This window comes from Castor canadensis, chromosome 1, assembly GCF_047511655.1.
Source record: "Castor canadensis chromosome 1, mCasCan1.hap1v2, whole genome shotgun sequence".
Lineage (NCBI taxonomy): Eukaryota > Metazoa > Chordata > Mammalia > Rodentia > Castoridae > Castor > Castor canadensis.
The window spans coordinates 68,558,347-68,846,704 of NC_133386.1; the positions used below are offsets into that span (position 1 = coordinate 68,558,347).

The 288,358-nt window shown below is 33.7% G+C and overlaps 1 protein-coding gene and 1 non-coding gene across 7 annotated transcripts; both read left to right on the forward strand.

Moving 5' to 3' along the window:
- The first annotated feature begins 47,689 nt into the window (after positions 1-47,689).
- Positions 47,690-209,614, forward strand: Epha7 (EPH receptor A7). Of its 6 annotated transcripts, none has more exons than XM_074077998.1 (17): positions 47,690-48,025; positions 52,279-52,343; positions 55,834-56,503; positions 102,529-102,684; positions 103,510-103,845; positions 178,024-178,148; positions 180,715-180,898; positions 185,986-186,094; positions 186,690-186,745; positions 191,119-191,232; positions 192,719-192,904; positions 193,568-193,629; positions 195,065-195,274; positions 195,943-196,092; positions 203,235-203,428; positions 204,417-204,572; positions 205,931-209,614. In XM_074077998.1, exons 1-17 carry the CDS (start codon positions 47,929-47,931, stop codon positions 206,043-206,045), a joined length of 2,985 nt encoding a protein of 994 aa, XP_073934099.1. In that variant the 5' UTR covers positions 47,690-47,928; the 3' UTR covers positions 206,046-209,614. The 6 variants fall into 6 exon arrangements, with proteins under 6 accessions (XP_073934099.1, XP_073934108.1, XP_073934095.1 ...); XM_074078007.1 differs by having other exon boundaries at positions 180,715-180,883; XM_074077994.1 differs by having other exon boundaries at positions 191,107-191,232; positions 205,931-209,613.
- Positions 209,615-226,486: 16,872 nt separating this feature from the next.
- On the forward strand, positions 226,487-226,675 carry LOC141415808 (U2 spliceosomal RNA). The gene has a single exon (XR_012440768.1). It is a non-coding gene; the product is annotated as a U2 spliceosomal RNA (small nuclear RNA).
- Positions 226,676-288,358: the final 61,683 nt, after the last annotated feature.

Here is a 288,358-nt window from a genome sequence, read left to right on the forward strand (position 1 = left end):
TAGGTCTGTCAGTAACATTTACCGCAAAAATCTGCTACAGACCCAAAGAAAACTTTGAAGTCTTCCACTTCATTGTGAAAACTAGGAAAATTTATATTCTACACTTTTGTTAGTTGTGAAATGGATGTTTTAAATCATTTGCAAATGGTAAAATGGATACTACAGGAAACAGCGAGGATTGGTTCAGGGCTTCTGTAACTCCCTTCCAAATCTAAGCATGTCCTTCCCAGAAACTTTGTAAAGAAGATTTAATAAGTTCCACATGGCAGTTGGGGACCAACAGTTTAATGTATAAATGAATACATGCAAATAAAGTTTCTGAGAAGGATGCTTATAGTATTAAAATAGTGGAATCTATGTTTGATTCTACCAATCCATGAGCACGTAGAATCAACATAGTAAAAATGGCTATACTATCAAAAGCAATCTATATGTTTAATGTAATTCCCATCAAAATCCCAATGACATTCATCACAGAGATTGAAAAATTTAGCCTAAAGTTCATTGGAAACACAAGAGACCGCGAATAGCCAAGGCAATACTCAGCAAAAAGAACAAGGCTGGAGGTATCACAATACCTGATTTCAAACTATATTACAAAGCAATAGCAATAAAAACAGCATGGTACTGGCACAAAAACAGACATGAAGACCAGTGGAACAGAATAGAGGACTCGAATATGAATCCACACAGCTATGCCCACCTTATTTTTGACAAAGGCGCCAAAAACATACTATGGAAAATAGACAGCCTCTTCAACAAATGTTGTTGGGAAAAGTGGTTATCTGCCTGCAGAAAACTGAAAGTAGATCCATGTTTATCACCCTATACTAGTATCAACTCAAAATGGATCAAGGACCTTAATATCAGACACAATACTCTGAAGTTAGTACAGAAAAGAGCAAGGAATACTCTGGAAGCAATAGGTATAGGCAAGGACTTCCTCAATAGAACTCCAGGAGCTCAGTAACTAAGAGAAAGGATGGACAAATGGGACTACATAAAATTAAAAAGTTTCTGTCCAACAAAAGACATGGTCTCTAAACTGAAGAGACCATCCACAGAGTGGGAGAAAATATTTGCTATTTATACATCAGACAAAGGACTGATAACCAGAATATACAGGGAACTCAAAAAACTAAACTCTCCCAAAATCAATGAACCAATAAAGAAATGGGCAACTGAACTGAACAGAACTTTTTAAAAGAAGAAATTCAAATGGCCAAAAAACACATGAAAAAAAGCTCATCGTCTCTGGCCATAAAGGAAATGCAAATCAAAACCACACTAAGATTCTACCTCACCCTGTTAGAATAGTTATCATCAAAAACACCACCAACAGCAGGTATTGGTGAGGATGTGGGGAAAACTGAACCCTTGTATACCTCTAGTGGTAATGCAAGCTAGTGCAACCACTCTGGAAAACAATATAGAGGCTTCTTAAAAAATCTAAACATAAACCTGCCATATGATCCAGCAATCCCACTCCTGGGGATATACCCAAAGGAATGCAACACAGGTTACTCCGGAGGCACCTGAACACCCATGTTTATTGAAACACTGTTCACAATAGCCAAGTTATGGAAACAGCCAAGATGCCCCACTAGAGATGAATGGATTAAGAAAATGTGGTATTTATATACAATGGAATTTTACTCAGCCATGAAGAAGAATGAAATCTTATCATTCACAAGTAAATGGATGGAACTGGAGAATATCATCCTGAGCAAGGTTAGCTAGGCTCAGAAGACCAAAAATCATATGTTCTCCATCATATGTGGACTTTAGATCAAGGGCAAATGCAGCAATGTTGTTGGACTTGGGTCACACGCCAAGGAGGAGCACATATAGGAGGAATGGGGATAAGCAGGAAAACAAAACATCAAAATGTTTGATGTCCCCACTGCAGAGGAGCTTATACCTTAAAAAGACACAGATCAATATGGGAAGGTGACCTGGAGCTAGTGAAGAGGTCTGGTACAGATGAATCAATTTGGGTTGTAATACACTTGTGCATGGAAGCAATGCTAGGAATCTCTCTGTATAGCTATCCTTAACTCAACTAGCAAAAACGCTTTGTCTTTCTTGTAATTGCTTATGTCTTCTCTTCAACAAAATTGGAGAAAAGGGCAGAACAGGTTCTGCCTGGAAGTGAGGAGGGTGTGGGGAATGGGGAGAGGGTGGAGGGCAGGGGGGGAAAATGACCCAAACAATGTATGCACACATGAATAAATGAATAAAAAATAGTGGAATCATAGTAGGAACAGTGATAACGGGAAAAGAACCCGATTTATGAAATGTATTATCTAGTCTGGAAACATGGGAAAGAAGCAAGATTTCTGTCTTTAGCAGTTGTTTTCAATAGCAATATTTTTAAAAACTAAGAGGAAGGAACTGGGGCTGGAAGCAATTGCTCAAATAGTAGAGCACTTGCCTTGCAAACATGAAGCCCTAAATTCAAACCCCAGTACCACAAAAAAGAAAAAAAAAGGAAGGTTTGGGAACAGTGATTGTAGTTTGAGGACTAATTGAATGCATTTCAAAAGAAAGTCATACAAAGGAATATAAAATCATATGTAAAGCTCTAAAACTAAAGGTTTAAATTACAGTAAAAAATTAGCCACTCTTAAGACAAATCTGGTCCATACAAGTAAGTGTCTTACTTGATCTGCAGGATATTATAATATTTTTCTAAACTATCATTTATACATTTGGAGACTGATTGCAACTCTTCCTAAGTTCAGAGAAGTGTATGCCGTATCACTACATGACAAACATCCCACTTTACCAACTGAGGGCTTCCATCTTCAAGCATCTTTCCTCTGCTGCTCATTAAAAAAGACACCACCACTTACCACGATTGGCCCCACTCATTTTTATTACCTGTTGACATTTAAACGTGATGCTTCTGGTCTAGGTGGAAGTTACTGCTTTTTAGAAATATTGAAATCTCTTATAGGAGAAGGAAGGAGAAAAGTAAAAATGGGAAAATAAATGAGAAGAGAGAGGAGACAGGAAAAAAGGGAAGTGGAGGGAATGAGTAGGATACTCTTCTCTAAGAAACATTTAAGAATTTGGAGTAGAAAGAAATGCCAGAGGGAAAGAGGTAATGCAGTCATGAAAAACAAGGGAGATAAGGATTCAAATGAAGAACTGAAAATCCCAAGCCATCAAATGTCCATTGAAATAAATTTGAAATTTTGGACCTCACTGTTGTTTCCCAGGAGAAGATTGCAATGCAGTCAGGAGATTGGAAAATGAGATAAAAGAATATAAGTGATCAAAAAAACCCTTTCAGTAAGTGATTTTTTTCAATATTTTTGAAAAGTTTAGTTCATGTGACAGAGTATCCTAACAATTTTTAAAATATTTACAACTAAAGACTTATATATATTTATATTTAGAGATGGAATCGAACTCTGCATCCAGTCTGGCCTTGAAGTCATGATACTACTGTCTCTGCCACCCAAGTGTTATGACTAAAGGTATGTGGCACAATGCCTGGCTCTCAACCTGACTTTAAATAAATTTTATTTTCAAGATGTGCATATGACAATGAGAAAATTGTTGCTAAAGAAAAAAATCAAGCAGACTTTTTGTTGGACTGCTATTTGAATGCAAGGATAGTTGAGGGCTTACAGTAATCTGACCTCAAATACAAGGCTATAGTGATCGTCTTAAAACCTGACCCTGATATTGATTCTTCTTTATTTTAGAAGAATGAAAGAAATATTAGTGAAAGCATATTTATCAAATCGTTTTCTCACCCATGTACTAACAAAAACACTTGTAGAACAGCATCAAGTCTACTCTCAGCCAATGGCCTGTCCTGTAGCCCATTTGTATCTTTCAGGTTATGGCAAGAAACCAAAAGAAATATGGAACTGAAAAGAGTTATAAAAGGAATAGTTTCTAAATGCTTCAACAAAGTTAAAGGAAAGCAATAAATAATGCAAAGTATCCAAAGACTCATGACAGTGAGAAGTACTAAGCCTGAATAAGTGAAGAGAATATTTATAGCATTTATAGAATCCAGGTAAACCTGTACCTGTAGGCAAAGGAACAGGACAGAAACTGTGGCCTTTAAGAAACCAATACCTATAGCCAACTTGAAGCTAGACACAAAGGGAGTTAAGGAAACAAGTATCTCAACTCATTGCTTTCCTAATCTCCAACTTGTGGCCTTTATCTCCCACTTTCTGAACCCAAATAGAAGATAAGGGATACAAACTGTTGTGACTATAGAAGTCAGCCCCCTAGTACCAAGCAAGATAGAGAAGGGGCAGAAAAATAACTTTAGCACATCCTCCAGAAAGAAAATAAATTTATTTTCCTTCAATCAGGTGTCTTGTCCCTACCTTTATAGCATTTTCTTCAAACCAAAAAAAGATGAATCAGCTATACAAACAGGAGTCATGTCTCATTTACTTTCACACTGTTTGGAAAACTTTCCCATAAGGCAAGTGCTATGCCATACTAGCTTTTTTTTATAGCATGCAACCACTTCTTATTTTGAGGGATTCACTGTTGCTCATTGCCTCTGTAGGTAGACAAAGAAAAGTACTCCTTCCTCTAACTATAAAAGTAAGAGGACAGACTCCCTTTATCTTGCACTCTGCTCTGTACAGCAATTCTCTGAAAGACCTGAGTGACATGTGTCACCATCCAAGTCTATAAATTTAGAGAATATAAGCAAAATTCACTGAGAATTTGAATTTATTCCAGATAGAGGGCGCTGTGCTCATTTCTTTAGGAATGATAGCAACCTGGCCACATTATAATTTGTATACTTCCTGCACTTTTACTAGTAGGAAGCACTTAGTTAAATCCATTTCTCTAAACCAGGCTTTCAGCTTTCCAGAAATTATATTAAAATGCTCTTGCTGGTCTCTGTGATTTTGTACTCAAGAGCATCTAATATGTGTGGTTTTTGCATCCAGCATAGGCTGGATGATATTCTGGGTTCTCCCAAAGAGTAGGAAGTCTTTCCTCTGGAATGTGACACAGACCCATTCCTATTTGTCTTGTCTGCCTTACTCAGCCACTCAGACACCTTCTAAGTGTTTTATCTAGGCCTTTGCTTGACTTTTATTCTCATACCCTCCCTGTTGATTCTTTCTTTTAAGCATTTTTTCATTGTTTTGTTTCTCATGATACTGGGGTTAGAACTCAGAGCAGGCAGTCTACCACTAGAGCAACACCTCCATCCCTATTTTAAGGACTTTTAAAATCATATTTTGGGATATTTTAATGATTGAATTTATATATTAGTAAATAATAGAAGCTTGAGATGAAAACTAATTGATCTTCAAGCATTGGAGATTCTTAGTTGAGATATTTGAGGAGAGGGAAAACCACCCTGGTCTAAAAATCTCAACACTTAGATGACTGACTACTCTGCTTACCAATCTCTCTGCAAAGGAAGTTGGGAAGATAACATTTTACACTTGCTGACTATAAGTCAACAGCTCTATGCTTGCCACTTTTTGAAAGCATTATCCTTTTTTGTTCTCACATTAAGAGAGTTGAGGCAATTTCCCAAAGTCAAGGCTATTCAGTGTCAAAGCTGGAAACTGAACCTGACAGTCCCACCCTCAGCTCCTGCCACACCACCACCATGCCTAAAAATGACAGCTACCTCTTTACAGACCCTGACACTTAAATATGAATGTGAGAAAATTAGTGGCAGCAGTCAGTTCAGTGACAAAGGTACAAGAAACTATATGGCACCTCAAATTTTAAGATGAATTTTTGACAGCACAAGAGATGCATTATTAAGAACTCATGAATTTGATTGGGTTATGCTTGAAAGATCTACAGTACTAGAAAACCATTTCTTAACAATCCCATTTTATTTTCTATGGTATTGGTGGAAAGGAAATTGCATAATTTGCTCATGTGTCAGAGGTAGTCTGCTTGTTTACTGTTAATGATAATCAAAATATCTGACATTTAATAATGTTCTGGTAAAACTTAAATCAAACTGATTGTACTGGAAACCTAATAAACAGTAACTACAGAGAGTGTTTAATATGCTTCTGGCTGTTGAAGTACTGCCAATCTGTAAAATATTTGAATTCCAAACCACAAATGGATGCATATTCGATTGTATAATCAAAATAGAGGAAATAAAAACACAGTTTTGAATGAATAGGCTTTTAACATTAAATAAGGAAAATAAGTGAAAAATCATAAAAATATGTTTCAATTTTGGATGTTAATTTTAGGGAGTTAATGTTATTCGTGAATAAGATGAGTTTCTCTAGTGTAATTGAATTCTTTTTTGGTAGTCAGGTTTCATAGGTGTGACTGGAAGCAGCTGCAAAAGCAAACGAAGTTTGCTCAGAAAGAATATTAATGGCATTCTGAAATTTTTTATTCCCAGGAGGGGAGCCAAACTTTAAGCTAAATACTTGAAAGAATACACATTTTCCATGTTCCTTTTATTAGTTATGAGAGTTGCTTATTAATCAATGTTTAACAATGTAATTACAGCTGTTTTAGTCTCACCAGATAACACAGATTAATAAATGACCTGCAACTAGTGAAGTGTGTAGAAAGGGTAATGAATTCCTTCCATCAGCACATTAATTTATTAGTAATAAACAAAGACCATGATGAATTAGGAGAATTGTAGGGTTTCTGAATATTGAAATCAAATTTCCAGATGAAAGCACTTAATCATTCAAGTTTCCTTCATATATTTCTATTCTTGTCTGATAATGGGTTGGGATTTGCCTTTCTGGGCTGCATCAAATAGTTCATCTAAAGCTTATCTCTTCTACTATTTGCAAGTTATTACTGATCCAACTTTCATTGTTATATACTATTTTTACCTCATACTAAAAGTAGTATGAACTGATTTCAACTAATTGAATCACTTATATTTAGAAGAGCTCCTTATTTCAGCTCAACAAAACACTAATGGAATAGTCCTTTTTGTTGTTGCTGTTTTCTTTGTTTGCTTGCTTGCTTTTCTTTCCAAAACTGTCTTTAACTATGTAAAATTCTATTTGAAAGTTTCAGCTAACTCAGAGAGAAAAGACAGAAATGCCTGTGTATTATGAAAATATCACTAAAATCTGCAAGTGGAGGGAAATTATCAATCGTAGGAATAGCCCCAAGTAACACTGTACAATGTTTAAGACATATTTTATAAACTTTGAAAAAAATCTACCTTTTAAAAAAATTTCTTCAGCATTCATTTGTTCAAATATGCATTTTAACTAATGGATTGTATAGGTATTGCAATACATGTTCCTGCAATTACTTCCAATTTGGAGTGGGAGGTGAATGTGAATAATGAAGGGTAGGACAATCTAAATCTGAATTACTGTATTAGAAAGGAAATGTTACTCTAAAAGAAAATACTTAGAAGCATACAATACCAGGCACTTTAAATATGCAATTTATTGAGTTTAAAATCTGCAGATATTCTGTTTAACTATATTTTTGGATTCTGAAAGAAAGGTACAAATTCATTTAAGTCACCAGATGGAGACTGAACTAGAAGTGAGAATAGTCAAAGATAAGAATTAGAAGAAAAATAATTTTTACACTAACTCAGTGTAAATAATTTTTACACTGAGTGTTCCATATTGAACACTCAGTTCAATATGGAAATGAACTGAGCAAGAAAAATCACTTTTTCCTGATGAGAAGAGGCAAATTATAGAAATTTTCAAAGACTCCATGGTGTGGGGTAACATCGCTTCTTATCTCTACCCACATATAGTTTGAAGTATCCCTGCTCCTAACTAAAGTCTAGTCTAGTGGAACTGAGTTTTTCTTTCATGTAAAAGAAGCAAATAGGCAGACGGAGAATTGCTCATGTTTGATCAGAAAATAACTTAGTGCTTTTTCTCTTTAACTTATAAAAAGAAGTTAAAAGTCTCTTTAAGATTGGAGTAAGTAGCCAAAATGGTTTTAGTGCCAAAATTGTTCCAGATTCTTGGAGATTAAAAAAATGACAAATACATCCATCTTAAAACAGTGCTAACTAAAATTTTTTAGCGTATTTCTACTTTCATGGAAATTTTTGCAAAAACACAAAACTCTTGATGTTTCCTGGCAGTCTGTGATCTATTGTATCAAACTGTGCCAGATCTTAGAACTTTACTCTGATATGTCTACAATATTTATGCTTATGACCCTTATGTTTTGCTTCTTTTAAGGGTTTTTTGGTAATATATTAAGGGGTTATTGAATATATTCTATTTTTACCCCTATAATGGCTGAAGTAGCAGTTACCAACCTAAAGATACAGAAGGGTGGTAAAAATGAGGCCTGTCTTTGGAGGCTCACAAAATTCACTGCAAATACAGTATTAAGCTGCAGACAGCATGCATAGTTCTCTTTAATTACCTACCCAGCTATGGTGTTTGAACCTACCACAAGCAGCAGGTTTAGCTCCTTGAGGAATCTGAAAAACTGAGAGGCCAGTTGAACCATTAGTAACAGAGCAAAACCATTAAAATTCAACTCTGTAGGCATTTCCTGATGTAAAACACTGCATTGTAACAGAATTCTATTGGGCAGATCAAAATATGAAAGAAAGAAAGGTATTTAGTAAATATTTGAATATTGAATGGAAAAGCAATAGAGGCAATCAGGGAAGTCAATGAGAGGAGGGCAAGTTCTCTGAAGGGTGGCCATGTTGAGTGAGGCATTTGGAATAAAGTGAAAAGTACATGTGAGAGACAAGGGAAGCCCACATGAAGCATAAGACACAATATTCATTTATTTGTTCTCTTTTATCTACTTCTTTTCTTCAATTCTTATCCAGAATTTCCAGTCACCTTTAGGTCTAAGAGGTTGACTTTTTTCCTTGAAAATTATTCATAACATATATCTGTGAGCTAACGTAGTAAATAATAGGTTTCATTGGAAAAATAATTCATTAAATTGTATATCTATATGATATATACATTTAATATATATCACCTATGTATTATATGATATATATTAAATGTTTCTAGATTCAATCCCTAACACCCCCCAAAAAATCAATAATATTAAATTTAGGGGATTTTTTTGCTTGTTTGTTTTGTTTGAAAATGGGTCTCACTGTGTATTCTGGGCTGTCCTCAAACATGTGATCATGCTGCTTCAGCCCCCTGAATGCTGGGATTTTAGGAGTGCATCAACACGTCTGGTCACAATGTTAAATTTTTCTAATCATATAATTTTAGCATTGTCACTACAACAACTATAACAGAACTAAAAAAATGATAGGGACACTCATGTATTTGGAACTCTCAATTGTGATTTAATGCTTAATTACAAAAATTAAGTCATGAAAAGTATATCCAGGAATTATCTCTCAATGCAAGGAACTCTGTGAGTGAAGGCTGACATTTTCCTTTAAATTGAAACATGAGCTAAGAAGCAAGCTCAGTTGGCTGGTTTTATGAACTACAAGGCAGAAAACAAGAGCAAAATCTCTCTCCATCTCCCTTCACACCTCTCTCTCTCTCTTTTTTCCAGCTTCCAAAGACAAAGAATAAATACAAGAATAGCATTATCAAATACTTTTATTGTACTATGTAGTATATGCTATTCTAAGCTCACTAAATTTTTTTAAATTCCAAGGGTTGGGTACAATAATTATCTCCATTTTGTAAAGAAATAAACCTGAGTCATAGAGCAGTTAAATGACTTTATGACAATTACATAGCTGGAAAACCAAATGAAGAATAGAAATCTGAAAATGTAGCTATAGAGTAAACACCAAAGCTTCTTCTCCTCTGATATGAAATCCATCCTTGCTGGGAACCAGGTGGAAGTTGACATAACAAATACAAATGTTGTATACTACAACATTCAGTTGAAGGATCAAGGGTGATGAAATAAGGTAGGTAAGAGAAGTAACTTTCAAAGTGACAAGCAAGTTATACTTGGTCTGAGGAATGTTAGAACTACCATATGAACACCTCTAGTCATTTCTCTAAACATAGTAGAGGACTGGTTAAAAGAATATAGTTATAGCTATCAGGGAATTATGGCTATCAGGAAAGAAGGAACTTAGGACACTGTAAAATGAAAACATCTGAAGAGTTTGTAATATAAGTTTTAGAGGTTCATAATAAATTTATAATGACATGGGAATACAATTGGCTCTCAGAAATTTGGGAGTTACTGATTCATTTTAAGACAGCAGAAGCTAGTAGAAATATAGGAAGAAAATGTGTCAAAAGCATCAAAAGTGATCACTTAGTAAACACAGAAACACATGGCAAGTGTAGTCCAGTTCTGGAGAAGCGGAGTTGAAGACAACCATGGAGAAAAAAATGATACAAAGTTTTTAAATTATTCAAAACAAACACACATTCTAATCTAACTTATGAGTGTGCCATAACCCAGAATGTACACTAAAGGCCAACTTTACTTGTAAGTGAAAATAAAAAATTATGGAAATATAATAAACTGACTAAAATGGCTTAATAAAGATAAAATAAAGAGGCACAAATGTACTGAGAATGATCAAATGGAAAAAAATCCATGCAAATAGTCATTATACTAATATTATAGTAAATCATAGTAGTTAAAATTATTAGATAAAACTAATTTTTATCTAAATTTTTTATTCAAAATATTATTACAAAAAATAGATATTATGTCAAAAATTATTACAAAGGCATAGAAAGATATTATTCACTAATAAAACAAGCAATTCATAAAGAAACTATAACATTTGTAAATCCAGATAAAACAAAGAGTAGAAAACTAAGAACATATGAAGAAAGCACTGGCAGAATTGAAGCAAGAAACAAAAATTCTACAATAATACTTGAATACTTCAATATTTCACTTTAGAGAAAGGTTAGGACATCTACACAGAGGATCAGATAGGAATATAGAGGATTTTAACAACATTGTAAAGAAAATAAACCTCAGAGAAACATATATAACTCTATACCCAACAACAGCAGAGTAGAGATTCCTTTCAAGTACACATGGAAGATTCTTTAGAATAGACCACATATCAGGCCACAATAAGTATCAGTATACCTTAAAAGTAGGTATCATCATGTGTTGTCTTCATCAACCACAAAAGGAATGAAGATAGTAATCAACAAAAACAAAAATATAAAATTCACAAGTAAGTGGATATTAAACAACACACACTGTGTTCTTAAACAACCAAGTGGGTCAAAAATAGAAAACACAAGGAAAATTAGAAGAAAGATATCAAATTGTCACATCTCGAGAAACTAGAAAAAGAACTGATTAAACTCAAAGTCAGCAGAAAGATGGAATTAGTAATGATTAGAGGAGAGAAGAATAAAATAAAAGTAGAAAAATAATACAATCAAGAAACCAAAGTTTAGGTCTTGATAAAGGTCAATGAAATTGAGAAATCTTCAGCTGAACTAAAGGGGAAAAAGCAGACACAAATAACTTCAAATGAAGTGGTGATGGTTATACTAACCTTACAAAATTAAGAAAGAAAGATTATAAGAGAATATATTGAAAACATTTGTACACCAACAAATTAGGCACCCTAGAAGAAATGGGACAAATTCCAATAAACCCATGATCTGCCAAAGAAGTTGAAAAATCTGAACAAATGTGTAATAAATAGAGATCAATTCCACAATCAAAAATGTCCAGACAAAGAGAAACCCAGGATAAGATGGTTTCACTGGTGAAACCTTACCCAATATTTAAAGAAGAATTAATGCAATTCCTTCTCAAGCTAATTCAAGAATTAAAATAAACACTTCTACCTCATTCTCTAAATGTAAAATTATGCTGTCAAAAAAAGACAAACAAAGACACTGCAAGATAATGAATGAAACTACTCATGAAAGACACTAATATTGATTTCAACAGAAATCTTCAGCAATATACCAGCAAACATAATTCAGCAGCATACTAAACAGATTACATGCCATGACCAAATGAGATTTAACATAGAAATGCAAGGGTGGATCAACAAATGAAAATCAATCTAATATGCCGCAATAATAGAACAATGAATAAAACACATTGTCATCTAAACTGATGTGGGAAAAACTCGTGACAAAATCTACTACCATTTCTTGACGCAAACACTCAGAAAACTGCAAATAAAAGGTACGTCCTCAACATGACAAAGGGCCATTTTTGAAAGTTCCACAGTTAAAATTATGTCAATAGTATAAGACTAATGGTTTTCCTCCTAAAATTACAATTAAGACTATGGGGGCCCACTTTCACAATTGTTATTCAAAAGTGCAATGAGAGTTTTAGCCAGAACAATTAGGCAATAAAGAGAAAAAAAGAGACATCCAAATTCGGAAAGAAGAAATAAAACTATCTCTATTTATTGGTGACAAAAGTATATATCTATATATGTAAAATTACAAAGAATGAAACACAAGCACACAAACCAAACTCAGCCAAAACAAAATCACAAGTGCTAGAGCTAATATGGAAATTCAGCAAATTTGCAGGATTTACTAAAATCAGTTCAGTTTCAATTTGATTTACAATAACATCCAAAGAAATAAAATACCTAAGAATAAGTTTAATTAAAGAGCCAAAATATATGTAGACTAAAGCCCACAAAATATTGCTAAAAGAAATTAAAGAAGACCTAAATAAATGAAATGATATCCTGTGTTCATAAGTCAGAAGAGTTAATTGCCTTCAGATGCCAATATTAATTAAAAGAGATACATAGAATCAATTAATGGAAATGGAAAACCTGAATTTTGAATTCATATGGAATTTCAGAGGCCCTAAATGAACAAAACAACCTTGGAAACAAAGCATTGTTTGGAGACACACTTCTTTATTTCAAAGCTACAATAATCAAAACAGTGTAATATTGATGTATGGATAGACACCTAGACAAATGGAATAGAATTTAGTGTTTAATAATGATCCCATAAATCTATAGCAAATTCATTTTCATGAAAGGTGCCAGGAACATTCCATGAAGAAGGAATCATCATTTTTCTCTTTTTTTTAATGTAACAATTTCTTCTATTGACAAATGGGTTTGGGGGTTTGTTTTTGCTTTTTTTGTTGTGGTGGGTGGGGATATATTGTGGCATTTACAAAAGTTCTTACAATGTATCAAATATATCATACTTGAATTCACTCCCTCCATTGCTCTCCTTTATCACCCCTCCCCTCATTCCTGGAACAGTTACAACAGGTATCATTTTTGCATTAACATATATGTGTACACAGTTTTTGCACCATAATAGTCTTTTCAACAACTAGTCTTTTTCAGTAATAGGGTAACTGGAAACTTATACATAAAAATATGTAGCTCACACTATACAAACACTTTATACAAAACAACTGAAAATACACTCAATCATCTAATTATAAGTGCTAAAACAATAACTTTTTGTTCATTTTTTGACACTAGTTCTTGTTGTACTGCCCAGCTTAGTCTCAAACTCCTGGGGTCAAACAATTCTTCCAAATAGCTAGTAGTATAGGCACAAGCCACTGTACTCAACTTTGACCATAAAATTCTTAAAAGAAAACAGGAGGGTATATAATTATGGCAAAGGATTTAGAAATGGATTCTTTATATGACACCAAAAGAATGTACACAAATAAATTTGACTTCCTAAAAAATAACAACTGCTGGGGATCACAGGGTATTATCAAGAAAATAAAAAGATAGTGTAAAGAATAGGAGAAAATATTTCCAAACCATCTGTGAGACAAGGGATTAATATCAAGTATATAAAAAGTACTCTTATAACTCAACAACAGAAAGGCAAATAACTCAATTAATTGAATAAGTGTTTTTTCCAAAGAAAATAATCAAACAGCCAGCAAGTGTATGAAAGGACGTTCAACATCATTAGCCATTGAGGAAATGAAATCAAAACCACAATGAGCTTTTCTGTCACACACTATGGGGGAGTAATTTTTTAATAAAAAGTGTTGGTGAGAATGTAGAGAAGTAGAAAAAAATAAAATGGCATATAGTGTTGATGGAAATGTAAAATGATTCAGACACTAGAAAACAGTCTGGAAATGCTTCAGAAATTAAATATAAATTACCACTCTAAATACCTCTGAATTATTCACACAAAATGATCAATCTTAAGTTATATGAATTTTACCTCAATGCAATTATAAGCAAGCAAAGAAATAGATAAAAATACTTAAAACTGTGGTCAAATTGGTTTCGTTCCAGATGGGTAATCAAAATCTGGTCATCTACCTAAGCATAAAATATAAATATTTACTTTGTTAGTGCATTTGTGCTGCTATAACAAAGATACCAAAACTAAGTGGCTTATTACCAACATTTTGTATTTATCACAGCTCTGTAGTCCCGAAAGTCCAAAATCAATGCACCAGCAGTTTCTGGTGACTGCTTACTGTATAGGTGAAACCTTCTTCCTTCATCTTCACATGGTAGAAGGTCCAAATAAGCTTCCTTTTATAATCGCATTTATGAGAACTCTAACCCCTCAAAGGGTTACAATGATATTGAGCATTAGACTTCTTCATATGAATTCTGAAGGAAAGCATTCAGACCATAGTAATTACTGAAGGTCCAAACAAAGTTCAACAGTCAATTCTCATTTTTAAAATCCAACATAAATTTACCATTATAGTGAATGGTAAAATATTAAAATCCTATTACAAAAGTCAAGAACAAGACAGGAATGCCTGTACCAACTACTGTAATTGAAACTGTTTTGGAGAGTTTAGTTAATAAAATGAGATCTACACTATAGAATTTTTTTTAATATTAGAAGAATTATTCTTAAAAATCTATTTATACTGTAAATAGCATAATACCTAGAAAATCCAAGACATACTAAAATACTAGAATTAAAAATAGAATTTAAGAAATTGGGTAGATACTTGATAAACATACAAAATTTTATCAATATTTTTCCCAATAATAAATTAGAACATAGGACTGAAAAATAAATGCCTCATTCACAATTTAAAAGTACAAACTACAAAAACTAGTTTTTTAAGTATGACACATAGAAGAGGGATATTACAGATACATTTGCCCTTCAGTACCAGTAGGGAATTGGTTCCAAGACCCCTGTTGATAATAAAGTTCTTGGTTTCTGGAGTCTAATGGCATAGTATTTGCTTATGTCATCCCAATCCACTCATACAGTTAAATTATCTCTATATTCTTGATATTACCTGAAAGAATAGATGCTATGTAAGTAATAGTTATATTCTGTTCTTTAGAGAATAATGCCTGGAAGTAAAAGCTCAACTTATTACAAAAACCACATTAAATTAAGGGACAGACCCATGATCTTTTTATTCAACTTTTCTAAGTGAGATTTTAGAACTTTGACCTAAGATATTGAAGCTGTAGTCATTGAAAAGCTTTAAGAAAAACAGGAGAAAGCAAATGATGAGATAGAAGGGAGAATTTATTATTAACTTCTTTATGGTAGCAACATAGGAAATGAAGTGACCAGTAAATTTAATGAAGCAGTAGTTTAAGTCATGTGCCAATATAGCTTATGCAGGAAGAAGAGCTGGTATATGGAAATAATGTTTGCCTTAGAATAATATCACATACATTATCAAGAATTTTACACCAAACAGCATAAATCTTGCTGGGGGGTAAACACCATAACAAAAGTTGTTTCGCCAGATTATCCAATAGTATTCATGACATATCATAAGTTGATTTAATAACTCCTTTTCTCATAGGTAAAAATCTCATTGTCTTTATCTTTAAAAGACAATGAGATTTTCACCTCATTTGCAACCATACTCAACCAGCCCAACTGAGTGCAGGCAAGAAAATTAAAAATGACTTACAAACTGTGGGATCTGCAATCTATAGAGAGAAATTATTTATGATGGCACAAGAATGTGGAATATATTTCTCTGGTCAATTGCAGTTGTATTTAAGTGTATATGCATGCATATACATGTATGCACATACTTACATATAGATAGATATATCTATCTAAGTATGCATGGAAATACATGATTCCAGCTGAAGCACACACCTTTATAATAGGCTAAAAAGATCTTGCTCCATCAAGTTCTGACAGGCAACTCAACCGGGAACACCAGTTTCACATCCTTTCTTTTAACATTTTTTTTTCTTTCAAGGAACTTCATTCTCATGAGGGCAGACACAAGGGGGTTGATCTGTGGCATTTGACCATCTTATATGTCAAGAAGGGCTTAATTAGGATATAGGAACTGGGCTTATTTAGTTAAAATAAGAATATGTTTTTACTTGTGTACCTACTTTATTTTAATGGGTTTTTTTTTTTTGCCGTTTTGTTTTTTAATCTTTTCTGCTGCATGTCAAAGATACTGATCAAGGAGTTTAATGTGAGGATAATTTAAGCACTAAAAAGTAAAGCTAGATTTGTATCCAAAAGTCATTTATTTTCCTTTAAGTATATGATCAGCTTTGAATATATTTTTATAATAGTTTCATATTAAAAAATAATTGCCTTTTCTTTTTCAGAGGTAGTGTAGCCACTCACAAGAACAACATTGATACCTGCTTTTCAGAAATGCTCTGTGATTTTATTAAAAGAAAACCTCAAAAATTGTTATCTATACACACACACATAAAAGCACACATACACTTGCACTTGCACACACATATATGGGGCACACACAGGAAGATATTCATGATGCTTCACATATATCAGAACATTTTAATGTACATAAAGAAGACAATAAACCCAAATCTCACTCTCTAGTAGTTTATTCTATGGGTAGAAGAGGAAAGTGTTGAAAATATATATTTTGTATAATTCATTAAAACATATGATTCCCTGATTTGTTTTCATCTGCTCCTGGAGAATTCCTACCTCCCTGCAATTATCTTTCCCTACCTACACACAAGAGCATCCAGACAATATGCTAATCTTAAAACCAAGATCCATCAGATCTTCCAGATGTATCCATAAGATCCATCAGATTTACCAAGCTAATAGCCCTGCAAAACAGGCAGTACTAACTATACTTATATCAAATAAAGAAGACATCAACCTAATTTAGTCAGAAGAGAGAAAGAAGGTCACTTCATACTAATAAAAGGAGCAAAACATCAAAAGGAAATAAAAATCATTAACTTATAGGCACCCAAGTTTGGTGCACCCAACTTCATCAAACAAACACTCATATAGATTGATCCCAATACAGTGATAGTGGGAGACTTCAATACTGCTCTATCACCAATAGAAAGATCATCCAGACAAAAAATTGACAAGGGAACTTTAGAATTGAATAACACCATAGATCAAATGCACTGACGGATGTCTACAGAGTATTACATCCCTCAAAAGTGCAATATTCACTCTTTTCAGCAGCCCATGGAGCTTTCTCCAAAGTAGATCATATTTTAGGTTACAAAGCAAGTCTTAACAAATACAAGAAAATTGAAATAACTCCCCATGTACTGTCTGACCACAACGGAATAAAACTAGAACTTGACAACAAAAGAAACAGTAGAAAATACTCAAACACCTAGAGACTGAACAACACATTGCTCTATAATTAGTGAGTCACTGAAATAAAGCAAGAAATCAAAAAGTTCCTTCATCTAATGAAAATGAAAATACATGTTATCAGAACCTGTGGGACACAGGAAGGCAGCACTAAGAGGAAAGTTGATAGCTATTAATGTATATATCAAAATACAAAAAGACCTCAAAAAACTGACCTAATGCTGCATTTCAAATGCATAGAAAAGAAAAAAGAATAAGCTTAACCCCAAACTAGCAGAAGGAGAGAAACAGTAAAAATAATGTTCAAAATCAACAAAATAGAGACAAAAAAAAAACTACCAAGAATCAAGGAAACAAAAACTGGTTCTTGAAAAGATAAATAAGATTGATAAATCCCTGGCAAATCTGACCAAGACAATCAGGGAAAAGACCCAAATTAATAAAATTAGAAATGAAAAAAGAAAATCCAGGGAATGATTAGGGCTACTTTCAAAACCTATATTCAAATAAACTGGAAAATCTAGAAGAAATGATGAATTTCTAGACACATATGACCATCCAAAATTGAACAAAGAGAATATAAATCACCTAAATAAGTCTACAACAAGCAATGGAATTGAAGCAGCAATAAAGAGTCTCCCAAAAAAGAAAAGTCCAGGACCTGACAGATTCACTGCTGACTTCTACCAGACCTTAAAGAAGAACAAATACCAACACTCCTCAAACTTTTCCATGAAACAGAAAAATCTTCAATAAAATACTGGCAAATGAATTCAACAACTTATCCAAAAGATCATACACCATGACCAAGTAAGTTTCATTCCAGGGATGCAGGATACATTCCAGGAATGTATTTTGAAACATTACACAAACCATTAAACATAATACAGCATATTAACAGAAGCAAAGACAAAACTACATGATCATCTCAATAGATTCAGAAAAAAACCTTTGACAAAATTCAGCATTCTTTCATGGTAAAAGCTCTAATGAAACTAGGAATAGAAGGAATGTACCTCAACACAATAAAGGATACATATGCTATATATATGACATCATCATACTAATTGGGGAAAAACTGAAGCCATTTCCCCTAAAGTTAGGAATAGGATAAAAGTGTCCACTCTCACCATTCTTATTCAACATAGTCTTGGAATACCTGGCTAGAGAAATGACAGGAAGAAGAAATACAAAGAATTCAAATAAAAAATGAAGAATTCAAACTATCCCTATTTGCAGATGACATGATTTTATACCTAAAAGACCCAAAAAAAACTCCATCAAAAAACTCCTAGACACCATAAACATCTTCAACAAAGTAGCAGAGTACAAAATCAAGTTAAAAAAATCAGTAACCTTTCTATATACCAACAATGAACAGACTGAGAAATAATATAGGAAAACAATTCCATTTATAATATCCTCAAAAAATATAAAATACCTTACAAAATAAACTTAATAAAGGAAGTAAAAGACCTCTACAGTGAACCCTATAAACCACTGAAGAAAGAAACCAAGGAAAACTTCAGAAGTTGGAAGATTTCCCATGCTCATGGATTGGTAGAATCAATATTGTGAAAATGGCTATACTGCCAAAAGCAATCTATGTGTTCAGTGCAATATCCATCAAAATTGCAAAGACATTTGTCACATAGATCAGAAAATCAACACTAAAATTAATTTGGAAGCACAAAAGACCACCAATATTCAAGGCAATACTGAGCAAAAAGATATTATGGACTTCATATACCATATGAAATAGAACAATTAAACCTCTTGCAGTTGCTTCAAGGGGGTGGGGAGGAGGTCAAGGAAAAGAGATGGTGGGAGTGATATAATCAATGTATATTATAAGCCTATTTGGAATTGTCACAATGAATCCCCAGTACAATGAATATATCCTAATAAAATAATTTTTTTTGAAAAAGAGCAATGCTGGAAGTATAACAATACCTGGCTTCAAACATACTACAGAGCCATAGCAGTAAATAGTGCATGGTACTAGCACAAAAACATGCATGAAAACCAGTGGAACAGAATAGAAGAGCCAGATATGAATCTGCCCACCTGATATTTGACAAAGGAGACCAAAATATATGATGGAGAAAAGAAGCCTCTTCAACAAATGTTGCTGGGAAAACTGGGTATCTGTATGCAGAAAACTGACACTAAGTCCATGTCTTTCTCCCTGTACAAGGATCAACTCAAAGTAGATTGATAAATGGCATTACATGAAACTAACAAGATTTTTCACAAGTAAATGAAATCTTATCATTCACAGTAAATGGATGGAACTGGAGAACATCACCCTGAGCAAAGTTAGCTGGACTCAGAATAGTCTTCTCCCTCATATGTGGACCTTAGATCTCCAGCAAATACAGCAATGTTGTTGGACTTAGGTCATACACTATGGGGAGAGCATATATGGGAGGAATGGGGATAAGTAGGAAAGCAAAACTTGAAAGTGCTTAACGTCCAATCCCCTTGTTGTGTTTGCCCTTGATCTAATGTCCACATATGAGTGAGAAGATGATTTTTGGTCTTTTGGGCCAGGCTAACCTAAATGGGAGCACACAAGGGAGGGGTGAGGATAGGTAAGACACCTAAAAAATTAGCTGATATTTGTTGCCCTTAATGCAAAGAAACTAAAGCAGATACCTTAAAAGCAACTGAGGCCAATAGGAAAAGGGGACCAGGAACTAGAGAAAAGGTTAGATCAAAAAGAATTAACCTAGAAGGTAACACACACGCACAGGAAATTAATGTGAGTCAACTCCCTGTATAGATACCCTTATCTCAACTAGCAAAAACACTTGTTCCTTCCTATTATTGCTTATACTCTCTCTTCAACAAAATGAGAGATAAGGGCAAAATAGTTTCTGCCAGGTATTGAGGAGGTGGGGAGGAGAGGGAGGGGGCAGAGTGGGTGGTAAGGGAGGGGGTGGGGGCAGGGGGGAGAAATGACCCAAGCATTGTATGCACATATGAATAATAAACCAATAAAAAAAAACTTGAAAGTGCTTGATGTTCCTGCTGCAGAGGAGCTAATAGAGTAACCTTAAAATGGCAGAGGTCAGTATGGGAAGGTGACCGGGAACTAGTGAAGAGGTCAGGTAGAGATGAATCAATTCAGGTTGTAATACACTTGTGCATGGAAGCAATGCTAGGAATCTCTCTGTATAGTTATCCTTATCTCAATTAGCAAAAATGCTGTCTTTCTTATTATTGCTTATGTCTACTCTTCAACAAAATTGGAGAAAAAAGCAGAACAGATTCTGCCTGGAAGCGAAGGGGTGGGGGAAGAGAGAAGGGGTGGGGAGCATGGGGAAGAAATGGCCCAAACAATGTATGCACATATGAATAAATAAATAAATAAGAAAAAAAAAAGAAGAAATGGGCACCAGATTGGAGAGGCAGCCCACAGACTAGGACAAAATCTTTGCCAGTTATACATCTGAGAAGGGATTGATAAGCAGAATCTACAGGGAGCTCAAAAAATTAAATTCACCCCCAAATAATTGACCCAATGAAGAAATGGGCAAATGAACTGAATAGCATTTTTTCAAAGGAAGTAGTTCAAATGGCCAAAAAAAAAAAAAAAAAACACTTGAAGAAACGCTCAACATCTCTGGCAATAAATGGAAATGCAAATCAAAATCACATTATGATTTCACCTCACTCCTATTAAATTGACAAGCATCACTAACAAAAACAACAACAACTGTTGATGAGATTGTGGAGAAAAAGGAACCCTCATGCACTGTTGGTGGGAATGTAAATTATTATAACCATTATGGAAAACAGTATGGAAGATCTTTGAAAATCTAAAAATAGAACTGCCATATGATCCAGCAATACCATTCTTAGGGATATACCTGAAGGAATGTAAGTCAGGATACAATGAAGACTCTTGTACACCAATGTTTTTTTTTTTAATTTTTAATTTATTCATAAGTGCATACAATATTTAGGTCATTTCTCCCCCCTTTCCCCCACCCCTACTCTTACCTTCCCTGCTCCCCCCCTTACCCCTCCTTACCTAGCAGAAAAAAAACTATTCTGCCCTTATCTCTAATTTTGTTGTAGAGAGAGTATAAGCAATAATAGGAAGGACCAAGGGTTTTTGCTAGTTGAGATAAGGATAGCTATACAGGGAGTTGACTATCATTGATTTCCTGTACATGTGTGTTATCTTCTAAGTTAATTCTTCTCGAATTAACCTTTTCTCTAGTTCCTGGTCCCCTTCTCCTATTGACCTCAGTTGCTTTAAAGTATCTGCTTTAGTTTCTCTGCATTGAGGGCAACAAATGCTACCTAGTTTTTTGGGTGTATTACCTATCCTCATACCTTCCTTGTGTGCTCTCGCTTTTTTTTTTTTTTCATTTTTCTTTTATTATTCATATGTGCACACAAGGCTTGGTTCATTTCTCCCCCCTGCCCCCACCCCCTCCCTTACCACCCACTCCACCCCTCCCTCTCCCCCCCCTCAATACCCAGCAGAAACTATTTTGCCCTTATTTCTAATTTTGTTGTAGAGAGAATATAAGCAATAATAGGAAGGAACAAGGGTTTTTGCTGGTTGAGATAAGTATAGCTATACAGGGCATTGACTCACATTGATTTCCTGTGCGTGGGTGTTACCTTCTAGGTTAATTCTTTTTGATCTAACCTTTTCTCTAGTTCCTGGTCCCCTTTTCCTATTGGCCTCAGTTGCTTTAAGGTATCTGCTTTAGTTTCTCTGCGTTAAGGGCAACAAATGCTAGCTAGTTTTTTAGGTGTCTTACCTATCCTCACCCCTCCCTTGTGTGCTCTTGCTTTTATCATGTGCTCATAGTCCAATCCCCTTGTTGTGTTTGCCCTTGATCTAATGTCCACATATGAGGGAGAACATACGATTTTTGGTTTTTTGAGCCAGGCTAACCTCACTCAGAATGATGTTCTCCAATTCCATCCATTTACCAGCGAATGATAACATTTCGTTCTTCTTCATGGCTACATAAAATTCCATTGTGTATTTATCATGTGATCAAAGTCCAAGGCCCTTGTTGTGTTTGCCCTTGATCTAATGTCTGCATATGAGGGAGAACATACAATTTTTGGTCTTTTGGGCCAGGCTAACCTCACTCAGAATGATGTTCTCCAATTCCATCCATTTACCAGTGAATGATAACATTTCGTTCTTCTTCATGGCTGCATAAAATTCCATTGTGTATAAATACCACATTTTCTTAATCCATTCGTCAGTGGTGGGGCATCCTGGCTGTTTCCATAACTTGGCTATTGTGAATAGTGCCGCAATAACTATGGGTGTGCAGGTGCCTCTGGAGTAACCTGTGTCACAGTCTTTTGGGTATATCCCCAAGAGTGGTATTGTTGGATCAAATGGTAAATCAATGTCTAGCTTTTTAAGTAGCCTCCAAATTTTTTTCCAGAGTGGTTGTACTAGTTTACATTCCCACCAACAGTATAAGAGGGTTCCTTTTTCCCCGCATCCTCACCAACACCTCTTGTTGGTGGTGTTGCTGATGATGGCTATTCTAACAGGTGTGAGGTGGAATCTTAGTGTGGTTTTAATTTGCATTTCCTTTATTGCTAGGGATGGTGAGCATTTTTTCATGTGTTTTTTGGCCATTTGAATTTTTTCTTTTGAGAAAGTTCTGTTTAGTTCACTTGCCCATTTCTTTATTGGTTAACTAGTTTGGGGAGAATTTAGTTTTTTAAGTTCCTTATATATTCTGGTTATCAGTCCTTTGTCTGATGTATAGTTGGCAAATATTTTTTCCCACTCTGTGGGTGTTCTCTTCAGTTTAGAGACCATTTCTTTTGATGCACAGAAGATTTTTAGTTTTATGAGGTCCCATTTATCTATGCTATCTCTTATTTGCTGTGCTGCTGGAATTTCATTGAGAAAGTTCTTACCTATACCTACTAACTCCAGAGTATTTCCTACTCTTTCCTGTATCAACTTTAGAGTTTGTGGTCTGATATTAAGATCCTTGATCCATTTTGAGTTAATATTGGTATAGGGCGATATACATGGATCTAGTTTCAGTTTTCTGCAGACTGCTAACCAGTTTTCCCAGAAGTTTTTGTTGAAGAGGCTGCTATTTCTCCATCGTATATTTAGAGCTCCTTTGTCAAAGACAAGTTGGTTATAGTTTTGTGGCTTCATATATGGGTCCTCTATTCTGTTCCAGTGGTCTTCATGTCTGTTTTTGTGCCAATACCATGCTGCTTTTATCGTTATCGCTTTGTAATATAGTTTGAAGTCAAGTATCATAATACCTCCAACATTGTTCTTTTGACTGAGTAGTGTCTTGGCTGTTTGTGGCCTGTTGTGTTTCCATATAAATTTCATGATAGATTTTTCAATCTCTTTAATGAATGTCATTGGAATTTTGATGGGAATTGCATTAAACATGTAGATTACTTTGGGGAGTATCGACATTTTTACTATGTTGATTCTACCAATACATGAGCATGGGAGATCTCTCCACTTTCTATAGTCTTCCTCAATCTCTTTCTTCAGAAGTTTATAGTTTTCCTTGTAGAGGTCGTTCACATCTTTTGTTAGGTTTACACCTAGATATTTGAATTTTTTTGAGGCTATTGTAAATGGAATTGTTTTCATACATTCATTTTCCGTTTGCTCATTATTAGTGTATAGAAATTCTAATGACTTTTCTATGTTGATTTTATATCCTGCTACCTTGCTATAGCTATTGATGATGTCTACAAGCTTCTGAGTAGAGTTTTTTGGGTCTTTAAGGTATAGGATCATGTCATCTGCAAATAGGGATATTTTGACAGTTTCATTACCTATTTGTATTCCTTTATTCCTTCTTCTTGCCTAATTGCTCTGACTAGGAATTCCATTACTATTTTGAATAGGAGTGGAGATAGTGGGCATCCTTGTCTAGTTCCTGATTTTAGAGGGAATGGTTTCAGTTTTTCTCCATTAAGTGTAATGCTGGATGTAGGTTTGTAATATATATCTTTTATAATGTTGAGGTACTTTCCTTCTATTCCTCATTTTCTTAGAGCTTTTATCATGAAATATTTTTGGATCTTATGAAAGGCTTTTTCTGCATCTATTGACATGATCAGGTTTTTTTTGTCTTTGCTTCTGTTAATGTGGTTTATTACATTTATTGATTTTCGTATGTTGAACCACCCCTGCATCCCTGGGATGAAGCCTACATGGTCGTGGTGAATAATCTTTTTGATGAGTTGTTCAGTTCGGTTTGCCATTATTTTGTTGAGGATTTTTGCATCAATGTTCATTAAGGATATTGGCCTATAGTTCTCCTTTTTGGAGGTGTCTTTGCCTGGTTTTGGGATAAGTGTAATACTGGCTTCATAAAATGTGTTTGGCAGTTTTCCTTCCCTTTCTATTTCATGGAACAGTTTAAGGAGGGTTGGTATCAGTTCTTCTTTAAAGGTCTGATAGAATTCAGCAGAGAATCCATCAGGTCCTAAACTTTTCTTTTTGGGAAGACTCTTGATTGCTGCTTCAATTTCATTTTGTGTTATAGGTCTATTCAGGTGATTAATTTCCTCTTGGTTCAGTTTTGAATGATCATATGTGTCTAGTAATCTGTCCATTTCTTTTAGATTTTCAAATTTATTTGAATATAGGTTCTCAAAGTAGTCTCTGATGATTTCCTGGACTTCCATGGTGTTTGTTGTTATCTCCCCTTTTGCATTCCTGATTCTACTAATTTGGGTTTTTTCTCTCCTCATTTTAGTCAGGTTAGCCAGGGGTCTATCGATCTTGTTTATTTTTTCAAAGAACCAACTTTTTGTTTCATTAATTCTTTGTATGGTTTTTTGGTTTCTATTTCATTGATTTCAGCTCTTATTTTTATTATTTCTCTCCTTCTATTTGTTTTGGGATTTGCTTGTTCTTGTTTTTCTAGGAGTTTGAGATGTATCATTAGGACATTGATTTGGGATCTTTCAGTCTTTTTAATACATGCACTCATCGCTATAAACTTTCCTCTCAGGACTGCATTAGCTGTGTCCCATGGGTGCTGGTAGGTTGTGTTTTCCTTTTCATTGACTTCCAGTAACTTTTTAATTTCCTCTTTTATTTCATCAATGATCCATTCTTCATTAAGTAATGAGTTATTTAGTTTCCAGCTGTTTGCATGTTCTTTGTCTTTACTTTTGTTGTTGAGTTCTACTTTTACTGCATTGTGATCAGATAGTATGCACGGTATAATTTCTATTTTCTTATATTTGCTGAGACTTGCTTTGTGCCCTAGGATATGATCTATTTTGGAGAAGGTTCCATAGGCTGCTGAGAAGAATGTATATTGTGTAGATGTTGGATGAAATGTTCTGTAGACATCTACTAAGTCCATTTGATCTATTGCATATTTTAGATCTTGGATTTCTTTATTGATTTTTTATTTGGATGGCCTATCTATTGATGATAATGGGGTGTTAAAGTCTCCCACAACCACTGTGTTGGCGTTTACATATGCTTTTTGGTCCTTCAGGGTATGTTTGATGAAATTGGGTGCATTGACATTGGGTGCATACAGATTGACGATTATTTCCTTTTGGTCTATTTCCCCTTTTATTAGTATGGAATGTCCTTCTTAATCTCATTTGATCAATGTAGGTTTGAAATCTACTTCATCAGAGATAAGTATTGCTACTCCTGCCTGTTTTCGGGGGCCATTGGCTTGGTAAATCTTCTTCCAGCCTTTCATCCTAAGCCTATGCTTATTTCTGTCAGTGAGATGGGTCTCCTGTAAGCAACAAATTGTTGGATCTTCCTTTTTAATCCATTTTGTCAAGCGGTGCCTTTTGATGGGTGAATTAAGTCCATTAACATTAAGCATTAGTACTGATAGGTATGTGGTGATTCCTGTCATTTAGTTGTCTTAGTTGTTTGAAGGTTTGAGGGTGTGTATCTAAGTTGAGGTCACTCTCTACTGTCTTGCTTTTTCTTATCCTGTGGTTTGGTGCTGCCTGTCTTTTCATGGTTAAGTTGGGTTTCACTTTCTGTGTGCAGAATCCCTTGCAGAATCTTTTGTAGTGGTGTCTTTGTGGTCACATATTGTTTGTTTCTGCTTATCATGGAAGACTTTTATTGCACCATCTATTTGAATGATAGTTTTGCTTGGTAGAGTATCCTGGGGTTGGAGTTATTTTCATTCAGTGCCTGGTAGATCTCACCCCACGCTCTTCTTGCTTTTAATGTTTCTATTGAGAAGTCTGCTGTGATTTTGATGGATTTACGTTTGTAAGTTACTTGTTTTTTCTCTCTTACAGCCTTCAATATTCTTTCCTTAGTTTCTGAACTTGTTGTTTTAATGATGATATGTCATGGACTAGTTCTATTTTGATCTGGTCTGTTTGGTGTCCTGGAGGCCTCTTGCATCTGTATGGGAATATCTTTCTGTAGATTTGGGAAATTTTCCATTATTATTTTGTTGAATAAATTACTCATTGCCTTCACTTGCACCTCTTTTCCTTCTTCGATGCCCATGATTTTCAAGTTTGGTCTTTTGATGGAGTCAGTGAGTTCTAGCATTTTCTTTTCACAGGTCTTGAGTTATTTAATTAATAGTTCTTCAGTTTTTCCTTTAATTACCATTTCATCTTCAAGTTCTGAGATTCTGTCTTCTGTTTGTTCTATTCTGCTGGATTGGCCTTCTGTTTTGTTTTGCAGTTCTGTTTCATTCTTTTTTCTGAGGTTTTTCCATATCCTGGTGATTTTCCTCTTTAATGTTGTCTATTTTTGTCCTCAGTTCATTTATCTGTTTATTCATCATGTTCTCTCTTTCACTTTGGTGTTTATACAGTACTTCTATGGTTTCCTTTATTTCTTCTTTTGCTTTTTCAAATTCTCTATTTTTGTTGTCTTGGAATTTCTTGAGTGTCTCCTGTACATTTTGGTTGACCCTATCCAGTATCATCTCTATAAAATTCTCATTGAGTACTCATAGGATGTCTTCTTTTAAATTATTCTTGTGGGCTTCATTGGGTCCTTTGGCATAGTTTATCTTCATTTTGTTGGAGTCTGGATCTGAGTACCTGTTTTCTTCATTCCCCTCTGGTTCCTGTACTAATTTTTTGCTGTGGGGAAACTGGTTTCCCTGTTTTTTCTGTCTTCCCGTCATTGTCCTTGGTGTTGTTACTGTCCCTGTACTGTGTGCAATTAAGTATTTTCTAGCTTGTAATAATAACAATGGTAATATTTAGAATGGAAGGGTGAGCTGAGATGGAAAGCAGGAAGTTAATGAAAAGGGGAAAACAAATACACAGACTGGAGGGAGAAAGCAGAACAAGGTTTTGGACAAGAAGGTTTCAAAGGTATAAACAGGGAGCCTTAGTGTACTAATTGACAGTAAGCTGACCAGACATTAGAGGGACAGAGATAGGATTGAAAATCAAAAATAAAAAAAAAAATTAAGATAGGAATAAAAATAAAAAAATAAGTAAATGAAAGAAATATCTATATATTAAAAATGAATTAAAATAAAATGGAAAATAGAAAATTGAAAAAAAAAAACTCTCCAAGTTCAATTGCAATGAAGTTTCTGTCTTAATAATTTGGGTGTCCGTCTAAGTCTCCAATCCTGGAGATGGTGCCTCAGATGTTGTTCTGTAGTTGTCTCAGCAAAGGGGATGCATAAAGTAGAACAAAACTACACACACACACACACAAAACCCACCTAGTGTCCCAAGTTCAAATGCAATACAGTTTCAGTAAGTTTTTCAGCTTGCAGGTGTAATTCGGTTGTTCTCTCATCAAAGGTAGGGAAAAAAAGAAAGAAAAGAGTCTGGAGACAGTTCTGAGAATGGTATCTACAGCTGTGGCTTGCCTGCCCGCTGCTGTCAGCCTGCTATTGCTGGAAGCATAGTTTATGCAGATCTCTGGGGTTAGCTTAGCACTCACGTGGTCCCGCAGGCTTTGTTTGTTCAGAGTTCTCCTGTGTGGGAGCCTCTGCTACAGGCTTTCCCCTTTCCAAGCACTGGGAAAGGTGACATTGCACCTGCGTTGTCAGGCCTGCATGTTTATTTACAGTTCATGTGGGGGGTCTTCCCCTCTATCCTGTGAAGTTTTCCTCCCATTGCCACTTTCACAAGCTTTCCTGCTCCTGTTTACTGGGCAGGGCTGCTGCTCCTGCCAGCTGCCATGCTTGTTTACAGTTCACTTGGGAAGTGGGTCTTCCCTCCTCTCCTGTGGAGTTTTCCTCCCTCCTCCACTCTTACAAGTTGCCCCGCATCTGGTTGCTGGGCGCAACCCCCGCTCCCTCCAGAGGCTCTCCGGCCCACCTGGCTTGTTTATTTACAGTCCCAGGAAGGGTTCCCTTCCCCCAATCTTCAGTGCTCAGGGTGCCCCCACCCTCTTTCCTGCGTGTCTTAATTGTTCTTATTGCTTATTACTCAGTTTCTCTTTTTTCCCCAGGTGGAGGTCAGTCTGTACAGGGAGCTATGCTGCTCTGGCCCAGGCTTGTCTGTGGGAGTACCGCGGTATGGCGAAGCTCACCTGGTCCATGTCTTCCCAAGTCGTCTTGGCGCCAGCGACTGGCGGCCCGGGGGCCCTCCTGGTTTCTCCATTTAACATGAAGTGGAGATTCTCTGCGCCAGCTGGAGGTGTGGAGGTGTTAAAGTTATGTCTTTTCTCATTGATTATGCCTGCAAAGTGTGTCTCCAGTGTCTCTCCAAGATTTCACTATAGGAGGCTCGCTTTCTGCTTCCTCCCTCTAGCCGCTATCTTGGAATCCCATATCCTAGGTATTTGATTCTATTTGAGGCTATTGTAAATGGAATTGTTTTCATATATTCTTTCTCAGTTTGTTCAATATTAGTGTATAGAAATGCTAATGATTTTTCTATGTTGATTTTGTATCCTGCTACCTTGCTATAGCTATTGATGGTGTCTAGGAGCTTTTGAGTAAAGTTTTTTGGGTCTTTAAGGTATAGGCTCATATCATCTGCAAGTAGTGATATTTTGACAGTTTGTTTACCTATTTGTATTCCTTTTATTCCTTCTTCTTGCCTAATTGCTCTGGCTAAGAATTCCAGTACTATGTTGAATAGGAGTGGAAATAGTGGGCATCCTTGTCTCATTCCTGATTTTAGAGGGAATGGTTTCAGATTTTCACCATTACATATAATGCTGGATGTAGGTTTGTCATATATAGCTTTTATAATGTTGAGGAACTTTCCTTCTATTCCTAGTTTTCTTAGCACTTTAATCATGAAATGGTGTTGCATCTTATCAAAGCTTTTTCTGCATCTTTTGAGATGATCAAGTGGTTTTTGTCTTTGCTTATGTTAATGTGGTTTATTACATTTATTGATTTTTGTATGTTGAACCACTCTTGCATTCCTGGGATGAAGCCTACTTGGTCATGGTGAATGATCTTTTTGATGTGTTGTTGAATTCGGTTTGCTATTATTTTATTGAGGATTTTTGCATCAATGTTCATTAAGAAGATTGGCCTCTAGTTCTTCTTTTTGGAGGTGTCTTTGTCTAGTTTTGGATAAGTGTAGTACTGGCCTCATAAAATTTGTTAGGCAGTTTTCCTTCTCTTTCTATTTCTTGGAACAGTTTAAGGAGGGTTGGTATCACTTCTTTAAAAGTCTGATAGAATTCAGCAGAGAATCCATCAGGTCCTAGACTTTTCTTTTTGGGGAGACTCTTGATTGCTGCTTCAATTTCATTTTGTGTTATAGATCTATTCAGGTTATTAATATTCTTTTGGTTCAATTTAGGATGATCATATGTATCTAGAAATCTGTCCATTTCTTTAAGATTTTCAAATTAATTTGAATATAGGTTCTTTAAGTAGTCTCTGATGATTTCTTGTACTTCCATGGTGTTTGTTGTTATCTCCCCTTATGCATTTCAGATTCTACTAATTTGGGTTTTTCTCTCATTTTAGTCAGGTTTGCCAGAGGTCTATCAATCTCTTGTTTATTTTTTTAAAGAACCAACTTTTTGTTTCATTAATTCTTTGTACGGTTTTGTTGGTTTCTATTTTGTTGATTTCAGCTCTTATTTTTATTATTTCTCTCCTTCTATTTGTTTTGGGATTTGCTTGTTCTTGTTTTTCTAGGAGTTTGAGATGTATCATTAGGTCATTGATTTAGGATCTTTCAGTCTTTTTAATACATGCACGCATGGCTATAAACTTTCCTCTCAGGTCTGCCTTTGCTTTGTCCCATAGGTTCCGGTAGGTTGTATTTTCATTTTCATTGACTTCCAGGAAGTTTTTAATTTCCTCTTTTATTTCATCAATGACCCATTGTTCATTAAGCAATGAGTTATTCAGTTCCCAGCTGTTTGCATGTTTTTTGTCTTTATTTTTGTTGTTGTGTTCTACTTTTATTGCATTGTGATCAGATAGAATGCATGGAGTACTTTCTATTTTCTTATATTTGCTGAGGCTTACTTTGTGCCCTAGGATATGATGTATTTTAGAGGAGGTTCCATGGGCTGCTGAGAAGAATGTATATTGTGTAAAAGTTGTATGAAAAGTTCTGTAGACATCAACTAGGTCCATTTGATCTATGGTATATTTTAGATCTAGGATTTCTTTATTGACTTTTTTTTGGATGACCTATCTATTGATGATATGGGGTGTTAAAGTCTTCCATGACCACTCTGTTGGAGTGGTCTTTTAGGTCCTTCAGGGTATGTTTGATGAAATTGGGTGCATTAACATTGGGTGCATATAGGTTGATAATTTTTATTTCCTTTTGGTCTATTTCCCCTTTTATTAGTATGGAATATCCTTCTTTATCTCATTTGATCAATGTAGGTTTGAAATCTACTTTGTCAGAGATAAGTATTGCTACTCCTGCCTGTTTTTGGGGGCCATTGGCTTGGTAAATCTTCTTCCAGCCTTTCATCCTAAGCCTATGCTTATTTCTGTCAGTGAGATGGGTCTCCTGTAAGCAAGAAATTGTTGCATCTTCCTTTTTAATCCATTTTGTCCAACACTGCCTTTTGATGGGGGAATTAAGTCCATTAACATTAAGTGTTAGTACTGATAGGTATATGGGGATTCCTGTCATTTAGTTGTCTTAGTTGTTTGAAGGTTTGATTGTGTATACTTAAATCAAGGTTACTCTCTACTTTCTTCCTTTTTCTTTCCCTGTAGTTTGGTGCTGCCTGCCCTTTCAAGGTTATGTTGGGTTTCACTTTCTGTGTTCAGAATCCCTTGAAGAATCTTTTGTAGTGGTGGCTTTGTGGTCACATATTGTTTTAGTTTCTGCTTATCATGGAAGACTTTTACTGCTCCATCTACTTTGAATGATATTTTTGCTGGGTAGAGTATCCTACGGTTGAAGTTATTTTCATTCAGTGACTGGAAGATCTCACCCTAAGCTCTTCTTGCTTTTAATGTTTCTGTTGAGAAGTCTGCTGTGATTTTGATGGGTTTACCTTTGTATGTCATTTTTTTTTTCCTCTCTTACAGTCTTCAATATTCTTTCTCGGGTCTCTGTACTTGTTGTTTTAATGACAATATGCCATGGGATAGTTCTATTTTTGTCTGGTCTGTTTGTTTTTCTGGAAGCCTTTTGCATCTGGATGGGAATAGATGTCTCTAGATTTGGGAAATTTTCTGTTATTATTTTGTTGAATATATTACACATTCCCTTTGCTTGCATCTCTTCTCCTTCTTTAATGCCCATGATTCTCAGGTTTGGTCTTTTGGTGGAGTTAGTGAGTTCTTGTGTTTTCTTTTCACAGATCTTGAGTTGTTTAACTAATAGTTCTTTTGTTTTTCCTTTAATTATCATTTCATGTTTGAGTTCTGAGATTCTTTCTTCTCTTTGTTCTATTCTGCTGGATTGGGCTTCCATTTTGTTTTGTGTTTGTGTTTTTGTGTTTCTTTTTTTTTTTTTTCTGATGTTTTCCATATCCTGAGTCCCTTCCTCTTTAATGTTGTCTAATTTCACCCTGAGTTCATTTATCTCTTTATTAATTGTGTTCTTTGCTTCACTTTGGTGTTTATACAGTGCTTCTATTGTTTCTTTTATGTCTTCTGTGTTGTCTCAAATTCTCAATTTTTGTTGTCTTGGAATTTCTTGAGTGTCTCCTGTACATTTTGGGTGACCATATCCAGTATCACCTCTATAAAATTCTCATTGATTACTTGTAGGATTTCTTTTTTCAGATTATTCCTGTGGGCTACATTGGGTTCTTTGGCACGGTTTATCTTCATTTTGTTGGAGTCTGGATCTGAGCATCTGTTTTCTTCATTTCCCTCTGGTTCCTGTACTAATTTTTTGCTGTGGGGAAACTGGTTTTCCTGTTTTTTCTGTCTTTCTGTCATTGCCCTTGGTATTGTTATTGTCCCTGTGCTGTGTGCAATAAAGTATTTTCTAGCTTGCAGTAATAACAGTGGTGATATTTAGAATGGAAGGGTGAGAGGACATGGAAAGCAAAGAAGGTAAAGAAAAAGAGAAAAACAAATAAACAAACAAGTAAAACAAACAAAACAAACAACCAAACAAAAGTTTCAAAGATATAAACAGGGAGAGAGAGTGTACTAATCAACAGTAAGCTAAACAGGCATTAGAGAGACAAAGAGAGGATTGAAAAATAAATAAAATAAAATAAAAAAGTCTCCAAGCTCAAATGCAATAATGTTTCAGTCTTAATAACTTTGGTGTTAGTCCCTCAGCCTCCAATCCTGGAGATGGTGTCTCAGAAGTAGTTCTGTCATTGTCTCATCAAAAGTGAAAAATACAAAAAAAAACTCCAAAACACCACAAAGTGTCCCAAGTTCAAATGCAATACAGTTTCAGTAAGTTTTTCGACATTCAGTTGTAGTTCCATTATTGTCTCATCAAAGGAAGACAGAAAAAAAAAAGAGTATGGAGACAGCTTTGTGAATGTCTATCTGAGTCTAGGGCTCACCTGCCTGCTACTGTCAGCCAGCTGGTGCTGCAGGCTTTATTGATTGCAGATCTCAGGAGTGAGCTTAACACTCACCTAGCCCCTCAGGCTTTGTTTATTTAGAGTTCTCCTGTGCATGACTGCCACTGTTGCAAGCTTTCCCCTTTCCAAGCATGCTGTGGGAGGTGGCGCTACACCTGCCTTCTCTGGCTGGCTTGTTTATTTACAGTTCACATGGGTAATGGCCCTTTCCCCCTCTCCTGTGGAGTTTTCCTCTCACCTCCACTTTTACAAGCTTTCCTGCTCCTGGTTGCCAGGCAGGTGCTGCCAGTCCTGCCTTCTCCAGCCAGCTTGTTTACTTACAGTTCTGTGAGGGATTTCTCCTTCCCCCCTTCAGCGCTCAGGGTGCACTGCCCTCTCTGTTACATGTCTTTTTTGTTGTTGTTGTTTATTCAGTTTTTTTTTCTCTTTTTTCCCTGGGTGGGGGTCAGTCCGTCCAGGGGCCTATGTTGATCTGGCCCAGAGTTGTCTGTGGGAGTACCATGTGCCACTTAACTCACCTTGTGGTCTGCATCCTCCCAAGCAGTCTGTGAGCTGGCTTCTGGTGGCACGGGAGCCTTCCTGGTTTCTCTGTTTAATGTGTAGTGGGGATGCTATGCATGGGCTGGGGGTGTGGAGGAGTCAAAATTTTGTGTCTTCTCGGAGGTTTTTCCTGTAAGGTGTATCTCCAGCATCTCTCCATGATTTTACTTTAGGAAGCACGCTTTCTGCTTCCTCCCTCTAGTCGCCATCTTGAAATCTCTCCCTACACCGATGTTTTTTGCAGTGCTGTTCACAATAGCCAAACAGTGGAAACAACCCACATGCCCTACAACTGATGAATGTATTAAGAAAAATATTAAAACTATTCAATATTTAATATTAAAATATAAAAATTGTGAGCATATATATGCTCAGAATGGCAAAGGTCACATGTTTTCTCTCATATGTGGGAGATAGACACTATATAAATACAAGTAATATTAAGAAAAACAGTTGTCACAGGTCACTAATGTGAGAGGGAGGTAAAGGAAGGAAGTTAAGAAGGTCAATACAGTTGAGATACTTTCCATACGAGAATGAGCATAGAATTTTTTAACCTGTTGAACTCACCATAAGAAGGTGACTAAAGTTGAAAGGAGAAAAACAGAAGGAAAGAACCAATTCAGGTTATAATATATATTTACATGGAAATGTCACAGTGAAACTCCCCATGTAGTTATCTTAAAGAAATAAAAATGGCTTTTCTCAAGAATGGAGAACAGGAAGGTAAAGCAGGTCTTATTGGGGGTTGGAAGGGGGGAAATATAAGGAAAGGGCATAGGAAGGTGACTGTGGTAGAAATATTATGTAGTTACATATGAAAATGAAAAAATGAGATATATTGAAATTATCCCAAGAATAGGAAGGGGGGGATAAAGGAGAATGATGGAGAGGGTGAAATCAACTATTATATATTATAAGAACTTTTGTAAATGTAAAACACCTCTAATATAAGCATAATATGGTAATAAAAAGTAAAATAAAGTTAGAACAATAAATAACTCTTTCTTTGCTTCTAAATATTCTTTAAAGTCAGGAAATAATGGATCTCAATTCATAAGTCTAAAATTTTTATTTGTATAATCTTAAGTAAATGACTTAAATTTCAGTGCCTTTGTTTTCTCTTTTGTAATGTAGAGTTAAACATAAATATTTGACTTTGCTAAGGTCATTACCATTTTCTATTGTATCAAACTCAAGACCATTTCTTTTTCTCTCTGATTCAAATTCTCATCGTGCCTGACCTCTTTGTCATAACAGAGCACTGAACACTTTTGCATGAAACACTTTCTAATATTTTATTCTGGGACACTACATTCTCTTGTTTGCTTCATTCTCATTGCCTCCCCTACTTATTCATAGTCTTTAAATGGTGGAATCCTTGTGTGCCTTTTTCCATATTCTTATTCTTTTTCTGTATGATTCAGCCCAGTTCTATGATTTTTAACTACTTATCATAAATATGTGCTTTTGTATGTGACTTCTCCCCTGATCTCCAGATTTGTATCTCCATTTGCCTTGTTGGTATGTCAACTTGGATGTATTTGAAGCATTTCAAAATTAGCAAATCTAAAATGGACTGTGGATAATCATTAACCCACCTACTCTATTTTGACTTTAGTTTTATCAATTCTAGTAAATTACAAAACTTCATCCAGTTTCTCAAATCAAGAAATTTAACTCTGATTTTCCTTTTATGTTCATACACTTCATTACATTTGCTAGTCCTGTTGGGTTTACTCTAAAATTTTTTTTGAAATCCAAGTGCTTCTGCTTATTACTACTGCTATCACCTTGGCCAAATCACCATTATTTGTCATTGAGAGTTTTCCAAAAATCCTTTAACTAGGCTCCTTGTTTTCTACAGGTCCTTTTCTATGCCATCCAAACTGACAATTTAAAAATGTTAATCCAATTACATTCTTTTTTATTATTATTATTTTGCAGGGTGAGGGTACGTTGTGGCATTTACAAAAGTTTTTACAATGTATCAGGTATATCATACTTAAATTCACCCCCTCCACCAACTCTCCTTTCTTATTTAGAACATACCAGTTTTCACGCTTAATGGAAGACATCTCACCTGGGGCTACAATAACCTACACGATAGCCAACCAACCTCAATTTCAAATCAAATATTCCTCTCTGCTTTCTCCTCACTAATCTTCTATATGTTCTTCAAAGACTTCAGTGATAATTTACAGAAAATGTGAATAGTTTTTAAACCTTGAATACTCTTTAGCTAAATCTTAGCCCTGTTGTACTCTTTCCTCTTATTATGCAGAATTATATTATTTCCTGAGAGAGGAATTTGCTTACACATTGATTTAAAATGATCTTCTGTGGCAGGTGTGGTAGCTCATGTCTGTAATCTTAGCTACTTGGGAGACAGCGATTAGGAAGACCTTGGTTTGAAATCAGACTGGGCAAACGGATTATGAGAACCCCACCTCTACCAAAGGCTTGGTATAGTTGTGTGTGTTTGTCATCCTGTCATCCCAGCATCGCAGGGAAGAAAAAATAAGGGGATCACAGTCCAAGCCATCCAGGGCATAAAGTGAGATAAGCCCTATTTTAAAATAACTAGTGCAAAAAGTGAAAGGGCTGGTGAAGTGACTCAAGTGGTAGAATGCTTGCGTAGAAACCACAAGACCCTGGCTTCAACACCCCAGAAACACCCTCCCCCCCAAAATGTGTCTTTTCTTCTAATCAAATCTATCTTATTACTAACATCTGTTATTATTATTCTCTAAATCTGCATTATTTTCATTTTTCACATAATTTGCTTAATTCAGAATTCAAGCTCTATGAAGACCAATATTATTTGCTCATTTCTATGCCTTCAGGATCTACAACTGAGTCTTTGAGAGGGAAGAAAATAAAAGAATGAAAGAACAGTAAAAAGAAGAGGAAAGAAAGAGAGGTAGAGAAGAAAATGAAGAAATACATTTGTATACATGAACTTTTAGTCAGAATACCCCATTTAGTCAAACCCCAGATATGTCAATAAATTTGGATCCCAAAGCATTTGAAATGTGCCTTAATGATTGTAGAATGCACCAGAAGGAAGAGGTAGAAGTTGGCTGTGGTTTCAAACTAAGTATTTCGGATTGGAGGTATTGCTCAAGTGGTAGAGCACCTGCTTTGTTAGGGTAAAACCCTGAGTTCAAACCCCAATCCTACCAAAAAACAAACAAACAAACAAACAATCAAACTAAGTATTTCACACAAATATTATTGGATTAACTGGTGTTGGTGGGGAGTGGAGGCTTAGTGGGGAAGAGAACCTGTACCTAACCCTCATATCTCTATGCAAAAATAAAACAAAACCAAAGAAATGTAAATGGATCACATAATTAAAGGGAAATTATGAAACTATCAGACTTTCAGTAAGCATAGGAGAAAATATTGTTTCTAGGGTATGTGGACATTTTAGATTTGAGAACAAAAAGGTGAAAAAATGATAAACTTAGCTTCATCAAAACCTTTTACCCTGTGAAAAGCACTGTGAAAAGGTAGAGGCTGAGAGACAATATTTATTACCAATATATCCATAGAAGGTCTTACACGTAGAATACTCCCAAAACTCAAGAGTAAGAAAAAAATCCAGGTGGAAATTGGACAAAAATATGAAATGATATTTTATCAAATAATATAATATAGATAGCAAGTAATCACACAGAAATATTTTCAGCATCATTACTCATAATGATGAATATATTTGTCAATATGAATTTCCTTATTCATAAGGAAAATGTAAATTAAAACCACAATAAAAATACTTAAAGTGAATGGCTGAAATTTAAAAATTGATAATACCAAATGTGACAAGCATACAGAGAAACTGCTGAACAGAATGTAACTGTCACAGCTAGTTTGAGAAAGATTATTGTAGTTCTACTTTCTTACAAAACTGAAATTGTGTCTACAATATAACCTAGAAATTGTACTTTTGGTCATTTATCCCAGAGAAATGGAAATGTTTCACCTGTAAGTAAACATTTACAGAATCTTTATTTGTAATAGAACACGTAGGACTAGAGATGTAACTCAGAAATACAGTGCTTGCCTGGCATGTGCAAGGCCCCTGTACTCAATCCCCATTACTCATCAATAAGAAGAATGAACTATTGATATATTCAACAATTTATATGAACCTAAATGATTTTAAGCTGAATGAAAACAGGGTATCTCTCACAGGTCATATACCATAAGATAATATTTTTATAACATTGTTAAGATAAAATGATAGGAATAGAAAAGATATTAATAGTTGCTAGGTGATAGGGATGTTGGGGAGAAGGGTGGCTGTAATATTAAAGGGATAACATGTGAGATCTTTGAGGTGATAAAAAAGTCTGTATCTTGATTATGGTAGTGGCTTATATTAACCCGCACATGGAATAAAATTGTATGGAACTATACACACATACACACGAGTGTGTGCAAAGCAAATGATATATAAATTTATCATTTATTTATGTATTATTAAATACTCTGAATGTATTATATCAATGTCAGGTTCATGGTTTCAATATTGTACAATAATTTTGCAAGATATTAACATTGAAATAAACTAGATGGTTGCTATACAGTTCCACTCTATAAATTTTTTTTTGCAATTTGTGTCTATATAATTCCTTCAAAATGAAAATTCAAAAATAATTTAGAATTTGGGAATTTTTTTTAAAATCCCACACCAGGCCTCATCTCAAGCAAAATAAGAGAGAATCAGCTTTGTAATCCAGTTAATAGTATGAGAAAAATTTGTCAAATAACACTGACAAACACCCAAGATGAAAATCAGTGTTCCACAGCAATTATTCTTGCAATGTGAGCGCAGATCAGAAGCTTCAGCCTTACCTGGACACAAGCTAGGTATGCAAATTTTTGGGGTGCCATTCTAGATGCATATTATGTTTTAACAAGACTTTACATCACCACGATATACACTGTCCATTAGAATAGCCATTAGCCACATATAGCTATTGGGCACTTGATATGTGCCTAGTGCTACATGTTGAAAATGTGGTTTGATAAATTAGGTTAAATTAATATGAACATTAACATACATTCACTATATTCTACTGTGGTTACTACAAAATTTTACATTACATATATAGATCACAGTATGTGCTTCTTGAACAGTGCCCCTTGACAGCAATAATATCCAGCTCTCATTATACAGTAGAATGACCAAGAAGCTTAAAAATACTAGTAGTCTATACCCTACACCAAATTAAATAAATCAAATTGGTGATAATGAAGCTCTGAATCTGGCAATTTTAAAGAGCCTTCAAGAGGATTTTAATGTGCTGAGAATCACTAATCTAAGGTTGAGTTCAACTTTTTGACTAGAATTTTTTTCTTTTTTTTTTTCTTGAGAATCAGAGTTGGGAAACTCCCCAATAACAATGCACAATCATGAAAGCTCCACATATATTTTCAAGGTATTTCTAAAGCACCCATTCTCTAGGGCTTATTTAATTTAAGAAAATTCAGTGTGAGAGAACATATTCTTAGGCGCTGAGATCTAGCATTTAATATCATACTTCATTTCTAAGTAGACAAGCTAGGGCTAGGATGAACTGCTTGTCTTGATCCTTCCAGTGATTTTTGTTAAATTAATGTACTAAGCATTTATAATGAGGACTTATCCTGCTTAATTCTGCCTATTTCCCTAATAATTATCTTCTATGTTTTAATATTTATAGATATCTTTAAAAATGAATATACATCTTCAGATATATTTCCCTCTTCTGAATTTTATATATTAGATACTTTAGTAATCTGCAAAGGTTTGAATTGTTGTTACTAATGGCACTGTCAAAAATAATGCCTACAGATAATCTAGATTGGAGAAAATGTGCTTGTAGCACTGTTCTCTAGAAAAAAACCTTATAAACCTAATTGTAAATCACATGGTCAAACTGAGAAGTATGCATTCATTTATTCAATATCCAAGTACTAATAGATATATATTTGAGTACTGATCTTAACAACAAGATAGCAGAATTTAATCCTGATAAATTTACATTTAAGTTTAAAGGGACAATAAACATGGGAAGGAAAGATGTAATATATTGATTGACTATAAAATCTGTGGAAAAGAACAAAAGGAATAGAGAAGTCCAAGGAAACTCTTTACAAGAAGAGACAATTGAGTAGATCTGAAAAGGTGAAGAAATGATGGTGACAAACATAATCCTCAATAGTCCCATAACCTCTCAATCTAAAATCCTTAAAATCACAGTCCAGAATGACCAAATCCCAAATGTCAAAAATCCAAAAGCTGAAATCCCCAATACAGAAATTCTGATCAAAATAAGAAAACAAACAAACAAAATAACATGTAAGAAAAGTACAGAATGAAATTCTGTAGAGGAAATTACTGAGTTTTCAGTTGTATACAGAATAATCACCACATGCTAGGCTGAATGAGTACCAAGAAATCTGGGAAGGTATTATTTTTGTGTGTCTGTGAGAGTGTTTCCAGAAGAGATAGTGTGTAAGTCTGAGTGGATTTGGTGGGGAAGATCCAAATAGACAGAAAGGAAATGTAAACATATTCTCTAAGGTGAGAATTTTGTGCAACTGTACAAAAATATGCATTACCATATTCACATTTTACCAATAACTTTAAAGATTTTTTACAGCATATGTCTAACAATGGAATTTATATGAAATTTACCCTCTAATTTTCTGATTCAAATAGATTTTTAAGGATTAAGCTTGATTAAAAATTAAAATGTCTTAAAACTTAATATTATGAGATTTTTGAAGAGGCAGAACTGTAACACATTGATTCTAAGTTACTGCTTTTCTTTACATTTCCTATCATTCTCTACCTTGTTTTATAACATGGAGAGCAAATGTGATTGACTGAGTCATGGTGGTTATGTAAAATGGACACAACTAACATTTGTCTAAAATGTTGTGACTAAGGGAACTTTTTTCAAAGAACACCTACCTAAAACATACCTGATGTTAGCACAGCACTGTTCAAACTTAGAAAATAATTCCTCCCACAATATTTTAATTCAAAGACACGGTCAAATATGCTATCAACTGTTAAAGATAGATGTGTTAGTATAGAAAAATTAATTCATGTTGAGATTTGGAAAAAACTCTTCTAAGGTCTTACCTTTTTTATTTGACAAAGATAGTATCTGCTTACTGGTTAGTCTTGTGAGTACAATAAATGGTTATCATCTGTCCTTAAATAAGTTGACTTTCTGCTATGTTTGTTGTCTTTTAAGTTTTAAGGATTTGTCCCTACAGCCTACACAGTAAAAAATTGCAGAAAAAGTGACTAGCTGATATTAAAATATTTAATTAAACTAAGATTGACCTTAATCATTTCATCAATTTAAAACCAGCTAGAGAATGATCCAGGTTAATTCTGTAGTTTTATCTACAAAGGGATGTCTATGAAACCCTACAATGCTAATAATAATCTCCTATAATCTGAGAAGGAATGAGGAGGAAATTGACTATGCAAACTGAGTGTACGGGTGGGAGAGGGGCAAAATACTTTTAAACAAGCCAGATTGAAGGCTACTTCTTGTGCATGAGATCATGTTATATCTTATGATCATATCTTCATATGACTATGAAGATATCCTCACTATTGATATGGCTAAAAGCAACACTGGGAAAAAATAGTTGGTTAGCTAATTCCTCCAAACATGTGATCTGCTTCCTGTTTCTAAAAGGAAATTTAAGTCACAAAAGCATCTAGATAGTAGTAGATTTTGCCTTGTTCATTTGCATATGCCACCAGTTCCTTTTTAAATACTTAACAAATACTTGAAAATCCTTTACAAATTACAGTTTTAATCAGTGTTCTCCTTATAGAATATTATGCCTTTAAGATAGTGAGTCTGTAATCAATTTGACTAGCATGATTAAGATAAAACACAGTGATTCATCTTTTTATATTTGACTTGTCCAAATTTAGTGAAATCTAGCATTTTCCTTTTGAGGCTCTTCTTAATTGTCTAAGAACTCCTGGGAGTATACTCAGTCTAAAGGGATCAGATTTCATCTATATAATTATAATGTTTAGTGCATTGCTTTCTTTATTTTCATCATGCCATATCAAATAACTTTGGAAAATCACCTTTACATAGTATTACTACAGTGATTCTTTATTTTGTTGATCTCCAAATCTGAATTTCAATGGCAGTGCTCTTTCAGTTTATATTTGCAAAATCAGCACAAAAACCATAGCTTGGGTGCTGGCTTCTGTGGACCTTTGAGTCTCAGGCACATGTACAACCAGATCAGAGATCTAAACATGTGTTTTTAAGAAATTGAATTAAACAGTGACTTTTAGAGCAAAATAACAAAAAAAAGTAGCTGGTTCTACTTGGGTATTTGTACTTCCTTAAATTCTCTTTTTAATATATGAAGATTTTAATAGTAAAACTTACATTACAGTAAAAATTGGAAATGACACAAATATCCAGAGGGGTTAAATGAATAATGTTATATCCACTTAAATAACCATGCAGAATTGTAATGATAATGGAAAATGCTCACAATGTAATTTACATTGATATATAGCTATGTAGTCAATAAACTTGGCAGTATGATTTAAACTCATTTAAAATATTTACAGGGAAGGAAGTATACCAAAAAGTGATGGCTCTTCAACAGCTTTTAAGCTTAACATTTTCTTTCCCTCAGGATGACCACTTCTTTGAAACGTTTGGGCTTATTTCCATCTCAGTCAAAGCATCTTAATCGTCTGGAGTTGCTAACATTGTTTAAATTCACATGGGATTGGGTTGGGGTCCTCTTCTCCCAGAAGGTTCTTGTCTATGACATGCATTTGTTCATTTTCTCCACAGAGGACAACTGTGTGCCAAGTTAGGGGCTATTTGGAGGTAGCATTTTTGGCAGTGTATAGAATTGTTCTGTGGAAATAATGTCAACAGGAAGACAATTTCACAACTAGGGGGCACAATTCATGCATAATTTTCTCAATAACAGAAATTCTACTAAATACAATGATATGTGGAAACCCTAGTGTTCAGACTTAGAACTCTTTTATTTTAGTCAGATAATTTTACAAGAATTTTATTTTTAGAGTTTATTATGGCAGAAGACTAGTATAAGAAGTAGTTTCTAAAATACTCCTCAGGCTAGAGAGTTCTAGGAAATTCAGAGTATCCTTAAAATCTCTGAATCCTGTCATGGATCTAGTCTTAGAGCACATTATATCCCAACCTGGCCCTGCTTCCAGGGTAAAAGATTTTAGTATAAGTAGTTGGAGAGGGAGGGAGGTCTATCTGGGGCCTCAAAATTCCTCAGATGTCTGTTTTTAAAAATGGAAATAGCTTTTTGTGAAACATATTTTAACTTTCTAAGGTGCCTTTGAGCTTATTTGGTTAACTTGGCCTTTGTAGACTGAGGTAAGTCATATCACATTTTGTGTGTGTTGTGTGTGAAGGCTGTTAGTAGGTGGGCATATACTCAGAAGAAAAAAGAAACGTAAAGCTATCAATGAGGTACATAATATATATATTTATTCTATATACATATATCTATATACACACACATATACATAGATGTGTGCACACACACACAGTTTCATAATTTACCCTTCCTTATGCAGTATGGACTTGATTGGATAGGACACCCAGAGGTCTTTGTGCCCCCTGGTGGTCAGTAAATTATTACAGCTCTTTTTGACATCTAACAATACTGAATGAAGGAATGTAGAATTAATTTGCATAATTTAAGGTCTTCCTATATGTGCTGGTGATTTATAACAAAATGAGTACAAATATTGGAAATGAAGAACCTCCCCAGGTTGTCACTTTGAAAAGAAATCTTATTCTTAAAGAGAATTAAGTGTGCTAAGTGATTTCAGGTGCATATGCCACATTTCCTCAGCCATATTTAGTTATTTTAATATTGCTCCAATAATAATTTATTTGACTGAACAGTTTTGAATATTTTAAGTGATCAGAGAATTTCAGTGACCCCTTAGCAACATTCAAGGGAACACTTACAATTAAGGACTAAATTGGATTTTTATTTGTTAAACTGTCTTAAATTAACTTAATAATTGCAGTTGAGAATTTATAATTGTAATCCCCTTAATTTTGCCCATTTATCAGATCTCACAAAAGTAGGTGAAATTTCATAAACATATAAAACATAATCTTTACTTTTGGTTTGATTTCTAACTCCTGACTTCCTATGCTGTCATCCATATCTGAAGTTGAGAAGAATAAATGAAATTATTACCTGGTTTTAATGAGTTTAGCTTATGTCAATTTCACATTAGATTACAAATGAATTTTTTATATGTTTTTTATATGTTGAAGAAAATATGTAAATTATCTTTCTGTACAGTGGACAGATTATTTAGATTTTGACCAAAATCACAAGTAAAGAACCCAATTTTCTATAATATTAACTGAGATACAACTCTGTTTTTCTGTTTATAATCAGTTTTTCTATACAGTACCTTTTCTAATTCAGCTTAAATGACCCCCTTTTCTGTCTGTCGGATTTTCACATTTACCAGCTGTGAATGCATTTAGATGGTAAGTGCCAAAGTAGTAGGTTCAAAGTAGCCCTTTGATTTCGTTGTTGTTGTTAACTATTTTGTTTGACAGCCTTGGATTTTTAACATGCTGAAGCCTCCAGTTGTTCAGTTACCCTCTAAAAGTCTGACACACACAAGCATGCACACAAAGCCTTTTATTTCAAAATTTATAGAGCTTATTCCCTGCAGTTATATCATTTATTTCCGAGTAACTATTTCTTAAAATCAGAGGATATTTCCCACAGATAAATAATGGGGCAAATATTATTACTGTAAAGTTAAACAACAACTATTAACTTCACTGGGGAAGTGTGTCTTGAATTTTGCATTTATTTTCCTATATGTACAGTTATAAGTGATTAGCAGTAATTTTACAGGTAAAATATTATAAAGTGTATAAAACTGTGTATGTCGTCCTTATATCTGAAGACAGGTATTTTTCATCTTTCTACTATATCTTTATGATTGATGTATCAACAGAGGATATATAAATAAAAATATGAAGGTTTTATTATCTTTTCCTACTTATTTTAAATTTGGTAACTGTAAGTACCAAATGTACAATGAATATATGAAAACTAAAAAGTAGTTTTCAGAATTTCTGCTTTGGATAAAAGGTGTGTTGGCTGTATACATCATTTGTTTTTGCTCAAAAAATGAGCTCTTTTCTAATTCATTTTACATGTACACTCACTTAACCTTCTCCAAATTTGTTCTAGAAATTTGCATAAGATACAGATATCAAAGTAAAACAAACATTTAAAAATGATGTAAGGAAATTCATTATTATATTTTATTTTAAAATATAAAAAATTTTGGTACCTGTTATTTTTATTTGAAAGCTTTACGTAAAAATTGATATATATATGCTTCACTCTTACAACAATAAAGTCTAATATAAATTAATATATTAAAACAATGTAATAAAGTACAGTATAATGAACATTCTCTTGAGTGCTATTATTTTCATTTAAATGCTGTGACTCCTTTAACAAAATATACCTGCAAAAGATAACTTTCCTGTGTACAAAGGAAAGGTTGGTAAACCTAAAAAATGAGATTAACTGGCATAACTGAAGTTAACATGAAGCTTCTCAACTCTAAAAATAAAAGTGGGGCTGTACATGTTCCTGTCTGACAGAAAGAGGACACAGTAAGCGGACTCTCCCTATACCACTTGAACTTATCAGAGAGAAGGATGTTACTTCTTTGGTTTCCTGGTTTTAATGGAAAGTATTTGTATTCACATCATTGAGTATTAGTCATTCAATAGATGAAAGGAATATTTTAAACTTTAAAGGTTACCTTGGTGTCATTCTAAAAAGTGTGGATGAGACCCTGGGGAAAAGTGTTAAAATCCTGGAGAACTTATTTTGACTATAGAGAGTGGTTTAATATTCGTGAGTTTGTGGTTTTGTAAGATTTGCAGCATATGTGTAGAGGTTTGTGCATTTTATTCTAATGTTTTAGCTTACAGCTTTTAAGTTTTAAGTATCTGTTTGGGTAAATACTGATTCACCTTCTCTGTAACTAATGTGTTCTGCCTAAATTGTTTTGTCTCCTTCCAAGATTAATCTATTAAGCACTTTACATTTTCTATGCATCCTCTAAAGGGCACTCAGGATACTTTTAGATATAATTTCTAAAACATTTCATAAGCATAATGGCTAGGAACATGTAACATTTAAGACATAAACTACATAAAGAGAATAAAAGGAAATAAATTTCATTTTTCTACTATTTAATCATATTAGTTAAGTACAGGATATAATTTGCCATCAAATAAAAGAACAATATCTGGGGACTGTCATCTCTGAGAAGTCTTTATTAAACATATCAGAAAAAGCACAGTTTACATTTCCATATAGGTCACATGAGAAACTGTGGAATGTTAGCTCAAACTTTGTGTCTATCAGACATAAAGGCAAACCATGAATGAGTTTTTTTTTTTTTTAGGAAGAAATACAGAAGAAGAAGAAAAAGATGCCCATCTTAAACGTGTTATCAAGTTACTCCGTGACCTTTGAAACTGATGATTTGGTAATCAAGTTTTTAAAGTTCTTCTTTTACTACATCACCCACCTTTTGAAAGCAGTGTCCAAAGCTGCCTAATGGAAAACAGATTTCTGTACGCAGTTTTCCTTGCTGTTCGGGTGGGATGAATTCAACTGGAAATGTTGGTTACATTTTTATTCTTAGTTTCTCTTTGAAAGATAATCGCAGAATAATTAACGAAGCATTACTGAAAATAGTAAATATTTGCTAAAGAGGAAGGTTTTGCCTTGTGAATTTAAGGAGGGGTGGCTTTCTTAAAAATTAAATATCATTTATGCAGAGGAATGAGAAATGATTCGAGTGGGGCAATCCAAGAAAAAAAATCTCAGAAAATATTAAACATGTAAGAAAAATGCCAGGGAACCTTGTGAAAGAAGGTTTTCTCCAATGTCCCCTATTGCTGGAGAAACTATTGTGAAACCTTGGGGCGGAGAGGAAGGGCAGTGGAAAACAAAAGACTTCCTTTCTCCACTCCCCCCTCTTTTTGTGTGTTTTCTTTTGGCAGAGGTTGTTGCAAACTCCTTAGAACATTGTTTTAAAAAATACATTTGGTTGATATTATTCTTCCAAGGATGGGGGGGGGGGTGTGGAGGGTGGTCAAAACTGTTTTTGAAGTAACAGAAAATGTAAAATAGAAAGTTTTCAAAAAAGGCAAAAGCCAAAGTTACCCGACCCGCGGAGGTTGCAACAAGAAAAAAAGTAAAAGACATTACTTAAAGCCACAGCCATTTCACTGTCCGGGCTCCGCGATTGGTAGCTGAGAGATGGCTTGCTTCGCTTTGGTTTTTCTAAAAGACAGCAAGGAGCGCAGCTTTAAATAGGAATGCAAGTTGGGAACGTTTTTCTTGCGTTTACGCTGCTTCAAGAAAGCTGCTGTTCCTAAAAGCAAGGCGCCCGCACCCGAGCCGCTCGGCTGTAGTCCTCGTCCTCCCTTTCCGAGCACCCAGTGCGAACCCGGAGCTCGGAACCTGGAGGGAATCCTGGACCCGCAACCTGACTCCGCTCTGCACCGATTGGCTCGCACTTCTGACCCCGCCCCCGTGGTTGAGGCGTCCGTTGCGCTGGGACCCGCCCCTCAGCCCTGGGAATCGCCGTCTGGCAGGCCGGCTGCGCCTGCCACTCAGCCAGAGTGGCGGAGGCTCTCGGCTCGGAGCCCCGCCCCCTCCCCCCTAATTGATATTATTGGAGTGTGGAGCAAGCGGCCGGTCTGCAGTCGGAGACTTGCAGGCAGCAAATACGGTGCGAACGAACAGGAGGGGGGAAGGTGAAAAAAATAAAAAAGCTAAACGTGGAGCAGCCGGCCTGGGACAGAGAAGGGGAATCGATGCAAGGAGCGCAATAATAATAATAACCCACTTCGGAGCAAACAGCATTTAAAAAGCTGCGACTCAACTGAAACCTAAAATAAAACCTGCTCATGCACCATGGTTTTTCAAACTCGGTACCCTTCATGGATTATTTTATGCTACATCTGGCTGCTCTGCTTTGCACACACGGGGGAGGCGCAGGCTGCGAAAGAAGGTAAGGCGATGGGAAGCAAAGTTTGTTCTGACTTATTTATTTAGCTGTCTACCTGCACAAGCCGGCTCGTCCACCGAGCTGCCGGCCGCGCCTCCGGCGCCGGTCGACCCTCCCCCGCCGGCTCCCCGCCCCCTCACCGCTCGGGCAGCGGGTTCCTGGTGGACTAGCGGGCGGTGAGCCAAGGCTTCTCCGAACCTTCTGCAGCCCGGAGCTCAGGGCCAGCCATCCGATGGGAGCGGGATTACGAACACGAGCAGTCCGGAGGGCATGAGCGGCATCTGGGTTGGAGGGTTGGGGTGGAGGGTACGGCCGGTGGGCTCATTCCCTAGGACCCCGCTGGTCACATCTCTCACTGGAGCCCTCTTCTCTTCCTTCTCCCCGTGTTCCCCACCGGTGGGAGCTGCGACCAGAGTTGGGTTGGAAACTGGGGAGTGCAGCGCCTGTTGTCCTCACCAGCTCTCCGGTGAGCAGCGGGAGCCCGGAGCCTTCCCAGAGGGGCTGAGACTTGCGTGAGCTCTGAACACTCGGGTTACTAATGAAGTGCTCACTGCATCGGAGGAGGCGGTGCGGGCCTGCGCTTGGCGCTCCGCCGCCGGCGCGGAACAATAACTCCTCGGAGGTGAAGCGAAGCGAGTGGCGCGCGCCCTGAGCCCTGCGCCCTGCCCGCGGGCGGGGACATCTCATTCAGCGCTCTGGGCGCACGGGGCCCAGAGGCCCCGGGGGCAGCGCAGCCCAGCGGAATCGCACCCACCGGGGACACAGGGGTGGGCTGCAGTTGTAAAATTTGTAACGAGTTGCCGCCTGGGCGAGGAGAAGTCTTCTGCAGTTGAGCCGGAGTGGCCAAACCTTGCGAAAGACCTGGACTCTGAGGGTTAGTTCTGGTTGGAGAGAGCAGGTTTCATGGCCAGCTGGGTACGCCTCTGCATATGGTTATTTTTCCTCCGTCTCCTTTGAACCATTGACAAAAGGTAAAATACCTTTCAGTGCCTGTAGTTGGAGCTGGGGAAAAAATAAATCCTCTGTCAATGGAAGTGCCTGGCTTCTTAGCAGTGTTACAATACTCGCACCTCTTTTCCAGACTGTATATCTAAGGTTGATTTTCTGATATTTTAAAACCAAAATACCAATAATTACTTGATCCTCATTAGAGGAGGAGGACTGTGTTAGATTTAGATAATGGTGGTGAGGAACAGGGGCTTATACATCGGACCTCGCTGCATCTATTCCTGAAAACTTAGTGATTTAGCGTTGCTTTTCTTTTCGTGTGCCCCTCTTTCTTCACTCAACATCCCCCAACCCATTGCTATAGTCTACTCTTTCAAACAGTCTGACCTTCTGACCCCAGTTTCCACATCTGCAATGTGTACTGACGCTGAATCCATTCAGAGAAAACCGCGTTTGCAGATAGACCAACCTCTGCAAGAAACGCAACCGGTACACAGCAAAACCACCATTTTGACTCCCCTGATTTTAGCAATTAGTAACAGTCCTGCCACCTTGTCCGGATTCCTCCACAATCGCGGGATCTGAGGAAAAGTTTGCACCGCCACGGTGAAGCCCGCAAGCGAGCACTTGCAGACTCCAGCAGGAGTTAGAGCTATAAATAACTACATCACTAGGGGGAGAGGTTCGTGCAGCCAGAATGTCTCGCTGTCTCTGCTCTTCAGGGTGCTACGTGGAAAGGATTCTGATTCTAGGAGCCTAAATTCTTTAAAGGCAGAAGTGAGATGTTTGAAAAGCAGGCGGAGATAATTGCTCTGTGGCAGCGGGCAGGAGGCAAAGGTGCCTGACTTTTTGGTGGCTATGCGCACAGTGCTCAGCTTCGATCAAGAGCTGGCGTTCTGGGAGTGGGTAAGCCCCGAGGTGGCCCGCGGCGTCGCGGCACCAGGGGCGGGCGCCTGGAGCAGGTGCTCTGCTTGTAAGGTGGTTGTGGGGGTAGGGGTGGCTAGAGAAAGCCAAGGAACCCCATTCCTGCACTTTCCTCCATGCACTTTCTGTCTGGGAGGTCAGTTCCCACTACTGGTAGCTCAGCTATAAGTCACTTTGATACTCAGAGGCTAATTGCAGCAGCTGCGTTTCTTCTCCCTAAATGGAGCCGCAGCCGTTCCCTCACTGGAGACGCTTCCCGAAAGCCTCTCTCCAGCTCCGGCTCATTCTGGAGCAAGGGCGCCACCGGCTCCCTGGAGTGCCCAGGTCTGGCGGTAGCGTAATGGATGCTCGGCACGACAGGCGCAGCTGTCTGGCAGCCCCCGCCCCGCCCCGCCAGCAGCCCCGCCCAGCCCCGCTGCCCGCGCTGCCCTCCACTGGATCGGTCAGGGCGCGCCCAGCCTCTCGCCCCTCTTCTTTCACGCCCCCCCAACCCTGCCTGCGCCGTGGGGCGCGGAGCCGCGGAGCCCCGGGCCCGGGACCCTCGCGCTCCACTCCGCTGCCGGGCTGCGCCTCCGCAGGCGCCAAGGAAAGGATAAGCACTCGGTGCTCAGAGCAGCGCGCTCGGAAGGGTTATCCAGAGAGCAGACCGTGGGAAGAGATGTCCTGATGCCTTTAGTGCGGCTTCCAGCTGGCGGGTTTCTGCTTTGTATTGATTTGTTAGTTTCTCTCTTAACTTGGTTGCCGTCACTGCCCTACTTTGGTCGCTGCCTTCCATCACCGCTATCAGATAGCTGAGGAACAACAGCAAAGGAAATGTTTATTGCATTCCCAAGCGGTCACTTGGATTTAAACTCCAGTTGTGTCTTGCCCATAAAAAAAGGGGAGGGGAGAGGAGAAGAAGAGTACTTGGAACCCACATTGTTTTCTGTGTGCTTCAATTCGTCTTGTTGAGAGTAAAAATAAAATAAACTTTAAACATTACTTTTCACTCCAATATTCAGTGATCTGATGTTTCAAATTGAAATATAAATTTGAATTTTATGAGCGGCATGTTTGTTTTTAATTTAAAGGGAGTCAAACGTTTGTGATTAAGGTTTTTTTCTGACATATTTTCCTTAAGTGTAAAACACTAAAATAAACAAAAGCTGATTAATATACATCTATTTATTTTTGGTACAGGGAATAACTGACCCTTGTGAAGAAGTTGAACATACAATCACCTGTTCCTTTGTTTTCTTAGCGTAACAGCTTTTCATTACCTTTCAAATAGTACACAGTTTTCCTCTAGTGAGTGAGGATTGTTTAGCAGTAAAAATTCAGCTTATATTTTTCAAGTCAAAAGTTTTACATTTTACTGGAGCCGATGTTAGGCATGTTTACATTTGTAAAATACATAATTTCTTGACAAAATGATGCATATGTCAAAAAAGCTTTAGAGTCTGGTAAATATTTTTAATGTGTAAAAACTTCTGTAACTCTGAAAACAGTTCCATTAAAAGTGTAAGTGCTTTGGGAGAATGATTGTATTATAAAAGCTATAAACTAGAGAAGAAAGATGTGTAAAAATGAATGGCATTCTAATGAATTCTTTTATTAATATCAGGAGTATTTATTACACTTTATATGAATATCAAATCAATTACATTATGCTTTTTGATAGCATAAAGGTGAAATAGAAATGTTTTTGGAAGTTGATTCATTTTAAATCATTTTGACAACTAATACGTTGAAATAACTTGAAATTATATATTACTGAAAGCTGATGACTGAGTAATTAAAAACGTATCTTGTAGATAATAGGCAATTTGTTTTTCTTATGATAATATTGCTTGGCATAGTTTTTTAGCATTTCTGTACTCACTTTTGCGTAAGAGAAAAAGCTGTCTGGAAATTTTCTTTTTTCAAAACTAAACTCTTAATTCTCAAAAGGTTGTAGGAAATACTGTTGGCAGAATATTAAAAATTAGTGACTGGCAGAAGAGTAATGGGGATTACACGTTATCATGCTCATGGTATTATATTTTAAAAAGTTTGGAGAGCTCAAAGGTGTACAAAACTGTAATATATCATTTCTACATAACCAATATATTACATTTAAATTTTTACTCCCACTTTCATATTACTATTGCAATGTGAATTTATTTTAATACTTTAAATTAAATAATGTCAAATATAGTATTGTTATTTTAATATTTTTTCCTTCAGAAAGTATAATATACATCTGTGATATTACCATTCAGTGCACCATTCACTTATATAAGTAACTATTCAAATGTTTTCAGTCATTAACTGATAATTATGTGAAAATTAGACTCATCTTAAAATGTTTACTGTTGTATTTAAATTTTTTATGTAACATTTGGAAATAAAACTTTCTTTTTCAGTACTACTGCTGGATTCTAAAGCACAACAAACAGAGTTGGAATGGATTTCTTCTCCACCCAGTGGGGTATGTACTCCTTGTAAAATATCACCATTTATTTTTTAAATAAACAAAACCTTTCTCTCCCTCTGGGGGAATTATTCACATTCTTGTATTTAAGCTGCTTTAGTTCCAAACATGTTGTTCAGTATTTTGTTGTTTTATGAGACATTGAGTTCTCCTAGAACTTTGAGTAGTGGGAAAAAAAAATCCCTATGACCATCAAATTTTAAGTTCTTATTGTGAGTGGAATCATACCTCTGGCCTCAGACTATAATGCTACCTAATTAAAGGGAACTTTACTTTCACAAATTCACTTATACCTCAAAGTTGCTGCATGCTTCTGTAGTATAATCACCAGGTACAGTGTGTATAATTCTTTAAAACAGTATGTAGTCTGTTTTTCTCATTTAAAAATAGTTTTAACATCATTAAAAATAAGCTCTAAAAAGTAACTAAAATGTAATATGCTCAGCATATTTTATAGCATAATACTTGCTATAAAATATTATTTAGATTCCCTAAATTTATGTCATGTGCTATCTGCTGTTATTAATTAAAACTGATGGCAGACTATGACCCTATGACAGTAAAAATCTGCTACAATAAATGTAAGTGAAAGTTTTTCAGTAAAAACCTACCAAAATATAAGCAAACCCTAAAATATTATTATTATTCATTTTTAATATAGTGCTTACATTTTGTTCCATGTCCATGTCTTCATGTCTTATTTTTGATTGTGAGATAGGGCACAATCTTCCTCTCTCTTATGAAGGGAGAAGGCCCTGAATGAGGTTAATATACCCCTTATATTGTTACTTAAGGTTATGTTTGGCACATGAGGAAATCAGATTCAAAGGAACATGAATTATAATTGAGAAAATAAAATGTGTTACAGATTTTATAATGAGGAGAATGAAGGTCTGAAAGGGATTTTTGAGAACACGAACAACATCATAGAATGAATATGTCATGAATGAAAAGTCAGCTTAAGAATACAAAATGTAAACAATTTAAATTTGCTTAAAATACTCAGACTTTTCATTAAATTATTTTTTGAGAAATTGCTTTAGGCCATATTGTAGTTACCTGTATTGTCACAAATTATGAAATAGTGGCAAATAATTTACAGATTAAATACAAAAGGGCACTGAGTTTGAGGTATGAATGTAAGATGAAAAGTGGTTTCCATAAGTAAAAATAATATATGCTATGGAAAGACATTCTTGATAAAAAATGAAACACCTTATGTGCCAATGACAGATGTAGCCCATTTTCAAACGTCCATCAATTAAAGCAAATAGAGATAGAGGATGGTTTTATCTCTGAGGAGAAGTAAACTTCTCAGAGATATATGATTGTAGTATTTCATCCATGTAACTCACAAAATGATAAATTATGACTGTCAATATTATCTTGGAATCATGTGGATATTGTATTAGTCCAGAGAATCTTTAGTTAACAGTTAACCCTACAGATATGTAGGAATCAACAGATATTATTACCCAATGGTGATCAACATTTTCATTATATGACCCACATTTGTTTACGTATGCTTAACTGGAAAGAAATTGTTGCTAAAGCACAAATATTGCGAAGGTTTTTTATAAGCATGACATAAAAATACAGAATCTGAATTAAGACAGCTTTCCAAATACTGTCATTTGTGGACAAATTTGCAGTTTTAAAAAGTGAGATAATAAAGCGTAATTTGTATTAAATGCACTTAAGTAGCCTCACTATTTGTTACTAATATTACAGTTTTCTGGAAAATGTCCACTTAGGCATGTAATTTTTAAATAAAAGTTAAAATTAACTTAGTTTCATAGGTAGTAAAATAGGATTTTCTTAGATTAAATAATTACTCTTGAATTTAGATAAAGAAATTCTCAAAATATATTTGTCCGTAATAATTAGCCTTGATTTCTTCAAACCAAAGAATTGTCAAAAATGATAGATTTATCTTTGGAGTTTTTGTATTTTGGTAGGTATCATTACTAATTTTATTCTTTCAAGAGACCAAAATCTACCCATCCAAATGGATGAATTTGTGTTTATTTGGCTGAGTGCCATTCAAATAGACTATAAACATCTAAATGAAACAAAGGGAAGATATGCATAGTGTTAACTAGCCAGAAACAAAATCTGTGCAAAAAGCAGAACATGAAAATTGGTTGTTTTGCTGTATGTGTGGACCATTGATGTTAAACTGCTATAATAGTGAAACTATAGCATATGCACCTGCATATTCACACAAAAAATGTCTGACTTGTAGCATACTGCTCACTTACCAGTTCTGCTAATTTTCTAAGAACCAGTGTTAAAAGTAGGCATTAATTTTTATACAGAGCATTTAAATGAATTCATACTTTGATCAAGTTTTAAAATAAAACTCATTGCCAAAAGCTTATCATTTTATTTTCCCATCAATTTTCTTTGAATCAATAGTTTAAATATTCCGTGCTATATGAGTTTGGACTTGAGTTGTACTATATTTTTGGCATTTCTTATTGGAGACGTAAATGCAAGTAGATGATAGTTTCACTATTAAGATATGAATGGAAGAGGGAAATGTAATAATAGCAAGAAAGAACATAAACTGGTATTATTTTAGTCTGTTAAGGCTATTAGGTAAAATGTATTTACTATGAGCAGGAGGTGATATTGCACATGATGCAATAATCTGTGAAATTGTCGCTGAAAAACCTACTTTTGCTTTTTTAATAAAAATATGTAACATGGATTTGCTTGTAGTATATGTTGTACCAGAACAAGAATGGACATTTTTAATCATCCGATTGTACATCTTACTGAAAATTCTGCCATGAAATTTTGGTTCTGTATTGAAAACAATTTGTTTATAATGATCAGTCACAATTTTAAACCTACTTATTTAGAGTTATATAATTTTATGTACAATATTAAATATGAGAAAATAGATAGCTCTAAGAAATGTTACTTCCTTACATCTCATTTTGAGAATATTGTAAGATATCCACATTATGAATATCAAAATGTTATGCTTTTACATTTTAGTATGCTTGGTGTTTTCGTCCCCATGTTTTTAGATTATCTCTAAGTTTAAGTATAATATAGACCCTTAAAATGTCATCTGAATTATCAGAAATTCTGCCATGTATCCATATGTGTATGCCTTAAATGGTAATTTAAATAATTGTGAGACTTAATCTATAAAATTATAATCTCACTGGAGAATATAAATATAAGGAACCATGTAAAAAGAGATGCTAATACACTAGCAAACAAATACTAGACAAAACAAAATATTTATTGTACATTTAAACAATGTAAGCAATGTAAGTCATGTTTCTCCACCAAGAATGAAGCTGAACTGGGAATCCTACATTCTCTGGCTGACAGCATTTTCTGGGAGAGAAGTCAACATAATCTTTTCCAAGCTCCACATTTGCAATGTAGTAAAGATTCTTGTTGCACTTTGAAAAGTATGATGTTATTTTGTTACCAAATGACTGATGAACTTTTTACAATTTTGCAGTGGGAAGAAATTAGTGGTTTGGATGAGAACTATACTCCAATAAGAACATACCAGGTGTGCCAGGTCATGGAGCCCAACCAGAACAACTGGCTGCGGACTAACTGGATTTCGAAAGGCAATGCACAAAGGATATTTGTAGAATTGAAATTCACCCTGAGGGATTGTAACAGTCTTCCTGGAGTATTGGGAACTTGCAAGGAAACCTTTAATTTGTACTATTATGAAACAGACTACGACACTGGCAGGAATATAAGAGAAAACCTCTATGTAAAAATAGACACTATTGCTGCAGATGAAAGTTTTACTCAAGGTGACCTTGGTGAAAGGAAGATGAAACTTAACACTGAGGTGAGAGAGATTGGACCTTTGTCCAAAAAGGGATTCTATCTTGCCTTTCAGGATGTAGGGGCTTGCATAGCTTTGGTTTCTGTCAAAGTATACTACAAGAAGTGCTGGTCCATTATTGAGAACTTAGCTATCTTTCCAGATACAGTGACTGGTTCAGAATTTTCCTCTTTAGTAGAGGTTCGAGGGACATGTGTCAGCAGCGCCGAGGAAGAAGCAGAAAATTCCCCCAGGATGCACTGCAGTGCAGAAGGAGAGTGGTTAGTGCCAATTGGAAAATGTATCTGCAAAGCAGGCTACCAGCAAAAAGGGGACACTTGTGAACGTAAGTAATACACACTATTAACATTCTACTTTGCATTTCTGCTATTTAAATATAAGACAGTTTAAGTGATAATAATTCAAACATCTGAATCTGCTCTATACCTGCTGCTTATTTCATTAAATATTAAATGATGTCACTTCTATAATTAATGTTTCCCTACAATGCTATCTTCATTTGATAATGCAATAAATATTGGTGATAATGTTATTTGTTACAACATTTTATTTGTTTTATTTGCTGATATGGAAGGTGATGACTGTCACCTATAGGCTATAGGATTTAAGAGAGGAGACCAGACAGATAGATTTTAACTTGGGAACACTGAGGTGACATTAATCAGAATTTAATGAGATATTATTCCTCCTGGTTTTAAACCCGTATATTCTGGTACTTTGGTTAATAAAATATAGGAAGTTCAGTGGGCTGCTAAGAAGCTCTCTACTGAAAGGCAGAACATAAATTTACAGATAATTTCAAATTTCCAGAATAATATTTATCAATATTGAAATTCTGATAAAAAATCATCCAGTTTCACCTAATAAATCTCCGCAGTTACTTCTGTCAATGATGTATTTCTTTTCTGGACTGAATAATAAGATGGGTGCTCTTCTTTTGTTAAGTCATGTTACAATGGACCACATTTTTGTGGAAAGAGGTCAAAGTAAAGTTTTTGTTATTGCAGTGCAACAGTGGTATCATTCTTACTTGTTTTGAAACAATAATAGAATATGAATTAGGAAATCTTTTTGTTTTGTAAAACTGAAATTTTTTCTTACATAACATTATGTGGTCAAATAATTTACCAGTGCTTTTCTTTTTAAAATAACACCATGTGGACCTTCAAAATTGATAGATATTTTCCCTTTGTAGGTTCTGAAAAATGCCTTGTTATAAAGTTAATTACTTTTGACACTCTTAACTTACAAGTTATATATAATAAAACATTCTCCCAAATGAGTTTTAGTTATTTTTATACTAGTAAAAGGGCAGCATAATCTCAATATTTGTAGTTTCTAGTGAAGTTGGAGGGGACTAGACCTAGTAATTACAATTACTACATTGTAATTATAATAATTACAATGACTAGATTTATTTGATAACTTACTATGTACACTCTTCCATCTGCTTTATTATATTAGCTTATTAAATGAAGTAGATATCATTATAGTATATGTTTTTTAGAGTAGAAAATAAAATCTATGAAGCAAATAGTTTGCTTGCTGTTACTTTAATTATATTTTTCTTAGCCCAGATTCAACCTTAAAGAATTCTGACTCTAGAATTCAAAGCAAGGAGAATCCTAGCAAATATTTTCTTTTAATTGATGAACTTAAATGTTTTACACATAGCAGTGTGGTACCCCCATATTTATAAATCACAGCATTTCCCTATAAAATCTCATTCTAGTTACATATTTAAAGAAGAAAAATAACTTAAAAAAATCAGATCTGTGTGATTTCTAATTCAGTCATGTGACTCTTCAGGATTTCAGAAGTGGTCACTCTAAATTGAGATGGATATATATTGGGTTAAATTTAGTATAATATTAAAATTAATTTTGAAAGTTTAGTTTTACCGCTATTAATGTAGCTATGAGAAATTTTAAAATTATATTTGGGGTTCAGGTGGTATTTCTATTGAATACGCCCTTTAGAGGGCATAGTTGAGCAAATCTGTTTTCTTATCCTGAGGGTTTAAATACCTGTGGTTGCTGTGCATGTAAACTACTTACAGTCCAGCCCTCAATTATCTACTCATAGCTAACACTGTAAACTGAGCTCTCCACCATACAAATGGACAGCTGTAGGTTTAGGTACCATAGGCTTATTTAGCAGGATCCTTTTATATGCCCCGAGGATTCAAATCTGTCTCACGATTAGCAGGCAGAGTGTTATTCCATTAGATAAGCATAGGAATATTCCTAGTGAATTCATCACTAGATGTAATGAAATGTTCTTATTGACTATAAATTACACTAGAAAGGTGGGTTCAACAGTAACTATTACTACTACTACTTCATTTTAGCTGTAAAATCAGCTGGTTTCAAAATCATGCAGCTCTCAATTGATGTGAAAGTAGAATTTAAGTTTTTGCATAATTAAATATAAGAAAAACAAAAAACAAAGCAGAAATAAGTAGAAAAGTGCACAACTGCATTTTTCTTAGGAAAGAGTAGGAATTAACATTCTAGGTACTGCTGTTTTAAAATTTAAAGATTTTAATGAAAGTAATAGTTTTATGTTTCATTTTGTGTAATTTAACTCAAATGATTGATACATTTATTTGTTAAGAAAAGCAAATTGGAAATGTATGAGTTCTGTTCCTTTGAGTAGATAAGTTAATGAAATAAATACCTTAAAAACAGTAAATAGATATATTTACCGTGAAGCAAAGGCCACAGTTTCTTCCAAATGAGCAAAATCATTTTGCCAAAGGTGGTATTATTAAAATATCTAGTTTGGTTTTAAGAATTAAAACCATATTTGAGTTCCAAAATTAATGTCACTTGAAGCCTATATTAATATATCTAGAAATAAAGTCATCTTATTTTTCTACATTAATTCTGATAGGAATGGGTGGAATTAGGTATTAATAGTAAGAGTTTAGTAAAAGAAAACACGATCAAAGAAAGCAAGATGTTTTCTATGATTCCTTACTTGTGCATTGTTATAAGTCAGGTAAATTGTTTATGGCATAACTTTCTTAATTTTTAGCTTTGGTGATGTCAACAAAGAAGTAAATACTTTGTATTTAATTATGAAACTATGTTCATTTGCAAAATCACTTCTCTCCCTGGCTTATTTCCAATGCATGGCTGCAGGAGTACTTGCGTCTGGATTCCATCCAGGCCTGCCTTTATAATATTCCTCCTGTTTCCTTTCAATGATCCTGTAAAGAGTTGGAAAACAAATCCAGTCCCATATTGAGGAAAACTAATGTTTTGAGAGAGGAGGCTGGCGAGTCTCTAGCCAAATGAGGGTGGTTAGCCATTTAAAGGCAAGTTTATCTGGGCACTTCATAGTGCTGTTTGTCACAAGATTATATGAAATATGAATAACCATGAAAACTGATCACAATATCAGTTGATGTAACAGCTTTTCTTCATGACCTTGAAAAAAATAATTCAAGTTTTAAAGCCAAATGTTTCTGAAATCTAAGATATGGAGAATTTCTGTCTAATAATTATAAACATTGTGCTTTTATGAAAATAGCTCTCTACAATTACTTAAAAACATATAATTCCAGTTAGACTTTTATCATCAAAACTTCCTTTTAACAATTTAAGTTGCTACTTCTCTGCAAACTAGTCAATATATTTTATTAAAAAGTGTAGTGATTTGAAAAATTGGGAGCAGACTATATTATGTTAACATAAAGAAATATTGTGGGAAGACTAAGAAATTTGATACTGAATTATATTTTGAAGTTTTTTGGAACTTTGATATAATTTTATTCCTTTTAGAAAGTAGAATAGTATTTATCAAAATGTAGAGTTGGCTTTTATAACTTGGATTCGTGCAGGGAGTCTAGTGTATGCTGAGTAATCATTTTCATTTTCTCATTTAATCTTTATCACATCACTAACAGATAAAAAATATTTTTCTGTCTTTTGATATATAATGAATCTGAAACAAATCAATATTAATGAGTAAAAAAATTAGATGCAAATATGAATCTTGATCATCAATTTATCTTTTTCCCATCACTGTACCACACTACTCCAAAATTTGTTCTGGAGTTCATCCTATAGATTTTAGTTATTGTAAGACTGGACCATTTTATTTTTTAACATTGCCTCTTTTTAATTTCAAAGATGTTCCTTCTGATTTGGAGGGTAAAATATATTATTAACCTAATTATAAAAACTTAAGGACATAATGTAGCTTATATCCATTTATAGAAATGTCATTTGCTTGGTTTATTTATGTTGCTTAATTTAAATTTTCTGAAAACAAAATTTTAACAAATTTCCATTCTGAGGATTTCAGAAGGCAATTCGAGCAATAGATTTATAATTTTTAGAATAAGGAGTTTGTTAAGAGCTGTTTATTATTTTCTATTAAGAGTTAACAAGTCTATTATTATTTTAAAAATGTATAATGTGTGTACATATAGCATACACCATTTTAATATCTGTTTTTTGAAAATTGTTATTTTCACAGGCAAGTAACGTGTAATTTATACCATGAATTATCATAACATGAATCTTTGATATATAACAATTATAATTAAATATGTATGCAGAAATGTAAGATACACTAAAAAGTAAGTAGCTCAGATTCTAGAGTCAGGGTTTTTAAATTCCGGTTCAACAACTTACTATGTGCATAAAGGAGGACATATTCTCCTAATTCTTATTTCTCTAAGTATAAACTAGGGCTAATAAAAATAGTACCTCACTCTTAGAGCTCTTGTCAGAGTTGAATGAAATAATACATATTAAGTCTCTAAGAATAGTATCTAGGACATAGCAAATAACCAATAAATGCTTGCTGTTATCTTGTTATTAATAATGCAATAAGGAGTTTGCTAAGTAAAGAAATCTCATGACAATGAATGAATGAGCATATATCTTATAAATCACAAATAGTTAAAATATCCTTTAAACCAGTAATCCACCTCAGATAACTTACCTATGAGGACATTTAAATAAAAGAAATGATTTTTGTGTAGGGAGCTCTGTTCAATAAATTATTGACATGAAAACCTGAAAAATAAAAAAGGAATGAAGTATTTACATAGCAATTTTTCTTTCCCGTAATGTATATATCTTGAAATACTAGAAATAAACTGAGTATCCAAAGTTAAGGGGCATCACCTTGATTGAACTTTGCTCTTAAAATATAGATGATGCTGTATATGAATTTCAAATTACCTTTTTAATAATTTTGAATGAAAAAGTAAATTTATATACATTGATATTTAGAATGATGCACAATATACCCAGGGATCATAAATATAACCATGAGACTGTGTACGATTTGAGGTGATCTTTTTCTTCTCTCTGCGTTACTAAACTATCTAGAAAATTAAGTTTTTTACACTATACTTATTAGCTGTAACGAACCTAATAGTTCATACAAAGACAACTTGAATGACTTTTTTAAAATTTGAGATTTTAAATTATGTTAGGGTCTGTAGAAAATGGGACTCAGGTAATACAGCAGAAGTAAATTGCAAGTGAGTTTAAATAATATAAAAGGGAAGAGATTCAAAGCATTCAGTAAAAGTGGTTCATAGATTTTTTTGTTACTTCAGTTATTAATAAATAAATGCTGCTTTTGGTACTTTGCATGTATTAATCATATAGAGAGGCCTTGCTAAGTCATTCAATCTAAAAGGTAGGCATTATAACTTAGTTTAAAAATAGAATAACACTATAATGAAGTATTAGTAATTTACTTCAGTAGCACATAATTAGTCATATAGCTTATAAGTATATATATCTATATCTATATCTATATCTATATGTATAGTTTTTTATGTAAGACAATTGAAGTACAGTGAGGATGGGTTAAGTGCCCACAATCACAAAGAGTGGTAGACGACTCTTTACCCAAAGTGTTCCAGATTCAAAACCCTCAGTCAATACCTTGGGTCAATATAGAGGAGCATTTTATCTATTGCAAAGTCATTAAAATAAACTTTCAGAATATCTTGGTAGGTTATACAAATCTGAACATATTCTTTCTTTTACAATTATCACAACACATTTTTCTCTGTCTTTCTAAACCTTCTAAATATTTCATACATTTTTCTATTCTCTTTCCTATTCCAGTTCTTCACCTCATAGTCAGAATGTGCTTTGTAAACATAATACATGGTGTCCATTTATTATTCAAAAAACTTCAGGCTCTTTATTACTTAGAAAAGTACCTTATGTTTTAAGCTGAAATTCAGATCCTTTCATTTTAACCCTAATAATCCTTTCTGTCACATACTTATCATAACTGAAGTCTGTATGCCTTTTGCCTGGTACATACCCATAGGTATTCCTATGATGCCTTGTGATTTAACATTTGGCTTCAAAAAATCAGCAAAAATGAAGAGACATTGTATTTCTCACAATTACCTATTGTATAGTAATCCTACACGTACTTGGAAAAGGTTCCCTATCTTCGCAGGGACGTCTCTTTTCCAAATTCTGATGGTAATGGCTGGCAGTACCATTCTCCTGATTCTTACTGTGCCTTGCTTTTTTATAGTACCATACCTTTTCTGAGAGTCTCCTGGCAATGCCAACTGTTTAGCTTATGCCAAGAAATTCTTCCTTTCCTTACAATTTTAAATGAAATGTTATTTATACCCTGTTCAGTAATCTCTCCTTTTGAATAGTTATACTTTGTCCTATCCCCATGGGAACCATGACATGCTGTCCTATTTTACTCATTTGTGTTTTCCCATTACAATGTTTAAGCTTCTTAACAATCAAACTTTACAGTTTCCCTACTATCCATCAGAATACCTAGCACGGTTCCTGGTATAATCTTAGTTAACAAATGCTTATCAAATTTCTTAAGTATTAATCTATAAGCCACCCACTGCCCAGGGAAATATTTTGCTTTCAGTTCATGTCAGTTTACAAATTTTTTTTTTGAATGTGACTTGTCTCAATGAGTGGTTTAAACTTTGTGACCACCAGTATACGTTATTATAATTTGTCTTCTTCACAGTGCACAGTCACATGATATGTTAATAATTATCCATTGTGGACAGATGCTGCTTCAGATTTGAGGGGCTTCTTTCTGTGAAAAGAATGTAATGTTTTGTATTTATTCATTGTCATATTCCCATTCTCCGTCAATCTTCTTGTGTTGTTCTTTTCAATTTCTTCATCTCTTTCCTCTTATGCAATAAGAAGTGTTTGAGCCTCCTTATCATTACCAATACCTTGAGAAACAGATCTCTAAGAGCTTTCTATAGGAGGAAGCATGTTTATATTTATTTTATATGACTTCTGTTTTAAAATTATGTTGGTTTGCTTACAAAGCACACATTATAAATATTAATTTGATTTGCAAAGCAAAAAAGAAAGTAGAAACCAATTCTGGAAACTGTTTCCTAAGCTAATATCACACTCCATACTGTAAATTGGAAAGGATTTTGGGAGGCAGAGATCAGGAGGATCGTTGTTCTAGGCCAGTCGAGGCCAAAAGTTAGTGAGACCCTGTCTTGATGAACAAGCAGAGCAAGGTGGTATGTGCCTGTAACCCAAGCTATTTTGGAGGCATAGCTTCCAGCAAGGTTGTCTTTGGCAAAAAATGAAACCCTATCTGAAAAATAACTAAAGCAAAAAAGGGCTGAGAATGTGGCTTTAGTAGTAAAGTACTTGCCAGCAAAGTATGAGGCACTGAATTCAAACCCCAGTACTGTTACAACCCCTGAAAAAATATGTATATGTATATATTCCATATTATGTCAAAATATACTTCTCATATTCAGATTCATACAGTATCTATCACCTTCATGATTTTTATACTCTTCTTTGAATTATTCACATACCTAATATGTATAGACCTGGAACAATGTAAACCCCGTGGTTGAGAACCACAGTTCCCTTTCCCAAAAGCAGTTGCTCTTGTCAGTTTCTTATGTACTCGCTCAAAAATTTTTTAGATGTGGAGAAATATCATTGTGATACTTAAAATTAGAATCATGTCACAATTCCAATTAGAACATCGTAGGTGTCATTTAAAATTATACTGCTTTTTACTCATCTTCAGTCATCTTTGCATGTACCCACAGTGCATCGAACATGGTAATTGTGCAATAAATAAAGAATAGGAGACAGAAGAGCTGATAAAATGGAGGAGGCAAAAGGAAACAAGGAAGGAAATAAGTATCTGTCTTAATTTTCTATGATTTATACATTTAGAATATGATTTCAGAACATTTCTAAATAACCTAGTTTTAGCAGCTATGTGGTCACTTTTATATTTCCAGTGGACATTTAAGTTGGCATGCATTTCTGGCAGGCAGTGTCATGACATAGATCAATACTTTTTCTTTTAATATGACTTTTCTACACAACTTCTAGTCATTTCCTGTAAGATAATTATCACTAATCTATATATTTTTTGGTTTGTGATGATTATGTGTATGATATAGCTATTTTGTAAAAGTATTATTTTGATGGGGGAATTTATCACAGCTGTTTAATTGGTATTTTTCTCTATGTGATGTATGAATCAGGAACATTTCAGAGAATTCTTTTGTTTCAATTTTCCTCATACTTAAATTAACTCATCACCTGCAAAATATCTCACACATTTAGTTTTATGGACTGGACCCAAATCTTCAGTAGGATATTCAGATAAAGTTAATATGTGAAAAGAAGGTCATGGGCACGTTTAACTTATGTTTTAATTTCTAATGTAGGAAAAACAATCATTTTTGAGTTAAATTTAATTAGTGACTTAGAGACTTTTAAAATTTTTCTACCTGTTATGCAAACTTTGTTTAAGTTATCAGGTCTGCAGAGATACATTATACTGTTAATCCAAAAATGACAGCATCTACCAGGAACCAAAATTTGGTTCATTGACTTAATTTTTTCGACTGTTTCTGAGAGAATTGTTGCTTCTGCATCTGTGGAGGAACACATAGTGTGGTTTGCATTTTGCACTCAGTTAATGCTTACCTTAGCACCTCCTGATGGTGGTGTGAGCCTCAGACCTGCACTGAAGCCATTCACACTGAATTATAGCCTTTTGAAGAAAACCTGTATCTGAAGGAGGAAACCATGATGCTTTTATCAATAAAGTGTAATATTGATCAGATCCAATTAACTCTCTATCTTGTATTTATCATTATGAAAGTTGAATGATCCAAAACTATTAATATAATCTACTCTGTCTTTTGAGATCATTCTTTCTGAAAGCCATTTTGGGTAGGAGAGAAGTTAGGGTGGGATTGGATGAGTGTGGAAGGCCATAATGTATGTAAAGAAAATGTTCATCTGAGAAATCTTTCAATAGAATAAAAGTTTACTTTGAGAAAAATAGATGGAAGATTTGTAAGTTCACAACAAGACTCGGTGTTTTCCAGTGATTTTTGTGTCCCATGTTTATTTTAATGGTAGTTTACTGTTATTATCTAAAGTACTTCCTATGTGGACAATTATACCTAATGACATTAATTAATGACATTAATTTAAACTAATGGGTTAAACAAATAAACCTAATGGATGTTTAAAATGCTTCTTAATGTCTTCTACTTTTAACAAAGTGAAATAACATGCTATATTGTGACATTAATTAGATAGCATTATCCTGTGAAGGAGTTTTATCCTTGAAAAGAAATGTGAGGTAGGCTACAGCCCTTACTCAAAGATAGTCCATCCTTTGTAGTACAGCTGTTTTATGGGCATTCTTGTAGTGCTTAAGGGTACAATCTCTTACAAGACAATTAGAATCATAAATTCTTAAGAATCTGAGTGTGTTTTAAAGATTAGGAAAGATAAATTTGAGGGTTTTTTTTGAGTCTTCTGTTTTAATACATGAAGTAAAGGCTTCATGTATAGTTGTAACAGTTTATTATTGAGAGTTCCAAAAGAAAAATCACAACTTAGTCTTTTCAGTTTTTTTCTACTTAAACATCTCTCAAAACACCCAGTATGTGAAAGCATGCACACACATACATGTATACACATAACAGCACATATAAATACACATATGCATGGGTATGCATACACACGCATACAGACCCCTCCTTACCCCACCAAGAGGAAAAAAATCACAAATCAATGGAACAAGAAACAAAGTTAATTTTTTTCCTTGACCCATTTTTAGATTTCTAAATTACTATGTACCAATACCTTAATTTATAAGTGCCAAGTAGTCAAGATTTTCTTCTCTGTGGAAATCACAATGAAAAATTACAAATAAGCTTCAAAACACCTTAAGGACAGTCTTGAATTATCACATATTTTAATAAGAAAAATAAAATTAAATTAAACTCTCTCAGTAATGCTTCAAGTCACAAAGATGAAAGTTTATAAATAACCTTTTTATTTTCATGTAGTTATATAGACTTTTCTCTACCAAGCTATTATCTTGGAAGAAAGAGAAAGTAAATTTGTTGCTTATACATACTATGATTTCTGTGGTATTTTAGATCTGAAGTAGGTGAATTTTAACAGCCCAATTTGAGTATTGTGACTATTACACATAAATGTTTTAAAATGAAACAATGGGCGTTTCTTTATCAGAAACATAGGATTTGGGCAGAAGCAGAAGTTCTGCCATTTACCCATATCTGACGAGATTTCCTCTGCAAAGCCTCAGCCTTGCTCTTGAGTCCTAGCATGGGCAGGGTGACAATCAGGCTTCTGCAGAATCTTGTTTCCCAAAACTATTAAAATTAGTACACACTAAGCTGAGATGTCCAGCTGTGAGCTGGGGATGGGAAAGCATGTAGCTCCAGGTTTATGTTGAGGCAGTATTCCATTGTGCAAAGGAAACCTGACAGGAACTTTTCAAGTTTGTTATAGGCCAGGCTTCATATTGGATCTGTATTTATTCTATATAAACATTATGTACAGGAAAACTGTGTTTTTCAGGGTTGACCATAATGGTTTGATCATTTTCCCTTTTTTTAAAAATGTTTTTATTAGTAAGTACTTAATAGTTGCATGGGGGTCGCATTGTGACATTTTTATACATGAATACACTGTACCAAGGTTTGCTTCACCCCCTTTATCAATATTTCCATAAAGCATCATTGCCATTTCAAATTGAAACAGCTTTCTTGTTGCTTATCAGATAATTACTGCATAAGCATTCATCCTTGTTTTTAATATACCTTAGATCTCTCTGGTCCCACTGGTTTCTTTCTGGTTTTCTTTTCTGCATCCTCTCTTATAATGTTTTAGAGTTTGGTCATTGCTTTTCATTAATGTACACTATTCCTTGGTTAAAGACATTTTAGAATATGCCTTCTCATCTGTTAAATGGATTGAAATGGAAAAGTATATTTTCACATCATCCTCATTCTATATCTTTATTTATTGAAATATAAGTACACAGCTGGCAACATTTTAACTTTGCTTTCCTTACATGAAAGTGCTTTGATGTGTTATAATTCAGTGCTTTGCATATTAATATAAAATAATTGAACTTTATTAATAGTTACCATTTATGATCATTGCAAAGTTTTGATCTACTAATAATGTATGTCAGGTTTTTTGTTTGTTTGCATTTTTAGATAGGATCTTGTTATGTATCCCTGGCTGGCTTCAAATTCAAGATCCTTCTGCCTCACACTTCTTGAGTGCTGGGATTACAGGTGTGCACCACCATACCTGGCAATGTGCCTCTCTCTTTTCAGCTGCAATCCATTGCTTTATGCTTGCAGTAGACTTCTTAATAAAGTGTAATAAGAAATGTAATTTTAACTTCTTTATATCATTGACAATGTTCATTTTTACAAAAACTTATAAAATCAAACTTAGAAAAGATAGTTAATAAAGAAAAGATAAAAGGGGCAAACTTCAAATTAAAAGTTATAAATCATAATATTGTATGCAACAACTTTCATCATTTAAATTCTGATCTCTTTTATAGATATACAAAAGTAAACCAAACTTTGTTCTATGCTGAGGTCTTAGTCCCTTTGTGACATTGGGACTGTGACTATAGAATTTCAGACTTACCATTCCTTAATGAATATCATTAATGCAATCAAGATGAGTCTATGAGTACTGAGTCACTCAGAGTCTTAGTCCTTATTTTTTCAAAAAGATGTAACAATTATACTTCAGTATGTTGAAATTTGAGAAGGGAGTAGATGAGAATGTAGTGACAATTTCACTAGGTTTTTTTTGTTGTTGCCGAGAGCGAATATGTATGAAGGAGCAAGGTTGAAGCAGTGACACAACTGCCTTCCATCTTTAGTTGTTAAGGATTTTCTGTCGTTGTATAATCTTGCATGTCACATCTGCGAGAGACCATAAATATTCAGGAGCCTCTAAATACAGTTCATTTAAACGTATGTGATAGAAGCTGAGACAAGGTTGGCTTGTTGAAAAACAAAATGCTGTTGAATACCAGAATTCCCATTAAGCACAAATTTCACATGGCAGCCACTTTATTTTTCTTCTCTTCCTTATCCTCCTTGTCCTCCTCCATGTCATTGTCCTTCTCCTCCTTTTTCTAATGTATAAGATTTTTAAAAAGTCAGCTTTTGCAAATGGGTAATCTACACGGAACACAGTGTACATTTTATTCACATACACCTATGGGGCAAGGTTATTTATTATTCATTAGCGTCAACAGACTGTCACTTGCCATTCAGAGGGAAATCTGATAGAATGCTGACATTGATTGATGGACATATGCATGATCCATGTGCATTGGCAGACTTCTCAGGTCAGTTGAACACACACGATCCTGGACCCAAATTTGAAGATGAGGATTTTTCATACTGTTTTTCTTTGTATAAAAAAACAGCATATTATCTGAGGTGGGATGTGGCTCAAGTGGTAGAGCACTTGCCAACAAGTATAAGGTCCTGAGTTCAGTCCACAATACCACCCACCCCTGCTGATACTGCACATTGTCAATAACTCATTACAGTCATATAGTTAATTTTAGATAATTACCACCATAATTATCAAATCAGGTAAAGACTGCTTTGATTTTTCAAATAATGCAAGTTCTTGGTGCCCATCACTTATATTTTAGAGAAAGAATTTTGATTTTACTTACTCTATTTTATGAAAGAGAATTCTAAATAAAAGTTGAGAGTTATTTTGCATATATGTATGTGGAATTACTGCTAATTTGTTGAAGAAATATTTTGACAGAGTGAAATGTAAAAGTGATCGAAATGCAGTCTGTATTGGTATTAAAAATAAAAAGGAATTATGCTCTTGAATTTCTCCCTGAATATCTTTTAACATATGGACTTTTGAACATTGGAAATTGATTGAAGTTACATAATTTCATTCAAATTATTCAAGTATTGGTAACAAATCTCCAATCTATTAAACTAGTTCACAGCCAGGATCTCAAGGCAGCATGTAATTTATTTACAACATCTCCATTAGGTATTAATTATCTTTATGTGCTTTTTAATCTGGGAAGGCTACCTATTACAAGGTCAGCAAATAGATGAAGGCAAAATAGAACTTTGAAAATTATGTAGAATATTTTTAAGGTCAATATATTTTAAAAAAACAAGTATAAAATGACTAAGGAAGCATTTTCAGTACCTACTGACTAGTTTTGAATAATAGTTGTTTGCAATTAGTCATCAAAATGGCAGGGGATTTTGATTTTCCACTTAGGAATTTGCTATGAGATTATCTCAGAGTTAATTTCAGCAGATAAATGATGTATCGCTTTCATTAAAATGTCACTGGGAAACTGAGATACATAGTTCAGCATTTTCCATGCTGGCATGATGGTTGCTTGTCTGGTTGCATCCTTTCCAATAGACACAGAGACATCTGTGCCAAGGTTTAGCTAGCCAAAAAGGGTAAGATCTTGTGTGTAAAAGGTAGAGAATCCAATCAATGAAAATGTCTGAAGCTGAAGGCCACTGGGAAGCTCAGAGAGGGTCTTTTGTTGTAGAGGTAGAAAGAGACCCAAACTGTGACACAGTGCGGGGAGGAGGGTCAGCAAGAAAGATCATCCATCTTCTCCAGTGGCAGCTTTCTGTCAGATTCTAGCTCTGCTGGATGGAAGAACTTAAGCCTCTACTGTTGACACCAAGGGATTCTCAGCCAAGTGTAAATGAAGCTAATATTCACTGACCTCATGCATAGCAAATGAAGCCCTGTGTGTCATATGAAAAATAATGTTGTCTGACACTTCAAAAAGTGAGTGATGGAGAAAGGGAGAAAAGGGAAGAGAGGAAAAGAGAGAGAGAGAGAGAGAGAGAGAGAGAGAGAGAGAAGGAGGGAGGGAAGGAAGGAGGGATAAAGAGGGACTGTGTGGGTGAAAATATATCCTATAGCCACTCCACATTTTTAGTTAACTTTCACTGTGGTCACAGATTTACCATTTTAACAAAAGCTTTGTACCGTTTTCATATACACTTAACATGCTGAGCTCGACCATGCTGCAGTTTGGCTTTCTTCAGTCTCTGCATGCAATGCCTAGTCACAGAGAAGATTCAGTTTCTTTCAATCAAGCTATAAATTTCAAAGACAATTTGAGTTGCTAGCTCACATTCAAAACATAACGAAGCAGAATATATTTCTTTACCAGTAAAAGAAATGGATTTGAATCATTAGAGATCAAGACAGGTATTTTGTTTATCATTTTCAAAGCACTGTGTAAAAGCTCCTTTTTTTTTCTAGTTAGTAATGTTTTTTACAATCTAAGAGTCTTTTTTAGTCTCTAAATCAAGATTTTTACATGTTTCTTACTGGGGATTATATTTTAACTGTATATTGTGAATGCTTGTTCTAAAGGAATTCCTGTTAGTATTTTAAAAGAATTCTCATGAAAATGAAGGTTAAATTGTACCAGCATCATAAATACCCATTACATCAACCATATAAAGTAGCTGTTGTATTCTCTTAAGTGAAACATTACCACTGACAAAAATGGAAAAACAGTTGTTATAAATATACAACGATTTCAAAGAATGTGTGGAATTTAAGGATTTGAGTAAAAGATAAGTTGAAGCATAGCATTAAATTTTCTGAGTTGCATGGAAGGTGGTTTTCTGCCATGGTGGATTTCATGAAAATCTCCAGGACAGATCTGCATCTAATTGACATCAATCAAGTTTGAACTGAAAATAAACAGTTGTAAAATTTTGGGGATCTGTGTATTGATTTTTGTTCACCTCATCAGTCTTGTTTATTTGTAGTTATTAAAGGAGAGAGCATGTTTTTTGTTCTACCAAACTTAAAAGACAGCATCTGATCAGCAAGGTATTTTACCTCTTAGTTCTTTTCTGACAAGTAACTAAAATCAGATGACTTCATGCACAGTTTTCTCCTGGCAGTATTCCTGAATCTAATCATACAAAGACACTAAGCATGTGTTTAGTGAGTTCTTCTTTTCCCCCACATTTGTCTCAGTTTAAGCACCCTTCTGTATGAAACGGTATCCAAAGACCAAAGAGAAATTATCTCTGTCAATATTAAGTTCACTGAGTTTTGATATCTCTCTCATCAGTTGCTTATCTTCTGCAGAATTTAACAATTATATATACATATAAATACATGCATGGAAAGTATTAGAGTTGCAGCTTTGTTTATGAATTGTATGCAATATCCACACATGAAGACATTAAGTTCAGCCAGTGAAAAAAATTAGGTTTGAAGCAGTACCCACACAAAGAATAACTTAATAAGTATTTTTGTTAGTAATGATCATGGTGGTGGTGGGCTAAATTGAGCTGATTTTCAAATCTTTTGAATTATAATAGTTTGTACAGAGAGTAGTGGGATCAATGCACTCAGCATAAATATAAACACATCCACTCCAGAAATGACAGGAGCCTTCTATTCTACAGATAAGTTTGGATAAGTGATCTAAGCAGTCTTGTCTAACTTTCCTCATTACAAAGATGAAATGAAACTGAACAACAGATTTGTTTCTGTGAGTTTTTAACATCACTCTGAATGGACTGCTTTCAATGAAAGAGTTTTATAATAGAAAAAGGAAGAATTATTTAAAAGGCTGTGGATTTGCTGCATGGAATTACTGATTAATAATAGATTTAACTAGATGTTTGAATCTAAACTGAAAGGCCAGTTTTACTTTATGATGTGAATAAGCCATATTTGATTCATAACGTGAGACTTAGAAGTCAAAATGTCATTTCATGTTTCTGTGAAGGGAGTTTCAGCTCCTGTGAGCTCAGAGTTGACAGTACTCAGTCTACATTAGCCCTGGTAGCCCTGATAGGGTTGTTTTTTTTTATATATATATATACAAATCAATATATTATGGCGCCATAAAGGCTTCTGGTAATTTTCTAAAATTATTCCTGTGGAATCATTTGAACTAGAGGTGTAATCTCTCAGGATGTCTCAGTTTATTCTTAGATGCATTGTTTAGATGAAAGTTTCCAAGATAAAATACCATTCATGTTCTAGTGGAACAATCTTTCAGCTACCTTATTGAGGCACTATATCCTCATGCAATTCTGATTTGTATTTCAGATTTTTAGGAGCCAACGATGCTTGAAACAATTTGATTTCTAGGTTCTAGTTAGGAAGCCACAACTGTGTGAGCATTATGATTTGAGGATGGATGTCAATAGAGTGTTATTAAAGATGTCTATAGAAATTGTGTGACTCCATTATGAATTGTGACTTGCTAGAAAGGGTCTTAAAATTAGTCTCAAAGATCTTAAAATTTGGTCAAACTATAGAAAGAAAACACTGTTGTTACTGCTGTCTGTTATTAAATGGAATGACATATTTTGTTCTAACTAGTATTAGTTTCATGATGCTGTTTGAAGTAGGAACTTGCTATAATTAGTAAATGAATGTAAACATTAGGCATTTATTCCCTTAAAATTTTCCACTTATTTTAATAAATAATACAATATTTTAAGTAAATTAATCCTTTATTTTACCTTTTATGTTTTATTTTTTAAGTTTACACCTGAGAAATAGCCTGATAATCAAAGTAGACATGTTTATTGTTTTCCAATAATAAATTATGTTATATTGTATAAAAGTTTGTCATGCTTATGTTTTTTAAATATAAAAGAAATTATTTTCCATTTAAGTTAATAAAAGAAAAACAAAGCTATCTGTTACTTGGCAGGGATTTTCCATACTTTGTTAATATATAGTAATTTTTATTTTGTATCTTCAGGGAAAATAAGATAAATGGATAGTGTTAAGTTTCAAATTTGTCTTATTTTTCCTGTTTAAGAAGTAAAGAAAAAAAAACATGAGACAGTATCATCAGTTGGAGAAGAATCATCAAGTCAATAGTGACATCTCTAACTGAGAGATATAGAAGTTGCTGGTTTTTCTTTTGTGTCAATACAGAGGGAAAAATAAACCAGTAGTTCCAATATCAGCTCTGACACTTCCCCTCTTTTCCTATTGAGGCAGCCAGGGAAAAGCACACATGAAGGCTGAAAAGGGTAACCATTTCTCTGAGGGCAGGGCTGATTTTACTTCTGATTCTTACTGTGTTACAGGGGTCAAGGATTTCTGGAGAAGCTTAACCTATGCTTGCTGTCAGGAAAAGTGGGTGATTTCCCCTTTCTCTACCTGCAGATCTCTGAGGTTGTGTGCAGATTGGAGTTTATTCTGCACTGCGTTGTCAGCAGAGCTGTGGCTTTCTGTGACAGTTGTAAAAGAATTCTGAGATGGAAGGAATTGAGCGTGAAAATTGTCCGCTGTAGAGCAGTAGACTATACTACAAAATTGTACCATAGATAAGTTTTTTCTTTCTTTTATCATTTTTAAATTTAGTTACAAGTTTATACATTGAGATTATGCTATTTTATATTTGAGGAAATAAAGTCTAACACTATCTGATATTCTCCAAAATATCAACGTTTTAATGAGTCAAAACCCAACTACATTTCAGATTTTCGATTTTCAGAGTTAGGCTTTCTACCTATTAAATGATGAAAGGTTTCACTTTTATTCTATTTTTAAGTAGCTAGAAGGTAAATTATGCAGGAATAAATTAGAAAAGCAAATTATTTTTTTATGGCCCTAACTTTTTGCTATTAATAACTAACCAGCATCCACTCTCTCTAGTCCTCTTCTTCATTCTTTCTCCTTTCTATTACTTATTTAAATTTATAAACATAAATATGTAGTTCATAAACATATAGATATATTCATAAACATGTAGAAAATTTTCTCGGGTTAGTAGACTCCACAGCAAATCCTTTTTGATCTGTATCTTCTTTCCTTTGTGGCAGAGGAAAATAATTTAACCCTGTTGAGGCTATTTCCCTTAGGCTTTCTCTGTTCTCTTCCATAGAGGACTAATGCTCACATTTGAGAAGAAGACAGTAGGGTACAAGTTTGTTTTTAGTAAAACCACATATATGTCTCACCCTATGAATATTGGGAAACATTTTCCAGGTGTCTTTTCCTCTATTGCCAGTTGCTTTTTTTTGCTTATTTCTTTCACAGTAGTATCATACTAGAGGATTTTTCTGTGAAGATGATACTGCAGTTTCCATTCATGCTTTATATTTATAATGACCTTTCTTGCTCTCAAGGTAGAGATGCATGTTTTGGAATCTGTATGAACCTCTGGAGAGCTAGAACTTGTAAAGAATTCTGGGGGGATTGCTTTCATTATAGTGCACTGACTGATAATTGAGCTACAAATATAATTTGTCTAGATTTAAATATTTATTGACAATTTAAATTGTTACCAAAATTTAATGCATTTCACAAAGGAAAATGACAGGTATACAATATCTAGTGGGATTGAGGATTCCTCAGTGTTGTGTGGAGAGTAGAAGATCAAGCACAATAAAAGCATTGCCATTGACAAGAATCTACACCAAAAAGTCTGTTGGGGAAAGTTTAGAATATAAAACCAATTAAATTTAGTTCAACAAACATTTCTTGAGTGCTTTTTGTTTATAGATAATGATAATAAATTTATTGGAGAGAGATAAAGTTGCATGAGTTTATAGGTTGCCAAAACACTTAATGTTAATGACATAGCAATGCATTTTAACTCCATTTGAGAAATTAAATTCTACCTTATAAATTTTTCCCCTCAAAATGTCAAACACATAAAATTAGGAAAACGCTATAATGAACACCTTAATGTCATCAAAGTCTCCAATTACTAACATTTTGTGACATTTTTATTCACCCCTCATGTGTGTGCATGTGTGTATGTGTGTTAAAACTATTTTTTATGGATGAATGAATTGGCACTGTATTACAGACACAATGGCAGTTAATTTCTAAAGAACAGCATATTTATTCAAAATAAAGATATTCTGTGATATAAGCATAATGCTATATTTCAAATCCAACAAATTTAACATTATTTAAATTTATCTTAACATATAGTTCTTATGCCAATTTCCCAGTTGTATCAAACTGCCCTGATTTTGTTTTTCAACCCATTGTCCAGTTAAGAATCTCATATTAGTTATGTTGGCATATTTCTTTTTCTACCGTTTTAGTCTACAGTTTTTCCTTTTTTTTAGAAAGAGAATTTAGATTAAGTTACCTCTTAGGATATGCCACATTCTAGATTTGCCTGGATGCTTGTCCTCAATTACCTCATTATCAGATTCAAATTAAATTTTTTGGCAAGGAAAAACATAGCTGAAAAGGTTTACTTGTGATTGTATCATATCCTGCCACTTTGTCTCTGTATTTATGATATTAAATTAGCCAGCTTACTTAAAGTTATGTATACCAGACTCTCACATTATAAACTTACCATTTTTCGTCGTATTTGGAGACACTATGATTTTGCAGTTTCTTTGAAATCTTTACTCAGTGCTTTATCATTCATTGATGATGTCAGCTGGAACCATCAATGACAGCAATAGTAACAAAATGTTGATTTTTTATTTTTGTATTCCTTCCCCATTTAGTAGATTGTTTCATTCTGTAAGAGCTTTTCCTAGTCCCAATTTGTTGTTGCTATTATTACATAGTGCTATGAAGTCATAAATTATAGTAAAAGAGTAACTTTCTTTATTTGTGCCACTTGGTTTAACTGAGAACCTCACATTTGCTAGACAGGACCTCTATCTCTTAAGCCATATTACTAGCCCACCTTCTTTCTTTCTCCTTTTCTTTCTTTTTACTTTTTTCTTTCTTTCTTTCTTTCTTTCTTTCTTTCTTTCTTTCTTTCTTTCTTTCTTTCTTCCCTCCTTCCCTCCTTCCCTCCCTCCCTCCCTCCCTCCTTCCCTCCCTCCCTCCTTCCTTTCCTTCCTTCCTCCCTTCTTTCCTTCCTTCCTTCCTCCCTTCTGTCTTTCCTTCTTCTTTCCTTCTGGTTATTTTTCATATAGGGTCTTACACTTTTTGTCTGGATTGACCTCAGACCATAATCTTCATGCCAATAGCTTCCTTTGTAGCTAGGATGACAGGTATATGCCACTATGCCCAGCTTGTTTTGTTGAAATGGGTCTTGCTAACTTTTTGCTTGAGCTGGCCTTGAACTGTGATCCTCCTCATATCTGCCTTTGGAGTAGCTGGGATCACAGACATGAACCACAACCTTATAAGAGTAACTTTAAAAAAAAAAAAAAAACCCCAAAAATCCTCCAAGTTAGTTCATTTTCCACTTGAAGAATGATGAATTTGAATATTAACTATGTTTTCCTTTATTTCAATTCATAACTTTAAGATCAAAATTCTAGTTACTAATTCCAATCTTGGTTTTATTTATTTATTTTCTCTATGAACAGGAAATTAATACAGATTTTTTACTCATCCTTTGTAATAGGTGAATAAGCATTTCATCTTCAGGAAACTTTTTGAAACATCTAAGATTGATAGCATTACCTTATTAAAGTAAGTAAATGATGGTTAGTAATATTTTTTCTAGTCTAGAGGTATAGGTACCAGATCAGAATTGACCACCTAGTTACTGCTTGAGTGGGTAAGCTACATAGTCTCTTCAGACCCTCATTTCTTACTTTCAAAATGGGAACTGTTAACAGTGTCCTTTCTAGAAGTAGTGTGTGGACCAAATGACCTAATATGCACTTGGGAAGTGAACAATAAATAAGAGTAAATCTGAGATGATGATTGTAAAGCATTTAACACAGTGTTAAACACATGGTGAACAATCAATAAACGTTAGAAGATTGTTATTATTCTAAGAATTGCTTTTTCTCTTTCTATTTTAGTAAATGTAGCTGGAGTGGATCCAGAAATCTTATTGATTTTCCCTCCATTAAATCTCTCCAATCTATCCCATCAATTTCTCTCCACCCTACCACCACTATTTTAGTTTAAGTCTTCATTTGTCTTATCTTCAAGAATATCAGTAGGCTCTTAATTTATTTTTCTGTATTTATTTTGCTCCTCACCAATATTTTCTTAAGTGCAAGGGTCACTCTAATATATATCATTTTCCCACATAATCCCAACATATTCCTTAACATCTAATTGAAAAATCTTAATTTAACTCTATTTATCTATTTGCTCAATATCTAATGACATGGAATAATTTCAGCAATCCTGAAAGCTTTATTTTCTGTTTTGATTTTGATATGTTGTAATTTTCTGCCTGGATTATCCTCTTTTTATTGGAAGATATTTCTTATCTCATTACCTTCCCCTCTTCATTCTCATTCCAACAAGTTCAAAATTGTGCTAGTCAGGCAAGTTTCCAGTATGCATCAGCTTTACTGTAACATGGCCCACTGGATTATAGGTTCACACAGAGTAATGGCATTTCTTTATATGTTTTAACATAGCACCCTTCCTGGTTTACCTATGAGAAGGGGAATGATTAAACATATAAAATAATTAATTATTTTCTGTAAGGCAGGGAGCAGATTGTTTTCTTATGTAAAGTACTTTTAATGCCAATAACTAATTTTGATGAGGATAATTCTGATAAGAATTTTCTTGTCTCTTCAAGATAAGAAAATTTCTTTTGATGCTTAAAAAATAATACCAATTTAAATGTCCAAGAATAAGAGAATAAGACCATTATGAATATCCATATGGTGACATATTTCAGGAGAAAATGCTCACAATATTAAGCTAACTAAAACACAATTTATAAATTGATGTTGTACCATATTTTTAGGAAAAGACTAGAAAAATATGTATGACTTGTTAATGTAGATCATCTGTAGGTATGTGTATTACTTTATGTTTTTTTTGTTCTCTGAATGAATCATTTATTTAAATATATAGTATATATTTATATATAATTAAATGTATGTACATGCACATCTGTCCATCCATTTAATCTATTATGTATAATTTTTAAGTATAAAGGAATCATGAGAATAGAGCATGACAAAATTAGCCCATCTTTTCCTTGTTTTTCATTCTCATTAATGTGAAGTACAAGTACTTTTTTTTGCTTTTGTTGAAAAGAGGGGATGCCTTTATAGATGATAAATACTCTGTTCCTTATTTTCAGGAACATTTTAGTATAATTGAAAAATGCAACATGGACCAGTTTAGTATCTCTACTACCATAAATAAGGAAGGAAAGAGTGGTTTTGGTGGGGTTAAAAAGCATGAAATATTTAATTTTTGATTCTTTTCTGATTTATGGATAAAGCAGAAAGAAGTAGATTATAAAATATAAATTTCTGTCCACTTGCATATGGATGTACATGTATCACCCTTCTCTATTATTGATTTTTGAGCTGGGGCTGTTAGTAGTAGACAATTATACCTTTCATCATATCAATTAGATTGTCTTGTGGCAATAAATATAACTTATGGAATAAGTCACAGTTGGGTAGCACAAATTTAAATAGCTTTAATACTTTAATTCCTGAAAGAGAAATGTGTTCTTTGTTTAAGGAATAAATTGGCTTATAACTGCATATTAATTCCAAAGAGAAAACCAAGTAAATTATATACTTAGCTGTGAATGTGTTGCTGTGAACTTCTTCAATGCATATAGAATATTACCATCTTGTATACCACATGTTAATATTTTTAATGCAATCAATTTTTGATTGCTTGATATTGCATATCCTAAATCTCTGGTTTCTTAGCATCATCAAAAATATCATTTTTAACTTTTATGCCATTTAGCGGTTGGTTCTAAGGAATTAACACTATTTCCACAGTAGAAAATTTTTAGACAGACAAATCATCTTTGAGTTATACACCAGAGTCTAAATTAGAACAGTTTATTTTTAAGACCTCTAGCCCTTCTTAGCTCTGTGTAATTTTTGGTAGATCAGTCTTCTCTATTTAAATATTCAGGAGATAGATATTCCCTTAGGATCTAGTCTTGGAAGGTTCAGCAACACCAAGAAACTTGTAATTAGTATACAAGATGGGAAAAGCTGCCCACAGCTTGTGTTTTTCCAGCACAACAGCTTTTGCATAACATAAAACTTCTATCAGGAAAACTTCTGTTCCCACTAATCTCTTTCCCAGATTTATCTCCCCATCATTATATGAAAAAAACGCAAACCTCTCTGATTTTCACGGTCCTAAAAGTCCCAGAATATTGTATTTGTGTATTTTATATGAAAAATAAATAATTACTTCAGATATTTTTATATTTAGGTGGTAAAACACAAGATCTTGGAAATCAGACTCTTACTCTACCACTTACCAGTCCTGACCTTGGACAGCTGTAGATGGTATACAGTAGCAGTGATACCTCTTGAAAATCAGTTGGGTGTGCTAGGGCATTTGCAGGGATTTTCTGAAAATAGCTGTGATAGAAAAGCTGGAAATACAAGTTAAATTCTTGTGGGAGAATTTTTCGTAGAACCATATAGGTCAAGTAGGTCTTATTCCATCACCTGAACAGTGATGAGGGCAGAAATGAAATTGAATAGGTGGATGATAAGGTAGGAAGATGGCTGGAATGAGAATAAATACTTGTCATAAAAGAGGAAAATGATATAGTAAAACTTGTCAGGGTAAAGTTTGATTGTTTGCATCGTTCATATAAGGATTCTATTCCTTTTAGTAAGGATTTATAATTTGAGACAAAAACTTTGAGAGGCCAGTACTAGAGAATTTTTCTATTTAAAGTTTCCCAAACTTGTCTCATTGATAGACTGTAGATAGGTAAATGCATTCTTTCATGTAATTCTTAGTAGTTTTGAATCAAAGATTGCAAGTACATTTGGGGAAAATTCTCACCTAGGGTCACCAAGGTGGTAGGAATAGAAAGCAAAACTAAAGTAGGAAAGAAACAAGATACAAAGCTGGGATAAAAAGGTGGGGGGCAGATTTCAGTTTGTGACTGGGAAATGAAAAATTCTGATTGCTGGTGATAGCTTAACTATGGTTGTGCTTATTGACAGATGGAGGTGCTATCAGTGCATCTCTTCAAAACCCTGAACACAGGAGTTGGGCTGTGAGGATTGCAGTTACAGGAAAAAGAAAATAAAGAGTACTTTGTCACAGAATCCCAGAATGTAATTCTCTAGTCCCCTAGCTTATTATTTCATTGGATTCAACAGCCAATATAAAGATATAAAGTTTCTAAGCTTTTTAATTTGTGATTAATTTAATTTGCAGTTAATTTGCTAATGTTTAATAATTACCTACTTATTAGAATTACTAAAAACGTGTGTTAATAATCACCATGCCACCTATATAGAATAATTCAAAGGTCTTAGCTTTTTAGAATATATTTGGAAATGAAAAGGATTTTCTAATGCTAGGTGTGATGGTGTAAACCTGTGTTCCCAGCTACTTGAATGGTGGAGGCAGGAGGATTGCAAGTTCAAGGCCACCTCAAACAAAGTTAATGAGATCCTATCTCAAAAACAAAATATAAAGTGAATGGATTAGAGTGTGGTTCACTGGTAAAGCACTTGTCTTGCAGGAATGAGACCATGGGCTCAGTCCCCAGTATTACCAAAAACAAAACAAAAGAGAGAAAACTTTAAAACTGTAGTTGTTTCAGATATGAAACATGTATTTAGAGCATATGTATTCCTCACCATTTCTCATCAGTTTCAGATTTAAATAAATGAGATATACACTACTCATATGTTTAATGCATCTATTTTTATTGTTTATTTTCCTTTTGAGTTAAAATTTATCACCTTATAAGTGTCTCCATTTGGAGTTGAAGGTCAGCAACAGATGCTCCTGGGACACTGAAAATAGATGAATTTTTAAAAAGCACATAAGATCCTTTGAAATGAATATGCCTGTCATAACACTAAATTTTTTTCAAAAATGTTACTAAATAGTTTCTTTTCTAAAGAGGATGTCTTTGCTCTTAAAAAAGATCCTTCCTGAAAATGCTTAGAAAGCATGGCTTAATGGCAACTGAAACATGAAAAGCAAATAAGAACAATGCAGTCACCTTCTGCAGAGCTTTTAATAGTTTCAGTGAAAAATGAAGGACCACTTGCCATGTTGAATCTTATGATTATGAGTGATGCAGAGGTACTTGCCAATACATGCATGAATAGGTGAAAAAAGAAACAGAGCAGTTTTATATAGTAACACAAACCTTCAAATGGAGTTGAAAGACAAGGCTCTTCTTTACTGGGTGAAAGTTATCTGCTATATAGAAAGGCCTACTGAATGAAACATTTGTCCTCAAATTCCTTTTAATCTGCTGCGAGGTTCTGCCTGTTACCTTACTTGGAATAATGTGCCAGTTTTGTAAGGATAAAGAGAATTTTATCCTTTTTTCATTCCTTTAGCTTCTCCATGCAACATTTCCTTGAATTTCACAGTACCCGCCTGTTTTTAGCAGCTCTAATTTCAGACTATCACTTTCCTGGACTAAACTGTAAGAACTGATATTCTCCTCCACTTGACGGAGAATATTCAAGAAATGCAATCCCAGTGAGAATGTCACTTACTAATGGATATTTCTTTCTCCAGGCATCTTAAAAAATTCTGTTACTGTTTCAAGTCTTCAATACCTCTCATTCTGTACAAACACAGAGTAAAATGTCTGGCATCCAGGGCCAACTGCTTGTGTGGTAGGATATTACTTTTGTATTGTTTGTGGTTATTGTTCACATTTCATACTTTTAGTAATTTGAGTTAAACTTTCCCCTCCACCTAACACAATATTTACTTTGTGTTGTGATAGTTTAGAACGGAAGAGGAAGAAGCATGAGGTGTTTAATTTGATTTGACTTGCTTTCCCTTCACTCTTTATTTCTCTAAGTTAAAGTTGAAATGGGTTAATTGGAATTAATAATACATTCATTCATATTACCAAAGTTGAAATTAATTTTTGCAACTGTGGCAAAAAACCATTACTTAGTACTAAACAAGTGCTTTGGTTAGTATGAAGAATGTTAAAATGAATCAAACAAAAAAATTCTCAGTTTTTAAACTCAATTCTAAACAAAATGTTACTGTGAAATATGCTTATTCTAATTCTAATTCCAAAAGCATTGCTGTAGAAACTGTTAAAATCTCACAAAATCTCCGAATTTCAAGACTTTGGTATGTGAGTAAAGTGAACTTTATTAAGAGACTTACTATTGTAATATCAGGTTCTGTTAGCAACGTCCACTCTCCTTCTTGCTATCTCACTGTAGTGATTAAGGTGACAGTGATTTGGTTGCTATTAATAGCTGCTCTTCACTCTTGAATGGTCCTGGTTTGGGTGATAAATTATATACTCACCTTCCACAAAAAACTTTCAACTTCTCTTTTCAGACATTTCATGGTTCCAAAATAGTTAGGTTTCTAACTATATTTTTTGCATATTTCACCTTTTAAATGTGTTACCTGTCTTATTAAAAATTAAATTGATATTCATGTAAGTGGTAACTATGTCCACTAATAAAAGATTAATAATAACCTAATGTTATTAGATTGGAAATCAGTGTTCATATTTCATGATAGCAAAATTAATAATCATAATGTTTCAGAATAAAGTTTAGAGCTGAAAATATAAATTAAGTTACTTGACAGATGACACTAAATGAAAAAAATGTTTTGGAGGAAGAGGCAATTCAATTTATTTTCTTCTCTTTCCACCTTCTGTGTTTAGAGTCACTTTGTATTAAGGAAAATTGAATTTTCATTTTTCATTATATTTTTATGTTCAGATGACTGCCACTTAACCCATGTGTAACATGATTTTAGCCTGACAATGCTAAGAAATTTCTTTTTTCTATATTATTTATATTAATTTAAATATGTTTATGATTTCACTTACTTCAGTTATATACAATTTACATTTATGTCCATTTCTATGTGGAATAGCTTATAAGCAAACCTATATATTTATGAAATTGTTAGGAAATTATACCTGACAATAATCAGGTTTACTATATACCAGACAATATAGGCATTTGACAGAGGTCTAGAAGCAGAAACCAGAATGTGGTATTCTACATCCCGAAGTAACATATTTCACTAGAAGCAGAACTGGATTCACAAATAGATGGCTGAATACTAAACTTATTTTTACTAACTTTGAAACTTCAAAATTGTGTAAATTACTTAATTCCTCAGAGTGTCCACTCTTATTATGTAAGACCCTATTTCTTATTGTAAATCAAATCACATTTTAAGTTCCAGTGTTTTAAAATTGAATCTACTCATGTGGAATGGGTAATTGGAATGTGTAGGAGTAGAAACTGGGGAATATGTAGGTAAAGTCTTTTGATTCTACCTCGTATGGAGCTCCTAAATGTCCACTTCTCTCTAAACTATGATACTATCTTCTAAAAGCCTTTGATGGCTTCCTGTTCCTCTTAAAATAAAGTTAAAAACTGCTTAAATCCTTCCCCTGCCTCCTTTTCCAGCTTCATCTCTTGCTTCTCTTTCACTTGTATTCAATACTTCAGTCACACTGATAAGGCCTCAAATGTGCAGTGCTTGATTCCTTAGGTCTACTATATTGTCTTTTTCCTCCTGCATATTTTTGCCTGTTAGTCTCTCTCTCAGTCTCTTTCTGCTTTCTTGAATAGCTTATTCTGTAGGGTTCAGTTATACCAAAGGATGTGCCACCTATTAAGTTCTTACAGTGATTCATTTTCTTAATGAATAATGCTTTATTAGGATTGTTTGTCTGCTTATTGACTTTCTGCAAGAGGAGAGTCTCTGTGAGAACAGAAACTGTGACTTTCTTCCTGCAGTGTGTCTGGTTCTTAGCATAGAAGAATTGTTATAATATTTGTTAAATGAATTAATGAATGTACTGAAACAAATCAGGGATATAGACCAATAGTTGAGGGGAGTTGTGATAAAAATTATACAGATAATGTAATGTGATTATCAAAGGAATAGAATTGTTTTACTTCATGTGGAATGTGGTTAAAAGTAGAAACTAGGAGAATGATGGAGGGAGTGAATTCAACAATGATACATTATAAAAGCTTCAGTAAATGTCATAATGTACCCTCAGTACAACAATAATAAAATAAAAAAGAAAGTAGAAACTGTAAGTTTTCTGCTAGTAAAGGTATGAGAGCTTCAAAGTTTTAGAGGTACATGGTGACATTTCCAAAACGCCTTACAATATATCAGAGTTGAACTCATGCCCTCCATCATTCTCCTTTATCCCTCTTACCCCCCATTTGTGGAATAGTTTCAACATGTCTCATTTTTTCTATTTTCATATATGTACATAATAACATATGTATGTTTGTGTTTATATATACGTATATATATGTGTGTATATATATCACGTTTTCTTAATCCATTCATCAATTGTAGGACATCTCAGTTGTTTCCATAGCTTCACTATAGTGATTAGTGCTAGTGCTGCAGCAAACATTGGTGTTCAAGTATCTTTATTGTATCTTGACTTACATTCCTTTGGGAATATCCCCAGGAGTGGTATTGCTGAATCATATGAAAGTTCTATTTTTAGTTTTTTGAGAATCCTCCATACTTTTCCAGAGTGGTTGTACTAATTTACACTCTCACCAGCAGTGTATGAGGGTTCCTTTTTCCCCACATCCTCTCCAACAGTTGTTGTTTGTGTTCTAGATGGTAGCCATGCTAATAGGAGTGCCATGTGGAATCTTAGTGTGGTTTTGAATTGCATTTCTTATATGGCCACTGACGTTGAGTGTTTCTTCATATGTTTTGTAGCCATTTGAACTTTTCCTCAGAAAAAGCTCTGTTCAGTTCATTGTCCATTTCTTCATTGGGTCATTGTTTTTTTGGGAGTTTATTGTTTTGAGCTCTGTGTATATTCTGGTTATTAATCCCTTGTCAGATATACAGCCAGCAAAGATTTTCTCCCATTCTTTGTGCTGACTCTTCAATATGCTGACCATTTCTTTTGTTGTGCAGAAGATTCGAAGTAAGGGACACTGATAGGAAAGTGATGGTGGTTGGTAGAATACGTTCTCAGCTTAAATCTATATAGCACTTTTATAGATTTTTAAAGTTTATTTTTACAGAATTATTTCAAACAAATTTAATTTCCAAGAAATAATTTAACTTTGGGGAACCTTGAAGAAAAACTAACTTTTTGGAGGACAAAATTAACTTTTCTACAAAATTGTACTTTATTTTTGTTTAACTATTTTAAAGAATTCAGTCATAGTCCTTATTTATTTTGATTAATTAGGACTTACTTCATTAACAAGGAGTTCCATGGGGTTTAGAAGTAACGCTGATGCCTGTTGGTAGCAAAGCAGGATTTCTCAACAGTAGTATGTGGATTTTTATATATGTTAATCCTTTGTTGTGCAAGTTATATGGGATATCTGCTAGACAGATGGCAGTAACAGCTCCCCTCCACCCCATTATGGTCATCAAAATATCTGCAGATTTTGCCAAATGTTTCTGGGGGAGAAGGACGAAATTATCCCCACTTAGAAATTATTTCAGTGAAGGAGGGAAAGTGAAATTCCTAGTTCTAAAGGTAGGACAAGTTTATACTATATTATCCCCATGTAAATTATTTGTTTTTTATTTCTTCATAATAATTATTAGCAAAATGTACAGCATCAAGATGATTACTATCCACTGCTGCCAGGAATATGGAAGTGGGAAGGATTCTAACTGCCTGTCTCATGAAGCAAAGACATGTAAGGAAAATAGTAGGCAATGAAGACTAAAAAGAAAGACAATTTGTATTGTGGGGTCAGCTACAAAAATTGAAGGAGAAAGTCCATGATTCTGCCTGAATCTTTGACTTAGGTCAGGGTTGAAGAGTTAAGGAGCCTATATTTCCTCAAATAAAGATCTTCAGCTACAGGGTGTGCATTTATACATATCATCTGATTTATTTTTGTACAAATTCATTGTTATGGAAAACCTTCAATGTTCATTTTATAATAGAAAGACAAGTTTTCCAGAAAATCTGTTGCATATATTCCCACAGGCTTGAAAAGCATCTTCTGCCTTCACAATTGATTATTGTATCCTCAAAGGATTCATGTTAGTTTTTTGCTGGCAAATTATCAGTGTTGAATTAATATAGGACTATTCACTCCTGATAATAGGTGGCGATAGCACAGCATGTTTTCTTTTCTATCTTTCTCCCTTGCTTATATCGAGGTGAGGTGATATACCCTACCTACTTATAACCACTTATAATGTCTGTGTGTATACTGGCTAAGAAAAATAACAATGGAAGAGGCCCTAAAATATGTTTTGGTTTTTTTTTTCTTTTTGGTGTGTATTTATAAAGGAAAAAAATGAGACCTTTCAGTTTTCAGTTTTCTTAGATGTCTAGAGGAAAAACATATCAGATTCTGCAAATGTGGAAGGAAAGTAGAGTGATACGAAATTATGTAAAAATCACTGGTAAGGGTAGCAAAAAAATCATCAACTATCTTGAAATATAATTGTTGTTATAAAAATTTGTCTTTTCTCATTGCTTGTTTTTTTTCATTGAATTTATCCATAATAGCTGCCTACAGAATACTGGAATTTTTCTTCAGCTTTTAAAAATCTCTGAGGAATTTTCAGTATTTGTTATGTTGTTTTATTTTGCAGTACATGAAAACTTACATGAATTTAAATATGTTTGGCATATTCTCTTCCACTGTAGACTAAAAGGTAGAGTTGTTCCTCTGCCAGAATAACATGCTAAACAAACTAAGTTTAACCTGACTGAAAAGTTAATTGAGGGGGAAAATGGGTTAATTTTCAAGAGATCCATGAGTAAATGAATTAATCATGTGTTTCTTCAGAAAGAATTACACCAGGAAAGAGGAAGGTGACAACTACATTGCCATTTCGCAAGTGGAGAATTTTTGGAGATACTGGTGAATCTTAAGACCTAAAAATACCACTGATTTTCACAGTGTCATCTAAATTATCTCACATGACACTGTGATAATCCTAAGTAGTAAATAGCTGGCAAATTAGTGAAATATTAAATTCCTGAGAATCAGTAATATAAGCTAATGGCAAGATTGGGAATCTATTCCATACTCTTTGCATAAGTACTATTTAATAAAAGTAGTATGAATTAAATGTTTTTTACTAAAGCAAGGCCTCCCGCTCTACCAAAGTATTGCTGAATAAATTTAGCTGTGGAACTTACTGTTTCTAAGAAATCAAGTGTTCCGTTTTATACTTGATACAAATTTTTCATTTGACCAACATTTTGAACTAGTTTACATGGGACATTTGGATGTCAAGAAAAGATTGAGAACTTTGGATTTTAAGAGTTTTTGAGGGCTTTTGATATCAAAGGAACAAAGTAGAAATTTCTATTGTATTAGTACAATTAATTATAATATAAAGTATAAAGAAATGTGATTTCAAAGATATGAAAGTATTTACTTTACTTATACTTCTACATATCTCTTATTGAATATTTAAACAGAAAATACTTATTGCCTAATCTAGGTGGTGATTTTGACAATTGTTTTAAGACAAACGTGCCCTAAATTATAAGTGTATATTGTAATTCAGAAGAAGATAGTGCACTTTGAGAATTCCCTATTGCCTTTATTTCAAAGGGTAGTGGAAGAAGTAATTTGACAAAAACAATGCATTTCTGATATAGATATTAGGGCAAGACCATTGTATGAACTTATCCAACTACTTCATTTTCCATGTGTAAATTAGGATGTCTAACTATACTAAAAAATACCTATACTAGTTCTTTGCAACTAGGTGTTCAAGGCATCATGAATAAACAGAAAATTATTTAAAAGTTTTGACAGACTACTTGATAGATGAGCATATGACTTAGGTGGAAAATTTATAGAGATACAAGATGTAATGCAAATAACAAGAACCATACCCTTTGTCTTAATAAAAATCATTTCTCTTAATTCCAATTTTGTGAAATATTTCATAACACCCAACATTATTTGTATGATAAGAGAAGGATTTCAGTCTGGGAAAATCAAAGAGCTTTACAACCTTTATTGACACTGTGTCTAGACATACTCCTTTAACATCTACAGCTTGAAAAGTCTCACTTTCCAGCTTCTGACTTAAAGGACTACTAATTTAAACTGCAAAATAATCATGCTGAAAATGGCAAAGGGAATACTCATATTCTTACAACGTGGGGACTCTCCTTTTTTGCTTGCAAACATTCAACCACGATTACCCCGTTGTCTTTTCTGGACGTGGATATTATGTTCATAAGGATTAAATAGAAGCACAATGGAACATTTCAAAATGTTTAGCTGCCTCATTTTCCCACTGATGCCCCCATACTCACTAAGTCTGTTTCACTAATGCTTATGCAATCTTGATTATCCTTAAATTGCACAAAACTGAATCAGTCATCCCTTGGCCTTTATTTTTTCTGTTAGATACATGTACTAGTTTTCTTATCAGTCTTATGCTGAACATTTACCAAAAATGGTAATCCAACTTAAATGTTTTAAAAGTCTGTACTAGAAATACTGTGTGGCCCATTTTACCTGGGATCCATCTCTAACAGTGTGTCTTCACAGTCTTTCACCTGCTTTTCTTCTATACATTCTTAATTTCTTTATTTGGGCACAGTATTTGAACTGTTTTTTCCCCCTTATTTTCTGTGTCACAAATACACATTTCCAAATCTTCAGTCAGCTTTTGGAATGATTTGATATTAGATAATATGGTTTCTTTAATGTACTATCAGCTGTTTATACATGATATTATTTAATAGCATCATTAATATACAAATAAAATCAATCATTGTATTCTAGTTTATGCGTTTCTTTGTAAGCAGTCTCAACACATTTTTCATTTGGAAATACATGCATGTCCATTATTAGCCTTTTCCATGAGAAACCAATACTTCACTTCTAAATTTCTCAATTATCTCAGATTGAAATGTATTCATATTTCATGTGTTGAGTCCAATTACTTGCAGTTCTTGCCAGTACTGTTTCTGGGCTCACTTTTTTTTCAACAAGGAAGGTATAGTATTTATTTAGAGAGATACAAAATTTCTTGAGACAGATAATTAAAATCTAGAGAGACATGCCATGCTCCCTGATACAGTCTTTTTTTTTCTCTTTTTGATTTTGGTTCTTTATGTACTTATCCTATTTTCGTTTTTCAAGTTTAATTAGAAAAAAAGTGAAATAATATGTTTACATGTAAACAGCCTTTACACCTTATTTTGTCATGCCCATTACACAGTTCGGAGATCAAATAAATTAATTTATCATAGAGACATATAAAATTGAATGGGAAAATGCAAAAACACAAAAGAATGTTGGTACATACATATGTTGGAGCTCAAATAAACTGCTGGAGTGGCTAAAGTGGTATGAGTACCTGCCCTGAGTTCAAACCCCAGTGCTGCCAGAAAGAAAGAAAGAAAGAAAGAAAGAAAGAAAGAAAGAAAGAAAGAAAGAAAGAAAGAAAAGAAAACAAAGGCCATAGTAGCCCATTGTATTTAAATTAGTTTTTTGGTTTATTCTATAGTAAATGTTTAAAAAACTTAAGGAGCATCATTAAGAAATAAATTATGATTTTTCATAAGAAAAGTCATTAGTGATAGTTCTGTGTTTTCCAGTAGAAATGTTAATTATAAGAATTTATTTTAATAGTGGTTGTCTAGTTCCAAATTATTAGTAGAAATGATAGTATTCTGTATTTGTTACATAAAAACTTTAGGTAATATAAAACTAGGATATTCCTTGTTTTTGTATTTGGTTAGGTCATATATTTAAGAAGAAATAGTCTTTTTTAAGAATTCAGAACCAGAAAATCTATTATTATAAAGCTCTTTAGCTGGAAAATAACCTTGTTCTGATGATTTTGTTATAATTTATAACTCACAATTTAGTTGTTTCCCTCCCTGGACCTTCTCCCTTCCATGTTCAAAGGAGGTATTCCTATTACACTCATAAAAGTTTTCCATGTCAGTCATACATTTATTTGTATTCTCTGCTAAGGATGTTTATGGAGCCATGTTGGAAATCATTTAATGCATCTAAGCATGGCTGTGCAGTTGCTGCATGTACAGTACTTCAGGAAGCTCCAACAAGAGTGAAAGCTCATGGAAATTTTCTCCTTACTGATGGAGCTAGGATTGCATTGCCCCCTAATAAGAATGTGCCACATCAGTCCCACTGATCTGATTTTTATGAAAAATTTACTAAAAGAGTGAGTTAATTAACCTTTGGTCAGTAGTGTAGCTTTGTAAGATGCATGATGCTGTGGAATGAGTAAAGATTCTTCATTCTTTGACTCCATAGCATAGGTTAACTTTTGCTTAATGCATTGTGCTATGCTTCATGAATCTGTGGATTTGTTCATATATAAATCATCCTCATCCTCTAAGGGTGCGTGATGAGCTAGAAAAGACACATATGAAGGAAAAAGTATGGCACTATGAATTCTGTAATTTTGCTATCTTAAATAGAGTAAAAATGTTGAGGTCACAGAAAATGGAGTAGATGGAACTTGTAGCTAATACATAATGGATGAGTTAGTCATCAAAAAAGGATTGAAACTATATAAGCTGTCTCTTTACATATATGGCATAGGAGTTTTTCTAAGAGAATTTATTTAAAGCACAATTAGGTGGTATTCTACTAATACCTCCATTTCTTTTTACAAAATGTTATGAAGGCAATGTTAACAGGATGTGGATAAGAACTTGTCAGATTATTTGCTTGGTGTGAAAATAAAAATTAACTATTAAGTAGTTTGCTATTATTATGGACTAAGAAGTATACAATTAGAATTCTTACTATTTTGTTTTTCTTTAACAATTTGCTTTACATTTCTTGCTCTCTGAATGCATGTGTGTCTGACCTTTATCTTTACTTTTTTTCTTATTTTTGTAGCTAAGATATCTCCTTTTTTTGAAAGATAGGTTGAGCTCAACACTGTCATTTTTTTTGTAAGGATTTATTCTGCCTTTTACTTTCAGTTATTTCTAAGAATTAATGATTGAGTGAATCTCCTCAATGTCCTGATGCATCTTTTTAAAATGTCATGCTTCAGGGTATACTGATTTCTTTATGATTTCCAGGAAATTTTCCACTGACATAACAGATATGATTATATATGTCCCCACATTTTCAAACTGCCTTAAAATGCTTTAGGGTTATTTGCTTCACAAGACTTAGTATTGATTCACATTTTATAACTGACTAAATAAGGCAAATACAGTCTTCACAAAATAGCTAGAAGGATTACTTTAACTTATAATTTTATTTTAATCATTTTTAAAATTACTGCAGAAAATTATTATGAAAAAACCCCATGTTGGACTGCTTTGCATAGGACTGCTCTTAATTTCAAGAAGTTAAGATAGTTTTTTTTTTATTTTTGGCTTTGGGTTCTATAAGTATTTTTCTACAAATATGTAAATCTAAGCATATCGTGGGAGAAAAAACAGTTTGATGAATCACTCATAAAGCAGTCTAATTTTAATTCTTCAGATTGAGCTAAAATATTTGTTGAATATAATGAAATCTCAAACTTTTGTGTATAGGTATTTATATATTGTTCAGTTGAAGTTTTTATGAACTTGAAGTAACCTACATTTATGGAATGACTGCTTTTGCCAGATCCACCGATAGCTTAATTGAAACACAAGCTGATGACTGCCACTGATAGCGTTCCAGTTTAAATATAATTGGTCAATAATACATCCCCTCATACTTTCCTCATGTCTACCTGTGCTGAATAGTTTTCTCACTTCACATTGATGAAATGCTACAGCTTGACAGGAAAGGTGACTTTGGATTCTGCACTTAACTCAGAAATAGGAGATAATTAGGTAGTTGTGAAAGATAAAATTTAAGACACAATATTTGTAATACATGGAAGAAATTTCCTGTGAATATCAGAAATTCAATTAGTTTAAACTCTAATTAATGGACTATACATACCATTTAAAGCTAGTGGGCAAAATGATTATGTAATATTTAGAGAACATCATTTTTTAAAAGATAGACCTTTTTGGTACATTGCTTATCCCAATGATAGATTCACAGGGCATAGGTAATAACTATTTGATCAGGGAATGAATAAATTTGATATATTTGGCTAGTAACTTGCATTTTTTTCTACATACACATCTGGTAGTGGGAATATGGCTTAAATGTTATCAAGGATCAAAACGGGGGTGGGAACAAAAACATACATGGAAATTGGCATTACAAAATAATCATGAGTATTCAACTCTTCATTGAATTTTTATACTATACTAGGTGCTGTGGTGTGTTCTTCACTTGAACTATATACTCTAGTTCACAAATACTTTAGGAGGTAGTCTTATTCTGCATTTTAGATATGAGAAAACTGGAAAGAACTTAAGCAAATTTGTAAAGTCACACAGTAAATTCTGGAAAGAGAAACCAGTTATGTTTTTATTGTGCTGGGGGTACATTATGGCATTTATGAAAATTCTTAAAATTTATCAAATATATTGTATTTTAATTCACTCCATCATTCTCTTTTATCCCCCCTCCTTCCATACCTGGAATAGTTTCAACAGGTCTCATTGTTCCATTTACATGCGGGTGAACACAAGATTTGCAACCAGACTCTTTAATGAAGGACTGGGGCCATGTTGCCCTTTATGGTAGTTGAAATGAGATCTTATGTGATGAAATTAATGATGTCAGTCATTCAAAACATAAGTATTATCTTTTGATAATTGTTTTTAAAGTGATTACGTAACAACATGAGCACTAATAAAAAGAAATTCTCTTAAAATGTCAGATCGTTTTTTGCATTTATAGCTTACATTATCTGACCTTTCTCAGTATGTTGTCATAGTAACAATAAAAAATAAAACTGAATCTACAAAACATATGTATTGTAATGCACATAAGAGAAATATTTGAAAATAAACTTGACAGTGGTACAAATGTTATAGCAAACAGTATCCCCACTCTGCAACATTCCTGACAATCGCAGGTAAAGAAATCCCTTTATCTCTTATTCATAATTGTGAATCCCCAAGAAAATATTTTATTAGAATAAAATAATACTGTGTGACACTTTTTAGTTACTACAAATACACAGTTTTATATCTGACTTTGTTTTGCTAGTTTCCCATAATAATAGCTTTGCTATATGCTTGAATTAAAGATAAGGTTACTCTTTTAACATTCTTTTCCAGTTACTTAATTCTGCTATTTCCTAAGTAGTTTATATATACATGTGCGTGTGTGCATAATTTATATTCAGGGTGAACTCCCAGAGTTGACTTACGAGAACAGTATTAAGTGGGATAGGCAGATCCATTTCATTCTTTACTTTTACAGAAGTGGATAAAAAAAATTCTGAATCCTTAGCTACATGAGCCAAAATAAATGTGCACATTTTGGGGTGCCCTGTCTGTACAGGGTTTTTCCACAGTGGCACATGAGAGGTAGTGTTGAATCATTATGCAGAAGAGCCCCTACAAGCAGCCACAGACACTGTCAGGGTTATGATGTACGTGTCAGTTAGTCCTTTTAGGGCCTCTTTTTTATTCTCTCGCTAAGGCATCCCTGAAAGACTGAATGCACTGTAGTTTTGTAGTTTGAGTATATGTGTGATCTGGTCATGGTGTAGCAGAATAGTTTATGGTTTTATATATAGCATTTCAATTAAAACAATTGTTTGATAGTTTAACAAATAAATGATTCCTGTTATTATTATTGTGTTATTATTAAAACAACTTTTTGCAGATGGAAATGTTAAAATAAAACTACTTTGTCATAGTACTTTAGAGTTAGTAATAAGGACACAGGAAATTGAAACCAATGTGAAGTTATTTTGCCCCACTTACATGCTTTTAAATGCTGGAGTAGCTTTGGGCAGACTGTTAAGTAAAAATCCACTTGACTTTCATAGCATCACCTTATTTTTGTAGCATAGCCTAATATTTAAGTTGAGTAAAAAGACAAAAATGAGCTAAAGAATTATAACTTGACTTTTTTCCTTCTTTTTCTCCCCATCATTTTGGTAATGACATCAGAATTATAATTCCGGTAAAATAATGTTTTAGCTACAAACTCAGCAAAATTCTTAGCTTATCCAAAACTAATAATTTAATTAAATATGTTTACATATGCTTTATTTTATTTTGCATTATAAATTTTTAAAATAATACTTTTAATTTTATGTTTCATTTTCATCACATAATATCAATAATACACTAAGTACTCAATTAAAAACCAAACTTAAATGCTAAACAAGCATAGACATATTTGTGATTCCCTTAAATGAATTTTTTTTATAGTTTTATAAATGCCCAAATTGTTTTCAGGCACTTGGATACCTGTTTTAAAGAACTATATGTACTGTTTGGTTTCTTTACTAAACTCTTGTAACTTAGCTGTATAGCAATGTAGTTTTAAACGGTGTTCTACAAACTCTAATATGCTCATTACATCATGTTGATTTTATCCTCCCTGTCTGCTGTTCATTCTCAATGGGAAAAATCATAGCATGTCAGTGGCAGGAGGTCTGGATTCCAGGCGGACTTTTGTAATTATTCCCACTGAGGCACTGTCAATAGGATTAAAATACAGATTCTGGATCTGTCCATCCTGGATGAGGTCAGCACTTCTAGCAATGGGAGTACTATTGCTGCAAGTTATGTTTTCCCCTTTGCCGTATAGAAGTGTAGATATTAAAGTGACACAAATATTTGAAAACTCCTATGGAAACAGACTTACTTTGCTAGCATTTAGGAAAATGTCCATCTGCAATAAATAAAATAACGGTATTCATTAGAATCCCCAACTATGTATGGATATAGATTCTACAATATTATTAAAGCCCAGAAAGTTTCAATTACAGAACAATCCACTTATAGTTCATAATTAATAAACTCTTTGCAGCTGTGTAACTGTGCCCGGAAACATCTGCAAAGCCTCATATTTTACACATAGACATGCATAATTCTTTGAGAAAAAGTTCAATTGTGCTTAAAATCACAGGTCTGGAAATGGAGTAAGACCTGAGGAAGACTAGTTTAGCTGTGTTCAGTTAGCTTATGGGGGAGAGGGATGAGGAAGGGAGCCGGGGAGGAAATCAGCACTTGTGTGGCAAAGTAACATGGGTAAAAAGTAAGAATGTTTAAGATCTATTCCGATATCCAATCAAACCCAATTCTTATTATGTAATTTATCAGAACTTCCTCCCAAATATAAACTTGGTACTGATAAGACTCTAACTTTTAAGAGTACTACTCCTCAGATAGAAGATGAACTATTATGAAACCCTAAAACTACACATCCAGTTAGCATATTGGTAAAAGACTGTATTGATATTTCAAGTTTTTAAATACTTCAGAAGTAATTTATTACACCTAAATACTTCATAAAAAAGTTGTATTTAGAATGTATGTGTCAGAAAGATGAATTAATATGGACAGTTAAAATTAACTGTTTTCTTAATTTTTGCCTATCTGAATGTTCAGATTTGAAATAGCATTGTTAATGGACTTTGTGAAAACATCTGTGATGAAATACAATTCGCATACCGTATAATCACCCACTGAAGTGTACAATTTAGTGGTTATTCGTACAGTCATAGAATCACCAATACAAACCAATTTTAGAATATTAATTATAAGCCCTGGTCCCATTAACAGTCACTTGCTATTTCTCTTTTCCACTTTATCCCCTGACAAACAGTAATCTTCTATCTATATAGATTTCCCTATATCTGGCTATTTCAAATAAATGGAATCTTAAAGCATGTAATCTTTCATGATCATATTTTTTTTTCAGTAATGAGGATTGAACCCAGGGTCTTGAATCAGCTTAGGCAAGCTCTCTACCACCCAAGCACTTTTGTTTTCATTTTTTCCTGAGACAGGGTCTTACAGACTTTGCTTGGGCTGACCTTCAACTCACTATCCTCCTTTCAACTCTAGTGGGATTGAGATTGTGCAGCTGACTGGATTCTTTTATGTAGCATTTTCTCAAGGTTTACTGTGTTGTCCTGTGTGTCAGCATACAACTCTTTTTATTTATATATATACTATTTCATTGCATTTATTCACTCATGAACTGATGAACATTTGGGTTATTTCTCCCTTTTGGCTATTAGGAATAATTCCACTATGACTATCCATATACAGGTATTTCTGTGAATACGTATTTTGATTTCTTTTGATGTTATGTTCCTGGGAGTGAAGTTTTGAGTCTGTGGTAATGTTATCCTTTTTAGGACCTGCTAGTATTTTACAAAAATACTACACTATTTTATATTCCCACCAGTAGTGTAGTGGGTTCTAATTCCTCTTTATTATCAACAAAATGTGTTGTTATAGTTTTTATTATAGCCATCCTACTGGTTGTGGATGGTCTCTGTTGTGGCTCTGAGTGACTAATGATTTTCTACTTTTTTTTTCTTTGGTAGTACTGGAGTTTGAATGTAGGGCTGCATTGGTTGTTAGGCAAACACTGTACTTTAGAGTCATGCCTCCAGTCCTTTTATCTCTGAATATTTTGGAGATAAGGTCTTGCTTTTTTCCCAGGCCAGTCTGGACCACATCTTCCTCTTTTATATTTCTTATCACTGCTGGGATGACTGGCATGTGCCACCACATCCATCGCTTTTCAATTGAGATGGAGTCTCACAACCTTTTTATTTTGCCTGGGCTGGCCTGGAACCACAAACCTCTCAGCCTTCCAAGTAGCTTGGATTGCTGGTGTGAGCCACAGGCATCTGGCTCTGTGCATCTTTTTATGTGCCTATTGTCCATTTGTACATCTTCTAGGAGGAAACATCTGTCCAGATACTTTATTTTTGATTGACTTATGCATTATTAATATATTCTACTTTTTATATTATTTTTCTTAAAATCAAATTTATTAAGTTTTTTGATAATAGTTTGTAATCTTATATTGAAGTTATTTTATCATCATGCATTCTTCATCGACTGATATTTTTAAGAAAAGACTAAAACCTCCAGGAAGTTGCTACTGAACAAATAGGAGACTTTAAAAAAGAAATGTCCTGTCCTTAATAATGATTGAATGATTGTGCCTGAGTGAAGACAAGAATGCCTCTTTAAAGCTTCCCTAATGTACAGCTGATTATCAGTGACTTACCATCCAGCTTGACATTAAGTGTGTCCCAGATAAAAGTTGGTACTTTACATTTCCAAAGAATGCTCCCATTAATAATCAGAAAGTCTTTTTTTCACTATGGAAGAACTCTGGAGTTCCATGGATTTCCAAGGAGAACAGCACTGAGGAAAGAGAATCTTTAGAAATATTAATAAGATGGGATTTCCGCCATGCTTACCCAGGAGATCATAAACCACAAAAGCCAGGCCAAGTCTGTGTATCTGAGTTCTCATTCTGAAGGGATGAAGGTGTTTTTATGGTCTTTGGCAGTGCTCATTTAGAACACAAGGTTATTGAAACAGTACCGTGATTGTTACCATTGTTCTACTTACCGCACCAGGCAAGCATCACCTCTCATTGCTTCCACCTCATTGCTGTAATACTTACTATCCATTGACGATACCTATGGAATATGCAATTGTTAGGAGACTTTAGTTGAGAATCAGAATGCAAGGCTTTAGTAGGTGCCCATCAGCAGATGAACAGATAAAGAAAACGTAACATACATTCACAGTGGAGTATTATTTACCCAAAAAGAAAACTGAAGTTATGTCCTCCAAAAAAAAAAAAAATTGATGGAACTAGAGATCATCATGTTCAGCAAAATAAGCCAGACTCAGAAAGACAAACATCATGTGTTTTCTCCATATTTGGAGTCTGGATTTTAAAGAAAGACATAAAAGTAGAAGGGGGATTATTTAGAAAGAGGAAAAGGACCAGCAGGAGAGGGGAAGATGGACAAAAGATGGAAATGAGGAGTGAAAATGATCAATGTACATTATATACATATATGAAAATGCTATAATGAAACCCACTAGTTTGTAAAATTATTAGACACTAATGAAAATTAAAATAATGTTACTCCCTTGCATATTTAAATATCATTGTATTCACAATTTTGGTGCATTATTAATCTTTTTGCTTTTTTGTTTTGGTGGTACTAGGGTTTGAACTCAGAGCTTCATGTTTACTAGACAGGTGCTCTACAGTTTGAGCCACACCTCCAGCCATTATTACTCTGTTATTCTTGAGATAGGGCCTTGCTTTGTGCCCAGGCTAGCCTAGACCATAATCCTCCCATTCTTGCTTCTGGCAGTAGCTGGGACCACAGATGTGTGCCACCATACCACCTTTTCTGTTGAGATTGTAGGTGTCTCATGAACTTTTTGTTCAGGCTGGTCTGGAACTGTGACCCTCCTGATCTCCACTTCCCAAGTAACTAGGATGACAGGTGTGAGATACTGGGGCCCTGCTGGTACACTATTATTCATAAGTAATGCATTTATAAATGTAGAACTCATTTATCTTTTGTTTGCATTGTTAAGAAATTTAAATTCAAAATATTATTTTAGTCAATTTTGTTATATAGGGACAATATATTGTTATTTTAAAAAGTTTAATATAAATATAATAAAATATGCTTATTTCATGGCGATAAATGTAGATTTTAGTATGCTGTAATATATTACAGTAAATAACATTGTTATTGATTAGTATGCAGAAGTTTCTTATGTTTCCTACATTCTATCTTTATTTTCCTTTATTTTTCATTAAAAGAACACAACTTGCTTAGTATATGAAATCTGACAAGATTGCAATTCATGGCTCTAGGATAAATGAACTTGATATTTTATTCAGTAAGTCTAAGGACTGAAAGAAAGATCAATCAAAAGAATCAGCTCAGGCCCCTGGTAATGCAGAAATATACCATTATTAACAGGTGAGAGAATATTTTACAAAAGTAATTAAATATTCAAAACAAATTATACCTGTCCCCAATCTATCAATATAGCACAATGTTACTTTTAGGATTACATTTAGTTCAAATCTCAAAACAGGAATTTAAAATGGCATGTTTATAAATATAAATAACTTTTCCAAACTATACATACTTTATGAATTGAAGTTTACTTTGAGTTTCACTGCTACTGAACAAATGAAGAAATAAACCAAAAGAGGAAAACTGTGGAGCATTTGTTGCACAATTCTTAAAAAGATTTTCTTGTATATTTAATGATTATGTGTAAAAAGCATTTGTCTCTGAGGTTTGAGAGTGCATTTACCTCTAAAGTCTTTTTCCTAAGACTTTGTGGAAAGCCAGCTGCATTTATATTGAGGAGAAATTGGCTGTATTTCTGTTGCCTTTTTTGGGAATAGTTGGAGACTTAATCTAATTCTCCCTTATGGATAGGGCTCTTAGATACCTGCTTCACCTTGTTTTATCTCAATGAGTATTAGACTCTAGCTGTATCATACAGACACCTTCTCACATTTTCTAATTTTAAGAGCATCTGCTATTTCCTTCTCAAGATTTTTTTTTTTTTTACCACCCAGTTGCTCTCTATTACGCTAAAAGATGCATCTTCTGTCTTCACAGGTTTTTGGTTTTACTCCTAATTCTCTTGCTGTGAAGATTTTGTACTTGTTGTTAATAACTCTAAATTGATAGCCTCCTCAGAGGTTAAATAAGAACTGGCCTGTTGTAACTTATAATTTTTAACATTAACTCAACTGCAACATCATATCACTTCAAAGAAAAAAATAATATTTTTCCGGTACTTCTTCTACTTAATGATAGCTGTACATGTACTCCATAATTTTGCAGATGTCAACAGTGCCAAAATTCATAGTGAAATTGAAAAGGCCTATTTAACATCTCTTCATAAGGTGTGCTAGAATATTATTTTGCAGTTTTCTGAATTAAAGTAACGGCTGTAAATCAGTAATAATATATATTGAAAGATCCATTGCAGAGAGGACTTTTAGGGTTAGTGAAGCCCATGAGATCTATTAACCAGGTGTCAAAATTTGACTCTTTCTACACTGAACAGCACACGGCTGTGTCAGTTGTCCTGTCCTAAGTCCAGTTTTAACCTAGGCAAGTGAAAGTATTTGAAGAATCCCGGTTAATTTTTCTTCAAATCTGTTTCTCCATCTGTTAAAAGGAAAACAGAATTTAATGTAGTTTGAAAGTTGAGTAATAACAATTTTAAATTTCTCAACATTAGGTGTCTAGAAATCATGTTTAGTTGAATGAGAAAGCATACTTTCTAACTTGAGGGGAAATGGAGTGCACTTTTATTTACTGACTTCAAATAGAAGAAGGAATTTTGAAGGATTTTGCCAGTAGACATTAGTTTGCTGCCTCTTAATTCTGGAAGTCTGACCTAATAAATGTGGCCATTGTAATACCTGGCATCACTGCCCGCTAACCTCCTCTCCCTGCAAAAAAAGAAAGTAAATAAACAGTACCATAAAAGAATGATTTCACACAGTGGTCTCACTTTCTGTGTCTGACTCTCTCTCTTTCCCTAGCTCACTCATTATTATTATTTTGCTAAGAATCACTGCTTCAGGATGCAGGTTGTGAGAAAAGCATTTCTTTCTCTGTTTTATAGAATGTTGCCTTTTACCTTTGATTATATAAATATTAGGCAAAGAATGATATAGAGGATATAGAAAGCTTTTTTCATTCTGAGATCTAAGCCAAATCCTTCATCCTGTCAGTTAACATTCCTTGGTATGGCAAGACTGTATCTGTAGGTGTTATATGTTTTATTACTTTGTTATTGAAGTCATTGGCTTGTGTGTTCCCTAGATATGTAATAATTGCTGCTAAGAACATGTGAAAATGCATCATGCTTCTTTGCTTAATGTGATTGTGACTGTTTTCCACCTATTTAAACTGAGAAGCCAGCAAAAGGCATTTTAGCTGACTGGCTTCTGAGGGCAGTAGCAGATTATACATTTACATTGAAATTGTTGTACTTCTATACATCTATCACAAATAATATTCCTTTAAATCAAATTTATTAAATTACATGAATTGTCTAACTTGCTTATGTAAACAGGCTTACTTTCTTCAAACCCAAGTGACGATTTGAGCCCTTAAATACATTAGAATTCTGTACTAAACATTCAGCATGCCAACAAAAGTAAAGAACAATTTAATTTTTTTTTCTGGAGATTATGCCACCTCAGTAATATAGGATTGTTCCACTTCCCATTAACCCCAAAGTAAAAATGTAATTAAATTTTCAGAATAATGCCCAAGTAGAGGAAATTCAATAGACCTGAAAATAACAAATTAAAATTTAAAACTGAATTTATGTTAAATGTCCACTAACCTTTCTTTCTTGGTTTGATTTATGAATTTATATAAAATTTGAAGGCCACAAATGCTTCGACATTCATTAAATAAATGTAAAGGATACATAAAATTTATTTAATATATTTAATGTGGATACCATCAACTAATAACAGAATTGTTGAAATAATGGAATTTTCAACCTGCTAATTTTGATTAAAGATAAGCATAAGTATACCAAATATCCAGGTGTATTAAATGGTACATGTTTACCTAATTTACTAACATATTCTCAGTGAATAAAATCAACTTCATCGGGAGACAGCAGAGGCATCTGTACCTCTCTGTTCACTGTGCCTGCCTTATAACTTACATGGGTTGAAATTATATTTAGGAGTGCCTGCAAAATTGGAGGAAGATGTATCACATTCAGGTCATTGTTATTACTAATCTGGTAATTTAACTTAGATTAATACTTTTCCACGTGAACCAAATTAACACCAAAAAAGTTAATTTCCAGCTGTGTTACATTAAAAAACATAACTCTGAATGTGCTAATGCAAACCCACAGACAAGTAATCTATTGTTGATTTCAAAGTTAAGTTTGAGTCAAATATCCAAAGTGAAAAATGCTAAAATTCTAAGTGAATGATGCTAGTATTCAGTTTGAGGCTGTCAACTTTGGGTTGATGCCAATTGTAGGTGCAAGTTTGCTATATCCCTTTGTTTATATCGTTTTATTTCAAAATGTATCATAACATTGAGCTATTGATGTATACTAAAAGAAATATTTTTTCATAAAATGCTTGATTTTCTTAAACATAATTTTATTGTTATTTAATATTTTAATATTATTTACTATTTTATTCTTTGCTGAATATCCCTACATTTTTAAATGCCCTATTTAGTCTCATGTTTCTGTTTTTACTTGCTTTTGCATACCCAGCCTGTGGCCGTGGGTTCTACAAATCGTCCTCACAAGATCTTCAGTGTTCTCGTTGTCCAACTCACAGTTTTTCTGATAGGGAAGGCTCCTCACGCTGTGAATGTGAAGATGGGTATTACCGGGCTCCGTCTGATCCACCGTATGTTGCATGCACACGTAAGTTCATAACATGAAAGTGACAAAGGACTTCCATTCCTTTGTACCAGTGTGGCATCACTGAGACAGCTATTGAACTTGTGAATACATTCTTAATTATTCTTAAATATCTGAAAAAAAATTCAAAGCAGATAAAGTTAAGCAATAAAATAAGATAGGTACATCTTATATCATCATTTTGAGGTTAATTTTCATGTCTTCTAAATAATAAAATTTTTCACTTTTATTTCATAAAAATCATAAAATTAAAAGTTATTAGAGTCTTGCAAGGATATGAAATGTGACTAAACAGTAATGTTTTCTGAATTACAATTCCGTCAGTAAGTAGAATGAATACACATCTCAGTGCTTCAATTAATGAATTTTTGAGAGTCCTAAATACAAAGCCAATCCTACACATTGCTATAAATCAAATGGCTTACATTAAGAATGAATAAACGTATTCAGTGTTATATGGTAAAAATAAAGCTTTTTTTAAACAATCACAAAACTGTTTTTATAGGTATCTTAACTCTTCTTTAACTGCTTGGAAGAAAAATAGCTAAAGATTGTCATAAAAGTACAAAGACAGTGTTATCCTGTTTTCATTTTGACATATTAATGGAAAATAAATAAAGTCTTCTGCCAAGTAAATTCAAAGAAGCTTTTATACCATTTCTCTAGAAAAGGTAATGAAATGTTACATGAAAAAAAAGCATTTCAGCTAGTTTTCTCTGTAATTGAGCTACTACCTTAATTTCTCACATAGATCCTATTGTTCATTTTGTTTGTATGCTTCTTTTTTCTATTTTTACTTACTCATTTATTTACTTTTGTTTTCCAAAGGACCTCCGTCTGCACCACAGAACCTCATTTTCAACATCAATCAAACCACAGTCAGCTTGGAATGGAGTCCTCCTGCAGACAATGGGGGAAGAAATGATGTTACCTACAGAATACTGTGTAAGCGGTGCAGCTGGGAGCAGGGAGAGTGTGTTCCCTGTGGGAGTAACATTGGCTACATGCCCCAGCAGACTGGATTAGAGGATAACTATGTCACTGTTATGGATCTGCTAGCCCATGCAAATTACACTTTTGAAGTTGAAGCTGTCAATGGGGTTTCTGACTTAAGCCGATCCCAGAGGCTCTTCGCAGCTGTCAGTATCACCACTGGCCAAGCAGGTAGGTTCTGGGTTTGCCTTTACTGAATGAATGGCATGTGAATGGACAAGTGAAGGGGTCTTACTTGAAAATTTAGTTAGCATGGCTACATGAACTTGGATTTTCCCAGCTTCTTGATTATTTATACCATTCAACTTTTCCTTTTTCCTCCTGAAATACTGTCCTGGTGACATCTCCTTAGGTCTGTCAGGAGAAATAAAAGGAATAAATTGTAAACTAGTTTTGATTGCTGTAAGCTGAACAATTCTGTTGAACGATCTAGAGGAGGAGAGTAAAATATTATCCTATATGAGCTAAAAGATATTTCTCACATTGTTACCTTTTAAGTGTGATGTATCTTCTGATTGTAATTACATGATAATAGAGATTAGAAAAGGGTTGGCTGTGCTGTTTCATATAATGTTAATCAACTTTTTTGCATAAAATGTAATTTTTGTAATAGGCAACAAGTCTGCATTTAAATTTGCATGAGGAAATTTTAAGTTCATCTGTGGATTTTGGACCATATGAATGCCCATATACCAGAATTAGTACTTGGCACATTTCATTAGTATTTCAGAAGAAATGATAGTGATTAATTGTGGATATACGGCTTAGCTTAACACTAATTTTTATTTATTGTCTTATGGGCCCTTGAGATGCCCTTCTCAGTCGTTAATTTGTTGTAGGATATTCTGGGTAATACATATTGGGAAGTTTAAGAAGCTGGAGATTTTCTCAGAGAACAGGAGGGCAGAACAGGTCCTGCAGGGGAGGGGTGCGGGGGGGGGGTGTACTGATGCAAAGGGGGAAGATGTGGGGAAAGGTTGTAAGAGAGTGCATATAGTTCAAATACTGAATATACATGTATGTAATTGGAAAAATGATACCTGTTGAAACTACTGTTCCAGGAATGGTGGAGGGGGAAGAGATAAATGAGAATGGACGAGAGGGGTGAATTCAAGTGTGATACATTTGACGTATTGTAAGAACTTTTGTAAATGTAACAGTGTATCCCCATCCAGCACAACAAAAAAATTAAAATTAAAATGCATAATAAACACTTTGAATTTAAAAAAGAAAGAAATTGGAAATTTTCTAAGCCTTCAGAAAAATCTTAATCCTGGAGGAAGTTTCTGAATTAGAGACTTTGTCAATCTTTCAGAGTTCTTGAGGTTTAACAAAGATGCTAAATAATAGATGTAGCTAAGTCTTATGTTATCACTATTAAGGAAATTGAACCTGAACTGGAGTATGGAGTTTTGTGAGCAATGGATAGGTATATCACAAAGTCCTCAGGATCTTTAGACAGCCATGGCTGGCAGTCTAAAACCTAACAGTGTTATTCCAAATTTCTGAAGAAAGCCTAATATATAGCCTTTCTTTCTATGCCAATTTTAATGAAACGTTACCTATTTAAATTGTAGCTATATAATGAATACTGTGCATTTGGGCTCATATTTACCATTCTGAAGAGATTAGTGATGAGTTCTTATTCTAAAGTTTTCATTCTGACATTTATTTAAAAGACTATTTCAAATCAAACCTTCTATATAAAGACACGTGTCTGAGACAAAACACAGACACTTAAGTTTTCAATAGTTGGGCAAAGAAATAAATGAATTAACTAATATTTGAACTTACCCATGTTTCAACAATATTCACACTACTAATATTGCTTTAAAAATACTTTCATCACTGATTAACTTGTGTTGCTTTGTACCTGAAATTTGTCAAAATAAATTTATATGAAGGGGGCTTAAAATATTTTAGGTTTATGATTTTGACATTAGAGATCTTTGTGGACAACTAAGAACTCTCAAGTTTATTGAGCCAGAATATCTTTGTCTTATTCCTATCCAGCAACAACATTTTTATTTACTTTTAAACATGACATGAAGATGCTGAACTGATACCACAAATGCAGTTTGCCAAGTTGACCACTTTGGGAGATCTTTTCTTGTTCTTTAAATGTCTGTTGTTTAATTTTTTTCAAGTTAATACTGCATTAGGTTTGTTAGGCCACAGATTTTCCATAAAGTTTGGTTTTCACAGTAGTTAGGAAGAACTGCTTTGGGTGTTGATTTTCCTTTAACTAAGGACAAACTAGGTTTTTTTTTTTTTTTTTTTTTTTTGTCTTTTTTGGTGCTGGGATCAAACTCAGGGCCTTGCACATGCTAGGCAAGTGCTGTACTGCCAAGCTCATCCCAGCCCTACATTTGTTTTTGTGTGCAGTTTTTTGTTTTGTTTGGTTTTCTTTGCTTGGGAGTGGTATTGCTAATTTAAATGTGAAAAAGTTAGATTTATGATAGTTGCACAACTCTGAAAATATACTAAAAAAGTACACTAAAAATAGTATATAAATTCAAGAGAACCACTCTCTCTCCTCAGTTAAGACATTGTAATTATTACTACATTCCTCCATAAACCAAATACTGTAGCATAAAAGGTGCCTGCAGAAATATGAAACTTAATAATTAAAATAGTACAAAAATTAGTGTCTCTTTCTGTAATACTTTAATTCATTCCAAGATTGTTTAAGCAGTTAAACAACTTTGAACTTTGTTGATAGAGACCACAATATAAAATGTGGTCTCTCCCCAAAGGGACGTGGGGACTTAGAAATTATCCTTCAGGTCAGGAACTGTCATATTTTTCTGTCGCCACTATCTAACAGTTTTTCCTGCATACAAACTGAACAAATAATGTAGTGGAATTAAAGCTAATGGGAAAACCACTCATACATAAAAAAATTAAATTCTCATACAAGGGTGAAAACATTGAGACATTGTTGAAACAGACATATGATTCGATAATACATGACATAACTACATGATTTTAGCCAACTTACTTCACCTTTTTGAACTTGAATTTTCTCCTGAAATGGTGTCATACTATTTGATACTATTGTAAAAGCTTAATAATCATGACACTTACCAGAATAAAAGTGGGTGTTTGTAATACAATTATAATAATAGAATCAATAATAATCGCTATTTATTTAACACTTCATATGTTTCTGGCACTGTAACATGTAAAATATACATAAAAAAATGTCAAGGTTTAGTCACATAACTTTATTGGACTCTTGTTTCCTAGGCAACTGGGAGACCTGAGGCCTGATTTTGCATCCATAACAAATGAGCCAAGTAGAAACAGAATATCAAGTACATCACTGTTTATTTGCAATTTATTAATAGCTGAGTAATTTGTGTACATATATTACAATTTTGATGAGGGCAATAACTGCTATGGTGTTGTGAGAAGCATTGGAGAGGAATTTGGATGAAAACTGAACCTCCATGGAAGAGAATATAGATTGAGCTCCCTAAGAAGCAAACGAAAGTTGGAGATCTGTGAGCAAAAATTTTATTTAAGAGTGAACGTGGGATCACAGGTTCAGAAAAATCAAATGGAAACAAACCGAGCAGAGGGGAGATTGAACTACAATCTTGTTCAATCTTGTTGAAATCTTTAGCCATCTCTATGGAAATACTCTACCTATAGTGAACTTTCAGATTGTCCTGAGTGGAAATGAATTTTATACTTCTGTGTTTTCCAGACATTGGGTGTAGGTTTACCTAGGAACGAGCAAGGTATTATTTTTCAGATGAAGAGAAATGCCCAGGAGCAAGAAACTGAGGTATATTTTGTGAAAAATGCCTCCGTAGTTGGGCAAATTATTTCTTCTATCCTTCACCAAGGGAAATGTGGCCACTACATCACAACATCCATTACACATAGTTAAATTATTAAAAAAATAATAATGAAGGCAAGGTTCAGGGTGAGTTTAAGGAAAGGCAATGATATAAGCCAGGTGAATAAAGATTTGTGGAATGGGCTAGTGTGACAAGTTTTTTTGTTAAAAAAAAATCAGATCTTTCTTATAGACAGTTGGGGAGAACTGGATTTTTTGGAGCAAGTAAGTGACTTAATTGACACTGGCAGAATTTTCACTTTTTGTATCTTCCACAGGTCATACTATGTACTGCTTATAGTAGTTTGTTAACAATAAATTTTCATACCTAGATTTAATTCCTGTAGAAATAAAAAACATGAAGAAACCATTTTCTGAAAATATGAGAGCATCAGAGAATCTTTCATTATTGTGTAGACATACTTATTACCTTCAAAGATATCTATAGACTCTCACAAAAAAATTCTCTTTCCTTCATCATTGATTTTGTTGTCTATGGGTAAATAGACACTTATACTAGGCACATGTTGTATCATTAAAATTTGAGGATCACTAAAAGTGTTTGTGTAATCTTATCATCCATTGCTATCTTAAATTTTAAGCTCCATATTCCTGAAATGAGAATTTTAAGAATGACTCGGTGATCACTAGTAAGAACTATTAAGTGACAATGACTAAGTAAGGTACATTATTTTCTGAGGATATCAACGACAGGTATAACTTACTGGAGACAGCTTAGTAAGCATAGTATTTGCTAACTGATTAGTTTTATTGCCCCCTTCAAGAAACTTTAAAGATAGCCCTGCATAAATTTATCTGAGCAATTTCCATACCATTTTCAATGTCTAGATCTGATTTCTCAGCCAAAGTAAGGATTTGTTTCAGTATTCTTTTTACTTTGATTTGTAATGTTTATGTAATGTTCCAAATAAAATAGAATCATAGAGTTATATGATGGAACATTATATCCAAGCAAAATTATACTAAAAAGACAGTACCAAAAATCATTTCCTTTTTTTTCAGAAATAACTTCACGTACATGAATCATATGACTCAACTGTGACTGCTTCTCTCATCAATTAACCCAGACCATCTTTTTTCAATGATTTAAAACATACACACATCAAGTTATGTGTCCTCTAAGTAAAATAAATTAGCTCTATTTACATTTATATATTTTATAGGAATTTGTAAGCATGATTTGTATTTAAAGGAAATATGATCCTAAGAACATATATTTTCTTGTTTGAGAGCATTTAGTGATTATATAAATTTAGTAATCTCCATAAGGTGAAACAATTACATATTGTTTCACCACTATGTTTAAAAAAAGATATAAGTGCAAAAGCAAAAATGATTTTTTAGAGTGTTAATGTTGTTAAAACATTTGAATGTGAACACATCTATGCCACCTACAGCAGAAAAATCAGTTGAGTCAGGCTCAGTGCCATACTACTGCAGTCACAGGATTTGGTAGGTTGAGGAAGGAGAATCTCTTGAGTCTATGAGAATGGAGACAACTCTAGACCCAAAGGGAGATCCCATCTCAAAAATAAAGAATAAAAAAATGAATGAAATTGCTTTAACAGAAAACTGTCCAAATTACATATTTCTGTTGTTTCTAGTCGTTTCTTAATCCTGAGGCATCTGAAAGATGAGACTTTAGGCCTGTTAGTTTACGTTACAGGGAATGACATTTTAATAATACACAAACTTTGCTTGATAGTGAAATTCAATTCTTTAATATTTCAGTGTTTGTGAGACACCATTCATTTTAAGCAATACATATATATATATATATACACATATATTTTTCAGTATGTATTGTATACTTAGTGGCTATATTCAGTTTTTTTAGATATTACTCTAATATAATTTTTAGTTCATGGGAATGCAACCATGTTGACATAAATACAAATGATTGGAACCTGGTGAGTGCCTATGATTGCTTCACATGTACAGTTCCACCTGCTCAGGAAATATCCTCGTATTTTAAGTGAATAATGGAAGTTTGGAAGAAGATTACAACTTTCTGTGATAGAGTCCTATAGCAAGCATCTTACATATTTGTCATATACTGTTTATGAAGTTTTATTAGACAACACATCCTATGACGATTGTAGTATCTTTGGGCCAAACCTGTAGAGCCTCTCACATATTGGGGCCAGGGTAGGTACTTAATAAATATTTGTTAAATGAATACACAAATTTTTGTATAGTATATTATGAAGAGACTTTGTAAAACCATTATAGATAATTTTAGATAACACTAATTTAATTCAAGTGATTTAGTACTATTTAAATTGTGCAGCGACTATATATAAGATAAAAATTTGAAGTATAGAAATTCTGTGATTTATTCTTGTACTTGCAAAAATTTGAAAGCGTGTTTCCACTCATATTTTTATATTTAAGCAAAAATTTTGTACAAAAGAATAATCTTATTGTAGAATAGTAAAGAGAAAAAGTATGATATCTTTCATAGTTCTTCATATTTTGAAAACTTGCTGACGATATAATTAATTTCTGTCTTTATGTGACATTGAATGTAGTAGAAGCATGAAAAGAAAATGGTATTAGAGATCCTTTCATTACCACCTAAGACATAGGTTACCAGCTTTTCATTCATTATTTCAGTATTTTGGCAGTGTTCATAGTTTTCTGTGTTTGCAGTTTTACTGTATTTTTACATTTTTAATACTTAAAATTTTTTAAACATTCAAATATTTAATAGTTTTCCAGTTGTGTGACAGACTCAGTTCCTAACACATATCTGCGCTGAGTTTTCTCAGTAAAGACATACCTATGGAAATGTCTCTATGAAGTCTGTGCTCTCATCCCAACTCCCTGTTCCCCAGTACAGTATCTTTTTCAGGTCTCAAATCTACCCTTTTCTAATGTTATAAATATTTGTAGTGAATCGTTTTGGGGTTAGGTGACAATTTGATCTGTATATATTTCAATGGAATGGCTCTTTATAGACATTTGAAAGAACCCTAGCAGATGTTTTAAGTGCCTCTCATGATTCAACTTAATAGATCTTTTTTCTTTTTTTCTGTTTTAAATTATTTTATTATTTTTACATTTACTAATATGTGTATATGTTGTTTGCTCCCTGCCCCCCCGTTTCCGGGCAGAACCTGTTCCTCATTTTTCTTCTCTAATTTTGTTGAAAATATATGAGATAATAAGAACTATATAGTGTTCTTGCTAGTTTGAGATAAACATAGCTATACAGAGAGCTTCCTAGTGTTGCTTCCATGCACCTGAGTATTGCAACCCACATTGGTTCATCTCTGCCAGACCACAACTTGGCTATAGCAATAAACATGGGCGTGCAGGTACCTATGGAGTAACCTGAGTCATGTTCCTTTGGGTATAACCCTTGGACTGGGATTTCTGGATCATTAGGCAGTTCTTTGTTTAGATTTTTAAAAAGCCTCCATGTTGTTTTCCAGAGTGGTTGCACTAGCTGGCATTCCCACCAGCAGTGTATGAGGGTTCCTTTTCCCCTGCATCCTTGCCAACATTTGTTGTTGGTGGTGTTATTGATGATAGCTATTCTACTCAGTGTGAAGTGGAATCTTAATGTGGCTTTGTTTTGCATTTCCTTTATGGCCAGGGACACCAGCCCATTTTTGAATTAGATACTTTTTGAGATTAGGTCTCACAAACTATTTCCCCAGACTGGTTTTGAACCTTCTCCTGATTTCTGCCTCCTGAGTAGCTAGGAGCCTGGCTCAGTTATATTCTTATGTCATATCAGGATAGACCTGTGGATTTACCTTATGAGTTACTATCCAATACCATACTATTATGGTTATTTAACAGATACAGAATCAATGCCATTAATACTTATAAGTGTAATTTAAAATGTAAAGTCAGCATATTTGACAAGTATATGACTTATTATCTTTACTTACAAGGGGAAATGAATTAAAATTTTCTTAGCATCATACTTGGATTAGAGTAAGAGTAATAAACTATGTCCATAATTCTATTAGTAAATGCTGAATATATATTCACATGCTCCTGCTTATGAATATTAGTGAGCATTTTTTCATGTGCTTTTGGCCATTTGGATTTCTTCCTTTGAAAAAGTTCTGTTTAGTTCAGTTGCCCACTTCTTTATTGGTTCAGTGTTTTGGGGGGATTTTAGTTTTTGAGTTCACTGTATATTCTGGTTATCAGTCCTTTGGTGTACAGCTAGCAAAGATTTTCTCCCACTCTGTGGGTGGTCTCTTCAATTTAGCAACCATTTCTTTTATTGTGCAGAAGGTTTTTAATTTCATGTAGTCCCATTTGTTAATCCTTTCTCTTAGTTGCTGAGCTGCTTGAGTTCTACTGACGAAGTCCTTGCCTTCGCCTATTGCTTCTAGAGTATTCCCTGATCTGTCCTGTACTAGCTTCAAGGTTTCAGGTCTGATATTAAGGTCCTTAATCTACTTTGAGTTTATACTAGTTCAGGTGATAGGCATGGATCTAGTGTCAATTTTCTGCAGGCAGATAACCACTTTTCCGAGCAGCATTTATTGAAGAGGCTGCCTTTTCTCCATCATATGTTTTTAGTGCCTTTGTCAAAAATAAAGTGGGCATAGCTGTGTGGATTCATATCTAGGTCCTCTGTTCTGTTCCACTGGTCTTCATATCTGTTTTTGTGCCAATACCATGCTCTTTTTATTGCTGTGGCTCTGTAGTATAGTTTGAAGTCAGGTATTTATTCTTTCTTAAGTTGTTTGACATTAGAATTGTTACTTTGACCATAATGTTGTTTTAATATCTGGAAAGCAAGAGTTAATTTTTCCAGTAACCCAAATATACTGGTATGGATAGAATTATGTTCTCCTGAAATTCATGTGATAAAATCCTAACCAGTAATGTGACCATATTTAAGACCCTATAAGAAGGTAATTAAAATTAAATGAACGTGCCTGTAATCCCAGCATATTCAGGAGATTCAGGTAAGAGGATTGTGATTTCCAAGCCAGCCTTGGCAACATAGCATGTCTCAGTAGATAGACAGATAAATAATAGAAAGATTGATAGACAGATAGATAGATAACATAATGTCATAGTGTGAGGGTCTCATCTGGTAAGATAGTGACTTTATTAGAAGAGATGTCAGAAAGCTTCCTCTCATCCTTTACCCTCTTCCACATACACTGACAAAAGGCGATATGAGCACCTAGTAAGAAAACACCTATTAAACATCAGGAAGGTGGTCTCAACAACAATTGAATACTGTTGGACTATTTTTTGAGACTTCCACCCCTCCATAACTGTAAGAAAATAGACTTCTGTTTGTCAGTCTGTGGTATGTTGTCATAGTTAGCCATGCAGACTAATATAACTACCCATTCCTGAATTAATTGAATTCCATCCTACTATGTTGAAGGAAAGCTTTTATTTTTCATATGCTTGCGATCAACTGGAGTATACACACTTTTACATATTCAACAGAAATGGGATTTACAGAAATTTTATGCATGTCTATGATTTGTCATCCTTATTAAATACACTTGTTAAGTGCAGATCTTTTGCACGTGTCAGAATGACCAATAATAAAGTTTTGCTTTCAGTACCCAAGACAGGTGTTTTCTTAACTGATCTGATTTATTATCTAATGAATTATAGAAGATGCTACATTGTTGGAAGCAGAAAATTCAATACAAAATTTGTTATGAGTTTTTTGTCTCTGAGTTTTCAAGCCTAAACAAGTTTGTCATATTCTTGGCAATTTTAATCTAGCAATTTCTACATGATTAAAGAGTAAGTGCTGTTTATAAGACTTTCTTGTGAAGAAGTTTTTATAGCTCTGTATTTTGGAGACTTAAATTTGTAACTTGCTAAATTTAAGCCTACTCTTTAAAAAAAATTCCATGATCATTACCCTAGAATAGTCCATAATGATGGAATTATGTAAAGTAGCTCTTATAATTTGTGTTGCCCTTAATAGAAGGTTCTTCATTTTGCTACTGTAAGTTTATTGGGTAGAGATTGTAGTGAACTGAAATGTATTCACTGAAATAATATTCATAAATAAATAACCACTTGGTTTTTAAGATAAAGAAGTGAGATGTAGGAAGTTTGTTTTAATTAAAATGTAGCTAAACTTGCTCTTTCCTTTTAGGGGAAAAGTACAAAACACTAGTTCACCACAGAGGCATAGATAAAATGTACAGATGTTTTCAGGGCACAGTCTTGGGTCAACATAAATTGAATCCAGTCTCTTTTTCTGGAGATGTTAAGCAATTATAAATAATAAAAATAACAGATGTTATGTAACAGGATTACTATGCTAAGAATTCAAATGGACACATTTGTAAAAGATTTTCAATATGAATTGATTCAAGATACACTTTTTGGTTAATCTTTCTTTGACCAAAATCAGTTGCCTGAACTATTTTTTTCCAATGTACAGACAGGGTTTGATCCACAAATTGCTCATAGTTCTTATATTGCAAACCATCATTCCCATTTCTCTATCATTAAAGCAATAACATTGCAGTGATAGAAACTGTTTCAAAAAATTTTCATCCAAGAATAAGAAATCAATAAGCCACGTTTCAGAGAATGAAAAGCCAATGGATGATAATTTCATATATTATTCATTTTATACAAATGTGTATTGTGAATTAGTAATCATGATGATAGTGATTAAAAAAATACTTGGTCCTGTAAATGAGAAGTACATGAGTTTTCCCCCAGACCTAGTACTAGGCATTGCTGCATTCAACCATGCATACCATTTCAGTTCCTGAATCACCTGAGGGACATAGCCTTGAGAAAGGTAGGAGATAATCTTTAATAAGCATTTACTTGTTCTCTTTCAGTACTAGTGTACTGGAAAAGCAAGTAAATGTTGATTATTTTATTCTTTGCTTTGTTGGTGATGAATTGAAGCAAATTTGATTCAGACAAGCAATCTGGTGGAATGATGCACAGCCATTCAAAAACACATCTGTACTAATCCACCAATGCAGTAAATTAGAGGTACAAGGAAAAGACATTGATCCACAAGGACCATTAACAGTTTTAACCAGCTGATCCAAGTAATAGGTGAAGGAGGGAACACTATCAATATCTTGCTTTCCAGATTTGTCGATTACTACTGCAAAAAGCTGATTGTTACTTGTTTCAATTTCAACTTTTTTTTTATGTCTTTAGTTCCCTTTGTTCTATTGGAAGCATTAAACAAATATCAGTTAAGAGGTGAAGTCCCAGGAAAAATTATCCAAATTTCCAGCACTTCATTTTCAAAGAGGTCAGTCACAAATGGAAAGATAATTGCTGCAACCCAACAAAATTAATCATTGACAAGGCAGAGCAGATGATGTATGTTCTGTGACAAAGTACATGGTAGAGATGTACAAATGGACCTGTAGCTGTGTGCCCTGTTTAAGGCACAAGGACTACAGAAGGAGATTTGTGAAGAGCAATTAACACCATTTCTTAATTATCCATAACACATTGACACTATATAATTAGTGTCCCAATTTTTAATATTATTTGGTCATTAACTCCAGCATATGGAAAGATGCACAACATTGAACCTAGCATTCATAATTATAATTATATATGATAATAAAAACAAATATACTAGTTGATCCTTATCACTATTGTATTATTCAAGTGTTGTTAATACTCTTAAACACAACACCCTTAGCTCTTGGAATGCCAGGTTTTACCATATGTAAAATATCATATAGACATGAATGTAGATAGTAATAACCACATGCACCTGAGACGAAAGTTTTGAGCACATCCATTGTTCAGAGCTGGCTGAATACCAAAAGCACATGACGAAATCCAAAATGGAGTGGGCAGTCAAGTTAGATAGGAATGCCGTCATAGTAACTAAAGGAAGGAAAATTATTATAAAATAAAATAATTATTATCAGTTATTCATAGGTTCAACTGTCATGGGAGGTCAACAGAATGAAGACACAAGAAATCCCACTGGACTTGAAATTTTGAAGACATGAAAAATAGATTTGCTAGAGAACTTGAAATAAAAAGTGTGTCATATTCATATTTTCATGGTTGAAAATAAAGCCTAATACTATGGCATATGTGGTATCGGTGCTCAGCGCTGGCTGAACTGAATTGTAATAGATTACTTTTTATGCTGATTTCATAGAACATTTATCAAACTGGGTAAAGACTCCAAGACAGAAAATGAGTCTGAATTTTGTTTGGAAAAAAATTACTGCCTTTGTTCTTTTCTAATACATTATCATAACCTTGTTTTCTCCTTGTTTTGACATCTCATCCTATTTTCTCACATGGTTGACATCACCAAGAACCCAAATTTAGCCTCACATAAATTTCATTGTTAAGAACTTGATAATCTCAGAAATAGAGGTCATAACAAAAGGAAAGATGATAATTCTATATACTATACAACTATCTCTCCTGTAATAAGTTATTGCTCTTAATATTAAGTGCTGAAAATAAACCTCAATCTCATATATATAGTTTAAATGTACTAGTTTACATATAATATAGTTTATACTTTTTGTTATGCCTTTTATTTTTAAATCTTTTCCCTTCCTATTGTTATTCTTCTTTTTCCCAAATACTTTAAATTATGCCACCTATTGTAGGCATATTTATTTAAAAAATGAGGTAATTGAGCTGGAAATGTAGTTCAGTGATAGAGTGCTTGCTTTAGGCTCTGGATTTGATCCACAGACATTACCCCCCCCCACACACACACACACACTGGAGAATCACTTAAAAGTTTGGAAACTTTATTCTTACTATTTATAGTGTTAATACTGACAAACATTTATCTTCTATTTTAGTGACATTTCTTTTAGTTTTAAAAATTGCATAAAAAAGAACAGAAAGACATGTGCTGTTTCCACAAACCTTGTACTAATATAATTTGTAAGTCACTTCTGGCACACCTGCTGTATTAAATGCTGGTATTATGTTTGAAAAGATACTGACCTCTTTCACAGTGTTTTCTGACTACTTTGATGTTTCATTATTTTCTTCAATCCCTGGTTGAAATGGATGAATAGATTGTAATTACAGTATCCTGGTTGCTCTCTTTTCAGACCAATTTTTGGACAAGCATCAGCTAATCTGACAAATCAGGAGCAGTTTACTTTATAGTTTACTTGGGATTAAGTTACTAACCGGAACCTGCAGGGAATCTAAGGAGCAGTGTCTTCTGATAAAATGCAGTGGGTGTTTGCTGTACTTGTTTTCCATTTTAATATATAACCTGTAGAAAGGGAGAACTATAACATTCTCTGACAGATGTACTTTTATACAGTTTCTTGTAACACTTAAAATGTAAACCCTGTGCATCATATTTTCATGTCTAAAACTTCAATTGTGTGTTTACATATGCACCTTTTTACTCCTAGAGTTCTCACCATATGGAAACAACTATGTAAATCTTATTTTCATTTAAAATAGTTTTATGAATATTCCTTTATTAGAACTGGGTTAATACATTTATAATTAAGCCTTTTACTTTATGACAAGTCATAGTGCAAATTATGGTATTACCTTGTCTTTTAGAAAATGGATTTTATGTTTGGGATAGATGGATTGTTAATGGTATTCCAATTCAGATTTTGTATTTTTTCTAAATTTAAATCAAAAAGTTTAATTCTTTGAAGAGCAACTCAAGTTTTTGAATATTTATGATAGTGAATCAGTATTATTTTAAATTTTACAAAGAACAAAGGATTTTCAAATTCCATGCTAAATTTATTCTTTTTTCTGTCAGTAGCTGACTTTTTTGTGATTTTCTTATGCAATCTACCAGATCTGATGTCTTTCCTGATCAATACTAAGTTTGTGCTTTCAAAACAAATAAACAAAAAAACTGTCATGAATATTCTTAATAGAAGTCAGTAAAAGCAAGATGTATTCATTAGTTAGAATATGAAAATAAGTACCATGTAAAGCCATATTTTCTAATAACTATCATTTAATTGGACATTTTGTTTTATCTCTCTGCTATTAAGTATATAATAACCATATCTAGGAGAACTCAACATAAAAACTAGATTTAGTGTCCCTCCGGGTAGCTGAAATTACCCTGCCATTGTTATAAAACATTGTTTTTTATTGTTCTTAAACTGTAAATAAGTGTATTGACAGTAAAGAATTAACAGCATATCCAGGAAGACTTTATTTAATAATGATGATGTAAAATACTTCTTGTGCCATTCGATTTATCTAATTTATAACTCCTTTTGATTACCACAGCATGCCTTTCATCTGCAAGAATTGCACCCTGGGGACTAGTCAACTTATTAATTCATCACTTGCCTTCTTTTATGGTTGCAGTCCCCATTATAGTATGAGCAAAGAGTGATACTCTTTTCTGAAAGCTGCCAGCCAACTGGTTCCAGTCTAGCTGACCTTTTGTTTGTAACTGTGATCCTAATGGTTTTTCTATTGGCTTCTGTTTCTAATAGGTTACATTACAGTCTTTCTTTTTTGTCTTATGGTATCTTGATGGGGATAGGACAGCAAGAGTGAATTCCATACCTGCAATTACAGAGTTTTTAAAAGAGGAAAGGCCTGCTTCAAGTTAACCTGTAAGCTTTTAAAAAATGCCTTTTGATTTATCTGTCACTTGATCCATCAGCAATGAATAATTTTCATGGAAGGTGCACTTTAATTACATCCCCATTTGACTTGCATTATCAACCCCTATCTAGGTAATTAATCTCACCAAGTATCCAATTTCGGCCTTTATTGCTGGCAGGCAGACCTCCTGAATTATGTGTGCTTGAATGGGTCTTGGTCTTTTTTACCAAACAGACCCTGAAAGAGATCTGAGGCCCTCCAAATCCTAAGACTGTGCCTTAGAATTTTTTCTCTTAGATATTGTGAATGAATTATACTTTGCATCACAAGGATATGTCCACAGTCAAAGAAACTTACAGATTATTGTAATCATGAAAATAATAATAAAGAAAGGTCACTCTTCACTTCTTAGTGTATCCAATCTGCATGTCATTTTATGTTGGGGAAATTTATGCTAAATTATTAAATGTATCCAATATTGATATCAGTCTGTTGATATAAGTTTGCTTAAATTGTCATCTAAACTTCAGCCTGTCCTTTTAGTTCAGGAGTTAAGGTTTGTATGATTTAATGTGAATATTTTGGTTGAAGATATGTCAAAATTAGAAGCACAAAATTATCTACTTGATATTCAGCCGTATACAGTTTTCTTCAACTTTCCACATTCAGAATTAACAGGTGCCTCACTTTTCCCCTAACTTTGGATTTTGACAATTTTCATTACTTAACTTTCCCACACTGTTTAATACCAACTTAGTTTGCATGAACACATGCAGTAGTTCTAAAATATTCAATCTGCCTTGTTGTTATAGTCTTGATTTATAATCTGATGCAAAATGCATTGGTGTTTATGGTTTGCAGAACTAGAAATTATGGCCATGATATACAGTGTTTTACTTCTGAAGGCTTTTCAGAAAACATGGAGAGTTACTTGAAAATCAAGTTAAATTAGAGAGTAAAATAAATTGGTTCTCTGTTTGAAAGTGATCGAAATATCTGACATTATTTTAAGGGATGGATTTTTCTGATTTACAGAAGAGAAGGCAGTTGGATCTTCAATAGACTAAATACATTAAAAAGCTTGCACAGTAAAATCTCTTGAAAAGTTTGGACTGATGTTACTGGGAAAAAGAATGAGTACTTTTCTACTATCTCTTCTATGCACATATTCCATATATCTGCCTCTAGCCCTGTTTTCTCTCACAACCCTCTGCTTCTATTTTCACAAAGCTGTAGATTATTACTGCATTTTTACATATGCCAACATCAAACCAAACTCCATACAGTGTATCTTAATGATAACCATAATTTGACTCTTTTTTATGAAAATAACAACATATTTTCACGTGGTATGTAACTATGGATTCTTAAAACATTTAGAAATATCTTCATAAAACTCATATGCTATTTCTTTATCAAAAAGTATTGGTTTTCCTTCTGATTTTGAAAGTAATCATCACTTTTTTACAGAGGTTTAATTGCAAGAATACGTAGGGATATTTTATTACCCAAATTGTTTCTATAATGAATATCTGATCATTCAATTTAATAATATTTTGTTAGAGTTAGATGTGATTATTATTAATTGTTTACAAGCTTCACTGTAGGTTAAATTAGAATTGAAATTGGTCCAAAAGATTTATTACTATGGTTCAGTGTTGTGAATTTCCCAGTAAATATGTGTACACACATACGAATACACACATGTGCACACACCCATTAATGTCCTCTGGAACCTCTGAATTTTTCAGTAGTTGTTTTTGTTCCTCAGAACCCATTTTGATTTGAAAATAGCACATGTAATTAATCTAATTGTTTAGAGATAAAGGAATTGACACTTAAAATTAGAGGGACTTCAACAGGGTGTTAGAGGGACTTCAACAGGGTGTATGGAATTTAGGAATGATTTCATAGCCAGAAACACACCTCATCAATTATTTTGTTTTTGTTACAGACACTCTTCTAGACATAGATTTTTTTCAGTGTATTGATATACCAAAGCATGTATCATATTGCTTGAGTTATTTAGTCAATAAATGTATTGAGCTGGACAGATTATTTTCCTATAGCAAAAGAAAAAGTTTCTATGTATTAGTGCATGTAGAAAAAGATATACCTTAATGTATATCCAAAACAAGTTAGAATGTTTTAATTCCAGTGTAAACAAGCTGTCTTTTGACCTCAGCCAAGCATCCTAATCTATCTTATTTATTAATCTAGGTGTTACATAAAGCAATACTTAAAAAGGTGTTTTGTAAAATAAAAAACCTTTGCATTTGTGAGTTGGTGCTGTCTATACAGGAGAACAAAATTTTGGACAGTGGTGCTATAAATTTAACTGTGACAAAATGTGGTCACGGAAAAGCAATGAAATAATTCTATTATAATATTGTGCTCACTGTCCTGATGTACAGCCCTCTCAGTAACCAGGACTATAAAAGTATATTCAAAAATTCAAAATTTGAATATTCTTTAAATAGGTAAAAAACATTTTCTGGGCAAAATTATCACAGTTTAGATAATTCCAAGAACTAACAGGAGTTATATTACATATAATTGTTTTCTAAACTGAACATTGAATTAAGACACTTTTTTTCCAATAAATTAAAAACCCATTTCTATCCCAGGATTTATAATGTTGTAGTTTTTCGAAAACAATTCTAAGTATCCATGATATGTTTTATTTGTATGGCATTTTAAAATTAACTTGTATAAGAAAATGTTGGTTCCCCATATTACTGGATGTGAATGTAAGTGAACATAAGATTTAATACTTAGGATAAAGTTTAATGATCTCTTCTTATACAGATACATAATACCTAACATACTATATGTAATATTCTTTAGTCTCTATCAGAATACAAGGAACTCTTCTACTATTGTGGTAATTGTATTTTGGGAGCTACATAAAATAAAATTCAAAGATAATGATTCCCTTTAAACAGTAAAATAATTAAAATTGACCAATTTTTGTTTGATTACTATTGAATATTCAGACAGTTGACTGCTTTCAGGAAATGATAAATATTTGGGAGTGTATATATTTGAAATTTAAGTCTGCTTATAGTCAAATTTGGTAGAGGAAAAATGTGATTTATTGTAATACTAATTTTGAGAGAAAATTCTTACTGTGAGGAAAATATTCCCCTTGTTCTATATGAACTTACTAAGTACCTAAAATTTGTTCTCAAATAATTTATTTGGTTGGCTTCTACTTTTCCAGTAACTTTTTCTTTTTGGCCAGAAATGTGAGTTCGAATATACACACTTACACTCACAGCTTGCATAGACTATTTCAGTATTAATTAAAAAAACAAACAAACAAGAATTAGGAGGCCTAAGTATGTAAAACACAGGAAAAAAGGAGGAATAAGGAGATAATTTTCACATGCATTCTAAGTTTCGATAGTATAACAGATGATAGTAGATTCAGACCTTCCTTTAATTCAGAAAATTATTTTCTGTCTTTTACAATTCTAATCCCATGGGTGGATTTTTTGCAACATGACAGTATCTTTGGCCTTCACGTCCTCAATTTTTATGCTGTTTGACTAGTGATCTCTCTCCCTTTTTTTTCTCTCAATCTCTCTCACTCCCCCCCATTTCTCTCCTTCTCCCTCCCTTCATATCTCTCTCTCACCCCCCTCTCTCCACTCTTTCTCACCTCCCTTTTTCTTTTCTTCTTCTTTCCTGTGTGTTTTGGAGGTAAGCAACTAAGTGCAGAGAGAAAGGTATGCTACTGTATGAGACCATTACTCCAAAATCACAAGAATCATAGAAACAGAACAAAGAGGAAGTTGTTCTGAGAAATTTGCTTCTTTATCTCCAGGATGCTGCTCCTTTTTCTGTGCCAGAGCATTTACTTCTCTTTCTGAGGTACATCCAACTTGAAAGCAGCATTTTTGAGATCAGTGGTGAGAAAAACAACAGCACTATCTATAATACTCTATTGTTTGGCATGAAAAATGGAATATTTTCTTTTTCTGCCAGTTCTCTGTGAGAGAAATCTCTCAATTACCTATTGGGTACATTTCTGTAACTCCGAATAATTATTTTAAGTAGCTGTTTGAAGTGCTTTGAAAACATTTTCTTTCCTTCAATTCTTAAAAAATGCTCTTAAATAAAACGCAATAGAACACTCAAACTGATTTTACATTGTAGAAGTAGCTTTTTTAATGAGTAGAATTGGTTAAAGAACTACACACAGAAAAGCAAGTCTCATTTCTAATCTATATCCCAAGGAATGAAAACAGTCTTTTGTTACAGCCTTGTTCAATCACTGTATAAATACATTCACTTAGTAAAAGATCTTGTGATTCTGACCTTTTGAAATGGTGTGCGGTCACTGGAACCTTGCTTTTGATCACTGGTAATCTTTGACATTATTGAGCAACCTTATCCTTGAGGATCTGTCTGTAGTGTTCAGGGTCAGTCTCTTGTGGGAGAAAAGTGAGGTTTTAAATTGTGAATTTGAAAACAAAACAGCACTACACTTTCCTGTTATTTAAGGTATTTTCTGTGAAGATTTTCACTGTAGTGAATGTGCTTTCAACTAAGTACAGTAAAAGGATGCCATCAGCCCCTTTAAATTACTCATTTGTACTTCACTTCTATGCCTTTTATGTAAGCACTCCCATCTCACTCCCATAGAGCTGCTATAAGCTTCTTTATTATTCTTTTTACATTGTTTTCTAAAGGATATCCAATTTTTCTTGTACTAAACATTCTTCAAATATATGGCAAAAATTTCAAATTGGAAGAATTTCAAATTGGAATATTATTCAAAACAAGGAGTTATTCTTGTCTACTTGAGACCTTGGACCTGTTGTAGGGGTAAAATTGTTCACTTCTGTTCTTTTAAGGTATAAAAAGCTTTACAAAGCTGACTGCCCTTTAGGCTTTCAATGTGACATGCACACTATATCTAAGCAGTTTGTGACATATGGCATAAGAATAGAATCGAACCTTCAAGTGTGTCTTACTCATTACAGAGAATATAAGGAATATTCCTCTGGGTAACTTCAAAAATCAAGTGCAATGCTGTACATAAAGTTATGTAATTGTTATGTATTATTTTTCTCTCTTGTATATGATGGCTGTATAGAGTTGAATGACTTGAAGGTTTTAGTACTCAATCCACGACAACCCTTTTTTTCTAAGGTACTGCTTTAAATAAGCTTTTAAAATACATAAATTGTGATTAACCATTATCCAGTTTGTGTTGAGTAACAATAATAACTGTGCCCCTTTTCTTTATTATAGAAAGAAGCCTGCAATGTATTTTGTGCACTGTATACAAATGTCTATCTAAACATTTCTATCAATTATCAAGAGGTGAATAGGGAGTTTCACTCTGAGCTACTTGAAAGTATCTTATTTGTAAATAAAAATAGTTTATATCTCTTTACTTAAATGCTGCCAAATACAAAGGAAAATAAGCTAACTTATTTAAGTTGTGATAAGAAAATATTGTTACAAGAATTCAGAAAGCATAAGTAGTTTGAGTCTTCATTTCAGTTGGTATATATGAGTAGGCATGAGATTAAAAGAAAACTGTGGATGAGTATTGTAATGTCACTAATTATTACTGATTAAACTGTAGGTCCAACAGGTGTTTCTCTCTTGACTCTTAATTTTAACGTATCGCATATGTTGGTGATTATGCTCTACATTAGATGAAAAATCTCATTTCATTCTAATACTAAAAACAGAAATAGGGAGAACTTTTACAATATTTCTTGAGTATCCCCATGTGTTTATGGAGGCAGAGAAATTAAGACTGGTTACATAAAATATTTTGAAGGATTCCATCCTACCTGTTAACACTTTATTGACTCCTTAAGAATCAAACTTGCAACAGTTTATGAGAAATTTGTTATTATTCCTAGTGTAAGGAAAAGTTAACCAAGTTTCACAAGGCAATAAGGCCTATATAGTGACTGGGTAAGGCTACCCCAGAGGTTGGACAGATCCCATGGCCTATCCTTTTATTCCTTAGGATATTTACATGTCCCTCATCCTTGATCTTCATAATTGTGTTGTTTCTGGAAAAAAAAAACCCATGCTAGTAAATATGTGATAACACTTATAATGAAAATAAATGCAGGCTACACATCACAATCTACACTAGTTTTAGATTATATTGCAAATATATTCATGGTTATTAGGTAAGGAAATGAATTTCCATCATACCTTTAACCTTGATATTTGTGATTTGATTCAGAATATCCTCGTTGCAATATATGGAAAACCACAAAGACAGAGATATATCATTTCTATGCAGAAATGAAAACATCTCAGTGTGCTTCTCTGGATATTTTTCCAACATTATAAATTAAGATTATCTCCCTAGTAATTGGGCAGTGTTTCAAATTGTAGGTATTGGTTATGTAGCAGACTACCGAATCATCTCTCAAAGTATAGAGTTAATATAAGTAGAAATGCAAAAATAATTTCTATTTTGAACTGACATTTTCATATTTAAATTAACTATGCACAATTTAATTGGTTTAAATCTTTTCCATTTCACATTGTTAATCCATATCAGTTTTTTAGAATTTGAAATCTGAAAAGCTTCTAAATATTTTTAATTGTATTGAATATTTAAGGCATTTTCTGAGTTATCTTTTGCTAGTACCTTTACAATTTTAGAAGTGCTCAAATCCAATATTAATGTTTATACAAACTTTCTTCTATCATGCATAAATACATTATAACAGAATTAATCTTTATTAAAGTAATAATTATGCTTTTATATGAAAACTGCATATAATAAAAAATAAGCCACTTAGCAAAGAGAAAAATGGAATTTATAAATTTTATATAAGTTCATATCTGATTAATGATTACAAAAACACGAAACTAACATTCTGTAGATAATTGTTCATTTTCCATAATTTGTTCTCTTTACAGTCACAGCCAGAGTTCAGAAATGAACTAACTCAGAGATAGGGTAAGAATTATTCTGGGTTGAGGATATGGCTGTTAATACAGTGTTTGCCTTGTATGTGTGAGGCTGTGGACTCACACACACACAAACAGCTATCATAGCTATCCTTAACTCAACTAGCAAAAACACTTTGTCTTCCTTATTATGCTTGTCTCTTTTCTTCAACAAAACTAGTGATAAAAACAGAACAGGACCTGCCTGGAACTGAGGGGGGAAGAGGGGCATGGGGGAGAAATGACCCAAGCAATGTATGCACATATGAATAAATGAATTTAAAAAAGAAAAATGAAAAAAAAGCTATCATTAATATTATTGTATTCATTTTATCTTACTAATATTATTTATTCATTAAATTTTCAATATTTTTCTTTCTTTAATTATGCCTGATTGATTTAGTTCTACTCCTCAATTCCCACAGGTCCACCAAACTCTACTCTAATATTCTTGATCTAAACCAAAAGACTGTGAAGCGATTGAGCTCCACTGTAACCATAGTTTGAAAATAATATTGTGCTAATATTCTTAAGCAAATGCTTTCATTAAAAATCTTTTCAAAGCTCAGGCTCCTAATAATGTCATGTATAAAGTTACTGCATAACATGTGTATAAAACATATGTAGATTAATATATTTCTTGTGTTGAATTGAATTATGCAAGGTAATGTGACATGGTATTGTCTATGTTTGCTTTAAGGCAGAGTTGTGGAGTGAAAACCTGTTCATTCTGTATTGGCTTGTGGACGTAGTGGAGCAGATAAAGTAACATAGTTTACAGTGGTCACTGAAAAATAGAAAATACATGCATTTGAAGAAATAATCATTAAACTAAAGACAGTATAAATGTGGTAGAGTTGCTGTTTATGATGCACACATGAATTATACTAAGGCAGTTGTTAGATGAGAAAGCAACATTGCCTCAATATGAAATCAAGTGAAATAATTCTTTATCTTAAGTCATTCTGATTATTTCTTTAAACTTATATTATCATTATTTGAAAATGTTTATTTGCATACATGAAATAAATTTAGTATGTATTCTAGAAGAAATATTGATTTATAAGTAAGATATATATAATAAAGACCTGTGTCTACATTTGATTTAAAGTAAATTCAGAGCATACTTTTATATTTGTTGTTTTTCCAAAGATGTCAGGAAAACATGTTGTTAAGAGTTTTAGAAAAAGTCTTAAGGATGAAGAAAACTGAAAAAAAAACCAAAAACCCTTGGGATTTAGCTAGAAGAATATCAATGGAGACTTAAAAGAATATCAAAGAAGACTTATTTAGTTGTACGATAATAGAACTAGAGAAAATATGTTCAATCACTTGCTTACTACTTTCTTAAATATAGCAATATCATTTGTTTGTATTGTTGTGACTTTCATGTCCTTAGCTAAAATTTTACCTAAACTCTTACATGTTCGCTGCATTCTCATGCTAGTAAATTAACATTCCAGTGTCTGTAACATTTTCTCCTAATAGCCCATTTCTTCATTGAATTGTTGATATGATCACTTTTGACTGTGAACTTAGATAGACAGGTCTTCTAATGAAAAGCCATTTAAGTTATGTTCAATGTTGTGGTTAGGTGTATGTTGCCTCCATATAGTAAAGTCCCACAATCAGTTTCTAAAGAAGGAACAGTAAATTCTTAATACCTTTTTGTTTTGCTTGCTTTGTTTTTGTTTTCTTGTGTGCTAGATATCAAACACAAGACTATGCACATGCTTGGCATCTTCTGTACCACTGAGCTGTATCTACTGCCCTACTTGACACCGTGTAAGGTGACTTCTTAGCTGATACCTAAGCTAACATGGAAGAGGAAGTAATAATTATTTTGCCTTTTTGAAAATACTGTTGATTACCTTGATAAAGAATCACCTACACTCTATAATTACCCTTTTAAGCATTGTTTCAAGAAGAATTTTAGTACTATATTTAACAATGAATAAGTTATTCTAAATTTCCTTAATCATCTCAATGCATTCCACTGTGAAATTTTTGTCAATTTCCTCCAAAATGTAGTTATTCTTCCAACTAGCATAAATGATATATTTGTTTACAGTTCAGATGAGAGTTTACATTTCTGATCATTTAATTCATTCGTGTCATTGCCCCCATAATTTCTGTTCCTATTATTACTCTTTGTTTTTTCTAAATGTCACTTAAGTTGTCAAGTAAGGTAAAAGGAAGGTGGCCCTGGAACAATAGCTTGGGTTCACTTTCTAGTTCTGCCACATTTTCATTGTTTGAAGTGGAGCATGCAGTTTTGAGCATTGTCTTTTACATAATATCATCCAAACATTTGAGATAACAAGATTATTTGAGAAAATCCACAAAGTTCCTAAGTTTATTTAAATTCAATCATACCTTTTATTGAATATAATATATTTGGTTAGGAGATTTTTATTATTGTTGTTCTGGAGATTATTTTTAAAATAAAAGTTATAAATGGAATGACTTCTTATACTTAAATTAACAGTGAAAAAAGGCTTTTCTGTGAATAAATCCCATTAATAAATATTATGAACTAAAAAAAGAGAATAGCTATTTTAGGAAATTATTTTAAAAATCAAATGTTTCAATATTGATACTTCTTGGTGAAGTGCTCACATCCTTTATTAGGTATAGAGTAAAATTTTTAGAAATGCTCTTAGATCAAATGCTGTAGCTCTGTTAGCATGTCTAAACATGGCAAGTTTATTCCCATATTTTCATTAATATTGCTTATAGCCTGACTTAAATGTTAATAGACAAGACCTTTCAAATGTGTATGTTTAAAGTAAAACCTGCTAGTGATTGACAATTTCTGTTTAAAAGAAGCATGATAAATGTTTTGTGGATATCTCTTTAAGAGCTTGTGGGGAAATTGTGCAATTATTTATACTGTGTGTTTTATTTATGTCAGCATAACATGAATTAAAGAAGAGAAAATATTAATTTATTCAAACTGGTATCAAACAATAAAATTCCTAAGGGAACAGAAGTTAAAAGTTAATGTCTAACTTCATTCATTGCAATTTCATGAAGACTTAATTTGTATGTGTGTTATCATGGTGAAGCTTTCCCTCCTTACAATGTCATTGGTAAAGTTAGTTTTGATAATACAAGTTGAACATAGAGTATTATAATCAGTTCTGGTTAATTCCATAAACCATGACATTGCCTGGACCCTTTTTACTTTCCTTTCCAAATAATGTTATTGTTAAATTGGAAAACTGAGAACTGAGACTTTTAGGTATTTTCTTTCTTTCATTGTGTAGTAAAAATGTTATTTTAATCATTGTAGTCTGGTTAAGGAAACCATGCCATCTTTCACTCCTCTTTTTCCCAGTTGAATCATTCTCCTTAGTTAAGTTGTGTGCTTGGAGGGACACATTGATTATTCAGGAATTCCAAGGGAATTCTCTAGTGAGAATATATCATTATTCCATTTGAATCATGTCCCTTTAATACCTTAAAATTGCTACACATTAGGAATTACTGTGCTAGTTGAAATCTTCATATCAAAATACAATAAAATCATGTAAGGCCAACTTACTTCCTTTTTAGTGGGGAGAGATCATTAAAGTGTGATTTCTGGCACACTTCTAGAAAGGTGTAGATTCCATCATATGGAAATATTCCCAGTTGACTGACATTTGAAAATTCATCAGTATAATGTTTTCCCTTAAAACTCCAGTTCATTCTTATATTGTTCAAAGATATTTATTCAGTATCTCACAAGTTTCATACATTTTTATAAGAGCTACAGGAAAAGCTATGGACAAAAAGATATATCTATCCTGAAGAAATTTCTGGTAGGAGTTAGATACCAGTGAAATAGACAAAACTATGTTACATGTGAAACATACAAAGAATAAGTGCTGTTGTTTAAACAAATTATACAAGAAAAGTATAAGTCAGAGAGGGTAATGGGGGTGAATATGATCAAAGTGTGTTATGTGCATGGATGAAAATATCATAATTATGAAATCCATTATTTCGTGTAATCAATATGCACTAATAAAAAGAAAAAATTTAAAAGTATGAACAAAGTGTCAGAAGAGTTGCAGTTTTTAAAAGTTGTAAGGATGTAATTGAGAAGATGTTAAATGTCATTGAAAAGATGACATTTGAATAAAATTTGTGTGAAGTATGAAAGCAAAGCTAAGAGGAAGAATGTTCTGGATAGAGAGAAGAGTTTCTGTTAGGTCCTTGGGAAAGAGCAGACTTAGCAAGTTCAGAGGGGAGACAGGCGTAGACAAAAGGAAGCCAGTATGGTAATGGGACTGTAAAACATTTTGTTAGAACATGCAGGTCGGGCTGGTGGTGTGGCTCAAATGGTAGAGTGCTTGCCTAGCAAGCTCAAGGCCCTGAGTTCAAACCCCAGTACTGCCAAAAAAAAAAAAAATCAGAACATGCAGGTCATTTCAACCACTGACTTTTAAATGGAGATGGAAAGCCATTGGGAGATTTGATTGGAAGAGTGACAGAAATCTACTTCCACTTTAGCAGTATCTCTTGGCTTCTATGTTAAGAATAAATACGAGGGGTTCAAGAGTGAATGCAGGAGCCAGGTGCTGGTGGCTCATGACTGTAATCCTAACTACTCAGGAGGCAGAGATCAGGAGGATCATGGTTCACAGCCAGCCTGGGCAAATAGTTCCGTAAGACCCTATCTCAAAAAAATCCATTACAAGGGTCGGAGGAGTGACTCAAGTGGTAAGAACACCTGATAGCAAGTGTGAAGCCCAGAGTTCAAACCCCAGTGCTGAAAAAAAAATCACAAAATAGGGCTGGTGGAGTGCCTCAAACTCCAGTACCAACAAGGAAAAAAAAAAAACAAAAAACAAAAAACAAAGACTGAATGAGGGGAAAATTTTTTGGAGGCTGTTGTAATAATCTGGAAGAGAGATTAAAGTGGCTTCCATTAGAATGTTACTAACGGAATGTCAAGGACTGGTAAAATCAGAATATGTTTTAAATGTAGAGTCAACAAGATTAGCTTTATGTTTGCACGTGAAATATGACAGAGAGAGGCCAAGAATGGTTTTGAGTAGTTTAGCCTGAACAGACAAAGTCACCAGTTATTCAGACTTAGAACTTGGTGAGAGGACAGGTTTGAAGGAGTTTAGGAACTCCATTTCTGCATGCTAAGTTTAAGATGCCTACAGATGCCTCTAACTGGGTACAGCCGTCTGCAGTTCATGTGTGGAGTTGAATTAAGGATATAGATATCTAGTTTTCAGCATAGGCATGGAATTAAAGTAAAAAAACCAAGTTAGCTAAAATAGATTGAATGTAACCAAAATCAAAGGAGGATAAGATCCACATGGCAGTGTACTGGGTGATGAATAATACTCAGAAAATTTGTCAGTATGAACAGCCAGTAAGACAAGGAAATTGATATTCTGAAAGCAAAGTATTTTAAGGAGAAAACAATGATCTTTGTAAAATGTCATTAATAGCCCCACAATGTAAGAAGAAAGAACAGAATAATGGATATATACCAGCAAATGAAAGTCTAGTGGCCATCAGGACATTTTGTGTGTCTCAGTCTGCACTAATCCATTAACCAAAGACAGCTTATATTTAGTTTTATTCCACAATCATCACCCCCAACTGAGAGTATTATACCTAATTCCAGATACCTCAGATTAACAGCCATACAGAAAAATTATTTTAAAGTAATAAGAAATAGGAGGAAATTCAGAATTATATAATTTTAATACCAGTTAAATAAGGGATTTGGTTAACTTAGAAAAGAGTAAAGAAATTATCATAGTAATCTTCCTAAAATTTTATAGCTTTATATTGTAGAGAGCTCTTATATTCAGTAAGAATTCATTTCTCTATTGTTTCTCCACTTTCATTGAATCATTTAATAAATATTGAGTGCCTATGATGAGTCAAACACTCTGCTAGACAGTGGAGATGAAGTAATAGGTAAGAAAGATATGATTCTTTGTTCATAGAGTAGATTGTTGGAAAGATTTTAGCTTTAAAACATGTGGTATGTCATGCTGACAGCCCAGGTGATCTGAGTACTTTGGATTAGCAAGAAACTTACTCATTAATGTTAATGAAGAGGACAAAGAAAATGTAGTCTTACCTTAAAGATTCAATGAACAAATTAAAATTTACCTTAAAATTTTGCTTTTTGTACATGTTTCAACTTATAATTTTCAGCAAATTACTGGAACTCATCACCACAGATGATTTTTGGTCACATGCTAGTGAGTTATTGGGTTTGTTCTAAATATGCTATTTATTAACATTTATAAGAAACTCTTCATATATTTTCTATCAATAGAGTTCATGTTATGCATGTTTAAGATTATACTGAATGTCTTGCAGTGCTATATTGAGATGGGTATTGTGTTTTTACTCATTTTAAAACAAATATTTATTGAATGTCTATGGATACTAGGTAGTTTTCTCAGGGCATTGCATTCAGTGGTGAAATAGACATACCCTCTTATGGAACCTGAGCTATAGGAAGATACCAATATCAGTTTCTTTCTTGTTTATTTCTACAAATGTTACGCTAGTATTCTTGAGTGTTCTGGTGAGTGTTTTATTCTGTGAATATAGCCTATCAATAGAATTACCTGTTACATTGCTAATGATTATTGAAGATGTCAGGCAGTTATAAATTTAGAATTATTATGCTTCAAACTTTGATAAATTTCATTGATGACAATTTTGATCCAGCAAAGAAAACAGATAATTATTTAATCTGTTATGTTTTATGATAACTGTTCAAAACAATTTTCATACTGCAATCACAATTGATTTACCTGTTTTCAATATCCAGAAATGTGATAGTTGCATTTGTTGGAATATTCAGAAATTCTCTTCATTTATCTTACCTTTAATTTCACTTGGTATTCTAGGTAAATATATCATGGAATAACCAGTATATGTGGAAAGTAGGAAGCTCTAGAATATAGGTGGAAAACATACCCTGGCATTTGCCATTTTAAACAAAGTTTACAATTATAGAAAATTTTAGGCAATTCATCCTACCAGTAGCTACTTTGAGCCAGCTACACACTGCTAGTGTTGCCTATGTTATCATGAAGATTTGTGGGCCTGACATTTGCTTTGGTAATGGGCATATTATGTTTTTACAGGGACAAAATGATGAGTTTTTCACTTAAAGAGTTCTGAATATCAAAATAAGATAAAATGAGGTCATGTGGAAATTTCTATGATATAAAAATCACCAAGGACTCATTCTTTCTAAATTCCATTCTTCTTTAGCTTTGAATTTAGGAGGCGTATTTAAAATGAGTGTATGTGCATAAAATAAGTATATTTTTCCCAGAAATGTTAAATTCTTTTTTTAATTTTGACAAGTTTTTAACAGAGTATCTAATATAATAGAGAATTGAACTTAATGCTTTGCTGCAGTATTTAAAATAAACTTTTGGCATTCTAAGGTGTTGCCCCCAGCAAAATCTTTTTTTTCCCCTTAATCACGTATAGTACCTGTGGTATTTATTTATGTCTGTTAAAAATCATGTTCAATTTGAATATGATTTGAAAACTTTTAAGTCATCCAAAAAAACCAGATACAGGAAGTAGGTTAATGGTCTTAGTATAAGACCACAGGGCTTTCAAGTTATAATTATATGTATATACCATAGAATAAAGCAGGAAAATCTACCATAATTTGTAAAATGGCTTTTCTTTGATTTTTATTTGCCAATAAGAAACTAGGTTTAATGTCATCATTCTTCAAACAAATGAACATGTGAGGTTTCAATCTCTCTGTTTCATCTTGGTTAGCTGTATACCACCAAATGTGCAAAGACAATTCTCATTAGAGTTGAGCACTTTCACAGGAAGATGATTAGTTTTCATTTAAAGTAAAATTACTAATATATATATACATGTATATTAAAACATCCATATGGAAACTAGCTGGAGAAATTTAATCGAAAACAGAAAAAGCAGCCACTAGAAAGGAGACATAGAAGGAAAACTTTAAAATAGAGGTGATACTTTTTGTTCAATCATTAAGATAACTACCACCAATTTACCTAGACAAACTAAGGTCAGAGAGAAGAACAGGTGAAATACAAAGAAGAACTTTCCTGCCATTCTAACAAATGTGTTTTAACTAGAGAAAAAAATGCTAAGCTCCAAATTGAAAATGACAAAGCAAAGGATTTGTAATTTATTTAAAATTGCACCTGTAGCCTGATATGGTAGCCTATACCCATTTTCCTAGCACTCGAGAAGCTAGGACAAGAAGATCACAAGTTTGAGACCAGCTTGGGGTATAGTGAGACCTGACTCAAACACACACACAAACTTCTTCTTTTTCTGAAATGAAAATCAGGAGTGTAAGTTCTAAATTCTTTAGCTGATAGAATTTAAAGGAAATTTTGATCTGCACTATAGGCATTTGTTGGTCTTTTTTTGTTTATTTGTTTGTTTTTTTCTCCAAAGGGGAAGTGTAGAGATGGAGGCTAAAAGGTGTTTTCTTCTAAGATGCTTGTCTGAAGAAAATTTCTGTGTCTGTTCTCCTTCTCTCTCTCATTCTCTTTCCATGAGCCTTAGATTTCTATCCTATATGACCCCAGTCCCAGAAAAGACATGCTCACTGAAAAGAATGTTTTCTTCCAGAATTATAATGAGTAGAAAATTGAATTGTGAGTAGAATATCTATGGATTAAGGACTAGGATGTACATCTTCTCCTTCCTATAATATGATCCTATTTAACATCTACTTTTTCTATGAGTCAACACACAGAGCCATGTTCCTCTGCTTCCTCACCGTCTTGCTCTGTAAAAAATCACGAAAGTCTGAATGCCTTAAGTTTGCGTGCCTCAGTTACAAGAAGTAAAGATTTGTTTTCCTTTGTATATATCTTGAAGTTATCATTGATGCCTTCTTTTTCTGACCATTTTATGTGAAATCTGAAATAATGGGCCCTACTTCCACAAGCCCCAACACATTTGCACAAATTTATTTATTTGCTTAATTAATTATTATTATTATTATTTTTGGTGCTAAGGACAGTACTCAGGGCCTCATATATGCTTGATAAACATTCTATCATAGCGTTACATCACCAACCAGGCACAAGTAATTTTTAAAGTGTGTCCCCTAATGTTATTTAGAGGTATTATACCCAGTTTTGACAGAATCCAATTTCCTGTATCCTATTCCTATTTTCCTATTCCTATTATTATCTGAGTTCTGCAATTCCATATTTGCTTCAATGACAGTCTTCCTATGTTTTGTACTTTATCCATTTCATTTGCTCTTGGGTTTCCCCAAATCTAATAATGGTTTGTAGATGATTCATCCCCCAACATAGAAAACCTAATAGCCGCTGAGGTTCATGAGCTATTCCTTGTCATCACTTTAGATGAATTTGATATTCACATTGAAACTTTTTTTTTAATTACTTGAAATTTCCTTGGCCAGTCTGCATGCCCAGTGACTTGATAAAATTCTGATAAATATTATAAGGATTAATTATAGGAATATTTCATGACAGTTGATAAAAACACATGTAGCAAAGGAAAGTTACCCTAGAGCAAACAATGCAGCTTTTAAAATCATCATTCTACTGTAAACATTAATTTTATAGATTTTTCTAATTACACACATCAAAAGATAAGAGTAATACTTTCCATTTATGGAAAAAAAAATCTGAAAAATGTTTTTTATGCTCAAAAGAGTCAATCTGTCTCTTTGTGGATCGTTTAAGACAACTTTTGTCATCTTGAAACATTCCATCAATAATACTTGGAGGTAGTTTTGTATTCATGATTAAATGCATGTGAAATATGTAAGTGGAAGGACTCCTGGAGTTAAGATTTTAATATTTCAGTTGTAGATAACTCTCTTTGAAAACATAGCTTTTTATACAGATTTGGTGTGAAAATGTTTAGTTGAGCAGATGGAGATCCAGCTGGTAGAATATATGTTTGTCAGGGTATCTGGCATTTAGCTACATCCAAAAATGATATCAAACTGAAAGATGCTAAGAGCAGCACTGTATGAAAGCCAATGTGATCAGTTAGGGGGAGAGTTCTTTCATTTTTGATCTCCTAACCTTGTAGGGAATATGTGTTAATCCAGATGGAATTTTCAACTTTAAAAATAAAATCTGACAAAATGCAAATAAAATTGTCAAACAGCTGCCCTTCCAAAATTTTGATTATAGTAGGCCAGGAAAAACATGCTACTTTGTGTGTTGAAATTTAGTACCTAATGAATAGTGTATGTTTACAAGTGCACAATAAACACACACATTTCCAGAACTTTATGTTCTATAGCCTTAAAATCATTATTTTGGTTTTTTTTTTAAGCTAAACTATAAGAAGTGGTGGATGATAGTGTGTAGTGTAGTGCGAAAAAAGAGGAAATGATTTGGGGAAGAATGAAAAGAGCCTTAAATATATTTGAAAATATTTTACACCATGGGGGGCCAGTGTTGAACTCCCCACTAAAGTGAATGAAAGACCAGATAATCAGGAACAAATCATGTGTTCACTCCTAAAGTTTAGGGCATGATTAGTATAATCTGAATGGTTTCCTGGAGAGAGAAATAGCTAATAATAAGCTATTTTGTTGAAATGGTTAAATACATATACTTTAAAAATTCTGTATTACACACCAAATCGAATTAAAAGCAGTTGGGCAGAAAAAGTAGTTGCACTGAATGAAATTTTCACATTTTGTGTATAGTTTTACCTTTGGATACTGTATTAGTAAAATAAAATTGGAGACTTTAAATTATACTCACTGAAAAGTAGTCACTACAGTTAACTGCTGTTCTACATGCATTAATTAGTAAAGTTATTCAAAGAACTGGTAAAACACATACATCTGATGGGGAAGGAAATGTCCCCTGAATCCTTGGAAGTGCTTGCAGTAGTAAGTAGAAGTATCTGTAGGTGACTTTGGGAAGACTTGCCTTAGGGATGTATTTCAATTACTGAGTCCAAAGAGAATTTCTGACCCTGATTTGATCCAATGACCTCATGAAAATGTGTTATAAATTTTAAAGGTACAATAAAAATAAGATAGTTGCTAATACATCTTTCTGATTCAACTATTGATGTAGCCAGAGCTGTTTATATTCCTTCAGAATATCCCTTTACAAATAAACAAAAAACCTGTGCTGTGAGAAGTATGTTACTTAGTGAGCATAATTGTGAGTTTAGATGTAGAAATTAGTTAATGAAAACACTAATAAATTTATCAGAAAATTGCCCCTGTAGAAATTACAAGTCTTTGGCCTCCCAAGACAATACAGTATCGTGGCAATACACTATAAAAGATACTTGGTTTTGAATCTCTTTTAAATCTTGGCAGTACTGCAGTTTCAACTCAGTGGCTGACAATTTTGAGTCAGGTGCTCTATTATTTGAGCCATGGCTCTAACCATTTTGGTGGTAGTTGTTTTTCAAATAGGGTCTCACATTTTTGCTAGAGTCTGCTGTCCACAACTCTTCTACCTCTGTCCTCCCACATGCCTAGATCTCAGGTGGACACAGCTATACCTAGCTTGCTTGTTGAGGTGGTGGAGGGGTGTCTCACTAACTTTTTGCTGGGACTGGCCTCAAACCATTATGTTCTCACTCTCCCCTCCCCAAGTAGCTGGGATGATAAGCTTGGATCACCATGCCTACCCTGTGTAAATCTTTATTGTAATATATCTTCCTAAATTTAAGAAAGGACACTACTATCACTTTCTCTTTTAAAATAGCCATCTTAAGCATCACTTATTTTATAATAATGTTTTATAGCAGAAATTATATATAGTATTTGTTAAAGGTATATAGTATATAAATTATATGCAGTGTAAATTATGTATGTGTGTATCTATATATTTGTGTCGATACATAGAATGTGTGAGTTTGAATCTGTGTGGTATGAAACCTGTGTGCTTAATTTATATCATAGCCCTCCTGCATTAGGTTCTTTACATTTATTTTTTCATTATCTTCACACTAATGTAATTAATATTAATTCCCCCATTTTAGAGATAAAGAAATGAAGGTATAGACAGTTTGAATTGCCCAAAGTTGTACAGAGGCAAGAATCAACCCCCAGATCATGTTCTTAGCCATAGTTCTTTATGTCTTTTGTTAATTTCTAATATTTTTAAAGCCCAAAAGTACATCTTACTGGGTATAGTTTAGACATTGATCTGAGTAACTGATCAATCAGATTAAGAAATTTCTGGACTGACTAATTTCAAAGCCACTGTGGAGCTGCATGGACCATGTGGGGACGTGGAAAAGGGTGACTCCTCTGAATAAAACAGTTGCCTCCCTGTTCTCCCCGAAGGTGCATATTGCCCAGGGGTATTAAATATGGAAACTTATCCCAGTCAGAAATCTAGACTTTTTCACGGATTTCCTCATATTTTATAATGCTTGCTTAATAAATTTAAAAACAGATATCATCCTCATTTTGTCAACCAAATCCATGTATAGAAAAGAGACAAGAAATCCATTAATTTGTGTGCTCAGCAGTACTCAGGCATTGCTGGTTCATTTGCAAGCATAAAGAGATTCTGTGATAGAGATATGTAGTCAGAAATTTTATTTATGGTCTTGGGATCAGTACTTCAAGCATCATGATTACATATACATCACCAAGTGATATATTAATGTTGCCCATTATTTGGTTATTCAAATTCACAAACTTTTATTTACAAAGTTCATTTAGTTGCTTGTTAGAAAAGCAGATCCTGGGACTCAGCTCAGAACATATTGATTTTGTAGGTAAACTGAGATGGAACCCATTATGAATATTTTAGATATATGCATATGATTCTAATGATTTTAATATGCATTGTAGATGTTTATATGGCAGTTTGAGATAGACTGACTTTAAAGAGATGCATAAAAATACAAATTTCCAATGTCTTCTTCATGGCATAAATCACGAATGGTAGAGTAGTTTTTCTTTATTTTGACTCTCATGATAACACAATAAATAACTAAACTGCCATTATTTTATTTAACAGTTACAACATGAGAACAAAATCTACACATATTATTTTGTAAATCATGGAAAATTTTTTAAATGAAATTGTATTTTAACTAATCAAAATAATTTTTAAAACTTCTGACAGTAATATCCTAAAATCCCATATTTCAGCATTTTAATGCTGCCTCAGGACTTGGCTAATTGTGTTGGGCCATCTTGTCTCTAAAGCACTAAATAGTAGCAAAGCTGTGTAAGCTTTAAATATATTTTTCTAAATTGTACTTTCCAACTAATGCCTATAAAATTTCATACATTATAAAAATGCAATAAACTTCTTTATTATAAAATATATCTATTTCCTTCACCTTTATTTTATATCTGACTTGTGTCTAAAAGCATGTTCTGAAATGTAAGAGAATAGTATTATTGAATTTCTGTATAACCTGGTTTTTCTAACTACATTCTTCAATATATTTGCTAGAATGAAAGTGAGTTGCTTTTTTCCCAAGTGAAGTAAAATTGCACTCTAAATCATTTTGTGCTAATGATCGCATTATAATAGCTAAGCATGTTTGGTCTCTAATCACTTTGCCTATCATTGTAATATGATGTTAATATTAAATAATTCTCATTTGGAATAAAGGAAAAATATACTGAACTTTTTTTTGACACCAGCTCTCGCTATTTAGCCCAGGCTAACCTATAATTTGCAATCCTCCTGCCCCTGACCCCCAAGTGCTGGGATTACAGGCCTGTGTGGTTTATATTGAATATTACTTGAAGGTTAGTTGTATATCAGAACAATTTGCTAAGCTTTTACTAAATCTGGAGAGCATTCCAACATGCTGAGTCTTCTTAGTGTTAAAATGTGACATTTGTTGAAGCACTTCTGAATAAAATAAAACCAGTCATAAAAATATAACATCAGATCCAGTTTCTATAATTTCTCAAGGAGTTAGCTAATCAATGAAATAGACCTGTGATTTCTCTTCCTTAACTGAGTAACTCATTAACACAATTCAAGCTAGAGAATTCACTAGAGTTATATCTTTAACAATCTACCATACCTTTTTATGCAACTTCTCATCCAGTTTGATGCAAGATATACAGTAAGAATTTTCTAGTAAGAAGCAGCCTCAGCATAGGGAATTTGTTTTTTCAGCTTATCATAGAAATTCAAAAATATACACATACACACACACACACACGCATATAAAATGAACTGAACTGTTTAGGTTTATAGCTATTATTTTTCATGTAAATTTGTAATTAACAGTTATTGATTACTCAGTAAGAATTATTATAGTATATCGTCATCAAGCTATACAATCCTTAAGGAAATCCTGCTGAATCTACCCTGAAGATATTTATGTTTAAAATTTGACAACTTGCTTTAATTCCACAGCTGTCAACCTTTAACATTTCTTACCCAGATTACTGGAAAACTCTCTTAAGAGCTCTTGATGTTCTACCTTTGCCCAATAGTCAGTCAATTCTGTATCCTTTTTTTTAAAACATAGACTGTTTAACTTCCCTGTTGAGAATACCCCTCAGTGTAACTCCCCATTTCATTGAGAGCAAGATTAAAGTTTGCCAGCCTCATGTGACCAGCTTCCAACCCTGCTTCCTTAACCTGTCTAGTCTCATCTCCTTCCATTTTCTCCTCACTGGTATATTCTAAGAAGTTAGTCTCTTTGCTGGTCTTTAACACACACCAGAAATGTGCCCATGCCCACCTTTGAGCTTTCCTTCTAGCTATCCCCTCTAGCTTGTAATTATCTTCACCTGGCTAACTGTTTGGCTTTCTTATCACCTATAAATAATTGTTCAAATCCTATGGTCTCAATGAACTCTACCCTGACAACCTTATTTAATGTAACAGTTTCCAGCAGCATTCTGGAACCCCTATCCGCTATCACTTCTTTCTCACTTTCATTATGTAATTTTCTTTAATTATTAGTTTTACTGTCTGTCTTCCTTCAGGGGCATGTAAGCTTCATTAGGAAAGAATGTTTCTTTTCCTTGATTTCATTCCCAGAGCACTTATTTAGAATGGTGTGAACACTTTATAAATATTTGTTAAATTGAATGGAATTCCAGAATGGGACATTAGTTGGAAGAAAATTATTTTTATTTTTATTTTAGCATATAGAATAGAATTATTAAAGGCATATTATTTATACTTAAAACTCAAATCTGTGTTAAAATGACAGAAAAGATTGAGAAGTTGAAATACCAGAAAAATTAGCTATATTTATTCAAAAACCACCACCATTTACTTTCCTCTCAGCCATGGTAATAGGTTCATGTTTCTCAAACTTTAGTTATCTTTAATAGTGAGAAAAATCTTTTTTACAAAAAATGCTCATGAGTGACTATAGTCTCCTTTAATTTTTTAATGAAACTTTGATAACTAATCTTTATTTGATATCATAGTTGTAAGGACAATGACATAGACAATAAAACACAAAAAAATTTTTTTTAAAAGCAAATTGATAATGTTCTATTATCTCTACTGTTTCTGAAAAGCAGTTGTATTTAAAACTGTAAAAGTACATTAAGGCCATCTTTTAAATGGACTTACCTTTTAAAAAATATACTAATTGTTTGAATTATGTTTTCTTATTTCTGGTGAAAACTACATCAAGAAATAGTACTTGTCTGCAAACCTGAACTTAGATACCATAAGTTTGTGGACTTTTTGGCTTCAAAATGCCTAGTTCCAAGTAGCTTCTTTCTGTGCATATCTTTCACTTTCTCACCCAAGCAGATGGCAGCATAGTGGCAAGCTACGGAGACAAGCAAGCCAATTTATTCTGCCATGCACTGAAAACTGTGCTAGAATTTGTGGGCAAAATAAAAACAAGAGAAGAAAACTAGCACTTTTTAAGAGCCATATTATATACCAAGCACACTGTTAGTGTTTTTATATACATTATTTCATTCAAGAAATCTTTGAATTAGCAAGAGAGCTATGTTAACACATTAGGAGTACAGTATGTGTAATAAGTACATTTTTCTTTGATGATGGGTAATGCCATAATTGGATTATTTGTTTGATTTTCATGTAGTGTACTATTTCAGTCTAAAGGAAATAGCAGACCACTTCAGATAAGGAAATGATTATGAAGAAGGAATGGAGGTTAAAGTAACAACTGTGACTAATGGATGGCCATCTTGAAGGAGGACAAAAAGTTCCAACTCATATGTAACTTTTACAGATTATTTCCTTCATCTCTTCCTGTTGCTAGTAATTCTCCAAGGGATTTATAAGGCAGCTGTGATGGCAGCAGAAGCCAGTTTCACATACTGTAAGGTACTAGACATGGTCAAGGATTTTTTGCTTTTATAATAGCTGAAAAGATGGGAGCGATTGAATAGATATGGAAGAAGTATACAACTTAGCTATGTTTTAACTCTAGTGAATTGGGTCTGCCCAAGCAATTAATATTTAAACTTGTGATCATGTGTAATCTCTGTTCAAATTTAAATGCAGTTTAGGACTAAATTTTCATATGGCAAGGCCTCATTAAAGCAAAATTCTCATTTGAATTAATCAGTTGACTAATGTTAAAAAAGGAAATGACCTGAAAAGTATGTCGGAGAACCAACCAAGGCTTATAATTCATGTATAAAAAATACAAAGGCCATCACAAAACTAGGTCCTTAAAATGTATTCCACATACTAGTACCTTAATTTCTTTGAGCATTTTTTTCTAGGCTGGTTACTCTTGCTATTTATACCAAATAATCCTAGCACATGGTTCCACCTATCATGAATAGAGAAATGTAAATTCATTTTTTCATTAGCTCACTTAAAACATAACTGAAATATTAAATCTACTTTAAAATTCCTGTAATAAGTTCCAAAGCCACTAAATTGTGGGGTTTCTGCAATATTGTTTTGTATCAACCCAAGCAAATATACAGCTTACTCTCAAGAGAATAAAGTCCCCAGAAGCATCTGTCACAGGTTTGCTGTCATACTGGCAGAAAGAGAAGAGAAGGAAGAAATCCAAAATGTCTAGAATATGAGTGTATGTTTAGTAAAGACCAGCAAGGGAGACATGACCCAAGTAAACACAGCAGGTAGTTTTACTAAACATGCAATATTAAATTAGTGCTTTCCATTTTAGGACTGTGGTTTAGTTTTTTTACTTGTCAAGGCTAATTATTATTCTCCATATGGCTTCTAAATGTTTTCAATATCCATCGTATAGTTATATCACTTGTACATTTAGAAGCCAGATATAGAGGAAATGAATACAGAGAATCTTGAAATGAAACCATCAATTTATATAATGTAGAAACTTAATATCAACCAGGCTTTCTTGAAAAATATATAATCCTTCTAATATATAATCAGACATAGTCAGAATCTGTGTGCTAGATTTACTTAGCTGTTTTAATCTATTGGTATAGAAATTGCACAATTGATATTTTATGAGTAATTGGTAATCGTATATCAGTGTTTGGAACTGATGGGTAGACATTTAAAATAGCAGATATTGCTTAAAAAGCGTTGATGTCTGCACTGCAATTGTGTTATACTCAATCAAGATATTCTGTAATTGCAATACAAATACTGTTAAACACAGATAGTCTTCTACATGTGAATTGTTAAATACAAATCAGTTTTAGAAATCAACTCCTATCTGCCTTATCAGTTCATTTTGAGAGGAAAACAGGCTCGTCCCAATGACTGCAGGCTTCACTCTCCTATTTTAGTAATTTTGGCAGTGTCCAACCTTTCTACATTAGCATTACTAAATCATTTGCTTACTTTTAAGCTATATATTCTCATTGTAAACTCTTACAACCTTCAAAAAATGATTTAACTTAGTCATTTCTTTGAGAGGAACTGAAATTTCTAGAACACAGCCAACAAAAGTGACTTTTCTTAAACCATTGCAAGTATGTTTTGGGGTAAACATTCAGAGGTTCTAATGTTACAGAAACATTTTTATAATAAAAAATAATCTGTAGTTCTCGTAAAGAGAGGATCAAACACAGAGGCTGAATTGCTAGCATTTTTGTTACAAATAGAACAAACTCATCCCGAGAATCTTAAATAGTAGCTGAATTGCTAGCATTTTTGTTACAAATAGAACAAACTCATCCCGAGAATCTTAAATAGTAGCTATGACATTGATAAGACAAAATATAAAACAGGTCATTCTAAGGGGAGGTCACATAGGAGAGGGGGAGGGTGAAAGAATGAAGTTAAGAAGATGAATATGGTTGATGTACTCTCTAGAAAAGAATGAATGTAGAATTTTTAAATATATTGAAACCATTTGCAAGTAAATGGATTGAACTGGAGAATATCATCTTAAGCAAAGTTAGCCAGACTCAAAATCATATGTTCTCCCTCATATGTCACTTTAGACCTAAAACAAATGCAGTAATATTGTTGGCCATGGGACACACACTATGGGAAGAACACGTACAGGAGGAATAGGGAAAGGTAGGAAACCCAAAACTTGAAAGTGTTTGATGTGTCCACTGTAGAGGAGATAATACAGCAATCTTGAACTGACAGAGGTCACTATGGGAAGGTGAGTGGGAAGTAGTGAAGAGGTCAGGTAGAGATGAACCAATGCGGGTTGTAATACATTTGTGGATGGAAGCAATTCTAGGAATCTCTCTGTATAGTTATCCTTATCTCAACTAGCAAAAATGCTGTGTCTTTCTTATTATCACTTATGTCTTCTCTTTAACAAAATTGGAGAAGAGGGCGGAACAGGTTCTGCCTGGAAGCGAGGGGGTAGGGAGAGAGGGAAGGGGTGGGAGCAAGGAAGAGACATGGCCTAAACAATGATGCACATGTGAATAAATGAATAAAAAATTTTTAAAAGAAAGAAGAAAAATCGAGTAGATGAACCAATTTGGGTTATAATACATATGTCACAAGGAAACTCCCTGTGTAGCTATCTTAAACAAGCAAAAATATCATTTTTTTCTTTCACAAAATCAAAGAACAGGAGGGCAGAAGAGGTCTTGTGTGGAGAGTTGGCACCAGTGGGAGGGGAGAGGATGTGGGGAAAGGGTGTAAGAGGAAGAATATGGACCAAATCCTGTGTACATGTGTGTGTAAATGGAAAAATGAGACCTGTTGAAACTACTCCAGGGATGATGGGAGAAGGGATAAAGGAGAATGGTGGAGAGGGTGAATTCAATATATTTGATATATTGTAAGAACTTTTGTAAATGCCACAATGTACCCCCACCCAGCACAACAATAAAAAATGGCATGCCATAGATAAAAAATTGAACGAGGATAAATCAAAGATGGACACTTTAAAAAGTATGCAAATGTCATTTGCAAAAGGAAAACTAGAGTAATACAGGTTTTTCAAATACACAAAAAAGTGGTGATCCTTGGTTTTCACAAGAGATATTTACTGAGATAGTAACCAATAATAGTAAACCATTATTTGAAAGGAAAGTGGGAGATTTTGTTTGTGTTTAAATGTTCTAGGTCAGGGTACTTTTGCTCCCAAGTTTCCCACGTTGAGGACCATCCATGGTCTAGCTCTGATTCTTAACCTTCATGGTAAGGGTGCCATCTTTTTAAGGAACACTTAACCTCAATGAGTATAATTTTTTAAAATTTTTGTTACTTTAAAATCAGAAATCATATGAAAAGATATCTTGGATCTAGCTTAGCAATCTGAAAATTTTTTATTTGCTAATTATTTAAAATTTAATGTATTTTATTCTACTTAGTTATCCATATTGAATTTTGTTTCTATCTCTGATCATACCAACCAAGAGTATTTTATTATTTGAGGTTTCTTATGATGTTGTTTATTGTTTCTGGCTATACAAACATTATCCATTTGCTATAGAGAATAAAAAATTCAGTTCATAGATAAGAAATCCAGAGGTACAGTGCAAAAATATGAAAGAAAATCACTAACTAAAATATTCCCAATTTGTCATTAATTTATATATTTGATTTTGAATATGCCTTTTCATCAATATTACCTAGTATTATTTCCTCAGGAAATGGAGTATTTCTCAAAAGAATTACCTGCAGTGTTTTTATAAGATTGACATAGAATAAGTAGGTTGCTTTCCACTTTACGCCACTATTGATAATTCCTTCCTCCTTTTTAAAGGTATGCTTTTTACAACCTTGCCATCTATTTAGGATACAGGAAGTTGAATTGTCTAGCTAGAAAATTGGTCCTTATTGTTAAATGACTTTATACTGATGTAGTTTACTATATATTATAGCTAACAGTATGAGGGGAAAACTCCAGTTATGCTTTTGTATTTGTTTGCTTTTAACTTTTGTGAACTATAAAGTGTTAACACTGTACAGAAAATTGATTTCATCCATTTAGAGGGTTTTCTTACTGCTTATCTTCATTTAATTTTCAAATTGTTTCACAATAAAGCTGAAAAAATTAGTTTTGATGTGGGGTGGTATTACAAGTTTCTCCATTGAGACCTACCAAAATTTATGCAAACTTAATGTAAGACATGGTGCACATAATTGATTCTAAAACTTATCAGCACCACACATTTTAAATTCAATTAAATAATTCATTTTTATTGAAAAGTGTTCATAAATATATCCTTTTTTAGTTTTGGGGTTTTTTTTAATGCACTTATTAGATGCCCATAAAGCAATAAAGAAATAATTAAGCAATCAAGGATTTTTAAGGACTGTGAATCAAATGTAAAATGCTTGAAATGATTAAAATCCACATCCAAACCATTTTGTTTGAATATTAAAAATGTTAAAATTAAGAACTGTGATTTTCTTATGTTAGGAAAGTTGTCAGAACATTAGTCTACCTTGTTTGTTCAATGATGCAAGTGTTCATGTCCTTTAATATAAAAAGTTATGCTAATGATTTTAATTGATAGTCTTTACATGAACATTCGTTCTTCATTTACACTGAGGTCAAGAATAATGATGTTTTATTACAAAGTACATTATAATAATATACACAGGTAGGGGTATATTCTTTATCCACAGTTTTGTTTATTTATACAAATTACATACTGTATAAAATTTAAACATAAATTTTATAAAATTTAAACATAAATTTTATACATACTGTATAAAATTTAAACATAAATTTCTTCTATATGACATGTAATATGAATTTCGGTTAGACTTCCTAACAGTGCTTTTATTTATTTATTTTTTGCAATCTTAAATAGGAGTGATGAGGCAGGGATGTAGCTCAGTGGTATAGCTCTTGCCTAGCATGTGCAAGGCCCTGGGTTCCATCCCAGCACCAAAAAAGAAAAGACAAAAAAAAAAAAAAGAAAGAGTGATAATTTCTTTCAAAGTCATCATTATATACCTAGATAAGCTTGAATTAAAGTATCATTTTGATGCATGTTGGAAAAATTCTTGGCCATAAAAATTGGATGATTGCAATAATTTCTTATAACCAATATTTCATATGGTAGAATATATATTTATGTGTGTGTGTCTCTCTGTGTGTGTGTGCCTGTATAAAGCCCATTTTAAAAATAACTTTCACTCCTTTCATGGTGAAATTCAGAAATTATCTTATTTATATGTTACTTTTCAAAGAAAAGAGATCTCAGAAATTTATATATTAAAAGACATTTGAATAATTTATAAACGAATGTCAAACTAATTGGAATTTTTATATTTAATAAGTATTCACTTGCTATAAATTTTAAACTATGGTTAGAATTAATAGTACACTAATTCTAATTATAGAAGAAAAATAACTTTTTTTCCTTTTGCTTTTGAGCTGCTCCTTAGCAGGTGTTGAGGGGCCTGTGTGCTCAGATCATCAAACTACAGAGGAAAGGTTCTAGTGTCCCAAGCAAGAAGGGAAGGCAATGGCTAGTGTCTGAGATAGAATTCAACTTATCATGTAGCATATCACTCAATAGTGATTAAGCCTCAAAAGATTAAAAATGCCCAGCATTTCGTTAAATACAAAGAGTATGCCTTCTGTTTGGGCAGTGTCATGTTTCTGTGACTCTGATACTGTTATTCTGATACTATTAGCTCATTCTGTTCACAAGCATCACTCCCCAGCACACCCTTTACCAAGAACTCTGCAAATGAGAAAACTCAGGATCACATTCTCTCTTTATTCCAAATGTGATGACATCTAAGTAAAAATCCACAAATTCATATTCATTGGGAAATAAAGTATTGATATTTGAGAACTAAATAGAAGTTGTTTACTACTTTCACTATTTTAAGTATAGAAGTCACTTTTGTTACTAGAAAATCTTCCTTTTGTCCAGGCTTAAAGCATGTTTGACTAGTGCTTTTTCCAAAGTCATCAGGAGATAAAGAACACAGTCATACAAAAGGTCTATATTTGTATATATTGTAAGTGCACACATGTTTTACCATAATTGTTTTATCCACTGTCTGCATCTACTTGATCTTGATGCCATGAAATTATATTTGCATTACTCAGTCTAATCAGAGTACAAATAAACTTGACTGAAAATTGTATTTTTATAATGAAAAATTTGGAATTTTTTAATAGTTGTTTTTGAACAGATTCAATTTCTTAGAAACTTTTCTTTTAGTAAGAAAACTATGAGATTAAACAGTCTACTGTTTTGCATAAAGTATTGTAGGGATATATAATCATTTAGTTCAGAGAAAGTTGGAAATTACTGTACAAGGTTCATTCAATATATATTATCAAAACCATAAAAACTAAATTAATTACCTAAATAGATATAAGGTTCATTATCTTTCATTTATTTATGCTGTGTTGTGGACATCTTCTAAACTAGAATTTTCTGGTTATGTTTGCCACCATGGAAAATACTTTTTTTTCAATTCTATATCCTGTCTTACTGGTTAATTTTCTAACAGAAAATGCAGATTGTTTGATATTTGTTCAATGTAATCATGGCATCAGCATTGAACTATTTTATTTGTAGTGAAATGCAGCTTATATAGTGTTTTCAACTGATAGATTGACCTATTTTTATTAGTTCTATTTAAGCTCCATGTTCAGATACATTACTTAGAATCATACATTTATATAAAATAGTATTCTGTTAAAATTAAGTGTCAGTATGAGCAAGTCTAGTTTTGTCTATCTGCTGTATTATTTTCTATTAAAATATTTATGGTACTATAATAATTTATTTGGTCTATCTTCACAGGAATCTTTTTGTTGTGGTTTTCCTAAACGAGAAAATTAATTTTTTTCATCTGAATAACCAAAACTAGTGTTCTTACTGTAGGTCATAAAATAAAATTCAAATTTTATCCTAACAAATGAAACTGGGGGCTGATTGCCTCATGCATTTGAAAATGCATTTCAAATGTATTTATAGAGGATATATGTTATTTACAAATACCATGACAAATCAAGCTGCATATGTAATTTAGCTTAGAACTTAGGGAAAGAGAAAACAACTTGTTTATACCGAGTTTTTTTGTTAAAAAGTGAAATTAGTTTCAGATATATCACAATGTATTAAATTCAGTATAATATAAGTTATATAAAATACTCCTAGTTTTAGGTCTTGGTTTTACCCTAAGTCCTTTCATTTGATCATAATTAAGTCCATATTACTGTATCAAGCACACATTTGGGGGTTGACTTTTTCAACAGAAATTATTTAGTTTATTTTTATCTACTTAGATATTTGAGAAATATATTCCTAAAAATTTTTAGTACTCATAGAGACCTGCTCCTTAGCTTGTCTCCCTGAGAGCATTCTTTATATTTTTACTCCTACAGAAGCTAAAATTATAGCTTGCTTATCCCATTAAATGAAATAAAATTTGAACTTCTCAGTAAAATCTCTGGCATTTAAGCATAATAAAGAATCATTCAACAAGGACTCCTAGAAGAATTTATAGAAGTAGAGAAGAATTAGAAGCTGATTCCAACATCTTACAATCAAATCATATTTTAAAGTTTTTCTTTTAGAGTTAGAGATATTTGTATTAAGTTAGTTCAGATGAGCATGAATCTTTCATGATGGCTTCTACATTTCTTTTTATTTATGTAAAAACATCAAGTATTCATACTTATTTAGATGAAAATAAATTATATTCTGATTTTTTATTGTGATACTCATTACAGGTCAAATTATTTTAAAAAAAGGTTCTGGATCATAACTGAATATCTTTTAATAAGATTAATAGTGATTGCACAAGTACTGTTATATCTGTGAGAACATTCAGGTTATATATGCAGCATCTTTTTAAATCTTTCTATTTTCTTTAGAAACATAAGTTTCCAAAATGGTATTAGTGGAGGTGTTGATAACAGCAGAAAAAAAAACTAAACCCATGAGTAATGAAATAAACTAATTACCTAGGATTTCCATTTGCTTGGGAGCTTGATCTATACTATTTTTATAATAACCTACATATGTCTAATAAGTCTAAATTAGTTAAAATTTATGAAAGAATAAGGGAAAGCCACTTTCAGAATCACTCATTATTGGTCACTTAATTTGTATTGAACTTTTATGATTACCAGAGTTTTTCTCCGTAACCTGGATATTTTAGGTTAAAATTAGCTGTGTGGCTTTCAATGTTTACACAAAAGAATGAAGAATCACTGATTCCTTTAAAAAGTCATTTGTAACTGATTTGTATCAACCATTATAAAACTTTATGAAATTCTGTGTAACACAGTTGCTTCAGTCTCATAGATTTTACTTGAGTAATTTCTCATCTCACTGTCATCACCTTCTAATTTTCCTTTTGCCTTTTGCTGTTCTTCCTGCCCAATAAAATCTTTCCCCATCCTTTAAAGTCTAGTTCATACTTTTCATCCATGAACTCTTTCACTTGTGCATTTATTCTACACACACTGTATTTCATATAAGTAATATGGAAGCTATAGAAGTAGTTGTACTTTTTAAAAAGACAGAAATTGCAGACCTCCTGAAACTGACATTCTTGTGAGATAGGGAAGACAACCATCTAAGTAAATTTATGAATTAAAATGTGTTTTAGAAGGCGATAAACAAGAATGAGGGTAGGCATAAGGTGGTGAGACGGGATGACTGAAAAGTTTAAGCAACAATATAAGGGTGGCATTTAATATTGTGGAAGGGGAAAAGAAGTAGGCCATGCTTAATCTAATGAAAGAATGTCCTGGAAAAATAGACTACTGCATGCTAAGTCATGAGGCTACTTGGTAAGTTCTTGTGACAGCAAGGAGACCATTGCTGACAAAGCAAGGGGAGTTGGAGGAGGTCAAGTGTCTACTCTAGGGACCTGTGCTTTTTGATTCAGGTAGTTGGGAAACCATTGGAGTGTTCCAGCAGAGAAGTGACATCATCTGACTCTAAAGCCATGCATTCATTAAGGAGGTAATTTTTCCCTAAATATCTATAGGTTCTACATATGAAATATTCTATTTTTCATTAATATTTTAGCAGTTATCACCAAATTTGTCCTCAGGACATTTTTATTAGCCTATGTTACTTGTACAAAGGGGTCTTATGTAGTATTTCCATACATGCATGTAGTGTACTGTGATCAAATTCACCTTCTCTATTACTTTTCTTATTTTTTGTACTTACGTCTTACTTTACTAACCTGGTTATGTGCTCATTTTAGTAAGGACATGAGATATAATCAATCCTTTTATATTCCCCAGAACATACAGAATAAAGTAAGTCCAGGAAAAGGATCATTGATTTGGTTTGGGAGGCTGAAGCAGAACAGATAAAATAAGCATTGCTGTCAGCATTGGCAGATCTTTAAATGTTTTCTGCACAGATCTGTTAGTTTACCTTGCAAATGCAAACAATCCAATAGAAATTGCCTTTCTGTTCTCAATCCAGAACAAAGAATGAATCTCAAACCCTTAGATGTCTTTTTCTATTCTCTTTTGAAATATATAGTTTGAGCATATATCCAAAATTTAGGAGTTAGGCACAATGGCCCCTCCATCCCAAAATGCCTACTAGTCCTTTAAAATTCCTACTAGCCACTCTCATTCAGAGGATTCTGTGATTTAATCAGAAAAATTTCCAATGTCTTCTTCATTTGAGTGCAGTGAAGGCTGTCTTAAACAACAGATTCAAAACCACCTTCCTCCTATTCATTTCTTAGACATTTATGTATTGCAGTGTGTGAGAAGCATATTAAGTGGGACTCAGGTAATAGAAGAAAGGTTTCCACAGATAATGGCTTGACAACTCAATCAAAGAAAATCAGAAGGAACAATTTATGGGAAAATGTGGCTTATCGAAGACAGGTGGAGTTCCTGTGGACATTTACAGAATGAAAAGAGTGGCCCTTTTCCTCACTTTTTAATATTATAAAAATATAAGTAACTTCACCTTTCATTTTTTTTACAAAATCATACATCACCTACATAATGATGAAATTGAAACATTAAAAACCTCTGGGAAAAAGCTTATTTAATTTTGTTTTCAAAATGTAGAGTAGATACTATGCTGATTCCTATGATCATGCATGTGTCTTTTTTTTCCATTTTGTTAAAAATGAATGTATGGAAATCTACTTTTTAACACCTTAAAGTGATCTGTGTGCTGGATCTTAAATTGCATTAACATTTCTCATCTTTCTACCTAGCTTTATTTTTTCTCTTTAGTACTTCTTATCATTAACACAGTATGTATCTTACTATTCATCTTATCCCCTATCTACTTATTCTTGACCTTATGAGGACATAATTTCTGTGAACTCCACTGAGAAGTCTGAAGTGGGCAAAATTGGGAGCAAGAAGCCATTTGAGCAAGCTATCTGTCAAGGTGGTAAAAGAGGCTGCATTTTAAAGATTTAGTCAAAGGGACTTGGTGTTTGATTCACCGAGGTATAACAAATAGAGAGGTGTTCAGTGTAAGACTGCATTTCTGATCCAAGCAACTGCAAAGATGGTTTCTGTTGATACAATAAGAACTATAATCAAAGCTGATTTGACTGAAGGCATTTGAACTTACATTTTGTATCTACCAAACGCAAGATGACAATTTGTATATGAGAGGCTTCATGTGAGTAAGTATGTGATACTTACTACCTATGTAGTTCATGACCTGTGATCTCTGATCCATCCTCATGGTTCCCTTGCTCCACGTGTCTGGTGGGCTTTACCCTGCAGATGGTGCTTACCAGGCTGCCTTGTCAGCTGGCTTCTGATTGCATGTAGCCCATGATGAGAACTGGAAGGGACTTGGAAGTTAAGAGAAGGCATAAAACCAGGGCATTTCTCCCTTTCTTTCTCTGTTTTAGGAGTGGTTTCTATCAGCAGTGACATCTCTTCCATGACTCCAGGTGACTCTATGTAACTCCAGTTTCTTCTCACTTATTCCTTCACAATAATTTTGTCTTCTCTCCCCCTACACCCAGTCAAAGGATGAAAAAATACCCATTATAGCCTCAGTTTTGTCAGCTTCCCCCTGCACCCAGTCAAAGGATGAAAAAATACCCATTATGGCCTCAGTTTTGTCAGCTTCTCTATCATTCATAATAATCATTTCAAAGCATTAAATTCTGTCTTTCAAAGACATATTTTTGCTATTGGATCTGGACTTAGTTTACAAGTGCAGCTATAAAGTAAAACAATCTCAGCCTCAAAGAGTTATGTATGTGAATGCAGTTGAAGAATCATGAGAGTCAGAATACTGGAGGGTATGAGATGAAATGATAAGGAGCAAAATCAGTGAGAAGAATCTGGGAATAATTATTATGAGAAAAGTTATGATGAGGTCTAGACTACGTCATCCATGGATGTGAGTGGGTGAGATATTTGGAGACATGAACCCAGGAATCATTTAGTAAGAACTGTCTTCCTGGGTATTGACATCCATGTATATTAGGACAGGAATAATATGACTGAATGTGTCAGTAGCCAGTGGTTAAAATCTTGGAGAAAGGGGAAGGTCTTGCCAGGCATCTGTGGGTGAAAGCAGCCATAGGACAGAAGTCACACAATATCTTGGTATAAATATCACAGCTGTTGGTTGTTTTGTGAAAATTAAGAAGTGGCCTGATTTCTAGACTGTGGAAAAGAGGAGCAAGGAACAGAATTAAAAAACTTTTAGGCCCAGTGGTAAGAGAGGGTGAGAGAATAAGTAGCCTTGTCATGGAGGGCTATGAGAATACCCCTGCTATGTAAAGATGAACTCTTTCTCTGCGCCTTCTGATCTTATTTATTTCTTCATTATTTGTTTGTTAATATGACATTAATTTACCTATTACAGATTTATCTGTTTGTGCTTTATAATTTATATCACCTAATTATAATTATGCCTTCTGGAGAAGGTCTGTGAGCTCAGAAATATGCAAGGTTCTATTTGGAGTTTAAAACAAGCAAGATAGGAAAAGTTCAACCAGACATGGAGCATTGCCAGGATCAGAAACTCAAAAGCTACATTTTCTCTCATATGTGGAAGACAGATTCAAAGATAAATATATACACAAAAACAAGCATGATCATACACAAACTCATGTAGAGCATGTTTGTAACAGTGGAACTGTTCTGTGGAACTCAGGGAAAGAGGGAAAGGAAGAGAGAATGATAGAGTATCAGTAATATCACATAACATAAGATGTGAGGTAGAGGATATAAGGAAGTGTATTGAAAAATAGGGGGTGGGAGGTAAAGGGATAAGAGAGAGTAATGGAAGGGGTTGAAGGGACCAAAGTAAAGCACACCCACAGACAGTGGATGAAGGGGATTAAGGTGATCGTGTATGGTAGGTGGACTTCATATACCTATAGGAAACAGAACTAAGAAACCTCTTGTAGTTGGTTTAAGTGGGGTGGGGAGGAGGTTTAGGGAGAGAGACGATGGGGGCAATGTAAATAATGTACACTATAAGTCTAATCAGAATTGTCACTATGAATCCCCCCAGTCTAATGAATATATCCTAATAAAAAATTTTCGAAAAAGACAGGGAGCATTTTCTGATCATAAGGATAGAGTGAGCATTTAAGCCTACTTCAAATTTATTATGTGGGTCATATAAAGTATGTATTCAACAACTTTGACATTGATTTATATAATTTTTGCTGTTTGAATATAAAATATATATTTCCCAATTTGTAGAATATTATTTTTGCAGTAGAAAATATGTTTGAACTCTAAAAATTGTGGCAAGATGTCTAAATTCTGAGGGTAATTTTATCAGCTTTGGAAAGTATTGATTTCATGCCACAAAAGAAATTGAGGGATATACAAAATGTTAAAATTTTTCCCATATGCTATGGACTATGGTGTTCACGTAAATAGTAAATATTTGTTTAATAACATCATTAAAATATAAATTTCAGGTAGAAGACTTTTCATATTTGTTTGTTTTATAGTTGAAATGCTACACTTAATTTTCTAATAATATTAAGATATTATTCAAAAAAATTATGACGAAGCACTGAGGATTCTATTATTTGCATTGATTTGAAATCATTATTTTTATTAGAAATATTATACACGTTTTGAAGTTCTTAAACTTACAGAAAATTTTAGGAAAATAAAAGTTGATCTAAATCATAATTCCTTCTACATATTTTTCTTATATTTGATATTTGATATTTCTATATCTTATCTTTGATAATTCTTTACAATAAAGTTTTAGAAATAATTGTTTCGTTAAAATGTGTTAAGAATTTTATCGTAGATGGCCAAGTTGTCATTCAGAAAGATTAACTGAAGGGCCACAAAATCTTACCCATTCAGAGCATGCCTTTCCTTTTCCAGACATTACCATTGTGATAGTCAAAACTGTATCTCATTGAAAAATAATTACTGATTGCTAGTTTTAAGACTAAATATTTTTCATATGCTTATTGGTCATGCATGTTTGTGTATAAGGTGAATAACTGCATTTTAAAGCCTTTTTCTCTAATTTAAAAGTTGAGTAGCTTATTGTTAGAGTACTTCAGCTCAATCTTCAGTACTGCAAAAGATTATTTAAATTCTGCATGATTCAGTTCTTGAATTATTATATATAAATATATACATATGTTTACCATTGTCTCTTAATTTTATATTTACTACTCTTGACAAAGGGAAGTTTAAGTTTTTATGAGCTTTTTTTGCTTAGTAGTTTATGGCTATGATGTTTGGGAAAATTTATTCATAGCAAAATTAGGAAAATACTTAGTCATATGATGAATTATTAAATGTTTTAAATTTTATATTAAAATTTTAATTTTCAACATGTGTATAATATCAAGGTATTTCTGATTCTGTGTTCCTACTAATCTTTTTAGACTCTTTGATGCTATTTACTGTAAAATGCCTCTTTCCTGGTATATTTAAAATGCTAATTTTTTTCTAAGGCTATATAAAGTTGTAGCCTTTCTCTGAACTTTATGGTCTTATTTATGGTCTAAGTTACCATTTACTTTTGGCAAGTCAGTTAATTTCTGGGAGATTCAGTGTCCCAATGTCCTCAGGTTTAAATTTCAGACTGTTGGAAAAGATATTTTAATTCACAGTTTTTGTTTAGCTTTCTTTTGATTTTGGTTTTGGCAGAACTGGGGTTTTTTTATTTTTTTTATTTTTTTTATTTATTTTTTTTTTCATTTTTCTTTTATTATTCATATGTGCATACAAGGCTTGGTTCATTTCTCCCCCCTGCCCCCACCCCCTCCCTTACCACCCACTCCGCCCCCTCCCGCTCCCCCCCTCAATACCCAGCAGAAACTATTTTGCCCTTATCTCTAATTTTGTTGTAGAGAGAGTATAAGCAATAATAGGAAGGAACAAGGGTTTTTGCTGGTTGAGATAAGGATAGCTATACAGGGCATTGACTCACATTGATTTCCTGTGTGTGGGTGTTACCTTCTAGGTTAATTCTTTTTGATCTAACCTTTTCTCTAGTTCCTGGTCCCCTTTTCCTATTGGCCTCATTTGCTTTAAGGTATCTGCTTTAGTTTCTCTGCGTTAAGGGCAACAAATGCTAGCTAGTTTTTTAGGTGTCTTAGGTAAGAACTGGGGTTTACACTTAGGGCTTCATGCTTGCTAGGCAGGGAATCTGCCACTTGAGCTATTGACCCTTGGAAAAGATATTTTAATTTATTAATTCTATTCCCACTATGTTCCTACTACTGCTGTTGCTGTTGAATCTGCAATAATCAGCAAGGCAAAGTTTCTGTCCTCATGTGGATTAGATCCTAGTGTACTAAGGGTTGTTCTAATTCTAATATTCTCAGTGACTCTATTACAAATTGAGAAGAAATGTAGGAGAGATCCAAGCTATAAATTGTAATCAAAGAAGTTGTTATAGTCACTTTGAATTCAAGAAAAGTAAATTATCCGATGATAATTTCCAGAAACAACAAACTAAGGTAACAATTCATGTACTATACTAAGCATTCTAACCTACACAATTTTAAATTTGTTCTACAGTGCTTCTGTATGTGTCATGGGCACACTTCCTTACCTTTCTGGGCCTCAAAATGTCATGTATAAAATGACAAAAGCAATGTCAGTTTGTATTTTGAGGAGTGAGATAATAAATGCGAAAATACTAATATAGAGCCTAAAAAATTGTTCAACATATGGTAATTTTGTCCGTGTGCAACATATCCTGTTACTAAAATCAAAACTTTTCTTCATCTGTGAATTATATTAGGTTCAGTATAAAAATTAACAGTAGGTTGAAAAGAGGGCACTCATAATTCACAGAAAATGTCTGTTTAACAGGATATTAACCTACCAAAAACCTATTTGAAGTATAATCTCTGCAGTGACACATATGTAAAGCTAAAGTTGGTTTAGCTGAGGACTAGTTTTGTCCTACCCAACTTCCATCTTTAATCAATGTGGAATTACAAGCAAAATATTATAATGAAATTGAGGGCTAGCTTGAGTATTTTGGGCACAGACATATGCTGAAGTAGAGACTTCGGTGGCTTAAAAAAGCAGTTAGCTCAAGCCTTTGTAATATGGCTTGGTGCACACTTGGTGATACAGTATATATGGACTTCAATTACTGAGTTCCTGTTTTCAGTAAACAGCTGCCCTGTAGGTCACTAAGTGCTATTGCTGACAAGGTTGTATATAAGAAAGCTTTTTATTTTAATAACCAGTGGCAACTTGCACTTTTAAAGAACCTTCCATTTCTCGAAATCTTCCTTGGTTCAGAACCACAGTACAGAACTGCAGTCACCTCTGGGAGACAGAACTAAACCAATTATTAATAAAGGACTAAATGGGCATCAAAGTAAAGTAGTTTCTCAGTAGATACAGAAAACCAAAACTTATTTTTATGAAATATGGATTGGGATCTCTATGGCTATACTGAATGAAGGGAACCTTGCTTGTAAAATATGCTTTACTCAAGATCAATACACAATAACCTGCAAATAAGTGATCTCACTTTGCTTATCAAGAGAGCTATGCCTGGATCATGTAGAATCTACATTGTAGTTGTGAGATTTTAGTGTCATACATTTATTGATCTTGGGAAAGATACTTAAGTTGCTTTTTTCCTAATGATCAAATGTTGAAAATGCTTTTTCAGAAGATTGAGGATTCAATTTGGAAGTTATTTCCATGGTACCTTCTTTAGTATGCAGCATATGAAAATTGGGAAGTGAATTCAAACCCATAAGAAAGCATATATTTATTTTTATTTTTTAAGTAAATTTTACTTTGTGTATTAAAGGCACAAGATTGAAATGAAGTAATGGAATAGCTAGATAGATAGATACATACATACATACTGCTGTAGGTAAGCAATTGAAAACACCTATAGTTTCACAGTTACTCACCCCCACCCCATTTTTTGTAGCTAGAGCAGGTAAAATCCACTCCTTTATTAGAAATCCCAAATACAGTGAATTTTATTCACTGCTACCCTCAGATTATAGATTGGATATCTCTATATATCCATTCTTCATATCTGCTATGTTGAATACTCTGACCTACATCTTCCCATTTCCTGCCTCACCAGTCTTTCATAATCACTGTTTTATTATCTATGTATATTTGGATTCATTCAGATTCTACATTTTAGAGTGATCATACAATATTTTTCTTTCTGAGTCTAACTTATTTCTCTTAGAATAATGTCTTTGAGGTTAGTCCATACTGTGGCACATGGCAAAAAATGTTTCATATATATGTGTATTTATGTGTGTATATGATATATAGTCATGAGCTCCCTAATGACATTTTAATCAATGATGGTGTTCCCATAATACTATAATGAAATTGAAAATTCCTGTCACTTCATTTTTTTATTGTACCTTTTCTATATTTAGATATTCTTAGTTCTGGAAACACCTGAAATTTTGCTACAATTGTCTACAGAATTTACATGATGAATAGGTTTGTAGCCTGGGCAATAAATAGGCTATACCATATAGCCTAGGTGTTACAGTAGACTATAGCAATAGATTTGGGTAAATACATGCTTATCATTTCTGCCCAATGACAGAATGGCCTAACAGAGCATTTGTCAGAACATAGAACATATCCCCATTGTGAAAGTGATACATTACTTTGCATGTGTGTGATGTTTTTTACATCTGCCTATGAGTTTGTGCACACAACTTCAACAATTAACTTTCTGAATTAAGTGAAAAAGGATAAAGGGTCAGGAATAGCTAAAAAAATTTAAACAAAACAATGCAATGATATTTTATAAAGTTGTGGAATTTTGAAAAAATATGAGCAAAATAATAGAATAGAAATCTCAAACATATGGAAGTAACATAATTAAATAGATATTACTATAACATCATTTACAATATACACATAAGTCAAATCAGTTCAGTAAAGACACTTGGGAAGGAAATACAGAAGTCTACCTTTATGACATTTGATTAGAAAAGGAATGTCTAGGAAACACAGTCCATTAAAAAAGAGGTGTCATAAAATTGACTTTAGAAACAAGCTTATAAATTACATAAGCAAGAAGAAATATAATACATATGTTACAAAGGAGTAGAAGCTAGTATATATCTTTTTTAAAGGAAGAATTACAAAACCATGAAACAAAGAAAATCAACCTAATCAAAACTGTAAAACTGAGCAAACGAGGATAGTTAGTGAATAAGTGCATTAAGGGAATCTCAAAAGGCCAGAAGAAAAGACCATTTTAAAACATAATGATGAAAAGCAAAATATGTTTTATATACAGCAGTATACCAAATATTGTTTAAAACACACAACTTGGAAAATTTCCTGTCTTCTGGTCAAATGATAAATTTATAAAAGTGCTTACGTGATGTAACAGTACCTATCAAAACAAAATTTCCTTTACTAATGCAATTTGAGTATACATATGAATGTAAATTCAAAATGGCTTATGATATCACTTTCTATAATCCATTAATTATATTTAAAGATGGAAATAAAGGGCTAAGTGGTATGTCTCAGTGGTAGATCACTTACCTGGCATGTGCCTGTCTCTGAATTTGATTCCCAGCCCAGCAATAAATAATAAAATAAAAAATAAAATCCAGATATGTGGTTAAAGCCAATAATCTTAGCTACATGGGAGGCTGAGATTGGGAGGATAACAATTCCTGGCCAGCCCAGGCAAAATGTTCATGAGACATTGTCTCAACCAATAGCTGGCCTGGTGGCAGGCTAGAGTGGGAAACCTTGTAATATGAGAATCATGCTTCAGGCCAACCTGGGGAAAGAGCAAGTCCCTATCTTCAAAATAAATGCATTGAGCAAAAAGGACTGAAAGTCTCTCTCTAGTGACTGAGTTCAAACCGCAGTAACATGAAATCAACTTTTAAGTATCTCTTAGGAAGCAGTGCTATAGGATAACATTTTTCTTTCTGTTTTTAGAATTAAAAGAAATTGACCAAAATCTGTCCAACACCACCTCTCTCTCTCTCTCTCTCTCTCTCTCTCTCTCTCTCTCTCACACACACACACACACACACACACACACACACACATACACACATACACACACACCTCTCACCCAACCATCTACCCATTCTAGTGTGTCCCCCTTTCCTGGCCCTTCAATTTCAGAAAGTAACTATGCTGTAGGACTTAGGTTTCTGTTTTCAGAAAATGACAATTCAAAACCTTTAAATCATAACCTTTAAAAAGATAACCATTAAACAAGCAAACCTATCTTTAAATAGAGATTTTCACAAGTTTCAGATAAATTCAATATGATGTATACAAGAAAAATCAAAGGCATGGATTGTTTTCTACATTCTGTAACCCTCCCACATTTCGATTTATTGTCAATGCTATACATTTTCTATTCATATATGAATTTGAAAAGTTGGATTTAAGTTAAACATATAAAAGCAATAAGTAATAGTTATAAATTAATTTTAAAAAGCTAATGAACTATAATTAACATAACCTGAGTGCCCTCTGATGAAACATTACATATTTTTTAAAGGAAACAACATGTAACTGTAAATGTATAACACCATAATTTCATTTCGTTTTAAATCTGTATATTTTGAGAAACATTTCTCTTAATGAGACTCAAGCTCAGTCACCCATCAAAAATATATATATTGTTCTAGCAAATATTCTTCAGTTTTAGGACATAAGTACTTCCATCTAAATCAACTTTTGATTCATTAGAATAGATACTCTTAAACATAATTATGATTATACTTAAATTTAGACTGAAAATATTGTTCGTGATACCCTGCCTAGTTAGGGTCAAGGAGAATCCTTATTACATGAAAAAAAATTTACTATATTCCATTGAGAGTCCATGTTAAAACCCAAGCTATACTGTCATCTCCACATTCAAAATCATAGTATATTAAGACTTTTTCCACAGCTAACATCCTTGAGGTTGACATCTTCTTGTGACTGAGTAGATAGCAGCAAGAAATTCAATTACAGCAAGTCGGCTCTGTCATTGCACCTGTCTGCTTGCACGGGAAATGATTTGTAAATTGGGCTTTATCTTTCCTGTCCCATAAATCTCCTGTCCATAATTGACACTTGTCAGCATAGATGAATAGTGGGAGAAAGAAAACAGAAAGTAAATGAGTAGCCCACCTGGGAAAACGATGTCTTGTTGCCTTTGGGAGTCATTTACAAACAGCAGTACCTACAGGCCAGAGTTTTTATCCACAAGCAGGTGGCAAGCATTTTTGCTCCTCAAAAATACAACACCATCATAACAAAGACAAAGGAATGATAATTAACATATAATATTTTTTCAGAGAATATAAAAATTTCTTCCTTCCGAAGAAATTGAAGCTTCTCTTTACTATGTGTGATGGCTGTGTATTGCTGCTGCACATTTGTAAGTATCAGGTTGGTGTCTGACCTGTCACAATGCATTCATGAAGCAAGCTTTTTGGCTGTCTTGGGAGTTGATATTGTCACTTGTTACACAATTCAACATCAGTTCAAAGTTGTTTGATACCAGTGTTGACAGATTGGTTTTAAAAAGACATAAAAATGACGATATTTTATTTCAAATGTCAAACAAAGAAACAAGGGATTTCATAAAAATGATCTTAGGAGCAAGCACTGGTTTATAAAAAATAATGACAGATAAATCTTCGTATCTCATTTTCCTAAATGACTTAACTTCACATCTCTTTTTGAAGTTTATCTCAAATTTTAAAACATATATTTTAAAGCAAATGAAAAATATTTCAGAATTTATTAAAAATCTTGACATAAAACACCGGAGGATTCTTAAAAATCATCACCAAAAATTTAACTGTTTAAGAAAAGAATATAACCACATAAACTTAAGAGACTGTTTTACAAGTCAAATTAGCAAACTGAATTATAATTGAAAATCATTATCAATACATGGTACAGCTTTACGTAGCCTTTTCTGTATTATACATGGTTTTAAAATTATTTAACCTTAAGTAAGCATAATTATTTTATATTGTTTAAATCTTCAAATTATTAGTGTGAAAAATGATTCATCATTTCTTTTGAATATTACAAGGTCCAATATTATTTTCCATCTATATAATTTGTGAATATCTTTGAATGAAAGAATCATATCTTTCTCACCCACTTGCTTCCACAAATCAGCATGAATAAAAAGCTTATATTTCCTTCAAAATGAGAGCAGAACACTAGAAATGGAGCACTGGCCGGGGAGATATTTATCTTGAATACTCCCCCCATCACTGTCTTCTACATATATTGCCCGTGATTCAATGATTGCTTGCTATCTACTAGAGTTTATAGAAGTTGTTGGAATTATTATATTTATGCTGTAAAATGAAAGTTTGTCCTGTGAAGGTAAGTTTTTCTGTACAGATTATTATTAGTGTAAAATAGCTATTTCTATATACTTACTGGAGTGTGGTGGACTTTAGCTACAGCAGGGAATTTCTTGATACTGATCTGAAGGAATAGATATTAACAGAATAATACAGTGGTACTCCCTAACCTTATCGGGGTCAGCTTGGTCATGTGGCAACACAAATGAAGAAAATGAAACAAAAGATCATACCTCTTTTTTATACAAGGAGAGTGCTGCATCTTTACCTCCCTTTTCTTAAATTAATAGTTTTCCAATAACAAGTATATCTGTGCTTATTCTTCTAACTAGTATCAGCCTTCTAGACATATATTTAAAATATGAAGATAAAAATGAAGATATTAAGTAGCATTGAAAATAAAGTTTTGAACACTTTTGTCTTTTCATGTGAAAACATTCAGAGTTTCTTCAGGTAGATTCATTCCTATCTAAATGTTAAAGAACCTTTCTGTTTCTTCCGTTAGCATGTGGAAAAGCACGTTACTTTTTATAACACTTTAGTTCTTGAAAACATAACCTCATAATTGGGCATCAGTTTTTTTCTTATGTGCTATTTAGAGGAAGAATATTAATCTGTTTTGCAAGTGTTCTCAAGTACTGTTTATTTAACCATGTGTTTATATACTTTTTTCTTTAATTTAAAGAAAACTTTAAAAAATAACTGTCAGTTTCAGACATCTGTATTTTAAAATTCTGTATAAGGAATTTTCCATTAAAAATAAATTCATAAAGAGTGTAACCATAGACACTATTGCCTTTATTTTTTTCACTGATATGTCGCAGTTTCTAAATAAAGTGGACTACCCAATTGCTTTTGTTTGGGATATATTTTAGAACAGAACTGAGGAATGTGTTCAGAAGTATAATGAGATATTTCAGAAAAGAGTAACATAGGAAAAATATTTTATTACTGGACAAAAAAGAAAATGTACTCATTTAACAGAGCAATTGAGCAGTTGTTGATCAGTGAATTACAAATATTAAGTGTACATCTGCAGGGTAATACAATGTAAACTATCAGGCTTTATTTCAGTGTTATATTTATTGTATACCATTGTGGTATTTTGTGTTTTTGTTTTACTGGTGATGATGAAATGAAGATGATACTTACATTAAGCATAATTCTGTTTTAATACATCAGTCATGTAACTCTGTGCTAGGCCACTGGTCTTAAAAAGCTTGGACAATGGGCATCCTAAAGATTCTGTGTATGTCATTTCATAAGATTGGATTTTATATGAACATGTAATGGAAGGTACTCAGACTCTGCCCTGCTTCACATCTCAGGAAACAAATATTGTTGCCAAGACTTGGTGATAGGCTCTGGAAAGACTACTGATTCAAGATAAAAGACCAAAGACTAAATGAATAAATAGCCTAAAAGTTAAATAAAAGGTTGTGAGAGATAGAGAAGAAAGAAGGAAGGAAGTCTTTCTGTTCCACAGGCAACTTTTGGATGATCAAAAGTTATCAGCAGGATTCACCTTAATTTTCATGAATTAATTCCAGTCTCTCAGAATTAGACCTGACAAATTAATCACAGAACTGAAGAAACTTCCAATGTTATTTCCATGTATTGACTATTGTTTAAGTATGAATACTAGAAGATCCTCATTCCCACACATTTATTAAACATAGAGATGTTTAAAAGGAAACTCTTAGCTTAGATATTGTAAATGGAGAACCATGAGTATTTTATTTCATAGAAATTACTTAGAATTATTATTAAGGAAACTCATGATTATATGAATATAGACTTACATCACTTTAGATTTTAAAAGTTTATACTTCTGTAATTTGTATTTTGTTTTTCTATCCAAAATAATTTTAAAGTTAAGGGACTTGTGATTCTTTAAAAACAGATTCATGGGGATTGAAACTACCATTTTTGTAAGGCTTAGTTTATTAACAATTTGCTATATACAACCAATTATTTTACATCCCACACTTGATCTCTAAATTTATGTTCAGGAAGACAAATGTTATGAGAGAATGTGTCTGCATTTGTTTAAAAGAAAAAGAAAGGCTCAGAATACTGGTAGTAAATTATTCTAAATAATTATTAAAATAATCAGTTTTAAAGCTATATGAGTTACTACCAAGAATTGTGATTCACACTGTAATCAGAGTTACTAGGGAGGCATGGGTAGAAGGAGAGTTTGAAAGTGACCTTGGAAAAATGTGAGACCCTTCTGAAAAACAAACTAAAAAGCAAAAGGACCTGGGACATGACTCAAATAGTAGAGCACTTTGTGGAAGACCTGAATTCAATCCTCAGAACTGCCAAAAACAAGACCCTTGCAACTTATTAGTTTGAATTCATGAGTATCAAAATTTTCATTTTTGTGGTGTATAGGAAATTACCAAAAGTAATTGCTGAAATTCAAGTCATCATCTACCTAATCATACATGGCATCACTAATTTGTTTCTAGTTTTATCATATTTTATTTTATGATTTTTATCTCTTAGAAAATTGCAATATGCATCACAAACACTAGTCAAAAATATAGAACATAATCTTAAGGTATATGAAAAATTTTCAGAGTTCTACAAAATGCTTTCGCTTTAATTTTAGAGTAATTAACCTAGAACCTTAAAAAATTGTTTACTATTCTAGAGGAAACTTTTTGATGAATGAGAGACTTTGCTCATTCAGTATAGATGGGTACTGTGATTAAACAGTGGGAATATATTCTTCAGAAAAACCAGATGTGACCCCACCACAAACCTTTATGAAATGAGCATACTAGTGTAGGAAACACAGGCTTTCATCAAATAATCCCACAAGCACAGGTCAATTTGTAGTTCTGAAATACTGCAAAGACAGGTTTCTTAATTCTACAAGAACACGATAGGTGAATTTTACTTAAACAAGTTGGGGATCTCAACTTGGTGTGAAAAAAAAAAGTAGGCTCCACAGAGGAGCAAAACAGAAGTACGGAATGCACAGGGTGAGGGGAGTTTTATAGAGTGGGAAGCTACAAAGATAAGATGATTTGTACAATAAGGCATGGTAAGGATACTGGTCCTTATTTAAAGGACATGGAAAGTGAATGAAGTATTTTAAAGTAACTGTCATTAAGAAAAATGTACATACCATAAAACTTACCCATTTTAAGTATATAATTCAACAATTTTTAAAGTAAATTTCCTGTTACATAATCATCACCACAATCTAGGATTAAAACAATTCCATTATTGTAATATGATCCTTCATGCCTCTTTATGGTCACACTCTGTTCCCACCCTGAGACTCAGGCAACTGATAATCTGTTTTGTGTCTCTATTAGAACTGCATTTTCTAGACATATCATATAAACAGACTCACACAATATGGCTATTCTGGATCTGGCTTCTTTCATTTAGCACAATGTTTTTTTAGGTGTACATACCTCAAAATGAGTAGCATATACCGCCTAACTCATTTTAATTGATTCATTCTTTTCCTTTTTATCCCATTTTTTCAACTCACCAAGTGGTGGATATTTAGGTTGTTTCTTACTTATTATTGAGTATATTTTTCATTTGAGTCTTTTCTTTGGGGAGTGTCAAATGATATGTGAATGTAGTTTTAATTTGGATTTCCCTAATGACCACAGAAGGTGACCATTATTTCAGGTAGTTTTGAGGAAATTTGCTGGTTGAGAAGAATGGACTTTCAAGCTGAAAGGAAAGCAGAAAAACTAGAAGATATCTGGAATCCAGGAAAAAGGAGAGAGAGAAAAACAATATTGTTGCTACAGAGCATTAAAGAAAAGTAGAAGTGGCCTTGACATTAACTCAGTCAGTCGAATGAAATGGAAACCAGATTTGTGAATGTTGAAACATGAATGGAACTGAGGAACTGGAGACAAAGGATCAATTTTTTTTGTTATTTTGATCATATTTATATCTGTAATGGGAAGAAAGAGATTCTCCTTCAGATGGAAATGGATATAGTTTTGAGAAGCAATTTTATTTTCACAGCAAAGAGTTGAGGTGATGTAAAATCTTTTAGGTAGATTCCAATGGAAAGAAAAAAGACAGTTGTGTAAAATAAAGAGGCAATTTATAGAGAAATAAATTTATATACTTAAGATACATTAAAGATGCCTGATAAAGAATACCTTGCTAGTACTCTGAATCAATTTGACTTTTCTTTCACAAAGCTGTTTCTCAAGTATAAAGTGGTTTAAATGACATGATATTGTTCAAAGTTGTTATTTCTTCAAATACTCTATTCATATTAGTCAACATAATATTTGTGCTGCCTAGTAAATGTCTTATCTCACTGGAAATCAATTTAAATCAGCTGCTGTAGCAGTGACTAGTACAGTCCTGACCTTTGCCCTTTTAAAGTTTTCCCCAACTGCATGACCCTAAAGGGAAAAGAGTACCTGAAATAATTCCCAGATGCAGCCAAACAAGGAAAAATATTTTTCTTACCTAGTTTTTAAATGGACAAGTACAGATTAAGTGATAACATAAACACCCGTAAGAGAAGTTAACTGTGGGGGCTTGTGGGGTAAAGTTATGAGCGGCTTCTGTCTTTTCCTTGTTATTGAGAAAGGATGGTAGACCTTGCTAGTTTCCTTCCCAATATCAAGTCCTTTCTTCTTATCAGCTATCATTCCTTTTCCTTTTATTTTATTTTTCAAGGGAAATAGTAGTCTCATCTTAATGTTAAAAATCAATTTCCTAACTAGTAGGTGAGATAATATTTGGGATAAAGTAAAAACACCCTAGGGAGCAACAGAAGGGAAAGAGGGGATGACAAACAAACCTTGTTCAGTTTCTGTCTCTGATTGGGAGACCCCAGAATGTTGGAAGGCTCAAGAGCGTCTTAATACTTGTGCTGATGCTCGTGCATTCTCTAGCAATAACTAACATGTATTCATTTTTTTTCCTGTTTTGTACAGCTACTACTTTTAAAACATAATAGTGTTCAACATCTTTTCTGTGCAACTGTACACTATTTTAACATGTGGTATTTGCGGTATTGTTTGTTTAGTAAATGAAGTCCAGGTTAGAAACTACTAAACTCTGAATTAACTTTTTGAACTAAACTTATTCATAAATTGGTTTCTCTCTCTCTATATATAGATGTATAGTATTGTAATAATATTGTAATAATTAAATATTGTAAATACTGTCATAACAATATTGTAATAATATATATATATACATGTATATTGTATTGCAGATTTTCCCAGTGCATAAAAATGGCTCCTGGGTACTAAGTACCCACTTTAGGAAGCTACATTAATTTACTCCTTAAATATTATATAATAAATGAATGCCACATTGCACAAGTAGTACCCAGGCTTAGGAAATCTAATGCAATTTTTATTTATGCCTAGCTGTCTGGGCAGTAACTTATATTTTATGGAGCAAAAACTTTTAAATACAAATTGCAAAAGTACTTAACATGTATTTAGAATTTCCTTTAAGACAAATTTCATATTTCCTTCTTCATTAATATTCTTCCTGTTTACCCTGTTTTTAATAAACAAGCCACAATTTGCTAAATACTTATTTTGATATACTTAAAAATAAAATATATCTGTAAAATTACAGAATATTATAATGAATACAAAAATATTTTAAATATTGTATAGATACTTAGAAGAGGAAATAGTAAGGTTATTAAAGCACATAAAGATGCATATAAATGAATGTAAATATTGCTGCATGTATTATACAAGAATCATTCAGAGTTTTATGATATGTAAAACTAACCTTATATAAAAAGGGATTATATTAATGTACATGCTACAAGGAAATATAGCTACAGTATATCACATACAAAATAGTTTGGAAAATCCATACATAATATAGAAATTAATGTTTTAAAACACTCAAATATATAGTCATGAAGATTAATATTAAATACATTCATACATAAACAATTGGACTAAGCTAACGTCTCAAAAATTGTCAACTGACATTATATTTTTGTGATTGAAGTGAAATATATAATCCTGTCTTTATAATTAAAAACATGCTCTAAAAAGTCAAAGAAAATGTACACAACTGAAAGTGTCATTCTGTGCTGTATGTGACGCCCTTAAGTAATATTTGTGCATCTTCTATTCAAGGGCTCATTTTCATTAATAAAGGAGGGTCTGGCTGCATCCATAGCCACTCCATACTTCCTGATAGAACATTTCTATAAATATTCCATCATTAAAGCAAAACCATAGTCATGTAGTTGACCTTATAGATAGGGTAGTTTTTTGCTACAGATTCATGGAAAATTAGAGATGGAGCCAGAAATCCTGATTCTCCAAATGTGAAGGTGGTTAAAAAAATCACAAAAATCATAGTTTCCTGAACACTAAAGTGAGAAATACCATTTTAAAAAAATTGTATCTCAGTAGTCCTCCTCCCATTTTAGTAATTTCATTTTCATTTTTACATGTTGTATCCCTTCTAAATGATTTAATATTGAAATTTTACTTTTGTACCTGAGACCTATAAAATAGAGCATAAATTATATAAACTGATCATTTACTAAAATAGCTATTAATTATTATTATTATTATTATAACTGCTGATACAATATTTAAAAATCTAAATGTCCACATTATTATGAAGTGTGCTATTATCCCAACTTGTTCCCAAACCCAGCCGTCCAGCAACTTTATCTATGCATTTATCTGAACATTTGAAAGATATTGATGCCTGAGTCTGATCTTAGAATCAAAGTGTTCTGTAATGGGTCTCAGACATCAGTTATTTTAAGACAGGCAAAATAAATATAATAATTATATAGTGAGTAATTTTAGAGAATTATCACCATGTGCCAGGAATGGTTTTCAATATTTAACCTGTGTATGTAAATATGTTTTCTATAACAATCTTATTTATTAATGGCGCTCTCTGATTATCCCTATTTTAAAGGTATATGAACCTGAGTGGAGGGAGGTTCAGTTTCTTACTCAAGGTCACACAGCAAATAAGCGATGGACCCTATGTGCAATCTGGTGGCTGTCTCTTGGACTCCAATTTCTATTTTCTAATCCTATTTGAGAAACATTAAAAAAATAGCTGAGGAGATAGACAAATATAAAATAAGTTAATACCACACTGTAGACACTGTCAACAGAGACTAATTCTGTATTTAATCTAGTAGAGCAAAAATGATTCAATGTTACTTATTGTTGGAGGCCACAGAAGTGAAAAATCATGGGTCCAACCTTGAACCTTGTCTGTTATTACCTACTTGATAGAAAGTTATGTTTTAGAGATTATAATTACAATGCAAACATCCCTAATAAGAAATTTAAATGTGTGTTTATTATGTCCAAATAATTGAATTATAATTTTTCTGACACCAAGGAAAGATTTTTGTGTGTTTGGCTCTTCAGTGTCTTCCAAGGATTTGCTGAAACTTGATTTATATTTTATCTGTGCTATCATATTTAGTTTTGCATTCAGATTGCATTTGTACATTCATGTTTTAACTTGTTTTCTGTATTGTGATCTCCCAGAAGGTTGAACTGAGACTGCATCGTTTTGTAGTCCATACAGCTCTTTGTTTATACTATAATCAGCCATGAAAAATTACATGTTGAAGTTCTGAATGAATGGAGCTCTCATCAGAAATCAATAGACATGTTGTTGTAGTGATCCTACCTTCTGGGCATTTTAGCGTAACCGTGAAGTGTACTTAACTAGAGTTCTTTTAAAAGACACTGCTATTCTAAATGGCAGTGTGTGACAGATAAGTTGCTTGCATCAGAAAGAAAATGATCAAGGAAGTTGCAAAGAAAAATAAATGCTTCTTTCTTCAAGAAATCTTGCGAAGAAAAACAATCAGCTGAACAGTTCACAATTGTGCTTACTGACGTGGTTGGTGCTGACACAAGAGCCCTACTTCTCAACACAAGCTCACTGCAGCACAGTGAGGATCCAGTCTGGTGAGGGTTTTCGGTCTGTGTGCCAATGCTCTAGAATACTTCAAAGAATAAAATCTTTTGGTCCTCATTTCCTTTTCAAAAGCAATCACTCTAAGACTATACTTTCAGGGATCTTTTCTATAGTTCGTTCAAAAGCAATCACTCTAATTGGTTTTGACAATGAGTACATTTTGCCTATTCAGATCATATAACTTTCTCCACCTCTTTTCCACCTAAAAGAACTAGAACACTCTGCAATAGATTATTCTTCTTAGAGAATTACAAGATAACTGGTTTGCAGGCAGTTTTATCACATCATACTTTGTAAGAAAAAGGTGGGAAAGAACCATGATCGCTGATAAGGATGTGGTCAAATAAATATGGTACATTCATATATGGATAAAAGATCGGTGTAAATCTGGATGTGTGAAGTAGTACAACTTATAAAATGCAGTACTGTATAAATGAAAAATTCAAGCTCCTGAACTATATTATTAGAATGATATCACTGATAAGATGATGAATTCATTTGTATTTGACCAGACTATTTGTGGAAGGATATCAAAGAAACTGCTAAGAGTGGTTACTTTAGGGAAAGGGAGCTTTGTAACATGGAGACCAAATTGGGATTCACTTTTCACTGTTGTACTTTTTGAGTGTTCTAGCATATATGTGCCTTTGCCATTTTTTCAAAGGGTGTTTTTTAAAAAAATAATCTTTATTCAGTTTAATCTCTTTTGGTATCAGCAGGTTCTAGGACTATTATCCATTCAGCAGTTACCTATGGGTCTTTTCATCATTGTATCCCAGAAAACTAACATTTTGGTTATCAGTAAGTATTAAATGTATGAATGATCAGTTGTCATCTCTAGTCTCAGGAGGTACCAGCACTTAGAATTACTGCAGTGTAGTGGACAAAAGTGGGAAATTAAGACTTAAAACATGGATTAAACTTGCATCTAGTAAATCTCAAGCAAATATTTGTTGAATAGAATCAAACTAGTAAAATCAATAGCATTAGCTATTAATTGAGAAGATGACTAACATGTGACTCAGTCTCAAGGTTCCTTCACCTTTCTGTACTGTCTTATTAAGTCGTCACCCCGTTATTCTTCTGTGAATAGGACTGGAAGGAGTGAGACATCAGTTCTGAGAAGCTGCCTAATTTATACCTACTATGTTCAATGTTATATTTACTTAAATTTTACATTCAAAAGAATTCGATTAAATAAAAAAAACTTAGTTGGAATTGCAAATTAACCTTCACCAGCTGACATTTTCACCAGCACTTTAGTGGGGCTTTGCAGGAGTCCTAATATGTGCTTAGGACCACTGCCAGCATAACCTTTCTCCATAACTTTCTCCACTTTGACCCTGAAAGAATATGAGTTAGAGATTTTGCTGGGAAGTGCTAACTCAGTGATTAATTGAACATCCAAGCAGTTGTTCACCAATTATCTAGTGATAACAGAGAAGGAAAATTTATTCTCAGAAAGATGTATTGTTAGGTCATTTTTACAGCCATTGATTTAAAGAACTAGACTGTTCTTATGTGGTCAAACTGGAGCAATGGCCTTGTTCCTGTTATGAATTTTAATACTCTACTGGAAATATATCAGGATTACTTCCATCTGTGCTAGACTAGGGCCGTATCCAGAATGTGTTTGCTTTCATGCTTTGTCAGTTCAATATCATTGTTATTTTCCTACAGAACTTTCATATCTTATCTTTAGCTCTTATTCAAGCTGTCGTTTGAGTTTATTGAGAATATATTTTACCTTTAAAAAAAACATTATTATCCCAACTAGTGTGTTAAGTAACAGTGTAAATAATATGTTTTGAAAAAAATATCAATTCATCCCCTACTGATTTTTTTCAGCTACTTATTTGTGAATCATATTCTATGCTTATTTTAGTCACAAATCATGCTTTGTAACTATATAATTTGACAGACATCCATTACAAATGGTTAAATGGTTTGTTCGTGATTGTTGAAGACTCAATGGCTGTAGTCTTTGTGCTTTTTATTGATGATAATTTTGTACTTTTTCTAACATTTATTTATTCTTTTTGGTAGCTTAGAAATTAAAGTTTAGTATATATATATATATATATATATATATATAAAGAGAGAGAGAGAGCACAAAAACCAAAAACCAATAGGGAAGAGTAAGAAAACAAAAAATTGTGTATTATAAAATACTAAGCTTTTAATAATGCACATGCTTTTTTATTTTAAAGTAGTTCTAAAAATTAATTTCATACTGATACTGTTCAAAAACAAAAATGTTCAGTAAAAGACTATTATTCTGTTATTATGACATCCTTATTGGATTGTGTTCTAAAGACATCTTGGTTTTCATGGTTTTTTGAAGGGTGCAATACTTAGCGTTGAATTCAGGGGCTCATGTTTGCTAGGAAAGGAATCTACTACCAGAGCCACATACCAGTTCTTTTGCTTTTAATGTGTTTTTTAGGTAGGGCCTCATACTTTTGCCCTGATATCATCAGACTGACATGGTTGACATTGCTGGGATTACAGGCATGTACCACTTTTCCCAGCCCTTCATTTTCACTTTTTGTAGTCATATAATGGAATTCTAAGAAATGTGAAAAGATTTAACATCTTTATATGCATAATAAAAGATCATTTCATGCTTGTTTACCTAGTTTACCTAGTTGTATTGTTGAAATGGATTTATTTGTTCTACTTCATTCTTTGTTGAAATTTAGTTAGAACATTCAAGTGTACATAAAATTCTGATTCTTATAAATAACATTTTAAAATACAAAATCAATTTTATGAGCTCCACCAGAATTCTAAACAAACAATACTGTTTCCTTCCTCATGTATGATAGAAAACTTTCTGTGTAAAATACTGTGTTACGGTTCTCAGTCAAGTCAAAATCGCTTGCATGCTCTTTCAGCACAAAGCTTGACAGATCACATTATTATAACATGCAATCATTCACCTTCATTTGTAGAACTAATAAAAATGTCAGAAGGTCTACTCTTTTCTTCAGTATATGTATAATTTTCCATTGCTACCATAAGAAATTACCCTAAAATGTAGCAACTTGAAACAAGACTCACTCTTTGCCCCAAAGTTCTCTGAATCACAAGTCTGGGCACAATGAGGCTCAACTGGATCCTCTGCTGAGAACTTCACAGGACTGAAATCACAGTCCTGCTCTGGGATTTTTTTTTATGCTATGTTATATTATATCATTCATTTTATTTTATCATTATATCATATATTTTACTGCTTATTTAAAGCTCTGGGGAAGATGTACCTACAAACTCATTTAGTTCCTTTGTCCTTATTGACTGAATTCTCCATTTCCCTGACTGTCAGTCATTGGTCCTAAAAACTAACACCATGTCTTCTAATGTTCCCCAATGGCCCCTCCAGCAGTGATCAAATAATTCCTTTTTGGGACTCAAGTCACTGTGACTTCTTCTACAACACCTCTCTGACCCTAGCTAGAGGAATGTCTCTGCTCCTAAGGGTTCATGTGGTTACATTGGTCCCACTGGAAAACATCTAGCACTTTTTTATTTTAAGGTCTATACCTTTACTTTTAACTACCATGTCCTTTTTGCCATGAACTTTACACATTCATACATTCCAGAGATTAGGGTGTGGACATCTTTCGGGATCATTCTGCCTACTGCACTATTTTCAAAATACTTTTCACCCATTTGTGCTAGAAAATTTCCCCATACATATACACAAGAATAACCTTTTAGGAAGGGAAGATGGAACTCTTATGAATGTTACATGCTATAATTTAAATATACCTCTTGTAACTGAATTTTAACTGGAAATTGATTAAGATCAAAGACCCTGTATGAGTGTTTTGAAACTCAAAACATGTAAAATATTCACTGGTTTAAGTTTATATGTGAATTTACCATTCTTGTTACTGAGTATTTTCCAATTCAGAGCTTCTTTGTCCTAACAAAACCAACACACAAATTTAGTTTTCTAAAAGCATTAGACTTTTCCATTCTAATTGGATCAATTTTATCAATTTTGTAGTAATGCTATTGAGATTTACCACTTTCTAATATGGAAACCATTTCTGAATTTTCTAAGATTTTATTTTATCATAATTAGTGCAGATTCCAAATACAATCAATAATGTGCATCATGGCTTTGTTTATTTTATATTTTATTTACTTTTTATGTTTTATTCCCCCCAAAAGACTTAAAGAACTTTATGGGTCAAGATAGTTCCATCAGAATTGGAGAACATCATTCTGAGTGAGGTTAGCCTGGCCCAAAAGACCAAAAATCGTATGTTCTCCCTCATATGTGGATATTAGATCAAGGGCAAACACAACAAGGGGATTGGACTATAAGCACATGATAAAAGCGAGAGCACACAAGGGAGGGGTGAGGATAGGTAAGACACCTAAAAAACTAGCTAGCATTTGTTGCCCTTAGCGTAGAGAAACTAAAGCAGATACCTTAAAGCAACTGAGGCCAATAGGAAAAGGGGAACAGGTACTAGAGAAAAGATTAGATCAAAAAGAATTAACCTAGAAGGTAACACCCACGCACAGGAAATCAATGTGAGTCAATGCCCTGTATAGCTATCCTTATCTCAACCAGCAAAAACCCTTGTTCCTTCCTATTATTGCTTATACTCTCTCTACAACAAAATTAGAAATAAGGGCAAAATAGTTTCTGCTGGGTATTGTGGGGGGGGGAGAGGGGTGGGTGGAGTGGGTGGAAAGGGAGGGGGTGGGGGCAGGGGGGAGAAATGAACCAAGTCTTGTATGCACATATGAATAATAAAAGAAAAATGAAAAAAAAAAAAAAGAATTAACCTAGAAGGTAACACCCACACACAGGAAATCAATGTGAGTCAATGCCCTGTATAGCTATCCTTATTTCAACCAGCAAAAACCCTTGTTCCTTCCTATTATTGCTTATACTCTCTCTACAACAAAATTAGAAATAAGGGCAAAATAGTTTCTGCTGGGTATTGTGGGGGGGGGAGAGGGGTGGGTGGAGTGGGTGGAAAGGGAGGGGGTGGGGGCAGGGGGGAGAAATGAACCAAGTCTTGTATGCACATATGAATAATAAAAGAAAAATGAAAAAAAAAAGATAGTTCCATCAACTTTTCCTGTTGAAATTATCATATTTGAATATTTCTAGAAACTTGGGTGAGAAATTAATGTTAAGTATTCACTAAGAACTTGCTAAAATGCGTTTTAAACAGCTCCTCTATATGTAGTAATTGTTTTCCTACAGTTCATATTGTTTGTTGCTATTTATTAGCATCTTGTCAATTCTAATTGCAATATATTGATTTCATTTTAATAATTATGAACATTATAATTTAATGTCATATCATCTAATTGGCTCTTAAATGTGCATGTAATTTAGTTTTATATTTTTCATTTTCAGAAATAAACTTCAGGTTGGTATTTAATTAAATATTTTGGTATAAGAATGAGTGAATTCTCAGTAAAATTGTTATACTGCGATTAATTTAGTAGCTCAAGCATGATTAAAATCATTGTTTTATCACCAGCATACCTAGTGCCTCAATTGTACTTTTACACGTAACTTTGTAAATAATGACTTTTTTTAAGAATATGACAATATTAGAGAAGTTGTCATTTATGAATTGTACATTTTGTGAGTTTTATGTTGCATATGCCTAAGATACTGAAACTCAGAGGAAAGCACAATCACGTTTGCTATGCCATAATCTCATATTTCAAAGATATAAGTCAGAGATATTTTTCCTATCATACAGCTCACTGTTCTCCAGGGCCAGGTACTTGTACTTCTATAGCTGGCCTTCTAAAAATATGTATCTTGATACAGTATCAGCAAGGGGTAAAAAGTAAAATAAATATACAAAAATCAGAAATACAGTCACTTACAGATAGGACTCTGTGCAAAAGTAGGAAAATGTGTTTTTATCAGTGTACTGTTAGATCTGTGGTGTGAATTTCAACATATATCTCCAATATATTCTTGACACCCTTCTTTAACGCCAAATCCTCACTTACCATAATATTATTGGTAATAGTTCTTTTCTAGGATGAAATAATGAATATAATTTTAGTTTATAACTTACAAAACTCAAGTCTCATTTCATTCTCATATCCTGCATTTATATCTGTGTAGCAGAAATACATGAGGTATATTTCTACCCCACTTTCCATGCACTGAGGATTCAGAGTATCTGACCTCTTACACTGTTATTAGGATGACCACCAAACAGTTCTTATCATTTGACTCATACTGAAATCATATTGTTATGTGTGTTATTTGAGAGAGGCCTGAAACTTTACACATATTACCTCCCTCACCTATTTTTTGCTAACCTGGTTTCAAGTGGCACACATTAAGTTGTAAACTCTGATGAGAGACCAGCAACCCCATTGGATAATTCAGTGTGTTTTCCACAATATTTTTTACCTGTGCTGCATTCTAGATTTTTGTGAACTAAATTAGACTGCTAGATGATCTGTTCAGAAGAACCGCAACACAGTTGTTTGGGGTTTATGTTTCCCAGGATTGTGACTAGGCAGGCATCTTCGTGGACCTTCAGTCTGTGTGATGAACTGTGTGTACTCTGGATATAGAGAATGCACTGTGGAGACAAGCTTTTCTTTACTTCAGTCACTCAGGTTTCCAAAGTTGTCACAAAAAAATTTCTTACTAGAAATTTGCATTATTGAAAACATAACATAATCTATTGAGTACCTACCCTCATCAAAGGAAATTTGTCCCACTTAATCTGCCTAGTTATTCTTTTATTAGTAATCTGGGAAGAAATTGGAGTCATGAATCTACTGTGTCTGTCCTTCCTTCAAAATTGCCAAGCAAGAAAGATGTGAAAAATGTGTTTTTCAGATGTTGATTCAAGAAAATATTAAGGAGTTCAAGAAACAAAACAAAGCCAAAGGAATAAACATCAGAAGCTTGCTTAAATGGCTTTAGCCCCATATAATTGCTTTGCTGTCAGCAGGATTATTAACAATTTCGGACATCTGAAAATTAAATTAACAGCCTGAAAATATTTTACAGAATGAGCTAGAGCATGATACATGAAACATAATGACCCTGCTGAAACTCAGCCAAGTCAGCACAGCTACGCACTTAGACAGAGAAGACAACTAGTTAATCATCACCGAGCAAATTAGACAGAGCAAATTAGTTTGCTGAATTCCACAGCCTTAGCTACCAAAAAGAGGATATGCCACTAATTGGAATGAAAGAACACAAGGCATATATTATCTGTATAGAAAGAGGAGGCAAGATTTTAGCTTTGAATAGCTTCTACCAAAGCTTGAAGCCTAGGTTACATAAGTAAAACTGATGTATGTGAACATCTGTACATGAGTGCTCATGCACAGTTAAGTTGTAGCAACTTTCATATTGTCTTCTATCTTTACCTAATGAAGTTTGAAAATTTTTCCCTTGATTAATTCGTATTCTTTGAGAATACATGCACATACACACACTCACATACATACACACACACACACACAAATGAAAGAAAGTGTGATCCCTTTAACTGAAGATTAAAATAGACATTTAGTGTACTTTTTGTTGTATAGTATTAAGTTATTTTTCTTCTGAGAAGTATGTTGCTGTTGTATGCAAAATAAATATTTGGACTTAGTTTATCACTAGAGATTAATCTGAAATCATATTTTCTAGCCTTAATTAGCATTCATTTGCTTAATTGTCATTCTCAGCCCCATCATTTCCATTTTTCACTAACTTGAACAATGCTATCTTCTGCTGTTTGCACTTTAATTTAAATTTCTATTAAGGTTTATGAACAGTAATAAGGTCCTGTTTGAATATTCATTAGTTCTGAATTGTGAGCAATGAAAAGGTGCTGTCTTTTCCTTAATGAAACTGGCACAGCATGGGACTGATCAGTTGTGACATTTGATTTGAGGCATCCAGTGAATTTTCTCATTGTTTATTGACACATCTTGTCCAAACAGCTCCCTCGCAAGTGAGCGGAGTAATGAAGGAGAGAGTGCTGCAGCGGAGTGTTGAGCTTTCCTGGCAGGAACCAGAGCATCCCAATGGAGTCATCACGGAATATGAAATCAAGTATTACGAGAAGGTAAGTGCTGAGTGCAGCTGAAATGTACAACAGTTTTCTGTGTGTCTCGTGTTGTCCTGGCATTGTGCACTAGCGCAGGTCATTGTGCCAATTATTTGGAAATATTTCAAAGTTTGCATTTAATTTTAGCCATCTTTTCATAACCATCTCCCTGAATCGGTGGTTCACCATTAAAATCACAATTTCTGCATTACCCAAATGAAAATATTTCATTTTTGTTGTATTTACTTATTAAGTTTTGATATCACGGTAATTAGATGTAGGATGATTTAGTACCACAGACACAACATGGTCCAATGCATTGTGAAAAGTGTCTCTTTTGTATATATGTTTGAGCCCTGATTGCTCATCTAATTTATTTGGCTTCAGTGATAAGGGTGATGCCCTCATATAATTTTGTAATTTAATAAGCAAGCATACATATTTTACATAATAAAGGTACAGTATTTTCTAGACTTAAGAAGCAGATGATGTTATTTCACTTTACATTCTTCCTGAAATTTACTTCATATGTATTATACTAATCATTTCTAACACCCCTCCCTCCATGTAAAACAGTATGGCTAGAACAAAAGTGCTGGCCCTTCTGTTCTCCTTATATGGTTAAGTTTTAGTAGTAGTGATAAATCTGAGTATATGAATATAGCTATGTCTCATTCGGCAAGAAAGAGAAAAATACATAAAACCTGCTCACAAATTATTATCAAGGTTTCACCTCACAAAAAATCCTTGTTCAAAGTTTGAAACATGGAAAATATTACCATTGTGACAGCAATTGTAATAATAAAGATTACTAGCATTGACTTAACTGAGTTATCTGGTGTTCTGTGATGCACAAATTAATTTTAATTATTTAAACAAGATTATAAAATATAGACCTAAAGCTTTGGAAAAACTTTGAGATAGAGTTGACTTAGTTGAATAAATTGAAGTGTATACAATTAATTGATATTAGGTACATTTTTTTCCTTTGAAGAAAAAAAATTTTTAAATAAGGTAATTTTTATTGTTCACATTTAAAATATGTGTGCTTATTATTTCCATGATGAACTTATGTCTTCCTGGACTAAGCTGCATTTTTATGCCTGATTTTTATGCCAAGGAATACGTTTCTTGTCCCATCAAATGTGTTTTAAAGGAGATCGTTGGTTTTAACACTTTTTTTGTTACAGCTGTTTTCCAGTGAGACCTAACAGTTATAGTCCTTCATGAAATTGTATCAGATTGCAAAGGCAATAAAATACCTTTTAAAAATAAATAAACAAAAGGTGGCAAGAGTAAACTTTCACACGATAAAAATCTGAAATATTTTCAGAATCTCTACTCTTAATTACTATTTCACATGGCAGAGATAGAATGTACCTACATTCAGTGAATTTGGAAATTAGGCAATTAATACAAAAAAGTATTAATATTGCTAGTATTGCAATTATGCAAGCATATGGTCCACATATATTTATGTCATCTAGTTAGTATGAGTTATTCCTAGTGCTTTTATTTGAGATACATATAATGCCAACCATCACTTTCATAAATGATTGTAATCATGAACATATAGATCACTTTCATTAAATTCAGTTCAAGCATATATTTATTTATATTTTTGCAAATAGCATTTGGAACGTAAATCAAACAGACTGATATTTTCAGATTTCAAAACATTAATTTCTAGATAGGGTTTAGCACAGGTGTCTATTACAAAGTAAATAAGTAACTACCCAAAATTTTATAAGAATTCTTAACCTATAAAATTCACATCAATGAAAGTTCAAATTTATTCATTTAAATATTATTTTGATCAGTTTTTATATGCTTGAATTATTTAATTCTTAGTCTTATCATATGTATGTACATAAAAATGTGTTTGATGCTTATGAGATAAAGGTAGAAAGCTGTAACTATTATGTTAATAAACTCTGCAAGCCTCATTTTTATATCTGAAAACTAAGAAAGTAGAATTAAAACACTATCAAATCATAAATCAAGTAATATCTTACTTTCATTTTGGTAAATGTTGTTAAAATACTCCATTATGTACTACTTTACAGAAGTGTTTTTTTTTCTGTGAGAAATGCAGTTTTATTGAATATAATTGTTGTCATTATAGTGGTGGTTTTAACTAAGTTTCTTGACTTAATAACTATCTTAATTTCTAGCATGTGGCCTTTTGCTTGCTAAATAACATGCAGGAAAATTGTAGATTATTATATCATGATAGCAAGACATCTGCTAAACCAAAGATGTTACAAATGCACCCACATTTTGATCAGTAAAGCAGTTGATTATATTTCAGCTATAAAGTTTGCTACACTGCCCTGTCCCAACAAAGCAAAATCTCACATTATTGTTGTCTTAAATTTTTTTCTCTTTGAAATGTATAGAACATAAAAGCATGTTTTTCACATTTACATTTGATATTTTAGAAACAGCTCAGTTGTTATATTCCACAAGGTGCAGTGCAGCTCTATAAAAACAATGCAGCAAATTGAAATAAGTGGCAAGAATTGGCTGTCAAATTATTTTGTTGCAACCACAATTAAATATTTCTTGCAAATATTGTTCCTAGGATCAAAGGGAAAGGACCTACTCTACATTAAAAACCAAGTCCACCTCAGCCTCCATCAATAATCTGAAACCAGGAACAGTGTATGTTTTCCAGATCCGGGCTTTTACTGCTGCTGGCTATGGAAATTACAGTCCCAGACTTGATGTTGCTACGCTAGAGGAAGCTACAGGTAAAATGTTTGAAGGTAATTACCACCTTTGGCTTGGATTTTTACTCATGATAACGGTAACTTTTGTTTTTATTTTTCAGTATTGAAGGTGATGATTTGCATTCAGACAATTTTTGTTTAAGAAGATAAGTATATACACACATATACAGAACTTTATAAAGATCATTCAGGATAATAATCTTAAACTCACTAGGCTTTTCCAGAAATTTTAGAACCTTATGATGAAAGTTAGTCTCTTTAACATATATTGCAGTTATTTATTTATTTACTTATTTTGTTTTGGTGGGACTGGGATTTGAACTCAAGGCTTCTTGGTTGCAAAGCATTCGCTCTACCACTTGAGCTATGACTCCAGTCCATTTTGCTCTGGTTATTTTGGAGATGGGTCTCATGAACTATTTGCACAGGCTGTCCTTGAGCCATGATCTTCCTGATCTCAGCCTCCCAAGTAGCTACAATTACAGGTGTGAGACACCATCAGGGATTCATATAATTTGTGTCTTTACACAAGACATTTTTCTTTTTTGTTGCAATACTGGGATTTGAACTCAGGGCCTCATGCTTACTAGGCAGGTGCTCTGCCACTTGAGCCACTCCACCAGTCCCTTTTTGTGTTGAGAATTTTTAAGATAGAGAGTCTACCTTTCATTTTGCCCTAGATAGCCTTGAACTATGATCCTCCTGATCACTTCCTCTTGAATAGCTAAAATTACAGGTATGAGCCTTGGGCACCTGGATGACACACCACATTTTTGTAGTCTTCAAAACGATGTTAGTTTGTGTCCATCAAAGGTTCTCTTCCATAGAATCCCTCACTTGGGACCAGAATTTACAGAGAGGTGAGCAAGAGAAAGATAATCACGAGCCTGTGTTAATTTCAGCCACTTGCTCTTCAGCAATGATTTCAAAAATTGGAGTTTGGGGAGATCTTAGGACTTGTATTTCTTTTATTTGGAGCATTTACTTTTTTTCATTTTTTTTAAAGTATTTTAGGCATGCTAAAGAATATATTTAAAGTATACATGAAATATAAAAGAAGTAATGAGACTAGTGTTTCCGTAACTACAACTCAGCTTTACCAGATGTGGTTGAAGATCTTTCACAATTTCATTTATGTTTTTGTGGTACTAGGATTTGTATTCAAAGCCTCATACTTGCAAGGTAGCTGCTTTACCATTTGAGTCATATCATAAGCTCTTGCTTATGTTTTATATTGGAAAAATTTTATCATGGCAAAGATTAATAAATTCATTGTGTAACAAATAAGCAAGTGTGTCTTGAAATGAGTGTCCCCTTCTTCTCTCAGTAGAAGTACAGAATGCATTGAGTACCACTGTGGATGGCTCTTCAGCGGGCCTGAGGTTTCAGTGTGCCTTTCTTTACTTGGGATTTATTTTTTATTCCTCCTGATGTTACTGCTCAGACAGAAGGTTCACCAGGCTGTTATTTATTTAATTATCTCCTTACTGGTCTAGTGTTCTATAAAATTCTAAATGAAAGTGAGTAGAAAAATATTATATAATTTTCTTTCCTCACTTTAAAAAATTTTTTTTTAATTAAATCAATATAATTTTGATCAAATATTATGACTTCAGAGAGAGATTTTTATAGACTTTTAAAAGGAAGAATAAATTTATAAATATCCTTTGCACTAATAAATATTTGTTAAATTTGATAACCATACTTTTATTTTAAAATATTTTAATTTTTTATCAACTCTAAGTGATAAAATACATGTTTAAAAATGTGAAATATAAATCATTTGTATGGCATTGTTGTATAAAGATAACAATTGTAAAAGTTGTTTCATAATTTGTTGTGAACATAATGCCATTATTTTAAATGGCCCTCAAAATACTATTAAATCATTTTAAGTAAACATTTCAACATTTAAACATTTTAGTGATTTAGTATAAAAAATACACTGTAGTACTTTTCAACTTAGACCAGTCTCCTGTGGTCTGATTTCTAATGTAGCAAGACATTTGAAGGGAATCAGTAACCAGTGTTAGAGATGAATCAACAAGGGTTGTAACACATGTGTACACAAAAGCAATGCTAGGAATCTCTCTGTATAGCTATCCTTAACTCAACTAACAAAAACACTTTGTCTTCCTTATTATGCTTATGTCTTTTCTTGAACAAAATTAGAGGTGAGGGCAGAACAGGTTCTGCCTGGAAGTGAGGAGGGAAAGCGAGAAGAGGTTGGAGGAGGGGGTTGGCAGGGGGAGAAATGACCCAAACAATGTATGCACATGGGAATAAATGAATAATTTTTAAAAATGAAATTATAGTGTAAAGTTAAATTATAAATATCAATTATTTCCCTCACATTCCTAAACATTGCCTACATTTAGCTTAATATCTTTAGTTTTGAGAACTTTCAAAATGATGTTTTGTTTTTTCCTGGCATTGTAAATTGAGAAAATTGGGATAAACAATTATTAATTGAGTATTAAGATTCATAAATATGATTTCCATTACTTAAAAAAAGAAAGCAAGGCTCAAAAATTAAATCAAAAGAGGAAAACTTGGACAATCACATGAAATTAAGGTTAAAAATAGATTTTGCACAGAAAGAAAGTGATTATTTTTGTTTTCAGCATATTTGCCTCCCACTAGAATTTGAAGTTAATGAAAGAAGGATCTATGTTTTGAAGCTACTGTCTTGCCATAGGTAATGAATAAGTAACACTCATCAATACAGAACAGATTACCATGATTATTCAATGGTAACAGAGAGATGCCTGCTTTCAAATCTCACCTCAGCCATGTGCAATTACAGGACTTGGGATGTGCTAACTCTGTGTACTCCTATTGCTGGAATAGTGGTACCCAGCTCACAGGATATTTTGAGGATTACATAATCTGATACAAAGAGCCAAGCTTAGTGCTTACTACAAAAAGTCTTAGTACAAAGAGGTCATTATTTAGTACACTCATTTGCAAACACTTTGGAAATATTTGACTACTAAAAAATATTAAGGAGTCCCCAAATTTTATTTTTGTGAGTTTATCTATCAATATTTTCCATATTAATAATGAAAACACAAAACTCACCAAGACCATCTTTTTTTAGCCAACAGTGTGATAGTGTTGTCTTGTTGTGTAGCTTCTGGAAATCTCAACAGTACTCTTGCACGTAAGTGAGAGTACAAAGGGCAAATAATGTCTTCACATTTTGACCTTGCTGATTTCCTGGAAAGTTCTTGAGGACCCTCAGTGATTTCTAGCGCTGTGGTAAAAATTAAGTACACACAGAGATGCAAGAAATAGTCGATGCTCAATTTAAAGCTATGTGAAAAGAGATAAGTTCACAAATTCTGGCCATACAATTAAGCACATGGCCCAGTATTATAAGCATGCCAGTGAGTGAGAAATACACTTTGCTCAGAAGCAGGGTAGGAGGGTAGATTCTCCCCAGAAGTCACTGAAGCACTGTTTCTCATCCTTTGCACATACATTCTGAAATCCCCTTTTATATAGTCAGTCTACTGTTTTTTCAATTTTTAAACAATGATGTTCTTTACAAATTACTCTTAAAATTTATTACTCATGAAATAGATGAAAATATTGACCATAAATGTTAACTATGGGAAGATTAAAGTCAGACCCTATAAATACATAAAAATACTCACAAATTCACCATCAACTGAGTTCGGTTTTCTCCTGGGAGCTCTGTTTCTGAAGCTAAACGAAGAACTGAGCCAGACAAGAAGAGAATTAGACTCATGGGAGGCACTGATTGAATGGAAAGAATTTTTTCCTTCCTGATGAGTAGAACTATGCCATTTTTTTCCTGTCAACATATATTAAAAAGGCAGATAGAAATAAACAACAAAAAACCCACCCAAATCAACCAAGTAAATATTTGAGGTCATATTTTCTCTGTTGCATACCTATTAGACTATAACTCAAAAATTAAAATCTTGGAAGCTGCTCGGTTCTTTTTTTAACTGTGTTTACTTCCCTAAGGGAGCAAATCAGCAGGTGATAAGATAGGGGGTGCTATAGTATCTCTGTTCAGAAATTGTCAGACCAGATGATTTTACTGTTTTTCAGTGTAGGAGCTATCTCATTAGCATAGATATCCAGAATTAAGAGATAAGTTGCTGAAAGGAGACAACAGGGATAAAATAAAGGCCAATACATACATACATACATATATACATACATATATATATATAGAGAGAGAGAGAGAGAGGGAGGGAAGGAGAGGGAAAGAGAGAGAAAGAGAGGGGGAAGAGAGAAAGAGAGAGAGAGGGAGGGAGAGAGAGAGAGAGAGGGAGGGAGGGAAGGAGAGGGAAAGAGAGAGAAAGAGAGGGGGAAGAGAGAAAGAGAGAAAGGGAGGGAGAGAGAGAGAGAGAGAGAGAGAGAGAGAGTACTCTGCCTACTCTACCACATACTATTTCCTACTCTAGAGACCCAGTCCCTTGCCACCAACAAGAAGGAATAGAATTTTCCATCCTGCCTTAACTTATAGACTGTAATTGTTGATTGTTTCAGAAGTAAGCAAACTGTATGACTGTACCATGTTTTGCAGCTGATTCACTTATTGGAATGTACATTTTCATTTTCATTGTCCTGTGTACCTTGATTATTTTACCAAGTATACTAGGTATTGAAAATACAATACTATGGGGGAAAAGACAATTGTGAATTACAATATAAGGAAAACTTAACTAATTTGGAAAAGTGGAATTGATAAGTTCATGTTACTTTGAATTCTTATAAGTCATAGGTAGTTTGAAAGGACATGGAAACATCTACTTGTTCACAAAGAGACTTAGAAAAGTCTACCTCAGCTTGCATTAGTAAGCACAGAAGAATCACTTAGTCTTGTACAGGAAAAGTCTATAATTAGATAATGATAAGCTGTTTTTTAGTACGTGTAGAAAGTTTACTCTTTTGTAAATATGCTATCCCCTCTGTAATCTTCCTTAAAATGAACAACTAAACGTTTCTTTAAATTTACATGGTTACTATTTATTGAACATATTTAAAATTAAGAATGAAGTAAATAAATTAAATATCTCTCATTTAATCTCCCCCCGTTCTTGCATAGTTCTGAGTGTTTCTAAGCCTATCTGTTCTGTTTACAGCTACAGCTGTCTCCAGTGAGCAGAATCCTGTTATTATAATTGCCGTGGTAGCTGTGGCGGGGACCATCATCCTGGTTTTCATGGTCTTTGGCTTCATCATTGGAAGAAGGTAGAACATAATGCACGAAATATATGGATTTTCAAAACTGTTTCAGACTCATACTGATTTAATATATTAGCAATTTAAACATTAAATGCAAGCATTCATTATTTGATATAAAACTTTAAGGGTCAATATGTTTTATTCTCCTCAAATCAGAATATAGTATGAATTTGATCACTGCCTTGAGTTTAAGGAGAATGAGCACTATAATTTCCATTGGTTGAATTTTTATTGGTTATTTTCAGAATTACATTTTCATAATAAACATGTGTGATAACTGGGATAAGATTTACTCTTTTATTTTTTTTTTAAAGTCTGTGGACCTTTTTTTAAATATGGGGTTTTTTACAAGAAAAATTTGTAAGCATTGAAAATTGTTCCTATTGCATTGTCAGACACAAAGATTCCATGTTCTGAGCATATTTTAAATAATGTGAATTGTTATATTATTATTGTTTTCATAAATATGTACAAAATGTTTGTATTTGTTTTATAGCTCTAGCTAGTATGTTGCTAAGTAACATGGTAAATTATACTGAATGTTAAACGTATAATGTAAGATCATTGATTAAAATTGACACTAATTTGCCTTTTTTTCTAGGCACTGTGGTTATAGCAAAGCTGACCAAGAAGGGGATGAAGAACTTTACTTTCATTGTAAGTGTTTGGTTTTTCTTTATTATTATATACCCCAATTACTGCCACAATGTGGTTGTCAGTATTGGCATGAACAAATTCCAAATGCATCATTGCTTGAAATTATATAATGAATTCAAAATGTTGCTTTAAAGCATTTGAGTAAGAAATTTAGAATGAAAAATCATATGATGTGAATTCAAAAATAAGATATGTTCAGAAGTGTAATATAACCACAGAATATTCAGCTGTATTTGCATCAAAATTTTTCCTATTATAAACTTTGCCCAAGTTTTTCTTATTCTAGTAACAATCCATTACATGTTTCACGTTCCCTGTTTCTGGTTAGAAGGTATCATTTCAAGTTAAAAAGCTAGGTCTTTTTATCCCTTTCAATAAGTATGCTGCCATACCCTAAATTACTTATCACTGATAAGTATTTCATGGGATATAAATGTTATAACAATATTCGGTCCTCTGATGGTTACCCATGGATGTGAGTTACCTGATGTTTAAAAGTCCATGTTAGAAATCATATTCTGAAAAAAAGTAAGATTCCGAAGAAAATACATGCCTATATGCATTAATCTTATTCTTGTTGCAAAGCACATGGCAAATGAGAATGTGAGCCATCAGAGTAGAGGTAGTTACTTCATACAAGCCAAATCAGACCTTAATAATGGAAGGATTTCTGTTTCAATAATGCCAAATTCACTCTTCCTATTTTTAATCTTTTAAAATACTAAAAGCCAATTTATTCATTCTTTTTCTTAGTAGCTATAAATTTTACAAAATTTTCTCATTCATAGATAAATTTCCTATAAATGCTATATGAATTATATCATTTATTATGTACCTGTTCAGATCTTTATGTCAATTCTAAGACGATATTATCATGTACCCATCTTAAAGATACAAAAGTATTTCAACATCAATCAAGAATGTGTAGCCATTTTAGAATACTTTCATAATTCTTAAAAAAATCGAATAAAAATATGGTACACAAATTGTACCATTTATGATGGTGTTAGCACTCAGAAGGGTGAGGCAGGATGATTGCTAATGTGTCTGGGCTACATTGTAAGACCCTATCTCTAATAAATAAATAAATACACACAGTGAATGCTCCTATTATCATTACTAAATTTTTTCAGTGTTTTTTGAACCAATACTTTGACTTTAAATTTTTGAGAGGTAATTTTACCTAGTACAGATCTAAATTGAATAAAAAATATTAGAGTTTTAACCACTAAAAGAAAAAGGAACACATGAAGTGCTCTAAATTTCTAAAATAAAAGGAGAGGTAGCTTTTATCATGAGGTTTAAAATTACAAGACTCTCACTTTGGTGGACCCCTTTCCAAACCTTTGGAGCTCTTAGCAATTTTGCATTTGTATTCTTTTCCTTAAAGGGGATCACCTAAATTGTATACAATTCAATTCTCACAAAACTTGAATCTAACCTTGATTATGACTGAATACATGTGATTTTGCTACCTCACCTCAGATTATTTGCTATGCTCCCACTATGGGAACTTCCTTTTATTAACTCAGCAGTCTTTATCTCTTGGTAGTTAGAGCACCAGAGTCAGTTCACAGGTAGAAGACATACAGAAAAAGTGGTGGTTACATTTTTTTTCTCTTTCATAACAACAAAGAATATTTTTAACACTTCCACAAACAGGAAGGAGAGGGTCTAAACTGAAATACCTAATTTTTTATTTTTAGTATAAAATGCATGCATAAAAAGGTAACATAAGATAGTATTTCCTAGAATCTCTGATACTACCCATATGTAAACAATTTAGTGGGACAGTTTTTAGTGTTACCATAATCATATTACTTTTCTTTCATGTATTGAGTACATCAGAGACATCCCCAAATTATCAAAAATGTTTTAGTTTATTTACTTTAACTTGTAAGTTAATGCACACTTTAAATTGAAACATGGCTTGTTTTGAAACTTATTAGATAGCCTTGTGGTTAATTGTCATCATTCAGCTTTAATATTTTGATTCCATTCACTTTTTCCACATTTTACATCTAAGTTTTAATCAGTAAAGTATATAGTTGGATGTCTTACTAAGATAAACAAGATAAGCTTGCTGTATATCAATAGTTTTCATCTCTGTGACAAAATATCTGTGGTGGTTTTAAAATACATAACATTCATGAGAAATGTAAATGAGGTTTTAAAACATAAAAAAATTTAAAAAAAGCTAACACTCAAATTGGGATAAGCAACAGACCAGAATATCCAGAAATTATGTCAACATTTTCTTTATTTTAAAACATTCACTCTTAAATGAATAATGAAATAAAGTGCACTTTACATCATGTTTCGTATAAAAAGATCTAGTCATTTGATGAGAATCAAGCATTTTATTTTACCTCATGGCTCCATCTAAAATACCTAAAGTACAGCACTGTGATCACCAGCTATTTACAACTTGGTGTCCTTTTTACTCCCTTAGTACATAGACAATTTTCCTATGTGCTAAGACACCATATCGAATTTTTACAAAAGGTTGAAAACAACCTTTTAACTAGCTTTTAGCGCACCGGATTTAATAGACTGTCCGGTCATTTGTAACAGGCGCTCTCAACTCTCTGTGTCCCCATGTGTTGTGTGTGAAGATACAAACACAATGGAGGGATTTAGTGAAGTAATCTCATTTACATTTTGTTTCCTCCTACCATTTCTTCTAACAATGTCTTGGAATCCAAGCTGGGCAGTATTTCATGTTTTTAATGCCAAAAGAGTTGTGGCCTGTCAAAATGTTTTATGACAGCTTGACTAAGGAACCATCAGAGACCCATTTTGACATGCAGAAGGCTACCTCCAATCTAGCTTCCTTATCAAAAACAAACACATGAAAGAAAGAAAAAATGAAAAGAAAGAAGATGGCTCTTTCTCCAACTGCCTGACAATCTAGGAGGTTAACCTATTGTTTTCTTCCCTTCTCTCTTTTTCTCTTTCCCCCCTCTTCCCTGTACTCCTTCTTCTCTCTTTTCTCTTTCTATCCCCTCTCTCTTTTCTTCTTGTGTTGTTTTTTTTTTCATGTTCAGCTTTAGTAACAAATGAACATCTGTCAGTTTTATAAACTGCAACAATAATTGTTTAAGACAATCAATTTTGGATAAACAATCAACAACAGCAGAATAAATCAAGATTTTTAAATCCCATTTTCCTTTATATATTCTGCTTTGTTTTGTTTGTTAATGTTTATTTTTAAAATATAATTTTACTTTAATGTGATGACATAAGCACAGTTAGGTTGCAGTGTAATATATAAGGAAATATATTGTTCTCCAAGTAGTAAGATTTAATGAAAAGATTGTTTGGTGGCTTTGTTAAAAAACAATAAAGATTTTTTAAGGATATAGTGTAATTTTCTTCATTGCATTAATATAACCAAATATATGCCTATCTCTCTTATCTTTGTCTTTAACCAAATGAATAGAGTTGGAATACATTATTGTAAATGAATTTGATATAAAGTTGACTTAGCATTTTCTGTTACCTGCATGCTTCTGGGTGCATTTGAACACTTTAACTTTTAAGATGATTCTATGTTGTTTGAATTTTGACTACCTTTTGTAAGGCGTATTGGCTACCTCTTCATAGCAGTTAAGATCTTCCAAAGCCTTATAATTGAAAGTTCATATAAACCATTCTTCTTTCAAATTGCTGTCATACTTGGTTAACAGATCCCAGGAATATTGTAAATTTTCTAACTTTATTCTGCACTTTGTATATTTGGCCTCTATTGCCCTTCAAGGTGAAGATGAAACTATGTCTATAGTATATTTCTCTTTGATTTTGTGATAGCAGTCCCTCACATCTTGTGTTAATTTTATGTACATGTCAACAGTGGTTGGTCTTTAAAAATAAATCAAAAGAATAAGTAAGATGTCTAAATGTTTTTAATATTGCTGTCAGTGTAGTAGTCTACCTGTAAATGAAATGTCTTCTTCTCCCAGTGTATTAATATGATTGATTGACTGACTGATAGACTTACAAATGTGTTTCCAAGTCCATTCCAACCTCAATATGGCTTGAGCTATGCCATGATAGTACTGAATTTAATTAAACCTCCAGTCTGATAGGCATGTCAGAAATTTGGTGGATGTCTTTTGTTGATTTACTGGAAAAGCAATTCAGTTAGTAACCTATGAGCTGGATCCTATGTTACCTATAGAAGCTTGCAGATAATATCTATACGCCAGCAGACTGAAGTAGTCTGTTAAAACTGCTGTGAATCAGGTGATGTGGAAGCAAGTTCACTGTTCCAAGGAGCACTCTGCATAATGAAATTCCTGGGCTGACTGCACAATAAGTGCTTTACTTCATCACAGTCATGCTTTCTTACATCATTACAGTTAAATTTCCAGGCACCAAAACCTACATTGACCCTGAAACCTATGAGGACCCAAATAGAGCTGTCCATCAATTCGCCAAGGAGCTAGATGCCTCCTGTATTAAAATTGAACGTGTGATTGGTGCAGGTAAGGCTATTGTAGCTTCCTTTATCAGCTATTCCATTTACCAAGATCAAAAGTCATATATCATAATGACAGGCAAATAATTATACCCTCAAGTTTAGAACTTTTGCGTTTATCTGAACTATTGACAGCAATGAGGCTATACTTGTTTATGAAATCTTAAGAAAAAAAATTAAAAGGAAGTTTTTGGCACATAGAATCTATATATGTTTGATTTTCATTTTAAAGATACTATTGTAAGTTATTTCATCATAGCTTCTGCTTGTTATTCAAGAAGTGACTTAGTATTTTTAAAATGTCTGAGTTTCCTGGATTTTGTGAAATATATGTATTTCTACTCACATGATTTAATATCTTCTTGAAAGCTTTAGTTTTTATCTTTTATTTATATTATTAGGTATTAGTCATTACAGTATTTAAGTTAATATAGAAAATTAATGTGTGTGAATTATTTTAATGAAAATTTACTTTCTAGGTACTTTCTTAATAATTATATATTTTTGGATCCAATTATCTTAAAATCTACCAGGTATAATAGATAAAAATTACAGACTTTTAAATTTTAATGAATAATTTTCTTCTCAAGTTTTAAAAGAAGTAACAATGTTCAGAATTTACTAATGTGTCCTTATGCAATCTTTTTTTTTCTTTTATTATTCATACGTGCATACAAGGCTTGGTTCATTTCTCCCCCCTGCCCCCACCCCCCTCCCTTACCACCCACTCCACCCCCTCCCTCTCCCCACTACCCCCTCAATACCCAGCAGAAACTATGTTGCCCTTATTTCTAATTTTGTTGTAGAGAGAGTATAAGCAATAACAGGAAGGGACAAGGGTTTTTGCTGGTTGAGATAAGGATAGCTATACAGGGTATTGACTCACATTGATTTCCTGTGCGTGGGTGTTACCTTCTAGGTTAATTCTTTTTGATCTAACTTTTTCTCTAGTACCTGTTCCCCTTTTCCTATTGGCCTCAGTTGCATTTAAGGTATCTGCTTTAGTTTCTCTGCGTTAAGGGCAACAAATGCTAGCTAATTTTTTAGGTGTCTTACCTATCCTCACCCCTCCCTTGTGTGCTCTCGCTTTTATCGTGTGCTCATAGTCTAATCCCATTGTTGTGTTTGCCCTTGATTATGCGATCTTAGGTAGTATATACAGTTGTACAGTGTGCATCATATCTAAATATTAATTCCAAAAGAGTGATTGCTAATCAATTGAAAAGTTATAGCCTTGGTAACAGAGTTTAGAAAAACTTAATTTCTATCAGTGAGCTAAAATGTATCTTGAATTTTAATTTTTTTTGCCATTCTTTTCATAAACTACTTCAATCTGTCTGAGAAACAGACTCACCCATCATCTATGGCAATGCATTCATTTTAACTTGAAGAAAATACTTTTTAAAAAGTGTATATAAAGAATTTAATTCATTTTCTTTAAGAAAGGACATATTTTGGAAATTAAAGTACACCTGCTTGTTCTATTACTTCAGGAGAATTTGGAGAAGTCTGTAGTGGCCGTTTGAAACTTCCAGGGAAAAGAGACGTTGCAGTAGCCATAAAAACCCTGAAAGTTGGTTACACGGAAAAACAAAGGAGAGACTTTTTATGCGAAGCAAGCATCATGGGGCAGTTTGACCACCCAAATGTTGTTCATTTGGAAGGGGTTGTTACGAGAGGTAGATATCAGTTATTTCATTTATTCATTGAATGGGCTGTCATAAATTGGTGTTACTGTGTACGTAACAAAAAATCAAGTTGCGAACATTATGTATGAATCAGCTGTGAATATTGCTTATTCTAAATGACTGGGGTTTTTTTTTGTTTATATGTAACTAATAAAAAACAGTTCTTTTATACTACCTCTTTGGAAAAAAAATCAGGGATAATGAGTACAGGATTAGAGTTGAAGCAGAAATGTAACAGATGGAACCACTAATAAATATTTTTATTTAGCTTCAAAATCTGTAAAAGTAATACAATTCAGTCTTTTCTATATAAAATATCATTTTATTTGAATTTTGTTAACAAGAAGACATTGGCATGTTTTGGTTTAATTTTATTAAACCAAAATTTAACAAATTTGGTTTAATAAAATGTATGAAATTTGGCTTAATAAAATTTAATAAAAATATGAAATGTGCTTGTGGAACATAGTCACGATTCCATAAGCACATTTCAAACTTTTTAGCTTAGCAGCAACAAAAACATTAGAAACACTCATCTCTTACCTATTCAGCCTCTCATGAGAGCACCATGTATTTTATTGTGGATACAAGAAAGAATACCTTTGTAGTTTAAGTTACAACTTCTGAAATAATATTATCCTTTTTACATTTTAGGGAAACCAGTTATGATTGTAATAGAATTCATGGAAAATGGTGCCCTTGATGCATTTCTCAGGGTAAGTACCAAAGTTATCCTTCCATTCCAAACATACTATGTATCTGCCAATATAATTTTATAAACATGTTTTACATTGTAAAACATGAACATGATAAGCTATAAGAGGTCAGAAATTTATCTCTAAAAGCCAGATTAATAATCAGACTTGTAGACTAGGTTAAGCTAGAATATTTTGAGCGTTTATTATGTGATTAAGAATCATTCCTTGTGGGTGGTAGGGGAGGGGGTGGGGGGAGGGGGGAGAAATGAACCAAGCCTTGTATGCACATATGAATAATAAAAGAAAAATGAAAAAAAAAAATCATTCCTTGAAGTTTGGAGGATACCTGAAACCTTGTAATTTGAATGTATATCACAGAGCATCATATAATTTTTAAATTAATTGTGTGTAGCTTTTTTGTAAATGATATATTTTGAATGTGTAAAGAAATAAATTTTTATTCTCCAAGACTTTTTACATGTTAACATTTTTTCCAAATGGCTAAGAGAAAATAACTAAAGAATAAAGTGTCATGGAATGCTTATTTTATATCACCTAGAATGACACATTCAACCCAAATTTGTAAGCAATCATGGGATTTACAGAAACTTTAATTATTGTAACATTGAGATGTACATAACGCTCAGTTTGCCGGAACATCACCCAGCTAGTTCATCAGCTAAGCCAATGTTCTCTGTGCTTTGTGTTTGTATTATGTTGTAGAAATCTACAGATTAAAAATAACTTAGACTCAGGAAGCTGAGACAGGGAGATTGTGGCTCTGAGGCCAGCCTGGACTAGATAGCAAGACTCTCTCAAAAAAAAAAGTAAAAAATTTAGAAATAATTGGTGACCAGTCTGGTTGCAAACACTCTTTAGTCACATTTGCTGGTATATCTACATTAGAGAATCATTGCTGCAAGTAATGATTCTCTCAGACATGAAACAGAAAGAAAAGAAATGAAAACAAACCAACCACTGTCAATCATTTTTTATTTCTGAATTTTTCCTTTTTCAATCAAATATTTTCCTTTTCCTTTTTTAAGAAAAACACTTTAATATATGTGTATTTATTATTTTACATGTTCTTAGATTATTTATAAAATTTCTTGGCACGTGGGGAACACTGAACTGTCAGAGGTAGTATTTTTGATTATTCTACTTCCTAAATTGACTGAAAAATCACCGTTCACAATTGGACTTGTGTAATCTCAAACTATTATTAGTTAATATTAAAGCAACAAATTAATATAAGTAACTAAATGATTACCACCCTGGCTCTTACTTTTGCATGTGCTATGTTTTCCCACAGTTATCTATGTTGTATAGAAAAGTAATTTTCTATATATGTCTTACGATACAAACATAAAAGACAAGTGTGAAGACACTTTGATGGTGTTTTTTGTCTTATTTAATGTGCACTTAACTGGACTTTTATTTTGTCATCCTGCAGAAACACGATGGGCAATTTACAGTCATTCAATTAGTAGGAATGCTGAGAGGAATTGCTGCTGGAATGAGATACTTGGCTGACATGGGATATGTTCACAGAGACCTTGCAGCTCGTAATATTCTCGTTAACAGTAATCTTGTTTGTAAAGTGTCAGATTTTGGCCTGTCCCGGGTTATAGAGGATGATCCAGAAGCTGTCTACACCACTACTGTGAGAAAAAGTCTATTACTTACCTCTTCATATTCCTAAAATTTTCCAATCAAGAAAGTAGGGCTTAATGAGAAACTTAACAGCAGAAAAGAAGCAAATTGACCTAAGCCTTTTTTGAAAAGTCATTGTTGTTATTATATCTATATCTAAGCTAAAAGAGAAGTAATAAGAGTGGTATTGCTTACCTTATACTGGGACATCCTATAATTATTTTACAGTTAATACAACAACATCTAGTTGCTAACTAATAATTATAGCAAAAAATATGACCATATTTGAAGTAAAGATTCTAAAACTGTTTGCTCTGCCAGCTCATAACTTACGTGATATTGGAACATAGAAAAATATTTCAACATTTGTTTAAATATCCCATATTTCTCTCCATTTTGCTAGTAACTTGGCTTAATTTGCCATTGACTATTCTTCAGACACTTGATCTGAGACTATACAAGTCCCATTAAACAGTTGCTTTAAAAATGAAAACTTGTAATGAGAATCTAATAAAGAGGTTAGCAACTTTAAATATACTGAGAGATTCATGATGAATCTACCCATGTTGCTGAGCTGCTAACCAGGGTAGAAACATTTTAACAGTAGCTTATGTCATGGCCATAAATGATGTATAAGCTATTACACATATTTAAAATACTACCTTCTTTTTATCACAGGGTGGAAAAATTCCAGTAAGGTGGACTGCACCTGAAGCCATCCAATACCGGAAATTCACATCAGCCAGTGATGTGTGGAGCTATGGAATAGTCATGTGGGAAGTTATGTCTTATGGAGAAAGACCTTATTGGGACATGTCAAATCAAGATGTAGGTGCTACACTATGTTCAAAAAGGGAATTAACACATTACTTTCATTATTATTGGAACATATCATTTAATGGCTCACTAGAAATAACTTTTATAGAATTATAATTTTTTTAGTTTTCCATAATTTTTATCACAAATTACCACAATAATTTCCATAATCTGCTTCTTATCTTAATTTTATTTTGATTTTCATTTTGAAGAATTACTTTGTATTTTTCGGTTTAAATTCTGTGGTCATAAAAAGAGACTATAAAGAATAATACCTCTTAATAAAGATAATGATACTTTGCTTGCAGCATTGTGGGAGAGCCACAAAAGTAAAAGAATTGTTTCAGGAGAGTATAAAGAGAAAGTGTGTTTCATTTTGCCTTTTAAACAGATATGCTGTAAAAAAAAATCTGTTGAATTAAATTTTAATTTTATGCTTCAATCTAGATTTTATAATCAGTATTGGTAAGTGTTTCATATTGATTTTCAGACCGTAACCACAATTTGAGTAGTCTTGGAAATTTAAAAAACTAATACTCATTGAAAGTGGGTAACATGCTGCCATGATAGCATACTAAAGAAGCAGTTATTCTCTGAAAAAATCTGACAATCCATGAGGGTATACATTTATACAATAATGCACCCTAGGTAAAAATAAATTTGCCATTTTTGGGCACTTAAATATTGGCAGATGTTTATAGTACAACCTATTGAAAATGTGAGTGAAATTTAGATAAACGTAGAACAATTATAATTCTAAGGTACATTGGATTAAACTAGAAATCTGAAGGGTGCAGTCAATAGCTGATGAGAAATTATCCAGAGAATACTTTAACAGTCCAGAAGCAAATAGAAATGCATGGGTACCAACCAAATGGACTCACTTTCCTATAACAGAGATGTGGCTCATTGACTGTGATTAGAAAGGAAGATTACATCGGGGCAATGTAATGAAAAGCTTCCTTTTGAAGGCGTTTAGAAATGATACACATGCAAATTCTTGAAGAGTGAAGTAAGAAATATCTCATGTTTAAGAAATGCTTGCATTGCACCTAGAAAAAGAATGTGACTAGCAAACTCGCTTGGAGTTATGTACTCTTAAGGCATTATAAACATGAACAGCAAAAGAAACTGACTGCAGGTGAAATTGGGTTATTTTTCAGAAAGAGAACCTGAAAATGATATATCAAACTGATGTCTTTGTGTGCACTTTTAGAATTACTCATATCAAGTTCACATGGCTTTTAAAACCTATAGTTATTATTAGACAACTATTGTAGGACTACCCATATGTTTGTGGTAAGGTTATTTTTATTCTCCAAATTTTTGCACTAACTGAAAAGTTCATGCCAAAGAAGAGAAGGTTTTTAATCAGTTAAAGATTTTGGTATTTTGAATTGAGCGATGACATGAAACTTCTTCATTTGTTTTTTCATTGTTTTGCTTTATTTTTGTTGTTTCAAAGATGAAAGTCTAAATGATGCATACGTTTGACACAGGCAAAGTTGTTAATATTTGACAGGTCTCAGTGTCAAAGATTTCATTGCCTGTCAAAATGTGGGCAAACAAATCCTTGGGGCACAGAAAGAGAAATATTTACATTCCCCAGATACTTTCCGACACCTTCCTTCTATACTAGATTCAAACATAAAAGGATTGACAGGAAAATACAAGATGACTGAAATTCAAAGTTCACTTAATTTCCAAAGGAAATAATTGAAATGGTTAAGAAGGAAAATAAGTATCTCTAGTTTTCATTTTTAAAATGACCTAAGTATGTCTTTTATTTTTCTTGGAAATGAAAATATAGAATCATAAGTGATTGATAAAATGCTTTAATTGATCAAATGAAATTAGTATGTCTCGACTGAAGCTCAGTTCTAACTTCAATGTTAAACACCATCCTTTTATTTTTTTTTCATCTTGAGGGTCTTAATTAAATTTGGACACAGGTTTGTATAATAGTAGATTATCTACATAGTTAAGATATATAGTGAAACTGATTATTAATATCCCTGTTATTGAACAATATTCATTACCCTATAATTTGGTTGTTAAAGTACTATTTTGTAATTATGTGATTAATTTTCAACGTGCAAATGGAGAAAACCAGATAGTTCAAAATAATTGGGGAATAAAATTTTCTAGAGAAAAACCTTTTCACTTGGAGTCTCTGGCAGGAATTCAAGGGACTGAAGAGATCTGTGGACCCGGGATACATATGAGAGCTTATGTGTATATGTGAAGATACTGTATTTTGGGGGGAAGATTCCTTTAATCAGATATATACAGCACATACTTGTGTGTGTGTTGCTGGAGATTTAACCCAGGGTCTCATGAATATTAGGCAAATACTCTACCTCTGAGCTACACCCTTTGCCCTCTAGGTGAATGTATTAAGAGAGCCAATTCTCTTTGCCTTGCTTAAATTTAGTACCTAGTCGTTTTCCAGTGATTTTTAGAAAGCCCTCAAATTTCAAATATCTTGGATTTTTAAAAGACTTTTAATAAAGCACTATAAAATCAAGACGTAAATTGCTACTTATTTCTCTAAGCAGGTACACAAAAATTCCAGTGTGAAGACTGGATATGATGAGGTTCCTGTAATTACAATGAGAAAAAGTAGGAAAGGGAGGTGTAGAATTTAACTAGCCTGATTTTTGTCAGTAAACTTTAGCTCCACTCTGGACAGAAAATAAAGAAGAAATGTTTGGGAAAGGATGCTATGAACATGCATGACCAGACCAATACCCAAATACATGATCACTTCATTAACATTTAAATGAACACTTGTTTTATTTTTCATGTGTCAGTTAGCTTTATTGTGTTTTTATTGCAAAGGAAGCAGTTTAATCTAGATAATTGTTAATAAAATTAAGAGATTAATTTGCAACTTTCATTCTTCAGAAATTTCTGCAGATATTTAGTCCCTTTTTTTAATGGCCTTTCACAGAAAAATCTTCATGTGTGGTCAAACATAATAAAAGTTGCAGAAATTAAAATTCTCCTGTGGCTTTCACAGCAGCAATTTTTTAATTAGATTTATATCTGATGAGCCCAAATAAAGTACTTACTTTCAAGTTAGGAAATTTTGATATTATGTAATTTTTTCTGTTTATACTACTCAGTTATTCTTTCTTATTTTAAGCAAGACTAATAAATTGTTAATTTTGCTACTAGGGTAAGCAGAAGGATGGTAAGAGAAAATAAAGCTTCCACAAAGATATAGAACATAAAGATAATCCTTAAAGCCGTCCATTAAAATTCATTTAAGAGCTTTGAAAATATAATATACTTCTATCTAAATTTGTTCTCAGCTATATTTTGACTCCTAAATTTGTCCTTTTAAAACTCACCACTGGTTTATGACTTTGTAGTTTTTCCCATTAAGATGGAAACAAAATTGTGATTTTTTTTCTTTTTTGAAACCTCAACATAATCCCATAAGTGGAGTTAAGCATATTTAATTGCATAAAATGTAGGTCATGTTATTGTGAGGTTAATGAAATGAAAATGAGCATTGAGCAGAAGACAGAGCCAATCATGTTATATCCCATTTAGAGTTATTACAGACCCATTATCATGGGGTCTTTCTGTGCTCCTTTTTCTCTTAATTACAGTAGTCCTACTGTAATAATATGGAAACACTTCTTAGCACATAACTTTTGTTTTTATTTCTAAGCATTTTTGACAGTATAAGCTGAAGAAATGTCCTCTGTTATTTCCCAGAAGTCTTTTTAGGAAATGTCATTTACCTTTATCACTTCTTATTGTTCTGGTAACTTTTCTGGATGTAGAAACACTTATAAGGTTTTTCTTTGAACTTTATTTGAAGAGTAAGGATAACTCAGGGCAGGCAAATCCAACAGGCTTCTGGTAATTTCAGAAAAGATGTTTCCAATGAATCCATTAGCTGTTTAACCTGTGGGCTTTGTTGTTTCCAAAATATTTAATTTTTTGCAGAAAACACTTCTTTTTTTGCAGGGAGTAGAGAGTGGGGAATGGGACTGGGGTTTGAACTCAGTGATTCCAGTTTGCAAAGCAGGCTCTCTACCACTTGAGCTACACCTCCACTTTGCTGTAGTTATTTTAGAGATGAGGGTCTCATGAACTATTTGCCTGGGCTGACCTTGAACCACCATCCTCCCAATCCCAGCCTCCCATGTAGCTAGGATTACAGGCATGAGCCACGGGTGCCCAGCTCAGAACATTTTATTTTCCTAGTTGAAATATGAAGTAGTGGGTAACTCATGGCTGTAATCAAATAGCCTACATGTAATTTGTCTCCTTTTACTAGTAGCCATGTAGTATTGGTCCTTTCCTTTTTTCTATGTGCCACCGGTTATATAGAATCAATGTAATAATAATAATGCTTACCTAATAAGAGTTTTGTAAAGCATCAAATGTGATCATTAGAGCCAAAGTCCTATCAATCATGTAAGTATTCAATAAATATTTATTGCAATTGCTAATTGTGTATTTAACAAATAAGTTGTTTTTCTGATAAGCTAACTAAATAAAAACTCGAGTTCAGTTCATGGCCAAATCCTCTGTTATTGGCCAGTTTGTCATCAGAGGATATACCTTGGATTACAGCAAACTGCTCTAAAAGAGGAGTTCCCAGCAACAATTTTGAGTTTTCCTCTGGCTAGGGACCTGATTATCAATACGAAATTTACATTCCCAAATTCCACTCTCATGCTAGGACATCACTTAAAGATTTATATTCTCCAACCACTCCTGTAAAAGTTTGTAACCCAGTATATCTTTGAACATATCTAAAAATTTTGTTTTGCATTGAGATCAATATTTTTTACTGCTACAACAATAGGCTTCATCAAATTTCTCTAATGCAGTTGGATGCCTACAAAAATTTCTATGTTACCTCTTTCATTCCTCTAATTCTTTTAATGGTACTACACTTTGTTCATTAGCACAAAGATTTAAGACTATACTAGACTCAAACTCAAGCATCCTAAATGCTGTCATAAAACCTTGAAGCCCTGATAAAGAGTATTATGTCAGAACCATGAAAAGATTTAGTTTTAGATTTTGAAAGATTATTTGTAGGGAAGGTAAAAAAAGAAGTGATCATTTTACCAGCATTGTTCCTTTCAGGATACTTGAGGAAGCTACAAGCAGGGAAGTAGATTAGAGGTGGTACAATATAGTGAAAAATGATTAATGTTGTGAGTATTAGAATGAAACTTTGTCAAATCAGAAAGATACTATATGTGTTCAAATTGAAGCAGCCTCATCTATAAGGAAAGTCACTTATTTTTCAATGGGAAAAAATGCCTCCTTGGTTGTTTATTATGTGGTTATTTTGAAAGCACAATGTTTTGGAAGTTATGAGTTTATTTAGTCACAATATAAACTACTCTTTAAATCATTTAACTTAGGTTTCCAAAAGTACCTGGTATTTACTTTTATCTAAATTATCTAACATTCAGCAACTTTGAATCTAATACAGAGTTGTTACTAGAATGTTAGACAAAATCCTATAAAATCTTCTGTTTTAAAAACAATTTTAAAAATATAATTCATCCTCTACTTATATACTTGTGATTTTTCCAGAGTTACCATTTGTGCGTGTTTGCTTCTAGGATATGGGATATTTTAGAGGAATGTTTTCAGTGATACCAACATTTGTAATCATAGAATTATGAACAAGGAAAACATTTTAATTCTGTATATGACCTCCATTAACACTCAGTATTATGACCAGTTAGGTAAGGTCACATAAAGCTAAGGTATTTTCTCAGTAATTATTCTTTAAGTAATATTTAAGTACTTAAATTATTCTTTAAGTACTTAAAGAAACACCCCACATTACGAGACTTTGTAAAGTCTTAACTAAGGGACACTAATTTTATCACACATAAGGAAAAGAAAAAATATTGCCTAGCATTTATTATATGTTATAGTTAGGACTTAGAATCTTCAGAAAGTGGTAGTTAATTGGCTATCCATATAAGAGAAAAAAAGAATGTAGGACTTTCTCAACTTTCGTCTGGGAAAACTAGAAGAGCCGCTAATTGAAACTGGAAAAGGTTGAAGGGAAGGTGATAGGTTTAATTTTAAATTTATAGATTGTGAAATATCATTGAATGATCCAAGTGAAAATGTCTAGTAAACCCATAGGGAAACAAACTAGTACCATGAGAAAATTTGTGCTAACATTTTATACTTTCAGTACTTTTCAAAACTTATTGTAATTACGTCTATCTGTTTACCTTTGGACCTTATCAATTCACTCATACATATATTTGTTAATTTAAATTTTAAAAGAGTACTCTTACTTTTTTCTTATATATAGATTTTCTCCAAAAGTTGTTAATGCCAGTTGTGTTATTAATTATATCCCACATTTTTTTACATTTTAATGTGTTATTCTTTAATGTCAACATGCATTTTGTGGATGTTTCTCCCAGCTCATTAGCATTTATTAAAACCACCTTTTGGTCTGCCAACCTTTAGCATCATTATCTTCAAAAACTCGATGTTACGCTTGATTTCTGTCTGCTACTGTGAGCTAACTGAACTTGGAGTTAGGAAGGAAGGCGATCACCTCTCATAAACCAATTCAAACTACGTACTCCATTGTATCTAATAATCTTGGACAGCAAGTCTCATATTGTTTAAAAGAATAGTGTGCTTGGCGATGCGTTCTGTCACGGTACATCACATATTTTCATACCTTGTTTAAAGGTGTTGTTTGCACTCATCAACAAGGGGGTCTTTTTTAGCTTGCTCTGAATAACTCAATCTCCTTCTCTACTTGCAATTATATTTTAATTTATGGGTACGTGTGTACACTTACAAGTATATTCAAGTGAAAGAGATCTGTTACCTGTTACCTTTTGAAAACCTCTGGGATGGTATTACAAATATTTCCATCTCTTATGCCCTTGGTGAACTTATTGATGTTCCCCATTGCTGAGTTAGCTAGGAAATGTCATCATATCCTGCATTTCATGAACCCTGTAATAACATGCTTAATATTCATGGATGTTTGGGAAAAAAGCAAGTAAGTCTTCAGCATAAGCAAAGCTTCACTCTTATCTGGATAAGTCATTTTGCCTACCAAGCTATTCATTTTTTTGTAATTGAACCTCAGTTGGTAATGTTTTTAATATCCTCTTGGCTATTAGGTTATAAAAGCAATAGAAGAAGGTTATCGCTTACCAGCACCCATGGACTGCCCAGCTGGTCTTCACCAGCTAATGCTGGATTGCTGGCAAAAGGAGCGTGCTGAAAGGCCAAAGTTCGAACAGATTGTCGGAATTCTAGACAAAATGATTCGAAACCCAAATAGTCTGAAAACACCCCTGGGAACTTGTAGTAGGTAAGAAATTCCTAAGGGAATAGAACTGAAATGAAATTCAAATATTTTTACAAACCTTTTATTTCCTTAACCTCACCCCAATAGCAGAGTGATTTTTGTGTTCAAATACAAATCTATATTAAAGGTATTGTGTTTACAGAAGGTCTTTTTTCTTTTCAGATGGCTTACCTTTAATTAGAGTTCAAAGAGAATCCATTCATTGTTATTTTTTTGTTTTGATATTATTAGCTTTCTTTCTTAGAAAACTTTCTAAACTAGCTTTTTGTGATAAGTTGGCATTTCATATTTTCAGACCAATATTACTATTATGTGGATTTAATTAATATTACCCATTTTTCTGTATATATATTGTCTATTGTTTGCTTTGAGTTGTTTAATGGGTCGGTAAATTAAAGTTTATAAAGTAATCCAACACATTTAAGAAGTACATTTCGGACTTACAGCCATGAAAACGAGTTCCTCCATCTTAGCCCTTAGATTGTCACACATGATGCATATTAGGGTTTACTCAGCTTCCCCTGCGATTCAGCTTCCAGAGCTGATGCTCTGATCTGCACAGGTGGTAAGCCCAGCCCTTGTGCAGGTGTATTATCTCCCAAGGTGCTCACAGGGCACCATCAGTATGGCAGATGCATAATAGTTCAATAGCACCCCTGTGGCCTGAACAAGTTAGGACATAGCCAAACATGTTTCCTTTACTCTTAGTTAACTTTTTAAAAGGCAAGTGAACAAATATTTACTAATTCCAAATATACTTAGCTGTACTTTTAAGAAGAATCTGGTGGTCATCCCATCTAAAATTTAAAGTCAAGAATGTGTAGTTACTGTGTAACTGTTTTAGGTTTGTATTAGAATATATGTTTATTTGTTATTGTATAGTCAATTAAAATATCTTAAGTCTGTTTCCTATACCTCTATTCTTTTATGAGCCAATACACTCTTTGGTAAAACGTATGAATATTTGTTTTTCTTTTCTTTTCTTATCTAGGCCAATAAGCCCTCTTCTGGATCAGAACACTCCTGACTTTACTACCTTTTGTTCAGTTGGAGAATGGCTACAAGCTATTAAAATGGAAAGATATAAAGATAACTTCACAGCGGCTGGTTATAACTCCCTTGAATCAGTGGCCAGGATGACTATTGAGTAAGCTTAAATTTTTAAAATTATATTTAAAAACTTATTAGGTTCAGTATACTCTTTGTATATTAGCTTACCTTTTTTGTAGTAAAGGTATACGAATCATAAATCGAAGAAACAGCATTTCTTTTCAACGTACTTACTATTTAAATAGGCCTTTGACCATACATGTTATTACCATTTTATTATGTCAGTATTATATATTCGTTTTACAGATGATGAAGCTATGTCTCAGATAATTTAACAGTCTTCTCTAAGCTAGCTCAACTAGTAAGTGACATTTAATTTGCCTACTGAACCAGTATTCTGTACACAACCCAGCGAGGCTTCCTCTGCCATTATCAAAGCACTATGAGTTTTAGGTTCCTATTCACCAGGGAAGCTTTCTCCAAAACAACTTTTAAGGTTGCTATGACCATGAACTTAAAATAACTAAATTTTCCTTTCTAACTGTATCACTGATTATATCATAGAAAATCTATTTAATACCTTTGCTTCAGTATCTCAGAAGAGAAGAAGACCAGCAATCAAATACTCTTTTTGGTATATGCCAGGAAATTACATGTACATGAATTTCAACTTTCACACACTATCTTGTACAGTTTATTTTTTTCTAACTAACACATGGGTAAGGTTGCCACGCTTACACCTAGCTCCCCAAAGTAATTGACACTTCTGAAAACTATCACAGCTATGAAATACTGTAGTACTGTACTGAAATACTGGAATACTTTAGCCGATTTTAAATACCTAAGCTTGACCCTTCTGTCTATTAGGAAAAGCAAAAGTACATCAGTAGTTAAAATTAACATATTTCAAATATAAGTTGTTAAACACAGTATTGCACTATGTTTTTAATAGTTTTTTTCTAATACCTTGTCAAATGACTGAACTGAAGTGAAGCAAGCTTGCAACTACTAATATGCTCAGAATTATCCACTTGATAATTAAACTCAGTATAAATTTTTGTGTGGTCACTGATGGTTTCCCAAATTTTCTATTAGGTTTTAGCAAATGTTTCCAGTCATTGTATATCCTACTTTTCCAACTAAAAAATTAAAATCAAATGTGATTTAAAAGTACTTTTCAAATAACATAACCTTTTAAGTTAGTAATGATTATTTAAGATTTTATTAATTTTTATATAAAATTTCAGATCAGTTGAAATAATACCATGATAAAATGAGACCTGATTTGCTAGGCTTTTACAAGGTTACTAACATGACTCACTGAAAGAATACCCAGGAACACTAAGATTTGTTAGCCTATGATAAACATGCTATCCCATTAATCAGCTGATGACAGTTTTGATCCTTATAAATTCTTTGTAAGGTACCTAATAAAAATTCATTTGTCTCTTTCAGGGATGTGATGAGTTTAGGGATCACACTGGTTGGCCATCAAAAGAAAATCATGAGCAGCATTCAGACTATGCGAGCACAAATGCTACATTTACACGGAACTGGCATCCAAGTGTGATCAGAATTGCTCCCTCAGGGAGTTTACAGACTGCGAGAGAACAGTACTGGCCTTCAGTTACACAAAGAATGCTGCTACAAGACAGTTGATATATGGGGTCCTTCCTACAGTGAAGAGAAGAGTTAAGAAGCACCTATAGACTTGAACTCCTAAGTGCCACCAGAAAATATAAAAAGGGAATTTAGGATCCACCACTGGTGGCCAGGAAAACAGCAGTGACAATAAACAAAGTACTACCTGAAAAACATCCAAACACCTTGAGCTCTCTAACCTCCTTTTTATCTTATAGACTTTTTAAAATGTACATAAAAAATTTAAGAAAGAATATATTTGTCAAATAAAATCATGATCTTATTGTTAAAATCAATGAAATATTTTCCTTAAATATGTGATTTCAGACTATTCCTTTTTAAAATCATTTGTGTTTATTCTTCATAAGGACTTTATTTTAGAAAGTTGTTTCTAGCTTTGGACCTTTTTAGTGTTAAATCTATGACACATTACTACACTGGGTACCTTTGAAAGGATCTCACATTAAAAAAATACATAGCATGATTGAATATATAACTTTGTCAAAACATTGGTATCCTCTTTGTGCCATTGTATTCTGTTTAATCAGTGCTGTTTTGATATTGTTTGCTAATTGGCAGGTAGTCCAGAAAATGCAAGTTGCCAAGAGCTCTGATATTTTTTAAAAAGAAATTTTTTTTGTAAAAATCAGACAATACACTAACTTTTCAATGAAAAAAAAAGCAATAATGATCCATAAATACTATAAGGCACTTTTAACAGATTGTTTATAGAGTGATTTTACTAGAAGAATTTAATTAAAAAACTCAAATTTTAGGTTTATGTCTATATGAAAAAAGATGAGGCACTTCATCTAAAAGATGTTGATGAAGGCAAGTGTCTGAAAGCAAGAACAATCCAGTGTTATCTAAAATTTAATCTGAGCACATCAAGATTGTTTCAGTCTTGTGACATTAAGAAATTTGGGAGAAATAGTTAACATATATTTTATATTCTTTTCTGTTCAATGCATTCCAAACACGAAAGTAAACCATTAAGTTTAATATTAGAACTCTGAAGCATAATAAAAGTTCACAATTTTCACCTTTCAAGAATAAATTTGCTGCACAGCATATCACCATCGCAATTAAAAACAAAACAAAGGTCTTTTATTTGTGAACACTGATGCAAGAAATCTGTTAAATGAAAGAACTCTTTTTACCCTAGAAGGAAGAAGTGAAGGATCTGGCTTTTCTTTTTAAAACTTTATTTATTAAATCATATTATTTGATTACTGTGTTAGAATTTCATAAGCAATAATTAAATGTGTCTTTATAGATATTTCAGGAATGTATACATATTGTGAGTAATGCTTTCGAAAGTTATGGAAATCATGATCTACCCCAGAATTGAACTGTTGTACTTCCAAAGAAAATTGGGCTGTTTATAATGGTTTTAATAGAGAAAGATCCCAGGGATCGGTCATAATTGGTCTTGTTTGATAACGTGGACCTCCACAAACAAACAAACAAATAACAGAAACAAAAATCTGTAAATGTTCCTTTGTAAAACTTGTAAATTTTATTTATACTGTCTTGTTTTGTACACACATTTCTCTGTAGTGAGCTCTGAATACATTGAAAATGCACTATATTTTTCTATTTTACTTGCAGAGCATCACAAAAGAACAGGTATTTTCAGTGCTACATAATGTGTTTTCCCACATTTAGGACCAAAGATGGCTATAGAAAAACTCAAATGGATTGCTTCCCAAACCCCTCCCCACCCTTTTTTTTCTTTTAAATCACTGTACAGTGTTATTTGATATTTTAATTTATTTTTGATTGATTGACTAGAAAAAAATCATTTTAATTTCACTAAAATGTTTTTGTCCCTAAGGAAAAATAATCTGTAAAAATAATTTTAATTAGCATAATACAGTCACCTAGACACTTCCATTTGTAATCTTTGTAATAGACTGTAAATATATTTTTGGAACTATAACACAATGTGCTTGAGGGTTATTTTTCAGTGTCTGCAGTGTATACAAGTGTTTATACTAAGTACTGCACTTTACAATTCTAATCAGTAGCATTGGCCTTTGTGAGAATGAGTGAACGAGTTTGAGTGAGTGTTCTCAATTCCGTTTGGATTCTGGACTCACTAATGATGAAGTTCATTTCTTGTTCATAGCTTAAGGTGCTTATTTTTTCTATTAAAATTAAATTTTAAAAAGCCATTCTAGAAATAGAAGACATAGTATGGTACATGCAAACGGTGTCTTTCCTGCTTTTTTCTAGCACTAGATTTATAGTTGAGTAGTCTTTCTTGAGTAGAAGGGCAGACTAAAAGTTTTTTTGAGTTTTTTTTCAAAAATAACTTTTTCCTTCAGCAATATACCTCATCTGCCTTAAATTTTTTACAGCTCTTTACAGGGAAAGGGGAGAAGGGATGGGAAAGACACACAGCACAATAGGAAGTGTATGATTACATCACTATCTCTTGTTTGTAGTTTTTTTTCCCAGTCAACATTATGATTTTGAAGTACATGTATGTGAAAAAAATATGAAGAGAAAAAAATTAACATTGTAATGCTGATTGTAATACTCTCTTCCAGAAAGAGATGAGATGGTATAATGATAAGAATGTACAACTTGCACCTTGAAATCGTTTTTTGATAAATTAGTGCTCAGGGGAGGAAAGGTACAGAAAGAGAACGTCAAACAGAATTACATAATTATGAAAATGCAAAAGAAAATGGCCTCCTTGCTTTAATACAGCCACCTTTTATAGAATGCTGTCTTCACACTTGACCTGTGTTTTGCATTCAGTACTGAAATAAAAGTAACTTTTATTACATCTGAATCTAACATTTTCTCAGCAATTGACCTGGGCCTTGTTTACTAGAACTGGTGGTTTATGCTTGTCAGAGCACTCTTAGTTGAATCATATTGTATACTTATGTAATCTACATTAGCTAGTACTATTTAGGACTATATTTTAATTGCTCTTCTTATTCGTGTTTTTAAGACAATTAAAATGGTGTAATTCACCTCTCTTTTTTATTTAGGTAATGCTGATATTCTCCCTTTTGTTTCCTGAGTAGCCTAAAACTGCTACTCACCAATGTGCATGTTCAAATAAATTACTAATGTGTATTTTTTTGCTATATGTGGAGAAATCATGGGGAATTTGGGGCGAGATGTGCTTTTTGTTGGTTGAATTTTGTCCCTCCTTGCCTAAGAAATACTACAGGGGTCATCCTTTTTTAAGGACAAACTGCTTTTGAACAGTGTCTTCAATGTATCAAGCACAAATAACTCTTTCTTCAACACGAATCATAAGTCTCTTTTTACCAACTTAAAATAATAAACGAATCTATTAGACAATGTAAAGAAAATCCTGTCTCCAGTCATTGGTGGATTCCTTTATGTCCCCCTTACACATTCCTTACTTTCTTTCACAATATTGTGAGACGAGATTAAGTTTTATTGAAATATCTCAGTGGCCTGATCTGAATACAAATAAAAATTAATATTCCTTGCTTCCCCTAGTCCTGGTATACACTGTTTTAATTCCACACTAATTAATAGTTACTGAATAACAAGACTATCTTCAAAGAACCACACTGTTGAACATTTTAGTTAAAGCCTGCTTATGTTTGCTCCTGAAATTACTACTGCATGATACTAACAAGAATATTTGCATAAGGAGTGAAATATTTTGTCATTGGGCCTTGACAGGTATGTTGAACATCTGATTTCGTACAGAAACATGAAGAATATTTGCATTTTTGCCAGCGGATGATGAAAACAGAATCTAGAGCAAGTAGAAAAAGTAAACTTTGGTCGTGTGATTTGGTTGTTTAGAACTGACACTGACTCAGTGATCATTTTAACTTGCACCTGATACAAGGAAAGCTAAGTACTCCCTACAGCAGCAGCATTTAAGCTCCAATGAATATGCTCCAATGAGTGAAAATAATGGCAAGTGCCAGATGAGGTGCTCTCACTAGCTATTGCATTTCTAATGCTTATGCTCAAGCTAGGCTGAACTACAATTCCAAGACAATTTTGAAATCCAGGCCTGTCTCTGTCCATTCCTGATATAAGTGCTAATGAGTAGCAAGGTGGTCAGAAATTCAAAACATGAACAAGGAAGAACAAAGACACAACAAGCAACACACTTGTTCATTTCACAGAGTGATAATTATATAGCTTAGAACACTGAAGGTATCCCCTATATTATCAAATTATCTCTTAAAATACTAGACTTATAAGTGGTACAAATATATACTATCTAACCAGAATTATTATTATTATCCTCCAGAATTATGAAGGCATTATTTTAAGATATATAAGCCCAATTTATAAGTAAAAATAATATGTTAATGTTTATGGCAATCATCAATAATAACTTTTTAGCAAAGCACTTATCAGCATTTATCATTTGCTGTATATTTTTATCTTCAGTGAAAACTCAGTGTCAATTTTGAAGAAAACTGCTGAAAGGAAGTTCAAAGTTTCTATGTGCAAATTCATCGCCACAGATACTAACAACCAAAGGCAGTACACAGTACCTAGCAAATTTTCAAGTTTCTCTAAAAGGCACATCTTCTTGGCCTTGTGTCTGTGTCCCTACAGTGGCCCCACCTACGTGTTTATACTGGTAATAAGGCATCTTAGCATAGCTGGAAGAATATGAGCAGGAAAATAAAGTATTTCAATAAGAATTTGGTAGGTCTCATTAGAGTTAAGTGCTGTAGGGCCTTTTTTTTTTTCAAGTTTCAGTGATTGAATATAATTAAATTTGTAATTAAACAATAAAAAATCTCTTCTAATTGACCTTGAGGTTAAAATAAATATAATTAATTGATCCAATTAAATTGGGTCTACTACACAAAGTTTAGTTGGTAGGGATAAGTAACAATAGGCTAATATTTTGTAGGTAGGTTACAATAAAAAGGATTCCTTAGGTATGAAACTGTAGCAGGAATTCCTAAATTGTATGATTTAGCAATGTAACAAGTATGTATAATTTATTGTAAATGGAGCAAACAAATTTCCATCGCACACAACTTGCACTTATATTTCATTATTCCAAATTTACCAGGATTCTTCTTGTACTAAAGATTGTTTTTGCTCTCTTTTTGAAATTCACAATAATAATTAGGTGTCTTTATAGAGTTCACATATAACAAAAATAAGTGCAGTATATTTTTCAAAGTGTACTTATAGACAGATGTATTATAGATCTTTCTTGAAGATGCTCATAAGAAATGGTCACATTTGTTTTAAGTAACACTGGTTCAAGTTTACTTAAGGACAAACACACTGTTCAAGTCTCATCATTTCAATACAGAACCTAAACTACAAACTCTGAAATAGAACTAGAGAACAAACAGCAAACTCTAGAAACAACAATTTCTAGAAAAAGAAACTAAACTACATGAACATACCTGGTGCTCATTTAAATTATATGCTTTTTAATTATTTTATAATAAATAAAATGAGACAAAAAACTCAAAAACACTTTTAAAATGTAACATGAATTTACAGACACTGTAGTTGACAGCATATAATCCAAGACAAATTACCAATGAAAGTTCTAAGTCTAGCCTGATATTCCCTAGTCAGTATGCTAGAAAGAGACACCATTTACATTAAATATCAGATAAATATAAAGCTAAAATATACTCTTTCCAGATGAAATAAACTCACACTTTCCTTCAACTTTGACATTTGCAGGCATGTTTTCAGGGATCTTCGGAGGTCTGCCGGCCCCTGCCTTATTGTAATTCCATGTTTTCACTTAGACCTTCAACAGTTCTACAATGAGATCCAAGTACATTCACCAGAATTCAGCCTAACAAAACAATAGGTGCCAGGCACTATGTGCAGACATGCTTAGCTTCATCTGACTAATTAACATGGGTTAATACCTGAGTTACTACTGATATTTTGAGAGTTCCCCTCATAACAAAGGAGTACCTGTTAGACTAAGATTGGTGTGAACCAGTAGAACAAGATATAATGAAACCCGTTAAGATCTACTGACAAAACAAAACCAAAACATCAAGCAATATTATTCTTCACATTTTGAAGAGAAGCAAATTACATTGTTTGAAAAATGTGGGGATGAATTTTAGGAAATCTTGAGTCATGTAGGAAAAGCCAAGTTTAATGAGAGAGGTACTCAAAAGCTGCTGTCAATTTTGTCCAGAAAAAGGACTGTGGTGGTAAAGAAGTAACCAAAAGTTGTCAGTGATGTCTGAATACAAGTCTGCTATACTTTCTTCCTGAATAAGAACAACAGAATATACTTCTACACTTCCACACTTTTGCTTTCTTCTCTCATATTCCCCCATACTCCTAAATGAGGGAAATACTCTTCTTCAAGACCCGGATCAATGTTAATTTTCCAAATCTTCACTGATGTCAGAGCAAGAATTAATTCTTTTCTCTGTGCTTTGCTTACCTTGCCAGTTCTGTGGTTATACAACTATGTCCTTTCAGAATATTTGTGTGTCTCTCTTCTAGATCAAGTGCTCTTAAAAGGTAGAAACCAAATGATATTCTTTGTTTTATGTCCTTTGGGACTTGGCAGTTTCTAGCACTCAGTAGACACTCTGTAAATATTTTAGAATCTCTGAAGTGTGAATTAATTCAATTTTTTTTTCTTAAAAGGTAGTAAAGATCAGGTGTGCAGAAGAATGAAGGGGGTGAGTGAAGGTGCTACTGAAATGGGTGCTGAAAGAGAAAACTAATTTCAGGACATGGATGGATGCTCTTGTGATAGGCAGGGGCAGCAGACATGCCCCCAGGGACTGAGAAGAGGTGCATGGAGATGTAGAAGGTGGATGGAGCTGATTAGTAAGCAAGACCAGGATGTGCCAAAAAGCAGTATTTTACAGATGCTAAAAAGGAAGAGGAAGCAGCATTGATTGTAAATATCTGGGCAATATGAAAGAACTTAAAAATCAAGTGAAGGAAATTGGATGTGGTGAGAGAAGAGAGGAACAGTTGGTTACTTATCATTATCTCATTAGATGAGACAAAGAATGAGAACAGGAATACGGATAAGTATGTGAAGTGTGAGGTGACTTTTTTTTTTGGTGGACTGGTGTTTGAGCTGAAAGCCTCACACTTTCTTTGACTCAAATCTTATCTTATGCTCAATTTTCTTTGGTTTTATTTTTTAATCACAAATAGTCACATCTCTCAAGTCATTACCAAAAGGGTCAAATTTCTCTTATCTGGCGTTTACTCCATCCAGCTCATTTTAATTATTTGCTATGATACTCTAGCAATTTGTCTTAACTCAGCATAGAAAGACAATTCTCTAGAACTGAAACTTGGATTCACTCATCCTTCTGAAGTATGTCTCTTTTCAGTGTCACAAATGCTGCATTGTACATTCTTCAATCATCTCTCATTTTCTTTCACCTGAAACTCCAGACCACAATATCTCAATAATCAACACGTCTCATATTAATACATAATCTAAATGACCTCAACAATCAAATACATATTAATTTTGCATTGTAAAAGTTTTGCTCAATTAATTGTGCACAATTTGTTTCAGAGGGAAAAAAATGTATTTATAGCTTTATCATTCCAAGCTGTCAATATCACTAGTTAAAATATGGCTACTCCCATAACATTTATATTTCTTATCATTTTTCCAGATAATCACACTAAAGATGTACTTTTCTCAACTTGGGCCTACTTCTTTTCTTTAGCAAGACAGCAACAGTCAATGCTGTGTGCCTCAGAAGTGTGTTTGGGACAAAGGTAATAATGCTTACATCTACAACCTTTATATCCAATGTGCTAATGGTAAAATTCAAAATCTGCTACTAGAAACATGCAAAGTGACAATTTGCCATCATTCAAGAGTAAATATATCATTATGTTTCTTAATTTCTATTGTCATATAAAATATTAGCATCCCATTATAATAGTGCAAACGTTCTCTCTGCATGAGCTATGACAGTAGAATTATTGTAAGGAATCTTCAGTTCCACATAATCAACAAGCACTACAAATAGGCTGAATAAATAGTCTCCTACATTGTACATACGTGGTCAATAACTTTGACTGAGTGAAAAATTATATACCTGTCTTTGATGCTAAATAAATATACTTCAAGTGTGACAAATATAATCTTTCACTTACCTGATAGCAATTTTGATTAATAAGTTAAAACTATCATCACATAAATTTAATGTCAAAGAAGAAACTTCATTCTTAGGATAAGAAGAATCAAAAGAGAGAAAATTTTAAAGCTCCTTGAAGTAGAAGTATCAGTTCTGCTTCTACCATTAACTGATTTCTTGACATTTGGCAGAACAGTTTAACTCCATTAAACTCAATTTCCTCATTCATCAGACTGGAGATAAATGTCTGCCTTACTTTTTTGTCTCCAGTGACTTTATGAAGAATACATGAAATTAAACAGAAAATGAGCTCTAAATAACATAAAAGAAATTTAAAATAACATGATGATTTCATCTTTTTGAAAAGAATGTTATCTTTTTTGCCAATTGCCTTCTCATATATTACAGTTTGTCCTCATCTCTTCCAATATGTGTGGATAGGGAACTATATTAATGTTTTCTTGTTTGTTAATGGCTTTGTTATATTTCCTTGGTATTTATGTTGGCATTTTCTAACTTTCTTGAGACTTTTCAAGCTTTATGACTTTGATGTTACTTACTCCAAGAATTTCCCGGAACCTTCTTTGATTTTGTTTCAATGGCTTCCCATAAAGCACAGACTGAAGTTCAAGATTTTTCTTTTCAGTTATTGAAGCTTCCAGTGATCTTGCAGCATGAAACTTACAAGGTCTCTAAATCCCATAAACTCTAAATCATGTCCCCTACTCTCTAAACCTCCTGCCATTTGTCTGCTCTTACAACCCACCTGGAGTTTTCTGGCCATCATGAATTCAACGTGTCAGCCCCAAAATTACAGGAATCAGGTGTTATTCAGCAATTGTGGGACCTGCCTGAATTTAACAACTGTAACTTTGCATGAATAAATGATATTGCTTATTTGGTAGTGATCCAGGGTATAGTAAATTTTGGTTTCTCCATTTTAATCTTGTTTAGACTCATGTCTAATTATACTTGTTTTGTTTAGCACTGTGTGGAGAGTGTTAGGTAAGGAAGGATGTTATTGATGGTTTGTTCATCTTGAGATGTCAGCGATAAGACTAGGGCAGAACATTTATAGATGAAATAACATGACTGAGGTTCAATCAATATTGCTTTTAGGCTTTGTATAATTTTGGAGATTTATAACTTGGACATAAATATCTACATTCAATTCAACATTGGCAGACTCCTTCTGACCCTTCTCACCAAGTCTTAGATTCTTTTAAAGTCAGGAATGACTATCACCCTGTACTAATATCAACTCAAAGTGGATTAAGGACCTTAATATCAGACCCAAAACTCTGAAGTTAGTACAGGAAAGAGCAGGGAATACTCTGGAAACAATAGGTATAGGCAAGGACTTCCTCAGTATTACTCCAGCAGCCCAGCAACTAAGAGAAAGGATGGATAAATGGGACTACATGAAATTAAAAAGCTCTACACAACAAAAGAAATGGTCTCTAAACTGTAGAGACCACCCACAGAGTGGGAGAAAATACTTACTGGCTATACATCAGACAAAGGACCAGAATATACAGGGAACTCAAAAAATTAAACTCCCCCAAAATCAAGAAACCAATAAAGAAGGTAGGCAACTGAACTAAAACAGAACTTTTTCAAAGGAAGAAATCCAAATGGCCAAAAAACACATGAAAAAATGCTCACCATTCCTGGCCATAAAGGAAATACAAATCAAAACCACATTAAGATTCCACCTCACCCCTGTTAGAATAGCTATCATAAAAAAACACCACCAACAACAAATGTTGGCAAGGATGTAGGGAAAAAGGAACCCTCATACACTGATCATGGGAATGCAAGCTAGTGCAACCACTCTGGAAAACAATATGGAGGCTTCTTAAAAATCTAAACAAAGATCTACCAAATGATCCAGCAAACCCACTCCAAGGGTTATACCCAAAGGAATGTGACTCAGGTTACTCCATAGGCACCTGCACACCCATGTTTATTGCAATAGCCAAGTTGTGGAAACAGCCAAGATGTCTCACTACTGATGAATGGATTAAGAAGATGTGGCATTTATAAACAATGGAATTTTACTCATCCACAAAGAAGAATGAAATTTTGTCGTTGGCAAGTGAATGGATGGAGCTGGAGAACATCATCTTAAGCAAAGTTAGCCAGGCTCAGATGTTCTCCCTCATATGTGGACTTTAGACTTAAAACAAATGCAGTAATATTATTGGACATGGGTCACACACTTAGGGGAGAATGCATACAGGAGGAATAGGGAAAGGGAAAGAAACCTAAAACTTGAAAGTGTTTCATTTGGCCACTGTAGAGGAGCTAATAAAGAAATCTTAAACTGACAGAGTTCACTATGGGAAAGTGAGTGGGAAGTAGTGAGAGGTCTGGTAGAGATGAACCAATTCAGACTGTAATAAACACGTACCTGGAAGCAGTCCCAGGAATCTCTCTGTATAGCTATCTTTAACTCAAGCTAGCAAAAACACTATGTCTTTCTTATTATCGCTTATGTTTTCTCTTCAACAAAATTGGAGAAGAGGGCAGAACAGGTTCTGCCTGGAAGTGAGGGGGGTGGGAAGGAGGAGGAAGGGGGTAGGGGGTAGGAGAAACCATGGCCCAAACAATGTATATGCATATGAATAAATTAATAAACAATAAAAAACACTTTCAATTATCATAGAAATATATCATTTTTAATCATCAAAGATATTTGACTTAAAAATAATAAACCATACAAGGAAAACAAACAAACAAACAAAAATCAAGCATGATAACTGTCATTTCTGAGACTTTCTTTTTTGTGTGTGGCTACTCCTTAGATTTTCAAATGGTTCACTCAATTAAAAATTTTTAATAGACCTATAAATTTATAAATTGACTTATGCAGTTATAACCCTTATCTTATACTGACACATATAAGGTCTTATAAGTGATGCTTCTGAAAAAGATAGGAAACATCTTTGCCTCTGCTTTCAAATTCCAGTTCTATCAGTTACTAGAGATATGATCATGGACTAGTTACAGTCACATTTTGTCTCATGTTTCTCTTATGTAAAATGGGAATTGATAATTCGTATCTGTTTCACAGGCATGTATATATTAGGAAAGTACTTGGTTATTGTTTTATTCATTAAGATCTATAACTAAAGTCTCCTCAATGCATGTATGTTAAGAAGGCAGGACATACATGCAAACAAAGGTATACTAACAACAACTTTAAGGTGAAGCATTTTTCTAGGACTCAGAGCACTATGGATACAGAAGAGTAAATGATAAAATACCTTTTAAATTACTTGGAAAGAAGACAGCAGAGTTGAGCCTTACTTGAAATAATTTATCTTAAAAATGTTAGCAGTGCAACTACCTAAATACACAAATTTTCAGAGTGAAACAGGTCTGGAAGAAGGAATAGAAAACCTGCCTAGGTATTACCTTCGGGCACAGATGTGAACTGCACACATATTGGAGTGAGATACATTTTGCTTATTTTTCACATTTTGTAAAGAATTGTTCACTCACAAAATATGACTGTGGGGAAACACCTCAAACTTTTTGAACCTGTCATTGCCTGGCAAACAGAGCTAAAATGTACTGCTTTAAATGCTGTTTTGAGAAAAAAAATGAGATGCCTTGGCACACTGTCTGCTAATATAACAAAACGCGGACTGAAACAAGGACTTGCAAAGGCATGCAGGAATACATAGTGTGCCTTTTTGTTGGTCTATCACGGTCTGTCCTCAATGATAGGAATGCTAGCAGCATAGACAGATGCAGTAATAACCACATCTCTACGGTACACAAGAAATCCCCAGCTCAACTCCCAAGGATGCTGAGAGAGTAGATTTTTTTAGTCTATACACTCCCCCAACGTTGCTTTACTAGTAAAACATAGGATATAATTAGGATGTCAAAATTGTAAAGATGTAATGGAAATCTTAGAATCAATAGTAAGTTGATTCTAAAACCCAGCTGACATAAAAAATATACAGAACTGATGTAAAAAAAGGAAAAAATGTCAAGATAAAAGAGATAAAAAGCCACTTAGTTTTTGAAGCACATGTGTAATTAGTCAAACAATGACATTGAGGTAAGAGTTAATGCACACACTCTTTCTCACACACACACTCAAAAATATGTTAATCAAATAGGGTGTTTGTTAACATTATGATGGTCTGTTGTTTGTAATCATATAAATCCAATATCATGGGTAGTATGGACAAGACAATAATTTAACTATGTCTCAAAACCTACCTCAGGTTAAAGTGTCATGTTTTTCATTTAACCTTTCCTTTTTTCTCCTACGAAATCAAAGAATGGGAGGACCTAACAAGTCCTGTCCAGGGGAGATGTCTGTTATCAGTGAGAGGGGGGAGGTGTTGGAGATAGGGGATAGGAGAGTTAATTCAGGCCAAAAAAGTGCAACATATAAGTAAATACAAAAAAGATATCTGTTGAAACTACTCCAGGAATCAGGGGAAGAGGGAGAGCGAGAAGGAGAATGGTTGAGGAGGTGAATTTATGTGTGATATATTTGATACTTTATAATAACCTGTGTAAATGCTACAATGTATGCTCACCCATCACAACCATAAAGGGAAAAAAACAATGTAATTTAGTAGTGAACAAATAAAAGTTAAAGAAAAATAAAAGCTGAATTATTTGTGTAACTTAATCTCCCTTTTTGCCCACAAACCCTTTCCTTTCATTACCACAATCTATTAAGTTCATTTTCAAGAAAGTATGCTACCAGCTTCCCTTTCTAAACCTGCATAGGTTTATAAAACCCATTTCTTCCATACTTTCTAAATAGCTATAGTCAGAATGATGAAAATTATAGAAAAACACAATATTCTATATCCTGTCACTAGTAGGAAAAATAATATCTTGTTTCATGCACAGTTCAGCATATAAAATGTAATTTGTTTGCACAACTAGACAAAAAGCTTTAGCAAAGCTACAAAAGGCAAGTCATGAATGTATCTATTGCGCTAGAGTGTGATTCTGTGGTAGAGTATTTACCTAGCATTCCTGAACACCTGAGTTCAGTCTCCAGCATGAAAAGAAAAAAAAAAGAGAGAGAGAAAAGAAGAGAAGAGAAAAGAAAAGAAAGGAAAATGTAACTAGGCACCATCCTTACAAAAATGTTTTAAAATGGGAGCACATGAACTTCTAGATGGATAGCAGGCAGTCATTGAATTTGCAGTCTTACCCAAGCTAATTTTTGCTAGGCATACTGCACCTTTGAAATATTGTGAAAAGCTTAAAAGTTGTCTTTTAAAAATGATTGGACTTCTGTACTTTTACTGAGGTTTGCGAAATCAAATATTGTCACTACTTCTTTATGGTAGAATGCCAATGGTAAATTCTCACTTTCAGGGGAAATATTTCCACCAATTTATGAAACTTTCTTTTTTTATATTTTCTCTTTTTTTGTAGTGAAAGTGGTAGCAAAGTTTATTAGCAAAGAAATACACTTTCAACAGACTGAAAGCAAGTTATCTTTAGAGAGAGAGAATGAGAATGACTTGATTTGTGAAACTTTTTGTGCTGAATGCTTTCTGCTGTCTTTCTTTCTTTCATTTGGAAGATAGTGGTTAGGGTTTGCTTGAAATTATTTTTTAAACATTGTCTTAACTATGGCTCAGGGAATACTCATGCTAATTTATTTGTGGGGATTTAAGGGTAAAAAGGAAATTTTTAATTGCTTTTTAAATAAATAATGTATGTAAGTAAATAAAATGGTCTGATCAAAAAAAAAGTATAATTTCCATTTTTACTTCACATAAATTTTGAGTGCTATGAAGAAGTATTTGCAAATTGCCTATTGGGCTTTACAAATAAATAGAAGTACAATTGGACAAAACATCAAGGACAACTGGTACTTTCTCACCTGACTCATTTGTCAAAATCTAAAGAACCCTGACATGTAAAATATGAAATCATCTTACTTCAAGGAAAATCTAAGTAGAAGAATAGCTTCAAAGTTAAGTTCCCACTGGTTAATATGTTGTATATATTTTATATGACAAACAATGTAAAGTCTATTTTCCTTAGGAGCAATCTAAACCCACTCATTCTAATCCTTTTGCTAGCCCTATAACTTCTAGCACCATGTGGCCTCTGTATTAGCTGTCATCATGGTACTCACAAAGTTTATAATCTTGACAAATACTAGTATCATATTTTGGTATTATTTTTTCCTACTTTCCTTCTATAAAAATTTTGGCACCAAAAGCCAAACTTCATGGTAAGGAGTAAAACTTAAATTATTCACCGAAGTGTTTGTTTAGCAATAGTTAAAATCTTCAATTTAAAAATTGATATTCTATGCCAGAAAGAAAAGAAGCCAGGTGGTGGTAGCTTATGCCTGTCATCCCAGCTACATGGGAAGGTGAGATTTGAAGGACCACAATTCCAGGATATCCTTGACATAAAAAGATTGTGAGATCCCCATCCTATCTCAACAGAAAAAAACTGGGCCAGTGGTATGCACCTGGCATCTCAGCAAGAGCAGGAAGCAAAACTAGGAGGACTGCAGGTTCAGGCTGGCTTGGGAAAAAAGTCTGACCCTTTCTCAAAAATAATAACCAGAGCACTTTATGGAACTCAGGGGAGAAAGGAAAGGAAAAGAGAATGATAATGAGTTAACAATATAGAAATATATTATAGCTGTGTAGGTAGAGGATATAACTACATGTGTTGAAAGCTGTTTTGGGAGAGAAGGGATAAGAAAGAGTAATGGAAGGGGGCTAAACTGAAAGGCAAAGTATACTCACAGCAAGAATACATTAAGAAACTGCTTTGAACATTGACTTAAAAATTAATAACCAAAGACAGGAGTGTAAAATAGGTACAGTATGGGGACTGCACTTAAGGGAGGAGAGAGGTAAATGTAAGAGATGAAGGCCAGGGAACATAGTTGATGGACTTCATATACTTATATGAAACAGAACTATGAAACCCCTTGCAATTGCTTTAAGTGGGTTGGGGAGGAGGTTAAGGGGAGATGGCACAGTTTATCTAATTAATGTACAATGTTAGCCTGTTCAGAATGTCACAATGAATCCTAATAAAAATGAAAGAAAAAATTAAAACAGAGCAAAAAGTTCTGGAGGCATTGTTCAAGCATTAAAGCACTTGCCTACAGGAAGGAGAAGAAGGAAGATAGGGAGGAGAGAGAGGAAGGGGAGGAGAAAAAGAAAGAGAAGGGTAGAAGAAGAAGACAGGAAGGAGGAGAAGGAAAAGAAAGAAAAGGAGGAGGAAGAGGAGGAGTAAGGATACCTAGGAGGAGTGGGAGGAGGAAGGAGAGGGAGAAGAGGAGAAGGAAGAGAGACTTGGGGGAGAAGGAGGAGGGAGAGTAGAAAGAGAAGGAGGGAGAGTAGAAGGAGGGGGAGGGAGAGGAGGAGGAAGGAGGGAGCCCTGAATTCCAAGTTAATATTTATCACAAAGATCCCAATGAGACACACATTAGAACCAATTTTTGGAGGGTGAATACTTAAAAAACACTCATGTCTTTCTCCCACTATGAGCATTTTTCCATCATTGGTCTGCAAAGCAAACTGTACATTGTAACTTTTTTTGTTGTTGTTCTGCTGAAAATTTTGGGAACCATTATTTTTGACTATAGATTTATAGGCCTTGGGTAAACCTAAATGATAATCTTCCAGCTCTTTCTTCACTTAAAGGAAATATTATAAATGATTATTACTTGCAAATCTGTTTTCTACATCCATTCCTTATAACCTCAGGAAAAATTTGAAATAGTTGTTTCTACCTGATGATTTTTCATAAAGCTTTACACATATCTACAATGGAGGAAAGTTCAAGAAAGGATATTCATCTTAATTATGTTAATCCTCCTTAGCCGTCAAATGAGAAGTTGAGATCATCCCTCCAGATCAACAGAGATATGTTTATCATTGCCACAAAATTGTTTTAGAGTAATCTGAATACATCCTTTGGATTTATAAAAATTCATGAAATAACAGCAAATTTCTCCCTGGGTCACTCTATACTATGTAGAATTCTAAACTCTAAGACTTTGATATATTTTTCCAAAAGTTATTATTTCAAAACTCCAATTGATTTTATATAAGGGCACTAATGTAACTCTTGAATAATCATCATGATTTTGCCTCTTTGTGGAATGTACCATTGATTATACCTCTGTAGCAAAATTTTCAAAAAAATGGCAATTTTCAGATATAAATTAAAGCATTTTGTAACATCTTTTCAAGTCAAAATACAGAAATATAAAGTTTAATTGATTTTTATTGGATATTTGTGAGGTAAATATGTATGTTTAATTCCATTTTTACATGTTCTCAAAATGAGATAAAAATGTAATTATTTCCAGAGATTTCCTAGAACTTAAGTTGGTTTTAGATATATAACATTTTAAATATTAGAAATATTCTTTAGATATGTAATCAATAATGCAATTAAAATTATTCATTACATGAGGAGTTCTAGATCTTATATTTGTTTTCCTTCTTTCCTTAATGAGTATTATCTAAGCATTGTTTTGATATATACTTAAATTTGCAATAATATAGATAGCCTGTTAAAATAATATTAGTAGTGACAAACAAAAACAAAATTACAATATTTTTCAGGAATATGCTAACATCTGTGAATTATTCCAATCATACTTTCTAAAATTCAATAAAGGATTTTTGCTATCTCCAATTCTAGATGCAGAAATAGGATTAGTGTGGTTACATGATTTACTTAGCTTACTCAAAGGATAAAATATGAAAGTCAGGATTCAAGAGATAATAAACTACTTGCAGAATTTGTGATTGATATAGTGTAATGCAATTAACACAGTACCTTAGCCAAGTATGTCACATGTAACATTCTGAAGAAGAGTTTAAAATACAGTCACTCTTTTTGACTAATGTGGTAAGTTATATAAATATTTAAGAACATGAATGTACATTAATTTTATTTTATTTTTAACCAAATACTTTTTGTCACTCACATGCATAAATTAGATTTAAAATTAAAATACAAAATATAAAATTTTTCAGAATATATTCACATTGAAGTTGCTAGACTGGATACATGGCTTCTTTTATTTATAATGATAATTCTTTGAGGCCGATATTATCACTCTCAATCTATGGATGAGAAAAGCAAGCTTTAGAGAAATTAAGTAACTTATTCAAGGACATGCAGTCTTGATGGCTATTGTGACTCTGAAAAACGACACCCTTCCCTATATACCACACTATCTGAAAATCTTCGCTTACTTCTGTCTTCCTGATTATAAAGAGTCTCCTCTCTGAGCAGGAGAAGTTTTGTTATACAGAATGTGAATGTTTTACGTTCTCCATAAAAAAGTCAGTTAATTAAAAAGTAATATCATCAAAATGATCTTTAGTTCAAGGCCATCTAGTGATAGGTTTTTTTTTAATAATTCTTATTAGAAAAATAAAGGCTTATTATTAATAATTTTGAGTTCTCAAATTAGAAATATAGTTTTAAGAAAAATATTTCAGTGAAACTTAATAGGCAACATGAAAACATTTTGAGATATGAATAATTAATAAAAGTAACTCTGACAATATTGTTCAAAGAAAGGAGTGTAGATGGCACAAAATACAAGGAAGATTGCAAACCATTTTAAATGAAACTTGGAGGGTAGAAAAACTACAGCAATTCTACATTTGTGGATTATAAACACTTAAAATTAATTTTGTTTGTGTTCTAAAGTTATAACTTAATGCCTGAGCCTATAAGATTATCAGTAATGATCCAAGAGTAAAGTTCTCAAGAAACAATCTGAAGCTGTTTCATTCTGCCCCTCTACTTCCATCCTGTAGACTTACCACACATGTAAGTTCTCAGTATTAGTCTTTAAAGAAAATTATTATTTAATACATGACTTAGCAATTTAAGTAACTGTTTAGGGGTAAAAACAGTACTAGCTAAAGAGACTTGGCTTCTAATCTTACTTCAGTTTCCAATAATGAACCTGGCAACCTCTCTATGCCTTAGTTTCTTCATCTGTGAAGTGAAGTTAAATAAAGGTCAGTGCTTTCAAACTCTAGTGGGCACCACAATCACCAGATGTGCTAGACTCTACCCCCAGAGTTCCTACCTCTCTGTCTTTGAGGCTGGATGGGTGAATGGATATGATTAACAAGTTCCCTCAAAATGCTGCCTGGCTGATATAGTGTTGAGAACCATTGTTTAGATGCTCTCTAAAGTCACTCTAATTTTTTTGATGCTAAGGCTTCAAAATAATTCATCAATGGTTCCTGCTAAAACATATCTATTACTCATATTTTTAATGTTTTTATTACACAGATAATAAAATAAACATATCCTTGTGGCAATAGAGTGTAAGGACACACACGGACAGGCGTCAGTCTTTTCTAACACCTTTTTTAGTAGAACGCAACCAATACTTAACCATTCCCTTTTCTCTCCTGGCGTTATTATTAACACAAACAAAAAGGAGACATAGCAATTAAATAACTTCTCTAAAGCTTACTGGTGAAAAAAATCCCCAAGTTTAACTCCTTTTCTCCAGGTCACTAAACTGTGCTTTAGTTCAATCTCACTTTAGAGATGTACCTGATATTGTACCTTCTACTGAGAAGGTATTTTGAAATTATTTTGGTATCTCTCTATGCTCTGGACATGAATAGATTGAAATCTGAATCATCACAACAATCTCAAGGTGCAATTTTTCTGGGTAATAGTGTGAACACAATGATACCAACAGTCAGAATAATTATTATCACAACCCAACATAGTACTTTGAATGTGTATCTGATGTGTCAGTTTTGATATGAGTTCTGGGTATACACATCAGTTTTATAATGCTTTTTTTTCCCCCTTTCAAAGAGACAAGTTCAACAAGAGCTCTTTAACAGTCATGAGGCTGGACAAGGTTATACAGTTGCCTGATATCTCAGGCGTTCTCCTGTCACCCAGCTCTTTCTGCAATACTTAGCAAATAATTGTCAGCAAGTAGCCAGAGGAGGAATCCAAGGGCAGACTTATGTATGAGAGGGTTATTCTCTCACAACAGCTGTGGAACTCAGAATGCTATGCTCAGTTTCCTGACCAAATTAGGTACAAATTAGTCTTTGCACATTTTTAGGTTGATATGAAAATATTGTATACCCTCTTCTCACTCATCATCAATCAAGACAAATTACTAATATTTGAATTTAGACCATGTTTGTTTTCTATAGGAAACGCAGAAATAATTTAAGGTACATTCTTATCAGGGAAAAATCTTTTTTTACTTTCTAACATCCAGAGGCAGGTATGAGACTTTCACTGCTCTGGTCTTACATCCTGGGCTGCCCTAGCCAGCAGGGCAGGGAAGTAAGCTTTGCTATTCTCCAAGAAAGTAAGAGAATAAGAAAACCTTGTTCATGTAACAACAGTTTTATGCTGTCCTTGATTTGACATTTCAGTACTCTACTCTGGCTCCTGGGTACTAGCTTAGATCTTTATTCTTACAATTTGGTATCTATGGTGTTTCATCTTGTCTTTAACAAATATTTCCTCTTCTAGACAGTTAGTGGAATTTCTATTATAATTAATGACATAATAATAAAAACTAACATAAGAAATATTTGATTTCTGGTGATTTCAGACACTAGCATAGAGTTTGGGGGAGGGAGTCTTCAAATGTCCTTCAATTACCGGTAGGTTCTGACCTCTGTATGGTATGGTTTGCAAAGTAGCAAAAAGCCAGGAGTAATGACAGTTAAACCCCTGTTTAATGTCAGGATATATCCAATGAGTAAGACTTAGCATTCCATGAGTAAAAATACAGTAAGACTTTTCTGGTAAATGTTACCATAGAACACATTTATAATTTTAGAATGCAGACAATTGAGTTAATCTTCCACTTTAAAACCTCTTAACAGAGTTCTCTTAATGTCTGGACTAGAATAAGAATTTATTGTATATTGTAATCAATCCTCTATATAACAAAAGGTAAATCTAGCTGCATATGCATATGAATATACATAAATATACCTTTTATGATTTTTATTGTGCTAGGAAAGTAGTCTGTATCTGAAAAATTACCTCCCCTGTAGCCTGAGTAGCTGAGACAATAAAGTGTACTACCATGCCCAGCTTGTTCGATGAGCTGGAGGTCTCACTATATTTTTTTAAGGGATGCCCTTGAACCACAATCCTCCAGATCTCTGCCTCCCAAGAAGCTGGGATTATAAATTTGAGTTACCACAGCTGGCACCTCTCTCATGTTTCTATAATCAACTTCAAATAATATGTATGATTCAAAGCCCCCATCACTTCTCAGCCTTTTGGCTAAGATCAAGTGTAGTATCAAAGCCCTATGGAGAAGACAAAACATTGAATTAATAGGTGCAAATGTATATATAACTCATTACTATAGAATTTCCTACTCAACAACTTTTCATAGATGCCAGAGAATACAAACATGGTGACACAATACACCATGTTAATCAGACTTTTCATTTTGTGACAAAGCAATTTAAAGGAGAGATTTATTTTTAGCTGGTTGCATCAGAATATTCAGCCCATGGTCAATGAGCCACATTGCTGTGGGCCTGTGATGAGGCAGAAATTATGGCAGAGAAGGTTTAGTGGAACAGAGCTGCTTACCTCATGCTGACCAGAAAAAGCATAGAGAAAAAGTATATCTTTCCATGGCATGCCCTCATTGACCTATTTCCTCCAAACAGGCTTTCCCTCCCAATAATGCCATCAAATTATGAATCCACTATTTGTATTAATCCATTGATTCGGTTGGAGTCCTCAGGAATCATTTGCTTCTTGATAATTGGATCCAATGGTTGGAGACAGCTTTTTGAGGAACACTTCACATTCAAACCACAAAGTATACTGAGGCTTGGGTCAAGGAGAAATAAGAGCATACAAAAAGAAATGTAATTTTAACAAATGCCAGATTTTTTCATAAATAGTCAATGTATTTAGTGAGGGGCCCTTGGTGATATCCTGCTGTGGTAATTGTCAATTATCTACTCATCATTATTTCTTTCATCTTGCTGCCTAAAACACTCATATTTTTCAGACAAATGTCCACTCCTGCAATACATGTGCTTCAGCTTTTGGTCTAAGAGTTATGCCTTATGTCTTATGTCTTAAACTTTTCATTTAATTGATAAATTGAACCTTACATACTCATGACCCTTGACTTTGGTGCACTTGTTTCATTGCTCCAAATATGACCCATGTTTATGTATTTAGTTAGTTAGATATTTGGTATAGTAAGAACCTACAAACTCAAGATCTCAAAGTATTAACTATGAATCTGGTAATATATTGGTCAATATTACTCATGTTGGTTTTCCCAAAACTTAAATATATATAGGCATTAAACCCTGACTACCTGACAAAACATGTTATAGTGGATAAATACATTTTTGTTGTTGTTGTTCACTGCTAAAAGCTTCTTCTTTGAGGAAATGACCTTTGCTTATTTTGTGTGATTTTGACAGTCTGCCAGTCAAAAGACTCCATGCAATAGTCACAGGATGAATATGTGGCCCATGCCTGACTAACCAAAGTAAGTCGCCACTTGGCTCTTGCAGCTTAACCATGGATAAGCATCTTACCAAAGGGGACAATCAGAATATTATATTATACACTAGGACTGAGAGTGAGTGCCTGCCCAGCAAATTGAGGTCCTGAGTTCAATCCACAGTACCTCAAAAAAATTGGTAACTTGTGATTTTATGACTCTTAAACTTTTGCCATTTACTCCTCACCTTCAACTGCCATATGAGGAAAATATAGATTAAAAAAAAATGCCAACATGTATAGAAAGGCTGAGATCATAATGTAAAAAGAAAAGTCATAAAGAAAATATTTGAGAACTTTGAGTCACTAAGGCCATTTCTGTCCCTGTTAAATGTGGCCTTAAATGCTTTTGACTGATAAACTAATTTGACTTGGATTTTCATAAATTTCTGCTAGAATATGAAATTATTTATCTTTAAAATCAATTTTAATTTTCTACAGTGGAGAGGTAATATATTCATGCTTTAAGTTTTATCATAAAACTAAACTATCTGTATTCATATCTCATATATGTCACTTACTAGTTCTGAGAGTTTGCATACTCAGTTATCTTACTCTTAGTTTGAGATAGATATTTTGACATGGTATTTTAAGGATAAAATAATTTGCATAAAAATTTTGGATGTGCTTGGAATATTTTTGAAGTCTAACCACTAGTATTTCCTTACAAACCATATAGATAAAGGTTTTCTGGTACAAACCATGTTTTCATCTGGTAGAATTGAGTATAATAATAGTTGCAGTCACATATTCATAAGAAATTTCTGTTTATATTTATGTAATAACTGCTGTCTTAAAATTGACTTTGTGCTGGGCTATGGAAATTAATGAAATTTCATATAGACTTTACATTTTATGTCTTAGTGTGATACAGAGAACAAACAAAATGATTAAGTGAAATTTTTAAGTAAAACATTTTTCAAAATGTTTTAAGAAAAATACAGTAGAAATATAGGCTTTGTGAGAGACTTGGGTATGTGTGTTAATTTTAAATACAGTGATTAAAGAAGACCTCAATGTGAAGGCAGTATGCAAAGAACCTCTTTGTGCAGTTGAAGGGAGAAGAACAGAGGAGTTCAAAGCAGAGTGAATGATGAGCATAGAACAAGCTTGACAAATTTAGGAACAGTAAGGAATACATAACAGGAATTTTGAAAGGCAATAAGGGATCCAGATGAAGCACAACCTCCTGGACCACTGTAACAGCTTTGGCTTGCGTTCTGAGTAGAATGTTGAAGCAATGGAAAGTTTGAGTAAAGTATTATGATTTGAGAAAAACTTGTAGGGTTACTCAACCTGTTCTATGAAGAAGAGAATCAAAGAGAGGAGTAGGTGACAAATTTTCTTAGGGAAATATCCACACACAGCCTGACACCTCCTGGGTGCTCAGCACAGGCATGCTGGCAAGCTCACAACATCATAATTAATAATTACAAACATCATAATTATTATAGCATCATAAAAAACATCATAATAAACATCATAATTAATGATTGGATATAGAATGTGAATTAATGAAGTAAAATAGCAAAGAGTGACACCAAGGACTGAACAACTGGAAAAGGGTGAGGAAGATTTGAAGAGAAACAAATTTGGACTCAATTAGAAATCAGTTTGTTTTCATAGATGTTAATTTTGTGAAGCCATTAGATATACAAGTGGAGCTGACATGAAATAGTTATTTTTTTGTACAAAATATGGGCACTATTTTTAAAATTTATATAATGTTAGCATTTATTTTTGGAATTTTACCAAACTGGGGCAGAAAATGAAAATGTCTGATGTTTTTCTATTAGTCTTTTTTTTTTTTGAAAACTATTGTTTTATTTTTTTTATTCATTTATTCACATGTGCATACAGTGTTTGGGCCATTTCTCCCCCTTGCCCATCACCCTCTTCCTCTTCTCCCATCCCCCTCTCTTCCAGGCAGAACCTGTTCTGCCCTTCTCTCTAATTTTGTTGAAGAGAAAACAAGCAATAATAAGAAAGACAAAACGTTTTTGCTAGTTGAGGCAAGGATAGCTACACAGAGAGATTCCTAGCTTTGCTTCCATGTACTAATGTGTTACCTCCCAAGTTGATTCATCTTTAACTGACCTTTTCTCTAGTTCCTGATCCCCTTCTCATATTGACCTCTGTCATTTTAAGGTTTCTGTATTAGTTCCTCTGCAGTAGGGACATCAAATACTTTCATGTTTTGGATTTCGTACCTATCCCAATACCTCCCATATGTGCTCTCCCCTTATCATGTGATCCAAGTCCAACCACATTGCTGTATTTGCCCTAGATCTAAAGTCCACATATGAGGGAAAACACGATTTTTGGTCTTCTGAGCTTGGCTAACCTTACTCAGAATGATGTTCCCCAGTTCCATCCATTTACTTGCAAATGATAAGGTTTCATTCTTCCTCATGGTTGAGTAAAATTCCATTGTGTTTAAATACCACATTTTCTTAGTCCATTCGTCAGTAGTGGGGCATCTTGGCTATTTCCATAACTTCGCTATTGGATAATGCTGCAATAAACATAGGTGTGCGGGTGCCTCTGAAGTAACCTGTGTCGCATTCCTTTGGATATATCCCCAGGAGTGGGATTGATGGATCATATGGCAGATCTATGTTTAGATTTTTACGAAGCCTCCAAATTTTTTTCAAGAGTGGTTGCACTATCTTGCATTCCCACCAGCAGTATATGAAAGTTCCTCTCTCCTCACATCCTCGCCAACAACTGTTGTTAGTGGTGTTTTTGATGATGGTGAAATAGATTAGTTATGCCTACAGTGTAGGGCACAAATTGAGGTTACAAAATAATTCTAGAAGACACCAACAGGTACATGGCAAGTAAACTTATGTATGATAACCAGAAATAAATGTGGATAAAGAAATTGACCAAAGACAAACCAGGTATACTCCAGAGTTCAGAGAGAAGAAAAGACAACAAAGGAGAGAAAGAAGGAACAGATACTGAAGTGGGAGAAAACCAAAAGTAGGAGTATGGTCCTTAAAGACAAGTACAAAGGGTTTTTTGATCAACTTTGCCAAATGTCACTGATGAGTCAAATAAGATCAGAACTGGAAATCAACCTATGGGACTTGAAAGCAGCAGTTTTTGCAGAGTAGTGAGGTAACATATTTATTAGAGTAGGTTCAAGAGAGAGGAAAAGATAAAATTGAATACATCAAGTGTTGAGATTAGGCTTCTTCTTAGAAATTTACATTGTAATCTTTTGGAAAGATCTATTTGCTATTAGATATTTTACTAAATTTGAAACTTAGATGACAATTAATTTAATAAATTTCTCCTTAGCATCTAATGAAACATTTGTGCATTTTGTTCACTATGATGACTGAAATGCATGGAATGTAATAAAATTATTAATAATGTTATTCTTTTGAATGTGAATCTACTCGTTGATTCACACCATTAAATAACCTTCTAATCTGTGAGCCAAAATGTCAACCCATACCTTGGACGTGGTTCTGAGCATGTTGGTGTATAAAGAACATTCCTTAGCTGGTTTATTTTTCTTAAGTATTAGTGCTAACTTGGCTCAAATCAGTGTCTGTAGTAAATTGCTTTCCACCAAGGAATTTGCAAATAATTTAATTGTAGCATTTAAAACCATATGTATATATATTTTCTGTATTAAATCATGGCCAGAATCCATCAGTTCTGGAGTTGCATTGTTTCACAGATTTTGTGACTGGTTTGTCACAGAAAGTCGGACAAAATCCAATCTTTTTTTCTTTGTTTCTGGTATCAGTTTCATTTGGCAATGTTAGTATTGCAATAGCATACAACATATCTGTTGCTGAGTCATGGCTGAGAATGAGCCATTGTTGAACAGTTTTGCTAACACACTTCATAGTCCTGAGTCCAGTGCATCACTAGACAGGCAAATAAAGGTTGCCTATTTATCCTAGGCAATGTGTTCCTAGCAATCTACTTTCTTTAAACTTCAGTACAAACAGATGGAGTTCAGTAACATATGCAAAGCAAAACCTGCAATTTGGGAATGGATATTTGCTTTTTTTCCTGGACTGTTCCTTTTAAGCATTGAATTTTTTTTTCACTCACAGTAATTAGTAAGAGTAGATGAATTTATGATTACATAGGTTTAATAATTTTAACATAGATATTTTAAGATATAAATATCTGATAATATAAAACAATATGATAACTCTGTCATTTTCTTTGGAGATTTACAAATTCAGACATAAATAATCTAAGTAGATGTATAAGTATTGTGGTACAATAATTTTAAAGTATCAGTTTAAATACTATAAGTTCAGTAGAAGTATGCATAAAGAAGAAAATTATGAATAAAATGGGAAGAATAAGGACAAATTTATGTGGAACACTACAGAAGTCTATGTATTCCAATATGGGAGAAAAACTATATTAGTTTTCTAGGATATGTCAAAATAAGTATCACAAACTGGGTGGCTTAAACAACAGAAATTGATTTATTGACAGTCCTAGAGTTTGGACGTCCTGGAGTGAGGTACTGGAAGAGCTGGCTTTTTCTGAGGTCACTCTTTGTGGCTTGTAAATGGCTCACTTCTTTCTTAGTCTTCACATGATCTCTCTCTGTGCCCAGATTTACTCTTCTTATATTGACAACAGCCATATTGAATGAGGGCTAACCCTAATAAACTCATTTTACCTTAATTACTTCTTTAAAGTGCCTATTCCCAAATGCAGTCGTATTATAAGGTAATGGAGGTTAGGACTTCAACATTTAAATTGGAAGGTAGGTCGGAATGTGTCCTATGACATCTTCTATCATGTTAGGTAATTTAAAAGAACTCCCATTCACCACCCATACAGGGATAAAGAAAGTATTGTGTATACATACATGGTGGAATACTATTCAGTCTTACAAAAAAGGAAAGCTATCTCATAGGCTACAATACTGATGAACATGGAGTATATAATTCTAAGTGAAACAAATCAGGTATAGATAGATAAAGACCACATGTTCTCACTTGTATGTGGAATCTTAAAAATAAAAATAAAATAAAAGAGACACAAAGAAGCAGAGTAAAGAAACTAAAGCATATACCTTAAAGCAACTGAGCCCAATAGGAAAAGGGGAACAGGTACTAGAGAAAAGGTTAGATCAAAAAGAATTAACCTAGAAGGTAACACCCACGCACAGGAAATCAATGTGAGTCAATGCCCTGTATAGCTATCCTTATCTCAACCAGCAAAAACCCTTGTTCCTTCCTATTATTGCTTATACTCTCTCTACAACAAAATTAGAAATAAGGGCAAAATAGTTTCTGCTGGGTATTGGGGGGGGAGAGGGAGGGGGCGGAATGGGTGGTAAGGGAGGGGGTGGGGGCAGCGGGGAGAAATGAACCAAGCCTTGTATGCACATATGAATAATAAAAGAAAAAAAAATAAATAAATCTCTAGAGAAATACATTAAAACTAAAAAAAGAATGGCAGTTACCAGAGGGTGTGGAGTAAGGCAAATGAAGAGCTATTAGTCAAAGAGTACAATAATTCAGTTAAACAGGAGGAAAAAAATGATAAATATTTGAGGTGATGGATATGTAGTTAACTCAATTCAACCATCCTACATTGTGTACATATATCACAGCATTACTGTGTGCCTCACAAATATACACAATTTTAATTTGCCAATATCCAATAAAATAAATACCACATTCTTTGAGTAGCGGTCTTTGAAAGTAATTTGTATAATATATTAGAAAAAATATTTTTAAACATGCACCCATACATTTACATTTATTTATTTATAAATTAGAACATCTGAAACATATGCAAATGTGGGACATTTAAAAATGACTTGAAAAAATATATTAAAATTTTGCATTTGTCATGGCTTCTTACTATGATCTTGCTCCTCAAGACATACTATGCACTTAGGATGAAGTCTAGTGTACTAATAGTAAATATAATTTTATGTTTGAAACATACAATTAGCTATTGAACTAACTCTAAGTACCATAGTATGTCAGAGATGGTTAATAGACTAAAAATTCAATATTTCATTAAATAATTTCTGGAAGTATTTATCTTTTAAAATTTTTGTTTGGTGATAGGTTAGGAAAGAGTTATAAATATGTATATACATATACACATATACTTTAGTAATAAATCTGCCATGATTCCTTGTGAACAATGATGTGAAAACAAATGACAGGATAAAATTTGGGACGTTGCAAGTGAAACATTTATTATTAAAGGTACAAGAAAACAAAAAGTAGGCGACTGAAAAAGCAAAAAAAGGGAAGTCATGCCATATCAATTCAGTTTATGTGGAAACCCAACTTCCAGTTCCTAAATTTCATCCCTTAAACATTTTTTAGAGACTCACTTTGTCATCTGAGCTCTCTGGGAAACAGATTCTGAGATAAGTTCAGGAGTTCAAGACTTTAGCTGGGCACTGGTTGCTTGTGCCTGTAATCCTAGCTACTCAAGAGGCAGAGATCAGGAGGATCACATTTTGAAGTCAGCCCTGGGCAACTAGTTTGCAAAACCCTATCTCGAAAAAATCCACCATAAAATAAATGAGTAGCTCGTGCAGTAATAACTCCTGCCTAGCAAGTGTGAGACCCTGAGATCAGACTCTAGTGATGAAAAAAAGAGTTCATGACTTTGATTAGGGGGATGGCTGTAAAAGATAAATGAAGAATGAAACAAGACAGAAAAGAAGGCTTCAGACCTCACAGTAAACAGTGCATGGTGCTTTCAAGATATACCTGAAAGGGAAGCTGAGGTAGAAGAATGGAGAAGGGGAAAAGCAGTATTGAACAGAGAGCGCCTCCGATTGAATTGCAGATCTGAAAATGTTTCCAGAAACCTAACAGGGAGCTCCAAAGCAAACATGACTCTTAGAGAAGTTTCACATTTAGCAGAAACAACCAAACTCTTGTATTTCTACCTACTCAGTAATTTGCTGGGAACATAGCACTAATACCTAGAGGCTGTCAGCTGACAGCACTTCTTGCAGCAAGCTCCTCCTCACACTGAGATCAGAGAGGTGCACCACTGTGACTGCTACATTCACAGAAATGAGGCCATCCACAATGTCAAGTTGACTGGCCTTTCAGAAGACTCACACTTGACGTCTTATCCATGCTATCCTTATGGTTTTCTTGTGCTGGTGTTATTAGTTTTATTGACAAACTTGTTTTGAGAAACCTTAAGACCTTTGTTTAATTTATGAATGTTTATTTTATTAAAAGTACATTGCATAATTCAAAAAATGCATACAGTTGGCCCATAAGCAAACTGAAAATTCTGCAAATTGCTAAAAGAAAATGCAGCCTTAAGAGTGCTCCATTCTACCACCTTACTCACATCTCACATTTCTTGTCAAACCTCCAAGATATGTAGTTATTCCATACTAGTGAAGTAAAGGTGCTAATTCAAGTCTCTATTAATATAATACCATCTCATTTCTTTGTATATATCTTATTTACAAAGTCATGCATATATACAATTTGGAATTCTAACATTTCCTCCTGGGGTCCAGTTGAAGAGCTTATGGCATATAATGAGGAGAGGCACAAGAGCACAACCAGACCGGCAGACCTGTTGAGGCAGGATTCTGTGAGAGATTTTGCTAATGCATCCGCTATCTGCAATTTTCATGTGGAACACATGTGATTCACATAGCACTACCTTTAGTTCTTAGGTGGCTCTCAATATAGCAACTTATGTGCCATAGTCTTTTGCTATATTATTATTCTTATCATCATCATCGCCCTAAGACTAGTAGTATTGTTTTCTCCATTTTATGGATGTAACATTGAGACAAAGAAAATGACTAAATGTCTTGTTGAAAATCACAAAACTGGCATCCGGCTCGGGTGAGATTCAAATCTAGGTCTGATTCCAAGTTTCTTATCTCAACCATTAATTATTTCTCAAAATGAGAACTTATGTGCCTTGCAAAAAGTATTATTACAAAAAAAGAAAGATGAATATCCCTTTTCTGTCCATATAGAGGATATAAGGATTATGGAATTTTTTGCTTTGTGTTTTTCCTACCTCATTAATTTGCATTTTACTTGTTATGGGCAGCTACTCTTTCTATGCCCTATTTATATTTCAAAACCTACTTGTTGTTGTGATATTGAGGACAGTTTCTCATTAGTATTCAGGTAACAATGAGAGGAAGCTACCAAACAATGCACACGAAGGAGGCAAGGCTATCATTATGAACTGAGCTTATGAGAAATGCCAGTCAATGCTCATAGGATTTTTCTTTCTCTTCCTCTTTTATTTTTTAAACAAGGGAATCCTTTATTAGAAGCAGCCTTTGTCTGCATAGCAACGTGTTGAAACTAATGGTAGTGTGTTGGTGGATAGAAATCAGAGTAGAGAGTGTAGGAGATTTGGGGAGCATACCAGCTACAGAAGATGAAGCTCTGAATCAGATTTGTATATAATTACCTCTTTTTCATAGGACAACAAACTTTAGTCTCTTTATTTTTAGCAAAATTACTCATCTATGTAATGCTATGCTCTATGTTCAAAAATTCTTGAAGGAGCCGGGCATGGTAACTCATTGTCATCCCAGCTACTCAGCAGGCAGAGATCCAAGAGCATAGAGGTCCTGGGCCAGTCTGGACAAAAAGGTCGTGAGACTCCATCTCAACAAATAACTGGGTATAGCAGCATGTATCTGTCACCCTAGCCATGCAGGGAGGTACAAACAGGAGGATTCATGGTTCAGATTACTTCAGGTATAACATGAGACCCTAGAAAACACCAACACAAAAAGGGCTGGTGGAGTGGCTCAAGTGGTAGAGAGCCTGCTTAGCAAGCACAGGCCCTAAATTCAACCTCCAGCATAACCAAGAAAAAAAATCTTACAGGATGTTTTACTTTGATACTCTAATAAAAGTTATCATCTATACCCAGCATCTGCAGGTGGTGCAAATGCTTTTGAGCTGAGATGTGTATAATTTTCCAACTTTGTGTAGTGAGATCTCTCATGGAATAGGGATTGTTCCTTGACTTCCACTGACTCCTCAAGTATGCTCCTGACTCAATGAGTAAGTTGAATCCCATCTATTTGGAAATGTACCAGACAATCATCTCTAGAAAGGACAATTAGCTCTAGACAGTAGACAGAATGGCCACTGAACTGGGAGAAAGTCAGTCACTTTCCCAGAAAAACTCTCTTTACCACTTTTGAGAAGTCAGGTAATCCTTTATGTAGCCAGTGATATGCATTCTATTAATTATTGCTGGCCCAGAATGTACACAGTAAAAAAAAGAATAACTGAGTCACTCCAGAGATGTCTGTATCCTAAGAGCGCTGGCACTGAGTTCACCAGAGGTAATTGATAACTATGTGTCTATATGAGTAAGAGGGGTGAAGGAAAATGTTGGTTTATTGGTTGGCATTACACACATGATACACTTCATAAAACCTGTTGCGCATTTACTGTAGGTCCATCTGAGGTTCTTTACCACTAGCTTGGTTTGTGTCTGTTTGGGTTTTTTTTTTTATTATTTCAATTTAATTTTAATGTTTTTGAAATTAACTATTTATAATTGTGGAATACACAGTAATGGTAGAACATATATGGATTATGAAGTGATTTAGTTTGAACCACCCACATTACTAGATTCTTACTGGTTCTTCTTTGTCTACCTACTATTGTTCCCTCTGTCATTGTGCTTCTCTGCCTCCAGATGATACTCCAGGTTCTGGCTTCTGAATTTGTCTAACCCTACATTCCTTTCTGTTTCTCAGCTTTCTGACCTCTGCTTCCAGAATCTGTACTTCTAGGGCCTCTCAAGCTTTTTAATTACAAATTGTAACTTTTAAGCTTAGTGACCAAACCAGTCTTTCACTGAACCTCCAGCCACCTTCCTTTCACTTCTCCTTTGCTAACCTTCATTGTGTTCCTTAGGTGGAAATATGTCACTAATGCCAGGGATTTTCTTTGAAAGTAATGATGCTTGCTAATGTGAACTGCTTCTCCGGGAAGAGAGACTGACAGGTAGAGCACAACTAAAGAACCATTGCCCAAGGTGGAAATGAAATGCTGTGTGCCTTTCCATTCTCTGTACTTTGAAGATATGTTGTCATTCAGCAGCCATCTGAGCAGCCATTCTAAGTGCATCAGAAGCCAGCTTCTGTGAGGAATACAGAGAAGCAAGTTCCCTTACCATTCAGTGGTCTACAGACAGGATAATGTCACTGGGCAAACAAGACTAATGCAGAGAAAGATAATGTGATACAAAGTGCACGTGGACACAGCCAGTATTGCAGCAGTGTTAGGAACCAGAAGATTGCTAAAAATCTAAAAGACCCACAGCAAATGTTTTACCTCAGGCTGGTTTGGTCTCACTCCTAGAGAACTGCAATCATGTTGGGAGAGTTTTAATGTGCTGGAAACATCCAGTGGGACAGACTCTAAAAACTTTCAAGAAGAGATAAAGAAAGGTGTTTCTTATAAAATGCGTGCATTAAAATATATGCCCTCCCAACAACTTATACTTCAAATGTTTTCCCTATGTGCTTTCTACATAAATCTGACTTTAACATAAAGACCAACAAAGGTTATTTTAAAATATACTAAGACTGCTATTTTTAAGAATATTGAAAATGCAAGCATTGGCAACCCAGACTACAGGTTATTTCAAAAGCTTTTTTTGTAATTGGAGAAAGTGTTATCTTCCATACTTCAGAGAATGTGTCCCTGTCGTCAGTGATGCCTTGCAAAAGGAGTAGAGACTTCAAAGTAAATTCCGGCATCTGTTTTAATTGGAGAGCTGGACATGTCTCAGCTGACACATCTCTGAAGTAACAATTCATTTCTCATGACAACACTTTTTATACAAGTTGGCTACTGTTGTGTAACAAACAATGCTAAATGTCATTGGCTTAAAACAACAATGTACTTTTTTTATTGTAGTACTGGGCCTTGATCTCAGGGTTTTCAACTTGAGCCCCTCCACCACGCTTTTTTGTAAGGGTTTTTTCAGAATAGGGTCTAACAAACTATTTGCCTGGGCTGGCTTTGAACTGCTATCATCCTGATCTCTGCGTCCCGAGTAGCTAAGATTATAGGCTTGGGCCAATGGCACCTGAAAATAATACATTCTTTTTTTTTAAATTTTATTTTATCATTGTTACATTTACTTACATGTGTATACATTATTTGGGCCACCTCCTGCCCTGCCCAGCACCTGTTCTGCTCTCTTGTTCTCCGATTTTGTTAAAGAGAAGACATAAGAGATAGTAAGAAAGACATAGTGTTTTTGCTAGTTTGGGATAAAAATAGCTATAGAGAGATTCCTAGCATTGCTTCCATGCACCTGTGTATTACGATCTACATTGATTCATCTCTACCAGACCTCTTTACTACTTTCTAGTCCCCTTCCCATAGTGACCTCTGCCAGTTTAAGATTCCTATATTCACTCCACTGCAGTGTGCACATGAACCACATTCAAGTTTTAGGTTAACTTCCTTTTCCCTATTCCTTCCATGCGAGTTCTTCCCTTAGAGTGTGACCCAGGTCCAGTAATATTACTGCATAGTTTCAGGTCTTAACCCTCATGGCTATTGTGTTGACCAAGAAGTTCCCAGTCAGGGTCTCATGTTGTAGGCAGATGGTGTCTGAGGCGAGAGTCACATGACCCCTCAGATGGGCTCTATACCTGCCGTTACCCACTCATACGTCTAGCAGGTTAGAATGACTATTGGATGACAGCTCCTGTAGGAATCTTTAATGAAACCCACATGTGGGCTTTACATGTGACTTTGGGTTTTAGACAGCTTGGCTTCTGGGTTTCAAGAGGGACTGTCTGAAGAACAAGGAGTTTGAGAGACTGAAAATGAACTGAAGACTTTGTGATCTGGCCCCCAAAGTTCCAAAATGCCATCTCCATTATGTTCTGTTAGTCAAGCAGGTGATTGGGATCAGTCCATATTCAAAGAAATGCATTCAGCTTCATAGCCTGATATGAGAAACAGTGTGTATGGAGGGTTATTTTCCTCCCTCACACCAACCATACGATGCTGACACAAGAATAAGAGAAAAATGCAATTAGTCTTTGCAAAAGTTAAGGACAATGTAGAGTGAAGTAAGTAGCAACCACTGGTCTAAAGCATTTCAGAAACTCTCCCAGCATGTATCTCCTTAATCAAGCCTGGATTGTGCTCCCTGGGAGGGATGCTGTGCTCCTAGTTCTGCCCTCTGAAGTTTTGGTTGATTTTTGAGTTTTCTCATGTTGCTTCCTATCCTAGGTATTTTCAATTTTTTTTACTGTAGATGATATTAAAATATATTTTGATTTTTAAACATGTTAACAGCATATATTAGTTATAAGGGAGTTTCATTGTGACATTTCCATACAGACTTACAATACACCTTGGTTAGGATCATCCCCACCATCATTGTACCTCATTCCCTGCACCCCAGCTTCAAATGATTCTAACAGGCTTCATTGTTCTATTTTCATCAAGTATATAAAGCACATTGACCATATTCACCTCCTTTACACTCTCTATTCACCCTCCTCCTCCATTAGTACCTACCCCTACAAGGAATTGCTTTACACTCCTGTCCTGAATTTTTTTAAAGTGTATATTCATTGTTCAAGGGGATTTTGTCATGGTATTTCACCTGTGAATATATTGTATTTAATAAGATCAGCCGCCTTTATTACTCTCCCCCTTTTCCCTCCATCCCCTTATTTTCAACAGCTTTCCATTTCTTTTGTTATACGTTCTTTTCACACAGATGCAATGTATTTTGCCATTGTTCACTATCATTCTCTCTTTTCCTCTCCTCCTTCCTGTAGTCCCCTTGGACAGTGCCACTATTACAAATGTGCTCTGTACATGTATGTATATATGATCATGTTTGTATTTGTGTATATGTTTAACTTTTAGATCTATCCTCCACAAATGAGAGAAAACATACAACCTTTGTCCTTCTGAACCTGACTTAATTTACTTAACATGATGATTTCCAGTTCCATCCATTTACCTGTAAATAATATAATTTCATTCTTCTTTATAGCTAAATAATATTCCTCTGTGTGTGTGTGTGTTTATTTTCTGAATCCATTCATCAGTTGTAGTGGATCTGCACTATTTCCATAGCTTGACTATGGTGAAATTGTTGCAGTAAGTATAGATGTACAAGTGTTTCTATTATGTGACTTACATTCCTTTGGATATATACCTAGTAGTGGTATTACTGGATCATGTGGCAATTCTATTTTTAGTTTTTTGAGGAAACCATATGGCTTTCCATAGTGGTTGTACTAATTTCCATTCTCACCCAACAATGTATAAGGGTTCCTTTTTTTCCACATTCTTGCCAACATTTGTTGTTGTTTCTGTTCTTGATGACAGCCATTCTAACAGGAGTAAGGTGGAATATTAATGTAGTTTTGACTTGCATTTCTTTACAGCCAGTGATGCTGAGTACTTCTTCATGGATTTGTTGGCCATTTTACTTCTTCATTTGAAAAAAATGTCTATTCAGTTCATTTGTACATATTTTCATTGAGTCATTGATTCTTTGGGAGTTTAGTTCTTTTGAGCTCCCTATAAATTTTGATATTAATCTCTTCTTACACATATAACTGAAAAAGATTTTCTTCCATTCTGTGAGCTGTATCCTCATTCTGGTGACTATTACCTTTTTTTTGCAAAAGCTTTTAAGTCCCGCTTATCAATCCTTTCTCATAATTGCTGAGCTTTTGGAGTTCTATTCAGGAAGTTATTGCTTATGCCTATATTTTCCAGTATATTCCCTATCATTTCCTATAGTAGTTGCAAAGATTTGGGTCTTATATTAAGTTTTTTGATCTACTCTGAATTGATAGTAGTACAAGGTGAAAGACAGGGATCTAGTTTCAGTCTTCTACATGCAGATATCTGGTTTTTCCAGTGACATATTTTAAAGAGGCTGCCATTTCTCCAAGATATGTTTGGGGCTCCTTTGTCAAAAATTAGTTGGATGTAGCTACATGGGTTTATGTTTGGGTCTTCTATTCTATTCTATTGGTATTCATATCTGTTTTTGTGCCAGTACCATGCTGTTTTTATTACTATGGCTTATAGTATAGTATAGTTTGAAGTCAAATGTTGTGATACCTCAAGCATTGCTGTTTTGGTTCAGGATTGCTTTGGCTATTTGTTTCTATATGAACTGTAATATTAACTTTTCTATCTCTGTGAAGAATAACATTGGAATTTTAATGGAATTACATTAAACACATAGATTGCTTTTGGTAACAGACATTTTCACAATATTGATTCTGCTGATTTATAAGCATAAGAAATCTTTCCATTTTCTCATCTTCTTTATTTCTTTTTTCAGTGATTTACAGTTTTCAGTATAAAGGTCTTTCACTTCCTTTGTTAAATTTATTCCTATGTATTTTTGAGGCTATTATAAGTGGAATTCTTTTCCAGATTTCTTTCTCAGTCTGTTCATTGTTGATAATACAAAAACTACTGATTTTGTATATTTATTTTATATCTTGATACTTTACTGAAAGTGTTTATGATGTCTTACAGTTTTGGTAGAGTTTTTAGGGTCTTTTAGATATAGGATCATATTATCCTCCGATAGGGATAGTTTGACTTCTTCCTTCCCTATTTGAATCCGTTTTATTTCTTCTTCCTGTGTTAGTGCATTGGCTAGGAATTCCAAAACTTTATTGAATAAGAGGGGAGAAAGGACACCCTTGTCTTATTATTCACTTTAAAGGAAATGGTTTCATTTTTTCCCCAATTACTATGATGTTGTGTATGGGTTGTTGTATATAGTCTTTATCATGTTGTTAAATTCCTTCTATTCCTAGTTTCTTCAGAACTTTTACCATAAAAGTATGTTGAATTTTGTTAAAGATTCCTCCCGCATCTGTTGAGATGATCATGTGATTTTCATCCTTGCTCTTGTTTACATGCTGTATTATATTTATTGATTTGCATATGTTGAACCATTCCTGTACCCCTGGAATGAAACTGGCCTGACCGTGGTATATGATCATTTCGGAGTGTTGTTGAATTTGATTTGCCAGTATTTTATTTTATTGCCCTCTATGTTCATTAAGGAGATTGGTCTATAATTCTCTTTTTCTGTGTGTACTTGTCTGGTTTTGGAATGAGTATAATATTGACATCATGGATTGAGTTTGGTTATTTAAAGACATCATTTATATTTTAGTTACTTATTGTAGGGGAAAAATACTTCAAAGCACTGTGACTTCTAACACTCATTTTTCTGTGCTTATAAATTTGTGATTCAAGAACTTGGGAAGATGCCTGTGATCCAAGCTACTTGAGAGGCAGAGATCAGTAGGACTGTGGTAGGCCAAAATTTGGCAAGACGACATCTCAACAAAATAATCCAGGCAGCACTGCAGATGCAGCACAGTGGTAGGACAGTTGTTAATCACGCTCAAGGTATTTGTGTGAACTGTAATTCCACCTATGTGAGAGAAAGTGTTAGGAGGACCACGCTCTGTAATACCTACTATGTGAAAGAAAGTGATGGGAGGACCACGCTCTAGTCAGCTTACTGTAAAACTTGAGACTTATCTGTAAAAATCAATCAATCAATAAATAACTGAAGCAAAATAGGACTGGAGGCATGGCTCAGTGGTAAAGCACTGGCCTGGGAAGAGGGGGAAGAACTTGAGAAGAACATGGCTGGGGGTTTGCTACGGATCCTCATGTTATCATCTGGAGCCATTTTGTTGGAAGATGCAGTCTCAAGGTGGCCTCTTCTTTTCACATGCCTGTTGTCTCAATGCTTTTGGCCTTTTTCTTTTATCCACCTGTGTCTTATCTTTTATGACTTTTTATAGCATGATGCTCATCCTAGAACCATTAATTATATGGCATATGGCATCCTAGAGAAAGGAAGCAACAGTTCCCAGGCCAGATAAGGACAAGATTTGGAAATAGCACAGTATTATCTTCCACATTATAACAGTTAAGAAAGTCACAGCGTTCACCATATCCAAGGAAGTGAAGCAACAGACTCTGTTTACTAATGGGAGAATTCCAAAGTGTCACTGAAGAAGCACAGAAGGCTTGGAAGGTAGAATTGTGAGGATCTATGTCACTTTCTTGTTGATGTTCCTGCCAAAACTTCCACTCAATAGCACCTTGTAATTCTACCCAACCACCTTTGGTCCCATTCAATCCTATACTCCCCAAATTAATGATATCTTATCACAATTAACCCAAAGTTAACCTTCAGTGTCAAATTGATACATTGATATACTTGCAATCTTTTTAATGAATAAAATTTGGATATTAAAAACAAGATCTGTACTTCCACCAAAAACTTGATCATCTGTCATTTGTTTCAAACCTTATGAAACATTAAGAAAGCACAAGGGTTTGTTAAAAAGTTTTTTACCTCAAATTGGGACATTTATCCTTCTCAGAATTGTGGACTCTTCTATTCTTGGCCAAGAATAGAAGAAGTTAAATGAGATAAATTCAAGTCTTTCCTTGATCTAAAATGTATACAATGTTATCCTGAGATGTAAAACAATATTTACAAGCTTATGTTTGAAAAGAGAAAAATCACAAGTTTTTTGTTGCAATTTAGCCATCTGCATTTATTTGACTAGACTTTAGCAATCAGAAGATTGCCAAGTCATCTGAGAAACACAGTATTCAACATACATCTACATATATTATTGTAACTTCCTATTATGGCTTTTATTTTTTCCAACTTGTGATTTTAAAAATAATTTCTTTAAACAATGGCAAAAACTTTGCCAAAGAAACAAAGCACAATTTTGGATTTACAGAGAATGTTAGTATGAAACGGACACAACTAAGTTAACATTTCTCTGTGTTTAATGTAAAATATTTTCATAACACTTCACAGCAAAGAATGAAAGAAAAATTTTAAACTTTTGTCTTTTAATCTGATCAATTAAGATTCAATCTCACTTGTAACAACTTCTGAATAGCATGTATTTTTTTTTCCTTATTTTTTACTAGTTACTTCTATATCAATATCATTTTGGAAGAGTTTTTGCTGAAAACCAGTTTTTAAGCTAACTAAAGAAAATCAGAATGTATAAGGTGTGTTGAGATTTTCTCTCTATAATTGCCTCCATTTTAAAGAATAATGAAGAAAACTTCATACATGTAGTTAAGCTAGACTAATGTGCATGCCATCTAAAAGGATTTAATTTTATTGTGGTTCAGTAAAAGGTCAGGATATGTTAATCATAAGAAATATAAAACCTCATGTAGAATTCAGTAGCCTATAGGACCCACTAACAAAATGGAGGTAAAGGATCAAGTAGTTCTATGTGTAGTATAAATAGAAGACACTGGGGATTTTGAGAACTCAGTACCCAAATTCTACCATTTATTTTATTCAGTTGCTATTTTTTAAGTCTTTTCCTCTTTTTTCTCCCCTTCTGCCCTTTCTTCTTTCTTTTTCTTTTAAATTTGCTAGAAGTATTTAAACATTTCTAAAATTTCCTTCAAATCAACTATATCATGCCATATTCACAGATGATAATTTGCACCTAGTTAAAAAAAGTTGTTAAGTTTTAGGATTTGACACATGACACACGTCTATGGAATCATTACCACAATAAAAATAATGAATGCTGCATCATCCCAAAAGTTTTCTTATGCATCTTTGCATTCCCTCCAAAAACCTCACCTATTGTCTCATCCCCAGGCAAAAACAATCTGGTATTTGTCACCACAGATTAATTTCCATTTGTTACCACAGATTAATTTCCATTTTCAATCATTTCAAAATAATGGAAACATATTGCATGTATTTTTTGTGCAGCTTTTAACACTCATAATTATTTGGAATTTCATCTATAATGTTGAGTTTATCCATTGTTCATTCTCATTATTATTTATTCAAGTAGTATATCAGTGTGTGGAAGTACCACAATTTGTTTATCCATTCACCTGTTGTCCATTTTGAGGCCACTACAGGTAAAATTGCTTTGTATAATTGCATACTAATATTTATATGAACACATTCTTCATTTCTCTTGGGTAATATTCAGGGGTGAAATGGCTGATAATATGGTAATGTTTAACTCTATAAGAAAGTGCAAACTACCTTCCCATATATAGCCATGCTTTAGAGTTCTAGGTACTTCACATCCTCACCAATACCTAACATGATCAGGTTTTTAATTTTATATATTCAATATTTGTGGGGAATTAGCTCATTCTTGGTTTCTCCAAGGATTAACAATGTTAAGTATCTTTTTGCATGCTTGTTTGCCATCTATTTTTCTTTTCTTTGGGCCTTCAACATCATTTGCATTTCTGTATGACTTTTAGTGTCAGTTTGCCAATCTCTACTTCATGTATAGTGTGAGAACTTTACATTAATACATTTTACTTCTGTCAGTTTTGATGTTATTGTTGTCCTACATTTTTCTTTAAAATATATTGTAATTCCCACATCAATACCCACATCAAATCATTATTATTTTGATCCAGGTGCCTGTAGCTCATGTCTGTAATCTTAGCTCTTAGGAGGCAGAGATCAGGAGGATCATGGTTCAAAGCCAGCCCAGACAAATAGTTCACAGTATCCTATCTGAAAAATACCCAACACAGAAAATGACTGGTGGAATGTCTTAAGTGGTAAAGTACCTGCCTAACAAGTCTGAGGCCCTGAGTTCAACACTAGTACTGCCAAAAATTACTATGTTTGCTTAAACATGTAATTATTTTTAAGTATATTTAAATGGTAACAAAAATCTTGTAGTTTTACTGTCATACATAGTTACAATTTTAGATGCTCTTCATTATTTTTGAAGAACCATGAATCTGTCTAGTGTCATTTTCATTCTATCTGAAGAGTTGCCTTTAAAATTTCTCAGATAACAGGTCTACTGGTGGATGAATTTTTATAGCTTTTGTATAACAAAACTTGTCTTTATTTTGCCTTCATTTGTGGAATATATTGTCACTAATATTGTGTTGCCAGTTAGCAGTCTTTTTTTCTTTTGTTACTTTCCTGCTCCTTTTCCTTTTACTTCTCATTTGCATTGCTGCAAATCATCTTCGTTAGTTTATGAAATGTTTTTTATTCTCTGGTTGATTCCCAGATTTTCATTATATTACTGGTTTTAAGTAATTTAATTATGATTGTGGTGCTATAGTTTGCTTTTGGGTGTGTGTGAGAAAGTGATTGGATTTGGGTGTGAGTTAATATTTTCTATCAAGTTTGGAAGATTTTTGGTTATTTCTTGAAATGCTTTTTGTCTCCATCTTCACTCAAGTACACATATTGTACTAGATAATTCATGCCCACAGCTTACATTTCACTTTTGCTCCCTTCATTTAACGAAAATCTGTTTTGTCTCTGTGCTTCATTTTGAAGAGTTCCTATTGCTGTGTTCTTCAGATCACTTCCACTGTTGTTTTTGTGTGTGTGTGTGATATCTAATATAACATTAGTTTTATCTCAGGTATTTTAGTTTTTATATCTAGAACTTTAATGAATCTTTTAAAAATTATCTATGTCTACACTTAACTTTTTGAACATATGGATGACCATTGCTCTTTCTCTGCTAATTCAATGTGTTTCAGTTCTGCACTATTTTTAATTGATTAACTTTTCTCCTCATTGTACATTCTTTATTCCTGTTTCTTGGCATCCCTGATGTTTTTTGATTGAATGCCAAACATTCTGAACTTTACTTTGTGGGGTTATGGATATTTTTGTAACCCTATAAATATATTTGAGTTTTATTCTGAAACACATGTAAGTTCCATGTAATCAGTCTAATTCCTTCAGGTCTTGGTTTTAAGTTTTATGAGGCGAGACCAGATCTGTGTTTAGCCCATGTTACTGAAATGAAACTGTTCTGTCAACTGTAGCCAAATGTCCTATGAATGGTGAGGACTCCCATTCAGCTGCCAGGAGCTGGCCCTGTTTCTACCTATGAGTGAGTACCTGAAACCATTTTTTCTAATCTTTGTGGATGGACCTTTCCATGACATTGGATATTTTCCTCACTCAGGTGTGATAAACAGTACCCAGAATCTAGAACTGACCTTTTAAAGTATCCAGTATTCTCTTTCTGTACAGCACTTTCTTGTCAAATACTCTGTTCTTGGAGCCCAGTCTGACAGCCTGCCATATTCTGGGTCTCCATTGCTAAACCGAAATCCAGGAAACCTCTTAAGCAGAAAGCTGGCCAAGTTGTAAAGCTAATCTCATTTTCTCACCATCTTTCAAGGATCATTGGTTTTTGTTGCTTAATGTTCAGTGTCTTAAGGTCTGTTGTTTGTTTTTAATTTTTGGTTAATTTTATAGAAATATAAAATTGTTGCCTGTTGTTAGTTCTATTTTGGCTAAAAGTAGAAGTCTGGTATTTATCTTTTATGTATTAGAAAACAACACCCATCTCTAGCCAGGTTAAGCTAAGTGCTACTTCAGATTTGGAAAACAAACAATTATAACAGCAACAACAAAAAAGGTAAAAGTTATCTGTTTCTTAAAAGAGAATATAAAACCATTTTAACATTTAACAGAGAGCCATCAGGATGTGCTGCAAAGGAAATTCATTCATAACCAACTTATCTCTTGAAACTCTTCATTTTTTACCAACTACCCAGTGCTCATGCTGCCCTGGAGGAATTCATTCACAGCTCATGCCTACATCAGAAATTCTCATTCTTTCCTCACCTTTTCTTCTCTCACTTTTCTTACTTGCATGGTTTGATGCATCCTCCCTCTAATATAAACCAATCGTCCAGTCTTCCTGCAAGCTTCCTCTCTACCCACATTACAGCTATGGACTAGGTCAGGTGTTCTTAAACAAAAGTAAAAATGGGAACTTCCAATGAAGTATTGTGTGTGTACATATGTGTACATGTTTATGTGTTTGTGTGAGAGAGAAGATATTGAACATATATACTTTAATTTTTCAGTCACATTTATCACATATTTTCAGACTACAAGAGTAACAGGTTTATTTAATTACTTTCATACTTAGAAAGCATCAGAGCATTCTGGTCCTGGTTTTCTGTTTATTAAGCTCTCTTCCAACCTTACAAATCTGTAAGGCATCTTGAATTGGATGGCTTCTGCTCATTCTATGTTTTTCTAAAAGTGTTTTTAGAGGACTGGAAATCTGGAGTAACTCTGTGTGGCATGAAAAGAAGGGAGGGACACTGAAGAACCTTACCTGGGAAAGGTATGCCATGTTCAGGGCCATTATTACCCTCTGATTTAAAGGTTAAGGAAGAGTTGGATGGAAAATTTAACTTTGCCCCTCTCCCACCTCCACACCCAGAAATAAATGGCCCTGGCTTGGTCACTGACATGGAACTAAGCAGGGATAAAAGCATGCTTAGAATAATCAGTCCCATGCAGAGATAAGGTGAGAAACCTTTGCTGAGAGGAACACCAGAGAAGACACACAGGCTTGTCTTTCTTAAAATTGTCTCTCAGGATTTTCACCTACAGAAGAAAATCTGCAAACTAGAAATAGTAAGTGGTAAGAGTGAGGTTAAATTCAGATTAGAGAAGGAAAAAATATTGCACAGGATAAGATAGCACTTAAATATTTAAATTCATGTCTTTAGGCAGAAAAAAATTAAATTCCAGTTTGATGTAAGAATTTATTCATTGATTCAGTAAATATTTATTGAGTGCTTACCAAATGCCAACATTGATCAAAATGATTATTCCTGCAGTAAGGCATAAGATGGATCAAGATTTTGCCTTTTAAGTATTTTTGTTTATAATAATGTCAAAAGCATTATATTTATCCTTTAAATGCTATGAGAAATGGGAAGCTGCCAATGACTGGAGATGTCAAATTCCTTCTTAATATTAAAAAAAAAAATAACAGCATCAGGATTCAGAAATGCTGCTCCCTGGGAATGGGCAAATTTAGAGAATAGATTTTAGCCCTTCAAGTGGGAACTATTAACCACATACACAATTAGACTAGTCACATTAACAGCTTTTCTTCATTTTTCACTGAGTTATTGGACAAGTACACCACAAGATTTCTATGGGCAAAGGACTTCTTGATTTCACCAAGGCATTTTTACATTTTCACTTAAACAATGACAGCAAATATAATTACCATAATTTTTTGTAATAATTTCACTAGGAAAGGTCTAAACCAACAATATAAGAGAGAAATATTCCTTGATTTTATTGTATATTACTCTTTTTAAAATGTTTAGTATTTATTTGATTTTTAAATATTTTAAATATTACTTTGATTTATCATACATTAATAATACAAGGAGATGTCATTGTGATAATTCCATACATGTGTACAGTGTACCTTGAATAATTTTACCCCTTCCATTATATTACCATTGCCCCTCTATTCCTTCCCCCCATTTCAATCTTTGAAACAGTGTTTTGTGGGTTTCATGCTTTCTTCTTATCTACATATGCAGTGTATTTCCATCCTCTTCACACTTCAGGATCCTTTCATTTTCCCCACCTCCCATTATTACTCCCCAAGACATTCATGTGCCATCATTATTGTCATCATCCTCATTTAGGTCCCACAAATAAGTAAGAACATGATATTTGGCCATTTGAACTTGGCTTATCTCACTCAGCATAATGCTCTAGCCCGATACATATGTTTTCCTACAAATGACAATTTCATTTTTCTTTATGGCTGATAATGTCTTTATCTAGTCATTGTTCATTAAGCACTTAGGCTGACTTCACTAGGTACCTAGGCTGATTCCACAGCTTGGCTATTGTGAAAATAGCTGCAATAAACATGGATATGCAGTTATCTACCTTGTATATGATTTAGAATCCTTCAGATATATGCTCAAGAGTAGCATGATGGGGTCTTGAAGCAGATCTACATTTTTAGCATTTTTAAGGAATCTTTGTCTTGATTTCCATAGTGGTCACACTAGTTTACATTCCCAGCAATAGTGTATGAGGTTCTTTTTTCTCCTACATCCTCATTAGTCTTTGTTGTTATTTGTTTCCTTTCTCATGGCCAATCTGACTGGAGTGAGATGGAATATTACTATAGTTTTCATTCGCATTTCCTATATGGCTAAGAATGTTGAATATTCTTCTTCATACATTCAGTAGCTGTTTATATTTCTCCTTCTGAGAACTATTTTTCAATTCATTTGCCCATTTATAAAATGGATTATTTTTCCTCTGTTGTTTAGTTGTTTGAACTCTTTATACACTCAGTTTTTAATTCCTTATCTGTTGAGTAGCTGGTTGAATATTTTCTCCCATTCTAGGAACTACCTGTTAATTCTTGTACTGTTTCTTTGGATGTACAGAAACTTTTCAATTTAATGCAGTCCCATTTTTTTATGTTGTGCTGAGTGGGGCTACATTCAGGCATTTATAAAAGTTCTTTCAATATATCAAATATATCAAACTTGAATTCGCCATCTCTACTGTTCTCTTTTATCTCCTCTTGCCCCATTCCTGTAATGGTTTCAGTGGGTATCATTTTTGCATTACATGCTACACTACAGAGCCATAGCAATAAAAACAGAATGATACTGGCACAAAAACAAATATGAAGATCAGTGGAACAGAAGAGAAGACCCAGATATGAATCCTCATAGTCATGCCCACCTGATTTTTGACAAAGATGCCAAAAAACATATGATGGAGAAAAGACAGACTCTTCAACAAATGTTGCTGGGAAAACTGGATATCTACCTGCAAAAAACTGAAACTAGATCTACATTTGTTACCCTGTACAAGGACCAACTCAAAGTGGATTAAGAACCTTAATCTAAGACATATTATGGTATACATTTATTGCACCATATTCACCCTCCTACACCCTTTTCCCTGCCATCTCCACTCTCCCAGTGACAACATCCAGCCCCCCCTGCCCCAGGCAGGACCCATTCCACCCTCTTCTTTAATTTTGTAGAAGAGAAAAAAAAAATGACGTTTTTTTCTTATTTGAGATAAAGGTGGCTACACCCGGAGTTTTTTTGTGATATTTCCATGAATATGTATTATAACCCCAATTGGTTCATTTCCATTTTTCTTCATTCTATCTTAGTCTCTTTCTTATGGTGGGTCCAGCTGGTTTAAGAATTCTATATTCATTCCTGTATAGAGAGTATATCAACCACATACTAAGAATCATCCATTCTTAGTTACTTTCTTTTACCCTACCCCTCTTTTATGTGGCCTCCTCTTAGTGTTGTCAGTTTTTCATAATATTGCTTTATTTGTATTAGGTCTATATTCCATATAAGAGAGAGAACATGTGGGTTTGACCTTCTGAGATTGGCTAACTTCATCTAAGATGATGTTCTCCATTTCCAGCCATTTACATGAAAACAATAAAATTTCATTCTTCTTTGTATATAAATACCACATTTTCTGAATCCATTTGTCAGTAGTGGGGCATCTTGGCTGTTTCCATCACTTTGCTATTATGAATAGTTTTATAATAAACATGGGTGTGCAGGTGCCTTTGTTGTAACCTGACTCACATTCCTTTGGGTATATCCCTAGGAGTGATATTGCTGAATCATATGGAAGTTCTATTTTTAGTTTTTTGAGGAGCCTTCATGCCATTTTCCATAGGGTTTACACTAATTTGCATTCCCACCAGCAGTGTGTAAGGGCTTCTTTTTCTATGCATCTTCTCAACATTTGCTATTGTTTGTGTTCTTGATGGTAAAGTTCTGAAATGAGTGAGGTGGAATTTTAGTGTGGTTCTGATTTGCATTTCCTTTATGGCTAGAGATGGTGAGCATTTTTTCATGTGTTTTTTAGCCATTTGGATTTTAACCTTTGAAAAGGCTCTGTTATATTTGCCCATTTCTTCCTTGGGGCATTGATTTTTTTGGGAGTTTAGATCTTTGAGATTCCTGGATATTCTGATTATCTGATGTATAGCTGGCGAACACTTTCTCTCATTATGTGTGCTGCTTCTTCAATATAAAATCCATTTCTTTGGTTGCACAGAAGCTTTTTAATTTCATGTAGTCCCATTTGTCAATGCTTTCTATTAGTTGCTGAGCCAATTGACTTCTACTGAGAAAGTCATTACCTATGTCTTTGTTTCCAACGTATTCCCTGCTCTTTACTGCACTAGCTTCAAAGTTTCAGGCCTGATGTTCAGGTCCTTAATTCACTTTAAATTGGTACTTATACAAGGTGACAAATGTAGATCTAGTTTCAGTTTTCTCCAGGCAGATATCCAGTTTTCCCAGCAATATTTGTGGAAGAGACTATCTTTTCTCCATCATATGTTTTTGTCACCGTTGTCAAAAATTAGGTGGCTTAAACGATATGGATTCATACCTGAGTCTTCTCCTCTATTCCACTTATCTTTATATCTGTTTTTGTGCCAGTATCATTCTGTTTTTATTGCTATGGTTCTGTAATATAATTTGAAGTCGGGTATTGTAATACCTCCAGTGTTGCTCTTTTTGCTTAGCATTGCCTTGGCTATTTGTGGCCTTTTGTGCTTCTAAATGAACTTTAGGGTTGATTTTTCAATCCCTGTGATGAATTTCATTGGTATTTTGATGGGAATTGCATTGAACATGTAGATTGCTTTTGATAGGATAGTCATTTTCACTATGATGATTCTTATCAGTCATGGGAGATCATTCCATCTTCTGTAGTCTTCTTTGATTTCTTTCTTCAGTGGTTTGTGGTTTTCCTTCTAAAGGTCATTCACATCTTTTATTAAGTTTATTCCTATGCATTTGATTTTTTGAGGCTATTATAGATGGAATTGTTTTCTTATATTCTTTCTCAATCTGTTCACTGTTGTTAGATAGAAAGGCTACTGATTTTTGGAAATTGATTTTGTATCCTGCTACTATGAAGCTGTGTATAGTGTCTAGAAACTTTTTGCTGTAATATTTTTGGTCTTTTAGGTACAGGATCATGTCTTCTGTGAATAGCAATAGTTTGACTTCTTTATCTATTTATATTCCTTTTATCTTCTTTCTGTCTTATTGCTCTGGCTAGGAATTCCAAGACTATGTTGAATAGGAGTGGAGAGAGTGGCACCCGTGTCTCATTCCTGACTTTAGAGAACATGGTTTCAGTTTCTCCACATTAAGTATGATGTTGGCTATACACTTGTCACATGTAGCCTTAATTATGTTGAGATACATTCTTTCTATTCCTAGTTTCATCAGAGCTTTTACTATGAAAGGATGTTGAATTTTATTAAAGGCTTTGTCTGCATCTATTCAGATGATCAAGTGTCTTTGTCTTTGCTTCTGTTAATATGCTGTGTTTCATTTAATGATTTGCATATGTTGAACCATTCCTGCAACCCTAAGATGAAGCCTACTTTTTCACATGCGGTTGAATTTGTTTTGCCATTATTTTATTGAAGATACTTGCAGCTATGTTCATTAAAGAGATTGGCCTGTAATTCTCTTTATTTGTGTGTCTTTGTCTGGTTCTGAGACTCATCTCAAATAATACTGACTTCATAGAATGAGTTGGGCAGTGTTCCTTTCCTTTCTATTTCAAGGGAAGGATTAAAGAGTGTTGGTACTAGTTCTTTTTTAAAGGTCTGGTAGAATTCACTGGAGAATCCATAAGGTCCTGGCTTTTCTTTTTCAGGAGACTATTGTTACTTCAATTTCATTGCCTGTTATAGATTTGTTTTGGTGATTAATATCCTCTTGGTTTAATTTTGGATGATTGATTATGTCTAGAAATTAGTCCATTTCTTCTAGACTTTCCAATTTATTTGAAAACAGGTTTTCAAAGTAGTCCTTGATGATTCTCTGGATTTCTTTGGTGTTTCTTGTTATCTCCCCCTTTTTGTTTCTGATTTTATTAATTGGTGTTTTTCTCTCTCATTTTAGTCAGAATTGGCAGGAATTTGTCAATCTTGTTTATTTTTTCAAAGAACCAGTTTTTTTTTTTCTTAGTTGTTGGGATGGGTGTGGGTATGTTGTAGCATTTACAAAGGTTCTTACAATGTATCAAATATATCATACTTGAATTCCGCCTTTCCACATCTCTCCCCCCATTCCCCCTCCCCTGATTACTGGAACAATTTCAGCAAGTATCATTTTTGCCTTTACATACATGTGTATACAGTGTTTGCACCATATTAATCCTCCTATATCTTTCTCAGGCACCTCCCTCCCACCTGTGCCAACTGCCCCCACCAGTCTCAGGAAGAACCTGCTCTGCCCTCCTGTTCTACTATTTTGTAGAAGAAAAAATATGAAAGCTAAAATGAGGAATATGATGTTTTGCTAGTTTGAAATAAAGATAGCTACACAGGGAGTTTCCATGTGTTATTCCGATGCATATGTGTAATACAGCTCCAGTTGATTCACTTCTTCCAGTCCTCTTCACTCCTCCTTAGTCCACTTCCAATGGTGGCCCTGACAAGTTTAAAATTTCTATATTCATTCCAGTACAGTGAGCACATCAACCATATTCAGGTTTTTGGTTTCCTTCTCTTGCCCTATCCCTCCCTTGCACAGACTCTGCTTAGTGTGACTCATGTCCCATAATATTACTGCATTTATTTTAGATCTATAATTTGCATATGAGGGAGAACATGAGGCTTTTGGCCTTCTGTGACTGGCTAAATTCACTTAAGATAATGTTCTCCATTTTCATCCATTTACCCGTGAATGACAAAATTTTATTCTTCTTTGTGGTTGAGCAAAATTCCATTGCGTATAAATACCATATTTTCTGAATCCATTAATCAGTAAGTAGTAAGGCATCTTGGCTGTTTCCATAGCTTAGCTATTGTGAATAGTATAGCAATAAACATGTGTGTGCAGATGCCTTTGCTGTAACCTGACTCACATTTCTTTGGGTGTATCCCTAGGAGTGGTATTGTTGTATCATATGGCAGATCTATTTCTAGTTTTTTAAGGAGCCTCCATACTGTTTTCTGTAATAGTTTGTACTAGCTTACATTCCCACCAACAGTATATTATGGTTCCTTTTTCCCTACATCATCCCCAACAATTGTTGTTGCTAGTGTTCTTGATGGTAGCTATTTTAACAGGAGTGAGATGGAATCTTAGTGTGGTTTTGATTTGCATTTCTTTTGTGGCCAGAGATGATGAGCATTTTTTCACGTGTTTTTTAGCCATTTGGATTTCTTCCTTTGAAAAAGTTCTGTTCTGTTCTATTCAGTTGCCCATTTCTTTATTGGGCCATTGATTTGTGGGGCGATTAGTTTTTTGAGGTCCCTGTATATTCTGGTTATCAGTCCCTTGTTTTATGTATAGCTAACAAAGATTTTCTCCCACTCTGGGTGGCCTCTTCAATTTAGAGACCATTTATTTTGTTGCACAGAAGCTATTTAATTTCATGTAGTCCCATTTGTCCATCCTTTGTCTTAGTTGCAGAGCCACCTGTGCTCTACTGAAGAAGTCCTTGCCTATGCCTGTTGTTTCCAGTGTATTCCCTGCTTTTTCCTGTACTAGCTTCAAGGTTTCAGAGCTGATATTAACGTCCTTAATCCACTTTAGTTGGTCCTTGTACAGGGTGACAAACGTGGATCTAGTTTCAGTTTTCTCCAGGCAGATATCCATTTTTCCCAGCAATATTTGTTGAAGAGACTGTCTTTTCTCCATCACATTTGTCAAAAATTAGGTGGCTTCAACTATGTGGATTCATATCTGGGTCTTCTATTCTGTTCCACTGATCTTCATATCTGTTTTTGTGCCAGTATCATTCTGGGGTTTTTTTTTTGCTATGGCTCTGTAGTATAGTTTGAAGTCGGGTATTTTAATACCTCCAGCATTGATCTTTTTGCTCAGTATTGCCTTGGCTATTCGTGATCTTTTGTGCTTCTAAATGAACTTTAGGGTTGATTTTTCAACCTCTGCTGTGAATTTCATTGGGATTTTGATGAGAATTGCATTGAACATGCAGATTGCTTTTGGTAGCATAGCCATTTGTACTATGCTTTTTCTACCAATCCATCTTCAATTTCTTTCTTCAATGAGAACCAGCTTTTTGTTTTGTTGATTCTTTGTATTTTTTATTATTATTATTAGTCTCTATTTTGTTGATTTTTGATCCTTATTTTTCTCCCTCTACTGTTTTTGGGTTTAGTTTGTTCTTATTTTTCTAGAAGTTTGAGATGCAGCATTAGGTCATCTATTTTAGATTTTTCTGTGTTTTTAATATATGCACTCATGGCTGTAAACTTTCCTCTCAGGACTGGTTTGGCTTTGTCCCATAGGTTCTGATAAGTTGTGTTTCCATTTTTATTAATTTCTGGGAACTTTTTGATTTTCCTTCCTTATTTCTTCTATGACCTACTAATCATTGAGCAATATGTCGCTTAGACTCCAATCAATTGAGAATTTTCAGTTGTTTCTTTTGTTGTTTAGTTCTAGCTTTATTTTGTTGTGGTCAGGCAGTATGCAGGGGATTATTTCAATTTTCTTATATTTGTGAGACTTGCTTTGTGACCTAAGATATGGTCTATTTTAGAGGAATTTCCCTAGGCTGCTGTGAAGAATGTATACTGTGTTGTTGCAGGATGGAATACTCTGTTAATGTCTGTCAGGTCCATTAGATCTATTGTGTCATTCAATTCTACAGTTTCTTTGTTGATTTTTTTGACTGGATGATCTATCTATTAGTGATAGAGGAGTATTAAAGTTTCCCACTACCATTGTGTTGAGGTCCATCTGTGTTTTTAAGTTCATTAGTGTATGTTTAATGAAGTTGGGTGCACCATACTGGGTTTGTATAATTTAATAATTGCTATTTCCTCTTAATGTATTGCTCTTTTTATTAGTATGAAGTGACCTTCTTTGACTCTTCTGACTAATTTAGGTTTGAAGTCAATTTTATCTGATATAAGTATTGTTACTCCTACCTGTTTGGGGGTCATCAGCTTTGTAAATCTTCTACCCTTTTACCTTATGTCAGTGTTTGTTTCTGTCGATAATGTGGGTTTCTTGTAAACAGCAGATTTTTGGGTCCTCCTTTTTAATCCACTTTGCCTAAAGGTGTCTTTTGATGGGTGAGTTGATTCCATTAACATTCATTGTTAATATTGAAAGGCATGTGGTTATTCCTGTCATTTATTTGTTTTTGTTGTTTAAGGATTTGTGTGTATACAGCTAATTCTATGCTACTCTCTAATTACTTGTCTGTTCTTCTCTTTAGATTTAATAGTTCCCATCCTTTCATGGTTATGTTTGTTTTCATCTTCTGTGTATAGGATTCCTTTCAGAACCTTCTGTAGTGATGGTTTGGTGGTGATATATTGTTTTAGTTTCTATTTATCTAGAAGACTCTTATTCCTCCATCAATTTTGAATGATAGTTTTGCTGGGAAGAGTATCCTAGAACTGAGATTTTTTTTTTTTTTCATGCTTGAAATACCTCACTCCATGCCCTTCTTGCTTTTAAGGTTTCTGTTATTTTGATGGGTTTACCTTTACATGTTATTTGATTTTTCTCTCTTATAGCATTCAATATTATTTCTTTGTTCTCTGTGCTAGTTGTATTAACTCTAATATGCCATGGAGAGGTTCTATTTTGGTAATGTCTGTTTGGTGTCCTGGAGGCTTCCTGTACCTGAATGAGCATCTCCTTCTCTATATTTGAGAAATTGTCTGATATTATTTTGTTAAATATATTATGCATACCATTGGCTTATACCTCTTCTCCCTCTTCAATCCCCATGATTTGCTCTTTTTGCTCAGGATTGCTTTTGATATTTATGGTCCTTGATTCTGCCATATCAATTTTATGATTGATTTTTTTCTTTTCCTGAAAATAATGTATTAGATTTTTATAGACATTGTATTGAATCTATAGATTGCTTTCAGTAGCATGCCATTTTACTCTATTAATTCTGCCAATCTGTGAACATGGAAGGTCTTTGCATCTTCTGGTGTCTACCATTTCTTTTCTTCATAGTGTCTAGTTTTCATTGTGGAGGTCTTTCATCTCCTTGGTTAGGTTTATATTCATTTTTTGAGACTATGGTGAATTAAATTATATTCCTAATTTAATTCTCAGCCTATCCACTGTTGGTATATAGACCAACTTTTGAATGTTGATTTCATATCTGCTGCATTGCTGAAAGTATTTGTCAGATCTAGGAGTTTTTGGTAGAATGTTTGGGGTTTCTATAGTACAGAATAATATCATCTACAAATAGGCATAATTTGACTTCATCCTGCCCTGCTTGAATCCCCTTTATTTCTTTCTGTAGCTTTATTGCTCTGGCTAGGAATTCCAGTACTACACTGAATAAGAGCTGAGAGAACAACCATGTTTCGCTCATGACTTTAAAAGAAACGGTTTCAGTTCTTCTGGATTCAGTATGATGTTGGTAAAAAGTTTTTCGTATATAACCTTTATTAAATTGAGATGTACTTTTTCTATTCCTAGTTTTTCCAGAATTCTTAAGATGAAAGGATGCTGAATTTTGTAAAAGACTTTTTTGTGCTATCAACTGAGAAGGCATGTGATTTTTGCCCTTAATTGTGTTTGTGTGTTAATTTACATATTGCTTTACACATGCTGAGCCATCCTTGAATCCATGGAATGAAAACTACTTGATCATGGTGTATGATACTTTCAATGTGTTGTTGAGTTTGATTTTCATGCATTGTGTTAAGAATTTTTGCATCTATGTTTATTAAAGAAATAGGTCTATAATTTTGTTTTTATGTTGTGTCCTTGTCTAGTTTTGTAATGAGTGTAATATTGGCTTCATAGAATGTGTATGGTTGTTCCTTCCATTTATTTTTCCTGGAGGTTTTAGAAGTAATGGTGTTAGCTCTTCTTTAAAGGTCTGATAGAATTTGGCAGTGAATCCATTAGGTCCTAGGTTTTCTTTGTTGGGAAACTATTTCTGCTTCAATTTCACCATTTTTTATAGTTCTAAATAAATTGTTTATATCTTCTTGGTTCAATTTTGGTAGGTCGAATACATGTAGAAATTTATCCATTTTTTCTCCATTTTCCAGTTTGTTTCAATGTAGGTTTTTAAAGTATTCCCTCGTGATCCTCTGGATTTTATCAATATTTTTTGTAATATACCCCTTTTCATCTCTAATTTTATTAATTTGTTTTTTTCCTCCTTTAAGTCAGATTGGGTAAGGGTTTATCAATCTTATTTATTTTTTCAAACAACCATTTTTTTGTTTAATTCTTACTTTGTATAGTTCTTTTGGTCTCTATTTTGTTAATTTCTGCCCTATTCTTTATTATTTCTTTCCATTTGCTAATTTGGAGTTTGGCATGTTCTTGTTTTTGTAGTAGCTCAAGGTGCATCATTAGGCTATTTATTTGAAATGTTTGGGGTTGTTTGATGTAGGCTTTCATAAACTTTTCTCCTAGCTCTGCCTTTATTGTATCCCATAAATTTTGGTAGGCTGTCTTCAGTTTCCTTGAATTCTAGAAACTTTTTGTTTCCCCTTTTATTCTTCAGTGACCCAGTGGTCATTCAACAATGTATTGTTCAGTCTTCATGTGTTTAACTATTTTCTGTAGTTTATTTTGTGTTTAAGTTCTAGTTTTATTCCATTGTGGTCTGATTGGTTATTGGGAGATATTTCATTTTCCTAATATTTTCTAAAAGTTTCCCTGTGTCCTAATATATGGCCTATTTTAGAGAAAGTTCCATGAACTGCTGACAAAATGTGTATTGTGCAGCTTTTGTACGAAATAATTGGTAGATGGCTGTTAATCCATTTGCTCTACAGCATCATTTAATTCTGGGGTTTCTTTGTTGATTTTTTTGCTCTGCTGATCTATCTATTGGTGAGAGTGGGGTACTGAAGTATCTCATTATAATTGTGGAGCTTATATGTGATTTTATGTCCATCAGCATTTATTTAATAAAGATGAGTGCACCATTTGGCACATACATGTTAACAGTGTTATTTCTTTTTGATCAATTTTTCTCTTTATTAATATGAAGTGCTCTTCTTTGTCTCTTCTAATTTTCACTAGAAGTCTATTTTATCAGATATGAGTATAGTTACTCCTGATTGTTTTTAGGGTCCATTTGCTTATAAAACCATTTTCTACCCTTTCACTCTAAGCTAATATTTATTTTTGTCAGTGAAATGTATTTCTCAGGCAAAAAATGTTTGGGTCTTGCTTTTTGGTTCAACCCATTATTGTATGTCTTTTGATTAGAGAATTGAGTCCACTATTATTCAGTGTTAATACTGAATAGTATGTAGTGACTCCTGTTACTTTTTTTTTGCATTATTTGATTCTTTTCTCCTTTTCATTTGCTTACTTTTTTTCCATATTTTCATGATAACATTTATCTTGCTCTTCTGTATGTAGGTTTCCTTTGAGTATTTTCTCCATTGTTGGTTTAATGGTCATATATTGCTTTAGTTTTTCATCATCAAGGAAGGTTTTTTATTTCTCCTTCAATTAAATGGTAGCTTTGCTGAGTAGAGTAATCCAGTTTTGCAGTTATTTTCTTTCAGTGCATGAAATACTTAATTTTATGTCCTCCTTGCTTCTAAGGTTTCTGTTGAGAAATTGGCTGATATTCTAATAGATTTGCCTTTGTAGATGATTTGACTTTTTTTCTTGTAGCTTTCAATATTCTTTTCTTGTTCTATATACTTAATGTTTTAACTATAATATGCTGTGGAAAGGTTCTACTTTGGTTGTATCTGTTTGTAAACTTAGTGGTCTCCTGTACATGGATGAGAATCTCTTTCTCATGGTTTGGGAAATTTTCTGCTTTTATTTTTATAAATATGCTTCTTATACTGTTAGCATTGTGTGTCTTCTCCTTCTTCAAAGATCATCCCTTTATACTTTTTTTCCCTTTTCTTAATCTGTTTTAATACAGCTACCTTTCTTCAATTCCGGATACTGTGTCTTCAATTTGAACCACTCTATGAGTGAGATCTTCCTCTGAGTTTTTGTTTTACTTACTGAACTTTTCAATTCCAGAATTTCAGTCTGATTGTTTCTCAGGATTTTGGTTTGAACTCCTCTTTCATATCCTGCATTGTTTTCCTAATTTTGTTCAAGTATTTCTTTGTAACCTCTTTGAATTCATTAATCTTTTTATGCATGCCCTCCTTCATTTCCTTGAATTCATTCATTTTTTTTCTCATGATTCTTTCATTGATAATTCTTATAATAATGTTTTTGAGTTCTTTGTGTTTTCTTCCTTTTCACTATCTTTAGTGTCTGTTAATGTGTAGATGTTGATGTTTAAGAGTATCTTGTTGCATTGTGAGTTCATATTTCTTGTGTTTCTGCTTTGAGATTCATGCATCACATTCATTGGTTGGAAATTTTTATCACCAGTAGAAGGCAATTGTATTCTTAGTGTTCAGGAAGGTCTATGTAGTGGGAGGATTGCAGCCTAATTTCTCACCACTAGACTAGAAAATCTTTTGCCCATGTTTCCAATGTACCAGGCCTGATCCCCAAAACCACTCAGATAAAGGAGAAGTAGCTGGGGTCTCTTGTGTTTCCTTGCATATTGGTTGTTGTTATATGTGGATTGAGGGAAGGACTGGTTAAAGGTCAGTTGCCCACTTTTATGCTGTTCCCACCTTAGACACTTACCTTCTTTGTGTACTGGAAGCCCTTGCTGGCCTCATTGTTCTTTTCAGTCTATAGACCAGGTAAGTTCCCACTTGTTGCACAGACCCCACACACACATCTATGCCCCCAAAGCAGTTCACAGGTAGCCTTCAGGATGTCCATCAATGTACCTGATACTGGGGAAACAAATAATGCACTGAGCTCTGCAGTAGTGGTAGAGAACTGAGAGACTCAGGTACTTTGCCTTCAGGTTTTAGTTCTTTCAGACCCCACCGAGCATTTTGTCACCCTGTGGAAGGGATGAGGCTGGGGAATAACTTATGAGCCCTAAGTACTGTACTCAGAACTCTGTCTCTCCTTGGCAGCAAACCCCCCAAAACACAGTTAGCTCCTGGATGCTGAGTACTGTGCCAGCCATAGGCATGGTGCTATTTCTGCAGTGATTCTCTGGCATTGGAGCTTGCTCCATCCAGGGAAGTCAGGGCTACTGACCATACTTCACAGCCTGAACTCCTAGTGCTGCTTTAATTTTTCAGCTTTCCAGTATCAAAGCCCCTCCCTCTTCTCTACTATTTCTCCTTGCTGTCTATCTCCAAACACTCTGATCTCCAGGTGTGATTGTTCCTTTATTTTCCAAGTGACCTTGCTGGCTCAGTCTTAAAGTCCACATGGTCATCAGCAGGGTGTGAGAGTTCCTGTAACTTGAAGTCTTTCCCAGTACAGACTAGGTGCTTTGATTTTGGAATTGATCTTATTCCATGGAGCTGCTTTCTCAGATTTCTAGGCATTTTACTTTTTCCCAGTCTTCTGCCAAGAGCCCTCAGCTCACCCCAGTCAAAATTCTCCATCTTTATGTCCACCTCTGATGGCAGTCTCCCATGTGGGCGCTTTGCTTTTGTTTTTGCTTTTAATTTTTATTTTATTCATATGTGCGTACAATGCTTGGTTCAATTACCCTCCTTCCCCTACCCCGCCCCCCTCTTTCTCCCCCCCACCCCCTCGATACCCGGCAGAAACTATTTTGCCCTTATCTCTAATTTTGTTGAAGAGAGAGTATAAGCAATAATAGGAAGGAACAAGGGTTTTTGCTAGTTGAAATAAGGATAGCTATACAGGGAGTTGACTCACATTGATTTCCTGTGCATGTGTGTTACCTTCTAAGTTAATTCTTCTTGAACTAACCTTTTCTCTAGTTGCTGGTCCCCTTCTCCTATTGGCCTCAGTTGCTTTAACGTATCTGCTTTAGTTTCTCTACATGGGCACCTTGGCTATGAGTCCTGGGAACTGCCCTAGATGCAACTCTTTAACCCCCAGGGTTGCTTAGTCTCAAAGCTTGCCTGCCTATAGGCAGCTTCAGTAACCTGAACTTTTGGAGACTAGGTGCTCTGTTTTTGAAATTTTCTGCCATTGCTGCTCTTTTTCCTTCTTAAGTTTCCTTTAACTTCTCAGCACCCCCCAAGTCACAGACTCTCCTTCTCCATGTGCCTCATGTGCTGAGGGAAGGTGTCTCAATATACCCTGAGCTGTGATTTCTCCTTGTTTTTAAGACCCCCCTACCTTAATCTTGACCAGCAGACCCTCTCTCAAGATGGCACCTTACCACAGCTCCTATATTAGCATTTTAATTAGTTCGTCTAGATTGATTCTCAAAACAGAATAAGAGCTAATCTTAACTTTTGCATTTATAAAAGGAGTTCAGGCTCCATTATTGTGTTCATGGTGTCCTCCATCTTTCATTCCCTTTTATTTCTTCCTTTCCATGCCTTCTTTCTCTTTCTTCCTTGCCATTTCCTCTTTCTCCTCTTTATCCTTCAAATGATAAATTCTTTCATTCATTGAATTATCAAATCAGAATATGTTAGATTTGATTTTCCTGTTATTCATGTTGACCGAATCAGCATCCATAAAAAAATTGCAAATATATTTCCAGGGAAATCTTTGGAGATACCACCTTCAAGCTCATTGTCAACAGCAATAACTTAACCACTATTTCCATTCACGTTTACTTCTTTCTATTTTTGACACAAAAAATATTAAACACTGCTGGATATAAAATAAAAGTTCTGATGCCAATCAATCATTCCACTTGAATTTAGACATGTTCCACAGAACTAATTGATCTTCTCTTATGGCAATGTCTTTGATGTTGCTGGTGTCAAAAATGTCACCCTCCTGCTAAAGAGAACTGTACGCTTCTGAACAGGTCATAATTTCTCTATCTTGGCAAGTTATATCTTCTTTACAAGACCCTGACAGCTTGGGCACAGGTCACTTAAAACACTTATATTATATTGCTTTATTCTTCCAGAGGTGTCAGAACACTTTGTTCTTATTTCCTTCTAAATTTTGCAATGAAGAAAGAGCTTATAAATAAATCACAAACCACCTTATTTGACTTTGATGGCATCAGATTTGCATCTTTCAGCTTTTACCACATTTCTTCATCTTCTTTATTAAAAAATAGACAAATTTTTTTGAATAGACAAATATTCAAACATATGTGACCATGTTTATAATAAACATATTCCTATTAGAGTTCCTGTGTAAATTCCCTATCTCCCCACATGGAGAGATGCTCTCTGCCAAATTCACTTGGTATAGGATCAGTACTTTTCCTTTCTCAGCATTCCATACCAAAATTCTTAGTTTGCAACACTCACCTCCTGTACTCAAAAGTAGAGAGGAAAGAGTGTCCTTCTAGTCATGAACTTGATAAATATTCTTATTTTATTAAGTTCCTTGTGACCATGTGCATGCCTAAAAGTTTTTCTTTTCAAAACCATAATTTGAGTCTGCCTAGATGTCAGCTCTTCAACACAAATCATGAGACAGAGATGTGTTAAGCACAACTAAGATTAAATTTTCAACCATCTTATTTAAAATCAGAATTGAAATGAAATTAGAATGAAATGATGCTGTATTCACTAAACAAATATTTACTGCATGGCTACTCTGCTGTAGGCACTGTTCAATGTTCTGGGAATAGAATTGAAGGAGAAAATTGAAAACTTAAACCTGTTGCACATCAGACCTTCATGGTGTTTTCTAGTAGTCCTCCTTAACTGTGTATTTTTGCTAATTTCCAATTCTCAACACTGACATTGTACAGAGATAATAAAATTACTAGATGTAACTATGAATTTTGGAAATGTGCAAATTGGAAAGTCACAAATATGAAAGTGAATGAAATGTTTTTGAATACTTGAACATATGTAATATGGTACATACATGGCATAATAGAGACTTGTTAGACTTTCCTACGTTAATTTTTTTTGTATTCTTGAGGTATAAACAGAAATGGAGTTGGCATATGAAGCAATAAGTGCATAGTTCAGATTCAGAATTTCGTTAAAAAATCAAAACTCCGAAATATTACATGACAATGTTACCATAGTTCTGTGAAATATGGTTATTCTTATTACCTGGACAAATCATCTGAGGTTCTTTCCTGAACTGAGTTTTTGTTACAAGCCAATATTACAATGGGAATGAAGATCTATTGGAAGCATACATACAATTTAGAAAAAGATTATATTCCAAAAGTGAAACTCCTGTCATAAAAAAAAAGATGTTTGAAAGTATTCATTATAGAGATGCTGTAGCAAAGGCAAATACCTAAACTTAACCCACCCAATGAATTATGACCAGACCTGCATAGTTTTAGTGAATTGGCTCATAAAATATACCATACTATAGCAATTATGCATGAATAACTTATCAATTTAAATGAGACTTATCAACATAACAGAAATAAAATAATTTTCTTTAAAAAGTGTCCTAAACACTCACCACATGCTAGTTAAGAAAAAATAAAGTACTTACATTCTTACTGAGGTTACAAATTTGGTCCAGAGAGCATAGGCCAATATTTGACAATCTTTTCTGGTTGATTTCTAACAAGGTCTTAATAAAGCCCTCTTCTGTGCTTGAGGTTTCTCTGACTCAGTATAAGGACACACACACACACACACACACACACACACACACACACACACACACACAGGTTTTTAATACTGACAGTACTAAATGAGGGAGAAGAGATAGAATTGTTCACATCCATATTCCAGTGACTCCAGACTAAATATAGTTGATAAATATCAACTTGGGCTATTCTTGATAAGCTAAAGGCTACTATTTACAGTGAGTAAAATTTTTGGCTTGATCCCCCAAAGACTTTTGAAAAACCAAAAAAGAATATATTTTTAAGGTTCTGAGAAATTGCCAAAGCAAAGGAATTCTAGTATTCTAAATTGGATATACTCCTTAACACTGCATTTATGTGTTGGCCAAAGGCAGGATAAGATAACACAGATGCAGGATGTTAACCCATAACCAAGAATCATCAGCCTCACAAAAAAAGGTCAATATCATGAAAAAGACATTAAAAATTCTATAGAATGCCCCATGAAGCAGATTTAATATGCGTAGCACCTCATAAAGTAGACATAATAGACCAAACATTGCATAAAAAGGAGAAACAACCTTATGTGAAATAGATACATAAAATCATAAGAAAATTTATGTGCAACTATATGTCAATAGACTTAAAAAATATGAGTAAATTTGGGAAAAATAATAAAATGTCCAAAATGATGCAGGAATAAATCATTCTTTTTTTTTTAAATTGTTGTGCTGGGGGTACATTGTGGCATTTACAAAGGTTCTTGCACCATATCAAATATATCATACTTTATTTCATCCCCTACATCATTTTCCTTTATTCCTCCAATTCCTGGAATAGTTTCAGCACGTATGATTTTTCCATTTACATACAATTGTACACAGTATTTACACCATATTATCTCTTCTATACCCTTTTCCCATACCCTGCTTCCTCCCACTGATACTAACCCCCCAGAGAAGACCTGTTCCATTCTCTCATTTTGTAAAAGAAAAAAATTACATTTTTTGTTTGTTTAAGATAGCTATATAGGGAGTTTCCTTGTGACATTTCCATGTATGTATGTATTATAACCCTAATTGGTTCATGTCTTCTATTTTTTCCTTTCTACCATAGTCCCTTATGATGAGAAATCTCAAGTTTGAATAGGTTGATAATCAATAAAGAGATCTGAATGTAGTAAAAAGGCATTCTCTTCAAATAGTTCTAGGCCTAGAAATTATTACAGGTAAATGCTATCATGTTGCAAGGAACAGATTCTATTTCTTTCTCCTAACTTGCCTCTGTAAATTAAATCAATATATTAAAGTAGGCAAAATGAGCAGTCAATAAATTATGTATTACCTTGTTCCATCAAATACCCAATAGCTATATGGAACATTCAAAATAATACCGATGTAAAATATTAAATTAGCATTAGCAGATCAAAAAAGTACTTATCTGGTATTAACATAATTAATATTATAATTTATCATGCAATTCATTATTATATTTCATTATAATTAAATAAACTTTACTATGGAATTGAAATGATAGTTAAATCACAGAACATCTCTTGTTTTCTACTCAATGATGGGTGAAAAAGGATTGTACTTTTTATATATGTGGAGTAGTCATTTGAGAACTTTCCACACTAATTTATGATATAGGTTCAGAGACAACAAGAATAGATAAGAATCTCTTAACTTGATAAATGCTATCTCCTAAAACTCAAAGCAAATATATAAGCAATTTTATCCTTAAAGGTTGAAAGAAGACATGGGTACCACTGTAGCCTGTATTGAGCAATTTACTGTGGAAGGCCTTGATATAGGTAAAATGATAAGCTATGGGTATAGAAAAGATCACATTGCCATTACTTCCAGGTAATTTGGTATTTTACCTAGAAAATAAAGGTAATAAACAGAGAAGCTTTAAAAAAAAAGAACTTAGTATGATTGTTGGACTAAGAAAAGGAAACTCAAAATCAGCGGTATTAACCGACAGCAGCAAAAAGCAAATATGATATAACAGAAAGAGGATAACAAATGTTTTGGAGTTAGTCTAACAAAATTTTATTAAAGGACACATTATAAGACTTAGATAAATAAAGAGGTATACTGTTTCATAAATTGCCCAACATCATCATGAAGAAATGAATTTTCTTTGAAAGTAAGGAAAAAAATTTAAATATGGTGAAATGATATGAAAAGGCAAACCAGATGACAATAAGCATATGAAAACTTTAACTTTATATTATCCCTAAGAAGATATTAATAATTAATTAAAATTAATATTTCATTAGTCAGAAGTATCAATTAAGGAACACCAATGGTATTCTATTTATCACCTATCAGAAAAAAAGTTATGAAATCTGACATTAGTATGCATTGGCAAAGATACTGGACACTGATTCTCAAATATTTCTGCACAACTAGAATCCCTCAGAGAGCTTTAAGGAAAAGGAGTGACATCATTCTGATTTTAGCTTTAAGCAGGGAAATATTACGTGAGATGTATTGTATAATTTCAGCTCTTCAAAAGCATATTTTGTGAATATAATTAGAAAACCAGTACTAATAAATTGGAGTTGCAAAAAATAAAAAAAGGAAAACTTAGCAATCATGTAAAAGAGAAAGAAGGACTTGCTTTATTTGATTGAAAACTACACATTACTGGGAGTATTCAAGTAATTTGGTAGGGTTTTCAGAAAAAAAGATTCAGTTTATTATATAGGTAGTTAGAAAAGATAGCCTGAAAATATAAGCAATACTTGAACAGCTGCTCATTGTCCACACTGAATCTTCCTTTTCAATGTACCACCCCCTTCTTTTGCCTCCAAGAATTCTTGACACAAGTTTTTCTCTTGGAAAAAGAAAGTAAAAGCAAAATCCAGAATATTTTGTTCCTACAGAATTTTACTGGTCTCAAATTAAGGAGTAAGATGGAAAATAAGAAATGAATCATACTGCTCAGGGCAAATTTAACAAAATACTTGGAATAGGATGAGAATTGTCCTTCACAATTGATGCCTGTGGTGACACAGGCATCAATCCATTTGGGTTGATATAATAAAATGCTATAGACTGGGTGTCTTACAGACAATAAAATTTTATTTTTCATAACTCTAGAGGCTGAGAAGTCCAAGATCAAGGTGTCAGAAGATTAGGTGTCTGGTGAGGGAGCTGTGCTTCACAGATGCACCTTTTATGTGTCCTGACATTGCTGAAGAGTCAAGCAAGCTCCCTGGGGCCTCTTTTATGAAGGTATTACAACCATTGACAAAGGTGGAACTCTTACAACCTAGTCATCTCACAAAGCCCCACCTTTAGAGTTTAGGTTTTAACACATATACTCTGATGGGGCACAAGTGTTTGGCCCAATTTTTCACTATCTATAAGATCAGGTCTTTTTTTATGGTGATTCTTCAATTTTTCTTTCTTTTTTTTTTTTTTTTTTTTTTTTTGTTGTTGTTCTTCTTAGTACTGGAGTTTGTGCCCAGGGTCTCATACTTGCTTGGCAGGTGCTCTGTAACTTGAGCCTCTTCCCCCATCTTTTTGTGCTTTATTTTTTAGGTATGGTCTCACTTTTTGACTGGGCCAGTCTCAGACTGCTATCCTTCTGCATATGGCACTCCATGTAACTAGAACCACAGGTGCATACCACCACATCCACCTTATTAGATGAGATGGGGCCTAGTTAACTTTTTTCTCAGACTTGCTTCAAACCTCCATTATCCCAATGTCTACCTCCCATGTAGCTAAAATTAGAGTCACCATACATGGCTTTAGAATGGAGCTTTCAATATACCACCACTCAAACATTTTGTTATTGTTGGGGGACAAAGCATATCATATATGTCAACTATTATATAAATAATACCTTTCTAACTAAGAACATCGACAATTCCTTATCATCTTGAGTTTGAAACGGTCACCTTTGGAGTCACAGGTATACATGTAAAATATACTCTACATACTTCCATTGTACAGTTTATTCAGGAGGGTTACAAATGTAATTGTCAGCAGGAGAAATCAGATATCTATGTCCAGCAAATGAAAACTATTCAAGCTCTCAAACTAGGCTATTAATCAGTACAATATATCCTGAAGTTGAGTTGATTTGCCAGTTAATAAATATTGTCTTGGCTTTAACAATTATTTGATCTATCATAAGACCTAGTTTTCCTAAATTTCTGTTATTCTCATTTTTAAAGAGATTAATTATATGTTTTTGTCTAGGTGAAGATGAGAAGGAGATGGAAGAACAGCAGTAGTAGTACTGGTGGTGGAAGTAGTAATAGTAACAAGTCAGCACTTGTGAATTATGTGGTAGGCATTGTGAAAGTGACCCTGTTGATTTTCTTACTGAAGCCTTACAACCCCTTTGCAAAGAAGATAGAAGTTTTAGAGAGAGTAAATCATTTGCCCAAGGTTATGTAGTTTATGAAAGAATTATGACTTCAACCCAGAGCATCTGACTATATACATTTGAACTAGATGAAGTTTTTAAACATTAGTACAGGAGATTTTTTAAATTCCTTATTATATATGAAAAGAGCTAGGACCAGATATTTATAACAAATTTTGTTTCAGGTGAGATAATAAAAGAGTTTTTATTTAATTTTAAAACCTAACCTGAAATGACATAATCTGGAGTTCAGATACTGTATTTTAATACCTTACTTCAGAATTTAAAGTTAATTACACTCACTCTAGATAAAATTTACCTATAGACACTTCTAAGAAATGTGTGAATTTTATGTAAAATAAGTAACAAGTGTATCTTTTTAAAAGTTGAAGGACAAACTCTCCCTCTGTGTTTCAACATATTCGTCATTACTATTAACTGGAGCTCTAAGTACAAGCATGCTTTTTTAAAGCCCTGACATGGTCTCATTTTGGAAATATTTAGTAGCTAGTTCAAATTATGCTAAGAGCTTTAAAGAAATAATATATAACTGTTTAAAATATTTAATACCTGAGATGTTTTCCAAATCAAGTGATACTTTTCCTAGTAATATCAGATTAGTGATAGTAGATTGATTAAATCTAGTGTTTTAATCAATGCCTATAATTTCTACTACTTCAAAAGAGATAGTGGCATTTGTCATGATGTTTCATGTATAGGATACAATACATATTTATTTTCCTTTTAATAGGTATTTGTTTTTATTGGTTGAAAGTAGTGTAACAGTATTTCTTTCTTCATGTTCAGTTTTAAATACAAATTGATTTTAAGTCCAAATATGTGAGACCAAAGTTACCCAATATTTTCAAACTCTAAGTTATACAGAAGTTTCTACATTTGACACGTCGCTCTTCCTACTATTTGGGGAATCTGTTTTATAGATAAGTAATAACTTCCTCCCGCACTTGAACAAAATTGCTATTGCCATTTCCGATGATGTTCTTATTACATTATACCCCTGGCACCAAAGCAATAGTTAGGCTAAAGCACAGCAAAGGTACTTGTTCTCAGTCTGATCAAACAAGCTTAATTATGACCTCCAGATAAAGGTACTGCCATTAAGCCATTGAATTATCACAGATAAGGTATAGTCTCCCTTACTGTCTGATGATAAATCACAGCTAACAACACTAAAGAAGCCAGCGTTCACACCACTAATCCTTCTGAGGTTTTGACTGGGCTGTTTCTCCTAGTGTTTTGCATCTATTTATATTGCACTCAGAACCCCCAAATGGCCTCTGCTTATCTCCAGCTTTAGATAATTTATGCTTTTTGGTGTGTCACCTCACTACTGAAGCTGTTATCAGCAATGAGGAGGTTTAGGAAACTGGATCCACTGAAATGCTAATCCTCCTGCCAATTACTCCACAAAAACAAGTTTTCTTCACTGATTTGCTTTTGTTTATTTGATACTGAAAATGTGGATTTTATGATTATAGTTTAGGACAATTGTTTAGCTCCAAAACAAAATAAGCATTTAATTTGACTAGCTTTCTGTTTTCACAAGAGTAGTTGGGCAATTTACACTGATTCAAATGGCCAGATGGTTTCCTCTCTGTTTGTCACTGACTAAATAGATGTGTAAATATTTTTATTTTTATAGAGAACTGGTCTTGAGAAGAGAATTTGTTGAAGCCCCCTCCATGGTGGGCTTCAACTCTGAGATGCACTCTTCTTAATTTAGATTCTTCAATGTGAAGTAACTTCTATGTGAAACTATTTCACATAGAAATATGATGCTTGCCTTGGAATTTAATTAAGATGGATTTTTTAAGCATCCCTTACTCCTGTCCATGTTTTATGAAATCTTATCTCTGAGAATTTTATGAGGCTGTTTGACTAGTAGTTAAATGTATTACTTTTCAGTGATATGAAACATTCCTAAATGAGTAACTGCCAAGCACATAAAATTCTCATGTACTTATTAGCATAGTATAATGAAAATTTGAAATGCAAGGTTAGACTGTACTTTTAAACAGGTGAATTAAGCTCATGCATAGCTCTGCTTTGCTATTTACCTTTTTCCAATAAGATTTCTAAGGGTTTAAAGTCTGGAAAGGATGAGGTCACCCAATTGTCATGATTGATCACTAATTATTCAAGTCTTCTTGTGTTGACTATTGATGCCAGTTATTGAGATAGTAATCTTCAGAGTGATAAGAGAAGCTACAAAATTAATTCAACTTGAGATTCCATTACACTTAATGTCATCTAATAGAACATTTGATATTTTTAATCTTAGTTAAAGACTTTCTCCCTAAGCTATTGCTGATGGCAGAAATGATGGAAAAGAAAAATACCTGGCTTTATAACTTCTGCAATTCTTTTTCCTCTGGGTGTATTTCATCATAGAGCACTTACATAGGTAGCTTCTCAAATGGATCCTGGATTTTTCTATAGAAATGTAAGGTTTGTGTCTGTATTTTAACATAAAAATGAAATGCTGAAAAGACTTATTCCCTCATATGTTAAAACTTCTTTTCTTAAAGGACTTGTTTCTGTAATTTAAATGTGAATTTAGAAAACTTTCTTAATCTTTTCTTCCAAGGTATAGCATTTTCTTTTAATGGGATCAGTGGAACTTCTTAAAGTTGAATTTTAGGTTATTTTAAGTTACTAGTCATTTGATCTATTGTCTGTTCTGCATTTATCAGTAGACACATTTCTTTTGAGACAGTGGGTTTTGTTTTCATTTTATTTTATTTATTTGTTTCCTATTTAACATCATACTTTTGTATACCAATTTCAAATTTCTCAGATAGTAATAGACTCTCATTACACAATTGCACCTGGTTGTACTAGTGTCTGAGTCGATTATGGTGCACTTCTCTCTTAAGGCAATTGAGCAGCACTAAACAATCAGAATTGCCAAATTGTTTGCTTCTCTATTCCTGGAGTCAAGGTTTGGAATAGAAAGCAAAAACATTCTTCTTTTCATCACACAAGTAAATCATGGTGTGTGTAGAAAGTCAAATTACTTTGATTTTCTAAATAATAACTACTACATTATTAGGCTTTACTTTGCAAGGAATTAAAATTAAATGGTATTAAGGTATTAAGGAGTATGTGTGTTTATTTATCTCCATGCTTTTCTAACATTACAAAACACTTTTAATGATTTCATGTATCAGATGCCTTAACCAACTCACTGCTCTGTGTCGGAATCCTATTGGATATTGTTTCCATTGCTGACGGTAAAAACCAAAACAAAAGGTAAACTAAATACAAAATATACAAATGAAAACAGAATAATCTGCTCTTTTGCTGGTGATAGTATTTATTTCCTACAAGAATTGAAAACAAATCTAATAATATGAATTAAGCATAAAGGAACCACAAAGTCTCATTTTATGCAATGTAAGACTATTCTTATTTTTTTCTGTGTGTTTTTGCTTGTTGTTGGTACAGAATCATTTTCCTGTACCATTTTTATTCTCAATCACCACCATCTCCTTCCTCCTTTCTTATCTTAAATGTATTTTTCCTCTTGGATACCTTTTTCTCTGCCTTTCCATTCCCATACATAGGGATTTTCAAGCTGCCCTGCCTGGTTAAAATTTCACACAATAGACCATATGGTGATGCCTCAAATGCTTTTACTATGAAATTTGTCTTCTGTATGATAGCAAATCCTTAAGCAAATGAAAGAATAATCAACCCTAATTTGAGGAAAGTTAAACATTTAAAGTTTTTAAATTATTTTTCTGAAAGGATTTGCTATTCAACCTAGCAACAGTCACTAAAATGCCTTAGACAAATCTCTGTTAGTGGAGAGAGAGTGAATGAGAGGAAGTGAGACAGAAAGAAGAAAGAAGAGAGGAACTGGCAGGAAAAAGAGAAAAAAGGTTGTTTTATAAAGGAATATCATGACATTTGAATATTCCAATTCATTTAACCTAGATTAGTAAATCAGGTAGGTATTTGCCAATAAATAATACACACAGTTCCCTACATTGAAATTCTTCTCTATGTCAAGTTTGAATCCCTTAGGATCAGTGAAAGGATTAAGTTTTTTATTGAGCTTTTCTAAATTCTTAATGCATTTGCAATTTGATTTTCAGGGTTGTGTATCACTCTTTAATTATTATATGTGTGTATATATACTGTTTGTTTTCCCATATAGACTCTGATCTCCTGAAGAGTGAGAATGATTTTTTTTTTTTTTTGGTGGTACTGGGGTTTTAACTTAGCGCCTCACGCTTCTTAAGCGGGTTTTCTTACTAGTTGATCCACTTCACCAATCTCTAGAATGAATCTTTTTGTTCTTTTATATATTCATTGTTCCTAGAATGGTGCTTAACTCATTGGCTCATAAGCATAGGACATAAGAGAGAGAGAGAAAGAGAGAGAGAGAGATTGAGAAAGAGAGAGAAAGAGAGAATGAGATGGAGAGATCATAGCTGAAGCACAGCATACCATAGCTCAAAGGTGGTTTCCACAAGACACTCTGTAAGGTTAGGCTGAAGAATGATACATATGTGTTAAAGAAGTCTGGTAGGAATGCAAATAAACACCATTCAGTTTGATTTTTCTTATAGGTCAAGTGACTACATATTTCAGTATTTCTCTGTAGATAATCTTGACAATTCAAGATAGTACTATTTACGTTATGCAAAATCATTTAACTATTAAGGTACATTTCTTAGAAGTACAATTATACCAGGAAAAATGGGGACAAAATTTTTTTAACATTGGCCACAGAGAGTGAGGAATTTTGTCATCAGCGTTTGCCCAATTATTTAGACTTGCAATAATGATTAAAGTCAAACAAAAACTGAACAACCACATGTTGTGGTTTGAGTTAATTAAACAACTAAGAAAAACATGGAAATTACTGATGTTTAAGTAAACTTACAGTTACTGGTTTATGTATGTGTATTCATGTGAGGTGTTGACCCTGGTTTACAAAAGCTTGCTGAGAAAAAATATTGGTTTTAGGATTTTATTAAATTTTTTCAGAGGAAAGAAGTCTAAACTTGTTATGAATTTTGCCAATCTCTATAAATCTGTGAAAATTTTTAGAATACTCTGAGCAAAGGTGAAGCTACCTGTGTTTATTTTTCCTACTGTTTTTTTAATAGGGAAATCTCAAAGGCAAAGACATTGTTATATCTCACATTAGTGTTTGTGATGTTGGTACCAACTCAGGGTGTTCCTCTGGAGATTTTGTTTCTCCTTCCTAACCTCCCATGTTTCTTTGTGGAAGATAAAAAGTTAAAGAGCAACCTTGGATGGAGGAAAGGACAAATTCAAGAGGCAACCTGAGAGAAATAGAAACAGGAAGATGAACTACTTTGACTGAAGATATTCTCATTCAACAATTAAAGACATGGAGACACCAAAACTTTAAATAACTTACGGATACACAAGTAATTAATTAGTGGCTAATATGGAACTAGGTCTTCTTTACTGAGATCCCAGGTCTAAGCTCTATCCTCTAAATCAAATTGTTTTCTTGTAAATGATGTGGAAACAAAAAAAGAAACTACATGGTTTAGACAGTTTTCTAAACTTTTAAACTGCCCACATAAACTAGAGCTTTGCCTACTCTTGTTATAGGTGAGGGCAAATCTCAAGCCCAATATCCAGGTCCTATAATGCATTATAACCTAAAGAAGGTTTGAACCAGTCTGAAGAGGTAAACATGAGATAATAGTAAGTGATTGAAAGCCCAACTTCGCTTGTCCATCCATAATAAAATTGGAAACAGACTGGCAAATGCTTTGTAAATAGTCTTGGAGAGAACTTGAATATTGTTCATGGCTAGCAGACAGGTATTTTGATCTGCTTTTGAGAACCCAAAGGAAAGCATTATCAGAAGAAGAGAGTGAGTTGGCAGTGAAAGATGTTCTGAGAGCAAAACCATAGTGAGTCGAATGAGTATGTTTTACATTCTGTTGTGCTCCAAAAGCTTGTGGCAATGAATTGAAAAGATGAAGTTCTTCGATAGAGAGAGTAAGGAGAATATATAGAAAATTGCATTGACAAGGTTGTGTAATACCTTGGAAGGATGCACACAGAGAAACCTTTGCACATCCTGCCTAATCATTTTGGGAGGAAATGGGATATTATAATGAGTATTTATCTCCCAAACAGAGTGAAGAATAGCTAACAGAGCCACCAATCTTTTAAATTTTCAGCATCAGTGTGTATATTCTCCAGGGCAATAGAAAGCCAAGAGCTCATAATTACTTATCTTTTTTATTAACGTATGATGTTGCTGCATGATTCTTTTGGTTTTTATTGCAAAAGGAGAGGATTTTGCAAAACAGAGCTCCTTCACTTGCTTTGTTAGAACACAGGAAGCAAGCACATAGTTCCTGTGAATAGCATTGTTAGTAGGATAACTAGAATATAACCAAACAAACCCACAGACAGGAGAAAGAAACATTAATGTTCTTATTAAACTGCTTTACTTTGGTTTGGGGTTTGCTAAAGATTTTAGTTAACTATGCTTATGGAAGTAGCCTGAACATATCTCAAAGGAAAGAAAATCATGAAAAACAAAGTTTTTTTTTAGCTTCTGTCTAACGTTTTTTTAGACTGATAAAAATTAAATGTGAAAGCTATAGGAGATCAACAGGAATAGATTCACTCATTCATTCATTCATCTGTTTACCATTTATTTGATGATATTAGGACTTATTCTAAAGTGAAACCTGATAAGGCTCACTTTAAAACACTGTAAAGTGAGTTTGTATGTTATCTGTCCTTTGCCCTACTTCTCATGCTCCCTGGCTTGTGCCACTGGGAGGTCCAAGTCACCAAGTTCTACTTGTGCTCAGGAACCCTCACCATGGACTCATTCAGTAAACATAAGTAGAGCCAAAATAAATTGCTCCTCTTTGCTCTTGCAAGGCATTTCCAGACGTGTTTGGGAACTATCCTATTATCCCGATGATTTTATTGCATGAATAGAAATTTTTCCGTATCCTCCTGGTACATATATGTTGTCATCTGTTTCAATATCTGAGCTAACTTTTAGGTGAAAACTGGATCCTACTACTCTTTGGGCAACCACTAGGTACTGCCAGATATACGCAGACATCTGTATGAATAATGCATAATCTATCAAATGTAATATCTGCCACAGACAAAGAATGAGGTAAACTAATGATGGAAAAGTAGATTTCATGGGACCAAAACTGGTCAACTCAGGGAGTAGATGCAGGAGACACAATGATAACCCATGAATAAGGAAGCTATTTCCCACAATGCAGCCAGTTTATCAATGTGGAGCTGTTTTCCTGAAGCTACCTAGCAGATTTCTTGCTCTATGACTGGAGCAACATTTGTAAGCCTCAACCAGATACTGAAGAGACTTGACATTGCCTTGACTAAACTGTATTGGTCATGACTTACCAAGGGAGAAAGAGGACATGAGAGGATGATCGCTTGAAAAAACAGGCCTTGTCTTCGACAGGGAAGTGGTTCCTGTGGAGTAACTTGTATCAACCATTCTATTTTATGCTTTATGCTGCCTTACACTATGTGCCATATTTGTATACAAATTTACATATATTTATATACATATAAATTGTACACATATAAATATCATATATAAATGTATATTAGTATATAGATGTATGCATATATACAAACATTATATATTTAATATATTTTGGCTTATTTTGTTAGCCCATATTTTCTCAAGTGTAATGGCACCAGAAAAAACAATAAGAAGGAAGCAACTTGAAGATCCTCTTAACTCTCTGTGCTCAATTGTAAGGTAATCATTACTTCTAAGCCTTATAAGTGCTGAGACATTTAGGTAACCATAGATGGATGAAATCTTTGATTCTACTAAGATCCCTCCCTTGTAGACTACTCGCTTAATTGAAGAGTGGAAACAAAGGGATAGAAAAGGAGGATCTTATGTTCAGTTATGCGTGGACTCCTATGAGTGCATGATGACTCCGTTTAAGTGACTGCAGTCAACATGACCCATTGAGTACCAGGATAGAAGTAGAATGTTGGCTGAGTCTTCTCTGAACCGGAGGCTGTGAGGATGCAGTGAAAACTGAAAACCAGAGACACATCTTTGGTTATCTCAAGAAGAGACTTATGGTCCACCATCGAAGACAGAGGACAAAGAAAACACTTCTGCCTTTCATTCCCTGCACTTGCCCTCCCTAAATAAATCCAGTCAAATCTGAGTCCCAGTAGGCTACTTAAGAAATTGACTGCCACCTTGGAAAGGACAAAGCAGCCAGAAAGGGAAATATCCAGTTGTATTTCAGGATACATGCGTGGTAACATAAAAAACAAAAAAACTGAAGCTAGAAAAACAAATAAGGATGGACAGAAGAAAGAAGGATACATTGGAAGATTGTGTATGTTCAACTGCCACACACACACACACACACACACACAAACCCCACTCCTAATTTAGGAACTAACAAATGGAATCGATGTCTTAAAGGTAAAGTAGTTATGGTCGAGACTAGAAATTATGACTGAATGGCTTGAGTCAAGAAGTTTGTCCAAACGTTAACAAGAAAGATAAAATCATGAAAAAGAAAAACAAAAATCTGTGAGATAATCTCTGAGAGAAAAGAATAGCCAAAAGATGGTTGAAAAATTAGTAGATGTGATGAGATAGTTACTAAACAACGTCTATAAATAAATTTTCCTGAACTAAGAAGATATTTGAGTTCAGATATAAAGAGACCTGATTCAGATCCAGACTGACTTAATACAATCTACACTAACAAGCACATCCTTGCAAAATGTGTGAACTCCAAAAATAAAGCTTTTGAAAGAAAAAAAAAATCATTGTTATTTGACATTAGAAGCTAATGGACAATCAGAGATCACTTGATGCATTTAAGGAAAAAAATCAGTATGCAAAGAATTTTATACTCAGTTGTTTTCTAGTTAATATAAAATATTTCAGCTTGATACCTCAAAAAAGGTATCAAGCTATGCCATGCACATATACTATCTAAGGAATATACTTGAAGGAAGACCATCAAAAAAACAAAGTAACCATATGATCATAAGATACAGGAAGAGGAAATAGTGGTGAATAATGAATTTTAATAGCTATAAATTCAATAACTTAGGATAGGAGGACTTTTGAAACCTAAATGGCTAATTCAAACCAGTTCTAATAGTCATTAAGTCATTCTGGAAAAACCTAGGAGTTGTGGTGAATATGAGAAAGAAAAGAGAGGCTGGAGATGTTCCCATAGTGTCTTTGATGAAAGAGGCAAAAAGAGAAGATAAGGAAATATAAATGTGCTCTAAGAACACTGAAACTAGATCCCTAGCTCTCACCATGTTCAAAAATCAATTCAAAATTGATCAAAGACTTAAATGTAAGACCTGAAATTTTGAGACTATTACAACAAAGCACAGTGAAATCACTTCAAGATATAGGTATAGGTAACACCTTTTTGAATCAGACTTCAATAGCTCAGGAAATAAGAGCAAAGAATAGAAAAATGGGATTGCATCAAATTAAAAAGCTTCTGCACAGCAAAGGAAACAATTGCCAGAGTGAAGAAATAGATTACAGAATGGAAGAAAATCTTTGACAGCTACATCATCTGACTAAGGATTAATATCCAGAATATATAAAACTCAAATAATTGAGCACTAAAAAAAAACAAACAATGCAATGAATAAGTGGGCAAATGAATTGAGCAGAAATTTCTCAAAAGAAGAAAGTATAAATGACCAATCAATACATGAAAAAAAAATGTTCCACATTTTAGCTATGAAGGAAATGATAATCAAAATGTCGTTGAGATTCTTTCTTATCCCAGGTAGAATGGCTATCATCAAAAAAACAAACAATATCAAAAGCAGACAAGGATGCAGAAGTCAGGGGAAGAATCCTCATACACTGTCAGTGGGAGTATAAGTTAGTGTAGCCATTCTGGAAATCAGTTCTGAAGCTCCTTGAAAAAATAAACATAGAATTATGTATGATCCTGCTGTACTGTTCCTTAGTATATATCGAAAGAAATCAAAGTCAGAATACAATGGAGGTACCTGTACACCCCATATATAATGAGATACTATGCACAATAACAAAGTTATGCATCATCCTAAGTGTCCATCAAAAAATAAGTGGATAAAGAAAAATATATATCAAATATATACAAGAAGAATGAAATATCATTTGCAAGAAAATGGATGGGATTGGAGATGATGTGAAGCAAATTAATACACACTGAGAAAGACAGATATCACTTGTTTTCTCTCATGTGAAATCTAGATTTAAAAAAGATACATGAAAGTAGAAGGGGAACTATTGGGTGGGAGAGGGGCAGCAGGAAGAATGAAAGGGATAAAGAGAGGTGGTGGTGGTGAAGTGAATATGATCAATGTACATAATGTACAATGTACAATGATTTGTTGCAATTAATAATTTTAAAATATATTCCAATAGTATTGTCCTATTTTTTATTTTTATTTTTGGTTTATTTATTAATTTATTCATATGTGCATACATTGTTTCGGTCATTTCTCACCCCTGCCCCCCCTCCCCTGCACCCTTTCCCCAACCCCCTCACTTCCAGGCAGAACCTGTTCTGCCCTCTTCACCAATTTTGTTGAAGAGAAGACATAAGCAATAATAAGTAGACACAGCATTTTTGCTAGTTGAGATAAGTATAGCTATACAGAGAGTTTCCTAGCATTGCTTCCATGCACATATATATTACAATCTGAATTGGTTCATCTACCAGACCTCTTCACTACTTCCCGGTCACCTTCCCATAGTGACCTCTGTCAGTTTAAGGTTGCTATATTAGCTCCTCTACACTGAGCACATCAAACACTTTCAAGTTTTGGGTTTCCTACCTATCCCTGTTCCTCCTGTATGTGTTCTCCCCTTAGTGTGTGACCCATGGCCAACAATATTACTGCATTTGTTTTAGATCTAAAGTCCACATATGAGAGAGAACATAAGATTTTTGGCCTCTGAGCCTAGCTAACTTCACTTATGATGTTCTACAATTCCATCCATTTACTTGCGAATGACAAGATTTCATTCTTCTTCATGGCTGAGTAAAATTCCATTGTATTTAAATATCACATTTTCTTAATCCATTCATCAGTAGTGGGGCATCTTGGCAGTTTCCATGACTTGGCTATTGTAAATAGCTCTACAGTAAACATGGGTGTGCAGGTGCATCTAGAGTAATGTGAGTCACATTCCTTTAGGTATATCCCTAGGAGTGGGATTGCTGGATCATATGGCAGATCTATGTTTAATTTTTTAAGAAGCCTCCATATTGTTTTCTGAAGTGGTTGTACTAGCTGGCATTCCCATGAGCATTGTATAAGGGTTCCTTTTTCCCTGCATCCTCACCAACATTTGTTGTTGTTAGTGTTTTTTATGATAGCTATTCTAACAGGGGTGAGGTGGAATCTCAGTGTGGTTTTGATTTGTATTTCCTTTATGGCCAGAGATGATGAGCATTTTTTCATGTGTTTTTTGGCCATTTGGATTTCTTCCTTTGAAAAAGGTCTGTTTAGTTAAGTTGCCCATTTCATTATTGGTTCATTGATTTTGGGAGAGTTTAGTTTTTTGAGCTCCTGGTATATTCTAGTGATCAGTCTTTTGTTTGATGTATATCTAGCAAATATTTTCTCCTTCTCTGTGGGTAGTCTCTTCAGTTTAGAGACCATTTATTTTGTTGGGCAGAAGTTTTTTAATTTCATGTTGTCCCATTTGTCCATCCTTTCTCTTAGTTGCTGAGCTGCTGGGGTTCCTTTGAAGAAATCGTTGCCTATACCTATTGCTTCCAGAATAAAGAGTATCACCCTAGTACAGGGTGATAACCATGGATCAAGTTTCTGTTTTCTGCAGGCAGATAACCACTTTTCCCAGCAACATTTGTTGAAGAGGCTGTCTGTTTTCCATAGTATGTTTTTGGTCCCTTTTTTCTTCTTTTTTTTTATTGTTTTATTATTCATATGTGCATACTGCCCCCTCCCTCTCTCCCCCACCCCCTCAATACCTGGCAGAAACTATTTTGCCCTTATCTCTAATTTTATTGAAGAGAGAGTAAGCAATAATATGAAGGAACAAGTGTTAAAAATAAGGTGGGCATAGCTGTGTGGAATCACATCCAGATTTTCTATTCTTTTCTGCTGGTCTTCATATCTGTTTTTGTGCCAGTACCATACTGTTTTTATTGCTATGGCTTTTATTATGGTTTGAAGTCGGGTATTCTGATATTTCCAGCACTGCTCTTTTTGCTGAATATTGTCTTGGCTATTCCCTGTATCTTGCATTTCCAAATGAGCTTTAGGGTACATTTTCAATCTCTGTGATGAATGTCATTGGGATTTTGGTGCGAATTCTGTCAAACATGTAGATTGTTTTTGGTAGTATAGCCTCTTTTGCTGTGTTGATTCTACTGATCCATGAGCATGGGAGATCTTTCTACCTTCTGTAGTCTTCCTCAGTCTCTTTCTTCACAGGTTTGTAATTCTCCTTATAGAGGTCATTCACATCCTTTGTCAAGTTTACTCCTAGGTATTTTTTTTTTTGAGGCTATTGTAAATGGAATTGTTTTCAAATATTGGTTCTCAATTTGTTTGTTGTTGGTGTATAGGAAAACCAATGATTTTTGTAAGTTGATTTTGTATCCTGCTGCATTGCTGAAGCTATTTATGTTGTCTAGGAGTTTTTGGGTAGAATTTTGGGTCTTTGAGGAATAGGATCATATCATCTACAAATAGGGATATTTTGAGTTTCTTCACCTATCTGTATTCTTTTCATTTCTTCTTCTTGCCTTATTGCTCTGGCTAGGAATTCCAGGACTATGTTGAATAGGAATGGGGAGAGTGAACATCCTTGTCTTGTTCTTGACTTTAGGGGAAACGGTTTCATTTTTCTCCTTAAGTATGATGTTGGCTATAGGTTTGTTATGTATAGCCTTTACAATGTTGAGGTACATTCCTTCTATTCCTAGTTTTCTTAGAGCTTTTATCATGAATTGCTGTTGAATCTTGCTGAAGGCTTTTATGCATATATTCAGATGATCAAGTGTTTTTTGTCTTTGCTTCTATTAATGTGCTGTATTACATTTATAGATTTACATATATTGAACCACCCCTGCATTTCTGGGATGAAGCCAACTTGTTCATGGTGAATAATCTTTCTGATGTGTTGTTGGATACAGTTTACCATTATTTTATTGAGGATTTTTGCATAGATGTTCATTGAGGAGATTGGCCTATAGTTCTCCTTTTTGGAGGTGTCTTTGTCTGCTTTTGGGATGAGTGTAATACTGGCTTCACTGAATGAGTTACACAATATTCCTTCCCTTTCTATTTCATGGAAAAGTTTAAGGAGAGTTGGTATTAGTTCTTCTTTAAAGGTCTAATGGAATTTAGCAGAGAATCCATGTGGTCCTGGACTTTTCTTTTTTGGGAGTCTTTATTGCTGATTCAATTTCATTTTCTGTTATAGATCTATTCAGGTGATTAATATCCTCTTGGTTCAATTTTGGATGGTCATAAGTACGTAGAAATTTGTCCATTTCTTCAAGACTGCCTTTGGTGTGTCCTATAGGTTCTGGTAGGTCATGTTTTCATTTTCATTAATTTCTAGGAACTGACCCACTGATCATTGAGCAATGTGTCGTTTAGCTTCTAATTTTTTGCATATTTTCTGCTGTTGTTTTTGTTGTTGAGTTCTAGTTTTAATGCATTGTGATCAGATAGAATGCAGGGGATTATTTCTATTTTCTTATATCTGCTGAGGCTTGTTTTGTGCCCTAAGATATGAACAATTTTGGAGAAAGTTCATGGACTGCTGAGAAGAATTTATATTGTGTAGATATTGGATGAAATATTCTGTAGACATCAGCTAGGTCCATTTAATTTATGGTGTGATTTAGTTCTAGAATTTCTTTATTGATTTTTCATTTGGATAACCTATCTGTTGGTGATAGGAGGGGTATTAAAGTCTCCCACTACCTATGTTGGAGTCCACATGTGCTTTTAAGTCCTTTAAAGTATGTTTGATGAAATTGGGTGCACTGAGATTGGGTGCATATATTTTCTTTTGGTATATTTCCCCTTTTGCTAATATGGACTGTCCTTCTTTATCTCATTTGATCAACATAAGTTTGAAGTCTACTTTGTCTGAGATAAGTATTGCTACCCCTGCCTTTTACCTTAGGCCAGTGTTTGTGTCTGTCAGTGAAATGGGTCTCCTGTAAACAAAAGATTGTTGGATCTTCCTTTTTAATACAGTTTGCCAAATAGTGTCTATTGATGGGGGAGTTGAGTCTATTGACATTCAGTGTTCATATTGATAGATATGTGTTGACTCCTGCCATTTAGTTGATTTTGTTGTTTAAGGGTTGGATTATGTGGAGCTGAATCAATGCTACTCTCTGATTCCTTGTCTTTTCTTCTCCTGTGGTTTGGTACTGCCTGTCCTTTCATGGTTTTGCTTGCTTTCATTTTCTGTGTGCAGAATTCCTTGGAGAATCTTTTGTAGTGGTGGTTTGGTGGTCATATATTGTGTTAGTTTCTGCTTATTGTGGAGGACTTTTATTGCTCCATCTATTTTGAATGATAGTTTTGCTGGATAGAGTAGCCTAGGGTTGAAATTATTTTCATTCAGTGCCCAGAATACCTCACTCCATGCCCTTCTTGCTTTTAAGGTTTCCGTTGAGAAATCTGCTGTGATTTTGATGGATTTACCTTTACATGTTATTTGTTGTTTCTCTCTTACAGTCTTCAATATTCTTTCTCTATTCTCTTTGCTTGTTGTTTTAATGATACTATATTGTGGGGAAGTTTTGGTCAAGTGTGTTTGATGTCCTGGAGGCTTCCTGTACCTAAATAGGCATAATTTTCTCGAGATTTAGGAAATTTTCTGTTACTATTTTATTAAATATATTAGGAATTCCTTTTGCTTGGACCCCTTCTCCTTCTTCAATGCCCATGATTCTCAGGTTTGGTCTTTTGATGGAGTTGGTGAGTTCTTACATATTCCTTTCACAGGTCTTGTGTTGTTTGACTAACAGTTCTTCAGTTTTTCCTTTAATTTCTATTTTATCTTCAAGTTCTGAGAGGCTTTCTTCCACTTGTTCTGGTTTGCTGGAGTGGCCTGCCACTGTGTTTTGTGTTTCTGTTTGTTTCTTTTTTTCTGAGGTTTTCCATATCATGGGTTACTTCCTCTTTATTATTTTCTATTTTCATCTTCAATTCATTTATCTATTTATAGTGTTCTCAGTTTCACTTTGGTGTTTATTTAAGACTCCTATGAGTTTATTTATTTGTTTTTGTGTCTTCTCCCATTCTTTCCTTTTGATGTCTTGAAATTTCCTGAGTGCATTTTGTACATTTTGGCTAATTGCATCTAGTATCATCTACATGAAATTCTCAGTGATTACTTGCAAGATTTCTTCTTTGAAGGTGTTTTTGTAGGCATAGCTGGGCTTCTTGTTGTCATTTTATCTTTGTTTTGTTAGAGTCTGGAACTGGGTATCTATCTGTTTTCTTCATTTTCCTCTGAATCCTGTATTAAATTATTTTTGGGGGGGAGAGTGGTTTCTATCCCTTTTTCTTCTTCCCATCACTCTACTTGGTACTGTGCAACTATGTTCTTGGTAGGCTAGTTGCTGGTTTTATTCACCTGTTTTCTTCCCCTTGATTTATTTTTTGTTTTGTGGCTGTCTTGGGTTTTTAGCTTGGTTGGTGTGCTATTTCTGTCCCTGGTCTAGGTGTAATTTAGGACTAACTCACTCACAAGTTTAATACCCAACCAGTAGTTTGTATGTTGTATACAAGACCCTGTGGTGGTATTATTTGTAAGCAGCAGGTTTGGGAGGGTTAATGTTTATAAGGCTAGCTATAGAAATGTGGGGAGTTGGACAGGGTGACACTAAAGAAGTAGGTGGGAAGTGGGGTGGATGAGTGAGAGAAGCAATGTGGGGGCTGCTGGTTTTTGTGGTCCTTGTGTGTGTTTGGGTACATTTCTGTTGTTGTAGTAGAGGGTGCTTGTGTTAGGTATTTCAGTGGTTTGGGGTTCTATAAATTTGGTATAGTAGGTTGGTCAGTAGGTGATGAGGGTATAGGAGGGAGGGATAGTCTGTTGACAGTTTGGGGAGAATGGGAAGGGAAGGTGAGGACTGGGGGAGAGATTGGGTGAGAAGGGGCAGAACAAGTTTGGGGAGAGGAGCAAAAGACTTTAGCCCAGGAGAAGGAAAGAGTGTAAATGGGGTGAGAGTAGGGATGAGAAGATGATGATGGTCAAGGTAATAGTATAGAAAGAAAAAAAATAGATAAAAGGAACAGAAATAAAAACAGAAAACCTACAACAAAAAAACAAACAAAAAACAAAGAAATCAATGTGAAAAAAATGAACAAACAAAAAATAAAGAAAAACTAAAAAAAGAAAACACTATGCAGAATAATGAAACCCATTAGAATTGGATTACAATGAAGGTCAGAGGGACAAAAAAGAGCAATAGATGGGATAAATTAGATTCAAGTACCTAATGTCATGCATGGAGATATCATAATTAACCCTTCTGAACAGTTAAATATGTTAATAAAGTGTTAGAATTCTAAAACAGATAAAAATGTATTAAAAGTCACTGAAGAATAATATATCCATTATATGGGTTTACTTTATTTTGGCTGGTTTAATAGAGTTTCTCTACATTCCCAAATTAGCAGAATGCTACTCTGTTTCCTCTGTGATTTCAGTCCCTTCCCCTCTCTTCTCTTACAATCATACTATAGAACTCTATTGTTCATTGTAATAAATCTTTCCTTCCCATACAATTCTTAGTTTTATATCACTCAGCTTTGCCATCTTTCTTTTCTTTCCTTCTTTTTTCTTTTTTGCGGTGCTGGGTTTGAGCTCAGGACCTATATCTTGAACCACTCCACCAGTCCTTTCTTATGATTTTTTTTGTTTTTGTGATAGTATCTTGTGAACTGTTTCCCAGGCTGGCTTCAAAACAGATCCTCCTGACTCTGCCTCCTGAGTAGCTAGGATTACAGGTATAAGCCACTGGCTCTTGCCATTTTTCAATAAGATAATACTGAGGAGGATCCAACAGGGTGACTAGAGTATGGAAGCAGGTAACCTAACCTCCATGACTCCAAAACCTCCCTGAGACATTGGAGCCACACGGGTAATTCTGACTGCTTCTAGCCAAAATAATAGCTGCCATCAAACTAAGTGCAGGAAGAAATTCAAACACTGATCCACAAATCAGCATTTAATTGCACCTAACAGCTGCAATCTGCTGGACAGCCAGCAAGGTGGGTCCAGCCCTGGGGAAACCCTCCTTCCCTATGGCAATTGTTTTTTTTTTCCTTCTCTTCTCCTCCATCAAGCAGAAATAAAGCACCAGCCAGAATCAAACCTTTAACACCCTGAACTCCTAGACCAGGGAAAGCTTCCCCACAACATGTTACACTGAGAAAACTTGAGGGCAGTCAAGTTTGGAGCTGCTGCCACCAGCTCCAAACCTGCCTGTGAGACATTGGACAGAACAAACGTGAGCACCACGTGTCATGCAGAATTCTCCTAGCCACCCCCAGGATTCACCAGTAGAGCCCCTGGGCAGACTGACCATCACCCCCCAAAAAAACCCCGAATAACAAACAGCTAATTATAATGTAGTTTGAAGCCAGCCTGGGATATAGGTCACAAGATCTTATCACAAAAACCAATCACAAAAAAGGCTGGTGGAGTGGTTCAAGATATAGGCCCTGAGCTCAAACCCAGCACCACAAAAAAAAAAAAAAA

Coding starts and splice junctions, on each gene's coding strand:
- Epha7 (XM_074077994.1), top strand. CDS start 47,929: ATGGTTTTTCAAACTCGGTACCCTTCATGGATTATTTTATGCTACATC. Junction 186,095..186,689: donor GGCTTCATCATTGGAAGAAG/GTAGAACATAAT, acceptor CTTTTTTTCTAG/GCACTGTGGTTATAGCAAAG. Junction 204,573..205,930: donor GTGGCCAGGATGACTATTGA/GTAAGCTTAAAT, acceptor TGTCTCTTTCAG/GGATGTGATGAGTTTAGGGA.